The sequence below is a fragment of the Eurosta solidaginis genome, chromosome 2 (assembly GCF_040869045.1).
Source record: "Eurosta solidaginis isolate ZX-2024a chromosome 2, ASM4086904v1, whole genome shotgun sequence".
Lineage (NCBI taxonomy): Eukaryota > Metazoa > Arthropoda > Insecta > Diptera > Tephritidae > Eurosta > Eurosta solidaginis.
Genome location: NC_090320.1, coordinates 74,716,359 through 74,969,990, shown reverse-complemented (window position 1 = coordinate 74,969,990; position 253,632 = coordinate 74,716,359). Strand labels below are relative to the sequence as shown.

Below are 253,632 nucleotides of genomic sequence, written 5' to 3'. Positions count from 1 at the left end.
ATTATAAAATGTACTAAAGGCGCTAAAGCAACAGTCACAACGCATGGATGCGTGCGAAATTGGTTTTTTGCAACCTTTCTTTGCGCGCATAAGTATTTACTTATGGCCTTTAATTTTTTATTTCAATTAAATTTTATTTCAATAAAAATGTTTTTTTTCTTCTGCGAAAATATACTAGAGATACTTTTTTGTTTACGCCACCCAAACAACATTCCGCCAACCTCAATTTGGGCATGATCAATGATACCAATATTCTTTCAGATCATGACCCGTTACCAAACCTAATTGGCCAAGTCAGAGGGAGGCGCAAAACGTTTCGACGTTGCTTGCCAGCTCTGCGGCAGGGATCATAGCCTTAGGATCTGTGCCGAATATCGAAAAAAATCCCCAGAAGAGAGGTTGCGGGCAGTACTTCTGCATAAGTATTGTCCAAACTGTCTGTCGCCCTTTCACCGCGTGGACAAATGTAACAGCAAGTATCGCTGCAAGAGGTGCCAAGAGAAGCACCACACCACGCTTCATTTAGATGAGCGTCGAGCGGTATGCGACGTGACGACCACAAACAGCGAAGACAACACGTCCGACGACGCGTTGTCAATCAACCTCTCGGGACCGGCTAAATCCTGAGCTCAGCAGGTGGAAGAAGAAGAGATGGAAGAAGAAAGAGAGAGAGAGGGAAAACAGCATGCGAAAGCGGAAATGAGGCCGTCAACGAACAGGAATGGAATGCGCAGTTTCCGACCGCTGTTGCAGCACGAACGAAGGGCGGAGGAAGAGAAAAAAGTTCGAAACCAACAAAATAATTGGCGGCACCGTGAGGTCGGACCCCATCGAAACTCAGCTAAATCGTCCAAACTCGCAAGGCAGCAACGGCGAAAGAAATCGACGCCATACTCTCTCGAAGCCCAAAGTACAATGAAGCTAACGCGCGACACGCCAGAAGGCTTCCGGACAGGGCGGCTGCTCCAGGCTACACCATCGCCCATCATGCGGCCTTTCGGGCCCATTGCGCCGACGGCCATCGTACGAATCGAATCGCGTGGGCATTTACACCTGGTTCGGGTCATTATTGATCCCTGCGCCACCAGCACGATCGTCGATGCGGAGCTGGTACGCGACTTACAATTGGAGCGCCAAGGGCATGGACAATGCACCCTCATACTGCGCGGCAAATTCGGAGCGTCGACGCGCATAACAACCCAAGCAGCCGTCGTCGAAAGCCATTTCCGTTTGAGTCCACCGTCCAATGTGAACCCCAAGATTGCCGCGCCCTTTGAGTTCATGCGGCTGGCGGATCCGCAATTTTACCGCTCATCACCGATACGGCTTACACTCGGCGCTGACATTTACGCCGAAATGATGGTGAGCGGTACACCGGCATCGACAGTTGGCGGTCTCCTAACCCAACCGACCGTGTTCGGGTTGGTGGTCTCGGGAGCCTGCCAAAAATAAATATCCGACTTTCACGCCTCACACATGCGCCATATTATATATATATTTAAGTAAATATGCACGGAATTTAAAACCACGTACGTATATCTAATAACTTCTTTTCTTTTTCCACAGGAGAGCGAAACGTGAGGTCAACCATCTGGCGTGCAGTGCTTGCAGTCCGCATCTGCACTCCCTTCTTTCATTACACCGCCTTACTGGACGTGCGATCACGTGGCATTCCCTTTTTTAATGTTTTCTTTGTTGCTTACGGCAAGGGGGCCGGTATTTTTAGGCCACAGGCCTAAATATATCTCCCCTCCCTCGTAACATAATGTTCTTCTTTCCTTCGTTTACTACCACCCACATATGCTTGTGATCACTAATACACACAGGCATGTGTGAGTGGTGGTACGCATGTATCTTAGATTTTTACCGCTGTGAGCCCGCGGTATAGCAACTTTGTTGCCGGGAAACCCAACGAAGGAGCTGTATCTCGGGTTCATCGGCTCATGTCGCAAAGAGGCTCGTCCTCTTTTAATCCAGCAGCCAGCAAAGGAACACGCAATCGCCCGTTCACGTAAGTTGTCAATTTCATTAAATATATTTTATAATTTCCGAAAATATATTTAACATTTTCATTTTCACAACATCTGTTAATAATTTTCCTTAACACTTGTTGTATTTATACATATTGGATAAAAACCACTGTGAATTTCCCTTTTATTAATACGAAACCTTTTTGGTGTTTTTTATTTTCTTCCTTACTTTTCGCCTTAAACTATTTTTTAACAAATACGTGGGTGCGCGCCGTTGCCGCCACGTACTTGTTCATCATGGTCAACTAAGAAGTCCACTCCCAATATGACTTCATCAACAATCTCTGCCACAACGAATTTATGTAGAATCGTGACCTTTCCAATTAAGACCTCACATACCACTTCTCCCTAGACTTGGTTATATTCGCCAGTAATCGTACGCAATCTTGCTCCAGGTAATGGCTTTACTCTCCTGTTGACCAAATCAGATCGGATTAAAGAATGAGATGCGCCCGTATCTACAGTCAGTACACGCTCCTTGCCATCCACATTTCTTTTGACGGTAAGACTGCTGGATTTCCTTCCAGTTTTCGAGATAGGTATCACACGACATTCAATAGCTGGGACAAGTTCCCGATATTTACATCTGACTCGCTCTTGCTTACCTCCTCCAGCTTTGCGTTTATGACCAGCCAAGTTGGAACTACCAGGACCTGTGCTGCAATGACGTGCAATGTGACTTGGGTTGCCGCACATGAAACATTTTATAACTCCGGAATTTTTCTGTTGTGATCCCTTCTGTGCTTCCAAAATTGTGTCTGGTCTTTCCACTTCCACACGATGAGCTTTGTATGCTGGTTTACTCAATAGTGAGGCCATTTCCTGAGTCAATGCATGGGATACCGTTTCAGCAAATGTTTGCTTTGGGTTCGTGTATGTGGCTCGCTTCGTTTCGACGTTTATGCCATTTATAAAGCTCTGAATCTCTACCCTTTCAGTGTATTCCACGGGCGCGTTCGCATTTGCCAAATGAGCCAACCTTTCAACATCCGAAGCAAACTCCTGCAATGTCTCATTCGCTTTTTGGTAACGGTTTTGCCACTCAATTTGGTATATCTGTTTTATATGCTCGTTTCCATAACGTCTCTCGACAGCGGCCATCAATGCATCATAGTTGTTCCACTCTCCTTCGGGAATCGTCTGTAGGATTTCGGCTGATGGCCCCTTCAATGCTACGAATAGAGCTACAACTTTATCTTCAGCATTCCAGTTGTTCACTGTTGCGGTCTTCTCAGGTAGCTTAAAGACCTGGAAAAGAACAGAACCGTCAAAGGATGGTGTTTTTACCTTTGGGTTGCTTGCTGGAACTGCTGGGCGATTTAGTTGTAACTGCTCGATACATCCTCTCAAAGCATCCACTCCGGCCTCGATTTCTTCCTCAAACTGTAAAATTTTTGTATCCTGGGCCTCCAGCTTCGATTATACCCTTATGTCCTGTGCCTCCAGCTGCGAGAATATGCGGGCCTCCTGTGCTTTCAACTGCTCAGCGAACTGAGATGTCACATATGTCTTCTGTTCTTCCAGTTGGGATGCCAGTTGAGATGTTATGTCTGTCTTTTGTACTTCGAGCTGTGTTGACATATTTGTGGATATGTCATGACATTTCTGACATTTGTGCCGATATTGCAGCCAATATCATATTCAGGTCTGTGTTCGCCATTGTTAGCGGTGTTTCATTTTACTCATCCAATTTCGTTGTCTCATCGCCATCAAGATGAAAGACATACTCTTCCACGTTAATTCCTTCTAATTCCATTGCCTCTCGCAGTCGTGCCTGAAGTTCAAGTTTGTTGCCAGTTGTATTCAATCCACGGCTCTCCAACTCCTTCTTCAGTTGCTGGATCTTCAATTCACTCCACTTTGTCATGTCCTTGTTGTAGCCAAAATATTCCGAATTTATTCAACAATTGCTCTTCTGACACCAATTGTAACGAATTTAGAGCAATTCCGCTTATTCGCAACCTTCTACTAACGTTCGAATCACTAAACTGTTGAATAAATAACTCCACTATTCAATAATGCAAAATGGCCTTTATTAAAGTACTTCACAATAACACTTATACTTCGCAACTGATAGCTTGCTTAAATCAAACTGACTTGTCGTGCCTCAACTATTGCTACTTTTATACTGTTTGGTTTCCTCGTTGGCATATTTCTAGGCGCTTCTATTTCTAGAATTTACTAGTTAGTTACCAGCTATAACTACCTTTATAGCTTGTCATATGCGCGTGTGTATGTGAGCGATACTTGCACAAATTATTGCCTACTTTTTGGAGTATCTCAGATATATGCACGTGTTTGTGCGTTGCTCTCCGCTGCTTGTATGGACATATGTATAGACACAATGATTGATTTATTGATGTGCATACAAGCCACTGCTTAGTATTGGCTTAGAGATGATAGTATCCCTTAGTGTTGCTAATATTCGTCACAATATATACACCTATCCCTCGATTTACACGGAAGATCGGTTCCAGACAAAACCGTGTAAAGTGAAAAAACTACCCAATTCAGTCATTTATTTAAATAAAACAAAACTAAAACATCTTAAAAAACTTAAAACTAAGTATTCTTTTACCAAAAAATAACTAACTTCCGTAGTTTTCTTCGAAGTTTTTGGCATTTTAGAAACTTGAAAAATTAACACAAATCACATATGTACTCATGAAGGTTCACGAAAATATAAATCAATCGATAACTTACCAGTTCAAACCAAAAAAACTCGCAATAATAGTAAAAATTATGGCTTTTTGTTAAAATTTTTATCAAACGATTTTCCTTCCACATTAACTATATACTCTGCGTTTGGTTATGTACATACATATTCACAATAAGCGGAATTCATGAGTATTGCAACCAGTGTTGCCAAGGGGACTCAAAACGGTTTTTAATGATTTGTGAATCTTCGGAGTTTTTCAAATTTTGCTGATTTATGAACTGTGTAAAAGCGAAATCGTGTAAAACAAGTACCGTGTAAATCGGGGGATAGGTGTAGTTTACAATAAATAATAGGTCCTTATAACTAACAAATTAAAAACCATTAAATATCTGACTTTAAAATATTTATAAAAGCGTCCCTACACATCGAAAAATCGTTCAGGGCGCGTGCAATTGGTGCACTCCTTCCATAATTGGTTCTAATATTGATACCATAAAACGGGCAATCATTACGAAGATCCCTCCTTGGAACATTAAAATTAATTTCCACAAGGGCAGCGCAGTCTACATCTCCGTGGATAACGCCAAACAAGAAAGTCAAGGAGAGAATGGATCTCCTGGCTTCCAGGGATTTAAGATTCAAAAGAAGTAAACGAGCAGTATATGGAGGAAGAGGGTATGTAAACCTTAATGACCATAAAGCATACTTAAGAAACACTTTTTGAACTCGCTCAAGCCTGTTGATTGAGAATTGTTGGAAAGGACTCAAAATTATGGTAGCATACTCAAGATGAGAACGCACGAATGAGGAGTAGAGTACTTTTAAAGTATACGGGTACGAAAACTCCGAACTATTACGCCGAATGAAGCCTGGGCCTTGGCAATGATGAAATCAATATGGTTCACGAACATAAATTTTGTATCAAAGACAACTCCAAGATCTCTGATTTTATCAACAGTCTGCAACGTACTGTTATCGACGCTATACGAACTGTTAAAATTTAAACGAGAATTCGTGTAGGTTACGTGGAAGCATTTATTTATATTTAATGAAAGGTGAGATCTAATGCACCATGAGTAAAGTTTATCAATTTCAACTTGAAGATTAATCATATCGTTTGCCGAATTTACAACAGAGTAAACTTTAGGATCATCGGCGTACAACAGAAATTTAGCGTAAGAGAAGCATGAGCTAATGTCATTGATGAAAAGACAAAAAGTAATGGTCCTAAAATACTACCCTGCGGAACGCCCGATGTCGCCAAGAAGGGATCTGATGATACCCCATCAATAGAGACGGCACACCATCTGTTACTTAGATATGATTTTACCCATTGCAAACAGGTTGAGTGAAATCCAAGGCAGTACAGTTTGTGAATTAGAATATCATGCGATACCTTATCAAAAGCTTTGGAAAAGTCGGTGTAAATACAGTCGACCTGATGACCAGATGAAAAGGCAGAGATACAATATTCACTGAACTCCACAAGATTGGAAACGGTAGAGCGCCCAGAAACAAATCCATGCTCTTTCGGACAGTTCAAGTGCTTCACTGAAAAATAAATATTTTCCTTGACAATGCACTCAAATAGCTTAGAAACGGTGGAAAGCTTTGAAATTGGTCGGTAATTGCAGACATCAGTCTTACTGCCAGATTTATAAATAGGAGTTATCGAGACGATTTTCCATATACAATATGTAACTAATTACATATATAATATGTAACTAATTACAGACCAATAAAACCAAACATAACAAAAGCTAGTTCCAAATAATAGTAAAGCCAATCAAACCAAACCAATTTTTAAATGTTCAAAGAAACATTTTTTATATTTTCGAGTTTTTTTTAAAGTGCATGGTTTTTAAGATCAGACAATTTTTGTGAGTCTTTTTAGGTTCAAGTGCTCATGCCGCTCTCTCCATGTATTCTTTAACTCTAAGCATTTATGCGCTGCAATGAACGTCATGTTATGGCATCATAACATTGCGACCCTTTGGCGAACAGAGATTATACTGCTTAGACCCAGCTTTCATTTCAGAAAAGCCAACACATTTTTATTTTATAGCCCAGAAGGTTTAATGTGATCATATTAATCATTCCCGAAATGGTCGGGCTAGTACCTTTATGGTGCTTTGCTACCGGAACGTGCCGGATCTGTATCCGGCAAAGGACCATCAACATCGATAACACTCCCCAAAACCTTCCGGGAGTATCTTTATCGTTAATACAACAACAAAAACAGATGAGGTGATATTCCACACAACAATCGAAATATAGTTCACATTTCGTTAAACAACCATATTGAAGTCCCCATTTCAAGCAAATAACTCGTGAACGAAAGCGTAGATTTTTTTATCTAAGCAGCGTATAGTAGCATCCAGAATAATCTAGAAGAATCCGAGTCCTTTTGAAACTTTATACAATTTTTCTCCCCCCGGGGGTATGCAGTATAATCTAGACAGAGCTAGACTAGATTAGTATTTTACAGAACATAGATTACATTGCCCGTAAATAGGCAAATGCGTGTTTTGCACACTGGAGCCTGTTTAGGCCCTAGAGAAAGTTCTCTATCAAAGGGCATATCTAGGCAGGACCTAGGTTTTTTATGAATTTTCCTAGATTATGACGAAAATTTAGTAAATTTGGAGAGACTTAGCTACTTAATGTTTTTTTTTTGTACACGCTTGGCTAATTTAAATTTCACTAGCGGCAACACTGCTTAACTTATGAAGCAACAAATTCCGGTTGGCTGATTGTGATCATCGCTCATGATACTCTGCGATCAGTTATTTCTCAAGTTGCTAGCCGACAACAACTTTTTAAGCGATCGCAATTTTTCAGTTGCTTAAGTATTTCATTACAACATTGCTTTATTTAATATTTATGTACGTATTCACATCTAAATATGTGTGGTTAGCGCTAAAAAAACACAGAATTTGTTGATAGCGAAATACATATCGAAACAATAAATATATAAATATTAATTTAATTGCTTAGGTCGTGTGTTTCTAAGTGCATACATCTTCTTACTTACTTACATACAAACAAACAAACATACAAATGCATCTAGAGCGGTGATTTGTGAATAAAAGAAATTCATGCACTTTTCTTAAGTGTGAGCTTTGGGCTTTTACATGTACATATGTACTTAGTGAAATTAATACATTAAAAATCAAAATTAACCCATTTAACGTTATGAACAAAAAAATTAGATATCCGGACTTCGTTTGTTTATAAGCGATGATTTGTATTTTTCTCGAACTTTAAAATATCTAACAAGAATAACTAGGAATGTGCCTGACCTGTACAAAGTTCAATGTTTATGTTTTTTTTTTGTTGAAAACTAATAACGTAAATTGAAAGGAATTTAGCTTTAAGATTTTATGCGGAGCTTTAATGTTTTTAATAAATAAATTTACACCGTTGTATTATTTTTTTTTTGTGAAAAAATGTTGTTGTTGTGTTAATAGTGCTTCACCCCCTTCAATGGATGCTACCACTCACAAATTGTCATCAATGTCCTCTAACCGGAGGAGATAAACTCACAAATTTTGCTTGCAGCAAAGAATCATTTAAAGTTAAGCACCATAATGTACTTGAAGAATGTTGACTTCAAAAAGAATTGTTGTATGAAAAAACTAATAACTCAGTTTCATTCCCATACCCCAAACAGGTAAAAAGCCTCCGTTCCAAAAAAACATTTACAACGCTTCTCACGGCAGCCGGTTTTATGTACCGTGGCATTTCAGTGTAACCCTACTTAATATGTTGCGTCCCTTCACAAATTTTCATCCTCGGAACAGCGCCGTGCAGCTAGACTGCTCCATAGTCCCCTGCTCCGGGAAGGCATTGAACCCAATTCCGGTCCTAGGATATGATTCTGCTGCTTATGACGGAAAAATATCTATCTCAGACGCTCATACTCTTGTCAGTGTCTCATTTACAAAAGATGGTTGCATCGTTCGGAATGTTCTGTGCTAGAACTCAGCATTCGTCGACCCCGAAATTTCTACAAAAACTTTTGGGGCTCCCTGCTGTTTGTGTCCAAGGACGTCCCGCGGTGCACGCTCAAGTGTGCCTCCGCCATCTTCTAGCAGCAACGCTGCCCAGCAGGCCACATCAACTGCCCGCTGTTGCTCGCGCCAAACGGCGCCTACAGCTCACACGTGGAGCCCATCACTACCGTATACGTGACATAGAATTAATGCCTATTCCCCGTCTTTTCTGGCACACGCACTCGTATAAGGAGTCATTAACTCCTAGTTCCACCAGGTATACCAGCTGTAGTCGGACAACACACACACACAAGACAAATCCTAAGTCCTTAAAGTGGTGAACACAACTTACTCTCTGAGTGATTTCCATTATCAGCAAAGGACGCAAAAACTGCGTTGCATGACACCAGATGCTTACCTTAGCATTTGATCACCAGCCCATCCTTCTTTCAATACAGCGATCAGCGAATTGCATCACCTCTGAAAGGCGAATTTTTATTAAATTAAAAGTAGTAAAATGGGAAGACCGAGTCGCTCAACCTTCAATTCTTTCTCTAACGCGACAAAATACAATGATAAAATATAAATCGCCTTTAGCGATAAAACTCTGTTCGACTCGTAGAAATGAGTGAGCGCTTTCGCTTCCATGGCAGTCGGTTCTATGTACTACCGTACATGTACCGATCAAGGACTGCCATTTCAGTGTAGCCCCATTTAATTTGTTGAATATCTCCCATCGTCCTCTTATGACCCCTGAGCATCGTCTATATAGTGAGGTAAAAGAACTCAACATTAAAGAGCATAACGAAACGCTGAACAGACATTTCTTGCTTAGTTGTCACAAACCAGAAGACCCCAAAACAACTGCTCGATTAGCCACGAGATGAGAAAACATCTTCTTAAGCATTATGATGAGATCCAGCACCTGCCTACGCAGCATATATATCCAGACAACCATGAGGCGCAGTGAACCCTGTTATCAATATTCGCCCTACCCTTGCAGTAGAGGAAAGCAGATTACCAATGGAGACACCATTAACCCGGCTCAATTTCGTTCTGGACTTCAACTCCTGAATCTTTGTCTACTACAGCTGAATGCAATGGATGTGCGCACTCTAACGATGAATTAGGAACACCACACCTCCTCGGAGAAGAAGGTAGAGAGCCCAGGTAGCCGATATACAGAACGTGTCTTAGTTATGGAACAGTTCTAATTAGGGACGCGAATGGAAAATATCGTCGGACCGGTCCAACGGTTCGAAAAAAGAAATTGGATTACACATTTTTAACCGCAATTTATAGATTTGTGATTTTTCTAATCTATATGGACATTACGTAATTTTCTAAATACATCGACCCGTGATATTTATCTACTTCCTTTACCCTCTAGAATATGTTTAAAATTTCAAATCTCTAGCTTCGCGGAGGTATGTAAAAATTGATCACTAGATTCCAAGTTATGCATTTTCTATTTATTTGAACCCGCCACCAGTTGTTATTTTTCCCGTTTTATTGCATTGTCTGGGCTCTCTGAACTACATGGGAATTTTCAAGTTTGTAGCTCAATGGTAAGTCTCTTAAAAACTGATGCTACGATTCCTCCCGCGTTTACGAAGGTTTTTCCGGGCAGCAGACACTTCGGAAAACTCATATTTCTGTGATGAAGATTTTTTATCAGAAGCATACCTTTTTGTAAAGGTAATTACCACAATTGTTTTTTGGTGAAAAATTATGAGTGCCTATAACAGTATCCAATGGATGCTTTGAAGTGAGAGAAAATCCGGAGCAAGCGACGAAGAAAAGAGAAGAGCAGAGGGAAGAGTTAATAAAAAGATAAGTAAAAGGCGGAGAAGGGGGAAGAAAGAGTAAGAGGTAAAATATGCTAAAAAGTTGTGCAGATACACTGAAAGAAAAAGACTGGTAAAATCAACCGAAATACGTGTCAATTCAACCGAAATTTCCGTCAATTTTTGTCCATCGCAACAAGATGTTGAATCAACTGCGCACAAATCGTTTATTCGTAATTGACCGTTTTACTAGTCAAATGAACAAAAAAAGTTGTTGCGACAGCTTTGAACGAAAGTACCTATGTTGTGGCATTTGCAAGGCAGATGAGTTTTCACTGAGATCTTTTCTCCAATTCCTGGATAGTATAGTGTAATATCTCGAAAAACTACTTCTGCCAACGTTTATGTCCTGATCCTTAGCTTCAGCCAGTTGGTATAATCCAGTAGCTAAAAATCAGAGTGTAGCCGTTAGTTGCGTAGTTGGTGAAATAAGAGGATGTCTTTCTGCCAACTTTTTGCCTATTTTGCCGAGGAGTATTTTAAAAATATCCTTGTTCACGCGGTATGACTCCTCAAATCTAAAAATTCCCAATTAGTACTTGAGCCTATACATTATCTTGAGAAACTTTGAATGGTACATTGGATAACTAGAGTTATTCTCGAGTCGACGAAAACGTTACAGAACTATACTAGTGATCGGCATAGGGATATCAAAGAACTGATGCAAATTCAATTCCCGGTATAATTATATTAGAAAAGTAGATTAAAATTCAGTCTGATGCTAGCTCTTAAATTATAATTTCGGAACGCCATACCTTTATCAACTTTAAGAAAGATGACTACAATGGCTTCACCGACTTTACGGATAACGTCTTTTCTAATCTACCTAGTTTATGTTGCGCAATAAAATTAACCAAAATGGCTGGGCGGCGCGGCGCCTTCAATTTTGTCGCCGCACTTAGTGGGCAGAAACTGCAAGGAAGCTGCAGGTCTGCAAAAACACTGCACTCACTACTGGATGTCATCTTATGACTCCTGAACACTGTTTTTATGTAATCTTTTAACGTTAAAGATAAGACCACAAATATAGCTATCCATTATTCCTCTGTAGGGTGTAGCTACTCCCTCCATCCAGCAGTTTTATTTAAGTATACATACTTGCAGTCCAGTAGCGCTATTCACTAACTTTTAACGTATCTACATGCGAGATTTTTAACATAAACACTTTCGTTTGTTATATCATACATGCGATTCACTAACTTAGTTTTAACAACACTTGTTAACTATCATTTCGATGTGGCAATGCTGGTAGTGAAATGTCAAATTTTACGAAAAATTCAAAGAGGAATAGAAAAAAACTATAAATTTTTTGTACGCGCCAATAATTTTATGCAGCTATTTTAGCAAAGGGAAGTATTTTTGATATATATTTTATATTTAGATCATTTACTGCTTTTATTTCTCAACTCGAAAGCCATATTTTTACACTCAGTTGAGCAGAGCTCACAGAGTATATTAGCTTTGATTGGATAACGGTTGGTTGTACAGGTATAAAGGAATCGAGATAGATATAGACTTCCATATATCAAAATCATCAGTATCGAAAAAAAAATTTGATTGAGCCATGTCCGTCCGTCTGTTCGTTAACACGATAACTTGAATAAATTTTGAGGTATCTTGATGAAATTTGGTATGTAGATTCCTGGGCACTCATCTCAGATCGCTATTTAAAATGAACGATATCGGACTATAACCACGCCCACTTTTTCGATATCGAAAATTTCGAAAAACCGAAAAATGCGATAATTCATTGCCAAAGGCGGTTAAAGCGATGAAACTTGGTATATGGGTTGGCGTTATGACGCAGAATAGAAAATTAGTAAGATTTTGGACAACGGGCGTGGCACCGCCCACTTTTACAAGAAGGTAATTTAAAAGTTTTGCAAGCTGTAATTTGACAGTCGTTAAAGATATCATGATGAAATTTGGCAGGAACGTTACTACTATTACTATATATGTGATAAATAAAAATTAGCAAAATTGGATGAAGAACACGCCCACTTTTTAAAAAAAATTTTTTTTAAATTCAAATTTTAACAAAAAATTTAATATCTTTACTGTATATAAGTAAATTAAGTCAAAATTCAACTCCAGTAATGATATGATGCAACAAAATACAAAAATAAAGGAAAATTTCAAAATGGGCGTGGCTCCGCCCATTTTCATTTAGTTTGTCTAGAATACTTTTAATGCCATAAGTCGAACAAAAATTTACCAATCCTTCTAAAATTTGGTAGGGGCATAGATTCTATGACGGTAACTGTTCTCTGTGAAAATGGGCGAAATCGGTGGAAGCCACGCCCTGTTTTTATACACAGTCCACCGTCTGTCCTTCCGCTCGGCCGTTAACACAATAACTTGAGCAAAAACCGATATATCTTTACTAAACTTAGCCCACGTACTTATCTGAACTCACTTTATCTTGGTATAAAAAATGGCCGAAATCCGACCATAACCACGCCCACTTTATCGATATCGAATATTACGAAAAATGAAAAAATGCCATAATTCTATACCAAATACGAAAAAAGGGATGAAACATGGTAACTGGATTGGTTTATTGACACAAAATATAACTTTGGAAAAAACTTTGTAAAATAGGTGTGACACCTACCATATTAAGTAAAAGAAAATGAAAAAGTTCTACAAGGCGAAATCAACAGCCCTTGGAATCTTGGCAGGAATACTGTTAGTGGTATTGCATATATAAATAAATTAGCAGTACCCGACAGATGATTTTCTGGATCACCTGGTCCACATTTTGGTCGATATCGCGAGAACGCCCTCACATATACATCTAAGGGACACTCGCTTTTAAAACCCTCATTAATACCTTTAATTTGATATCCATATCGTACAAACACATTCTAGAGTCACCCCTGCCCCACCCTAATGGCGATATCTCGAAAAGGCGTCCACCTATAGACCTAATGCCCACTCCCTCTTAAAATGCTCAGTAACACCTTTCGTTTGATACCCATATCGTACAAACAATCTAGTCACCCCTGGCCCACCCTAATGGCGATATCTCGAAAAGGCATCCACCTATAGACCTAATGTCCACTCCCTCTTAAAATGCTCAGTAACACCTTTCGTTTGATACCCATATCGTACAAACATTCTAGAGTCACCCCTGGCCCACCCTAATGGCGATATCTCGAAAAGGCGTCCACCTATAGACCTAATGCCCACTCCCTCTTAAAATGCTCAGTAACACCTTTCGTTTGATACCCATATCGTACAAACATTCTAGAGTCACCCTTGGTCCACCTTTATGGCGATATCTCTAAAAGGCGTCCACCTATAGAACTAAGGATTACTCCCTTTTAAAATACTCATTACCACCTTTCATTTGATACCCATATCGTACAAACATATTCTAGAGTCACCCTGGCCCACCCTAATGCCGATATCTCGAAAAGGCGTCCACCTATAGACCTAATGCCCATTCCCTCTTAAAATGCTCAGTAACACCTTTCGTTTGATACCCATATCGTACAAACATTCTAGAGTCACCCTTGGTCCACCTTTATGGCGATATCTCGAAAAGGCGTCCACCTATAGAACTAAGGATTACTCCCTATTAAAATACTCATTACCACCTTTCATTTGATACCCATATCGTACAAACACATTCTAGAGTCACCCCTGGCCCACCCTAATGGCGATATCTCGAAAAGGCGTCCGTCCACCTATAGACCTAATGCCCACTCCCTCTTAAAATGCTCAGTAACACTTTTCGTTTGATACCCATATCGTACAAACATTCTAGAGTCACCCCTGGCCCACCCTAATGGCGATATCTCGAAAAGGCGTCCACCTATATACCTAATGGCCACTCCCTCTTAAAATGCTCAGTAACACCTTTCGTTTGATACCCATATCGTACAAACACATTCTAGGGTCACCCCTGGCCCACCCTAATGACGATATCTCGAAAAGGCGTCGACCTATAGACCTCATGCCCACTCCCTCTTAAAATGCTCAGTAACACCTTTCGTTTGATACCCATGTCGTACAAACATTCTAGAGTCACCCTTGGTCCACCTTTATGGCGATATCTCGAAAAGGCGTCCACCTATAGAACTAAGGATTACTCCCTTTTAAAATACTCCTTACCATCTTTCATTTGATACCCATATCATACAAACACATTCTAGAGTCACCCCTGGCCCACCCTAATGGCGACATTTCGAAAAGGCGTCCACCTATAGACCTAATGCCCACTCCCTCTTAAAATGCTCAGTAACACTTTTCGTTTGATACCCATATCGTACAAACATTCTAGAGAACTAAGGATCACTCCTTTTCAAAATACTCATTAACAGCTTTCATTTGATACCCATATCGTACAAACATATTCTAGAGTCACCCCTGGTCCACCTTTATGGCGATTTCTCGAAAAGGCATTCACCTATAGAACTAAAGCCCATTCCTTTTTAAAATACTCATTACCACCTTTCATTTGATACCCATATCGTACAAACACATTCTAGAGTCACCCCTGGTCCACCTCAATGGCGATATCTCGAAAAGCCGTCCACCGATAGACCTAAGGCCCACTCCCTCTTAAAATGCTCAGTAACACCTTTCATTTGATACCCATATCGTACAAACAAATTCTAGAGTCAGCCCTGGTCCACCTTTATGGCGATATCCCTAAATGGCGTCCATCCATAGAACTATGGCCTGCTCTCTCTTAAAATACTGTTTAATACCTTCCATTTGATACACATGTCATACAACCACATTCCAGGGTTACCCTAGGTTCATTTTCCTACATGGTGATTTTCCTTATTTTGTCTCCATAGCTCTCAACTGAGTATGTAATGTTCGGTTACACCCGAACTTAGCCTTCCTTACTTGTTTTAAATAAAATGTAATTTTGCACAAACCAAACGAAAGTAAACAATGTTTTAACAGCTTACAAAAAATCTGCATTAAAATAACACATGCCAAATCGACTACGTTAAATTATCGGGTTTGGAGTTGGCAAAAAGTTAGTGAATCGAAAAAGTGTTAAAATTTATGTTAAGCTAATTTAACATCTCCAAATGTAGTTAAAAAAGTTAGTGAATAGCGCTACAGGTGTCTAAAGATATTCACACGGGATCTTAGCTCCCGATTTTTACGATTCGCACGCATAATAGCACGTCTTCTTGCGTCTGCGCATCCAAAAACCATAGCTGCAGGCATTTTTTAATTAAAATAAAATTTTATGATATTTAAACCAAAACACATAAACAAAAACAGCTGATTAAACTGGTTATCGAATCGGAGTGAAAACGATTCGAAATCGACTTCGAATCAATTTTTTACAATCGGAATTGAGAACAGCAAATAGAAACCGAGTCGAAATCAATGTCGTTTTATTTTTCATTCCGAGTCGGAATTCAGAACAGGCCTGATAATGTTCGGCTTTATTCGAACTCATAATTTCCTACTTTCTTTCGATCATTTTATGGACATCATATACGGAATTCAGAACAGGCCTGATAATGTTCGGCTTTATTCGAACTCATAATTTCCTACTTTCTTTCGATCATTTTATGGACATCATATACAGAAGATACAGAGATTACTCTACATTCTAAAGTGGTTGCATCGATTGATACAAACGAATGGTATGATCGAGTACCAGTTATTGTAGTGGCTTGCTTAAACGATTCATTAAGACGCCCTCTTCAGCTGTATGCTCTTCAACTGAACAAAAATCAAATGCGATATTATCAAAATATATGCGTGCCATTCATATAACATGCGAGGAGTTGTTAACTGGTCATAATATGGGCATTGTAAACTGGCTCGTGATGCTAAACGTTTCACCGTTCCTCCCACGCCATCACATGCACCATTGCCATGTGACGTTGCGAAAAAATGCCACTCGCTCATTACACCGAAGTCAGTCCTGTGATAAAGTAAGTTCATAAAATTGTTCTTGTTTTTGTACTGCGCCGCACACCCATCGGAAAAAATACAAGCTTTTTGACATTTTCGCAGCCGAATTGTTGCTTTAAGTATGCGATCATTTTTTTGTTGAAAAGATGAACTGCAGTTGTGTCGTGTTTGTTGCACTCTGATATGATGGCATAACATTCATTCATAATTTCATCTCCAAGCTTATAGTAGATAACGTAAGGGTGCAAAGTTGCCTGATCATTTGACCAGTGGTATGACTGAACCGCATCCTGAACTACAAAACTATAATTCTCTGCGAAATCTAACGTGACAAGGAACTCGCCACTCTTCAAATTTTCCTTTCTCTTCGAAAAGAACTCGCTCTATGTTTTGGCAACGAAATCATGCTTTATATATGGACGTATACCCTTTTTAAGGTCATGTAAAAATTTCGTGATCGATTGTTCTTTTTCAATTAATTCACATTTGAATAAAGGAAGATTTTTATATGCACATTTGATTTCAAAGCTCTGAGAGGTTATAAATGTTGCTTACCTGTCCGTGCAAGTCCATTGTTTGTACCGTATATTTGGGTTCTCAAGTTCATTTTCTAGACCGTTTAAAATATAACCGTCTAGTCCTAGACAACGTCTGTAGCTTTGCAGAATACATAGTTCACTTTCTGTAGAGCAAACTATCTTCTTCACCATATCACCGAGAGAAAACCTTTCACCGCATCCTGCAACTTTAATTGCGTCGTTTAAACCTTGAATTTTAAGTTTCATGTTCTGGTGGATTTTGCAAACGCATACATTATGGCTCCCACTACTTCCCACAACAATGCAATACTCGGGCCGCAGCTTATTGAAAGAGGAGAGACTTATTTTTAAACTTGTGTTTTTCGTTAGAAATTTAGTGTGTAGCTCTTTTATATCACCCAATAAAAGTCGGTTTTGTACCCGCTGCTTCAATCCATTTATAGTAATGCAGTCTTTTTTACCAGGAATTACCCTGCTACACTCGTCCAACAAATAAAACTGCGTTACTTTGTCCACCACACTCCTGGGTAAAGAATGATCCTGTTTTGCCTTTGGAATGGAGCATAATCTAACTGAGTTTCGTGATTTTAAAGCAGTCTCTGCCATGTACCGCGTTACTCCGAGTTTACTACTTAATGGTGCTGCTGACCACTCAACCGGAGCACATGTAAGTAGACGCATTTTTTCTTGCCTATTAGTAAGGTTAGACAGAGCGACTTTCATTTCAGCGGTTACTTTTGCGTCTGAAAGAGTATCTTCTTGTCCTGACTCCTTGCTTTCCATACGAGATACGAAGAAGTACTCCTCTATTATATGAGAATTATACATGTATGTAAATAGGTGTGAATAATGGCCATGAACTGTTTGATAGTATAATCAATCATACCTTCTGAGTCATCACTATATAAGTTAGGTACGTCATGTTCGGATTCGCTCGTTTCGCCTGTTTTTGGAAGTTCTGCTTTCCTTTTACTTATTTCTAACCGACACGTAGTACACAAATACTTCCCGATTATCGTTTTAGAATTAATCCCCCAATTATCACTCACTAATCTTAATCCATGCCAAACATGGTTGTGCTTTTTTTTTAACAAAGGATTACAAAAGCAATTTGGTGCTGGCATGATTACGGAAATTTCCAATTATAATATATTTAGTGTAAATAGCTTGTTGACCATGGTTCAACTATATACAGGTTGGCTCATCTGCAAAGCAACAAAATATGTCTGTTCAAAATGTCAAAATCTGTGTATTGGTGTTGGTGCCAATGGTATGGAATGGAAACATAAAACTTAGCAGTTTTTGTATGTGTAAGTAAAATGTTGCCAAAGTGTTGGTTTCATTTTGAGTTTGCCATCTCCTTTTGACAATCCCTTCGACCTTGCAATGACATAAATAAAATCAGCTGATGAGATGAGCCAACCTGTACATAATTGAACCATGCTTGTTGACTTACTGAAAATTGTCTGCTTCCTGTTTCGAAAGAAATATAAATCAAAAACAATTATCGAATAAAAGTACTTTAATAGGTGGAAATATGTATTATAGTGACGTTGGAAGTAGAGCAATTATTTGCTTTTATGGCTCAACATAAAGAGTCACCATCTTTTTTTCGTCGGAATTCAGTCTGCAAGGTTCCAGTGAACCTACTGTGTTTTTTTTCCAATTTTTCCTAGGCTGAGAACATTGATAAAACCCAATTATCCTTAAAAAGGAGACACCAAAAAATTTAAAAAATCGCTTTTATTAAAATTTTTCAAAAGTATATCAAAATATACACAATTGCTTTTCATATGCCATCCATTTCATTCAATTTGGCTAAACCGTTGAATTATAACGATTTTTTAAAAACGAAGTTTTAGTAATTATTACAAAAATATTTTGCGAATAACTTTTGCAAAAATTAAAATTTTGCAAAAATATTTTCGGGACTAATTTATTTCACGTCGACCTAACGATAGAGATGCAAGTTATCAAAATATATGACAAAAAATATTTTATGCTGATTTGAAAAATTCTGACTCTAAACTAAGTAGGAAATGAGTTATAAATGGGAACGGAATGGAAAGAAGAACTTAATAATAAAAAGACGAGAATAGCAGTTTTCATTGATCTTAAAAGAGCTTTCCAAACTATAGATAAAAAAATATTATTAGAAAAATTGGAAGGAATAGGCATTAGAGATGTTAGACTGATTGGTTTAAAGATTTCTTAACAAATCGTAAACAAAGAAGAGTAAAGGCTCTGTTCCTGCTCCAATTTTATTCAATTTTTATATTAATGATATAAATTCTGTTTTGAAATTCAGCTCCATAAAACTTTTCGCTGAAGATGGTCTAAATTCTATAAATGGCAAAAATGAAAATGATATAAGAATAAAGATACAAAGTGACTTAAACGCCCTTTTTATCTCTCTGTGTTTAGCACACAGATTAAAATTAATATAGAAAAAAACTAAATACATGCTTATTTCAAGAAAAAACATTGCTAATTTTAAAACTGAGTATTACAATAAGTAATATTGAAATTGAAAACGTAAATACGATTAAATATTTGGGTGTAAAATTTGATGCCCATGTTGACTATACAGTAAGTAAAATAGCCAATAAATTATGGTTTATTCAAAGCACTTGTAAAAACTTAGTAATTATTACAAAGTAAAGGTTTATGGATCCGTAGTTGAGCCTTACTTTATTTTTTGCTCAACAATATTTTTTATTATGAAAGACTCGCAAATTGATAAGTTGCGAAAAATGCAAAATAAAGCAATTCGCTTTATTTTAAGCAAACATTATGATACTCCTATAAAAGACATGCTTCTAAGTTTAAATTGGATGAGCATTAAACATCAAATATTCTTCAACACAATGAAATTTATTTATAATATAAAACACGGAAATTTGCCAGAGTATATCAGAACAAGTATTACATTTAACTACGAGGTCCTGGATATAAATACAAGGCAGAGAAATGATTTTAAATTGCCCAATTATAAAACCGAATCAGAACAAAATAGTCTTTTTTACAAAGGGTTAAAATGGTCCAAGGAACTATCTGAATAAATTAAAAATTGTGATAGAAACTTATTTAAGAGCCGCTTTTCTGATTACTCCAAATCTAGGCCGATTAAATGATATAGTTGTTGAGATTTAAATGCATTAGTGATACATGTGTCATAAATAAATTTTTTAATTTAAAAATTTAGATTAAGTACACATTGTTAATTAATGCAATCATATTTTTAAGTTAAGTATGTGTCGTAATAAATAAAATAAAAATAAAAAAAAAAAAAATTGAAAAAATTTCATAGTGCATTGGTAGCTTGATGCGCTAAACGTCAAGCCTTCAATACATGGATCGCTGATGATGAACCGTCATGGGCTTAGAAATAGTCGGACATACGGTCTATGAACTTCATTTTATTTTAATTTACTCATTTTCTATGTATAATAAAAAAAATATACAAGTCGCGATGTACATATGTACCTTCGAAGAGAATTAAGCCCGAGCGTTGTGCTTCTTTTAAATTTTCCGAAAAATCGGCGGGACAGGTCCTACATGTTTTACGCCGACTCCGAACGGCGTCTGCAAGGCAGATGAGTTTTCGCTAAGAAGCTTTTTAGAAATACACTCGGAGTGTTTGCCAAATCACTGTCGAGGGGCGCCCCGAAACAAATTTTTTTTCCTAATTAAAAAAACTTTTTTCTACATTTTTTTACTTGCCTTGCCCGGAAGTTGAACCCAGGATCTTTGGTTTAATAGGCGGAGCACGCTCCCAACCCAACACTTCTAAAATATAAATTTTACAAAAATATCAATCCCGCTCTCGAAAACGACACAATAATATTTAATTTAATTTATTTATTTATATTTATTTATTCAGTCTATGAACATACAGTTCTTACAGACTGCCAATAATGGTAGATACAAAAAATATTACGACAAAGATAACAAAATATACATGTAAATATTGTAACGAATTTAGAGCAATTCCGCTTATTTGCAACCTTCTACTAACGTTCGAATCACTAAACTGTTGAATAAATAACGCCACTATTCAATAATGCAAAATGGCCTTTAATAAAGTACTTCCCAATAACACTTATACTTCGCAACTGAGAGCTTGCTTAAATCAAACTGACTTGTCGTGCCTCAACTATTGCTGCTTTTATGCTGTTTGGTTTCCTCGTTGGCATATTTTTAGGCGCTCCTATTTATAGAATTTACTAGTTAGTTACCAGCTATAAAATTACCAGCTATAACTACGTTTATAGCTTCTCATATGCGCGTGTGTATGTGAGTGATACTTTCACTAATTATTGCCTACTTTTTGGAGTATCTCAGATATATGCATGTGTTTGTGCGTTGCTCTCCGCTGCTTGTATGGACATATGTATAGACATAATGATTGATTTATTGATGTGCATACAAGTCACTGCTTAGTATTGGCTTAGAGATGATAGTATCCCTTAGTGTTGCTAATATTCGTCACACTGCCCTCTACCTAAGTCCGATCGTCCCAATCAGAAAAATTTCCCGATCTAAACGCTGCCAGCATCTCCAAATGAACCACTCTTCTATTTCGTGGTTTTCCAATTGCTTGTATGCGGTAGATGACATCACTCATCCTCTTCACAACTCTGCAAGCGCCTTCCCAACTGCACCAAAATTTGGATGGAACACCTTTCCGCCAGTGAGGGTTGTATCACAGTACCAACTCTCCCTCCAAGAAACCTTCCGAATTATTGTTCTCATCGTACCTGCGTTTCATCTTACTACTCGTTATCCTGTTGTTGTTGTTGTTGTTGTTGTAGCGATAAGGTTGCTCCCCGAGGGCTTTGGGGAGTGTTATCGATGTGATGGTTCTCCCCACCCCCAAGCTCCATGAGGAGCTTAGGGTCGCCAGAGCCTCGTCTGTTAGTGAAACAGGATTCGCCGCGGATAGGTGAGGTTGACAATTGGGTTTGGAGAAGCTATATATTGCGCTGGAAACCTGAATGGTTGCGCTACACAGCCCCTTGAATCTGGTATTTTAGTTTTTACGACAGGCATACCTCGTTCCCTCGCACTCTGTTGTTTGGCCAATGAACTACTTTGTAGAGCTTGCTGTTGACGGATTGGCTTCACATAATCAGTATCGTTCCGACGTTTCCGACGTAGTGCGCCCTGGCCTGAAACCACCCTTGCATTTTTTCTGGGAAATTCTTTCGTTCGTTTTAGTGCGTCCGTTAGGGGTTTTCAATGCCAGTCTCGCAGGTATCTTTGATTTTGCTTTGTTTGGCCCATTCGTTCCCTCAATCTTTGCCCGATCTACTGTTTTGACTTTGGAGGTCTTTGTCGAATCGCCTCCACCGGTACTCGCTTACTGCTGAACCCTTTCTCCAAACTGAAGTTGAGTGGTACATCCTGGTTCTTATAGCGCATAATCCTTCCCTGCATATCGACCCTGATGTCATGGTCAACTAAGAAGTCCACTCCCAATATGACTTCATCAACAATCTCTGCCACAACGAATTTATGTAGAATCGTGACCTTTCCAATTAAGACCTCACATACCACTTCTACCTAGACTTGGTTATATTCGCCAGTAATCTTACGCAATCTTGCTCCAGGTAATGGCTTTACTCTCCTGTTGACCAAATCAGATCGGATTAAAGAATGAGATGCGCCCGTATCTACAGTCAGTACACGCTCCTTGCCATCCACATTTCTTTTGACGGTAAGACTGCTGGATTTCCTTCCAGTTTTCGAGATAGGTATCACACGACATTCAATAGCTGGGACAAGTTCCCGATCTTTACATCTGACTCGCTCTTGCTTATCTCCTCCAGCTTTGCGTTTATGACCAGCCAAGTTGGAACTACCAGGACCTGTGCTGCAATGACGTGCAATGTGACTTGGGTTGCCGCACATGAAACATTTTATAACTCCGGAATTTTTCTGTTGTGATCCCTTCAGTGCTTCCAAAATTGTGTCTGGTCTTTCCACTTCCACACGATGAGCTTTGTATGCTGGTTTACTCAATAGTGAGGCCATTTCCTGAGTCAATGCATGGGATACCGTTTCAGCAAATGTTTGCTTTGGGTTCGTGTATGTGGCTCGCTTCGTTTCGACGTCCCGTATGCCATTTATAAAGCTCTGAATCTCTACCCTTTCAGTGTATTCCACGGGCGCGTCCGCATTTGCCAAATGAGCCAACCTTTCAACATCCGAAGCAAACTCCTGCAATGTCTCATTCGCTTTTTGGTAACGGTTTTGCAACTCAATTTGGTATATCTGTTTTATATGCTCGTTTCCATAACGTCTCTCGACAGCGGCCATCAATGCATCATAGTTGTTCCACTCTCCTTCGGGAATCGTCTGTAGGATTTCGGCTGATGGCTCCTTCAATGCTACGAATAGAGCTACAACTTTATCTTCAGCATTCCAGTTGTTCACTGTTGCGGTCTTCTCAGGTAGCTTAAAGACCTGGAAAAGAACAGAACCGTCAAAGGATGGTGTTTTTACCTTTGGGTTGCTTGCTGGAACTGCTGGGCGATTTAGTTGTAACTGCTCGATACATCCTCTCAAAGCATCCACTCCGGCCTCGATTTCTTCCTCAAACTGTAAAATTTTTGTATCCTGGGCCTCCAGCTTCGATGATACCCTTATTTCCTGTGCCTCCAGCTGCGAGAATATGCGGGCCTCCTGTGCTTTCAACTGCTCAGCGAACTGAGATGTCATATATGTCTTCTGTTCTTCCAGTTGGGATGCCAGTTGAGATGTTATGTCTGTCTTTTGTACTTCGAGCTGTGTTGACATATTTATGGATATGTCATGACATTTCTGACATTTGTGCCGATATTGCAGCCAATATCATATTCAGGTCTGTGTTCGCCATTGTTAGCGGTGTTTCATTTTACTCATCCAATTTCGTTGTCTCATCGCCATCAAGATGAAAGACATACTCTTCCACGTTAATTCCTTCTAATTCCATTGCCTCTCGCAGTCGTGCCTGAAGTTCAAGTTTGTTGCCAGTTGTATTCAATCCACGGCTCTCCAACTCCTTCTTCAGTTGCTGGATCTTCAATTCACTCCACTTTGTCATGTCCTTGTTGTAGCCAAAATATTCCGAATTTATTCAACAATTCCTCTTCTGACACCAATTGTAACGAATTTAGAGCAATTCCGCTTATTCGCAACCTTCTACTAACGTTCGAATCACTAAACTGTTGAATAAATAACTCCACTATTCAATAATGCAAAATGGCCTTTATTAAAGTACTTCACAATAACACTTATACTTCGCAACTGATAGCTTGCTTAAATCAAACTGACTTGTCGTGCCTCAACTATTGCTACTTTTATACTGTTTGGTTTCCTCGTTGGCATATTTCTAGGCGCTTCTATTTCTAGAATTTACTAGTTAGTTACCAGCTATAACTACCTTTATAGCTTGTCATATGCGCGTGTGTATGTGAGCGATACTTGCACAAATTATTGCCTACTTTTTGGAGTATCTCAGATATATGCACGTGTTTGTGCGTTGCTCTCCGCTGCTTGTATGGACATATGTATAGACACAATGATTGATTTATTGATGTGCATACAAGCCACTGCTTAGTATTGGCTTAGAGATGATAGTATCCCTTAGTGTTGCTAATATTCGTCACAATATATACACCTATCCCTCGATTTACACGGAAGATCGGTTCCAGACAAAACCGTGTAAAGTGAAAAAACTACCCAATTCAGTCATTTATTTAAATAAAACAAAACTAAAACATCTTAAAAAACTTAAAACTAAGTATTCTTTTACCAAAAAATAACTAACTTCCGTAGTTTTCTTCGAAGTTTTTGGCATTTTAGAAACTTGAAAAATTAACACAAATCACATATGTACTCATGAAGGTTCACGAAAATATAAATCAATCGATAACTTACCAGTTCAAACCAAAAAAACTCGCAATAATAGTAAAAATTATGGCTTTTTGTTAAAATTTTTATCAAACGATTTTCCTTCCACATTAACTATATACTCTGCGTTTGGTTATGTACATACATATTCACAATAAGCGGAATTCCTGAGTATTGCAATCAGTGTTGCCAAGGGGACTCAAAAAGGTTTTTAATGATTTGTGAATCTTCGGAGTTTTTCAAATTTTGCTGATTTATGAACTGTGTAAAAGCGAAATCGTGTAAAACAAGTACCGTGTAAATCGGGGGATAGGTGTAGTTTACAATAAATAATAGGGCCTTATAACTAACAAATTAAAAACCATTAAATATCTGACTTTAAAATATTTATAAAAGCGTCCCTACACATCGAAAAATCGTTCAGGGCGCGTGCAATTGGTGCACTCCTTCCATAATTGGTTCTAATATTGATACCATAAAACGGGCAATCATTACGAAGATCCCTCCTTGGAACATTAAAATTAATTTCCACAAGGGCAGCGCAGTCTACATCTCCGTGGATAACGCCAAACAAGAAAGTCAAGGAGAGAATGGATCTCCTGGCTTCCAGGGATTTAAGATTCAAAAGAAGTAAACGAGCAGTATATGGAGGAAGAGGGTATGTAAATCTTAATGACCATAAATCATACTTAAGAAACACTTTTTGAACTCGCTCAAGCCTGTTGATTGAGAATTGTTGGAAAGGTCTCAGAATTATGGTAGCATACTCAAGATGAGAACGCACGAATGAGGAGTAGAGTACTTTTAAAGTATACGGGTACGAAAACTCCGAACTATTACGCCGAATGAAGCCTGGGCCTTGGCAATGATGAAATCAATATGGTTCACGAACATAAATTTTGTATCAAAGACAACTCCAAGATCTCTGATTTTATCAACAGTCTGCAACGTACTGTTAGCGACGCTATACGAACTGTTAAAATTTAAACGAGAATTCGAGTAGGTTACGTGGAAGCATTTATTTATATTTAATGAAAGGTGAGATCTAATGCACCATGAGTAAAGTTTATCAATTTCAACTTGAAGATTAATCATATCGTTTGCCGAATTTACAACAGAGTAAACTTTAGGATCATCGGCGTACAACAGAAATTTAGCGTAAGAGAAGCATGAGCTAATGTCATTGATGAAAAGACAAAAAGTAATGGTCCTCAAATACTACCCTGCGGAACGCCCGATGTCGCCAAGAAGGGATCTGATGATACCCCATCAATAGAGACTGCACACCATCTGTTACTTAGATATGATTTTACCCATTGCAAAAAGGTTGAGTGAAATCCAAGGCAGTACAGTTTGTGAATTAGAATATCATGCGATACCTCATCAAAAGCTTTGGAAAAGTCGGTGTAAATACAGTCGACCTGATGACCAGATGAAAAGGCAGAGATACAATATTCACTGAACTCCACAAGATTGGAAACGGTAGAGCGCCCAGAAACAAATCCATGCTCGTTCGGACAGTTCAAGTGCTTCACTGAAAAATAAATATTTTCCTTGACAATGCACTCATATAGCTTAGAAACGGTGGAAAGCTTTGAAATTGGTCGGTAATTGCAGACATCAGTCTTACTGCCAGATTTATAAATAGGAGTTATCGAGACGATTTTCCATATACAATATGTAACTAATTACATATATAATATGTAACTAATTACAGACCAATAAAACCAAACATAACAAAAGCTAGTTCCAAATAATAGTAAACCCAATCAAACCAAACCAATTTTTAAATGTTCAAAGAAACATTTTTTATATTTTCGAGTTTTTTTTAAAGTGCATGGTTTTTAAGTTCAGACAATTTTTGTGAGTCTTTTTAGGTTCAAGTGCTCATGCCGCTCTCTCCATGTATTCTTTAACTCTAAGCATTTATGCGCTGCAATGAACGTCATGTTATGGCATCATAACATTGCGACCCTTTGGCGAACAGAGATTATACTGCTTAGACCCAGCTTTCATTTCAGAAAAGCCAACACATTTTTATTTTATAGCCCAGAAGGTTTAATGTGATCATATTAATCATTCCCGAAATGGTCGGGCTAGTACCTTTATGGTGCTTTGCTACCGGAACGTGCCGGATCTGTATCCGGCAAAGGACCATCAACATCGATAACACTCCCCAAAACCTTCGGGGAGTATCTTTATCGTTAATACAACAACAAAAACAGATGAGGTGATATTCCACACAACAATCGAAATATAGTTCACATTTCGTTAAACAACCATATTGAAGTCCCCATTTCAAGCAAATAACTCGTGAACGAAAGCGTAGATTTTTTTATCTAAGCAGCGTATAGTAGCATCCAGAATAATCTAGAAGAATCCGAGTCCTTTTGAAACTTTATACAATTTTTCTCCCCCCGGGGGTATGCAGTATAAACTAGACAGAGCTAGACTAGATTAGTATTTTACAGAACATAGATTACATTGCCCGTAAATAGGCAAATGCGTGTTTTGCACACTGGAGCCTGTTTAGGCCCTAGAGAAAGTTCTCTATCAAAGGGCATATCTAGGCAGGACCTAGGTTTTTTATGAATTTTCCTAGATTATGACGAAAATTTAGTAAATTTGGAGAGACTTAGCTACTTAATGTTTTTTTTTTGTACACGCTTGGCTAATTTAAATTTCACTAGCGGCAACACTGCTTAACTTATGAAGCAACAAATTCCGGTTGGCTGATTGTGATCATCGCTCATGATACTCTGCGATCAGTTATTTCTCAAGTTGCTAGCCGACAACAACTTTTTAAGCGATCGCAATTTTTCAGTTGCTTAAGTATTTCATTACAACATTGCTTTATTTAATATTTATGTACGTATTCACATCTAAATATGTGTGGTTAGCGCTAAAAAAACACAGAATTTGTTGATAGCGAAATACATATCGAAACAATAAATATATAAATATTAATTTAATTGCTTAGGTCGTGTGTTTCTAAGTGCATACATCTTCTTACTTACTTACATACAAACAAACAAACATACAAATGCATCTAGAGCGGTGATTTGTGAATAAAAGAAATTCATGCACTTTTCTTAAGTGTGAGCTTTGGGCTTTTACATGTACATATGTACTTAGTGAAATTAATACATTAAAAATCAAAATTAACCCATTTAACGTTATGAACATAAAAAATTAGATATCCGGACTTCGTTTGTTTATAAGCGATGATTTGTATTTTTCTCGAACTTTAAAATATCTAACAAGAATAACTAGGAATGTGCCTGACCTGTACAAAGTTCAATGTTTATGTTTTTTTTTGTTGAAAACTAATAACGTAAATTGAAAGGAATTTAGCTTTAAGATTTTATGCGGAGCTTTAATGTTTTTAATAAATAAATTTACACCGTTGTATTATTTTTTTTTTTTTGAAAAAATGTTGTTGTTGTGTTAATAGTGCTTCACCCCCTTCAATGGATGCTACCACTCACAAATTGTCATCAATGTCCTCTAACCGGAGGAGATAAACTCACAAATTTTGCTTGCAGCAAAGAATCATTTAAAGTTAAGCACCATAATGTACTTGAAGAATGTTGACTTCAAAAAGAATTGTTGTATGAAAAAACTAATAACTCAGTTTCATTCCCATACCCCAAACAGGTAAAAAGCCTCCGTTCCAAAAAAACATTTACAACGCTTCTCACGGCAGCCGGTTTTATGTACCGTGGCATTTCAGTGTAACCCTACTTAATATGTTGCGTCCCTTCACAAATTTTCATCCTCGGAACAGCGCCGTGCAGCTAGACTGCTCCATAGTCCCCTGCTCCGGGAAGGCATTGAACCCAATTCCGGTCCTAGGATATGATTCTGCTGCTTATGACGGAAAAAGATCTATCTCAGACGCTCATACTCTTGTCAGTGTGTCATTTACAAAAGATGGTTGCATCGTTCGGAATGTTCTGTGCTAGAACTCAGCATTCGTCGACCCCGAAATTTCTACAAAACTTTTGGGGCTCCCTGCTGTTTGTGTCCAAGGACGTCCCGCGGTGCACGCTCAAGTGTGCCTCCGCCATCTTCTAGCAGCAACGCTGCCCAGCAGGCCACATCAACTGCCCGCTGTTGCTCGCGCCAAACGGCGCCTACAGCTCACACGTGGAGCCCATCACTACCGTATACGTGACATAGAATTAATGCCTATTCCCCGTCTTTTCTGGCACACGCACTCGTGTAAGGAGTCATTAACTCCTAGTTCCACCAGGTATACCAGCTGTAGTCGGACAACACACACACACAAGGCAAATCCTAAGTCCTTAAAGTTGTGTTCACCCATCTCTTACTCTCAGAGTGATTTCCATTATCAGCAAAGGACGCAAAAACTGCGTTGCATGACACCAGATGCTTACCTTAGCATTTGATCACCAGCCCATCCTTCTTTCAATACAGCGATCAGCGAATTGCATCACCTCTGAAAGGCGAATTTTTATTAAATTAAAAGTAGTAAAATGGGAAGACCGAGTCGCTCAACCTTCAATTCTTTCTCTAACGCGACAAAATACAATGATAAAATATAAATCGCCTTTAGCGATAAAACTCTGTTCGACTCGTAGAAATGAGTGAGCGCTTTCGCTTCCATGGCAGTCGGTTCTATGTACTACCGTACATGTACCGATCAAGGACTGCCATTTCAGTGTAGCCCCATTTAATTTGTTGCATATCTCCCATCGTCCTCTTATGACCCCTGAGCATCGTCTATATAGTGAGGTAAAAGAACTCAACATTAAAGAGCATAACGAAACGCTGAACAGACATTTCTTGCTTAGTTGTCACAAACCAGAAGACCCCAAAACAACTGCTCGATTAGCCACGGGATGAGAAAACATCTTCTTAAGCATTATGATGAGATCCAGCACCTGCCTACGCAGCATATATATCCAGACAACCATGAGGCGCAGTGAACCCTGTTATCAATATACGCCCTACCCTTGCAGTAGAGGAAAGCAGATTACCAAGGGAGACACAATTAACCCGGCTCAATTTCGTTCTGGACTTCAACTCCTGAATCTTTGTCTACTACAGCTGAATGCAATGGGTGTACGCACTCTAACGACGAATTAGGAACACCACACCTCCTCGGAGAAGAAGGTAGAGAGCCCAGGTAGCCGATATACAGAACGTGCCTTAGTTATGGAACAGTTCTAATTAGGGACGCGAATGGAAAATATCGTCGGACCGGTCCAACGGTTCGAAAAAAGAAATTGGATTACACATTTTTAACCGCAATTTATAGATTTGTGATTTTTCTAATCTATATGGACATTACGTAATTTTCTAAATACATCGACCCGTGATATTTATCTACTTCCTTTACCCTCTAGAATATGTTTAAAATTTCAAATCTCTAGCTTCGCGGAGGTATGTAAAAATTGATCACTAGATTCCAAGTTATGCATTTTCTATTTATTTGAACCCGCCACCAGTTGTTATTTTTCCCGTTTTATTGCATTGTCTGGGCTCTCTGAACTACATGGGAATTTTCAAGTTTGTAGCTCAATGGTAAGTCTCTTAAAAACTGATGCTACGATTCCTCCCGCGTTTACGAAGGTTTTTCCGGGCAACAGACACTTCGGAAAACTCATATTTCTGTGATGAAGATTTTTTATCAGAAGCATACCTTTTTGTAAAGGTAATTACCACAATTGTTTTTTGGTGAAAAATTATGAGTGCCTATAACAGTATCCAATGGATGCTTTGGAGTGAGAGAAAATCCGGAGCAAGCGACGAAGAAAAGAGAAGAGCAGAGGGAGGAGTTAATAAAAAGATAAGTAAAAGGCGGAGAAGGGGGAAGAAAGAGTAAGAGGTAAAATATGCTAAAAAGTTGTGCAGATACACTGAAAGAAAAAGACTGGTAAAATCAACCGAAATACGTGTCAATTCAACCGAAATTTCCGTCAATTTTTGTCCATCGCAACAAGATGTTGAATCAACTGCGCACAAATCGTTTATTCGTAATTGACCGTTTTAGTAGTCAAATGAACAAAAAAAGGTTGTTGCGACAGCTTTGTACGAAAGTACCTATGTTGCAGCATTTGCAAGGCAGATGAGTTTTCACTGAGATCTTTTCATGGCAGAAATACACTCGGAGCGCTTGCTTCTAATTGAAAACCCTTATTTCTAAAATTTTTATGTTACTTTGCCCGGGGTGTGAACCCAGGGTCTTCGGTGTGGTAGGCGGAGCATGCTAACATCACACATACATACGTAAATATGTGCATACATATCGTACAAGCATACATAAGTACAAAGTAGAGAGCGCAGTGAGCGTAAAATTCTCTTTGAAATTTGCTCATGTATTGACTGTTGATCGCTGTTGCAATGACCAGTGAGATCAGTTGTGTTAACAAAAAAATCAGTTAGATTGATTAGGAATCTGTCAATTTTACAGAATTTTGTTAACTTAAGAGCGACAATTTCTCTTCTGTTGAAATGACTGAACTAATTTGTTCGCTTGACAAAGAACTCGGTCGAATTAACCACAATTCGATCAATTTCACCGAATCTCCGTTAAGTCAAGAACAACAGAACCGCTTTTTAATTTTACTAGCACCATTTCTTTCAGTGTAGACCAGAGCTAGAACAGAACAACGCCTGCCTGGTCTGCAAGTAGTAATATAAAATTAATAATTAATAAGTTTTGTCTCAGAAATAGTTATAGATAACATTCTTATAGTTGCTTACATTAAAATTATTTCTTATAGAATTTGGAATAGAATTCCAGGTACGTATAGTGTTTACGAAAAAAATATAGTGAACGAAACTGATTTAAATGTAGGTACGATTAGATCATTTGTGAAAGTAAGCTTATTATAAAGGTATAGGGGCGTTTTAGTGAGCATTATTCGATAAAGGAAAATGCAGCTCCTGGCTTTAAGATAGTCAGAAATTTGACATCCCAAAAGGCAAGATTTGCGTCGAGATATGTGGTTGAACTTATGCAGCCCCTACACGTAGCGTGTGATATCGTTAAAGGCCACATCCATCTTATGAGCAGAGAGCGAATATAGGTTTTTGTTATGCCGATAGCCGCAAATTCCGCAGAGCAGCATATACCTTACCTATGGCTAAGTTAACGTGATCAATACGTATCGAAGATTACAAAGCCAAGATTTGTAAATTTATTAAATAGCGTTATTTGGGCGGTACCTATGTAGCAGAGGTGGAGTCTCGTTCCAACCAACTTTCTTTTTCGCTTTATTAAGGTTGTGGCGCAGCCCGTTATTATTAACCCAAAGCGAAATAGATGAAATGGCAACATTAAGTTTCGAAAACAAATCATCAACATCATCACCCTCGGATACCGTAATAAGAACGATAATTTTTGAGTTCATATTTAATAAGAAATAAAGCCAATTATGCGTTTTTATGATAAATTTAAATAAATGTTTATTTTATAATAATAATTTTTATTTTATAATAAAAAAAATTATTTATAGATAAAAAATTTTTTAAGTTATTTTTTTTTTTAATTTGAAAGAAAAAAACCGCGTCTTAATAAAAATTTACACAATCTGTACATATTGTGGCGAATATTAGCATCACTATAATGTTAGTAAATAATCACAACAACAAAAAGCAAGCAGCCACACTTATGTACATATACACATTAAAGCAAGCAGCCACACTTATGTACAAAGCAACGAAGAATATTCCACACACATAATCAGCAGCTCGAAGCGAAGAGATTATTTCACATACACAAATGTTGTCAGCAGCCAACACCAGAAGTTGTTACTCACACATACACACGCATATAGCTAGAAGAAAAAACATAAACTTCAGATATACATACATAAATATAGCCATAACAATAACTAATTTCTCAAATTGTTTTAACCTATGTTCTTTATTTCAGCCCCATGTTTAAAGCAGTGAAAATAAAGTCAAGTAAGTGTATATATATAACTATATTTATTTTAACTTGAAAATTAACAAGTAAGGAAGTCTAAGTTCGGGTGAAACCGAACATTACATACCCAGCTGTACACTTGAAATGCAGTTGTTTGTTTTGTGTGCTTAATAGTGTCCCAAGGCTGCGCAACAAATACATATGGTTCTATTCTGAACTAATTTTCATTTAAAAGAAGCAAAAGGGATACAGAGGCTAACACCAATGATCTTGAGCGGGTAATAATACAGTTTTCCTTCAGATATGGGGATTTCCCTACTGTTTATTTTTAAATAAAGATATAACAGAACAATAAACATAAACACACAAGTGCCATTGTACTAAAAGGCGTTATTACAAAAAAAAAGGGCAGGGTTATTAACGAAATTTTTCAACTTTTACTAGAAATAGCTTATTATCTGCATCTACGCACTTTTACAAAATCTTTTATATAAAAGACGATTTAACCGATTTAGTCCATTTTTACTGAAAATATTTCCTGCTAAACACCAAATTTGTCGTCGAGTTATGGCTCCAGAAACGTTGGGAAATGCATTGTAAGAAATGGGCAGTGCCACGCCCATTTTTCAAGATTTTAATTTTTTCCCATTTCTTGTTATAATGGCACAAAATTCGATTGGTACAAAACTATTTTTCGAGTAATGGCTTCCGAAACATTGAAAATTGCTTAGACAAAGAAGGGGTGGTGCCACACCCATTTTCAAAAATTTTTGTGTTTTCCAATCTAATGTTATAATTCAATTTAGAAAGTAAAATTCTATTGATACAAAGCTCTTTTTCGCTCAGATATTATTTTCGTCTACGACCCTTTTAAAAATCTTTTATACAAAAGTGGGCGTGGTCCTTCACCGATTTCGTTAATTTTTCTTCAATGTGTGTTTCTCTCATTTAAAATTTTTTTTTCAAATTTTTATCAAGTCTCAATATTAATATCAAATTTCAACGTTCTAGGTGTATTAATTACTAAATAATCAGGTTTTTGTGTTTTCCAAAATGCTATATATATAAAAAGTGGGCGTGGTTATCATCCGATTTCGCTCATTTTCAATATCAATCTATTCTGGGTCCAGATAAGCTCGTGTACCACATTTGGTGAAGATATCTCAAAATTTACTCAAGTTGTCGTGTTAACCGACAGACGGACAGACGGACGGACGGACGGACATGGCTCAATCAAATTTTTTTTCAATACTGATGATTTTGATATATGGAAGTCTATATCTATCTCGATTCTTTTATACCTGTACAACCAACCGTTATCCAATTAAAGTCATAATACCGTGTGTACAAGTACAGCTGGGTATAAAAATAAATATTTTAATAGTTTATGAGTTTACCCCTCAAGTCAGATTAACTTTAAGTTTAAGTTAAATGAGTTTTTTTAAATTAGAATAGAAGAAAGACAAATTTTTAGACAACTCCCAAAGCTCGTTGTATAGATCCATTTCGGGAACTGCTAAACTCCTTCATCGACAACGTTTAGGCGCCGCTGCTATAACTATTCAACTATCACCTAAGTGCTGCTGGCAAGCGACTTGAGGATTTCGTTGCAACTTTGTACTTTAGATAGAATTTCGGTGACATGACCCTTGAAGGTTAGAGTATTATCAAATTTTACTCCTAAGATCTTTCGGTGACTGACAGTCGGTTGTGTGACACCATCGACGGGAACGTTCAATATTTGCGCCATCTGTTCCTTTCACGTCGTAAACATAGTGGTCGTGGAATTTGTCGGTGATAATACCAGGTTGTGTGAGGTGAACAAACTGGAAAGTTCGGGGAGATAGCTGTATACTTAAGAAACTAATTCATCAATTGAAGGGCCAGGTCCTGTAGCTATAATCGTGCAGTCGTCGGCATAGGAAATGATTGTAACGCCTTCTGGTGGGGAAGGGAGTTTTGATATGCAGAAATTAAACAGAAGCGGGGATAGGACACCACCCTGTGGTACCCCCTATTTAAGTTTCCTAGGTTTTGAGATTTCGTTCCTAAATTCAACAGACGCCTTCCGCCCACTCAGATAATTAGCGGTCCAACTTCTTAGACAAGCAGGAAGGTGTGAGCCTTCTATGTCTTGGAGTAGCGTGCCGTGGCTGACTGTGTCAAAAGCTTTTGATAGGTCAAGTGCCCCGAGCACCGTCCTATGATGGGGGTTTTCCTGATTTAGTACGTAATTAATATGAGATTTGCCGTGAAATGAGGGAGTAAAGCGGTTTCCAATATCTTCGCTACTGGCGAAAGGAGTGATACCGGTCGATATGACTCGCCTTCGTTAGCTGGTTTGCAAGGCTTTAGTAGCAATTATTCCTACCATTTTCCAGGGGGCCTATTGACTTGGAGGGCTTGGCCTTGTGGATGGCTGCTTCAACCTCTGTGGTGGTGATGGTAATGGGTGGCACGTCGTGTTTGTGTTTATGAGCCCGTTTGTTAGCACGTCGTCTGGCTTTGTCTACAGAGGAATGCATTATAAATTGTCGGCAAAAGGCGCTCGTGCACATCTTCGAATTAGATAAAGTTTTGTCGCCGAAGGCTATAGATACTTTATCGTTCTGTTTAGTTGGATTAGACAAGGATTTGACGGTTGACCAAAATTTACCAACACCCGCGGAGAGGTTGCAGTTCCTTAGATGCTCCTCCCATTTGGTACGTTTGTGTTCATTTACCAGCCGCATAATATCCAATTGGGAAGAGCATCAAAGGATTGATTTGTGAAAGTTATGAAGTCTTCCCAGTTGGGTTTTTTTAAATTAATAAAGGTCCGCTTTTCAGAGGTGTTGAAATTTGCAGGTCGCTGTATTGAAAGAAGTATGGGCAGGTGGTGAGAAGCTAAAGTAAGCAGAAAAGCGTTCCATTTTTCAAAATCGAAGTAACGGTTACAAACAAGAAAACCGGATCGAATAGGTTTGCGAAATTAAAAAAAAACAGAGGCGGCGCCAGTATAGATAAAAGATACTGAAGTTTGGTTAAATTGGGTAAGACGGCAGCACCACTCGAATGAGAGAGCTTTCTTTAACACATTAACACAGAGATGTTATTATGTGATACAATATTTTTGATCAGATGTTAAAGTTTCGCATAAGGCGGACTTATACTTTGTAGAAAAAATACTTGCAGAAACGATGCGGACATTGAATCGTTTTATGGCAATGGTGCCATAGTGTCATATTTTATTGACAATTTAACAACAAAAATGTTTAAAAGACATTCCAAAATAATTCCGTAATAACCCTGCAATTACCGAGAAATATTCTGAACACTGAAAGAAAAAGACTGGTAAAATCAACCGAAATACGGGTATATTCAACCGAAATTTCTGTTAATTTTTATTCATCGCAACAAGATGTTGAATCAACTGCGCACAAAACTTTGATTCGTAATTGACCATTTTAGTAGTCAAATGAACAAAAAAAGTTGTTGCGACAGCTTTGTAGGAAGGTACCTTGCCATATAAATAAATAAATGTAAGGCGCGATAGCCTCCGAAGAGATCTAAGGCCGAGCTTCTCTTCCAATTTGCGTCGTGCTCCTCTTGTTTTTCCCTACAAATTGGCCGGACGGGACCTACTTGTTTTATGCCGACTCCGAACGGAATCTGCAAGGCAGAGAAGTTTCCACTGAGAGAAATACACTCGGAGCGCTTGCCGAACACTGCCGAGGGGCACACTTTAAGTTGAAACGATTCCAAAACAACTCAAACTTTTATGTTGTCGGAAACATCAACATTAAAAAGGATGTTTTTTATTATCTTATTAAATTCGTTCGCGTGAGTGAAAATTCGTAAAAACTTAAACAAAATGTTACTAACTTTGGGAAAATCCTGTCCGTACGAACAAAACTTTTGCAACAAAAGGGCGCAATTTTGCATTTCGCTTGGAGGAGAAGTTGCAAAATTGTACCCGATAAATAGGTTCCCGGTATCTCATAATTTTTTGCACAGTAAATTCAAAAAAGGGTTTTTCGTTTTGTATTGATAACTGAAAAACTAGTTTTTTCTTGTTTTCCCATTTTGTGTGTTTTTTCGATTTGGTGGTTTTCTTATTTTGGTATTTTTTTTTAAACAAGTGGCATCATCATCATAAGCAGTGCGCGGACTTTTAAAAAGAGAATGTTGGTAGACGAAAAATTAAAATAGTGGTAGAAGTTGGTAGATTTTTTTTCCAAGAAAACAATAGCTACAGTTTATATTTGTACAAAACAATTCATAATTTATTGTAAAACAAATAAAGTACATTTCACGGAAATAACACTTTTAAAAAAACATGTAAACAAAACAAAAAAATGCATGTAAAATTGCCTATATAATACTTGCCTTTTCCCTGTATTTCGAGCTTGAAATACTGACGAAACTTTTCCGAAACGTCTAATTATGTTACATTCTAAATGCAACTCTGAAAACCTAAACTCATACCGACATATTAGTTGTATATAACCCTTATGTATTTATACATGTAACTATTAGACATAAGATCCTACCACTTTTCAAACGGCACTCTGAATAAATATTGTCAAGCGAACGGACACGTTTTTATTTCCTCTGCGCGAAAAAACTTCTACAAAGGTTATGGGCCCAGAAATCGTTCTGGTTCTTTGTCTAGTCGGTATACTATAAAAAATAAAGAAAAGTGTAAATTAAAGAGCTAAATTAATATATCGGTTTAAATAAATAAAGTTATTAAATTAAAATGTATAATTCGATCGCGAATGTAGAAAAGCTGAATGGCGATAACTATGGCACGTGGTCTATCCAGGTTAAGAGCCTACTCATCACATTGGATTTATGGAGTGCAGTCGTGGATGCTTGTCCAGAAGAAGAAGCTGGAAAGGCGGTTTGGCTTAGCATCGACAAAAGGGCCCTAGCTACTATTATATTGACTGTTAAACCCAGTGAACTTATACATATCAAGCACTCTGGGACAGCGAAAAGTGCATGGTATACTTTATTTGCTCTGTATAAGTCTGATACAGCGTGTAGAAAAGTAAATTTATTCAAAAAATTGGTGCGCTTTAAATTTACAAGCGGCGAAAAATTCTCGGTTCGACTAAATGAGTTTAGTTCTACGGTAGATGAGTTGAAGGAAATTGGTATGACAATAAACGGTGATTTTTTGTCTGTTTTATTACTTTGTTCATTACCGGACGAAATGGAAAATTTTGTGGTGGCGATTGAGAGCCGCGATACATTGCCAACTTACGATCAACTTATTTCCAAAATTTTAGAAGAAGAACGTAGGCAAGGAGTCCGGCAAGACAGCGGTGAAAGCGTTTTTTCAGTAAATGACAAGCACCGAAAATTCAGAGTCAACAGCAGCAGTGGCAGGAGCGCCAGCGCCAGCAGCAACTTGAGAGGAGGTGTAAGTGATGGCGACAACAGCCACATTGAACGAAAAGAGGTTGGTATGCGAAATAAGAGCATCCAAAATAACAAGTCAAAAAACATTAAATGCTATCGATGTGGGCGGAGAGGCCATATTCGCTCTCAGTGCACGAATGCTAGCTATAATAATGCATCAAGCGACAAAGCATGGTCATTAGTTGACGGAGAAACTAAGCTAAGCAGTAGATGGATTATTGATAGTGGCGCGACTTCACACATGTGTAAAAATGCTAATTACTTCAGCTCTCTTAGTCGCCAAAAGCATAAGATTGTATTAGCATCAGGTGGAAGCATTTATGCACATGGGAAGGGAACAGTAATATTGAGAACTAAGTACTCCAATATTAAATTGCGTGACGTATGGTACGTTCCAGGCCTTCACTCTAATTTCTTTTCCATAGGCAAAGCTATTGAGAGTGGAAACGTATTTACTTTTTCTGGATCAAATGCTATAATGACAAATAGTAATAAAGAGACGGTTTTGACTGCTTTGTTTACGAACGGTATTTATTTCGCAGATTTAATTGCAAGTACAGCAGTCGAAAGCATAAATGGTGTAATCAGTGATGATGCCAACGCTTGGCATAGACGGTTCGGTCACTTAAATGTACGAGATTTGCATAAATTATCAAACTTAAATATGGTAAATGGTTTTAATGTGAAAATACCGAAGTCTTTGGACTGTTTCACATGTGCTGTATGTAAAATTCATAGCAAACCACATCCGCAGTATGGTAGTGTTTTTACAAAAGACATTTTAGAACTTGTACATACGGATTTATGTGGGCCGATTGGGACTAGTTCGATCGGTGGAGCATCTTATTTTATTACATTTGTCGATGATTTCACGCGGTACATGACGGTGTATTTCTTAACCAAGAAATCGGAAGCATTTGAGAAATTTAAACTTTTTGCTGCGACAGCGGAGAAGCAGACAGGCCGCCAGATTAAAACGGTAAGGAGTGACAACGGAAAAGAATTTATTAACGCTGAGTTTAAGAAATACTTCGCCGAGAGAGGTATTCGGCATCAAACTACAGTAGCGTATACCCCACAGCAAAATGGTGTTGCTGAAAGGGCCAATAGGACCCTGGTGGAAATGGGGCGGTGTATGCTAAATGCATCGAGTATTTCACAAGCATTATGGGCAGAAGCCATTAGTACGGCGACATATGTACGAAATCGGTCACCTACGAAAGTGTTGGGTGATGTGACACCATATCAAAAATGGCATGGGCGGAAGCCGACGGTATCGCACCTTCGAACGTTTGGTTGTGATGTGGTGGTTCTACAAAAAGGCCCAAAACCAAGAGGCAGTAAATTTTTACCAAAAGGCAAAAAACTGAAATTCGTCGGATACCATGATGTAACTAAAGGGTATAGATTATTTGATATGACTTCCAAGCAAATTACAATCGGCCGCGATGTAATATTTTTTGAGGACTCATTTGAAAAAACTAAATGTAGTGACGAAAACTACGAGGAACCATTTTATATTGATTTTGGAGCAATTCCTAATAATAAATTGAGCGATATTGATACCATGGCAGCTGCTGCCATGGAATTGCTCCAAAATCAATATAAAATGGTTCCTCGTAGTTTTCGTGGTGAGTGTGCAAAATAATGCAAACGACGTCGAAGACGCAAGTGAAAATTCGAGTGAAGAAGAGGTAGAAATTGTTTACGGACGAAAGCGAGGGCGTCCAAGAATAGTACGCACGGGTAGCGTAGGAAGACCGCGTAAGGTGTATTGCTCTGAGGCTGGTCCTGAGATGTTGAACTCGGTAATTGAAAATGCGGATTCGGTAGCTGAAGCTTTGAGCTCAAGCGATGCATAGCATTGGAAAGCAGCAATGCGAGCAGAATATGAAGCGTTGTTGCGTAATGGCACCTGGGAGTTGGTGGAAAAGCCAAACAACAAAAATGTGATTGGGTGCAAATGGGTGTTTGCATTGAAACGAAAGTCCGATGGTTCCATTGAAAAATATAAAGCCAGGCTAGTTGCATTAGGGTGCTCGCAAAAATATAATGTGGATTATCATGAAACTTTTGCACCGGTAGTTCGCCACTCAACAATACGTTTGATTTTGGCGTTAGCTGCAAAACATAGATTGTTGGTCAATCATGTTGACATAGTATCAGGTTACTTAAATGGTGAACTAAATGATGATGTATACATGCTGCAACCACCTATGTTTGAGGACCCGATTAATTCGCATAAGGTGTGTAAATTGAAAAAAAGCTTTGTACGGGCTAAAGCAAGCTGGTCGCGAATGGAATCGCAAGGCAACAGATATTTTATTGAAAATGAACTTTGTGAGGTGCAAGTCCGACACAAGCGTTTATATTCGTCGTGATGGTGATAACATCAACCTTATTGGTCTATATGTTGATGATATGTTGTTGGCATGTTCGAGCAAAAATGAGATGTTAAATATTATATCAAATTTAAACAAGTTTATTGAGACTGTCAATCGTGGCCCGATATCATTTTATTTGGGCATGGAAATTGAACGCGTTGGTGATAGAGGTGAAATCACTATTCATCAAAGGCGGTACACAAATCAGATTCTTCGACAATGGGGCATGGTAAACTGCAGGCCAGCGGCGACTCCATGGGCTCCTGGTACGGCGCTAAAGAAATGCGATAAGCAGTGTAACGATCTGCAAACAAATCGTTATCAAAGTTTGATCGGTGCTCTTACGTACTTAGCTGTGATATCAAGGCCAGACATCGCTTTTGTTGTATCCAAATTGTCACAGTTTAATGCGCATCCACATAATGAACATATGAATGCCGCTCAACATGTATTAAGATACTTGGCGAAGAATCCTGATGGTAAATTAACATTTTCTGCTAATTTTGAAGAATTCTTATGTTTCACAGATTCCGATTGGGGCAGTGATAGTTGTGACCGGAAATCATATACGGGCTATGTTATTCTGATCTCTGGTGGGCCTGTAGCCTGGGAATCCTGAAAGCAACCTGTCGTTGCACTAAGCACGATGGAGGCCGAGTATGTAGCGTTGTGTCAGGGGGCGAAAGAACTGGTTTTCCACCGAAGTCTTCTTAGCGAAATTGGATTCAATGAGTACATAGAAAGGCCTACAACTATTTTATGTGACAATCAAAGTGCACTATTTATAGTGAAAAATCCCATGGTCCAGAAGAGGAGCAAGCACATCGACATACGGTTTCATTATATACGTGAAAAGTGAAGAACAACAAATCGTGGTGAAGTATGTTTCGACTAATGAAAATGCTGCAGATATTCTCACTTAAGCTTTGGGAAAGCAAAAGCATTCTGATGTTTCTAAATTAATAAAAATTCAAATGTAATGTATCTGAAATGTAATTTTTGATAATATGGAGTTTGGTTTGAGGGAGCGTTTGTTACATTCTAAATGCAACTCTGCAAACCTAAACTCATACCGACATATTAGTTGTATATAACCCTTATGTATTTATACATGTAACTATTAGACATAAGATCATACGACTTTTCAAACGGCACTCTGAATAAATATTGTCAAGCGAACGGACACGTTTTTATTTGCTCTGCGCGAAAAAACTTCTACAAATTACAACAACAATTTTCCAATGTACCAAAAATACTGCCACAAAATAACGGACTTCGGCATATCGTTTACTTAAAAATTTGTTTTTTTTCGTTCAAAATAATTCACAAAAAACTGATGAAAATAGCGCAGGAAAATATTTGCGTGCTCATTTACTATATTTATTTCTTAAAAAATGTATTTCTTTTTGAATTTGTGCACAAATTTTTCAAAATTGGTTAGTTTGGTTAGCGTCACCTCTTAACGTTATTTGGATGTGCTCGGCATTTAAATACGTTTACCTACTGATCGCAACATTTGGTTTCAATGCGAATATATTGAAAGGCTGCGGTACAATGAAATGTTTCATATAGATGCGTTTAGCACAAGCTTTTCCATTCCAATAACATTGCCACAATCAACCAAGATGTTGCGTTTGTAAATTAGAAGGAACTTCAGGCTTGGCAATTGAAATTTATTACGCCTTGCCCATTCACATACAAAATATCGCGAAGCACTGTTAACCTTCATCTGCTCTTAAAAAAAACTTACGTTTCTGACGTTCCTGCGTCGTTTTCGACGCATATGTAGTTATTCATATTTTTTAACATATAAAATGAATTTAAGTACGCAATAACTTTTGCAAAGTTGTGATTTTTTTATTTATTTTACAAAAAGTAGTCATTTTTATTTTAAAGATTTATTAGGCAAGCTTATTTTCGATACATTTAATGCATATGTTCCTATTATGAATGGTCTTGCATGCCCCTTTTTTACAGAAGCAGCAAATGGTAGTGTGCATATTATTTTTGGAAGCATCATTTTTTTCCCAGCACATCAAGCACCTTTGTCTGCCTTTTATTTGTTGTGGAACACTTTTTGCTTCAGTAGCTTGTTTAGATGTAACATGTTTAGATGAGGAAGCAATTTCAACTAAATTTGCTGCTGAACTGGTTCTCGGCTTTACAGTTCTATTTTCCATATATGGTGTGGCTAGCGATAATCCTAGTTCCTTTAGAAAATTCCTTCGAATAGTTGTTTTCTGGGTACGCTGCCAATCAGGGAATTGGAGGGATCGATGTCTTATTTTTTCTTATAGTTCCCACCATTGTAATACCTCTTGCTAATAATTCCTGGCCGAGGCCATATGATGAAAAAAAATTATCCATTGTCACGTTGTGACCTTTCAACCCAGAAACCATATCCAAAACAACTCGTTGACCCTAATTTTTTTCGCATGTGCTCACACCGGCTGGTTTACCCAAATATGGCTGTATTTTTCTTACGTAGCAACTTTGAGAGCAGACACACAACCAAAACTTGATTCCATATTTTTCTGGTTTGGAAGGCATATACTGCCGGAACTTGCATCGGCCTCTGAAACCTAGTAGCTGCTCATCAACAGTTACACATTCGTGTGGGTTGTAATAGTCTGCTAATAGATCTGACCATTTTTCAAATACCTCTCTGATGGGAACAAACTTATCTGCAGACGTTTGCTGTCTGCGACTCATAGCATCATCAAAACGAAGTACTTGCGTTACATATTGGAATGTATTTTTTGACATTATAGCTCTAAAAATCGGCCGACCATACTGTGCATCGAATAAATCTACCAATGTTTCATTTTTAGATCTACAAATTGATTTGTAAATTTTGTTTATAACATTATTCAATAAAAAATTGTTAATACCTATACACGCCAGCTAAAATCAAAATGCCAATATACGCTTGAAGTAAAGAAGAATCAATTTCCATGCAGTCTTCACCATGGTTAGCTCTAGCAAATGCATTTGTATGCTTTAGAATAATATTTTCCAGATGTGGTGGTAAAAAAAGGAGAAACGAATCTTTTATATTGCTAACACGAGCTTTAACATATCGAGTAACTCCAGGTAACAGATTGATAATATTCTCACTTCTGAGTCTACCATTGTGCTGCTGAAAAGGTTCTGCCTGCCATATTGTTCCATCTTTCGAAAGGTGCAATGGATCACCGTTTGAAGCAGTACCAATACCATCACTTCTGGTAGATCGAGTATTATTATCCTCATCGCATTCACTACCATCCAAAAAAGTTTCACTTTCACTACCTCCTGACACATCAAGCATACAATCATCACTTATATCGGAGAGGCTGCAGCTATCTTCATCACTTTGATTGATAAGAGCTCCTATTTCCTCACTCGACAAATATTTCGGTTGACACATATTATTTATTTCGTGAGTTTTTTTTATTTTATATAAAATTTCACAAACTAATCACAAACACCTTCTTCACTTGCAAAAATGACATTTGAAACTAACTTTCCCGCCAAAAAACATATGTTTTCCCATATGCGTCGAAAACGACGCATGAGGGTTACCAACGTAACTTTTTGAATAAATCCCAAGAAAAACTAATTTTTGTATCCAAAACCAATTTGAAATGTGTAAAGAACTGTTATTTACAAAGTCAAGAAAAATAAATGATTTTGAGCCAATTTTTTTCACAAAAATGCAAAAAATATATTGCTTTTGCGTCGATTTCGACGCAAAGAGCAGATGAAGGTTAAAAACATTCTCCCTATACCAAAGAGTATATATTGTCAAGAGGCCTCACTCGATACTTTTGTTGTTGCCAAAGCAAATTACTCGATGTTTTCTCAAGGTAGTCGTTGTTTTTTTTTATCAGATGTATTTATAAAAACGCCTTCTATACATTTTCGTGGGGTATTTGTTTTTATTTTACTGATTGTATTAAATTAATTAATTAATTCTCTTTCCAAAAATCTTAATTATGCAAAGTCACTTTACCGCATAACTATAAAGGATTCAATTAAAAAAAACTAAACAAAACTTCCTTGAGAATCACATTCGACATGACAGGGTTGCTTTGGCAACAACAAAGTATCGAGTGACGCCTCTTAACAAATATATACTCTTTGCCTATACAACAAAAATAATTGCTAACATATTTTGTGTCGGAATCGATTTTTATATTGGAGTTTTTAATTGCGAAAAATGTTAGAAATTTTACAACCAGTGGGAAAAATAATTTCACTTGCAAGGCGTGCCAACACCCTTAGCCAAAGCAAATGTCACATTCTTCTTCTTATGGTTTGCTTGAAACAAAATTTTGGAGATGGCTACTTTTCAATATCAGATGCCAGTGTCGTTCATTCTACCGTTCTCCATAAAAATACGTGCAATCTACTCATAATGCATAAGCTTGTGTTAAACTCATCTATATGAAAAACTACTTATGTGTCGGAGCTGGAAATGTTGGTAGATTTTCGGGCTTTGGTGGTAGAAGTGGAAGAAAATGAAAATGGGTCAAAAAGTTGGTAGATCTACCAATAAAGTGGTAAATTACATGCACTGGTCATAAGTACAAAGTAGAGAGCGCAGTGAGCGTAAAATTCTCTTTGAAATTTGCTCATGTATTGACTGTTTATCGCTGTTGAAATGACCAGTGAGTTAAGTTGTGTTAACAGAAAAATCAGTTAGATTGACCAGGAGTCGGTCAATTTTACAGAATTTTGTTAACTTAAGAGCATGGTTCAATTATGTACAGGTTGGCTCAACTCATTAGCTGATTTTATTTATGTCATTGCATGGTCGAAGGGATTGTCAAAAGGAGATGGCAAACTCAAAATGAAACCAACACATTGGCAACATTTTACTTACACATACAAAAACTACTAAGTTTTATGTTTCCATTCCATACCATTCGCACCAATACACAGATTTTGACAATTTGAACAGACATATTTTGTTGCTTTACAGATGAGCCAACCTGTATATAGTTGAACCATGCTTAAAGGCTCCATTACTGATACTTAGCATAGACTTGACTTGGCTTGCGAACTGTCACTTACAGTTCTGTTAAATGAACATTGCATGTTACTGATTACTCAAAACTTAACTTGACTTAGCGGCTGAATTCTGTAATTCAGTCTCATCTCAAGTCTCTAAATTTGATATTTTCCTTTACGGCCCGATTCTTAGCGTTACCGGTAAAATAGTACCCAGAACATTATGTAACCGAAAATCGTTACCAGTTGTTTTATTCGCGATTCTGTCCAAAGTGGAAACGCTGTCATCACCGAAAAACTCACCAGTGTCTGTGGTGAAATTTAAAAGTTGGTTTTCTTCGCTTTACCCATGGCGGAACGATACAAGGTGGCAGCATGGGACAGCTGAATATAAACTTTTTTTTATTTAATTTGATACATCAACTTCCGGCGCAGTATGATTTTGACATTTGTCCATCGAATTTACAAAAACGAAGTACATGGAATTTTTATTTATGTTTGTTGGTATGTCACCATGCTGCCACCGTGTATGGTTCAGCCATATCTTTACCGAAAATGTGTCACTCGTAGATACTATGTTAACGAATAAACGGGACGATGTGTATATACATATGTGCATACATGCTTACGTTTTTACATAGCTATATTGTAATATATACTGTGAAAGTACATGGAAACAAATATGTATAGCAAGAGGCAACAGTTTTTACTATTATGTTTACTTATTTGCGCTCACAATTCTTTATTTTTCAGTTTTGCCTTTTTCTAGACAACAGCTGTTGTGTGGTTATTTCGATGTAACCACCTACTTTTGTGGGTAAACAATTATCCGGCTACTTTCGTGGGCAGAATACCAAACGGGTACAAAAGTTACCACATGAAGAAAGTTGCCGTGGTGAAGAAAGTTGTTACCACATTAGAATCAGGCTGTTAGAGACAATTTTTGTGACTTGAGATGATTTCGGTATTCAGTAAACGAAAGTCACAAAAACAATTCACCATATCAACGAAATTCACCAAAATGACAATTTACTCATACATTGAACAAGTAATATAGCATTGCATTTTGTCAACGCAATGTTGAGTGGTGTTGTGACTGAGCTCGCTAAGACACCGTTCACAACTTTTATAGAAAATCCGAAAGTGTGTAGGTTCGAATCTCAGCGGCGCCACTAGAGTTCGATGTTTTTTTTAAGTATTTTCTGTTTTTTATTTTTTTCTATGCTTATTTTAATTTGAAGAATAAAAAGAATATATTTAAAGCGTTTTTCGCAAATAATTTTCATAATTTTTCTGAAATTTTCACGTTTGTGATCTACCCCGGCCCAGCTCACAAATTAGTGATTGCTTTTGTGAGGCTGGAGACGCGAGACAGCTTACAGAATGGCAAATTGTCTCAAAAGTGATTTTCACCCCAAATAGTCTCTAATAGTGACTAGAGACGGCTTACTGAATTCAGCTATAGAACTCTGTTGAATTTTGATTTTCTATGTAAGTTCTAAGTGACGTTTACATTTTGAGATGCCATTTGTTTGTTTCCATTTCATTTTGACATTTTGTCATACAAATTGACATTTATTTAAAAATAAATTTCAACGCTGATTATGATGCCAGATTTTATGCGCCAAGTGGAGTATAATCGTGGCTAAGTTGCCAAGTTTACGCCAAGTCAAGTCAAGTCTATGCTAAGTATCAGTAACGGGGGCTTAAGAGCGACAATTTCTCTTCTGTTGAAATGACTAAACTAATTTGCTCGTTTGACAAAGCACTCGGTCGAATTAACCGTAATTCGATCAATTGCACCGAATCTCCGTTAAGTCAAGAACAACAGAACCGATTTGTTGATTTTACTAGCACCTTTTCTTTCAGTGAATGCAATCATGAAACTTGCCCTGACATGTCGAAAACAAAAACTATGGTAGTATGTTACTGGCTATTAAAGGTGCCCCTCCCCGGTACATATTTAGTTTCTTGTCGTCTGCATTCTTTAGATTCATAACGTGGTTCTAAATTTAATCGAATGTGCTATAGAAATGTATGGACTTCTTATTTATTTCTGTAGCTGTGGATATTCGCGATGAGCACAAAAAGGCTCCCAAAAATTTCGGCAATTGTCGGTTGTTGACATTCTTACAAAAAACTTATTTTTCTCGAAATTTTGTATGAATCCTCTTAATTTTCTCACCGGAATCGGCGTATACGTATGTGTGAAAATTGGAATTTGAGCATGCTTTAGATTCATAATAGGGTACGTTTTCTTTCTTATCTTTCCGAGAAGTGAACCAGGGACCGAACTATTATAAAAATGCGGTGTGAATTGATTGAAATGTTTTATTAGGGTTCCCCTTTGAGTTGCTTAATATTTGACAAACTTTTCTTGACTGCAAGTGGACCAGGGACCAACCTTTTCTAAAACTCTAATTTATGGTGCAGTTTGCTTGAAATTCGATACAGGGGTACCTCTTTGGCCAAGTAAATATTTGAGGAACTTTTCTTTCCGGGAAGTTGAACACTGGCCAAGCTTTCCAAAAACTTAAGTTTATAGTGCGGTTTGCTTAAAATTTTGTACAGGGGTAGTTCCTTGACCAGCTTATTCTTCGAAGAACTCTTGGTTCTGGAAACTGGACCAGGGACCGACCTATTCTAAAAAAAGTATTTTATGGTGCGAATGGCTTGAAATTTGGTTAAATGGTACAATTCTTTGGCTAGCTTAATATAGGAGAATCTTTTCTTTTCGGGAAGTGGTCGACCTATTCCAAAAAGTCCTATCTATGGTGTGATTTGCTTAAACTTTAGTATGGGGGTTCATTTTCGACAGTCTTAATATTTGAGACCCTTCCTTTCCAGCAAGTGGATTGTTTGCGATTTGTTTGCGACAATTTGAAATTTCTTTGTAGGAAAAATTTAAAGGAACCGGACGCAACTTGGAGGAGATGATCGTTCCATTTTCCCTGCCTAAAAAAAAAACACGGGGATTCCCTGCGTAAAGCACGGATTGTTTAACTATGGTTGAAATATTGTAATACAAAATAATAAAATACCACAAAAAATCATGGAAAAGAATTGCTCAATTTTTTCGTATGCGAAATGAGAGGATTATGAGGAATAGTATTGAAGCATGGTGGCATTTTAGTTTTCGACAATTCGCTGCACGAAAATGTACATATTAGCGCTGGATTCGATACGATTTTTTGAAGAATCGGTATTTGCGCTTCGATTTTCAAAAAAACAAAATTATTAGATAGAGTCGAAAGAAGTTCATAAGCACGTAAGTGCTTAAATGATTCTAACAATTTAATAAAGCTCTTATTTCTTCTTCGTTTCGGTAACTGGCATTAATTGGCAACATGAAGAGGCCCCACATGGTTCTTCATTTGCTCCTTTCAGTGAAGTAGAATTATTAGGATATTCGCTATTGTTATATCATAAATTTTGTGTTTTTTTCGAAGCCTATTTTAGTAAAGAAACCGACTTCGGGTACCAAGAAGCATATACAATTTCTTTTATGATATATAAATTTTATGCGGAGAAATTTCTTCCGTAAGTTCTGTCTTTTCCTATTGGATTGAGGAAGCATTTAGAAGCAGACGAAGGGGGAGACCTCCACCAAGAAGATTTCATTTGCCCTGGTGTTCGCAATTGGTGTCAGTTACGTTAAAACAGGGATATCTTTCGTGACTTGTCATAATTCCGACACATAAGATTTTTGATGCAGTAGCGTTCGCTGACAGATCAGTAGATTACATGTATTTCCATGGGGAGCGACGAATAACCTATTGTCATGACCCTTACAAACACATGCAATCTACTTAACTGTCAGCGCACGATACTGCACCAAAAACAGTATGTGTCGGGCATATCACCCAACGCCAAAATCGCCTAGAATCCATATGGATAAATTAGTTTTTGCATTTACATGTAAAATTTGTATCCAAATCTTGGTAAATGTTCATTGGAACACGGGGAATTTGTGCAATCCGTGCACCATTTGCAAGCAAAGCGAGTCCCCCTAATTTTTTTGGGTGTACATTTGAAACTTATTTCTGACCCAATTTATTCGAAAATTCTCATATAGCCATTTCCGGCTTTTAACTTTTTGTTAACATTCATTTTTCTTAAGCATATATTTTATTTATGTCTTTCTTTACACGGTTAGAAAATTGAGCCTAAATTTTAAACCGTTAATCGGTTTAAGCAATTTTTGTGTACTTAATTGGAAACCTGTCAATTTACTACTGTGTTTTTTAATTAGTGCTTACTTATTACTTTACATATATAAATATTTGGCAAAAATCTCTAGCATAACCAATTTCAGGATTATTAATGGGGTTGAAAAGTTCACATGCCGATCTGACTGTTGTGAAGCTAATTCATTTTTATGGGTAAGAAATTTTATCTAAAGAAATCTGTTGGGGTATTCACGTCAGCTTACTTATATATGTGATTCAAAAGTATATCTCCTTGCTATAATTTTTGTAAACCCAGTGAACCCGGCAATAAAAAATGCTTTGATATTAGAACTAAATTGTGATTGATAACTGTGTATAAATATCTTTTAAAGTTTTTCACGAATCTCAATAATGTAAGTGCTTAAAGGAGAATAGACGACCCACAAAAAGTATGCCGAAATTGATGTATATTGGAACGATTTTCCGTCATCCCTTGTCAAATTTGGTTTTGAGAAAAACCGGTTTCGGCATTGTGCCATCATCAGTGTCGATTTTCGTTCTGATCTGCTGTTGTCGTTTGTCCTGTATTTATAGTTCGTAGGTATATGAGCAGGTATTGTCGAATTGATGCTTGTGTATATTTAGTTATGTTTATGTGCTGTGTGTTCATTCAGAACCGAGGGTGGTTTACTAATCGATTCGTGTGGTTGACTGGGGTAGGTAAAAATCTGTGATTTTAGTCGTTTGACCTTCTTTGTCGGTTTTTTGTTTTCGTGTGTTAATTGTTTTGTGTTTATTTGTTGTTGTGTGTTTGTCTGCTGTACCTATGTGATTACGTTGTTTGCTGTAAACAAGTTTTTAAGGCTCAAATATTGTGTCAGAAATTTTGTTTATCTGTTCGTTTATTATTCTACCGTCGAATGTTTTCTGTTTGTAGATTTCCATGTTTTCGAGTACGTTGAGACGTCGGCCCTTTTCTTGTATGTGAAGAACCCTAACTGTTTTATTAATGTTTGCTGGGGAACATTCATTCTCGACCATGTGATTCGCGAAGTTAGACTCGGGTATAATGTTTGGATTCCGTATTTTTTGGTTGTAATCTCTAATATGTTCTCTGAACCTCGTTCTTATTTGCCGTCCTGTTTGTTCTATGTAACTATGCTGGCATTCGCAGGTAAGCTTGTATACGCCGTGCCTTCTAAACGGATCCTCTGAGTTAGTGTTAGTTCTTAATTTTCGCCCTAGTTGTTCGATTTTTTGAATGCTGTGTTAATGTTGTATTTTTTAAAGAAGTTTGCCAATTTATATGTTGCTTTTCCAGTATATGTCATAGTCGTCCAGCTATTATTTTCCTTTTCATTATTTCTTTTTGGTTCTCCATTTGTCCTTCTGAGCTTATCTACTAGTGCTTTTTTATGTCCGTTGTTTGCAGCGATTTTATATATGACCTCAAGTTCTCTCTTATATGCTTCTTGGGTAAGAGGTGTTCTTTCAAGTCTATGTACCAAGTGCCTTAATGCTGCATTTTTATGCTGTTGGGGTCGATTTGAGGTATTGTGTATTATTGTGTCGGTGGCCGTTGACTTTCTATATATGTCATAGTTAAATCTTTTGGTTTCTTTATCAATATTTATCGTGAGGTCTAGATAGTTGATTCCTCCATCTTTTTCGATTTCCATTGTAAATTTTATATTTCCGTGCTGCTTGTTGAGGTACTCCAGTACAAGCTCTTCGTTATTAGTAGTTAAAACGCATATTATGTCATCCACGTATCTAGCATAAAATGACACACCTAATTTGGACTTCAGCTCCTGTATGTACTTTTCTTCCAGATTTTGCATGAACACTTCCATAAGAACTGCTGATGTGGGGCTTCCCATTCCAAGACCGTTTGTTTGTCTATATATTTTATTGTTGAATTGAAAATAGTTTTGACGTCAAGTGGTTCTTAGCGTATTTGTAATTTGCATACTTTTCACTTTGTTTTTTGTGTTATGAACTATTGTTGAGCTAACTATGTCCAAAGTCTCCGATAGTGGTATAGATGGGTATAAATCTTGTATGTCAAAAGATACCAATTTGCTGCTCCTTGTTAGCTCTACGGTCTCAAGTCTCTCTATTAGTTCTGTTGTGTTAGCTATTGCATATTCGTTCCTTAGCTCCAGAGTATCTTTCAATATCGTTTTTAAATATTTGGACAGTTTGTAACATGGTGCCGATTTAAAATTAATGATGGGCCTCATTGGCGTGTCCGGCTTGTGGATTTTTGGTAGCGCAATCAGTGGAGAAGCCGAAGGGTTCATTTGGACCAATCTATGTGCCATGTTAGAATCTACTATATTTGTTGCATTTTTTATAGCAACTTTGATTTGTTTTTGGTATTCGTCTGTGGGATCCTCTCTCATTCTACGACATTTCATTGCCTCTATGAGATCCTCGGTTTTGGATATATATTGCTCTTTTTCGATTAGCACAGTGGTGTTTCCTTTGTCCGTTTTCGTTGTGACAATATTGCTTTTCCTTAGTTTATGCCGTAGATTCTTTATTGTTTTCTCCTCTGTATTCGATTTTTGTCCTTCCTGTGCTTTTACCTCCCTTTTTACAGGAAACAACGTAATCACACAGGTACAACAGACAAACACACAACAACAAATAAACACAAAACAATTAACACACCAAAACAAAAAACCGACAAGGAAGGTCAAACGACTAAAATCACAGATTTTTACTTACCCCAGTCAGCCACACAAATCGATTAGTAAACCACCCTCGGTTCTGAATGAACACACAGCACATATACATAACTAAATATACACAAGCATCAATTTGACAATACCTGCTCATATACCTACGAACTATAAATACAGGGCAAACGACAACAACAGATCGGAACGAAAATCGACACTGATGATGGCACTATGCCGCAATTATCAGGATGATGAGCTGAGATGATTTAGCCATGTCCGCCTGTCTGTCTGTCCTTCTGTTCGTCCGTCCGTCTGTTTGTCTGTTTGAACGTAAACTAGTCCCTCAACTTTTGGGATATCTTCATGAAATTTGGCTGTCCGATTGATAAATTGTCGGGACCGACCGGATCGAAGCACTATAACATAAACATTTTTCAACATATCCCATACAACCGATCACAAGATGTTTACATATAAGGCACGCTTTGTTGTCTTAAAAAATCCCTAAGATCGGTCGTATATATAATATATATCCCATAAAACTGATTATTCAGTTTGTATAGATTTTAGAAATCTCAACACACTATTATTCAGCTACATTCATGAAAAATATGAGCTTCTCGACACAGCCGACAGTCCCGTCCTTACTTGTTTTTATTTTTTTTAGGTTTGAAAAGTTAAAAATTTTGTTTCCAAATAGGTTAAAATTATTTTCAAATTGGCTTTTAATATTGTTCCTAAGGAGAGAACTGTCAAATTCAGTCATACCTTGTTGAATAAACTTTGATTAAAAGTAAACCATGGCGGAACTATACAAGGTGGCAGCACGGGACAGGTGATTTGTACTGTTTTTTATTTGATTTCATACATTGACATTGTGAATTCATACAAGTGAAAAATCTTTCTATTCCTCAGTTGCCATATCTACCTGTCTAATAATAGCTGACAGGGAGAACGGCTGTCGCGAATGGTCAGAGAATGTAAGAAAAGTTTGTTTTTTACTCGCGGTTATTAAATTGAAGTGACATAAATTGCCCAGTTGTGTTTCAAACCAGCTTTTCTTTTAAATGTGTATACAGAATATCAGACTACATATTAATATTCATTTCTAAAGTCTAGTTAATAGATGAAATTTGAGCAGCCAGTTAAGCAAACATTTTAAAATATGTAAATAATGCAATATACCAGTCGTTTGCAAAAATGTTTGAAAAACACTATTGAGCAAATGATTTAAGTAATCGAACAGCGATTGAACAGGTGATCGAGGCTGTTTACTATTGTGAACGTTTTTATCAAACATCGCCCCTTGTATGAATGCACAATGTACATCAAGTTTGGGCGCAGTACGATTTTGACATTAGTCCATCGCATTTACAAAAACAAAGTACATGGAACTTTTATTTATGTTCTTAGGTATGTCACCATGCTGCCACCTTGAAGTAAATAAAACTGAAACTTATAAATAAGTCCGTAAAAAAGGCATAAAAGAAAGTTCAGTAAAAATGATAGGAAAGGTTTATTTGTTGTCTAATTTATATTGAACTTTTTTTATATCCGCTTTTGCAAGTTTTATTTTATTCCCTCCTAATATAAATACATTTTTTAATGCCGGTCCTTTTACTATACTGCCGTCCATAGCAAAAAGGTAGTGGTGTTCGTTTACTGCCTTTTAGGAATTTTGATGCCAATTTATTTCTTCGACACCAATATACTCACTAAGCTAAAAATTAATCATTAAAAACTCAAATTTGGAGATAAAAAAGATTTAAAACCAAAAAAGCAGTAAATATATATATATATATAGTTTTTCAATTTTCAAGGCAAACAAGCAGTATAAAATATATATTACTGCTTTTATTCTTTGAAAATTGGTTATACATAGAAATGTTATATTCTAACATTATAATCAGTTTTTACTATAAAAATGATTTCAAAATATAAAAGCAGTTTAACTCAGACTATACTATGGAAAAAAAATAAGAATAAAGCAGTATACTTAATTTTACTGCTTTTAGATTTGCTTTAGGTAGGCAATTCGCGTCTAATTTCGGGCTCCGAAAATAATTATGATAATTTGTTGTGTACCAAACAAAAATATTTATTTAGTTAGAACAAAGGTAAAACTTACACTTTATATTTCTCTGATTTCACTTTTAACATTTTACTGCCTTTTTGCTTTGGACGGTCAGACATGCCAGATAACATGATAAATAGGCATGAATACCCCATGTATATATTTTCCTTGTTCATAAATATATGTATATATATATATGTATGTGTGTATATTACGTCTCTTATTTTTAACTAAATTATATATCGTCGTTGCCACAACAAAAATAGTTATGTTTTATAAATTCTTCGTGTATTATTTCTTAAATTTTTCATCTCTCTAACTTATAATACGATTTCAGGACTATTTTATTATTATTTTATTTTATTTTTTTATTTATTTAAAGTCGACACAAACAAAAGCGGCCGACTAATTATTGTAATAAAACAGGTATATATGTAAATACAGAGCCATCCTTAAAATTAAAAAGTATAAAAGAGGTACATGGAAAATTAATATGTTATAAAAATTTGACATCGCATTGCATAAAAAAAAAATTAAAGTATCAGGCTAAACCTAAGAGTATGGCAGTATGTAAAGCGGCAAACGAACATTCAAGGCTAATGCAGTTGTACAAATCATTGTAACGTGAGCACCAACGACGCAGGGGACTATTTTGCCGGCATAGAGGTGAATGAAAAGGCACAAAATGTCTGGAGCCCCTAGCAGGAACAGCAAAATTTAGTTTACTGACTAGGTCAAGAGAGTCAATCACCCTGATGATGCGCTTATGAATGAATATAACGCCGAGTAAAGTTCTCCAATTTTCTAGAGATGGCAAATTAATTAAAAGAAGCCTATTTCTGTATGGTGGAAGACGCGTACTTGAATCCCAGTTGAGACCTCGTAATGCAAAAATTAAAAACTGTCTCTGGACCAACTCAATCCGATTTATATGGCTTTGATAGGTCGGAGACAAGACACATGAACAATACTCGAGAATGGGACGTACCAGCGAGATATAAAGGACCATGGTGAAATAAGAGTCATCAAACTCTTTAGCCCAACGTTTGATAAATCCTAGTAAACCAGTTGCTTTGTTAATAGTGGTAGAGATATGTATGTTAAAACTTAATTTCGGATCAAAAATAACACCTAGATTAGTGCAATAAAAAACAAATTCGGCTGATTTTTGTTCTTGTTTTTTTCCGAAAAATGTAAATTTCGTTTTACCCGCAAAACTTATACGGCTGTGCCGTTGAGCAACACCATCAGCTCAGTCGGAATTGGGCAGGTAGGGTGACCCCATATCGTGCAATTTCTTTCTTTTGATGCTGCAGAACTTAACCGTTCTGGAACAATATTTTATAAAAGCGAACAATACTGATGGCATCAGTACAGATGGCATTAACATCATCGGCCTGAACACCCGCGCAGTAAGTTCGGGTTTGATGGTGAGCAAAAAGTCAGCCTAATTGCACCTTGGCAACAACGCTACTGTTGGTAGCTATAATTTCGAAATAGTAAAAGACTTCATTTATTTGGGAACCAGCATTAACACAAACAACAACATCAGCTCTGAAGTCCAGCGAAGAATCACTCTTGCCAATAAATACTACTTTGGACTAGGTAGGCAACTGAACAGTAAAGTCCTCTCTCGGCAAACGAAAATAATGCCCTACAAGTCACGTATCGTACCCGTCCTGCTATATGGTGCGAAAGCATGGGAGTGCTATAGAGAAGACTTCTTCATTATGCGAATGGGAGATAACGCTCCGCCTAAGAAAGTATTTTTATCGGAACACGCCTATGAAAGTAGAGTAAGAGGGCGGCCGCCACTCCGTTGGAAGGGCCATGTGGAAAACGATTTAAACTCCCTTGGTGTGACCGATTGGCGCCAGTTGGCAGAGCGAAGAAGCGACTGGCGCCCTTGTTTACGGCCATAACCGTTTAAATGGTTAAGCGCCAATTAAGTAAGTAATATTTTTCTAAAGATTTGTTATCAAACGTGCAAAGTCCTGGTTTCGCTAAGAAACAGCGCTACCATATTTAAAAAAAAATAACTGTCCCAAAAGAATTCACAAGAGTGTGGTATTCATGTAAAATTTTAAGATGTTGTTGTGATGAGTTGTTCCCAACGCTTCCAACCATAAGAAAACGTTGAAGAAAAAATTGTGTAAAAAATAGCAGTAGCCAAGTAATTTTGACGTTTTCTTTAAGCCGGAGTCATTGGTGCCGTATGTCGTATCGCTGTATCCGTATCCCTAACGTAATCAGCTGTTTATCGTTACGACGGTAATCCAAAACCCAATTGGTTGGCTACGATACGGTTACGACCTTAGCGGCACCAATAATCGATTGCATTGATTCTCATAAGGTTGGTCGAATCAGCTGTTATAAGGTTACCGATAAAGCACCAATGTCTCCAGCTTTACCTACCCGTTATCTATAAAGCGGCGTCAATTCCCTGCAAGACACCAAAATCAGATTCAGCAATGACTCAGAAAAAATTGGTTTAAATAATTATATTCGAATTGGAAATGCACTTACATTAAAGAAAATATACCAAACATGAGAAAAAGAACACTTATACTCAAATGGAATATCAAATTCCATTCAATAACCACATATATATGTACATAAATACAGTCACTAATATTCTTGGTATTCAACCGACTGTGTTCAAGAAATAATGAGAATCACATACCTCGTGTTCCAATGAAGCGTGAGCCAGATACCGATAAAAATTAAACATGCAAATGCAACAACAATGGGAACCATATAGATCAATTTGTTCTGTTCATTGGAACACGAGGATATATTTCTTCTGTCCTGTGCTTGATTGAAAAAAGAATCTTAGAAAAAGGTAGCAGAAAGCGTATGGGTTTTCTTGAGAGCTGGATACTACATTTCTTGACTGGTTATTTAATGGAATTTTCATATCTGGCGACTTGGATACCGAGCTTAAAATTTGATTAGTACATATGGCAAATAGGAGACCTTGTAAATCGCCTAAATATTTTTGTTTGCAGTTCTACTTGTTGTTGTTGTTGTAGCAGTGCTTCGCCCCATCCAATAGGTGCGACCAATCACAAATTGTCATCAACGTCCTCTTAATGGAGTCCAAGGAAAGTTGCAGTTTCAACAGGGGTGGACCATATGGAGAGGGCTGTTAAAAGCGTTGGTTCCACGTTACAATTAAAGAGATGGTTGGTGTCATGTGGGGACACATTGCAAGCAGGGCATACGTTTTGTATGTAGGGGTTTGTTCTGGATAGGTAAGAGTTTAACCTGTTAGAGTACCCAGATCGGAGTTGAGCTAGAAAAACGCGCGTTTCTCTAGGGAGAGTGCGTTCCTCTTCTGCTAGTTCTGTGTATTTTTCTTTAAGAACCTGTTACGGTCTGCTGCTACGGTCTACGGCTACGATCCACTTGGGAGCGTGTTCACGGGAACACACCTAGTGATGTGGCGAAAGTTGCGATAAAAAGTATCGAAAAAGAAGGAAAAAGACAGACCGGCCATCACTAGAAAAAGATTGAAAAAGAGTTTCCGGGAAGATAAGTAAGTGAAAGGGCGTAAAATTTTGGTGATCGAAAAACATGCTCGCCGGCTGTGCACCGAGAGAAACGAGGAAAGAGTCAATAGCGCAAAGCACCGAAACCGTTCTTTCCGACAAATCTCGTTTCTACGCGGCTATTTTGGGTGATAATAAACTCTGCACAGGTTATGTTGTGTGGACACAAGGTCCGGTTGAAGTAGGTCGGCGTTCGCAGTCACACTTAGCGAGATAAACCTCTTCCTCTACGTTTACTAAGAACACTACCACCTGCGGAAAAGCGTCCGACACCACCGCCGCCGCGTAATACAATTGACGTCAAAGAGCCAAGTCATCCGGCTCGTACAGGGTAGCGCGGAGCTTTATCGCCAGCCGGTTCACTCGGTTACCTTGACCCAAAGCGCCCACCACCACCAACGGCGGCTACTATTATCACGGGCATCACCATCAGTAGTATCTCCCCCAACCCATCCATTAGCGCCAACCACGAGCGCAACAACCACCAGACGTACCGCCACCGCCAGCTGCAACGCGCACAGCGGGGCCGCGAACATAGGCCTGCGGCCACTAATGTTAACACCTGCAACAGGCGGTACCACCGACAGCAATACTAGCCGCAGCTACGTCCATACCGGCTATAACAATACTAGCGTAATCCTATCAGCTACGACTATAACGGCTACAGCAATACTAGCCGCATCTTCATCAGCTACGTCCATACCGGCTATAACAATACTAGCGTAATCCTATCAGCTACGACTATAACGGCTACAGCAATACTAGCCGCATCTTCATCAGCTACGTCCATACCGGCTATGAAGATACTAGCGTAATCCTATCAACTACGACTATAACGGCTACAACAACATAGCCGCATCTTTATCAGCTACGACCATACGGGCTACAATATATCAGCTACAATGACAACCACAGGGCAGCAAACCTAGGCCTGCGGTCAGGCCAATTGCGACAGCGAATATCAGCGGTTAAAGCGGTGAGTCCGTTCCTTTATATTTTGCCTTCGCTTGAGTGAACTTATAAATAGCGCTACAAATTTTTTTTTACAAAACAAAGAAGGTTTGCCACCGGCACCAGGTCGATGAGGAATAACCAAAGCATACGCACCACCCTATATGAAATGGTCATATAGCTAAGGCAGCCAAAACTATGTACAAAATTTAGATAATTCACTTGTAAATGTTTTGATTTTGTATTCGACATATTTTACCGAGTTAAAAAGTTAGTTAAATTGTTTTGAACAGTGGATTAGATTTTAATATGTAAAGGCGTGTATAATGTAGGATGTCGTACATACACCTGCGAGCAATAAAATTGCAGCAACAATGATACGCAATTTTTATCATTTTCAAAGCAAAATTCTCATTGTTGTATGGAACAGAATTATATATATAACCTGGAACTCGTCTTAAATTAGACTACATCGCGCTCCAAAACGGTTTCGAAATTGGTTGACATTCATTGTCGTTTAAATCAGTAAACCCGGTTTTACAATTGAGGGAAATGGAAATAGAAGATTAATTGCTGCAACTTGCAAGCCAATTTGCTACTTTTTTTACTCGCAGATGTACCTATCATAACTATATACCACTATGCCTTTGTACTAGTATAAGCCAATTTAAAGGAGACCATTGGAATTATCTGCCAGAAAATAGACTGTCATGTCAAGGCGACAAACTTCGCTAAAGCGTAATATATTTTCAATGTATAAATCCAAATTCTATAGTAATGCGATTAGCTTTTAAACGTATGACATTACGGTTTATTTGTATGTACGTACGTGCAACCCTTTGCAAGCACCAATTATGCCAATGTTGCAATATTTTCCCGACAATTTTTTTTTTGATTCTGGACAATCATAAAGTATTTTACAATTAACACGAACACATACCTAAATATTATACACGTATTTATTAACTTTTCCTGCCTACAATTGAAGTAACATAGCATTCAGTAAGACTCATTTAAGATAAAATACACATACATGCCTAGGCCATTCAATGCCATTTGGACGAATAAAGAAACATATATATATATATATATATTTTTGGTATGGTTAATCACTCCTACCAGTGAATATCCATTTCCTTTTTCTGCATATATTTTGATTCCTTCACTTCTAACATACCTACCTACAGACATGCATGTACCGTAGTTCATGAACTGGATATTTTTTTGTTGGGTACCTTGTTGGCAGAGATAAGGAAATCAATTCATATGTAAAGAAATGCACGGATGTGCAGCTTCAAAATCTTACTAATCCCTACCTACCCAATAAGTTAAATAAGCTGCTCTATGTACATAAACACATCAATAGTAAGTTAACTTAACCAAAACTTGCTATTAGACAGATAACAGAATTTATGTACGCAAAGCAGAATAGCATTTAAAGAGGGTATTTAGAAACAAAGATACCAAACACATTAATATAATAAATTTATTATGCCGATAGGTGCCAACCTATATACGTTTATGAATTTATAAAATAGTTATGTAAGCCAACCAAAATTATAACTTAGACTTCACGAAAGTAAATAAAAAAAAAAAAGAATCAGATTGTATTGCCTTATGAGCAGGAAGCTCGCGAAGATTAAAACGCATAGACATACTTAATGATATTTCAGTTTTTTTTATAATGAATTTTAAATAAATTTTGTAATTTAAAATTGGAATGCTGGCGTCGCCACTTATTTAGAAGGCACTTAGGTAAACCAGGTAAGGGGCCACCGAAATATAGGTGCGTCGGTGGCCATGGTTTTTTGAGGGTGGGTATAAGCACCGGGCGTCGCAACAACACCCGCGGCGCCCCCAAGATATATTCGGCCCTTTTATTTGTATTTTTATTTTTCAGCCGTTTTTTTTTTTTTGATTTTGATTTTGAACTTGTGGTAACCGGTCATTTCCGGTTCGGTAACTTTTTTTCGTTGCGTTGGATTTTTTTTTTAATTTAAATTTTGAATGTTGTAACGGTCTGTCCGTGATATCCGGTTCGGCCGGATGTTGTTTTAGTGTGAACTTATAAGCGTTTTGAGTCGGTCTCTGCGCTTCTGTCAGGGTTTTTGATTTTGACAGCTTTCAGTTTTGAATAGGCATGATAGGAACTTTTTTCTGTTTATGGCGCAGGAACAGTAAGGTTGGCAAGGACCCGCCCCAGCCGACAATGACTAGCCACTGTGCACCACCACATCATGCCGACCGCCTTCCTTACTGCTTCCACCGTAAATGCGTATACCATAACAAACTGGATTCGCAAATTAATTCGTGGTATAGAGGAGCGACGCTTGTTTGTGGATATCAGCCGTATGAAGCACTTTTTTGCATCATACTGCTGTGCTCTCATGTGCTGTATTTCCTCATAATGCTTACAGAGATGACCCCTTAAGCTCCTGGGAGGTGTAACCTAATCAATCAGATGTCTGTTGGGATGCCCGGGTTTCTGGGTATTCAACAGAAACTGGTTTTCTTTGGACATAAGAAGACAGCCCGTAGCGGTTCTGAAGGCAGTATTTTGGCACGCTTTTATTTTCTTCCAGTGACTAACCTTTAGGCTTGGCGACCATATCGGGGACGCGTAGCATGCAATCGGCCGGCCAATTGCTTTGTAAGTGGTAAAGAGCGTTTCTTTGTCTTCACCTCAAGTGTCGCCTGCAAGAATTTTGAGGATCTTATTACGGCTCTGGATTTTAGGAACAATTGCGGTTGCATGCACTCCAAGGTGTAGATCATGATCAAACGTCATACCCAAGATTTTTGGGTATAAGACAGTCGGTAGCGTGACGCCATCGACGTAGATGTTCAATATGGTCGACATTTGGCGCGTCGATGTTGTAAATAAGGTCGCCAATGATTTGGTCGGTGACAATGTCAGATTTCGCGAGGCCAAGAAACTAGAGAGATCAGGGATATAGCTGTTCATTTTGTTACAAAGCTCTTCGGCGTAGGAAACAATAGTGACCCCTTCTGGTGGTGAAGGTAGCTTCGATATGTAGAAGTTAAACAGAAGTGGGGATAGGACACCACCCTGTGATACCCCTTGTTTAATTCTTCTTGGTGTGGAAGCTTTGTTCCTGAATTGCACCGATGCTTGTCGACCAGACCAATAATTTACGGTCCACCTTTTCAGACTTGGGGGAAGGGTAGACCCTTCCAAGTCTTGCAGTAACGTGCCATGGTTGACCGTATTAAAAGCTTTTGATAGGTCTATCGCAACGAGTATTGTCCTATGGTGGGGGGGTTTGATTTAATTCGCAATTTATTTGTGTGTTAATGGCGTTTAGCACGGTGGTGATTAGCCAGACGCAAATTTTCAGTGAAATGGGGAAGCAGAATGGCATCAAGTGTCTTGGCTACTGGCAATAGGAGAGATATCGGACGATGCGAATCTTCTGTTAGCTGATTTCCCAGGCTTTAATAGTGGAACCACCCTGGCCATTTTCCATTTTTTGGGGATGACGAAGGTGGATAGGGACATGTTGAAGACATGCGCTAGATAATTAAATCCCTCTTGGCCTAGTTTTAAGCATCGGCATGGCTATGGCGTCTGGGCCTACTGCTTTAGATGGTTTAGCATGAACGATGGCATCTTCAACCTCCTTGCGGAAAGCACGCTCCCCTTGACTGGCATCAGTCGGGGTAGGGAGGGCAGCAAAGCGATTGCCAGTATAATATTTGGAATCATCCCACTTTCCTTTCATAAAATTGATGAAAGTGCGTTTTCAGTGGTGATAAAGTCGGCAGATCGCTGAAGCGAAAGGAGTATGGCTAGGTGGTCAGATCCCAATATTACCATCGGTTGCCAGTTGACGCAGTTTATTAGTCCTCGTTCCCGATGGATAAATCTAGCGAACCGTGACAGCTTCCTACCATACGAGTGGGGGCATCTCCGTTTATCGTGCAGAACGACGTCTCCTCTATGTGGTCCGCGAATATCTCACTCCGCCTGTAGGTAGAATCCCATAGATCTGGTGGGCATTGAAATCGCCTAAGATAATGCGATTATCGCTAGTGAGTAGTACGCTGATGTAAGAGCGGTATCCAATGGGGAATGTAGATGTTGATGGTTTCTAAATTTACATCGCCTGACCGGCCAGATATGGCTTGACGTTCAAGAACACTGTTCCTGCGGCCGATGGCGGGATCAAATAGACTATATTGCACTGGCGCAGACTACCGAACGCCCTTGGGCGTGAACAGCAAGGAGCCAAAAAAGATTTATAAAAGTTACGAGGACGTGTGGTTTTGGAATATAGCCCAGAACATCTCGTCCAATGCAACCGCATCTCGTCCCTTGCACGTGACACATTGACAAGAGTGTGACCGACCAATTCTTTGCACCGGTATCAGGTACAGGTCCCGGATTGAGTTCGATACCTTCCCGGAGCAGGAGAGTATGGTGCAGTCACACTGCAAGGATCTGCTGGGAAAATGTCAGTTAAGTAAATGGGTTTACACTGAAATGATAGCCCTTGGTCGGGAAAGTCGCTCCGGCACATAGAACCGGCTGCCTGCGGAAGCGCAGTTCTGCTTGTCTTTTTCTGTCGTATTTTTTGTGTATTTTTTTTTACTTTCAAGAAGCTGTTCCGGGCAGAAATTGGAGCCAATACTTGCCCAAGAACATGCAAGAAATGCATCTGCTGTTAAATTCGTAGTTTGACCGTTCATATTCGTTCGTAGCCATCTAGTCACTGGTTTGAGGGCTTGGCCAAACTTCACAGTACCCAACTATGTGGCTTAGCGCCTAGCAAGCATGCATTGCGTGGTATTTGAACAGGAAGTTTTTCCAAATTTTCAACTGAATCATATATGTGGTGAAGTCGAAGGACACGCCAAATCTGTTGCAGCATCTGCACAGTAGTATACCGACAGGGGATTAAAAGCTGCTTCGCATACATCCTTCCTCTAAATGAACAAGGATACTCCGCCTGAACCCAGAGCAAAAACCAGACGTAGTCGCAAATGTTGAATTGGGACAAACAAATCCATGTTTCAGCGAGTTTAGCATATCTAGCGGCGAACGACCTCCCCTTTGCTATTCAGAAGAGCTCGCTGTGGTTCAAATCACGGTTGCCACACCATGTTTTCATTTGGGACCAAAATTCATTGAAAAAAAGGACCAATTTTCCAAATAAAGGACCACATTTTTTTTGTTGCATGAAAACCATAAACCCTACAAGACAGGTACCCGTTACATAATCGATTACTTAATCGTTACCAATAACTTGGTCACCAATTATCGTCTTAATGACTTTTACATTGCTGTCGGGAAAAAGGTAACGCATGCGCTCTCTCAAAATAGTGTACGTGTGACTCGCTTTCTCGCTCTTACCTATTGTGTTTTCGACATTCCTTCTCGCTCGATGTTATTTACATTTTTAAGTTACTTCATTAGGTATGTTTTCGTTATCGCTAACCAAAACATATGCAACAACAACACGGGTAACTGGCCTATCGGTTACCCGTACCGGTTACCTTCTGTCAATTCGCTTTTTATATGAATGAAACGCGTCCCTTTTGTTTAAATAATATTTAATTATGAATAAATTATGTATACAATGGTTTTTACAAATAATTTCCTTAATTTTCTAGTAAACCTTACATATGTGCATATTTATATGTACAAACTAAAACATAAAGACATAAACTCATTCGTAGTCGTGCCCTTTCTGAAACCATTTTGAGTTTCGAAGCTCACACTGATGGTGCTCAATATTTCCTGCGCGGGTGGTGTTGTTAGTATCAGTTTGCATAGATATGAGTGTTGTAGATATAATACCGGAATATATGCAGCCCCATTTCGTGCTATCAAAGTCGATTTGCAGGTGATGTTGAGCCTTTGAACTTTACCCTTTCCCATAGTATATGTGGTAGGGCCTTATATGTGATACTAAAAAGGCCGAGGGACAGTTGTCGCAGTTTTCTTGTAGTTTAAGCAAATGTACGTTCTTCTTACAGCCACAGCTGGAATATTGCTATGCCCACATCGTCAAATCGAATTACCTAGAATGAAAAAGAAACAAATATCAGTAATGATAGATAACAAGTTTTTAATATAACCGGAAGTGCTTAATAAATACAAGATACTCAAGGGGATTTCAGATAAACAGAATCAGGACCTGTAAAGTAAATTCAAGTAAACCTCCACCATGCCAAGGCATCTTCCGGTAGCGGGGGTACCCGAAGATTATAACAAGGGATAATTGATAGATGTTGGGGTAATATATAGTAAATTAGGCGTGCTACAAAAACAAAAACGAATAAATGCAAATGACTGTTTAATCCATTATGCGAAGTTCTTTGAATGGATGTGCAAATTGAAACGGCAAAGTACTGCTAAAACTGCTTTCCCCGAGTAACCCGGGAACGGATTGATATGACTACGTCTATTCTTGTTGTTGTTGTAGCAATGCTCGCCCAACCTAATAGCCGCGACCGATCACAAATTGTCATCAATATCCTCTAACGGGAGTCCAAGGAAACTTGCCGTTTCAACAGGGGTGGACCATAAGGAAAGGGGTGTTAGAGGCGTTGGTTCCACATTACAATTAAAGAGATGGTTGGTGTCATGTGGGGACACATTGCAAGCAGGGCATACATTTTGTATGTCGGGGTTGATTCTGGATAGGTAAGAGTTTAACCTGTTACAGTATCCAGAACGAAGTTGAGCAAGAGTGACACGTGTTTCCCTGGGGAGTATGCGTTCCTCTTCCGCGAGTTCTGGATATTTTTCTTCAAGTACTGGATTCACCGGGCAATTCCCGACATAAAGGTCCGACGCCTGTCTATGGAGTTCACCAAGGACTTGCTTGTGTTTTTTCGCTTCATACGGCTGGGTTCTCAGGTGCCGTATTTCCTCAAAATGCTCACGGAGATGACTCCTTAGGCCCCTAGGCGGTGCTGGTTCGTCAATCAGATGTCTGTTGGGATGCCCAGGTTTCTGGGTATTCAACAGAAACTGTTTGGTCAGCATCTCATTTCTCTCCCTGATGGGGAGTATTCTCGCCTCATTATGCAGATGGTGTTCTGGGGACATAAGAAGACAGCCCGTGGCGATTCTGAGAGCAGTATTTTGGCAGGCCTGTAGTTTCTTCCAGTGGGTGGTTTTTAGGCTTGGCGACCATATGGGTGACGCGTAGCACGTAATCGGCTGGCTAATTGCTTTGTATGTGGTCAAGAGCGTTTCTTTATCTTTTCCCCAGGTACTGCCAGCAAGGGATTTGAGGATTTTATTACGGTTCTGAATTCTTGGAACAATTGCGGTTGCGTGCGCACCAAAATGTAGATCCTGATCAAACGTCACACCCAAGATTTTGGGGTGTAGGACAGTCGGTAGCGTAGTGCCATCGACGTGGATGTTCAATATGGTCGACATTTGGGGCGTCCATGTTGTAAATAAGGTCGCGGAAGATTTAGTCGGTGACAATGCCAGGTTTCGCGAGGCGAAAAAACTGGAGAGATCAGGGAGATAGCCGTTTATTTTATTGCATAGCTCATCGATCTCTGGGCCTGGGCCTGTGGCCATTATTGTGCAGTCATCGGCGTAGGAAACGATTGTGACTCCTTCCGGTGGTGAAGGTAGCTTAGATATGTAGAAATTAAACAAAAGCGGGGATAGGACATCACCCTGTGGCACCTCTTGTTTAATTCTCCTTTGTTTTGATGTTTCGTTTCTGAATTGCACCGATGCCTGCCGACCACCCAGACAATTTGCGGTCCACCTTTTAAGACATGGGGGAAGGGTAGACCCTTCCAGATCTTGCAGTAACGAGCCATGGTTGACCGTATCAAAAGCTTTTGATAGGTCTAACGCTACGAGTACTGTTCTATGGTGGGGATATTGATTCAAACCGCAATTTATCTGGGTGCTAATGACATTTAGCGCGGAGGTAGTGCTATGGAGTTTTCTGAAGCCATGCTGATGAGGGGCTAGCTGCAAATGTGCTTGGAAATAAGGGAGCAAAATGGCTTCAAGCGTCTTTGCCACTGGCGATAGGAGAGATATCGGACGATATGACTCACCTACGTTAGCTGGTTTCCCACGCTTTAGTAGCGGGACCACCTTGGCCATTTTCCATTTCTCGGGTATGACAAAGGTAGAAAGAGACGGGTTGAAGACATGCGCTAAATATTTGAAACCCTCTTTCCCTAGGTTTTTAAGCATCGGCATGGCTATGCCGTCTGGGCCCACTGCTTTGGATGGTTTAGCGCGATCAATGGCGTCCTCAACCTCTCTAGCGGTGATGGTAATTGGTGACGCGCTGAGTTTGTGTTTATGTGCGTGTCTATTGGCTCTCCGTCTATCTTTGTCGACCGTAGGATGCATTATATATTGTCGGCAGAAAGCGCTCGCGCATTTTTTCGCATCCGACAGCACCTTATCGCCAAAGGCGATGGAAACTTTGTCTTTGTGCTTAGTCGGATTCAATAGGGACTTTACGGTGGACCAAAGTTTACCTACACCGGTAGAGAGGTTACAACCTCTTAGGTGCTCTTCCCATTTCGCCCGCTTGTGTTCGTCCACAAGCGATCTGATGCGTTGGTTTATATCCCTTATTTGGGGGTCGCCTGGATCAAGCTGTCTTATAAGGTCGCGTTCCCTCGCTAAGCTCGCGGCCTCCGCCGGGAAGTGGGGCCGGATTTCGGGAATTCTCCCGGCGGGAATGAAATGTGCCGAGGCGGATTCAATGACCTTACGGAAGGCACGCTCCCCTTGGCGGGCGTCAGTCGGGATAGGGAGGGCAGCAAAGCTGCTGTCTGTTGCAGATTTATATTCTTCCCACTTTCCTTTTTTGAAGTTTATGAAAGTGCGTTTTTCGGTGACGATGAAGTCGGCGGTACGATCGAACGAAATAAGTATGGGCAGGTGGTCGGATGCCAGTATTACCATCGGCTGCCAGTTGACGCAGTTTACGAGTTCTGCGCTCACGATTGAGATATCTGGCGAGCTATGACAGCTTCCTACCATACGTGTGGGGGCGTCTCCGTTTATTGTGCAGAACGTCGTTTCGTCTATTTGATCCGCCAACATCTCACCCCTACTGTCCGCCCGCAAGTTTGAATGCCATAGGTCGTGATGGGCATCGAAATCGCCTAAGATTGTTGCCAGTGAGTAAGGCCTCGATATTAGGGCGGTATCCACTGGGGCAACAGGTGACAGGAGGGATGTAGATGTTGATGATTTCTAGATTTGCATCGCCTGACCGGACAGATAGGCCTTGACGTTCTAAGACATTGTCCCTGCGGTCGATGCCAGGATCAAATATATAATATTGCACAGAGTGGAGTATAATAAACGCGAGGCCGCCTCCATTTCCGCTCTCGCGGTCTTTCCTGTGGACATTATAACCAGAGCAGGTCTGCAATGCAGATCTTGCTGTGAGTTTAGTCTCTTGAATCGCAGCAATGCGGATGTTGTGCCGCTTCATGAAATCGACTATCTCCGTAATCTTCCCAGTTAGTCCATTACAGTTGAACTGCAGAATTCTGAAGTGCATGAGGGGTGACGCCGCCACTCTAGGGGTAAGTGACGGGTGACTACGCCTAGGTTGTGGAAGGCCAGGACGCAATTGCTGTTGTGGCCTTGGGACTGGGCGCCCTTGGGCAAGCATTGGGGTACCCGCATGATTTGGGTTTGCGACCTGGCAACATGGCGCGATGAAACCCGTCGAGGGGTTGCCGTCGCGGAGACCAGAACATCTAGGAAAGTGGCACCACCCAAGGCAGGAGCTGCATTGAGCGGATGTCGCAAACCTATATATTCTGTGCTGGCAGACGGTGCAAACGGAGGCAGGGACTAAGAGTATGTTTCCTTGACCTGCACGATTGCTGTCAGAAAAGAGGGGGGAGAAGACGGGGGCAGGGGCTGATGCTCAGCATTGCTACCAGCTCTACTACGAAGGTAGTAGTTATGAGTGGTATCAGTTGTTTGAGTTGTTGGCGCCGTGGGCGCGAGCAGCAGCGGGTACTTGTTGTGGCTTGCTGAGCAGCGAAGCGACCTTAAATTCCAACACTATTGCTGCAAACTACAACAGCCAACCCCACTTCAATGGGGTAAACAGCGCGCCCCCTACGAAAAATGAAATAATTTCAGCAATCAAGTCCTTAAAAAAGGGCAAGGCCCCAGGAACTGATGACATATATGCTGAATACCTCATAGCAGATCCAGATACCGCAGCTGAAACCTTACTTCCAATCTTCCGTCAGGTATGGGAAGAAGAATCCTACCCTCGTCAGTGGAATGAAGGCATACTTGTAAAAGTCGCAAACAAGGGAGATACCTGTGATTGTAACAACTACAGAGGTATCACCTTACTCTCGATTCCTAGCAAAGTGTTCTCCACGATCTTACTGTCCCGAATTCAAGAGGCGGTGTATGGAACTCTAAGAGAAAATCAGTTTGGCTTTAGACACCTGTGTTGATCTAATAAATACCGTCCGAATCATTGTTGAACAATGCTGTGAATACAGAACATCAGCTTATTTACTTTTTATCGACTTTAAAAAGGCTTTTGATAGTCTCGACAGGAAATATATTTGGGAAATACTACGAAAACGAGGGATGCCCAATAAAATAATCAACATTATAAAGGCAATGTATGCCGAATTTAAGTGCCGGGTCAGTCACGATGGGCGCCTCTCAGAACCCTTCGAAATTAAAAGCGGGGTGCGACAGGGATGCATACTCTCGCCGCTCTTGTTTATCTTGGCATTAGACGAGATTATGAGGAACGCAGAAAATGGTGGACACGGTGTACAGTGGACGCCTTTCACTCAGCTAGGGGATTTAGAATATGCAGACGATGTCTGTCTGCTAAGCCACAGAAGTACTGACCTTCAACACAATTTAGAAGCTGTCAACACACATGCAAAGGAGGTCGGACTAAGCATCAATACAGCGAAAACCAAAGTCATAAGATGCGGCTATAGTATTTCATCAAGGCCATTGACGCTTACGGTTGACGAAAATGAAATCGAAGGTGTAGAGTCCGTTGTTTATCTTGGTAGTATTGTCTCAAATAAGAGCGGTGCAGATGAGGACGTTCAGTCTCGCATAAACAAAGCAAGAATGGTTTTTGGGCAACTGGCAAACGTGTGGAGGTCCAGCCAAATATCTTTAAAAACGAAGCTTCGACTGTTTAATTCGAATGTTAAATCAGTACTGTTTTATGCTTGCGAGACGTGGAAAAGCTCAACTTCAATTCAGAAACGTCTACAAGTTTTTATTAATAAATGTCTGCGCCGAATCCTGAAAATTCGATGGCCGGAAAGAATTTCAAATGACGACTTATGGTCTAGAACAAATCAACCTAAGGCTACGACAGAAATAACCAAGCGTAAATGGTCGTGGATTGGTCACACTCTCAGAAGACCTCCAGTAAATATAGCCAGACAAGCATTGCGATGGAATCCACAAGGAAGCCGACGACCTGGTGCACCTGCGAAAATTTGGCGCAGAACTGTGGATAAAGAACTCGAAGACGCAGTATATACGTGGAATGACATCACAAGAACTGCACCTAACAGAATAAGATTTAAGTCGGTGGTCGAGGCCCTATGCTCCAATAGGAGTTGAGGAGGATGATGATGATGATGATGAGCAGCGAAGCTGCTGGAAGGTAGTGGGGATACGCTTAGGCGTAGACTACGGGACGCCCTTGGGCGTGAGCAGCAAGGAGCCACAAAAGATTTATAACAGTTACGTGGACGTCGGATTTTGGGATCAAGCCCAGAACAACCTGTCCGATGCAACCATCCCTTGCACGAGACACACTGAACAGAGTATGACCGTCCTAAAAAGATTCTTTTCTGGCAAATGCAGCAAACCCATTTCTCAGGACCGGGGTCAGGAGACGGACCCGGATTGGGTTCGATACCTTCCCGGAGTAAGAGAATATGTAGCAGTCCTGCTGCAAGGAGCTGCTGGGAGGATGACAATTTGTAGGAGGGACGAAACAAATTAAATGGGGTCACACTGAAATGACAGTCCTTGGTCGGGAAAAATCCCGAGTCGCTCCGGTACATAGAACCGACTGCCTTGGGAAGCGTACGTCTATTCTTCTTTAGCAGCAGTGCCGAGCACCAATTCCCTTTTGGACAGGAAAGTAAACGTTTGGTTGTCTGCAAGTTTATCATATGCCAGTACAGAACATACTCGTTTGCTGGATCTGAGCAGTACATCTAATTTTCCCAGATTTTCTGGGCTCAGCGAGGGTATCCTCCTGAATGGTGCATGTGTACCCTGCTGCCTTGCCTGGCCGCTCACCCAACAACACCAGGCACGACGGAACTTGCCTTGCGACACCCAAAGTGCACTCACGCTTCTCATGGCTCTAGCGGGTTAGTGGGCTTAGAGCATACCTGTGGTAGCTATGCCTGTCGTAAGAGGCGACTAAAATACCAAATTGATTCAAGGGGTTTTGTAGCGCAATCCTTTCAATGGGTTGCCAGCGCAATATATAGCCTCTCCAACCCAATTGTCAACGTCACCTACCCGTGGCGAATCCTGTTTCTTTAACAGCCGAGGCTCTGGCGACCTCATGTTCCTTATGGATCTACATTTGAAGGCGCATAGTTAGCTGACATCGCTTACTTAACCGGTAAATTCTAAAGTAAAAACCAAAACACAAAATATAGGTTAGGTTGAAGTGGCCGGTTCATGAGGATCTCACATAGACTGAATGAATCCGTAGTGTTACCAGAAGTTTGTTTTAACGACCAAGCTGAAAACGCTATCAAGAACCAGGACCTATGTTATAAAAAAACTCCGTCCTCTTGACCAATACTAGAAGCTTCCTAGGACTTAAGCCACTTGCTGCTTCTAGATCTGACAGCTTTATCACTCCTAATAGCTGGAGCCTTAGCCTGGCAAGCGCAGGGCACGATATTTCTCAGGGGGCCCGGTATTTCTCGGGGGGCCCGCGATTTAGAGGTACTAAGACTTTTTTTTTAATTCAGGAGAGTCTTTAGTTGTTCCATGTGGAAATTTTAAGCCGAATTTCAAAAGCAACGAATATTGATAATGATTTTTTACCTGGTCCCTCGAAAAGTGAGGAGACAATAAAAACATCATCAAACAAAAATATATGTTTACATGAATCCGAAATCGTAAAGTTTTCGTGGTAACACTGATGAAGGTTCATCTTCAAAAAGCCTTCCAACAATACCACCAACTCTGTATCAAAGTCTAGATTATTTAAACGACTTCGATGTCGGTACCGTGAATAATAAGTTTTTGCGATCTGAAGAAGTCAACGAAATAATTCGTCGCGGTCATCAAAAGTGCCCTGTTATTTTTCCACGTGATTGTCATGACGAGGCATTTCCTACCTCGTTGTTAAACAGAATCTTGCCAAATGGAGAGAAAGTGGACGCCACTGGTTGGTGTGGAGTGCCAGTAGCAATGCTTTTTATTGCCTACCATGTCGTCTGTTAAACACCAATACTTTAAATCGATAAAATTTGTTGTCCTGGCGAATATTCGAAATTCCAGGTATGGAAGAAGCTATACGCTAAACTGCCATCACACGAAAATACTGAAGATCACATTAAATGTTATATTCAATGGCGATCTTTACAAAACCTAATTCGAAAGGAGGCTACAATTCATACACTTATCAATGAACAGCTAATCACACGCTTCCCAAGGCAGTCGGTTCTATGTACCGGAGCGACTCGGGATTTTTCCCGACCAAGGACTGTCATTTCAGTGTGACCCCATTTAATTTGTTTCGTCCCTCCCACAAATTGTCATCCTCCCAGCAGCTCCTTGCAGCAGGACTGCTACATATTCTCTTACTCCGGGAAGGTATCGAACCCAATCCGGGTCCGTCTCCTGACCCCGGTCATGAGAAATGGTTTTGCTGCATTTGCCAGAAAAGAATCTTTTTAGGACGGTCATACTCTGTTCAATGTGTCTCGTGCAAGGGATGGTTGCATCGGACAGGTTGTTCTGGGCTTGATCCCAAAACCCGACGTCCACGTAACTTTTATAAATCTTTTGTGGCTCCTTGCTGCTCACGCCCAAGGGCGTCCCGTAGTCTACGCCTAAGCGTATCCCCACTACCTTCCAGCAGCTTCGCTGCTCAGCAAGCCACAACAAGTACCCGCTGCTGCTCGCGCCCCACGGCGCCAACAACTCAAACAGCTGATACCACTCATAACTACTACCTTCGTAGTAGAGCTGGTTGCAATGCTGAGCATCAGCCCCTGCCCCCGTCTTCTTCTCCCCCCCTCTTTTCTGGCAGCAATCGTGCAGGTCAGGGAAACAGACTCTTAGTCCCTGCCTCCGTTTGCACCGTCTGCCAGCACAGAATATATAGGTTTGCGACATCCGCTCAATGCAGCTCCTGCCTTGGGTGGTGCCACTTTCCTAGATGTTCTGGTCTCCGCGACGGCAACCCCCCGACGGGTTTCATCGCGCCATGTTGCCAGGTCGCAAACCCAAATCATCCGGGTACCCCAATGCTTGCCCAAGGGCGCCCAGTCCCAAGGCCACAACAGCAATTGCGTCCTGGCCTTCCACAACCTAGGCGTAGTCACCCCTCACTTACCCCTAGAGTGGCGGCGTCACCCCTCATGCACTTCAGAATTCTGCAGTTCAACTGTAATGGACTAACTGGGAAGATTACGGAGAATTCTGCAGTTCAACTGTAATGGACTAACTGGGAAGATTACGGAGATAGTCGATTTCATGAAGCGGCACAACATCCGCATTGCTGCGATTCAAGAGACTAAACTCACAGCAAGATCTGCATTGCAGACCTGCTCTGGTTATAATGTCCACAGGAAAGACCGCGAGAGCGGAAATGGAGGCGGCCTCGCGTTTATTATACACCACTCTGTGCAATATCATATATTTGATCCTGGCATCGACCGCAGTGACAATGTCTTAGAACGTCAAGGCCTATCTGTCCGGTCAGGCGATGCAAATCTAGAAATCATCAACATCTACATCCCTCCTGTCACCTGTTGCCCCAGTGAATACCGCCCTAATATTGAGGCCTTACTCACTGGCAACAATCGCATTATCTTAGGCGATTTCAATGCCCATCACGACCTATGGCATTCAAACTTGCGGGCGGACAGTAGGGGTGAGATGTTGGCGGATCAAATAGACGAAACGACGTTCTGCACAATTAACGGAGACGCCCCCACACGTATGGTAGGAAGCTGTCATAGCTCGCCAGATATCTCAATCGTGAGCGCAGAACTCGTAAACTGCGTCAACTGGCAGCCGATGGTAACATTGGCATCCGACCACCTGCCCATACTTATTTCGTTCGAGCGTACCGCCGACTTCATCGTCACCGAAAAACGCACTTTCATAAACTTCAAAAAAGGAAAGTGGGAAGAATATAAATCTGCAACAGACAGCAGCTTTGCTGCCCTCCCTATCCCGACTGATGCCCGCCAAGGGGAGCGTGCCTTCCGTAAGGTCATTGAATCCGCCTCGGCACATTTCATTCCCGCCGGGAGAATTCCCGAAATCCGGCCCCACTTCCCGGCGGAGGCCGCGAGCTTAGCGAGGGAACGCGACCTTATAAGACAGCTTGATCCAGGCGACCCCCAAATAAGGGATATAAACCAACGCATCAGATCGCTTGTGGACGAACACAAGCGGGCGAAATGGGAAGAGCACTTAAGAGGTTGTAACCTCTCTACCGGTGTAGGTAAACTTTGGTCCACCGTAAAGTCCCTATCGAATCCGACTAAGCACAAAGACAAAGTTTCCATCGCCTTTGGCGATAAGGTGCTGTCGGATGCGAAAAAATGCGCGAGCGCTTTCTGCCGACAATATATAATGCATCCTACGGTCGACAAAGATAGACGGAGAGCCAATAGACGTGCACATAAACACAAACTCAGCGCGTCACCAATTACCATCACCGCTAGAGAGGTTGAGGACGCCATTGGTCGCGCTAAACCATCCAAAGCAGTGGGCCCAGACGGCATAGCCATGCCGATGCTTAAAAACCTAGGGAAAGAGGGTTTCAAATATTTAGCTCATGTCTTCAACCTGTCTCTTTCCACCTTTGTCATACCCGAGAAATGGAAAATGGCCAAGGTGGTCCCGCTACTAAAGCCTGGGAAACCAGCTAACGTAGGTGAGTCATATCGTCCGATATCTCTCCTATCGCCAGTGGCAAAGACGCTTGAAGCCATTTTGCTCCCTTATTTCCAAGCACATTTGCAGCTAGCCCCTCATCAGCATGGCTTCAGAAAACTCCATAGCACTACCTCCGCGCTAAATGTCATTAGCACCCAGATAAATTGCGGTTTGAATCAATATCCCCACCATAGAACAGTACTCGTAGCGTTAGACCTATCAAAAGCTTTTGATACGGTCAACCATGGCTCGTTACTGCAAGACCTGGAAGGGTCCACCCTTCCCCCATGTCTTAAAAGGTGGACCGCAAATTATCTGGGTGGTCGGCAGGCATCGGTGCAATTCAGAAACGAAACATCAAAACAAAGGAGAATTAAACAAGGGGTGCCACAGGGTGGTGTCCTATCCCCGCTTTTGTTTAATTTCTACATATCTAAGCTACCTTCCCCACCGGAAGGAGTCACAATCGTTTCCTACGCCGATGACTGCACAATAATGGCCACAGGCCCAGGCCCAAAGATCGATGAGCTATGCAATAAAATAAACGGCTATCTCCCTGATCTCTCCAGTTTTTTCGCCTCGCGAAACCTGGCATTGTCACCGACTAAATCTTCCGCGACCTTATTTACAACATGGACGCCCCAAATGTCGACCATATTGAACATCCACGTCGATGGCACTACGCTACCGACTGTCCTACACCCCAAAATCTTGGGTGTGACGTTTGATCAGGATCTACATTTTGGTGCGCACGCAACCGCAATTGTTCCAAGAATTCAGAGCCGTAATAAAATCCTCAAATCCCTTGCTGGCAGCACCTGGGGAAAAGATAAAGAAACGCTGGGATTCAAGGGGCTGTGTAGCGCAATATATAGCTTCTCCAACCCAATTGTCAACCTCACCTTCGAGCGGCGAATCCCGTTTCACTAACAGACGAGGCTCTGGCGACCCCAAGCTCCTCATGGAACTTGGGGGTGGGGAGGGAGGGATGGCCTGAAGGTTTAATGTGGCCATATAAATCGTTCCCGAGATGGTCGGGCCGGCACCTTAATGGTGCTGTGTGACCGGAGCGTATCGGATCTGTATCCGACAAGGGACTATCACATCGATAACACTCCCCAGAGCCTTCGGGGAGTAACCTAATCGCTACAACAACAACATAAAGAAACGCTCTTGACCACATACAAAGCAATTAGCCAGCCGATTACGTGCTACGCGTCACCCATATGGTCGCCAAGCCTAAAAACCACCCACTGGAAGAAACTACAGGCCTGCCAAAATACTGCTCTCAGAATCGCCACGGGCTGTCTTCTTATGTCCCCAGAACACCATCTGCATAATGAGGCGAGAATACTCCCCATCAGGGAGAGAAATGAGATGCTGACCAAACAGTTTCTGTTGAATACCCAGAAACCTGGGCATCCCAACAGACATCTGATTGACGAACCAGCACCGCCTAGGGGCCTAAGGAGTCATCTCCGTAAGCATTTTGAGGAAATACGGCACCTGAGAACGCAGCCGTATGAAGCGGAAAAACACAAGCAGGTCCTTGGTGAACTCCATAGACAGGCGTCGGACCTTTATGTCGGGAATTGCCCGGTGAATCCAGTACTTGAAGAAAAATATCCAGAACTCGCAGAAGAGGAACGCATACTCCCCAGGGAAACGCGTGTCACTCTTGCTCAACTTCGTTCTGGATACTGTAACAGGTTAAACTCTTACCTATCCAGAATCAGCCCCGACATACAAAATGTATGCCCTGCTTGCAATGTGTCCCCACATGACACCAACCATCTCTTTAATTGTAATGTGGAACCAACGCCTCTAACACCCCTTTCCTTATGGTCCACCCCTGTTGAAACGGCAAGTTTCCTTGGACTCCCGTTAGAGGATATTGATGACAATTTGTGATCGGTCGCGACTATTAGGTGGGGCGAGCGTTGCTACAACAACAACAACAACAGCTAATCACTGAAACTCAAAAGTGGAAAGAAATTTTATATAGAATTTTGGACACTATTTTTTTTTTTTCAAAAAGCGAAAGGATGGACATTTTTTGGGCATCTAAGATCTCATAAGCCATTATGATCCGATACTTAGAGATCATTTGGAGAAAGTTAGGATTTCACAATAGCAGTACAAACGTTTACAAGTTCACTCACTATCTTTCCCCAGACATTCAGAACGAGTTTATAGAAATTTGTGCAAAGCATGTGAGGGAAACTATATTAGATCAAGGCAAGAAAGCTAAGTATTTTGCTATTATCGTTGATGCTATGCTTGATGCTAGTCACGTTGACTACGTTCATTTTGCGCTCACTCCATTTCAATTCGAAAGCAACAAATTTACAATTCCAGAACAGATTTTGGCTTTCGTGAATTGTAACAAAAAAACTGCTCAGAAAATCGCTGATCTAATTTGCCATACATGATTGAAGATTGTCGTGCACAAGGGTACGATAACGGTGCCAATATGAAAGGAGCTTACAACGGAGCACTACGTCACATTCTCGACAAAAACTCGAATGCTGATTACTCGCCTTGTGCAACCCGCAGCTATGATAGCGTTTTCTTTTCTGGATAAAGTGTTACGCAAGCGTTGTTGTTCTATTCTAAAAAACAGGCAACGCCTTTACGGGGTATTTCGTTCTTTTGTGAAAATTCTTGCCTGCTCGCAACGCAAAAGCGTTACTTTTTTACCCTGTATAAAATGGCGGTGCGGCAGTGCAACTTTGTGAAACTCTCAATTCGCTCTTAAGTTACACATATACTCTGTTAATATGAGTGAATTTGGTGAGTTGAAATGTTCTTTGTATGCACTATAAATGTTGACCATTTTCTGGGGTAGGAGTAACTCTATTGTTGTTGTTGTTGTTGTAGCGATAAGGTTGCTCCCCGAAGGCTTTGAGGAGTATTATCGATGTGATGGTCCTTTGCCGGATACAGATCCGGTACGCTCCGGTACCACAGCACCATTAAGGTGCTAGCCCGACCATCTCGGGAACGATTTATGTGACCACATTAAACCTTCAGGCCATCCCCTCCCTCCCCATCCCATGTTCCATGAGGAGCTTGGGGTTGCCAGAGCCGCGTCTGTTAGTGAAACAGGATTCGCCGCGGATAGGTGAGGTTGACAATTAGGTTTGGGGAAGCTATATATTGCGCTGGCAACCTGCAGGGTTGCGCTACACAGCCCCTGGAATCTGATATTCTAGTCCCCTCTAACGCATACGACAGGCATACCTACAGCAGGTATATTCTGACCCCCTAACCCGATGGGGTAGAGTATTACCATTTACTTAGGCAACAATTTATTTCAGAAAAGAAAACGCTATCAATTTATGTGGTGTTGATGCTGCAGAATGTTGTACGGCTGCAATTATTTTCTTCGGCAGCACTCCACAACGATGTGACATCCTCAAAAAAAATGTACCTAGCTCTCTTCAGTCTTTCAGCCAAAAGCCAAATTTGACTGCGCAAGCACACGGCGATGTTACCGGCATTCTCAAGTACATCAACAAGTTCGAATGTATCTTGCTGTCCTCAACTTGGTTCAAAACCCTACCATTAATGAAAGAAGCGTGGTCCTCCAAGCGAGAGACGCCACCACAGATGTTGAGGTCCGACAGCTGATTTGAATTTGATCAGGAACCAATGGGAAACAATTTTAAACAAATGCAAAACAGCTGCTATTCAATTGAACATCTCGCCAAAGTTTCCGGACATTCGAAAGAGAAACCCCAAAAGACGTTCTGAAGATAATTTAAATGAGATGCATACGGATGGGTGGGTGGGAAGAGAGAAGAACACTGGAGCAATATGCCAGGTTTGAGACAATATAAGTTACTGTTAGGAAGTTATAGCACAAGTCGCTACAGGGCAATAATAGACCTATCGAAAGATAACCGAAGAATCCCAAGAGCTATTCTTACAGGGCATTATATACTGAGCAGCCGTATGCAGAAAGTGGGCATACTATCGAATAACACATGCCGATTTTGTGATCGATCAGCAGACGGCGGACCATATCCTCCAAGAATACGAATCAATCTCAAAACGTAGGGCTAAGTTTATGGGCTCAATATGGCCAGTGCATTCCCACATTTAATCCCTCAAGCCAAGAACTCTGCTAGGGTTCATCAAAGAAGTCGGATACGATGAGGTGCTGTGAAGATGTGCATGTCACTGTGCAATCCTCAATAAATTATCTATCTACGTTCCGGTAAAAAGCACCATTGAGGTACTAACCCGACCATCTCCGGACCTATTGATATGACTACATTGAACCTTCTAGGGATTGAATATTAATAATGACCGCAATGCGAAAGTCTGCTAAAATTTAACATTCTCCATGGAATGCTACATATATAACTTCCCACGTTTTCAATCAGTAATGAAAAGAGCAAAATTTACTAAAATTTTAACTGGCTGTGTGTAATAAGGTGTTGATGTCCTCTCTTAACGCAATGTAATGGCAACGGCGACGCAGGGAAAATAATAAAAATTCTATAAATCTACTGATCATAATTAATTAATCCCTCCCTTTCTATGCAGTTCTATGCATACATACATATGGGTTTTGTTCTCCAAACGCTATTTAAAGAAATCAATTGGTATTTACATGAACTTCGAACTCTTTGGTATTTGCCTTCTTCAGTTGATTATCAACAAAAGCATGACAAATTATCACTAACAAATTCATACATGTTGTTTATATATTTAATATGGTAGGCAATTTACTTACCCTTTCTGGTGCGATGATCCTGGACAATCGGACCTGACAAGACGAGATTTATTTTGCTTTAACATATCGTGCTTAACGCGAACCATATCATGTTAGGGCACAATTTCGATTATGCAACCAATCAAAGAAATGTCGTGCTTGTAATACTGCTATGATAGCAGCAGCAGCTCCCGGTGGCGGCACATAAACAACAGTTGCATTTTATGCTTCGGCTACTTGGGGGTTAAGATACTTGGCTTGGATATCATACGTGGTTCCAGGCTCTGGATCAGGGACTGGTATCAGTCTTAGACCGGCCATAGTGACGAATTGTCACACGTGATTGGTTGTCACGTCCTGCACGAGGTGCCCCTGCTTCTACTGATAATGGCCGATCTAGAGAGGACAACTCGATAAAACCCGCACCCCTGAGTCATTGTGGCGAGCTCAGGGGAGGGAGGACCCTGTTAAGGGTCAAGATCGGTACTCAACGGTGACGAACCGGATTGTTAGGGACTTGATTTTGACTATGGATAGGAATTGATGACTTTGGGCTGGTAGGTGCAGTATTCTGCCACCTTAGTAGGTCGGGGTGAAACCCTATCGAAATGGCTGGTAGGCTAATGCTGCACCTGCCCACGTCCCGTTAAAACCGTGGCGGGCCTCAAGGTACGTTCCGGCTCCGTCGCCGTTAAGTTGGTGGTGTAGGTGCGGTTGAAGATTTTCCCGCTTTGCGTCCGGTCTGGCTCTGAACGCATTACTCATAAGGTAATGCGTCAACCCTCGCGTGGCCTCCCTGCGCAGCATAGATAACCACGGGACCGTTGAAGGGCGACTACACAATCGGCTCCGGATAGCGGCCTTGAGGGGGGACTTCTTAGAATGGACACGAAGACGAATAAAAAGGAGGGTAGGAGTGACGGCGAAAGTCGTCATGGTGCGGGGGACGCGACAGGTGCGGAGAGTGCTCCGAAGCAGGTCGCCGCCAGCCGGGAAAGCTCCCGGCGGGTCAAAAGGGCTGATCAGACGGATCAGCGCAGGGGTTTGGTTTCAAACCCCGTAGGTACGGGTAGTTCGGGTAGTGGAGGGGTGTCGAAACCGACACCCAATGTAGGCCCATATGGGGCTGTGACAGGGAAAGGCAGAGGTCCGACGAATGCGACGGAGCAGCCCAGTACTAGTAAGGAAGCCCTGTCGCGAGGAGCTTTCCCAACGGGAGCCCTGGGGTCGAAGCCTGCCGGGAAAGGTAGGCGATCGACGCCGCGTAGGAAAGCTCTGGGTGATCGGCGCTTAGCTGAGAAGATCTTGGAGCGCTACGGCGGAAGGGATGCAGCTCAGATGTCTGAGAAGCATTCCCGGACGCTGGAGTGGGCCAGGAGCGTCGTAGCTTGCGACGACCACACACCGGTGTCGAACGATGCGGGTGAGCAGCAGGGTTTGGGGGCTATGAAGCGGCAAAGGTCGGATGAGCGGAATGCCTCAACGACAAAAAGGGCCCGAGGAGGTGGGGACGCAATTTCGTTTAGCGAAATCGCTAAACGTGCAGGCTCCATCACCCTCGGGGTCCTGGATAGGAGTAGGGAGGATGGTGCCATCTCCCGAGAGGAGTGGCCGTGGGTCGCCAGCGCCATATCAGCGGCCTATATGACCGCTGTTATGGAGAGCCCAGGTACGCGGCCATGCTTCGAATACTCGGGGTGGTATCATGGTTTTAGACTGATTACTTGTGCTGACGAGCGGTCGGCCTGTATCTTTAAGAAAATAATTTCTTTGGTAGGGGAGGTCTGGAGGGGGGCCAGACTCGAGGCCGTGGAACGGAGGGATCTCCCCCTTCGACCGAGGGCTCGGGTGTGGTTGCCTGCCGGGCCATCTCAGCCGGAGAAAATACTCGAACTAATGCGTTACTGCAACCCGAACCTTCCGACGCATAACTGGAGGGTCCTCAGAGTAGAGGAGGCTGTTGGGCCACGTCGGCAAGTGCTGATTCTGCTAAACGCAGAGTCCACCGGTCCTCTCTCTGACACGAGGGGGGTTATCTCCTATGGCCTCGAGCGTGTGGTTCTTAAAATCTACCACGCCGATTCCAGGGGGGATGGTTCCTCTCCCACAGAGACTGTTCGGGAGGTGGAGGCGTCCGCAGGGGAGCCAGTACCCATGGTTGTGGATGCTGACTCCGCTAATTTGGACAGCGAAAGCACTGTTGACGTCCCGTCAATAGCGGGATCTGTCATCAGTGCTAGTCGTCTGGCTGATAGGGCCGAGGAGGAGCTCCTGGCCTCCGAGGGCGAATCATCGATGGCGGGATCCGTCATCAGTGTAAGTCGTCTGTTGGGGGAGGAGGAGGATCTCCTAGTCTCCGAGGGCGAAGCCGCCAAGGATGGGGTGCAGAAGAAGAAGAGTGGTGTTGATGGAAATCCGTCAAATCAATCTTCAGCATTCTAAGGCGGCTTCCGCAAACTTGTTGCTCTGTCTTGAGAAAGGCGGAGTGGATATTGTCCTTGTCCAGGAGCCGTGGCTGAGTAGTAACGGCGGAAAAATTTCTGGATTAAGGACGGGAAAATTCAACACCTTGGTGCATGGGGAGGCAGGTAGGCCTAGATCCTGTGTGCTTATTAAAAAGGAATTTAAAGCTTTTATTCTCTCTAATTTCAGCAATGCTGACGTAACCACGGTCTGCCTCGAGCGAGGCAGTAGCGAATTGTGGGTGGTCTCAGCGTATATGCCCCATGGGGACGTAACGGGACCACCGCCTGTGATACTGGGCGAAATCACCGCTGAAGCAAGGCGGAGAGGTGTTGGCGTAATCATAGGTGCCGATGCTAATGCACACCATAGCATATGGGGGAGCTCGGATACGAACACCAGAGGTGAGAATTGGTTCTTTTTACAAGGAGATATAAGATACCCGACTTCAGAACTCCTTCGATTGGAGGGGTACCGTTGGTACTTACTGACAGGGTTAAATATTTGGGAATTGTTCTGGACAAGAAGCTGTCCTGGAGGCCCAATGTGGAAGATAGGGCCAGGAAGGCCGCGGTTGCCTTGTACTGCTGCAGGGGGGCTATCGGAAAGAGATGGGGGCTCTCGCCAGGAGTAGTACACTGGCTTTATGAGATGGTGGTCAAACCGATTCTGCTATATGGGGTGCTGGTCTGGTGGAAAGCACTGGACACGGCGAGCACCTCCAAAATGCTAGTGTCAGTGCAACGGACGGCGCTTATCGGCATCAGTGGCGCTATGAGAACAACACCTACCTTGGCACTGAATGTCATGCTGAATATACATCCAGTGGATATTGCGGGAAAGGCAGCCGCGGCCCGGTCGTTGGTCAGGCTTCGTGATATGGGTTATATGCTTTCTGATTTCGGACACTCTAGCCTTCTTACTAGTTTCGACTTTATCCCCGACAGGACGGACTATTGCATGCCGGTGGCCGCTCCCTATACAACCTTCACCCCAGTCATTCCCCCGAGGGAGGAGTGGAGAAGAGGAATTATCTGGGGCATGGGACCGGTTAACTTGTTCACGGATGGGTCGAAGTTGGACGGAAAGGTTGGCGGGGGGGTCTTTTGTCAAGAGCTAAATGTAAGCCGCAAGTTTAAGTTGGCTGATCACTGCAGTGTATTCCAAGCGGAAGTTGCTGCGATTAAGGATGCGGTGGATGAAATGCTATCCAGCGCTAATACGGTTAGGGAATTTAACATCTACTCTGATAGCCAAGCGGCTATAAAGGCCTTGAGCTCAACTACAGTGCGATCGAGGGTGGTCTGGGAGTGCCTGACCACACTTGCGATTGCATCGAATTATTTTACAATTAAGATTATCTGGGTCCCGGGCCATAGTGATATTCCGGGTAACTGTCAAGCGGATCTCTTAGCCCGAATCGGTACAACTGAACCGGATGAAGATGGCTGTAGGGATTTCGGGATTCCGCTAGCCACCTGTGGATTGCTCTTCCATAGCTGGGCCTCGAGTCAGCTCAGCAAACGTTGGGCGGACACTACGTCTTGTAGGATATCAAGATCTTTCTGGCCGAAAGTGGATGGCAGGAGGTCTGCTGACATAATTGGGTTCACTAAGGCTCACCTATCAATGGTCATTGGGGTTTTGACAGGGCACTGTCCCATGGGTATCCATGCGGTACGTCTCAATATATTGGAAACTCCATCCTGCTGCAGCTGTATGGAGGATGATGAGGTGGAATCACCAAATCACTTTATGCTTGACTGCCCAGCTTTTGCCAGAACTAGGCGAAAGTATTTTGGTCGTGACTCACTTGGATCTCCCGAGGAGCTATCCAAGGTTGAGATCGGGATCATTCGGAACTTTATCGTTGCTACCCAACGATTCTCTAAGTAGTTATATCTACGTCACCGTTAGTTTAGTTTATTATATGTGGTATCACAACGGACCGTCATGTTGTCCAAGTGAGCTTCCTCTCATCAGGGAAGCTACCACCCAACCTAACCTATGCTTCGGCTACCTATTCAATTTTAATTCACATTACATTATCTACTATTGCAATTTTTAATCAATACAAATCAATATAAATTACCGAAGCAAATACTGGCAAACCAAGATGCGTAGTGCCACCCTTTTTTGGGAAAATACATCCAACCAATTTTGTACCGTATTCCAAAGCATGTTGGTTGTGGAAAGTACCTTGTTTACCGGTAAATCCTTGGCAAATGACACGTGAATCTGCATTTAATTGTAGGTTTCTTGTTGTTTTGGCATATCCTGAGCTGAATCGCACCCCGGCAGAGATGATATATATCAGAATAATATAACATTTTTTTATTATTTAAAAATACACATACGTATGAATGAAAAGCAGAGAGTAAATAATGTTGCTTTGGTTGTAGCGATAAGGACACTCCAAGGGAGCGATTTAGTATGACCACCTGAAACCTTCTAACCTAAACAGCTAACACACGTCACACCTAAAAGCCCGTAGCACAAGCCCTTTTTTAGTTTAATTACCACAATTATAGTTTTTCATCGTTTTAAAATGTTTCCCGGAAAAATTAATAAATTGCCGTATTAAGATGACGCTGTCATTTCGATGACGCAAGAAACGTCGACGTGTTAGTGGAGAGCGAAAAAAGCTTTGAATGTGTGGGTGAACTAGTTACCTCCGTCTTGTAGGGAAGTTATCTATATTAGACTGCGTCGATTTATTCACCGATATCGCGCCATCGATTTTTCGATAGGATTTGGGATCAGGAAAAAAACTTCCACTACGCATATCCAAAAAACAATTTTCGAGCCTGCCAAATTTAATTTTTTTGACTTTGATTTTTAAGGTTTTTTTTTCATGACCTACTAAAAAATTTTAATATGTATAACCTGTCCGACCCAAAAATTTCCGCTAAAAACGTTGTCGATAACAGGTTTTTGAAAAAAAATATATGAAAATTTTATAATCAAATTAACATTTTTTTAGTACGTCATGAAATAAGTCAAAAAAATGAAATTTCGCAGGCTTGAAAATTATTTTTTTTTTTGGTATGCGTAGTGGAACTTTTTTTCCTGAGCCCAAATGCTATCGAGAAATCGATGGCGCGATATCGGTTAACTTTCGTCCATACAAATCGATCCACCCTAATGTATATATCGAAAACAATAATAGTAAAAAACAGTTTTATATTGTTCAATGTATTACACCGCAATATATGCTGCCGCCGAACTGTTATGAGCGGACTTATCCGATCATAACTTAAATTAAGAAAATATAAAAAGTTTAGAAACAAATTTTTTGAACTACAAAAAAATGATCTGGCAAACACTCCGTATGTATTTCTGCCACGAAAAGCTTTTCAGTGAAAACTCAAATTGGAAGAGAAACTGTGCCAAAAATCGCTTCGGGGGTAATCGCGCCTTGCATTTATTATATTATTATAAGCTTTTATTTAGTTTCACTTTTGTTGTCTGTAATGGAATCTTGCAAGTTAAATTTGATACACTTCCCGGTGTCCGATTGAGCTGAAATTTTGCACACATGTATAACTCCGATGACAATGCAATATTACTTTGTTAGAATTCGATAAATTAATCGATAACACAGTTATCGGTAAAGATTTGTATTTACTTTGGCATAACAGCCTAAGTCCCATACAAACCCGCCGGTACCTATCCGTGGATTGTGATATTTGGACGTGGTGAATCACACGTGTCACGCGTGGTGAATCTCAACGCTTGCGAAAGGCGGAGACACAACCCTCTGTTGTATTTCTGTGTATAACCAACATAGCTGAATTTTTAAGGCTGTTTAACTCTGTAATCTTTTCTGTAATTTATTTTGCTTTTGAAAAAATTACGTATTTCAAAAAAACTGGCAGAAAAATATTGGCATAACAGCTTAAGTTAAATCAAGAATGGAAAAACTTGGAAAATTTGAGCAGATGTGGCAATTACGCGTGCCCGTTGAACGAAATATTGACAATCTATTGATAATCGCTAGGAAATTAGCGACATTCCATCAACTTAGCAGCACTTTAGCAATACTACTGTTATTATTTGGCCGCTCAAACACACCCATATTAATTGTGCATTAAATTTAAAATATACAACTCAAAAGCTGAACTACCAGCGCTACCGCCATCAGCTCAGTGTCATCATTGCCAGTAGCGCCAATAACACCAAACTCGTGCCTGACACACAAAAGTCGTTTCACTCAATAGCGCAAGTGAAATGTACTACGCACTCACTACGAAGTAACGTCAAATATTCGATTGGAGTCATTTCGTCAATGAGCTACCATTGAGCTGGCACCGCATTGGCGCTGGCGCCATGCAATTTACATCACTAAAATTGCACGAATGTCCAAGCTCATGACTGTTAATCCAGATGGTGAAAACGAAGACTCAAAGGAATGCAACCTTGCAAACAACAGCCGTCATTTTCAAAATGTAAAAATTCTGTGATACAACGAACGCTAACGCCGTTAGGCTGTTATCGGTAAGTGTTGCATACTTTTCTGCGCACTTGATTTTGTTTTACAGATTTTTGGCGATGGAATTTTAGCTAAGCGAAAGTAGAATTTTATTTTAAAACAGATTTAACCCACATATGAGAGATCTGCAATAAGTAGTTGTAAACTGAACGCGGCATAGGCAAAGTTAAGTTATTTAACACTGTTTGACATAATTTTATATGTGCTCTCTGTCAAAAATGCTTCAACTAACTTAGTCACATTTTATTTCGATTATGAATATGCCCCAATATATTCGGATTATGATATAATAAAATTAAAGAAAAAAATAAAATTAAAGAAAAAAAAACTTTTTTAAAAATAAGCTTTTATTTTTGGCTAATAAAATTAACTAAAAAGTAAGTTGATGCATTAAAAGAAATGGATAGAATGAGAAACGTTACAAATAACTAAGTAAAGATTACGTAACTAATTTAAACAATATTTTACCCTACTAAAAATTTAAAAAAATTCCTTTTTAAATTAAATTTAAGAAAAAGGCTTTTCTAAGAACAAGCTTCTATTACTTGTTAATAAAACGAACTAAAAAGTAAAAAATAAAATTAAAGAAAAAAAACTTTTTTAAAAATAAGCTTTTATTATTAGTTAATAAAATTAACTAAAAAGTAAACAATAAATTGACTCTAAAGAAATATAACACTTTATAAGATCATTGTAAGCTTTAACGATAATTATATTTTTTCGTCTGCGACAAAAGAATTCTATATTGTACATAATTATATATTTTTAACATTAAAACTTTACACCTAAATTATTAAACCTTACAGTTTATATCACAGTCCTAATTGTTCTAATAAAAGCGTGTTACATTGCGATAGCAAGAAAAGGAGATCCTAAATGTTCTTAATTATACCATCAAAATTCAACACGTTTTTTATTAGAACAATTAGAAGTGTGATATATACTGTAAGGTTTAATAATTTAGGTGTAAAGTTTTAATGTTAAAAATATATATTTAAGTACAATATAGAATTCTTTTGTCGCAGACGAAAAAGCCTAATTATCGTTAAAGCTTACAATGAACTTATAAAGTGTTATATTTGTTTAGAGTCAATTTATTGTTTACTTTTTAGTTTATTTTATTAACCAATAATAAAAGCTTATTTTTAAAAAAGTTTTTTTTTTCTTTAATTTTATTTTTATTTATTTATGCATATGTTAGTAAAAATTGGGTTTCAAATGTCCCTTAACCCATTTGCGCTCTCCGTACTCCGTACGACTTTTATAACAAAGCTATTTAGATGTGCAGCCACCTTGTAATATTATCTTCGTTTTGCCTAAGATTAAATTGGTATAACAGATGACTCCAGATTTTGACATTTGCACATGCAGTTTTCTCATCGGAGTTAGTCAGAAGAAAAATTAGCGATTTTTCATTAAAATATTGGAATTACCATTTAAATATTCATAATTTTAAAGTGTAAAAAGACAAAGCTAATCTTATTTAGTGCCGTGCTTGTAAATGTTTGTGAATTGCAGGATTTAGGAAATCATTTTGTCAACTGTCGCTTTTTTAGTACAATGGGCACATGTGATATGTATGTTCATGCACCGTAATGCGAATTTCGATGACGATTCTGAATGGAACGATAGTGACGACGAACCCTTGTGTAGGGAAAGAAGACGTTTAAATCCGTCTGACTCACGGCTAAAATAGAAAAATGCACGCCATCTTACTCCTCCCAGTTTATGAATAATGATTGCTCATCGCGAAAAGTCGAAGTTATTGAACAGCTACCTAACCTTTCGTCGGTAGAGATTTTTGAAAAAAATATTTGGTGAGGGGGTACTCCATTTGATCAAGCAGAACACTAACCTGTATGCTGCCTAAAATAATAGGCATGACTTCGTACTGGACGATGATGACCTACGGAGATTTTTGGGTATCCTAATACTATCTGGCTATCATAGACTACCACGTGAGCGCCAATATTGGAGTTATGACGAAGATCTTGAAGATTCTATTGTGTCGAACGGTATGCCACGAAACGAAACTTTCACTTAGTTGATAATAGCCTTGCATATACTTCCAATGATAAGATGTTCAAAATTAGACCCCTGTGTGACCTATTGATTCAAAAGTTTTGTCAGAACGGGATATTTCATGAAAACATTTCGATCGTCGAATCAATGATAGAATATTATGGCCACCATCCCTCTAAGCAATTCATTCGAGGTAAGTCAATTAGATTCGGTTACAAAAACTGGGTAGCAGCCAGTTCTGATGGTTACTCCTATGTTTTTGATGTATATTGCGGAAAAACATCTGTCACCTCAAAAGGTAATAGAGTTGTCAAATCGTTGTTACTAAAAATGCCTTCGATACCTGTGGAACATACAATTTATTTTGACAATTTTTTTACTAATTGTGATTTACTGCGAGACTTGAAAGAAACTGGATATAAAGCAACTAGAACAATGCGTGAAAATCGCATTGGTATTCGTGGTAAAAATGGTGGTGGGTTATCTTCATATACATGCTTGATATGAGCATATCTAACACTTGGCGTCTACATACTTTATCTAGCGAAAATAGGTTCGACCAATTGGCTTTCAGAAGGCACATTGCTCGGAGCTACCTTAAGAACCGTAACGTCAACAAAGCTCGTCCATCCGGCTGTATCGTAGCAGTCCAAACATGAACAACGGAAATAACCCTGGAAAGCTTCCCAAACAGCTACGATATGTTTTGTGTCATACGCGAATAAAATGACAATGTACAGGAAGCCAAAAAACGATATACATTGACAAAGAATGTTTTAAAATATATCACTCATAAGTGCCCGCTGTACTAAATAAAGTACACCCTCAAAAGTCAACTTTTATCACTTTTTCGTTAATTTGTAATACTAAACTTAATTAATGTGATTTGTAAGATGACAAAACTGCAAATAAATATAAAAAAAATACTAACGGACTTTGTTTGGGCGTAAATGGGTTAATTAGATGGAATTAAAACGGTAGACAAACTTTGTTGATTTGAACACTTTATCTATGTAGTATAGCGTAACACCATAATTGTACCTACTGAAATTTCTTTAACTCATTTATTTTTTGTGGATTATGTGAGAAAAATGTATACATCAGCTTATAGCACGATATGTAAGACTTTGAAACATTTTTACAAAGTGATCCTAAGCAAAAAAATTTGAAGGTGTTACTTTTGTTAAAGCACGTCGATATATTCTTAAGCAAAGTCTTAAAATCTTCGGCATGCTCACACGCATAGCATGAACATCAATTCAATACATATTGTGACGAATATTATCATCACTAAGCGATACTACCATCACTAAGCAGCCACTCGTATGTACGTAAACAAATCAATCATCATGTGCACACATACATACAAGGCAGCACAGAGCTACTCACAAACGCATGTCATCATCATCGGAAGTAGTCACATATACACGCATATGGATACAAACTACAAATAAAGCTGGTAACCAAGCCTGAAGTTCACAAAATTACTAGACCTTAGGAGAAATGGGTGAACGAGGAAACCGAGAGTATAAAAGCAGCTCAAGCTGAGGCATGACCAAGCAGTTTGATTTAAACACGCAATTAGTTGTGAAGAAAGAGTTATTGTGAAGTACACCCAAAGTAGTCTAATAAAAATCGTTTTGCATTATTGACTATTGGAGTTATTTATTCAACAGTTTAGCGATGCGAACGTTAGCAGAAGGTTTGAAATAAGGGGAATTTCACTAAATTCGTTACAATATCTAGTTTTTAACTAATTTTTTCGTCAGCCATTATGTTGACTCCATCAATGAGAAGTTTTGTAAAATTACCAAGAGTCACACGTGCATTTGAAATAAATTCTTTATTCAGCATTGTACAGAATCGGTATCACTTATATTTGACTCACGTAGAAACTAGCTACAATTAGGACTGTGATATAAACTGTAAGGTTTAATAATTTAGGTGTAAAGTTTTAATGTTAAAAATATATAATTATGTACAATATAGAATTCTTTTGTCGCAGACGAAAAAGCCTAATTATCGTTAAAGCTTACAATGAACTTATAAAGTGTTATATTTCTTTAGAGTCAATTTATTGTTTACTTTTTAGTTAATTTTATTAACCAATAATAAAAGCTTATTTTTAAAACATTTTTTTTTCTTTAATTTTATTTTTTACTTTTTAGTTCGTTTTATTAACAAGTAATAGAAGCTTGTTCTTAGAAAAGCCTTTTTCTTAAATTTAATTTAAAAAGGAATTTTTTTAAATTTTTAGTAGGGTAAAATATTGTTTAAATTAGTTACGTAATCTTTACTTAGTTATTTGTAACGTTTCTCATTCTATCCATTTCTTTTAATGCATCAACTTACTTTTTAGTTAATTTTATTAGCCAATAATAAAAGCTTATTTTTAAAAAAGTTTTTTTTCTTTAATTTTATTTTTTTCTTTAATTTTATTATATCATAATCCGAATATATTGGGGCATATTCATAATCGAAATAAAATGTGACTAAGTTAGTTGAAGAATTTTTGACAGAGAGCACATATAAAATTATGTCAAACAGTGTTAAATAACTTAACTTTGCCTATGCCGCGTTCAGTTTACAACTACTTATTGCAGATCTCTCATCTGTGGGTTAAATCTTTTTTAAAATAAAATTCTACTTTCGCTTAGCTAAAATTCCATCGCCAAAAATCTGTAAAACAAAATCAAATGCGCAGAAAAGTATGCAACCCTTACCGATAACAGCCTAACGGCGTTAGCGTTCGTTGTATCACAGAATTTTTACACTTTGAAAATGACGGCTGTTGTTTGCAAGTTTGCATTCCTTTGAGTCTTCGTTTTCACCATCTGGATTAACAGTCATGAGCCTGGACATTCGTGCAATTTTAGTGATGTAAATTGCATGGCGCCAGCGCCAATGCGGTGCCAGCTCAATGGTAGCTCATTGACGAAATGACTCCAATCGAATATTTGACGTTACTTCGTAGTGAGTGCGTAGTACATTTCACTTGCGCTATTGAGTGAAACGACTTTTGTGTGTCAGGCACGAGTTTGGTGTTATTGGCGCTACTGGCAATGATGACACTGAGCTGATGGCGGTAGCGCTGGTAGTTCAGCTTTTGAGTTGTATATTTTAAATTTAATGCACAATTAATATGGGTGTGTTTGAGCGGCCAAATAATAACAGTAGCATTGCTAAAGTGCTGCTAAGTTGATGGAATGTCGCTAATTTCCTAGCGATTATCAATAGATTGTCAATATTTCGTTAAACGGGCACGCGTAATTGCCACATCTGCTCAAATTTTCCAAGTTTTTCCATTCTTGATTTAACTTAAGCTGTTATGCCAATATTTTTCTGCCAGTTTTTTTGAAATACGTAATTTTTCCAAAAGCAAAATAACAGAAAAGATTACAGAGTTAAACAGCCTTAAAAATTCAGCTATGTTGGTTATACACAGAAATACAACAGAGGGTTGTGTCTCCGCTTTTCGCAAGCGTTGAGATTCACCACGCGTGACACGCGTGATTCACCACGTCCAAATATCACAATCCACGGATAGGTACCGGCGGGTTTGTATGGGACTTAGGCTGTTATGCCAAAGTAAATACAAATCTTTACCGATAACTGTGTTATCGATTAATTTATCGAATTCTAACAAAGTAATATTGCATTGTCATCGGAGTTATACATGTGTGCAAAATTTCAGCTCAATCGGACACCGGGAAGTGTATCAAATTTAACTTGCAAGATTCCATTACAGACAACAAAAGTGAAACTAAATAAAAGCTTATAAAAAGGGACCAGCGAACCAAACAGGGTTGGAAAGAACCATTTTTGGTCCAAATGGACCAAAGTGGAAACCGTGGTGAGCACCTAAGAGCGAAGATGGCATTTTACTCATGCATATGCATATACATATACATATATAGCTAAAAAACCAATGCAAAAACCCAAAATAAATTAGCAAATTTTCGAGATGGCTGTTCACGAAAACTCTAGACCTAGGAGAAGTAGGCGAACGAGGCAACTGCAGTGAAGTACGCGAGTAATTAATGTGTGAAGTACTACTATCCTAGTATTGTTTTAAATAAAGAACGCTTTGCTATACTGAATGTTTGAGTTATTCATCCGAAAGTTTAGAGATTCAAACGTTAGCAGAAGGTGCAGAAGAATAAAGAATTTCCTTAAATTCGTTACAATTGGTGTCAGAGGAGGAATTGTTGAATAAATTGCGGAGTTTCAAAGGACAACAAGGACATGGCCAAGTTAAGTGAATTGAAGATCCAGCACGTGAAAAAGGAGTTGGAGAACCGTGGATTGAATACAACCAGCAATAAATCAGAACTTGAAGCACGATTACGAGAGGTTATGGAGTCGGATGGATTAATGTGGATGAGTATGTCTTTCATCCTGATGGGGAAGACACAACAACAAAAATGGAAGAGAAAAACGAAACATCTCAGACAGTGACGAGCACAGACTTGAACATGCAATATCTGTACAAACGTCCAATATCGCATCTCAACTGGAGTCCATAAGAGAACGTCCAAGATTGAAGCACTAGAAATGCGAATTTTAGAAATTTCGACACAGATAATATCCAAGATGGAAACACAGCTGGAAGAACAGAACACTTACATGGCATCCCGACTAGAATCACAGGATACACGTGCCGTCAGAAATAACATCTTAAATTTAAGCACAAGAGGCACGTATATCCGAAATGTCTGCACAAATTTCAGCACAGGTATCATCGCAGATCACCGCACAACTGGAAGCCCGTATGGAGGAGAAACTAACAAAGTTTCAGGATGGGTTCAGTGGTCGACAAGATAAAATGGAGGCCGAATTTGGTGCTTTGAAAGATCGAATTCAGGAGTTACAGCTGAGCCGTCCAATCAATTCTACATCTTCGCTGAAGGTAAAATCCCCAACGTTTGATTGTTCTGTTAATTCCCAGGTATTAAAGCTCCAACTTGAGAAGACGTCAGCAGCCAACAACTGGAATGCCGAAGATAAAGTTGCTGCATTCTTCGTGGCGTTAAGAGGACCAGTTCCTGAGATCTTAGATACCATTCCAGAGGGAGAACGACACAATTATGAAGCATTGATGGCTGCTGTTGAACGACGCTAAGGAAGCGAACACAGAAAGCAGATATACGAAATAGAATTGCAAAATCGCTACCAAAAAGCTAATGAGACCTTGCAGGAGTTTTCGTCAGATGTCGAAAGGCTGCAATTACATGGAATGGAATACGAGACGTTGAAGCAAAGCGATCGACATACGAAACCCCAAAATCAACTGCCTCACTTTTGAGTAAACGAGCATACAAAGCTCCTCGTGTGGATATAGAAAGGTCAACTGGGTAGACACAATTTCGAAGCACTGAGGGGATCGCAACAGAAAAATGCAGGAGTTATCAAATTTTTCAAGTGATGCAACCCAACTCACATTGCACGTCATTGCAGCACCGGCCCTAGTAGTTCCCACTTGGCTGGTCGTAAACGCAGAGCTGAAGGAGATGAGCTAGAGCGAGCCAAATGCAAGGAGCGAGAACTTGATCCAGCTATCGTATGCCACATTAATCTGTATCACAAATTGGAAGGAAATCGAGCAGTCTTACCGTAGGAGGATATGTGGATGGCAAGAAGCGTTAACTGACTGTAGATACTTAGATCTCATTCCATAATCCTATATGGAACAAGACTGCGTACGGTCACTGACGAAGTCCAGGTAGAATTGGTATATGAAGTTTTAATTGGAAATGTTAGGGTTCTACACAAATTCGTTGTAGCAGAGATCGTTGATGAAGTCATATTGGGAGTGGACTTCTTAGTTGACCATGGCATCAGGATCGACATGCAAAGAAGGATTATGCGCTATAAGAACAAGGATGTGCCACTTAACTTCAAATTTGAGAACGGGTTCAGCAGTAAGGGAATGATAGTGAAGGAGATTCGACAAAGAAAAAAGTCGAAGGCAGTAGACCGGGCAAAGATTAGTGGAACGAATGGGACAAACAACACAAAACTGAATGTACCTGCGTGAAAAACACTGGCATTGACAAACCCATATGGACCCATCCAAAAGAAGGAAAGAACTTCCCAAAAATAATGCAAGGGGAGTTTCAATCCAAGATACTTTACTGTTGTGAAACGTCAACTCGATACTGATGATGCAACGCCAATCCGTCAAGCTCGTCGAAATAGTCCATTGGAACAACAACAGAGTGCGAGCCAAAGGATCAGGATCATGAGTAGTAAGATGATAGAGAGGTACAACAAGAACAACAATTCGGAAGGTTTCCTGGAGGGAGATTTGGTACTGTTAAGCAACCCTCACCGGCGGAAAGGCCCTCTATCAAAATTTCAGTGTGGCTGGAAAGGCCGTACAAAGTTGTGAAGCCGATCAGTAATATCGGCTACCGAATACAAACAATTGGGAGACCACGATATAGAAAGGTGGTTCAAGTGGAGAGGCTAGCAGCGGTTGAATCGAGAGATTTGTTTGATGGGGACGATCAGACTTAGGTGGAAGGCAGTGTGGCGAATATTAGCAATTTCGATGCGCCACTGTGCTGCTAATAAATAAATGTACAACACCAATGCCAGCAGCCACACTTTTGTACACATAAACGCCAAACCAAGCAGCCACATATCAATGTAAACATCGAAGCTAAGTTAAGCTGAACTGGCCGGTCAATAATACCTCACATAGACTGAGTGTGTCCATAGTGTTACCAGAATTTGACGATCAAGCGTAAGAACCCCAATCAGATGTCAGAACTTATATTATAGAATAACTTCTTCCTATTGGCAAACACCAGAAGTTTTCTAGGACCTATATATAGCTGGTAACCAAGTAGGAGATATAAAAAGTTCTAGAGGGAGAAACGTCTAGACCTTTGGAGAAATATGCGGACAAGGCAACAGAGAGTATAAAAGCAGCGCAAGCTGAGCAATCAGGAATCAGTTTGATTTAAACACGCTATTAGTCGCGAAGTGAAGTATAATTGTAAAGTATAATTGTACTATTCCCGAAGTAGTCTAATAAAGACCATTTTGCAATACAGAATATTGTAGTTATTTGTTCGACAGTTCAGCGATACGAACGTTAGCACAAGGTTGCATATAAGCGGCCTTTCCCAAGATTTGTTACAGTATGTTCTGCCATTTCTGCACCCTGGCGACACCCCTCCAGCTTAGTTGTGGCCCCCAGAACTCTTTCGAAGCTCAGGCACGGGATCATATTGTAACGAATTTATGGAAACTCCACTTATTTGCAACCTTCTACTAACGTTCGTATCGCTAAACTGTTGAATAAATAGCTCCAATATTCAATAATGCAAAATGGTCTTTATTAGACTACTTTGAAAGTACTTCACAATAACACTTAACTTCACAACCAATAGCGTGCTTATATCAAACTGATTGCAGATTACTTAGCTTTCGCTGCTTTTATACTCTGTGCCCAAATGTCTAGACGTTTCCTCTGCTAGAATTTTCTACTTGGTTACTAGCTGATAGGGGAGGAGTATCCGGGCGCGCGCCTTAAGGTAGTGGTGGCGTGTGATATCCCCTCACGACCAAGGGCGAGAGCCTGGATTCCAGTGACGCCAACGGACCCCGCTGATATCCTGGAGCTGCTCCAGGAGTACAACACGGGACTACCGACCCAAATTTTCTTATTTTCTATTCTGCGTCATAAGGTCAACCCACCTACGTTTCATCGCTTTATCCGTCTTTAGTAATGAATTATCGTACTTTTACGGTTTTTCGAAATTTTCGATATCGAAAAGTGGGCGTGGTTATAATCCGATTTCGTTCATTTTATAAGCTTTTATTTAGTTTCACTGTTGTTGTCTGTAATGGAATCTTGCAAGTTAAATTTGATACACTTCCCGGTGTCCGATTGAGCTTTGCACACATGTATAACTCCGATGACAATGCAATATTACTTTGTTAGAATTCGATAAATTAATCGATAACACAGTTATCGGTAAAGATTTGTATTTACTTTGGCATAACAGCCTAAGTCCCATACAAACCCGCCGGTACCTAGCCGTGGATTTTGATATTTGGATGTGGTGAATCACGCGTCACGCGTGGTGAATCTCAACGCTTGCGAAAAGCGGAGACACAACCCTCTGTTGTATTTCTGTGTATAACCAACATAGCTGAATTTTTAAGGCTGTTTAACTCTGTAATCTTTTCTGTAATTTATTTTGCTTTTGGAAAAATTACGTATTTGAAAAAAACTGGCAGAAAAATATTGGCATAACAGCTTAAGTTAAATCAAGAATGGAAAAACTTGGAAAATTTGAGCAGATGTGGCAAATTACGCGTGCCCGTTGAACGAAATATTGACAATCTATTGATAATCGCTAGGAAATTAGCGACATTCCATCAACTTAGCAGCACTTTAGCAATACTACTGTTATTATTTGGCCGCTCAAACACACCCATATTAATTGTGCATTAAATTTAAAATATACAACTCAAAAGCTGAACTACCAGCGCTACCGCCATCAGCTCAGTGTCATCATTGCCAGTAGCGCCAATAACACCAAACTCGTGCCTGACACACAAAAGTCGTTTCACTCAATAGCGCAAGTGAAATTTACTACGCACTCACTACTAAGTAACGTCAAATATTCGATTGGAGTCATTTCGTCAATGAGCTACCATTGAGCTGGCACCGCATTGGCGCTGGCGCCATGCAATTTACATCACTAAAATTGCACGAATGTCCAGGCTCATGACTGTTAATCCAGATGGTGAAAACGAAGACTCAAAGGAATGCAACCTTGCAAACAACAGCCGTCATTTTCAAAGTGTAAAAATTCTGTGATACATCGAACGCTAACGCCGTTAGGCTGTTATCGGTAAGTGTTGCATACTTTTCTGCGCACTTGATTTTGTTTTACAGATTTTTGGCGATGGAATTTTAGCTAAGCGAAAGTAGAATTTTATTTTAAAACAGATTTAACCAACATATGAGAGATCTGCAATAAGTAGTTGTAAACTGAACGCGGCATAGGCAAAGTTAAGTTATTTAACACTGTTTGACATAATTTTATATGTGCTCTCTGTCAAAAATGCTTCAACTAACTTAGTCACATTTTATTTCGATTATGAATATGCCCCAATATATTCGGATTATGATATAATAAAATTAAAGAAAAAAATAAAATTAAAGAAAAAAAACTTTTTTAAAAATAAGCTTTTATTATTGGCTAATAAAATTAACTAAAAAGTAAGTTGATGCATTAAAAGAAATGGATAGAATGAGAAACGTTACAAATAACTAAGTAAAGATTACGTAACTAATTTAAACAATATTTTACCCTACTAAAAATTTAAAAAAATTCCTTTTTAAATTAAATTTAAGAAAAAGGCTTTTCTAAGAACAAGCTTCTATTACTTGTTAATAAAACGAACTAAAAAGTAAAAAATAAAATTAAAGAAAAAAACTTTTAGAAATAAGCTTTTATTATTGGTTAATAAAATTAACTAAAAAGTAAACAATAAATTGACTCTAAAGAAATATAACACTTTATAAGTTCATTGTAAGCTTTAACGATAATTAGGCTTTTTCGTCTGCGACAAAAGAATTCTATATTGTACATAATTATATATTTTTAACATTAAAACTTTACACCTAAATTATTAAACCTTACAGTTTATATCACAGTCCTAATTGTTCTAATAAAAGCGTGTTACATTGCGATAGCAAGAAAAGGAGATCCTAAATGTTCTTAATTATACCATCAAAATTCAACAGGTTTTTTATTAGAACAATTAGAAATGTGATATAAACTGTAAGGTTTAATAATTTAGGTGTAAAGTTTTAATGTTAAAAATATATATTTATGTACAATATAGAATTCTTTTGTCGCAGACGAAAAAGCCTAATTATCGTTAAAGCTTACAATGAACTTATAAAGTGTTATATTTCTTTAGAGTCAATTTATTGTTTACTTTTTAGTTAATTTTATTAACCATTAATAAAAGCTTATTTTTAAAAAAGTTGTTTTTCTTTAATTTTATTTTTTACTTTTTAGTTCGTTTTATTAACAAGTAATAGAAGCTTGTTCCTAGAAAAGGCTTTTTCTTAAAATTAATTTAAAAAGGAATTTTTTAAAATTTTTAGTAGGGTAAAATATTGTTTAAATTAGTTACGTAATCTTTACTTAGTTATTTGTAACGTTTCTCATTATATCCATTTCTTTTAATGCATCAACTTACTTTTTAGTTAATTTTATTAGCCAATAATAAAAGCTTATTTTTAAAAAAGTTTTTTTTCTTTAATTTTGTTTTTTAATACTGATCTGAGATGAGTGCCGAGGAGCTTACATAACAAATTTCATTAAGATACCTCAAAATTTACTCAAGTTATCGTGTTTACGGACAGATGGGCGGACGGACATGGCTAAATGAATTTCTTTTTTCGCATAGATCATTTTGATATACAGAAGTCTATATCTATCTCGATTAGTTTATGCCGTTACGGGGTACCATTATGCGAACAAAATTAATGTACTCTGAGCTCCGCTCAGCTGAGTATAAAAAGAAAAAGATTATGGGTAGTGGGTAATAAGGTTAATTTAATTATGGTTGTGTATTGTAACGAACTTTGGGGATTTCCTGATAATTATGCACCTTCTACTAACGTTCGAATCGCTGAACTGTCGAATAAATAACTCTAATATTCAGTATTGCAAAATGGTATTTATTTAGTTTACTTTGGGAGTAGTACTTCACAATTATACTTCACAACTAACAACTGTTTAAATCAAACTGATTAGTTATTCCTTAGCTTCCGCTGCTTTTATACTCTATGTTGCCTCTTTCGCATATTTCTCCTAAGGTCTAGACTTTTCACGAACATGGAACAGTTGTATCGCATACTTGGTTATTTAGATATATGCGTGTGTATATGTGAGTAACAACTTCTGCTCTTAGCTGATGACTACATGTGTATATGTTTAAAATATTTTCACTTCGAGCTCCTGGTTATGTGTATGGAATATTTTTCGTTGCCTTGTACATAAGCGTGGCTGCTTGCTGTTTTTGTTGTTGTGATTATTTACTAACAGCATAATGATGTCAACATTCGCCACAGTATGTATATTCACTTTCTCTCTTCCTATAGAAGCCACCTAATACCAATTTCACACAGAAAACAATGAAATTTTGTTTAACGAAATAACTAATTTTTCCTTCTCACCCAGAGCCTATATGCTTTTTTCAAGAAAATCCGCTTTTTCAAAAAATATAAAAGGTTGCACATAACCAATTATGTGCCTACTTTTGAAGAGAAATATTATCTTTTGTTTCAAATGCTGCAAAAATAAAATTTTGAATATTTTTTGGTGTTTTATTATTTGTTGTAATTTATTGAAAATAAATAATTTTTTTTGTCATTTGTAACATTGAAAATAAAATCCGAGACGCCAGGCAAAACAGTCTAGATTTTGACTTCATTGGGCACTCAATAGAGCCATAATGAGACAATTAAGAATTTGTATCTTGTAGGGAACATTGGGTTCAATAAGAGTTAATGTAGAAAACTTAGCTAATTATTTAATTAACCCTCTGTGTGAAAACGCTATAGAAATCTCTAAATTTAACGAATATGTGAAAGATGAACAGACGTTCAAGTCCACAAAAAATTAACGTCTCATTAACTCTTAAAGGGCCAATTAATGGTGACTTATCCATAACCAGATAAAACAGCTGATCGAACCAACGTTATGGAAATCAATGTAATCGATTAATGGTGCCATACCATAACGCTAACGCCATAACCATATTATAGCCAACCAATTGTTTTTTGGTTTTTCGCCATATCCATAACCTACAAATATTAGAGTTGGAGAATTTATTAACTTTTTCTAGATTTTATTTATTGTTTTGGATACGTTTTGACTCAGAGATTTCTTTATTGTGGTATATGTTTATAATTTTTTGCGTTTTCCTAATTTTTATGAAATTTCCACGATTTTCTTAGGTTAATGCTATGTCTCCATGGCACCAAAAAATAAAGTTGATTTCTTAATTTCAGTCGAAATTAGCTTGAAATTAGCTAATTTCGTTATGTGAAAACTGTCAAACGAAATTAGAAATTAATCTTAATTTGATCGAAATTGGACCCAAATTATGTGCAATTTACTAAGCGACTCTGTGGTCGATTAAAATTTACACAAAATAATCGATAGTCTGCCCGCACTAGCTGTCAAATTTCAAAAACATATGCCCTTCAAAAAACGAGAGTACTCCATAAATAATGTAAGGAATACTCCTTTGGGAGTATAGGAGTATTCCAAAACTAATCTGTATTCATACAAAAAATGTGCTCCAATTAACATTGCGATGTCCTAGGAGAGGAGTAGGTGATCCCACTCTCGCTTTGTTTGTGAGTATTCCATAGAGTACATACGTGAGAGTACTTTCCAAAGTACTTTCACTGTAGTACTCCATCGAGCACCCACAGAGGATCATATGCCAAAGTACTAAAGAGGAATTGTGTCGGAAAGAATTATCGGAGTGAATTTAATTTAAAATGAAGGTAAATGGAGAGGGGCAATACAACTTTTATATTTTTTACTACGAATATTCGTATGTTATTTAGCATTTGCGTGAATAAAGAAACTAATATTTCTCTATACTATAGTATGTATACATAAAACCAGTGCGCGGTTGCATTTTATCAGAGTTAAAAATAAAAACAAATGTAAGGCGCGATAACCTCCGAAGAGATCTAAGGCCGAGCTTCTCTTCCAATTTGCGTCGTGCTCCTCTTGATTTTCCCTACAAATTGGCCGGATGGGACCTACATGATTTTATGCCGACTCCGAACGGCATCTGCAAAGCAGATGAGTTTTCACCGAGAGCTTTTCATGGCAGAAATACACCCGGAGCGCTTGCCAAACACTGCCGAGGGGCGACCCCGCTTAGAAAAATTTTCTTCTAATTGGAAAACCTTATTTCTAAAAATTTTGATGTTGCTTTGCCCGGGGTTTGAACCCAGCGCTTCCGGTGTGGTAGGCGGAGCACGCTACCATCACACCACGGTGGCCGCCATTTTATCAGAGTTGCCATAGTAAAATTTTATTATCAGTTATTTGTATGCAATATTTTACTTTTGGCAACTCTGTTCGATCGTCATCGTGTCGTGATCACGGTCGTTAAAAAACGAGCAATGATCGGCTGATGGTGGTCCGCAAACGCATTGAAAAGGAGTATTGTTAGAGTACTCCAACATGAGGAAAATGGAACACGTAATCCAACAATTTTTGCAGGGTGCTTATCTTGAACGTTTTAATTAAGGGCCCATTACTGATACGTAGCATAGACTTGACTTGACTTGGCGTAAACTTGGCAACTTAGCCACGATTATACTCCACTTAGCGCATACAATCTGGCATCATAATCAATAAATGTCAATTTGTATGACAAAATGTCAAAATGAAATGGAAACAAACAGATGGCATCTCAAAATGTAAACGTCACTTAGAACTTACATAGAAAATCAAAATTCAAGAGACTTCTAAGTCAAGTTAAGTGTTGCTAAGTTTTGAGTAATCAGTAACATGTAATGTTCATTTAACAGAACTGTAAGTGACAGTTCTCAAGTCAAGTCAAGTCTATGCTAAGTATCAGTAATGGGCCCTTTAGGCTGTGGGAAAAAAAGCGAAAACAAATGTCATTTGAAATTATGCAAAAGAGGAAGCATAATCGTGTGGACAGGAATGTAATTTACGAAATCATACTACCGAAATCGTGCACCGTATAGACATAGTATAAGGCACCAATAACTGATGCCAATTTCATATGGACAAAGAGGATAAATAAATAAGAGCCACCAGTCTGCTACGAGTGACGAGTAACTCGCTGGAAATCAAAAAAAAATTATGTCTTAATGTTTTCTGCGAGGGATATTTTTAATTGTCTCGCATTTATGCATGCCGTATAGGCACCTTATGCAAATGTTATTTTTGGAAAGGGAATTAATTAATGAATTAAATAAAGTTGGAAAAATAAACACAAATACCCCACGAAATGTATAGAAAACATTTATGCACATCTCGCCCAAAAAAAAAAAACCTGGGACGACCCTAACGAATAACATTACGCAAAGTAACGAGTGACGTCTCTTATTATATTTATCCTCTTTGATATGGATGAGTAAAAATATGGTTACAACTATGGTTAAAGAAGTTTAACTGGCCCTTAACACAGAATATAGATTATAGGGCCGTTCCATTGGTTTATCGAGCTCTGGCTCTGGCTCAAATCTCATTGGAACGATCTGGATCAACTTTATGAGAACTGGCAGCACTAATATAAAACATCTGTTTTGTTGAAAATAAGAAGAAACGTACACAAAATTTTAAGATACTGATAGAATTATTAACATTTAAATAGTTTCGCACGTAAGCAAACTATTTATTTTCCTTACATCATCTTCAAGTTGTTTACTCTTTCAGTGTTTTGTACTCAACCATATAGTTGAGCCATGAGTGCTACCAACTCATGGTTCAACTATATACAGGTTGGCTCCATAGTGTACAAGTACAAGTGTGTTGACTTATCTGTCAAGCATTCTGACAGGCACTCGCTGGATTCGGAATGACAGCGAATTCAAAATGGATACCATTACCGAGTGCGCCGAATGATTGAAAAATTGAAAAAGTCGATACGATTGGTAGTCAAAAATGTTGTCGTTGAGACCAAAAATGCGACTCTAGACCTGAGATTTCCATCAGGTGAGCGAGGCTGTTTGTAGTTTTGACGTTTATCGCTTAGTGAACACACTTGTATAGGTACACTATGGTTGGCTCATCTGTAAAGCAACAAAATATGTCTGTTCAAATTGTCAAAATCTGTGTATTGCTGTTGGTGCGAATGGTATGGAATGGAAACATAAAACTTAGCAGTTTTTGCATGTGTAAGTAAAATGTTGCCAATGTGTTGGTTTCATTTTGAGTTTGCCATCTCCTTTTGACAATCTCTTCGACCATGCAATGACATAAATGAAATCAGCTGATGAGATGAGCCAACCTGTACATAATTGAACCATGTACCAACTCAAGTGGTTAGCTGTCAAAAAATCTACTACAGAAAACGAAACGAACAGAACTGCTATACGGATCAGAAATTGAACCAGATAAATATCAGGATCACAACGTTGTTGTTGCATTTGCATGTTAAATTTCTATCCGTATCTCGCTCAAGTCTCAATGGAACGTAACTTATGTCAGCTCGCTTCACATGGAACGTTTCTTTATTTATTTATTAAAAAAAAAAAAACAATCATTGTAGGTACACAACCCACGTAGCCTTTCTCAATTCAACAGCACAATTTAACTGTGCAAATATGTTTATAAACAAACAACTACAAGGAAATTTTTTTTGAACAAGCAGTTTTTAAGTATTTTCATTGTGCCAAGTTCTAGAAGGTTTTGCTTATTTCTTAGTCACATGACCCATTCGCCCATTGTCAGTTGATACAGGTGTGATTCCTACAATAAATTTGCTATTGCTACGTTTGTTGTGTTAACTTGTATAAATAGCGCCCACAAAATGTATCTTGCTTTACTTAATACTTAACAAGTGGCGGAGAATGTTTCGAATTGGAATGAGTTTAAGCAATAATTTCGCGCTTCTTTTCGTCGTGCTAAGCTTCATTTTGATCTACGTGAATGCGGAATTTCGTGTTAATGGTGGCGAACCTGTGCCTATAACGGATATACCATATTTGGTGGCAATATTTGAAAATGAAAATTATAAACGCGTTGGTGCGTTGATCACTATGGAATTCGTGCTTACAACTTGGATGTGCGTGCAAATGTGCAAAATTATACGAGAAAATAAAAGTGAAGCCGAATAAATCTCCGATTTGTGTTAAAAACCTCAAAGAAGGTGCGGGTTATGGAGATTCTAGAGCACCGGGCGTTGTGGATGGAGCAGTTTGTGAGATGGCTAAATCTAAATACACTGACGGCAATTCCGTAAGCCATGTATGTCGTGCCATCGCACAAACTGCTCCATCCACAACGCCCAGTGCTCCAGAATCTCCATAACCCGCACCTTTGAGGTTTTTAACACAAATCGGTGATTTATTCGGCTTCACTTTTATATTCTCGAATAATTTCGCACATTTGCACGCACATCCAAGCTGTAAGCACGAATTCCATAGTGATCAATGTACCAACGCATTTATAATTTTCATTTTTAAATATTGCCACCAAATATGGTCTATCCGTTATAGGCACAGGTTCACCACACCTAACACGAAATTCCGCATTCGCGTAGATCAAAATGAAGCTTAGCACGACGACAAGAAGCGCGAAATTATTACTTAAATTCATTCTAATTTGAAACATTCTCCGCCACTTGTTAAATATTAAGCAGGGACGGAAACTGTTATTCCTTTTATAATATAATTCCTTGCAAAACTACTAATTTTGGACTTTTAATATATTTGGATCAAGATAAAAATTATTATAAACATTTTTTTTAAATTCGGATAAGCCGTTTCTTTGTTATCAAGCCCGACTTTTATTTTCAAAAGTCTGAGTTTAACTAGTTCTATCGGACTCAAAAAATAAAAATACATATTTTACTTTTATATGTGGACTTTTATAGAAAAAGTTCGAAAAATAAAATGGATGCATGATTCGGCATGATATTGCTATAGGGATACCTGAGAACTCGAACATTTTCAACTAGCACAAGTTTTTGACCCGGAATTTTTCGACTCCGAAAAAAAAATTATTATTTTCCGTCCCTGGCTTTAAGAAAAGCAAGATCTATTTTGTGGGCGCTATTTATACAACTTTTAACTTGATCGTCGTCATGTGACTACAAAATAAGCGAAACCTTCTAGATTTCAAGCACTTGGCACAATGAAAATACTTAAAAGCTTGGTTGTTCGAAACAAAATTTCCTTGTAGTTGCTTGTTTATATACATATTTCCACAGTTAAATTGTGCTATTGAATTGAGAAAGACTACGTGGGTTGTGTAGAATGATTGTTTTTTTTTAATAAATAAATACAGAAAAGTACAAGGGTACACTTAATTAGTTTTATCTTTTTCCAAATTGCTAATATGTACTATTTCAAGGCCGAATTTATGAGGAGGGGAGGGAGGCGGCTAGAGGGGGTTTAAGCCCCCCCCCTGAAATGGTGAATGGCGATGCACCAGCTGGGTAGCTAAATTTTATTTCTACTATGACTAAAGCCAAAAGTTGAAATTCACCCGTTAAATAGCTCAGTACCAAAGCAGAGACAATTCATGCACAAGATGTAAACATACGTACTTTATCATTTAATATACCCAAAACGAAAACAAAAAACAAAAAACGAACACTGAACATTACCACTTAAAAAATTTTAATGCCCATTTCATAAATTGAACGTTCATACTTTTTATTGTAACCGTGCATTATTCAACGAGCGAACCCAAGCAACTACTTACTTACTTAATTGGCGCTTAACCGTCTAAACGGTTATGGCCGTCCAACAAGGCGCGCCAGTCGCTCCTTCGCTCCGCCAACCGGCGCCAATTGGTCACACCAAGGGAGTTTAAATCGTTTTCCACCTGGTCCTTCCAACGGAGTGGGGGCCGCCCTCTACCTCTGCTTCCATAGGCGGGTTCCGATAGGAACACTTTCTTGGCCGGAGCATCATCTTACATTCGCATAACATGGCCTAGCCAGCGCAGCCGCTGCGTTTTAATTCGCTGGACTATGTTGATGTCTGCGTATAGCTCGTACATCTCATCATTAAATCTTCTTCGGTACTCGCCACCGCCAACGCGTAGAGGTCCATAAATCTTTCGAAGAACTTTTCTCTCGAACACTCCCAAAGCCGCTTCATCTGCTGTTGTCATGGTCCATGCTTCTGCCCCATATAGCAGGACGGGAACGATAAGTGACTTGTAGAGTATGATTTTCGTTCGCCGAGAGAGGACTTTACTTTTCAATTGCCTACCTAGTCCAAAGTAGCATTTATTGGCAAGATTGATTCTTCGCTGGATTTCAGTGCTGATGTTGTTGCTAGTGTTGATGCTGGTTCCCAAATAAACGAAGTCTTTTACTATTTCGAAATTATGGCTGCCAACAGTAGCGTGGTTGCCAAGGCGCATATGCGCTGACTCTTTGCTCGATGACAGCAGGTACTTCGTTTTGCCATCATTCACCATCAAACCCATCTTTACCGCTTCTTTTTCCAGCTTGGAGTAAGCAGAACTAACAGCGCGGGTGTTTAGGCCGATGATATCAATGTCATCAGCATATGCCAGTAATTGCACGCTTTTATAGTATATTGTTCCAGTGCGGTTAAGTTCTGCAGCTAGTATAATTTTCTCCAGCATCAAATTAAAGAAATCGCACGATAGGGGGTCACCCTGTCTGAAACCTCTTTTAGTTTCGAACGGCTCGGAGAGGTCCTTCCCAATTCTGACTGAGCTGATGGTGTTGCTCAACGTCATTTTGCACAGCCGTATAAGTTTTGCGGGGAAACCAAATTCAGACAACTAAGTAAAGTGAATTAAAAGCTGCCATGAGTGTAAACCGAAAATCGCTTCTCGATTATAGATTTAAAAGTGGAAAAGATAAAAACGACAGTGCTTTTGAACAGCACTATGTCTTGAAGACATAAAGTCAAATATTTTTTCCTTTAGAAATTGTATGCTCTTTAGATATGAATACTTCGGACATTAGTGACTATATAGGAAAAGCAGTAGACGAAAACAAAAAATAAACCCTTCTTACTTCTACGTGGATACCTGTAAAATCTTTCACATTTAGCGCAATAGGGAAAATAAATCTGAAATTCCAACATCATTGGTTTAGAAGGTATTGCAATTAGTACCACATTTATGTTTATATAATTAATTGCACTGCTTTTATAGATATCAATGGCTTGTTTATACGCAAGCCAAAGGAACCGGTGGGTTGCGCAAATACTGTGCTCTTTTTATACTCAGTTGAGCAGAGCTCACAGAGTATATTAACTTTGATTGGATAACGGTTGGTTGTACAGGTATAAAGGAATCGAGATAGATATAGACTTCCTTATATCAAAATCAACAGGATCGAAAAAAAATTTGATTGAGCCATGTCCGTCCGTCCGTCCGCCTGTCCGTTAACACGATAACTTGAGTAAATCTTGAGATATCTTGATGAAATTTGGTATGTGGGTTCCTGAGCACTCACCTCAGATCGCTATTTAAAATGAACGATATCGGACTATAACCACGCCCACTTTTTCGATATCGAAAAACCGAAAAAGTGCGATAATTCATTACCAAAGACGGATAAAGCGATGAAACTTGGTAGGTGAGTTGAACTGATGACACAGAATAGAAAATTAGTAAAATTTTGGACAATGGGCGTGGCACCGCCCACTTTTAAAAGAACGTAATTTAAAGCTTTTGCAAGCTGTAATTTGGCAGTCGTTGAAGATATCATGATGCAATTTGGCATGGACGTTACTCCTATTACTATATGTATGTATGCTTAATAAAAATTAGCAAAAACGGAGAACAGCCACACCCACTTTAAAAAAAAAATTTTTTTAAAGTCAATTTTGAACAAAAAATTTAATATCTTTACAGTATAAAAGTAAATTATGTCAACATTCAACTCCAGTAATTATATGGTGCAACAAAATGCAAAAATAAAAGAAAATTTCAAAATGGGCGTGGCTCCGCCCTTTTTCGTTTAATTTGTCTAGGATACTTTCAATGCCATAAGTCGAACAAAAGTTTACCAATCCTCGTGAAATTTGGTAGGGGCTTAGATTATGGGACAATAACATATTTTTGTGAAAAAGGGCGAAATCGGTTGAAGCCACGCCCAGTTTTTATACACAGTCGACCGTCTATCCTTCCGCTCGGCCGTTAACACGATAACTTGAGCAAAAATCGATATATCTTTACTAAACTCAGTTCACGTACTTATCTGAACTCACTTTGTATTGGTATAAAAAACGGCCGAAATCCGACTATGACCACGCCCACTTTTTCGATATTGAAAATTACCAAATACGAAAAAAATGCTATAATTCTTTACCAGATACGAAAAAAGGGATGAAACATGGTATTTGGATTGGTTTATTGACGCAAAATATAACTTTAGAAAAAAACTTTGTAAAATGGGTGTGACACCTACCATATTAAATAGAATGAAATGAAAAAGTTCTGCAGGGCGAAATAAAAAACCCTTGAAATCTTGGCAGGAATACTGTTCGTGGTATTATATATATAAATAAATTAGCGGTATCCAACAGATGATGTTCTGGGTCACACTGGTCCACATTTCGGTCGATATCTGGAAAACGCCTTCACATATACAACTACCACCACTCCCTTTTAAAAGCCTCATTAATACCTTTAATTTGATACCCATATCGTACAAACATATTCAAGAGTCCCCCCTGGTCCCCTATATGGCGATATATCGAAAAGGCGTCCACCTATAAAACAAAGCCCCACGCCCTTTTAAAATACTCATTAACACCTTTCATTTGATACCCATATCGTACAAACATATTCTAGAGTCACCCCTGGTCCACCTTTATGGGCGATATCTGGAAAAGGCGACCACCTATAGAACTAAGGCCCACTCCCTTTTAAAAAGACTCATTAGCGCCTTTCATTTGATACCAATATCGTACAAACAAGGTCTAGAGTCACCCCTGGTCCACCTTTATGCCGATATCTCGAAAAGGCGACCACCTATACAACTACCACCACTCCCTTTTAAAACCCTCATTAATACCTTTAATTTGATACCCATATCGTAAAAACACATTCTAGAGTCACCCCTGGTCCGCCTTTATGGCGATATCTCGAAAAGGCGTCCACCTATAGAACTAAGCCCCACGCCCTTTTAAAATAATCATTAGCACCTTTCGTTTGATACCCATATTGTACAAAAGCATTCTAGAGTAACCCCTGGTCCACCTTTATGTCGATATCTCGAAAAGGCGACCAGCTATACAACGACCACCACTCCCTTTTAAAACCCTCATTAATACCTTTAATTTGATACCCATATCGTACAAACACATTCCAGAGTCACCCCTGGTCCACCTTAATGGCAATATCTCGAAAAGGCGTCGACCTATAGAACTAAACCCCACGCCCTTTTGAAATACTCATTAACACCTTTCGTTTGATACCCATATTGTACACACGCATTCTAGAGTCACCCCTGGTCCACCTCTATGGCGATTTCTCGAAAAGGCGTCCACCTATAGAACTAAGGCCCATTCCCTTTTAAAATGTTCATTAACCCCTTTCATTTGATACCCATATCGTACAAACAAATTCTAGGGTCACCCCTGGTCCACCTTTATGGCGATATGTCGAAACGTCGTCCACCTATGGAACTAAGGATCACTCCCTTTTAAAATACTCATTAACACCTTTCATTTGATACCCATATCGTACAAACAAATTCTAGAGTCAACCCTGATTCATCTTTATGGCGATATCCCTAAATGGCGTCCACCTATAGAACTATGGCCCACTCCCTCATAAAATACTCTTTAATACCTTTCCTTTGATACACATGTCATACAAACTCATTCCAGGATTACCCTCGGTTCATTTTCCTACATGGTTATTTTCCCTTATGTTGTCACCATAGCTCTCAACTGAGTATGTAATGTTCGGTTACACCCGAACTTAACCTTCCTTACTTGTTCCCCATAACTATGCCGGAAAAGGGAATCATAACAGTCGAACACATTCGTGACTGAACCATTCAAAAAATGGAAGGATGCTATTGAATGCTTTCAAAGTGCCAATATATCCAATATGCTCTTGTATTATTTATGCTGACAATGTTATAACAACTTGGACAAAGGCGGTACCTGATATAAGATCGCAGATAGACATCGCACGTATGAAGCAAATAAAAGTAAACACAAGTAAATTGATTCCAATTATTGAGGTGATTAAGTTATGTTGTCGGCAAGAACTAGCTTTAAGGGGAACAGACGACTGCGGGCCGCTAGATAAAGAGCCGGAGCACAATGATGGTAATTTACGGGCACTTTTGCGTATTAAAATAGATTGTGGCGATGAAATGGCGAAACTCCATTTTGAAAATGCAGCTAAAAATGCTACTTATTTAAGCCCTACCATTCAAAATGAAATCATTGCAACTTGCGGAGAAATAATTCAACACAAAATTGTGTAAATCTTTCTCTGTTTTAGTAGACGAGACAACAGATATTGCACAAATTGAACTATTGTCTCTCTATGTGCGTTATATTGACGTTGTCGATTCTGAAAAAATATGTTCTACGTGAGAACTTCTTGCAATTTGTAGCTGTACAAAAAACTACTGGCCATTATATGGCGAAAGTTATCTTAAAAACATTAGAGGCATAGGTACCTATAGACGAAATATATATGTTCGGGCAGGGATACGATGGCGCAGCTGCAATGAAGGGGAGCTTCAATGGAGTACAGGCTGTTATCAGAAAACAATTTCCTGCAGCTTTTTACGTACACTGCTGCTCTCACTTTTTAAACCTTGCATTGGGACATGCTTGTGAAGTGCATTACATACGACAGTGATTTGGTATTGTTCTGCGTCCTTTTTCGAAAAGTCTGCTAAAGGGTCACTAATTTGGACTGAAAAAATTAAAAGGTTATTTCCGCAAGCTAAATCTTGTAAGTTAATTTCGCTTTGCGCAACTCGTTGGGTGGAAAATCATGACAGTTTACTCAGGTTTAAAGAAATGCTTCCAGCAAATATTGTAGCTCTTGAAGAGTTTGAACCAGATACTGACGTATCATCTAAGGCCGGTTCATTTCTGAGATCTCTAGTTATACAGAAAATGAATTTCTTTGTTCCATCGATTTGCTCTTTGAAGGAAGTTAACTTCAGTGAAGGTGATGTAAAAGAATTTGAAATTTAGAAAGGTGTTATTAACACCGAAGCAGTTGTTTCTGAGATCGCCTTGTGGAAAAAAAATGGAGTCAGGAAGAAACTTGTAAACGGACAGCATCAGCTATTGAAGGTTTAGACAAATGTAATAAGAATCTTTCAGGCAATATATTCTCTGTTAAAATTTTATGCGACATTGCCGGTAACTACATGCTCGGCTAAAAGATCTTTTTCAACACTTAAAAGGCGGGAGAGGAAATGCTTATTGGCTTAGCCATAATGAGTGCACATCGTTGGTTTCAAATTAAAACAGACGAGGTAATAGATGACTTCGCAGCTAAAAAGTCCAGACGCCTCAATTTAATATTAAATTGAAATTCTAATAAAGATACCTTACTTACTTACCTTACATGTTTGGATAATAAGTAAGAAATTGCAACATGTAGACTAAAAAATGTCTTTAAGTTTGTAACGTATGAAGCGTATCATTATTACATTACCTTTTTGCTGTTTCTGTAAAAAAATTACTTGTGATAGTTTTATATTTATGCATACTTTTCATTTAAATGCATTACCATTTGTTTACCTATGAAGTTTTATTCCATTATTTATAATAAAAACTAAACAAAGCAATTTTTCGTTTTAAGAATGTCAAACCAGCATTTTGTTTTGATTGGCTTTAATCTTATATTTTTTGAAAAAAGCGTATTGGCTCTGTGTGAGAGGGAAAAATTAATTATTTCGTTAAACAAAATTTCATTGTTTTCTGTGTGAAATTGGTTTTAGGCGGCTTCTATAGAAATAGAGAAATTGAGTATATATACATACTGTGTAGCATTGCCAAATGTCCTGTATTAACCTGGACATCCCGTATTTTTCACAAATTTTAAAGTGTCCCGCCGGGAAATGCTATGTCCCGGCATTTTCACAATAACAAAAATAATAAATTATAGGCCCCTATTATGAGAATTTTTCGATCTTCGATCTTCGCTGGCTATCGAACATCGAAAATAGAATTTGAAATTGGTATTATGACATCTAATCTCTGTCGAAATTTTCGTTGTGTATCTAATTTTGAAGCGAATAGAAATTTGAATTAGAAGAAAATTGTTTAAAACGTAAGTTTTTTGTGTTTATGTTCTACTTTTTTGCTACCTAATAGTAATTTCAAACTATTTGTATTAAGCGTATATATTGTAGGATGCTTTTAATTAAAAAAAAAAAAAATTATTTAAAAGAAAGTGTTATATTTCTATGATGCAAAATTTAATAATAATGAAAATTTTTGAAAATAGAAAAATCAATATTGAAAATTTAAATATTTTCAAACATATTAAAATTACAAAGTTCAAGGTAACATAAGAACAAAGTTAAATAAAAATAATTGAGTGTATATAATTTAAGAACCCTACATATACATAGGTCCAAGGTCGTGAGTACAAAACAACTGCTTGGAAGCCTGGTTTCAAAAATTGGACGAAATCCGTTTATAACAATAGGAACTTGCAGAAAGGGTCAGGTGGAAAAAATTCCGCGTGCATTCTCGTACCCGACGCTCAGTTGAGACAATCCCTAGCGCAAAATCTGAGAATTGTCGCCAATTTCAAAATGGTTGGAATAGACTTGGCTCTTGTGCATTGTTGCAGCCATTTATCTTTACTGGATGGCAAGTCCATGAACGCTTCTATGGGCATTATCAAGTTTAGTTTTAACACATGTAACAACATGTTTATAAAGTTACTGTTGAGATGTTTGTTGAGTGGACTGTAAATTTCCAAAGCAGGTATTGCGACTCGAACCAACCGAAAAGTAACGAGCACAAGCTGATAGTTTGATTGCTGATATGACCATTGTAAATTTTACCAAGTAGCGCAACTAACAGCTGATCGGCGAAAATTCGCACATTCACACGCACAGTTCTCGACTCAGTTTCAAAACAAAACTTTAGATTATTTAATTCAAATTTTAAAGTGAGATAATCCTTACAAATTTATGTATACAGAATATATATGGCGTTTTTGTTGTTATTAAAACAATAGTTTTATTTATATTAAAGCTTTTATCATTTTTTTTTTTTAACTTTGAAAAATCTCCGAACACCATTCCTTCATTATATGACATTCGACTGCCTAGTCCACTGCCTTCCACTCTATTCGCAACATAACCTCTACTTAAGCTGCCAAACTATATAGTAAACAATGGATATGACACTGATTTATTAAAGGCTCCATTACTGATACTTAACATAGACTTGACTTGGCTTGCGAACTGTCACTTACAGTTCTGTTAAATGAACATTGCATGTTACTGATTACTCAAAACTTAACTTGACTTAGAAGTCTGTTGAATTTTGATTTTCTATGTAAATTCTAAGTGACGTTTACATTTTGAGATGCCATTTGTTTGTTTCCATTTCATTTTGACATTTTGTCATACGAATTGACATTTATTTAAAAATAAATTTCAACGCTGATTATGATGCCAGATTTTATGCGCCAAGTGGAGTATAATCGTGGCTAAGTTGCCAAGTTTACGCCAAGTCAAGTCAAGTCTATGCTAAGTATCAGTAATGGGGGCTTAAAGCTGGAGTCATTGGTGCCGTATGTCGTATCGCTGTATCCGTATCCCTAACGTAATCAGCTGTTTATCGTTACGACGGTAAACCAAAACCCAATTGGTTGGCTACGATACGGTTACGACTTTAGCGGCACCAATAATCGATTGCATTGATTCTCATCATCTTTCGTATCGTAGCCAACCAATTGGGTTTTGGTTTACCGTCGTAACGATAAACAGCTGATTACGTTAGGGATACGGATACAGCGATACGACATACGGCACCAATGACTCCGGCTTAAAACAGAACAAGACATAGAAGAAAGACAACAAGCAATTAATACAAATACAGTGATGCCAATTGAAATATTACAAATGAGGGAATTAGATAACTTTGCATGACTCGTAGGATAATTTTGAAGCCGGAACATTCTCCCGCCTGTTAAGGGACACCTTAACCATCAGTAGGAAGTTTGCAGAGTTTTGTAATAGGACGCTTCATGGATCCATGACTGGTCTTAATTGTTGCCACCCGAACCAAATTGTCTTTACCAGGATGTACCTCGGTGACTCGGCCCATTTGCCAGACAGAGGGCGGAGCACGATCGTCATAAACAAGAACGATTGCGCCAGGTTGTAAATTTTCCCTTTCCGTATGCCATTTGGTTCGTTTTTGAAGTGTCGTTAGGTATTCATGCTGCCAGCGGCGCCAAAAGTCTTGCTGCAAGCGCGTGAGGAGTTGCCACCGAGAAAGCCGTGATATTTGAATGTGCTGGATATTAGGTTCAGCTACTTGTAGCAGAGGCTGACCAATTAAAAAATGACCAGGTGTTAAAACATTTATGTTGTCGACGTCGTCATCATAAAGAGCTGTTAGTGGTCTGGAATTGAGTTGAGCTTCTATCTCACAAAGCAAAGTCGCCATTTCTTCATATGTTAACTTGGTTTCACCTAAGACGCGTCTATATGGAATTTGGTTGCTTTAACTGCTGACTCCCAAATTCCACCGAAATGCGGAGCACCTGGTGGGATTAGGTGCCAGTTAATAAACGAATAGGCCATGTATGAACCGACATCTCGAGATTTGGCTATCTGTTTGAAACTCTTCATTAACTCGCGGTTTGCCCCAACAAAGTTGGTGCCATTATCGCTGTATATGTCTGATGGCAAACCCCTTCTAGAAACAAATCTCTTTAAAGCTGCAATGAATGCATCAGAAGTCAAATCTGATACAATTTCAATATGAATAGCTCGTGTAGAAAGGCAAAAAAATATGCTTATGTATCCTTTGATAAGTACTGCATTGCGACCTTTGTGTGGTTTCATCAAAAACGGGCCCGCGTAGTCAATGCCAGTGCGAAGAAACGGTCGAGCTTGAATTACTCGACTAGCTGGAAGATCTGCCATTTGTTGAGAGCAGGTTATGCCACGATATCGAGTGCAGACTACACATTTGTTTATATGTTGCTTGACCAGGCGACGACAATTGGTGATCCAAAATTGTTCACGTAAAATATTCATTAGCAGTGTTGGGACAGCATGGAGGTTTTTTAAATGCTCTGTTGCAATGATTCGACGAGCAAGAATGCTGTCTCTGGACACGATAATTGGATGTTTTGTGTCTATAGCACACTGTGCATTTTTAAGTCGACCGCCTACCCGGAGAACCGATGAAGAATCAATGAATGGTGAAAGTTTAGAAATTGTGCTTTTAGCCGAAAGTGGCTTGTTTGTTGACAATTGTTTGATCTCTTCGGAATAGTATTGCGCTTGGACCCAACGCACGCAGTGCAAGAGAGCTTTATAAATTTCGGCAGAGGTATAGCTGGTTGCCCGGTCAATGCAGATGCCCCGCCTTCTTTGGACGACACGGTTCCACGCCGCAATGGTGGAGAGTATCTTGTGTAGGGTTGAGTAGCGATTGAAAAGACAATTGATGACGTCAAGTTGCTCAGTAGCTATTAAGGCGAGACAGGTGGTTTTTCGTTCTTCAGCGACAACTTTGAGGTTTATATCTGATGCATCGTAATTACAGCGTGGCCAGGTGTGCTGCGGTTGACCAAGCCAACTGGGCCCGTGCCACCAAAGATTGCATTTCAAAAGCGTTTTTGGTTCTAATCCACGAGTCGCGACATCTGCTGGGTTATCTGCTGATGCGACATGATGCCATGATGATCGTGGGATTAAATCTATGATTTCTGCAACTCTGTTGGCAAAAAATGTTTTCCAGCGCCGTGGGTGAGATGATAACCACCCAAGTACAACCATCGAGTCTGTCCAAGCCATACATTCAACATTATTCAGTTCCATTGCCATCGTCACCGCCTTAAAGAGTTTTGCCAGTAGTAACGAGCCTGCAAGTTCCAATCTTGGAACCGACATCTGCTTGAGAGGAGCCACCTTTGTTTTTGCAGTGAGCAGAAATACCTTGGCGCCCAAAGTTGTAGGAATGCGGCAATAGATGGCAGCAGCATAAGCCAACTCTGAAGCATCAGAGAATCCACAAAGCTGGACTTTGTCGTTAGGGCTGGTGTGTACCCATCGTGGAATGCTGAGCGTGTTGAAGCACTCGTAGTTCTGACGAAATATGAGCCATTTCTGCGATAACTGGACAGGAATCTCCTCGTCCCATTCAATATCATGTAACCACAGCTGTTGAAACATGATTTTTATCAATATTGTGCAAAGTGACAGAATCCCAAGTGGATCATAAATTTTGGATGACTCTGACAGAATTGCCCGTTTGGTGCAAGCAGTTATCACTGACCTGACCGAGAAGGTGAAACAGTCCGATATTGGTTGCCAATGGAGACCCAAAATTGTGAAACTGCTTTCTGGATCAATGTCTGCCAGGTCAACATCCGAGTCTTCCACATCCAGACCTTTGATTACTCTGAGATCATTTGACACCCATTTTGCCAGCAGAAACCCTCTTCGGGTTAGTACGTTGCTAATTTGGTTTTTAACATTTACAGCTTCTTCCACACTGTTTGCACCTGCAATGAAATCATCAACATAAAAATTATTTTTAATTAGCAAACCTATTTCTGTCGAATCAGTTTCCTCGCCCGTTGCGTAGAGACTTTGTGTGGCTAGAAATGGCACTGTAGCTGTACCGTAAGTGACCGTGCGGAGTCTATAGTGTGCAATTGGTTGCTTCGTGTCATCTCTCCACAGGATCCGTTGATAATCTCTATCGTCAGGATGAACAAGGACTTGTCTGTACATTTTGGCAATGTCGCCACTGAGTCCAATACGATATTGTCTGAAGTTCAGCAACAAGGATCTCAAGTCACGTTGAATTGTGGGACCAACTGCAAGTAAATCATTGAGTGCTGCTCCAGATGTTGATTTTGCAGATCCATTAAAAACTACTCTGCATTTGGTGGATCTGCTTTCAGGCTTCAAAACTGGATGGTGTGGTAGATAAAATACGTTTTTACAGTCCTTGTTGACTTCAGGATCAGGAATTCTCTCCATATGCCCCAGGGACAGGTATTCTCCCATAAAGGCTTTATATTGCTTTGAGAGCGATTCATTACGCAGAAGGCGCCTTTCAAGGCTCTCGAATTGCCTGTAGGCCGAAGTATAAGAGTCGCCTAATTGCAGCGACGTGTCCTTAAAAGGTAGATGTACCATATGCCGACCAGTATCATCGTATTCATGCGTATTTTGGAAATGGTTTTCGCAAAAATGCTCTTCTGTTGTATAATGTTTCTTTAACACTTCAGGTTCGTGCTCTGTTTCCCAAAAGCGCCGTAGCGCTTCATCAACCCTGAAGTCGTTAGCAGTGACAGTGGTGGTGTATGCAGAGATGTTCTCCCCGCCGTTATGTATTTTTCCAGCCAATACATAACCAAATATTGTATTTTGAACAGTTGGTGTTACCGTCGTTGCAGTTATGCACGTAGCCAAGCGGATAAATAAAAGTCAAATTTCTAATAGAACACTGTGCTTTTAATTTCAAGTATTAATTCAATTAGACAATTTAATATGTACGTATTTAATTAGTATGAAAGCGAAAGGAGTGAACTTTAAAGAATAATTTGTATCAAGTAGTTTTTTTCTATTAACAGCTATTAACTTTATGTATATACATATGGATAAAGAATAACGTGAAATGAGAAAATAGGATGAAGACTTAATACGTATGTTCATGTGTTTGTATATTAGTTAAATGAATGTGTATAGCGTTAGTAGTTAAATGAAATAAGTAAAGTACTGCCTCCTTAACTAGACCTTAGACGGCGGTAACATCCCCTCCACCGTAAATGAGCCCTGTCCGGCAAGTTTAGTATTTGAAACGCCGACGTCTAAAGCTGCTATCTTCGTGACAGGTCGTTGGAATATGCCCTTATTTGTCTTGACTATGGCGGACCTCACTTGACCGTCCTTTGCTACATGCACATCGATTATGATACCTTTAGGTCAACTGTTGCGCGGAAGGTCAGACTCAACTATTACTGCTATATCGCCGATTTTAACTGGGTTTTGCTTGCTGAACCATTTGTTTCGATGAGATATCATTGGCAAATATTCTTTGGTCCAACGGCGCCAAAACTGATCGGCAAATTTTTGTGTTTGATGCCACCGCTGGCGTAAATCTTCATTTTCGTAAAAAATTGGTTTATACCCATCTGATGATCCCATCAGCAGATGATTGGGAGTGATAGCCTCATCATCGGTCGATTCGACGGAAACGAAAGTAAGGGGTCGGGCGTTGATGATGAACTCAACCTCGTTAAGCGCTCATCGAACACTTTCGTCGTTGAATTGCATCGTCGGGCAAATGCCATAAAGTACGTTTTTTATAGACCTGATTAGTCTTTCCCAAGCGCCGCCCATATGCGGTGCGCCGGGTGGATTAAATATCCACTTGATATTTTCATTCATAATCTTCATCGCTGCCTTAAAATTAGTTCCGTTATCCGAGAATATCTCTCGGGGTGTTCCTCGTCGCGAGACAAAATTTGCTATAACCATAACGCATGAGCTAGCGTCCAGACTGTGTGCCACCTCAATATGAACGGCGCAAATAGTGAGACACGTAAATATTACGCCCCACCTCTTTTCTCGGCGCCTTCCAACCGACACGTATAAAGGACCAAAGTAATCGATTCCTGTGAACGTAAAGGGTCGCTCGAATGCCGCAAGCCTTGCTACTGGCAAAACAGCCATCTGTGGCGCTTTTGGTGTGGCACTGTTATTTTTGCAAACTTGACACAGTTTTCGAACTTTACGGTACATCACTCTAAGACGTGGGATGTGGTATTGGCTCCTTATGCGATTGATCACAGTTTCGTGCATTTGGTGGTTAAAGCGTTCATGATGCCACCGTACAAGTGAAAACGTAATATGATTTTGAGGGAGTATGATAACGTCGCCATGATTGTTTAGGTGTTATGCCCTGTCCTTGCTTCTAAGGATCCCGTTTTCATCTAGGTAAACATTAAAAGCAATTAGTTTACTAGCTTTATGAACAGGCTTGCCACGTTGAAGATTGTAGATTTCTTCGCTATATTCTACGGCTTGAGCGTACTTAAGCAAAAATGTGCGTGCGACTTCAAGCGTTTCGCTTGTTACCATTTCGGGCTTTTTCATACTTTTAGATTGTGCGATCGACCTTTTTATAAATAAAATAAATGTAGCGATGGCACGTTGCAAACGTTTCCAACATGAAAAATAGTTAAAATCTGGTGGACGTACATCAGGTGTTTGGATAACCAACACGCGGTGCCTTATTTCAGAGTCTTCTTCTTCAACTTTCTCGCGTAGTTTAGTAACAGGCCAATCTTCACTATTGGATGGCAAGAAATCGGGCCCTGAGGACCATGTCTTCTCCTTCACATGTGAAGTAGTCGTCGTGGCGAGGTCAGCTGGGTTCAGAGTAGACGGCACCCATTTCCACTGCTCGACGTTAGTTTGCTCTAATATTTCGCCAATACGATGCATTACGAATTGCTGGAAACCTTTAGGGTCCATACGCAGCCATCTTAGCGTGGTTTTGGAGTCAGTCCAGTAGAACTGTGCTGTGGTTCGTATACGGTGTACGCTTAGAATGTTTGTTACTAATCTCACGCCGACAAGAGCAGCTTGCAGTTCTAATCTTGGGATCGATAGTGGATTTAGTGGTGCAACCTTCGCTTTAGCTGCTACTAACGTAACAGTCGTGGTATCAGTGTGTACTACGCGCAGATAGCTTACGGCGGAATATGCCTTTTCCCCTGCGTCAACGAACGTGTGGAGCTGAACCTCAGTTGCAGAGCTAAGTGACGTTGAGTACCATCTCGGTATACGTATTGTCACGGATATTACCACCCCTAAATTATCCCATCACTAAGGCGATGCTAAGGCCATGCCAAGCAGTATTTACGTTAATAATCAAATCAAGTATACACATATATAAGGCAGCCCAGAGAGATGTCACACACAGATGCATTTACTTATACGGCTATGTGCGCGCGAGAGACTGTAAACTACAAACATTCACATCAATAATTCAATCTTTATGTGTTTACATAAACGAATAAATAATTGCGTCTACACATATGTACGTATACGAGCAGCGGAGCGGCAATGCACAAACACATGCATATATCTTATCTCAGTGGTCACAGGAGAGGGCAATAATTTGTGCACGTAGTTGTGGCTGGCGATTTTGTAGCCGAAACAACTAGTAACTTCTGGAAATCGAAGAGCCTAGAAGTATGCAGCATAAACTATAAAAGCGGTGCAGGCGAGTAAGAAGTAATTCAGTTTGAGTTGAGCTATCAATCAGTTTGATTAAGCACGCGATCTGGCGGCCAATAATAGAGTTTCATTTGAGTTATCAATCAGTTTGGTTATTAAGCCAGCGAGTAGCAAAGTATAAGTGTTATTGTGAAGTACTTAATAAAGGCCATTTTTCCATCATTCAATATTGGAGTTATTTATTCAACAGTTTAGTGATTCGAACTTAGCAGAGGATTGCAAATAAGAGGATTTGCAGTAAATTCGTTACAATTGGTGTCAGAAGAGGAATTGTTGAATAAATTCCGAAGATTGGGAATACAACTTGGACATGGCAAAGTTCAGTGAATTGAAGATCCAGCAACTGAAAAAGGAGTTGGAGAACCGTGGATTAAATACAACCGGCAATAAGATCGAACTTCAAGCACGGCTACGAGAGGTAATGGAGTCGCAAGGAATTGATGTGGACGAGTTTGTCTTTTATCCTGATGGGGACGAAACAACAACAAAAATTGAAGAGAAAAACGAAACATCGCAGACAGTTACGAGCACAGACTTGAACATGATATTGGCTGCAATATCTGCACAAACATCGACAGTAGCATCAATGTCGTCGCAACTGGCATCTCAACTAGAAGAACAGAAAAAGTATATGTCATCTCAACTAGAAGAACAGAAAACGTATATGTCATCACAGATGGAATCCCAAGAGACACGAATAACATCGAAGATTGAAGCACAGGAAACACAAATTTCTTCACAACTTGACGAACAGAAGACGTATATGGTATCCCAACTGGAATCGCAGGAAACCCGTATAACATCACAATTGGAAGAACAGAAGACACATTTGGCATCTCAACTGGAAGCGCAAGAGGCACGTATATCTGAAATGTCGGCACAAATTTCGGAACAGGTATCATCGCAGCTCTTTGTGAAACTGGAAGAACAGGATGCAAAAATTTTACAACTCGAGGACAAAATTGATGCCGAAATAGAAGCGTTAAAAGGTCGTATGGAGCAGTTACAACTAAACCGCCCAGCTGTTTCAGCGAGTAATCCAAAGGTAAAGACACCATCCTTTGACGGTTCTGTTCCTTTTCAGGTCTTTAAGCTACAGTTTGAGAAGACCGCAGCAGTGAACCAATGGAATGCTGAAGATAAAGTTGCAGCTCTGTTCGTGGCACTGAAAGGGCCTGCCGCGGAAATCTTACAGACCATCCCAGAGTACGAGCGGAACCACTACGAAACATTGATGAGCGCTTTAGAGAGACGTTACGGAAGCGAGCATAGGAAACAGATATTCCAAATTGAGTTGCAAAACCGCTACCAAAAAGCAAATGAGACATTGCAGGAGTTTGCTTCAGATATTGAAAGATTGACTCATCTTGCAAATGCAGACGCACCCGTGGAATACACTGAAAGGGTAAAAATCCAGAGCTTCATAAATGGCATACGAGATGTGGAAACGAAGCGGGCTACATATGCGAATCCCAAACTAACATTTGCTGAAACGGTATCGCATGCTCTGATACAGGAAACAGCGTCGCTTCTGTGTAAGCCAGTTTTCAAAGCGCGCCGTGTGGAAGTAGAAAGGCCAGAGTGGGTAGAAACAATTTTGGAAGCACTGAAGGGATCTCAACAGAAGAATGCCGGAGTTATTAAATGTTTCAAGTGCGGCAACCCAGGTCACATTGCACGTCATTGCGATCTTGGTCCTAATAGTTCCAACAATGTGGGTGGCCATAAACGCAAAGCTGGAGGAGATGAGCAAGAGCGAGTAAGAGGTAGAGAGCTAGATCCAGCTATTGAATGCCCTGTGATATCTGTGTCGCAAATTGGTAGAAAATCGAGCAGTCTTACCGTCAGAGGGAACGTGGATGGCAAAGAACGAGTACTGACTGTAGATACGGGCGCATCTCATTCCTTGATCCGATCTGACTTGGTCAACAGGAGAGTAAAACCGTTACCTGGAGCAAAGTTGCGTACGGTCACTGGCGAGTATAACCAAGTTCAGGGAGAAGTGATATGTGAAGTATTGATTGGGAAGGTCATGGTTCTACACAAATTTGTTGTGGCGGAGATTGTTGATGAAGTTATATTGGGAGTGGATTTCTTGGTTGACCATGACATCAAGATCGATATGCAGAGAAGGGTGATGCGTTATGAGAACCAAGATGTGCCACTTAACTTTAGTTTGGAAAAAGGGTTCAGCAGTAATCGGGTACTGGTGGAGAATACTCAACGAAGGCCACGAAATTCAAAGGTAAAGGTTGATAGATCGAATGGGCCAAATAAATCAAAATCAAAAGTACCTGCGAGAGAAACACTGGCATTGACAAAACCTAAAAGACGCAGGAAAACGAAGAAAGAATGCGAGGGTAGTTTCAAGCCGGAGCGCACTACTGTTGTAAAATGTGGGAACGATACCGATTATGCAAAGAAAATTCGTCCAGCGCAAGCTCTACGAAGTGGTTCATTGGCCAAACAACAGAGTGTGAAGTAACGAACCAGGGTATTGAGTGGTACGATGAAACACAGGTACCATGAGAACAATAATTCGAAAGGTTTCTTGGCGGGAGATTTGGTAGTGTTATACAACCCTCACCGGCGGAAAGGTGTTCCATCCAAATTTCGGTGCAGTTGGGAAGGCCCGTACAAGGTTGTGAAGAAGATCAGTGATACCATCTACCGCATACAAAGCATTGAGAAACCACGGAGTAGAAGAGTGGTACATTTGGCGATGCTAGCAGCGTTTAGATCGAGAGATTTGTCTGGTCGGGACGATCAGACTTAGGTGGAGGGCAGTGTCACGGATATTACCACCCCTAAATTATCCCATCACTAAGGCGATGCTAAGGTCATGCCAAGCAGTATTTACGTTAATAATCAAATCAAGTATACACATATATAAGGCAGCCCAGAGAGATGTCACACACAGATGCATTTACTTATACGGCTATGTGCGCGCGAGAGACTGTAAACTACAAACATTCACATCAATAATTCAATCTTTATGTGTTTACATAAACGAATAAATAATTGCGTCTACACATATGTACGTATACGAGCAGCGGAGCGGCAATGCACAAACACATGCATATATCTTATCTCAGTGGTCACAGGAGAGGACAATAATTTGTGCACGTAGTTGTGGCTGGCGATTTTGTAGCCGAAACAACTAGTAACTTCTGGAAATCGAAGAGCCTAGAAGTATGCAGCATAAACTATAAAAGCGGTGCAGGCGAGTAAGAAGTAATTCAGTTTGAGTTGAGCTATCAATCAGTTTGATTAAGCACGCGATCTGGCGGCCAATAATAGAGTTTCATTTGAGTTATCAATCAGTTTGGTTATTAAGCCAGCGAGTAGCAAAGTATAAGTGTTATTGTGAAGTACTTAATAAAGGCCATTTTTCCATCATTCAATATTGGAGTTATTTATTCAACAGTTTAGTGATTCGAACTTAGCAGAGGATTGCAAATAAGAGGATTTGCAGTAAATTCGTTACAGTATGTTTAAGACGACGGGTATCACAGCCTTCCATTCGCACCACTTATTGCATAAAAGCTCAGAGAGCGGCTCATCCCAATTCAATCCAGAACGCCAAATGTCTTGTAGCAAGATTTTGAGGCCCATAGTGTAACATGAAATAAAACCCAACGGATCGTATATGGACATTAAGACCTGTAGTGTTTCCCTTTTGGTTGGCACGAGGGGCTCATTGATCACATCACGGCGCATTCGGGAAAATCTGAAAATATATCTAAACACATCGTTAACGGGATCCCAAAACATACCTAGAACCTTGGTAGTCGATCCCCACTCTCGGGACGTTTGGCTGATTTTAGGATCTGATTCTAAATTTCTCAGTACTGATAATGAACTTGATGACCAGTTGCGTACGTTAAACCCAGCGGCTGCATGTATTTGCTTCACTTGTGTTGCCAACTCGATAGCTGATTGTTCGTCATCTGTGCTGTCGATAAAGTCATCGACGTAGTGATGTTTTTGGATAGCCTCCACCGCTCGGGGATACTTGTTGCGAAACCTTTCGGCGTTTTTGTCGCGCACAAAATGTGCGATACATGGAGCGCAGCTTATTCCAAAACTGAGCGCGCACATTACGTATGAGCTGGGATGGATTTCGTCATCGTTGATGTCACACCACAGGAACCGTTGAGCATGCATGTCGCTCTCTCGAACGTTAATTTGGTGGAACATGTCCGCGATGTCTCCACACACTGCTATCTTACCCACTCTGAAGGCCAGTAAAACATTTACCAAAGAGTTGAGTAGGTCGGGTCCACTCAATAAAAAGTCAATAAGCGAGGCGCCGTTTGATTTAGCAGCGGCATCCCATACTAGACGTATTTTCCCCGGTTTGTTGGGATTTTTCACTAAAAAAATTGGCAGGTACTATACCTTTTCGTTAGCGGCTGCTACTTCGTCCAATGTTAACTTGCGAGCATAGCGTTTAGTGACAAGATCATCAATTTTTGCTTGAATCGTAGCTTTCAGGCTGCGTTATTTTTTGAATTTATTCTGCAGACACATATGTCGACGTAGCGCTTGATTATAACTTTCTGGTAGGCGTAAATTATCTGCGCGCCATAATAGTCCGACCTCGTAGTGATTGTCGTGCTGCTTACAAGTTTCGTTCAATATTCGCATGGCCCGCTTATCGTTTTCAGATAAGAGATGCGTCGGTTTGGGATTTTCGATTTTAAAATATTCCTTCATTGCTTCATGTACCTGCTGATCGTTTTGTAGACAATCTCAAGTATGTACGTTTATGTGATATGCGTTTTCGTTTGTGGCAACGCTTCCTTGTAGCGTCCAGCCGAGCCGGCATTTGGTTGCTATTGGATCGTTGGTTCTACCCTCTTTTATTTTTAGAGGTACTGCTAAGCGCCAGTTGTTCACCCCAATTAAAATTTTCGGGTTCGCGTTGTTGTATGATCCTAAGGGTAGCCCTTTTAAATACGGGTACTTTGATGCGATGTATTTCAGATTTAGCGATTGCGTAGGTAAATTCAAAGTTTCCACAGTATGTACGTCCTTTAGGGTGAATTTATGGCCGTTGTGGTTAGAAATATCTATTGATGCGAGCAGCGAATTGCTTTCCGTACGAGTGGTATTGCCAGTCCACCTCAAGCACAAATGACTTGGTTCACCTTCTATGCCTAGGTTCTTGAACAAGTTCGCCTCGATGAGTGTAACGGCAGAGCCCTCGTCTAGGAATGCGAAAGTTTTTATTACATTGTTTTTTGCATGAATATTTACGGGCACGATTCGAAAATATGAGTGCGCTTTACTATCTTCACAGCTATGTGCGTTTACCTGTGTATTTGCATTGGTATTGTTTGTACTTACGATTTGCTTGGTAACCTCTACCTTGCAGTTATGTAATAGTGGGTGGGGTTTTGCTGGGCATCCATCTATACCGCAACTTTTGAAGCTCGAGCACTTTCGGCGATGTATGTGTAGGCATATACGACAAGGGTTTTTCTCGCGTACATAATCCCACTTGCGACGGAGCGATGCGTTTTTAAAAACTTCGCACTCCTCGACTTTGTGTCTGTCACCGCCACAGACGTAGCACTTGTTGGCTTCTCTGTGATTACCGTCCCTTCCAGACTCGGCCACAATGTGTGTGTTGATTGATGCGCTGTTTTTGGTTGGAGCAAAACTGACAAGTATACTGATTGCTTCTGCTATCTGGTACAACCAGTCACCGAACAACTTGACTACCGGTACGTCGCTACTCTTTGGGTACATTGCCCAATTTAATTTATGATTATTCGGCAATTTTTCTAATAATTCTTTCACCAAGAGTGGATTGTGCATGTGTGCATGCATTTGACAACTCTCCATTGTTGCACATATGTTCCGTACACTTAACGAAAAATCTATAAGCATTTCTAATTTATCTTTAATTGCCGGCATATTTCTTGCTTTATTAATAACGCGATCTAAAATATGTTCCGGACGTCCAAAGCACATTCGGAGTGTGGATATAATGTCGGGAACCATATCTGGTAAGCACAATTTGCTTCTCACCATCTCTTTTGCTTTACATTTTAAGCAATCTTGCAGTCTGATGAGATTTTCTGCATTTGAAAACCCAGCTGCCGCTGTACTGTTTTCGAAGCTGCTTATGAATAGTGGCCAGTCTTCGGGATCGCCACTAAAATTTGTTAGCCTCTTTGGTATGACGTGTCTTGCAGCTAGTTGTGCTGAAGTTGGTGAATTTGCAAAGGTATTTGTACGCGTGCTTAACATGGGAGACTCTTGCCCCGCTAATATTTTTTATTTCGAATCAACGAATTGTTGTTGGAGCTTCATTTCTTCTTCCAGACGTTGTATTTGCAAATTCTGTTGTGAAACTCGCGCTGCCGCTGAATCGCTTGTCATACCAAATGACATTAAATTTGGCGCTGAAATACCAACGTTGTGTAAGTTTTGGCGGGTGAAACTATTGTCAAAATTTGCCCTTTGTTGGTGCGCAGGTAATAACGATGACGTCATTATTGGCGCAAGCATTCCGACTACCGAAGGAATAAAAGCGGAAGAATTGGCGATGATGTTCGTTGTTGGTGTTGTTATCACGCGATTTGCTGGTGTTTGTTGCCCGTTTGGGATATTTCCCGTGCCGAAAATGTCTGCGTACGTTGTTACTGCCGCTGGCTGTAGCAAAGGTGTTGTCGTCGCTGTTCCGTATATTGGAGGTGCTGTCGACAATGCTGTTGCCTCGTTGTTCACCGTTGTAGTTGTAGCGTTTTGGATGCAAGCTTCGCAACTCCAATCTTAATTCGCGATAGTGCTATCCACGCCTACACAAACGAAATGAAACCAATTATCGCAGTGATCACACTCTACTATTTCTTCATTATCTGGCTGGTCACATTTATTGCAGTGATAATTTCTTCCCATTTCGATGTAAAATTACTCTTGTTGATGAGACGTATGCGGGTCGAGCGTGAGTTGGTAGAAATTAAAATTTAATTAACCACGCGGTAGATTTAAACAATTTTACCGAGAGTTTTCACGCACCGCTCGCGATTAATTTATTAATATAAAATTATTCTTTAAAGATTTGTTACCGTCGTTGCAGTTATGCACGTAGCCAAGCGGGTAAATAAAAGTCAAATTTCTAATAGAACACTGTGCTTTTAATTTCAAGTATTAATTCAATTACACAATTTAATATGTACGTATTTAATATGCATGAAAGCGAAAGGAGTGAACTTTAAAGAATAATTTGTATCAAAACCGCTGACGACAAAATGACTACTGCCGTTTTAGTTTTTTTCTATTAACAGCTATTAACTTTATGTATATACATATGGATAAAGAATAACGTGAAATGAGAAAATAGGATGAAGACTTAATACGTATGTTCATGTGTATGTATATTAGTTAAATGAATGTGTATATCGTTAGTAGTTAACTGAAATAAGCAAAGTACTGCCTCCTTAACTAGACCTTAAACGGCGGTAACAGTTGGATATCCCAATTTGGTAGTGTATTTTCCTTCCGTGAGAAGGTTGAAAAAATGTTGTGATCAGACGAGTACATCTATTGATTGGGAGGTAAGCGACCCATCATCTGCCATATCCAGATTCCTAGGGAAATCCCAATGATACCCATAGATTGAGGCTCCCCTTTCTTGTTGTGAAATTCGATTTAAAATAAATGCTTCAATATTGACTGATGCGCTGCTGTCGAACCGCGATGTGAGCCGCAGCGAAACGATGCCCTTAGTGAATACTGATTTTGCTCCACCTATTCCTCCTAGCTTTATTCGGCCATTTCGACGAGGTAGCCGCAACCTTTGAACTAGCTCTTCTGTCACAAATGTTCCCATTGAAGTCCATGAGCACTTTGCAAAGAGTGGCTCCAGTGCCATTGATGTTTGAAGCGTTCACGACAGCTGTAGGGAGAACAACCATTTGACTCACCATGTTGCTTTGTGTTGAAAATGTTGACAAAAAAGGCTGATTTGCTGATGTTTCATTTCTATTGAAGGCGTCAACATGAAGACATGAATGATGCAGTCGTCCGCAATGGTGACATTTTTGCCTAGAGGTACAATTGCCGACCCTGTGCTCTGCAGAGAGAAAATTGTAACACAAGTTGTGGTCTTTGACAAATTCTCTTTTTTTTTGTTATTTCTAAAGCTTTGAATTAAGGACATTTGTAAACAAAATGTTCACCTTGACATATGGAGCACCTTAAAACTTGACTTGATTCTGTTGCGATAAAGCATCGAGTACGGCTGGAAGTGGAGGTTCCATTTTTATAAGATTGCATGCACTCAAGAGCTGACCATCGTTTGTTTAAAAAGTCTATCAATTCTTCGATTTTGGGGTGATCCTTAGATCCTCCAACGCTCTCGGCCCACTGTCTTTTGGTGTCATCATCCAATTTGTTCAATAACATATATATGATCCAAGGATCTGGGCTTTCTGCGTCTGCTCCTAAAGATTTCAGCCCTCTCAAGATACAGTCTGTATTGTCTGCCAGTGTACGGATTGCCACAGCGGATGGTTCTACTACACATTTGAGGTCAAAAAATGATTTTATGTATGAAATAACAATTGGTTTTTGTTTGTCATATCTATCGCATACTTTGCTCCAAGCTCTGTCGTAGGCTTCATTTGAACAAACCATTCCCGAAATAACGCTTGCAGCCTCACTTTTCAGGTACATTTGCAGGTATTGAAAAATTCGTGACTTAGATATTGTTGCTGCGTTGTGCACGGTGTTTAAAAATAAGTCTTTGAAGGTAGGCCACTTGCAATATTCCCCATGTAAGGCAGGAATGTCCAATTTTGGCAATCACGTGTCGTAGGTACGAGATTGGTCGATCAAGCTGCGCTGAGTTTCCGTAAATCTGTTGAGTGTTGTATTTAGGTCTTCTACCCCTGTGCTTGAAATGAGAGCTGGTGGAGCAGAACGAGTAGCTAGCAGCACAAGAAAACGTTCCTTCAAGTCCAAATATACATCTTCTTGAGAAGAATACTCTGAGACTTGGTCAACATTTGACGCAATTTTTGTATCAACATCTACAAATTCTTGCCATAAGGTGTCAAGCCGATCACACCGTATTTTTAGAGCCTCATATGTTGTAGCTTCATTGGCTGCTAAGATATAACTTTTATATTTTGTAAAGGAGCCCTTTATTTGACCCCGCGTACGAATTAAATTTGCTACCTCCATGGTTTTGGGATTCTCGTTTTTTGATAACTGCACACCGTTTTATGTTTTGTACAAACAAATATAATAACAACAGTTGGATTGTACCTTTTATTTGTTTTGTATGTATGTTTTAATTTTTACCGCTTTTGCTGTTGAGTCACAACTTATCGTTTGCTGTAGATGGTGGATTTATTGCATTTATAGTATGTACATATGTATGTGCATAACTGAAGATTTTTCCAATGTGTAGAAATAATCCGGTTCGTAAGGACCATTAAAATGCTGAGATGTTTGCTGAGTGGACTGTAAATTTCCAAAGCAGGTAACCGAACCAACCGAAAAGTAACGAGCACAAGCTGATAGTTTGATTGCTGATATGACACTGATTTATTAAAGCCGTGGTTACTCACGAACGTACGTACCAAAGACGTGTCAGCAGACACGACCTATCTTATGAGTGTGCAATGTAAACGAAAACTCACCGACGTGCAACGCCCGTACGTACGCAGCCCGGAAGGTAGAAATCAAAACAATTTTGATTTTTTCCGTAAGAACGTGTCAGCTGATCGCTCTCTCACTAGACAGAGTTGCCTAGTAAACTTTTGTGCGCTAATTTTTGACCGTTTGCACTTTTATGCAAAAACACCTAATTAAAGTTTGAAAAATTGTGAAAATAATTCGAAATAATTATGTAAAAGTGCAGATTATAAACATGTAATCTATTTATACTTATTTAATATTTATTCCGGCCTTTTACAATATCAAAAATTAAATTGGAAAAGTTGATGTTTCCATAAGCATGCATGCAAAATGGTCAATGGCAACAGTGCTTATCTGTAAACAATACACACACAAATATGTTATGTACACGTACACAGACGCACACATTGATTCCTACGGGCTTGAGAGCTCGGTCAAACGTGCTTCGTACGACAATCGTCCTTACGTACGGCACACGTCGGTGGGTAACTGCCGCATAAAACAGAACAAGACAGAAGAAAGACAACAAGCAATTAATACAAATACAGTGATGCCAATTGAAATATTACAAATGAGGGAATTAGATAACTTTGCATGACTCGTAGGATAATTTTGAAGCCGGAACAGTTACAATGTTTAGAAAGCTACAATTACGCGTTAAAATTCATTTCAGCGTTTTATACTTCGAGCTAGCTAGAGTAGCAGTACTTAAGCTTTTTCCTTCATAATAAATAATTTTGCTTTTATTTTATTTGACAGATCATGGGAATATGCTTTTGTGAACGGCTGAATTTATCGAATTATCGAACAATGGCGCTAGTCTTGATCGAATGAGTGTCATAATACCCATTTAAAATTCTTTCGATCAGCTCTTTCGACCGCAGTCGAAGATCGAATTTGTATCATAATTGGGGCCATAATCTGAATATTGTCAATGTTTGATATATCGTACACCTAAATATTCATTTTGCATGGGGCACTTCCCCACACTTGTGTTTTAAAATAACGTTATCAAAATGAATTCATAGAAGAATATGGAATTCGCATTAGGGTAAGGCTTTTTCAACTGAGCGCCGTTTTCACCAAAGTCAATATTTTGCGATGTTATTTGGTCAGCGCTGAGTTTTGTGGTCCAGAAGAACACTGTGTGAATTTTGTTGCAAAATTCTGCATGTTTTTTTAGCAATTAAATATTTTTGGACTGTTTTGGGAAATGAATTGTTTATCCGAAAGTAAGCGTCCAAATGGGGCAATTTTTTAGGTATAGATTCAAAAGTACTGGGCAAAATAATTTTTTTGCAAAAATTGTTTTTGTTGTCGGTTTGCAATAAATTTTCTATAAACAATTGAATATTTAAACAATTTCTCCGCCATGCAGAGGGAAATTTTAAAGAACACCTTATGTAAAAACCATTTCTGGGATAATCTAGTTTGAAAACATTGCTTTGTTTTGCGAAACTTTTAGTACTAAAAATTTTGTTTTCAATAAGAAAAAAATAAAAATTGAGTTATTAATAATTATTTTGTTTGCATTGATATTGTGACGAATATTAGCAACACTAAGGGGAACTATCATCTCTAAGCCGATACTGAGCAGTGACTTGTATGCACATAACCAAATTAATCATTATGTCTACACATATGTCCATACAAGCAGCGGTGAGCAACGCACAAACACATGCATATATCTGAGATACTCGCAAAAGTATGCATTCATTTGTGCAAGTATCACTCACATATACACGCGCATGGGGTATGAGAGTAGCTATAAATTCGTGCATCTGTAGTTATAGCTGAGAAATTTATGGCTGATAACTAGTAAATTCTTGAAAAGAAGCGCCTAGAATTATGTGGGCGAGGAAACCGGACAGTATAAAAAGCGCAATCTCAGCAATCAGAAAAATTAGTTTGATTTAAGCAAGCTATTGATTGTGAAGTATCAGTGTTATTGTGAAGTACTTTAATAAAGACCATTTTGCATTATCGAATATTAGAGTTATTTATTCAACAGTTTAGTGATTCGAACATTAGCAGAAGGTTGCAAATAAGCGGAATTGCAGTAAATTCGTTACAATTGGTGTCAGAAGAGGAATTGTTGAATAAATTTTGGAGATTTCGAATACAACTTGGACATGGCAAAGTTAAGTGAATTAAGGAAACAGCAACTGAAAAAGGAGTTGGAGAACCGTGGATTGAATACAACCGGCAATAAGATCGAACTCTAAGTACGACTACGAGAGGTATTGGAGTTGGAAGGGATTAATTTGGACGAGTATGTCTTTTATCCTGATGTGGAAGAATCAGCAACAAAAATTGATGAGAAAAATCGCAAACAGTTACCAGCACAGACTTGAACATGATATTGGCTGCAATATCTGCACAAACATCGACAGCAACATCAATGTCTTCGCAAATGTCATCTCAAATGGAAGAACAGAAGACATATATGGCATCACAATTAGAAATACAGGAGGCACGCATTTAAGAAACGTCACAAATGTCATCTCAACTGGCAGAACAGAAGAGACGTATACCATCCCAATTGGAATCGCAGGAGACACGCATCACATCGAAGATTGAAGCACAATTGGATGAACAGAAAACACACATGGCGTCACAAATTGTAGAACAATTAAAAGAGCAAGAGGCACGCATAACATTAAAACTCGAAGCATAGGAAGAGCGTATCTCAACGATGCTGGAGGCACAGGAAACAAAAGTCTCATCGCAGCTGGAGGTTTTTAGTGAACGACAAGATAAAATGGAGGCCGAGATGGTTGCTTTGAAAGATCGTATACAGGAGTTGCAACTAAATCGGCCAGCAGTTTCAGCGAGTAATCCAAAGATAAAAACACCATCCTTTGACGGTTCTGTTCCTTTCCAGGTCTTTAAGCTACAGTTTGAGAAAACCGCAGCAGTGAACAACTGGAATGCTGTAGATAAAGTTGCAGCTCTAGTCGTAGCATTGAAGGGGCCAGCAGCCGAAATCCTACATACGATTCCCGAAGGAGAGCGGAACAACTATGAAGCATTGATGGCCGCTGTCGAGAGACGTTATGAAAGCGAGCACAGAAAACAGATATACCAAATTCAGTTGCAAAATCGTTACCAAAAAGCTAATGAGACCTTGCAAGAATTTGCTTCGTATGTTGAAAGGTTGGCTCATTTGCAAATGCGGACGCACCCGTGGAGTGCACCGAAAGGGTAAAAATCCAAAGGTTTATAAATGGCATACGGGATGTGGAAACGAAGCGAGCGACATACGCAAACCCAAAAACTCCATTTACAGAAACGGTATCACACGCTCTGATTCAGGAAACAGCGTCGCTTCTGTGAAAGCCAGTTTTCAAAGCACGCCGCGTATAAGTAGAAAGGCCAGAGTGGGTAGACGCAATTTTAGAAGCTTTAAAAGGAACCCAACAGAAGAATAATGGTACAATCAAATGTTTCAAGTGCGGTAACCCAGGTCACATTGCTCGTCATTGCAGCACCGGTCCTGGTAGTTCCAACTTAGGTGGCCGTAAACGCAAAGCTGGAGGAGATTAGCAAGAGCGAGTAAGATGTAAAGATCGAAAACTTGCCCCAGCTATTGAATGTGCTGTGATATCTGTGTCGCAGTTTTACCGTCAGAGGGAATGTCGCTGGGAAAGAACGTGTACTGACTGTAGATACGGGCGCATCTCAATCCTTAATTCGATCTAATTTGGTCAACAGGAGAGCAAAGCCATTACCTGGAGCAAGGTTTCGTACGGTCACTGGCGAGTATAACCAAGTCGTGGAAGAAGTGATCTGTGAAGTCTTAATTGGGAAGGTCATGGTTCTACACAAATTCGTTGTGGCGGAGCCCGTTCATGAAGTCATATTGGGAGTGGACTTCTGAGTTGACCATGACATCAGGATCGATATGCGGAGAAAGATTATGCGCTATAAAAACAAGGATGTGCCACTTAACTTCAGTTTGGAAAAAGGGTTCAGCAATAATCGAGTACTGGTGGAGAAGAGTCGACAAAGACCACGAAAGTCAAAGGTAAAGGTTGATGGAACGAATGGGCCAAACAAGTCAAAAGCGAAGGTACCTGCGAGAAAAACACGGGCATTGACAAACCCTAATGAACGCACTGAAACGACTGAAAGAATTTTTCAGAAAGAATGCAAGTGTGGTTTCAAGCCAGCGCGCACTACTGTTGTGAAACGTCAAGACGATGCAGTCAATCCGTCAAGATCAATCTCTGCGAAGTAGTTCTTCATTGGCCAAAGAACAAAGTGTAAGGGAACGGCCCAGGGTAATGAGTAGTAAGATGAAACACAGGTACGGCAAGAACTTTAATTCGGAAGGAGATTTGGTGCTGCTATACAACCCTCACCTGCGGAAAGTTGTTGTATCCAAATTTCGGCGCAGTTGGGAAGGCCCGTACAAAGTTGTGAAGAAGATCAGTGATACTATCTACCGTATACAAACCATTGGGAATCCATGAAATAGAAGGGTGGTTCATTTGGAGATGCTGGCAGCGTTCAGATCGAGAGATTTGTTTGATCGGGACGATCAGACATAGCTGGAGGGCAGTGTGACGAATAATAGCAACACTAAGGGAAACTATCATCTCTGAGCCAATACTGAGCAGTGACTTGTATGCACATAACCAAATTAATCATTATGTCTACACATATGTCCATACAAGCAGCGGTGAGCAACGCACAAACACTTGCATATATCTGAGATACTCCCAAAAGTATGCATTCATTTGTGCAAGTATCACTCACATATACACGCGCATGGGGTATGAGAGAAACTATAAAATCGTGCATCTTTAGTTATAGCTGAGAAATTTATAGCTGATAACTAACTAGTAAATTCTGGAAATAGAAGCGCCTAGAAATATGTCGGCGATGTAACCGGATAGTATAAAAGCGGCAACAGTTGAGGCACGACAAGTCAGTTTGATTTAAGCACGACGGAAAATATATTCGTCTCCTAATGGAAATACCGGTCATACCCTGTGCAAAGGTTATAATTATTTTTTATGTCACGTAAATAAATTCCACTGAAGACGGTTCGGAAGATATTGTGGAAAATCCTATGGACGACAGTGAAAAAAAATCTGAAAAATAAGCCGAACTACTGATGACACTTGATCCTACTTTTTCTGGATCTGCTCTCGATGGTTTGGAGACCTATAGGATTTTCAACGATATTTTGCGAACCGTCTTCAACAGTGGAATTTATTTACGTGACATACAAAATCATTATAACCTTTGCACAGGGTATGACCAGTATTTCCATTAGGAGACGAATGTAATTTTCCGTTGTATAAATATTTTCTACACGTTCGACTCACGTATTGTCCGGCTAGTTCGCTAAATTTAACATTTTCATCACTTATTCGCACTAAATTTGTATATACTGTATTATGGTTATTTTTTTGACAAGGGTTCACCAGTGATTTGGATTCGGCATTTTGTTTACCAATAATGCAAACAAAATAATTATTAATAACTCTATTTTTATTTTTTTTCTTATTGAAAACAAAATTTTTAGTACTAAAGGTTTCGCAAAACAAAGCAATGTTTTCAAACTATGTCAGATCCCAAGCATTTTTTTCGTAGATTATCCCAGAAATGGTTTTTACATAAGCTGGTCTTTAAAATTTCCGTCTGCAAGGCGGGGAAATTGTTTAAATATTCAATTATTTATAGAAAATTTATTGCAAACCAACAACAAAAACAATTTTTGCAAAAAAAAATAATTTTGCCCTGTACTTTAATGTCTTTTGAATCTATACCTAAAAAATTACCCCACTTGGACGCTTACTTTCGGCTAAACAATTAACTTCCCAAAACCATCCAAAAATATTTAATCGCCAATTTAAAAAAAAAAGCCATGCAGAATTTTGCAACAAAATTCACACAGTGTGCTTCTCGACCACAAGACTCGGCGCTGACCAAATATCATCGCAAAATATTGACTTTGGTGAAAACGGTGCTCAGTTGAAAAAGCCTTACCCATTAAACATGCGAAACCTATTAATTATTAGCCTGTTTCATAAAAAAATTTGTTATAAATAAATGAGTTTAAAAAGTTTAATTCTATCTAAAAACTATTTCGCTGAAATGAGCAACCCATACAAATATATAGGTGTTTCTTATTTTTCAAACGTCCCGGGAAATTTTAAAAAATTCCGGGAATTTGGCTCAAATTTGAGGGTTTTCCCGGGAACCCGAAATAAAAATCTAGCAACCCTAATACTGTGGCGAATGTTGGCATCACTGTGCTGTTAGTAAATAATCACAGCAACAAAAACAGCAACCAGCCACACTTATGCAAGCAGTCACGCTTATGTACAAGGCAACGCAGAATATTCCTCACACATCAAGGCCACGATACAATGACATTTTTCATATAGATGCGTTTAACACAAGCTTATGCATTCCAATAACATCGCCACAATCAACCAAGATGTTGCGTTTGTAAATATGAAGGAACTTCAGACTTGGCAATTGAAGTTTATTACGCCTTGCCCATTCACATACAAAATTTCGCGAACCAGTGTTATTCACATACTCCCTATACAACAAAAATACTTGCTAACATATCGAGCCCTTCCCGCAATTTAAGTGTAACCAACAAAAATACAGATATTAGTTTTTTGCTGAAAACCGATAGTTTTGCATGATCAAAGGGTATATATTTGTTAAGGGGCGTCACTCGATACTTTTGTTGTTGCCAAAGTAACCCTGTCATGTTTTGTTTAGTTTTTTTTAACTGCATCCTATATATTTATGCGGTGAAGTGACTTTGCATAATTACAATTTTTGGAAAGAGAATTAATTACATAATTTAATACAATCAATAAAATAAACACAAATACCCCACGAAAATGTATAGAAGGCGTTTTTATAAATACATCTGACAAAAAAACCAACGACTACCTTGAGAAAACATCGAGTAATTTGCTTTGGCAACAACAAAAGTATCGAGTGACGCCTCGTAAAGCTGGAGACATTGGTGATTTATCGGTAACCGTATCGGTAACCTTTTAACAGCTGATTCGACCAACCTTATGAGAATCAATGCAATCGATTATTGGTGCCGCTAAAGTCGTAACCGTATCGTAGCCAACCAATTGGGTTTTGGTTTACCGTCGTAACGATAAACAGCTGATTACGTTAGGGATACGGATACAGCGATACGACATACGGCACCAATGACTCCAGCTTAACAAATATATACTCTTTGGCAGGATTTGAATCATCTCACAAATTTTTTAAAATAGAGAATAGTACCGCTATCAAGCTAAATCAAAAAGAAATTTTAGTGTAAGTGAATTTTGAGGTTTGTTTACTTTTTTTGTGGCCGCAAATTTCTACTTACCTCAAAAGTGCTTCTCTGTGCTATCTTACGAGTAATGTTTATTTTCACTTTTATCGTGTATATTTATATTGTTCGCAAAAGTACTTGTTGCAATTATACTGCATGATTTAAGCAACCATTTTGCAAAAAGAAAAAAATGTGGCTGAAAACAAAAATATATATTTTAGTTTGATACAAATCATTTCTGCTTAAGTTCGTGAAATCCAATAAAATTGTTTTGTTATTTTAATATGGAGCTTTTACAAAATAAGGTGATTAATTATTTTATATTATCTTTAAAATAAAATAACAAAACAGTGTTTTTATACCAATGAACGATCAAGAATAAGTCACTGGTGCCATATAGCGATACTGAGTCTGAAAAGACATATTCTGGGGAATTAGAAAACGAGATATGCATTGGAACAAGAGGGTACAAGAAGAAACGAAAACTTCCTAAAAGACTTCGGGGTAAAAAACGAAAGCTGTATGAAGTTAAACCAAATCCCTGCGTAGGTAAAAAGTGTGGAAATAAGTGTTGTGAAAAGCTTAGTGAGCAAGATCGGTTGGTGCTAAATGAACACTTTTGGGGCTTAGGCAACAAGATACAACAAAGAGATTGGCTTCTATCGTGCTTCACCCGGAAATGCGTTCAAAGGAGAACATCAGATAGCCTTAAAAAACAGTGGAGCTATGCATATTTCATTACCTATAACGAAAAGCGTTTTAAAGTTTGCCAGCAGTTTTTACTGAAAACACTTAATATTTCCCAAAACACGTTAATATGTGTTAGAAAAAAACATAACTCTTCAAATACCTCTTGCCTGACCAAAAAAAGACCTCCTCCTCATAATAAGTCTGACGAAATAAATGTGGCTCTTTTGAGATCATTCATTGAACACCTACCAGCAGTTCCTTTCCACTATTGTAGGAACAAAAGTACTAAGTTATATCTTCCACAGTACGTTCGAAACGTGTCAACTTTGTATAGGTGTTACACGCAGCACTTGATAAATACAAATTAGGAGCAAGTTAAGTTATCCCTAGGAGTTTTTCGTACCATTTTCGAAAATGAATACCATATAGGCTTGTTTTTGCCAAAAAAGGACAAATGCATTATTTGTGAAAAGTATAAGAATTCGGACAGAGAAGCACAAAACCGTTTACAACAAACTGAGGAACATAAAATGCACATACGGGACAGAGATAAATCAAAAGAAATTTTCTTAGATGACCAAAGAAAAAGCAAAGAGAATGGGACGTATATCTGCGCCAGCTTCGACCTTCAAAAAGTATTGAATACACCACACGGAAAAAGCGTAAACCTTTTCTATTCAAGAAAATATGCTTTTTATAATGAAAGCGTTTACAAAAACGGCACAAGAAACGGTTATTGCTTTTTATGGGGTGAATCGGATGGAAAACGTGGATGTAACGAAATTTCCAGTGCAATTTTTTAATACTTAAATATCGTGGATGAAAGGGGGACTCATTCTGATATAAGTCTATATTGTGATAGTTGGGTGGGGCAGAACAGGAACAGAGCTATGCAAGCAATGATAATATATTTCTTAGAGAAGGCTGCTAACATAAAACATATTAAATTAACTTACCTGTTGCCTGGGCATACCATGATGCCCGTGGACTCCATACATATTACTATTGAGTCATTTATTCGCGATAGAAATGTTTGGGCTCCAAGTGAATGGTATACAATTATTTCGAACGCAAGAACTATACCAGAAAATTATACATGCATTTCAATCGGATTTTAACGATTGGGAAACCTTTTCTCAAGCTTTGCTTCCAGCTTCAGTTAAAATATCATTTACGTCTTTGCGTTACGCTATCTTCGAAAAAAAGTCTCCATTGGTTTAACTACACTATGGTTCTCATACTTAGTAAGGGTCCTGTTACCTTGTACGATCACTTCTTACACATTTCATCTTCAAAATATAACGACCTAAACGCTCTTTGCGAAAAGAATATCATACCACAACAATTTCACTATGAATATATTAGCTTATCCCATACTGGAAAGATAATAGATACATTGCCTGAGACAGACGAAGATGACTGAACTATTTTGTTTACAACAATACTGTTTAATATATTGTGTTAAAATTTGGAATTGTATAAGTTTCCGTTAATTTCAAATGTATGTATGCACTAAAAAATTACAATAAATACGCCTTTAATGTGCCCCTATGTAATCTGAAAAATATAAATGAATAACTTAAAATTTAAGGTAACCAACAAAATAGTGTTTGGAAAGTGAGTCAACATGACAGCAAAAAAACATAAGTACAGATAACAAGACTTTCAGTACAGTGTGGTCAAAAACCGAAGTCTTAATTGTAGGCTCAAGAAATATTTTATACACATACCAAATTTCATGATAGTAGTTATTTTTTGTCATAAGATAATTACAAAAAACCTTCTACTGTAAAATTTACTTTTTGTTGCATAATTATCAGGAAATCCCTAAAATTCATTACAATACAAAGTCATAAATAAAATAACCTTATTGCTTACTACCCATAATTTTTTTATTTTTAAATGGGAATATTTGGACGTTTTTGCAAGAGAGTGTGGGGTTCAAACCCCGGTCAAAATATCTCTCTAATTATTTGTTAAACCTTATAACTCTAGGGATATTGGTCTAGATAAATGATATTCGGGTCGTGGTCCAGATAATTCTTATGAGTAGTTTGTACTTGAATAAAGGTAATAGTTGTAGCCAATTACATAAAGGAATCGAGATAGATATAGACAAAGCTATATAAGAATTATCAGCATCGAATAGCCGTTGATATCATTTTGCTAATTGATGAATGTATTGTGCCTGGTATTATATCTATATCTGAACAAAATAAAGTATAGTTTAATCTTAACATTTTGATAAGAATTAATAGCCTTTATATTAAAAATAATATATTGTTTAATTTTTGAGCTGAAGGCCAATGTAAATAAAAACACAACTTTTTGAATTATAGTTGTATAATTTATTCTTGTCGATATTTCGGCTTTATTCTAAAGCCATCTTTGGGACTAGAGGTATACCAGGATTATCGGAGAGGATCAAGAGCTCCAATCTATACGACAAAGATAGCTATAATCTAGGGTTCACGTACAAAAATATACTAAGGCAAGTTTTTAATAATATAAAGGATAAGATCCCCAAGTTCGAGAAATCTGATGTAGTTTATCGAATCCCATGCAACGGCGACGGGTCTCGCGTATGCGAGAAGGTATATGTGGGGACAACAAAACTCAAGCTCATGACAAGGATTTCCGCTCACAGGTCAAACATAAAATTAAGGAACAGTTTTTCAGGAAATAAGAGGGCCCTATCTGCCCACTGCAAAGATACAAGACATCACCCTGATTTTGAGAACGTAAATATATTGGAGAAGGAAAAACATTACCAAAAACGCTACACCTTAGAAATGCTACATATATTGAACACTCCTAGTGAAAAACGAATTAATTTTAAAATGGACACTGCCCACTGTGCGAGTGCTTATCGCAAATTGATTTTGAAACAACAACAACATACACCGCGCTCACTTAAATAAGAATATTCAGGATCCAGCACACTTCAAGACAACTACTAATCAAAAGGGGGTTGATATACATACTAAGTTATGTCTTATTGTTACATGTATTTTATTATTGTAAAATTTTTGTTTATACTTACCATGGCGCAATGATACAAGGTGGCAGCATGGAACAGCTGATTATAAACTTTTTTTATTTTATTTGATACATCAACTTCCGGTGCAGTACGATTTTGACATTTGTCCATCGAATTTACAAAAAAAAAGTACATGGAATTTTTATTTATGTTTGTAGGTATGTCACTATGCTGCCACCTTGCATCATTCCGCTATGATACTGTTCTTGAAAATTTGTTTACATTTGCGGTATTTTGTACATTTGTTTATTTTTCATGCTTTCGCTTTTTGTACCTTCAGCACAGATTTTTGTCCATTGCTAATTTAGTCGGTCGAACATGAGTAACTCGCTTATTATGTGTATATACGTGAACATTGTGATGAATACGTTCTAATGGTTTGTTTTTTTATACCCCTAGTCCCGAATAATAAAGCCGAAATATCGACAAGAATAAATTATACAACTATAATACAAAAAGTTGTGTTTTTATTTAAATTGGCCTTCAGCTCAAAAATTAAACAATATATTGTTTAATCATAACAAAATGTATACACTGAAAGAAATAAAACTGGTAAAATCAAAAGATCAGGTTTGTTGTTCGTGAATTAAGAGACATTCAACCGAGCTCTTTGTCAAGAAAACAAATCTGTATAGTTCTTTCGTTTTAAGTCACTCGCTTGCCTACCTTATCTTACTTACTTAATTGGCGCTTAACCGTCTAAACGGTTATGGCCGTCCAACAAGGCGCGCCAGTCGCTCCTTCGCTCCGCCAACCGGCGCCAATTGGTCACACCAAGGGAGTTTAAATCGTTTTCCATCTGGTCCTTCCAATGGAGTGGGGGCCGCCCTCTACCTCTGCTTCCACAGGCGGGTTCCGATAGAAACACTTTCTTGGCCGGAGCATCATCTTTCATTCGCATAACATGGCCTAGCCAGCGCAGCCGCTGCGTTTTAATTCGCTGGACTATGTTGATGTCTGCGTATAGCTCGTACAGCTCATCATTAAATCTTCTTCGGTACTCGCCATCGCCAACGCGTAGAGGTCCATAAATCTTTCGAAGAACTTTTCTCTCGAACACTCCCAAAGCCGCTTCATCTGCTGTTGTCATGGTCCATGCTTCTGCCCCATATAGCAGGACGGGTACGATAAGTGACTTGTAGAGTATGATTTTCGTTCGCCGAGAGAGGACTTTACTTTTCAATTGCCTACCTAGTCCAAAGTAGCATTTATTGGCAAGATTGATTCTTCGCTGGATTTCAGTGCTGATGTTGTTGCTAGTGTTGATGCTGGTTCCCAAATAAACGAAGTCGTTTACTATTTCGAAATTATGGCTGCCAACAGTAGCGTGGTTTCCAAGGCGCATACGCGCTGACTCTTTGCTCGATGACAGCAGGTACTTCGTTTTGTCCTCATTCACCATCAAACCCATCTTTACTGCTTCTTTTTCTAGTTTGGACTAATCAGAACTAACAGCGCGGGTGTCTAGGCCGACGATATCAATGTCATCAGCATATGCCAGTAATTGCACGCTTTTATAATATATTGTTCCAGTGCGGTTAAGTTCTGCAGCTAGTATAATTTTCTCCAGCATCAAATTAAAGAAATCGCACGATAGGGGGTCACCCTGTCTGAAACCTCGTTTAGTTTCGAACGGCTCGGAGAGGTCCTTCCCAATTCTGACTGAGCTGATGGTGTTGCTCAGCGTCATTTTGCACAGCCGTATAAGTTTTGCGGGGAAACCAAATTCAGACATAGCGGCATATAGGCAGCTGCTTTTCGTACTGTCGAAGGCGGCTTTAAAGTCGACGAAGAGGTGATGTGTGTCGATTCTCTTTTCACGGGTTTTTTTTCCAAGATTTGGCGCATTGTGAAAATCTGGTCGATGGTAGCTTTACCAGGTCTGAAACCGCACTGATAAGGTCCAATCAGCCGGTTCACGGTGGGCTTCAATCTTTCGCACAATACACTTGAAAGGACCTTATATGCGATATTAAGAAGGCTGATTCCACGATAGTTGGTGCATTTTGCAGTATCCCCCTTCTTGTGGACTGGGCAAAGAACACTTAGATTCCAACCGTCGGGCATGCTTTCGTCCGCCCATATTTTGCTAAGAAGCTGCTGCATGCGCCTTACCAGCTCCTCGCCGCCGAACTTGAATAGCTCCGCAGGAAATCCATCAGCGCCCACGGCCTTGTTGTTTTTCAATCTGGTTATTGCTATTCTAACTTCGTCATAATCGGGCGGGGGGGTATATTCCATCATCATCGATTGCGGGATCGGGTTCTTCATCTCTGCGCGGTGAATTGCTGCATCCATTTAGGAGAGCAGAGTAGTATTCCCTCCATAATCTAAGCACTCTCTGGACATCAGTTACAAGGTCACCGTTTTCATTCCTACAGGAGTTTGCCCCGGCCTTAAAACCTTCCGTCTGTCGCCGTATTTTTTGGTAGAATTTTCGGGCGTTATTCGTGGTGGCTAGCAGCTCAAGCTCCTCGCACTCACGCCTTTCTGGTTCTGCCTTTTTCTTCCTGAAAAGGCGTCTCGCTTCCCTTTTCAACTCACGATAGCGTTCACACACTCCTCTTGTCGCGCTCGCTTTTAACGTAGCCCTGTATGTAGCGTCTTTTCTTTCGGTTGCAACGCGGCATTCTTCATCGTACCAGTTGTTTTTTCGTGGCCGCCGGTAACCAATTTTTTCCTCGGCGGCAGTACGAAGTGCTTTGGAGATATGCTCCCACTGCTCTTGTATTCCTTCAGGATGAGTTGTGCTCTCAGAGAGCAGGTGTGAGAGTCGAGTTGCGAAATCATTGGCAGTCTGTTGTGATTGAAGCTTTTCGACGTCTAGCTTTCCTTGTGTTTTTTGTTCCTTGGTTTTAGCCGCGTTGAGGCGGGTGCGTATTTTGGCTGCAACGAGATAATGGTCCGAGTCGATGTTAGGTCTTCGGATCGTGCGCACATCTAAAACACTGGAGGCATGCCGTCCGTCTATCACAACGTGATCGATCTGATTGCAAGTATTTCGATCAGGAGACAGCCATGTAGCTTGATGTATCTTTTTATACATGAACCTCGTGCTGGATATCACCATCTTTCGACCACCGGCAAAGTCAGGTGCATGCCCTCAATTCATTGTCCTTCAAACGTTTGCCATGGTCGTCATTAATAGAGAGTGTATTTATCCGAGGCTTGTTGTTATATTTCATTGGAGTATGGTTTTACGTGGCGGGTCCCAAGCCCAGCGCACAACCCGCTCAGCGGGGGTGAAAATATTACTTGGCACGTTTATATAGCGAGCCGCTTGCTCCAAGACAGACGCCCGCTTGAAGCCGCACCTAGAGGTGTACAGACGCTGCCGATAAGATCTCCCCCGGCTAGCCCTTAAACTGATTATGTCAGAGTGGCCTAGCCAGGTTGTCGCCTTCTCACATTAGCTCACCGCTAAACGGATGTTTAGCGGCTACCCAGAGGATACTTGGCCGCAAGCGACCGGCAGTAGTGAGCTGCTTTAACCGCATGCAAAAGAATCGCTCTGGCCAGTTTAAGGTGAATGCCGGTCAGAAGCTTTCCCCACTTTCGTGCACTTCTACACACGGCCCCACCCTCGCTACCTTATCTACACAACAACAACTCAGCGTCTGAGCGCAACGGTTTGTAAACCAATAACGAGAGCGCATCTCAGTCACTACCATGGCTCAATTATATGGTTGCCTCATCTCATCAGCTGATTTTATTTATTTCATTGCATGGTAGATGGGATTGTCAGAAGGAGATGGCAAACTCAAAATGAAACCAACACATTGGCAACATTTTCTTACACATATAAAAACTGCTAAATTTTATGTTTCCATTCCATACCATTCGCACCAACACCAATACACAGATTTTTACAATTTGAACAGACATATTTTGTTATTGTACAGATGAGCCAACCACCCAGCAAAAATGTGCCCGTAAATTGACTAGGAAAATGACTAACAGCTGTGTCGATGGAACACGTAAATCGCTAAGTAGCATTTGTACAGGGCAGCAGTAACATTTGTGACCAGTCCATTCCGTCGTACCTATTTATGTGATTGTCCATACTGCTCACACATATACGGTTTTAGGTTATCGAAAAGTAAACAAACTATAGTGCTGTACTGTTCTTACATTCACGTTCTGGCAATCATTTTTTGAGTTATATACCTGTAACTTTACGAGTATTTTTACGTTAATATGACCGTCTTTTGACTAGTGTTATGACCGTTTTTTTACTTGGATTATACTGCTATATAAATAAAATATTTCTTTAATTCAAATCTATTAACATTTCTTTTATTAAACATTTTTACAATATATTACATTATTTATAATAGTTATAAATTATTAACTATAAGTCTTAAGGAATAGTTTTTCAGTCTTGTTGGTGACCCATAAATACAAATTTTATTGTATGCGATTGTATGCGATTGTATGCATACAAAGTTAAGGGAAACTTAAATGAATTAATTAATGATATAGAAAACAAAAGAAAAGAACTAACAGAACTATTTGTTGCAGTAAACCATCAAATCGTGAGTAGGCAATTCACAATTTGGGTAAGTTGACTTGTAATTCGCCAATTTTAATGCTATAACTTTTTTATTTTAGTTCAGAAAGCTGCAATTGAGGTTCGAAAGTTACAATTGAAGTTCAAAAATTTCAATTCAAGTTCAGAAAATTAAACTCAAGCTCAGAATTTCAATTTGTAGTTCAGAAAATTAAAATTGAAGTTCAGAATTTCTGTTTGTAGTTCAGAAAATTATAATTGAACTTAAATTGTTATTTTCTGAACTTCAGTTGTAATTTGATGAACTGCAGTTGAAATTCCTGAGCTTCAATTATAATTTACTGAACTTCTATTGAAAATTGTGAACTTCAATTGTAATTATTTGAACTTCAATTGAAATTTCCGAGCTTTCAGAACTTCAATTGCAACTTTCAAATTTTTTTTACATAAAATGAACAATTTAACATTTTTTTGACAGTTAAATTGGTGAATTGCCTACCAGTGGTTTGAAACCACTTACATTCGTATTGGCGCTTCTCTATATCATTAATATAACAATATCTTTTTAATAATTCAATTAATACACAAATATAAATTTTTTCCCTTTACATTTTAGAACTGTGTACAAAAATATGTAATTTTACATATCACAACCTAAACCAAAAAGTATTTCAACTCATAATCAGAGAAGATTTGTGTTGAATGTTGATTTTTACCACGAAAATAACAAAATTGGTAACAAAACCAGGCTAAACGATAACGTTAACTACCAAAAAAAAGTTATTTCACGATGCTTTCATGGATCGATTTACACTTAAATACCGATCTGAAGTTTTCATATTTTTTAGTTTAAAATGCAATATATGCATTCTGTGGCATAATTTTAGATTGAATGTACTTCATGCAATTTTCTTTCTTCGTGATTTTGCAATAATAAACGTAGGTACTCATAGTAATTTTTTGTTTTGAATTATGTGATTACAATATTTATAAGGACTATTTAGTTGATGGTATTGGTACTGTCAGTTAAATTCATCAGCAATTATTTATATTCAAAATATTTTTTTGTTATACATCTATTTTATAAATTTTGGTTAAAGATTATTGACAAATTCGTTGCAATTAGATTGCTTTAAAAATCTTTGCAAACTTTGTGCGATTGTTGAATATTCAGGCAGGTTCTGAAATTCGAGTATTATTTTAATTAGAGCATAAAAAGCTTAGTAACGTAGGAAAAAACTTAGAATTATTTCAGTTAAGTTCATCACAAATATTTATATTCAAAATACTTTTTTCTTATACATTGCATTTAAATTGCTTTAAAAATCTTCGCAAACTTTGTGCGATTGTTGAATTTTATTTTAATTAGAGCATAAAAAGCTTAGTAACGTAGGAAAAAACTTAGAATTATTTCAGTTAAGTTCATCACAAATATTTATATTCAAAATACTTTTTTCTTATACATCTAGTTTATAAATTTTTGGTTAAAAATTACTGACAAATTCGTTGCAATTAAATTGCTTTAAAATTCTTTGCAAACTTTGTGCGATTGTTGAATATTATTTTAATTAGAGCATAAAAAGCTTAGTAACGTAGGAAAAAACTTTGAATTATTTCAGGTAAGTTCATCACAAATATTTATAGTCAAAATACTTTTTTGTTATACATTGCATTTAAATTGCTTTAAAAATCTTTGCAAACTTTAAGAGATTGTTGAATATTATTTTAATAAGAGCATAAAAAGCTTATAATAGGAACGTAGGAAAAAAAGAATTATTAGGTTCTTCTATAATTTTTAATCAAGATTATTTCAGTGTGTCTTGTTCGTTTGTTGTAGGTAGGTTTATGCTGTTGCAGAGCTGGATTTATTGATCAGATACCGCCTTTGTTTATGCCGGTTGTGGCTCAGCGTTAAACACCGTCTCATGCTGTCTTCGAAGTTGATCCTCTCTTGCAGTTTGAAAACGTCTAAATTAATAGGAATGGACAATGTTAGTAATAACATTTTAAAGCAATTTAAATTACACTACCAAAAAGTACGCCGTTCACGAGTTTCAGTTTAGATACAGATCGTTTGCCCTGTACTCCGTCCCAGTTAAAATTGAAAAGAACGTTGTCAGAGAAAAGTTTTCTCATTACTCCAATAATGTCTGATAATGCACCTTTCAGCATAAAGATATATGATTTCTAAATGAAAACCACCAATTTAAGTTATGAAACACAATTAAAAATATTCAAAAATACCATTGATTCTTGATAATCATCTGAGTCCAACTTTTTCTCAATGTCATAAACTGAATCCAGCGATGTTAGTGGCATAACGATAGAGAGTTCGGTGTGAGTATCATTTTCCGTTTCTCCGCTGATACGGCATACTATTTTGTGCGTTTTCTTAATCAGAACTTTTGAGTCACGCATGACCTTATAGATAGCCATGACTTCTGCCAATTCTGGAAGCTGAAATGATAGCATAAATAATAATTAAAGAGAATCAAGGTATTGCGGCTACAATGCTAGGGTTTCACAAATAACAGTTCAATATTTCACTACGCACCTTTTCTTCAATCTTAGTCAATCTAAATTCCAGGTCGATATGCTTCTGTAATATTGTTTGTAGTATTGCCATTATATTTTCGTTTGTTGTAGGGAATGTTCCTTCGTTGGTTAAGGAAGTAGCCGCATTATTCAAAACGGTACTCGTTGTATTTAAGGAAGAGTGAAAGGACGCGCTGTGTTGTGCTACATCGATGAAATCGGCGTTTGCTGAATCGGAATTGGAGGGAAGTAAATCAATCAATTTGTTGTGTGTTCGGTTGGTACTAGAGCTGGACGAATTATTGAAATTGTTGTTTATAGCTTTTGAGCTAGATGGAAACGGTTCGCTGTGTAGTGCTACATCGACCAAATGCGCATTTGTTGCATTGAAGCCCTTTGACAAGTTAAACCTTCGGAATTTTGGCGTATATGGTTCGCTGGTTGTGGCGCTAGACGGATGACGGAGATTGGCGTTCTTTGCATATAATTTAGATGGAAACGGTTCGCTGTGTTGTGCTACATCCACGACATGGGGGTTTGTTGCAATATAATTCGAAGCAAATTCATCGACCAAATTTGCCCTTCACCAGCTTTACCTTTTTAATTCTTAGTTGGTTGGCTGTAGAGCCAGACGAACTATGCAAATTGGCGTTATTTGCATACAATTGAGATGGAAACGGTTCGCTGTGTTGTGCTACATCCACGAAATAGGGGTCCGTTGCATTGGGAGCGGAGGGAAATACATCTACCATACCCTTGAATGTTTGGTTGGTAGTAGAGCTGGAAATATTTAAAAAGGCGTTGCTTTTCCTATTCGAAGTAGAGGTATACATATCTATGTCTTCTTCAAATATGTCCTGGCTCGCCATTCTTTCTGATCATATGTTCTCCATGAAAAAAAAGAAATACAATTACGAGTAGCATTTATAGTAATTTGTTTGAAAATATATGAGGAGGTCCTCACTGTAGGGTTATTATTTTTATTTAACTTTGTGTTTAAGTTACTTTGAACTTTGTAATTTTTGAATTATTACATCAAGAAGATATTATGTATGTGACTATTCATATTAATAAAAAATAATAAAGCATACTACACTCGCCAAAACGTAACATTTCATTCATATGTGAATTCGAGTAAATTGATAAAGTAATTTTACCATTGATGCCTTAGGAAAGCTTCTTACGAATATAATATATATATATATTTTCCAAAATAAACATTTTGGAAATGTTACGTTTTGGTGTGGACCTCCGCATGTCATCAAATTGGAGCAAGCGATAATATAAGAATATTAGTTAGAAAATTTGTGAAAAAGGTTATGAAGTAAGGGTATGAGAAGATATTTATTTTCAAAAGGAATACAAAAATACTTATGTTCAATATCTTCCCAGGAAATTTCAAGTCTCATTTCATCCAACCTACTTCCAACCAATATACCAAGGGCTGAAAGTGACTCAAGTGGTGCTTCGTAATAATTATCGACTTTAAGAAATGCGTTCGCTACTACCACGTCCTTTCCCGATTCGTTTATTGTTTCTATTATTTTTATTGGACCTGTCCCCTTACTAAAGAAATATGAATCCTTCTCTTTTTTTGGATCAATAATAAGAGAACCATATTTTGATGTTTTTTTATTTCTAGGCATTTTCTCTCCTGAAGGCGAAAATAAAGTTGCTGCAAAATTTGATTGGGCTTTTTTATCAACTTTTTCAGGAATTGCATAAAATTTTCAAATTTGTATGCAGAGAATTGATCCAAAGTCCCATTATCTCTGGCAAACGCAGGCAAATGCAATAAACATGTGGATGTTAAAGCTAATTAAATCGTCACCGTAAATTTCACCAAAGAGGTTGACAAACTCGTCTAACATTTCTTGTACAACATTGGTTTCGGTTTCGCAAAATGTTCCACAAGAAAGGATTCGTATGCTGGCATGTAAAGGAAGGAAATGATAATACAAATTATCATCAACGCAACCTTTTAAAACAAATATCCCAGAATAAAGTAAAAACTGTCTGTACTCTGTTGATTTCCAGTTTTTATTTTCTTCTAAATTTCTGCAAACTCTTCCGAATTCTGAAGGGACGTAGGAAGATATATAGTCAAACCTTGTATTCATTTCAGCAATGTTTCCCTTGTTAACCAATTGCTGAAGCAGTTTTTTTGTCACGCCTAGATCAACAAGATGCATTGGATCTAGGGGGAATTGGGATACCATACGAAAGTTTGCTGCCTCAAGCACACTTTGTTGTTGTAAGTTATGGTGTTCCTTGTCAAGTCTGTTCTTAAAGGATAAGTCGGTTCGCAACTCACATATCTGTTTTGAGAATGACAATCTTGTATGATAACGTATAGGTATCCCACCTGGCAACACTTAGGACAACTGTGTTTTCCGCTATGTCCTTGTACTCCAGAAATAAAAGCTCGTGCGGGTGAATCGCATATAAATAGATGAACATCAAACCGTTTCAAATCGGGGAATGAGCCTACTTTCAAGCCATTTATCCTTAATAGACTAACTTCCTCCGCGAAGTCTTTCAAAAAACCGTTTGCGTTTGTTGGTTTTTGTTTTCCTGAAAAACACGCAATCAAAAAAGGACGCTCAATTGCATTACCGACAATTGATCCTAGAATCGGCCATAGCACTCTCTTCGAACTTTCAAATGGTTTGAGACCATCAATTCCCACATCTATTAATACTTGTGTAGCGTTTTTTAGAAACAACCTTGACTCGAAGTAGGACTGAATGCCATAGTATGCAAACTCACCACCGAGAATATTCTGTACTTCCACACTATTTTTGGGTGTTTCAAGAATTGTCTGTGCCGACAGCGGCAGATTTTTCACCCCAATAATTAATAAGGTCCGAACGAGATCATTTAATGCTTCTTGGGTAATATTATGTCGCATGGCCCATGACTTTATATAATACAATTTTTCTGCAGTCGAAAGTTCAGAAGGGAAGCTGTCGAACGTATTCTCAGCATCTGTTGCACATTCAGAAGATTCCTGACGGCAGAAAGAGCTTTCGGAGGTGGTGTCCCACACATCTGTCGCAACTGCATTAAAATCAGCATCTGCCCGAGCAAATTTTGAAATATTGGCGTATTCGGCTACACTGCGCTTAAATTCTTGATTTTCCTGACTGCAAAGGTTATAAAACGTTCTTCTCTTCATATTTCTTACCTGATATAGGACACGTTCAGAAACACAAAAATAGCGCGGACCCAAACACGCGAGCGTAAAAATTCTGCTTCCACTGCTGATATACTTAACCTTTTCCAAAGTATATGCTTGCCTAAATATTGAATAAAAAAATGTAAATGTTAGCCAAATCACTGTGTAGGGGCGACCCTGCTTAGAAAAACTTTTGAAATTGAAAAAACTTGTTTCTAAATTTTTTGATTTTTTTAGACTCAACTTTATGGACTTGAATAAATTATAAACCATGTCCCTCAAACAATCGTGCCTCCCTTCAACCTTGAATTATCTAACTCTACACTGGATACAACAATATCCGAGCCAAGAAACTAATTGATGAGATTGTGAATTGAAAATATATGTTGAGATTCCATGAAATCTGAATATCTAAAGGGATTACTATATACTTTTAAACTATAAGTTTGCGCACTTTAAAATATATATATATATTTGTGATCGGGAGAACTCCCTCTTTAATTTGATATCAAGTTCAACCCAGAAATCGGGGGGTGCTAAACTAAATCGCTGCCATCTTGGGGTATGATATTTAAATATTTTTGATCAAAAAAAAAGTAAAGAATTACCCTATGATTTAATCAAATTATATATTTGAAACAATGGAAACAACTGAAAATTTTACATGAATACCACTCTTATGATTTGCCCAAGTGAATCTGTAGATGGTGTTCTGGGGACATAAGAAGATAGCCCGTGGCGGTTCTGAGAGCAGTATTTTGGCAGGCCTGTAGCTTCTTCCAGTGAGTAGTTTTTAGGCTTGGCGACCATAGAGGGGACGCGTAGCATGCAATCGGCTGGCCAATTGCTTTGTATGTGGTAATGAGCGTTTCTTTTTCTTTTCCCAAAGTACTGCCAGCAAGGGATTAGAGGATTTGTTTACTGCTCTGGATTTGTCACACCCAAGATTTTGGGGTGTGGGACAGTCGGCAGCCACGACCAGCGCTAGTACTTCAACCACTTACTCATCCATACCGTCTGCACCAAAGAACAATAAGATTAACTCCAATATTGAATTTTACGCACTACTTTGGTTGTTGCTTTTTTCATTTATTATTGAAGTTACTTTCCATTCCATAGCTCTACTTTACCTGCGTTGTTGCCGATGATACAACAGTCAATCTGTCAATGCCAACCCAATTTACAACTTTCAAGTTTTATTTCTATTATTTTCACTTTTTTCTTTTCTTTGTGTTAGCAAATTCACTTCAAATTTTCAACTCATTCTAATTCTTCTAACACCTTTTCATAAGCAGTTAATGCTGCAAATGCTAGTTTGTTGTCTATATTTTCATTTGATCACATAAATATTGTTTTTTGATTATAGATTTTTTTGCAAGAAAGAAATTCCTTAGCAAACTTACCTGCAAAGCATTAGAAGTCTCAGCAGAAGCATAAATTAATTTTGTCTCCACTTTCTGCGTAGCCGACAATTTCTTAAATTCTTCATCTGAAAGACGAGCTACTTGTTTGAAATTATATGCTGCCTGCAAATTATCTGTACAATTTACTTGTTTGAAATTATATGCTGCTTGCAAATTATCTGTACAATTTATGCATACAATTTTTGGAAGATTATCAATTGATGTTGCGTGCAACTATGGTAAACGGAATGGCTGTTTCGCAGAAAATTTTTGTGACGTATTTGAGGGTACATAGCATGTAAGAAAAGGCAAGCATATATGTATCGGGCATTTCAATTAGGCCATCTCATTCTGCCATACTAACAATTGTGGAACAATGTGGGATATTTTGTTGTTGGTCGCCATCTTTGGTCACTAGATTTTTGCTGGGCATATAGTCATTGTGAATCAAACTAAGTGTGATATCTTATCTGTCAAGTGCCTGACAGGATGTTCAATATGGCTACTTTTTAGCGTTTTGACAGGGTGTTCAATATGGCGGCGCATAGGGCCGGCTATCTTCAGCGGGTGATAGAAAGAGATACAAAATGAGACAGCGATAGTCAATTACAAATCAGGTGATCCAATCACTTTGGAATTTTGACTTCTATGCAGAAGATATCACACTTACCCTACAAGAACACTGACTATCATATGACTATCATCTGATTGTCAGCAATGTCAACCTAACGATCAGCGCCTCATACAAACTTTCTATCACAAACTTAAGGGGACTTGCGCAAATGTGATGTAAACAACTGTGTACGTGTGAGTTTTTGTCTCCTTCTTATACACCAACATGGCCTACTGATTAAGTATATAGCCGTACTGCTCACTCTCATTCCTTTTCCTGGATCAGTGCTGACACTCTAACTATCAAAAAGTGTCATAAATGATAGTTTACTGTAGATATCAGGTTTGACTGTTATACTATCATAAATGACCATTGTTATATTCCACCAAAAATGAAACAATGCTTTTTGTTTTTATTTACTTTATTTCATTACGTTTTTAATTTTGTACGTGATAAAAGCATACGCGTTTCTTATTTCTTTAAAATAAATAGTTTTATAAGAATTCGAGTTCAAAATGTTTAATTTAAATTCAGAAAATAATAAAACAACAGAAGAGCGCTTTCCTCATGCGGAAACACATTTAAAAATGAATCACCACTAACCACTATTATTTTTCGCGTATCAATTTTTTGAGTGCGCCCCATACATTCCGCCAGCTTTTGGTATTTTTTAATATTATTTTCGATTTTTTTTTCTTTTAGCATGGAGCTTTGAAATGCTCTCTTTTTCATTTTTTAAACTTATTTTTTTTATGGTTTTCGTCGGTTGAAAATGGCTGAATTTAAAAAATAACAAAACAACCGTGATAATCATTTGATTGTCATATGACAGTCAGTAGTGACAACATGATTAAATCGGATAATCTGTTCTCGCATACATAAAATTCCGTTGAGAATTATGTATCTGTCTCACATGCATTATGGTATCTGCTGTATGTTCTTTTGTTCTGTACCAGGTGTGCGAAGCCTTCCCAGTTTCAGTCCTTTTTCATGATTATAGGCTGTCGTTGGGAACATGCGGACATGCGTGAGCGAACAAAGGAACATACATAAATTTGAGTATCAATGTTTACGTCATCGCAGGATCAGCATTGTCAATTACAAGTGTGAGTGTATTAGTAAAACTATCAGCGTTTCTTGTAGGGTAGTTTGATTCACAATGCATCCCTGCAAAAACGCTCCACGTCATTTTACTATTCATTTTACGGTCATTGTGACTTTTCCCAGCGGTTATATTCATAGTCATATTTGCATGGCGTGATTAGGTTTTGTGACCAAATTTTCCGTTTCGTTCCTATTAATGTGATCATGCATTCCGCTCCCACCTATAGGATGTGAGCATAGTACTGTGCTGCTCACACACGTCACAATGCTCGTCAAATGGCGGTCATATTCTCCGTCATTTCACTCTACGTTTTCGAGTCATTTGACAATCAATGTTACTGCGGTTTTACCATTTATATAACCGCCATATAACATGAATTTTACCTGCAGATTTACTTTACCTGGAGCAGCCATATGATTAAAATATGAACCAAAAAATTGAATTTTCAATATTTATTTTCAATATTATTATATATGTATATGAAATTGGATCTTATATTAATACAGTTCATATAAAAAAGAAGCAAGTACTTTAATGATAAATAAACTCGCTTAATTGTTTTTTGTTTTCCAATTGAAATCTTTTCTAAGCGAGCAGAAAATAATTTTAAGCTTTAGAAAAAACTCCAATTATTTGAATCAATTTAAATCTACAACTTAAAGCTTAGTAGAAATTCAGATTAGGTTTACTTTTTTTTCAGATCAAGAATATTCAAAGGTGTCGTGGAATCAGATTGCTGTCGTAATTGGTGAACTTAAAAATATACGACTAGTAATTGAGTCAGACTTATTATTGTTCTAAATCTAACCATTCAAGCAATAATTCTGCAACCCTTAGCAGAAGTATTGATTGGTTTCAAATCTAATTCCAACAGCAATCGTGCCACGACATACTTTATTATATATGTACATGAAATTGTAACTTAAATTAATACAGTTCATATAAAAAAAAGTAAGTACTTTAATAATAACATAAAAAATATATTAATTGCTTGGAGCTATATTGCTGCAGCAGCTAACTTTATATTTGGACAATTCAGAAGTGTGTTATATTAATGTAAAATTTGAGTTGTTTCCATGGTTGTTTACTCTTTTTTCAGATCAAGAATATTCAAAGGTGTCGTGGAATCCGATTGCTGTCGTAATTGATGAACTTAAAAATGTACGACTAGTAATTGAGTCAGACTTATTATTGTTCTAAATCTAATCATTCAAGCAATAATTCTGTAACCCATAGCAGGAGTATTGATTGGTTTCAAATCTAGTTTTGACAGCAATCGTATCACATCCCTTATTATATATGTACATGAAAATGCAACTTAAATTAATACTGTTGATATAAAGAAAAGTAAGCACTTTAATAATAAATAAACTCTCTTAATTGGGTTCAATTGGAATCTTTTCCTGTGCAAGCACATCGCTAACCTCTGTTGGCAAAAGATATGATTATACTGTCTTCGATAGATAGTCGGACGAGCCGCTACTCGGCGATGTAGAGATGACCGTTGTGTCGGTGGCAGCAGTTACAACAGCAGTTTCTAACTTTGCACCATCCGTACAGTGTGATGAATGCTTCACTGCCTTTTCCAATTGCTTGGCGCCAGCAATTTTTGCTGTTTGTAAAGCTTTAGCTGTAATGCAAATATATAGATGGGTTAAAGTGGTTTTCGTATGGTATTCAACAACTCACCCTTTACCATCATCACAGCCTTTTCATCGATTTTGAATATGTGTACTGTTTCAGTATTCAGACCTAGTTCGTTTGGTGCAATATTTTCGATTTAATTATGTATACTATCCGTTAGGCAGACAATCAGGTGCTTTCGATTCATACATATACTGTGGGTATTTGAGCCATAGACGCAATGACAGATATTTTGATTCTTTTTGAAGTGTAACATTTATAAACAGTTGGGTTTCTCTTCTGTCACCATCACCACTAGAGAGCTATTGAAGAGACGCTCCGAGTCACGCTGTGGCCACCTTGTCACAGTTGCTGATGGAGATAATGCGAAGCCATTTTTACCATCTAATAAGTAAATTGAACTGTAGAGGAAGACACATTTTATAAAATTTAATAAAACAAAAAAATGATAGTTGTGTCAAAATGGGGTAAATTATTGTATGTTAAAGTGTAGCGAAGTTTGAATAGATTTTATTCTTCATTCTTAGAAACATGTACGAAGGTACCTGATAAGATATTAAAAATCCTAAACGTTTTTTTTGCAATAACTTAAAAAAAACTCATATTCAAACTTCTGCTTAACTTCTACATATCAATAGCTACCTTTACCACCAGGAGTCACTATTGCTTCTACGCCTATGCTATTTGTTTCCTACACCGATGAGCTTTGTAATAAAATAAACAGCTATCTCCCCAATCTCTCCAGTTTTGTCGCCTCGCGAAACCTGATATTGTAACCAACCAAATCATCGGTGATCTTATTTAAAACATGGCCGCGCCAAATGTCGACCATATGACATTACCCTACCGCCTGTCTTACACCTTAAAATTTTGGGTGTGACTTTCGATCAGGATCTACATCTTGGAGAGCATGCACTAGCACGAATACTAGTAACGAAAATCCAGAGCTGTAACAAACATTTAATATAATTCGATAAATCGGCAGTACTTGGGATAAATATAAATAGACGTTTGCATGGTACGCGTCTCCGATATGGTCGCCAAGCCTAAAGGTTACTCACTGGAAGAAAATACAGGCCTGCCAAAATGCTGCCCCGCAAACAGGCGGCGGACCTTTATGCTAGGAATTGCCCGGTGAATCCAGTACTCAAAGAACAGTACCCAAAACTTGCAGAAGATCGCGTACTCCCCACAGAAAAGCGAGTCACTCTAGCTCAACTTCGTTCTGGATACTGTAACAGGTTAAACTCTTACCTATCCAGAATCAACCCCGACATACAAAATGTATGCCCCGCTTGCAATGTGTCCCCACATGACACCAACCATCTCCTTAATTGTAATGTGGAACCAACGCCTCTAACACCCCTTTCCTTATGGTCCACCCCTGTTGAAACAGCAAGTTCCCTTGGACTCCCGTTAGAGGATATTGTTAGCCGTCGTCCTCGCTTGCGAATTTAACCAATAATAAAGACAGGCTAATGTGGCAAAGTACATTTATTGGAATTAAATTGAATGGATGGATGAAATGGAATGGAATGGTTTATTTCTATAAAACGACATAAATTATAAAACGAACAATATAACGAAAGCAACTACTTACCGCAGTGTGATCCTTCTCCCTTGGTTGACGACAGCTAACAAAAATTTGTATGCTGCCAAAAATGATAGAAACCTATCGTTCTAATGCGCAGCGGTTTGCCGAAAAAGCTCACCCGATTATGCACATAAGCAACAAAGGAGAATGACGCATTACGGTTTAAAAATTCAATACAAATTTAGACAACAACAAACAACAGAGTATACAAAAAATAACATGAAAGGTGCATATACATAACTGCTTTCGACTGCATGTATGCATATGTATGTACAAATGAAATGAAATAGAGATGTGCAGGCATATTTCGGTATTGAAGATTAACCCATTAACGCTGGCTAATTAGATGTAAGGGCGTGCCGTGACATCCCGGCCCCCGTGAAGCGATCCGGTTCACCAACTTCAACGTCCAAGATGGCAAGCTTGGAAACGGCACGTCTTTTGATTCCAGCAGAGGTAAGAATATCTGCTCGCCTTATTACTCCGTCTGGTCCAGGATACAGTTGCTCAACTTTTCCACGACACCATTCTCTCCGTGGCACATTTGGGTCACATATAAAAACCAGATCACCTTCCTTTATAGGTGTTGTCCTTTCGCACCACTTAACTCTTCTTGTTAATGTTGGGAGATACTCCGAGATCCAGCGCTTCCAAAAATGATCCCTTAATTGTCGGGCAACACGCCACTGTTGGCGCAAGACGCACATACCATTTGTTACATCGGCTACACCTGGAGTCTGCGCTGTGCTCGGAGATCCCAACAGAAAATCGTTCGGTGTTAACGGTTGCTCTTGTTCAACAGAGATTGGCAAATGGGTAAGTGGACGGGAATTGACAATGCTTTCTGCTTCGATGAGGAAGCAGTTTAAAGTGTGCTCACGCGGCGCTACTTCTTTGAGTGTGTGGTGCAGTACTCGCTTGACCGACTGCACTAGTCTTTCCCAGGCACCACCTTCGGCGGGATTACAGGGTGTATTGAACACCCAATCGACTCCTCTTTGCGCCAGCTCACTTTGCACCCGCTGGCAATCGAAAACCTCATGGAAACGTTTTGCTTCGTTATCGGCGCCCACGAAATTCTTGCCGTTATCGGACCTAATCCGCACTGGCACCCCGCGGCGGTTGATGAAATTGCGAATAGCTATTATACACGAGTCTGTGCTCAGATCTTGGGCCAGTTCCAAGTGGACAGCTCGTACAGTGAGGCAAGTGAAGAGGGCCACCCATCTCTTTTCGGTGCTTCGGCGAACTCGTACGTTGAGCGGGCCAAAATAATCGAGGCCTGTGTAACTAAAAGGCCTTACGTATGCAGTGAGCCTATCGACGGGCAATTGCCCCATTAGTGGTGGGACTGGCGTGGCTGTCCTGAGACGACACAGTTGACAATTAACGATAACACTACGTAACAAGGCCCGTAGGCGAGGAACCCAGTACGTTTGACGAATAGCGCAAATTGTGGCTTCGATGTTTTGGTGGCGCATTAGATTGTGGTGATGCGCTACGACCAGCCTGGTGAAAACGTGATTAGGTGGCAGAATAATCGGGCGTCTGGCACTTATTGGGAGCCAGCTGGCTGCGTCAATGCGTCCGCAAACTCGAAGCGTTCCTTCATCATCGATGTACGGTGATAGCTGGCGTAGCGAACTGTTGCGAGTGACCTCTTTGCTATCCTTCAACTGTTGTATTTCTGGACCAAAACACTCGTATTGTACGATGCGACACAGGATTAGTTTAGCTGCGTTAATTACAGTAGCTGTCGGTCCATACATACATCTGGCTGAGCTTCGATTGCGACACATATTGATGAAAAGAAGGACCCGAGCAGTCGTACGAACTAACCTGTTGAATGTAGAGAAACGATTAAAATCTATCAAATTGCTACTCACAATGACCATGGCATATTTGGGTCGCAACTCCTCATCGTGTTCGTTTTGATGAATGGCGGGAATCTCATCAGTGGGCCAGTCGCATTCGTTTAGGCGTAAGAATGGTGGACCATGAATCCAACGGGCTGCTGGGCCAAAGTCAACTTTACTACTGAAACGCGTTGCTTCATCAGCGACGTTTTCCTCAGTGGGCACCCATCTCCAGTTGGAAGCATTTGTGGAAGACAATATTTCGGCCACTCTGTGCTGCACAAAAGGCTTGTAGCGTCGGTGCTCACTGTTGATCCATTTCATCACGGTGGATGAATCGCTCCAAAGGAAGCAATCGTTCACGACGAAGGAGTGCTCATTCCGAATTATCTGCATCAGACGCGTACCCAAGACAGCTGCTTGTAGCTCTAACCGCGGTACTGTAAGCGGTTTCAAAGGCGCGCACTTGGATTTCGCGCATATTAAGCTGACACTAATTTCGCTTTGACTGGTGGTTGATCTCCAGTAAGCAACAGCAGCGAAGGCATCCTCGCTGGCATCGACAAATATGTGGAGCTGCAGATTTTCTGGCTTACCATGACCAAAGTAGAATCTAGGAATGGCGTATTCGGTGGCGGCTGGCAGTTGTCTTCGCCATCGTTCCCATACAATATAGATGCTGTCAGGCAATGGCTCGTCCCAGCATGTATTTTGCTTCCAAACCTCTCTCATAAGCAGTTTGGCACCAATGACGAACTGAGAAAGGAACCCCAATGGATCGAAGATCGACATTACCACGCTGAGGAGTTCGCGTTTGGTGGGGCGTTTGCTGCCTGTCACTACGTCTGGGTCGACTCTATTGAACTGCAAATTGAATTTGAAATAGTCGGTTGATGACTGCCAGTACAATCCAAGCACCTTCTCAGTTGCCAAGCCCTCCTTACTAGATATTGATTTTGTAACCTCAGCACCACCCAAAGTAGTGACTACCTCCGGTGAATTGGAAGCGAAGTTGCGGAGTTCGAACCCGGCGTCCAAGTGGATTGATCGAACCTGTCTGACAATGGATATGGCTTCTTCATAAGTGTCGAAACTGTCTACGAGATCATCGACATAGTGGTAATCGGTGATTGCTTTGATAGCGCGAGGCGAGGCGGTGTGGCTGTGCTCAAGTGCGTTCCGCGTTTTGACGTAGTGTGCTGCGCATGGCGAGCAAGCAGCGCCAAAGGTCATGACGCACATCTCATACACATCAGGCTCTCTTCCAACGACTCCGTCGCGCCAAAGAAAACGCTGGGCACATCTATCTTTAGGTTGCATCACCACTTGGTGAAACATTTCTTTAATATCGCCCGTTACGCCAACTGCTCCTTCGCGGAAGTGAAAGAGGATCGATGGTAGAGGTCGATACTCTTGCGGACCCTTCAGCAGCATTGAATTTAACGAGACACCATTGACCTCAGCTGCGGCGTCGAATACCATCCGTAACTTAGATGGCTTGTTGGGATTGACTACTGCAAAATGTGGTAGGTACCAGGTGTGGGGCGTGACCATCGATGCTTCCGGCTGTTCGAGCTTACGGGCGTAACCCTTCGCTATGTAGGAGTCCATCGTGGCCTTATAGGCTATGGCAAAATTGGTATCTTTACTCATTCGTTTTTCGACGCTAACTAATCTTTTCAACGCCATGGTGTAGCTATTGGGCAGCTGGATATTATCACGCTTCCAAATCAGACCTGTTTGGAATCTTTTATCGGAGACACGGCATGTGACTGAGCTCAATACAAACCTGGCACGGATGTCGGCGGCACTTTCGATCGGAGGCGATGGTCTCACCCCGAAACTTTCAATGGAAAAATATTCTTCGATTAAATTATGTAGGGACTCGTTTGTCATGCGATGGGCTAGTAGGCAGGAAGGCGCGGTTGGAAGACGCTTGCTGGTTGGCCCAAAAACTACCCAGCCCAATTCGGTGTTGGCGGCGAATGGTCCGTTCTCCCTCATCCTTACAGTAGCAGAAGGCAGACCTAGGTGGCAGTGGTCGAGGCCGATGAGAAGCTTAGGTGTTACTCCCCTGTATGGCTGAACTGGCAATTGACGTAGGTATTTATCATCGCAATGTAGGTCGGTTTTGAGTAGACTCTGTGATGGCAACTGCAAGTTGGATACGGCGTATACGTTGCGAAGCTTGTGCTTCTTCTCTAGGCCAAGACCATTGACGAATAAGTCCACCAAAGTTGACGACTCTTGCGTTGACTGTCCACCAAACCATTGGATATTGAGGCGCTGTTGTTGTCCATGTAGGCCGAGCTCTTGGGCAAGCGCATCATCCAGCATTGTGACAGAAGAGCCTTCATCCAACAGCGCATATGTATCAATGCGCTTGTGTCTTCCATGCAAGGTCACTGGAAGTATTCGGAAAAGAAGCTTACCTTCAGCTGCACTGGCAGAACAGCTTAAGACGGATGCTTCTGCATCCTTCGACAATTGCTGGCATTGAGATACTCCTTGCGCTTGTATGTGTGTTTTCGATCATCATTTGGGCGTTTCGCTAACTGCGTGTCAAAAGCACCACGGCTTGGCGGTAATGCTGGATGCGTATTGTTCACGGCATTTGGAACCTCATGCAGAAGTTTGTGGTGCATTCTTTGGCACCCGTTGATAGCACATGTCTTCCGGCGCTGGCAATCCCGAGTAGCATGACCAGGATTGAGACATGCGAAACACAAGCGCCTTGATTTTGCCTCTTTCCACCTGGTGGCTACTGTAGTATCGATGAAGGTTTTACACTCAAAGGGCTTGTGGCCGCCCTGACATATTGGACATCTTCTTGGCTGTGGTTTCTTCTCGACGTGCAGAACTACTCGGCGCTTGGAATCGCGTTTGGCCTCTGCGTCGTATACTGTGCAGATCACGTTGGCAAGTGAACTAATCCACTCGTTAAAGTGCACCACTGTGGGGCGAGGCTTTACCTTTGCTGCAACCATGGCCCACTCGACGCGCTTACTCGTTGGCAATTTGGCTATCAGCTCGTCAAGGAGTGTGGGATTGGCCAGCTGATGTTCACCATTAGCAGACTGGAGAAAGGCGCAAATATTTTTTACCTTCGTGGCAAATGGAACCAGTTTCCCTAAGGCATTTTCGGGAATAGGTGCAATCTCATGCACTTTAGCTAACTGGCTGCGGATGAGCTGCTCCGGCCGACCAAACCTGCACTGCAACTGCTCAATGATGCAGCCAACGTTATTGGGGTGAATCAGTAATGCTTTCACCACTTCGCGTGCCTCTCCCTTCAAGGCTTTCTGTAGTCTTTGGTTATTTTCAAAATTTGAATAACCATATGCCGCTGTTGACTCAACCAACGCTGTATGGAATACAGGCCAGTCTTCAGCATTTCCAGAAAATTCTGGTAAATCAATAATCTTTCTCGGCATTATCGAACCGTGTGACATATACCGCATATTCCCGTTACCTATGTTGGCAGAAATTGGATGAAACGTTCCATTGGACGAATGGCAAGAAATTGAGTCGCCAATAGGAATGGTTGAGGCTGCATATGAATTATGGCCCACATATGATGATGTGATGCAGGAGACTGATGGCGCGTAGGCTGAATTATAAATAGCTGTACTAGCTGGCACAAAATTAGGGGGCTCGACGATTGTATTTGTATGTACGGTTACCGGTTGCGCAGGTAAGTGTAGCGTTGATGGCGACGCAAGCATTGGCTGCGCTGCGACGTCAGCAGAGGTAGTGGCAGAGCTTCTACAGTTAGGTCCGTTACCTTGGAGTGCTGCAGTCAGTACCTCGTTTTGCAGGTCCCGTTCTTTTAAAGCTCTTTCCAGCAAGGCGATTCGTCTTTCCATGGCCAGAAGTGTACTGTCATGATGAGATGTGGTTACCGTCGCTGAGTATGTTGATGCTTCAACGGCCGTGGTAGCAGATACCTTTTTAATGGTCCCAGTGGCAGTGGGGTGACATTGCTAGTTCCTTTGGCTGCAGTACCACCGCCGCTGTAATCCCTGACTGGCATTACATTCATTGCACCAGGAGTAACTGGTGTTGTATTGGCAGATATGTTGACGTTTGCGGCGGTTACTGGTAGCACCTTGGCTGGTGCTGCGCTACTAGTGGTGGTGACGACGGATTCGGCGGCGGAAACAGCGGTTGATGCAGTTGCACTTCTTTCACCAGATGTGGAATTAGCGGCTGCGCTGGAGTCGCTTTCTGTATTCAATCGAGTGCCTCGACGTGGAAGATCGCGTGTCATTTCAGCCGAAACCAATGGCAGATGTATAGGCACTTTGTTAGACAAATATGACGTATGGCAAAGTCGCTAAATTTATTAAATATATGCAGGTTGCGTTATGTAATTAAAATTATGCTGCTATATATGCAGCTCTGCGAAATAAAGATGTTAGCCGTCGTCCTCGCTTGCGAATTTAACCAATAATAAAGACAGGCTAATGTGGCAAAGTACATTTATTGGAATTAAATTGAATGGATGGATGAAATGGAATGGAATGGTTTATTTCTATAAAACGACATAAATTATAAAACGAACAATATAACGAAAGCAACTACTTACCGCAGTGTGATCCTTCTCCCTTGGTTGACGACAGCTAACAAAAATTTGTATGCTGCCAAAAATGATAGAAACCTATCGTTCTAATGCGCAGCGGTTTGCCGAAAAAGCTCACCCGATTATGCACATAAGCAACAAAGGAGAATGGCGCATTACGGTTTAAAAATTCAATACAAATTTAGACAACAACAAACAACAGAGTATACAAAAAATAACATGAAAGGTGCATATACATAACTGCTTTCGACTGCATGTATGCATATGTATGTACAAATGAAATGAAATAGAGATGTGCAGGCATATTTCGGTATTGAAGATTAACCCATTAACGCTGGCTAATTAGATGTAAGGGCGTGCCGTGACAGATATTGATGACAATTTGTGATTAGTCAGACCTATTGGATGGGGCGAAGCACTATTACAACAACATTTAATTAATTTGATTTTATTTTAATTACTTGCAGTTGGGGTATGCCCTGTTGTTGTTGTTGTAGCGATAAGGTTGCTCCCCGAAGGCTTTGGGGAGTGTTATCGATGTGATGGTCCTTTGCCGGATACAGATCCGGTACGCTCCGGTACCACAGCACCATTAAGGTGCTAGCCCGACCATCTCGGGAACGATTTACGTGGCCACATTAAACCTTCAGGCCATCCCCTCCCTCCCCACCCCCAAGTTCCATTAGGAGCTTGGGGTCGCCAGAGCCTCGTCTGTTAGTGAAACAGGATTCACAGCGGATAGGTGAGGTTGACAATTAGGTTTGGAGAAGCTATATATTGCGCTGGCAACCTGAAGGGTTGCGCTACACACCCCTTGAATCTGGTATTTTAGTCGCCTCTTACGACAGGCATACCTACCGCGGGTATATTCTTACTCCCTTACCCGCTGGGGTATGCCCTCATTCTCTACTGTGCTCAAAACTATCGCCTCCAAATGGCAATCCAATCAAGATGAGCTAAAAGTAACAGGCAAACATGTTATAGCAGCATGAAACCTTCAAGGCCATTCCGCCCTCTCACCCCAAAAGCTATGAGGTCGCCAGAGCTCCAGTTGTTAAAGAAATAGGATGCACCATGCTTAGGGGAAGTTGACAATTGGGTTGTAGTATCTATATATATTTACTATTCTGCATTAGAATTGCTCACGGTTATTTATACTATGCAATTACATATTTCACTTTCTTTCTTTATAAACATGCACACATTGATATGAGTTTTTTTGCTAAAACACACTTTAGTAGACCAAAAAATATTAAAGAATGCTTATATTAATTTCTGCAAAATGTAGTAAATACAGGTTGAAAAAATTAACCAAAAAATCGATTTGTCTTGCTGTCTCTGCTGAATTAGAAATGGCGGATTTTTTTGCACGCAAAAATGACGTATTTTGCTATCCATATGAAAATAATAGGTGCGATAGAGCACGATACATTGTGGGAAAGCAAAATTTGTCAGCATGCTATTTCATTTGCACAATTTTTCATTCCAAATCGTCACACCTGTCAAAAATTCGTGTGGCTGTGTGCGTTTTTGGTCACACGATTTTTGCAGGGATATAGTTTAACCATGGTCACTACACTGCCTGCCGTTATAGATGATCATACTCATAACTCGAAAGGCAATTGAACATTGTCTACTATATAGTTTATCACAGGGACGGGCATATTTTCGGCTCCTAAATCGGTTTACATTCAGCCCAATTCTAAACGAAAATTCCGTGCGAGTTTTTTCCCTTCTCCCATTCCTCGTATTCTAAATATAAATTCCTTGTGAGTTTTTTCACTTCTTCCTTTCCTCCGATTCTGAACAATGTTGGAAAAAGCGGAAACCGAAATTCGAAATTCCTATTCCCCAATTATTCTTCTCCCTTCCGCGGGAATAAAAAAATCCGCGAGGACAAAATTCCGCGAGAATATTTAGAATTGGTCTGATTGAAAATATCGTACTTCGCCTCAAACGGCATTAATCGCAAGAAGTTTGCGGAAACACTAAAAAACTGAAATGAAAATATTCTCTCTCAACCTCGAAAACCAATTCCCAAACTGTGTTGCAATAGTACGAAAACAAAAACATAAATTTTTTGGCAAGAAATACGAAAAACGGAATAACCATAGACTGAAGTCGACTTTATGTTAAGCAGCGCATTACTGACATTCATTTCGCCTTCACATACATTTAATTATATGCAAGCCGATTCATTTTTATACTCAGTAGAGCAGAGCTCACAGAGTATATTAACTTTGATTGGATAACGGTTGGTTGTACAGGTATAAAGGAATCGAGATAGATATAGACTTCCATATATCAAAATCATCAGTATCGAAAAAAAAATTTGATTGAGCCATGTCCGTCCGTCCGTCCGTCCGTCCGTCTGTCCGTTTACACGATAACTTGAGTAAATTTCGAGGTATCTTGATGAAATTTGGTATGTAGATTCCTGGGCACTCATCTCAGATCGCTATTTAAAATGAACGATATCGGACTATAACCACGCCCACTTTTTCGATATCGAAAATTTCGAAAAACCGAAAAAATGCGATAATTCATTGCCAAAGGCGGTTAAAGCGATAAAACTTGGTAGATGGGTTGGCGTTATGACGCAGAATAGAAAATTAGTAAGATTTTGGACAATGGGCGTGGCACCGCCCACTTTTACAAGAAGGTAATTTAAAAGTTTTGCAAGCTGTAATTTGACAGTCGTTAAAGATATCATGATGAAATTTGGCAGAAACGTTACTACTATTACTATATATGTGCTAAATAAAAATTAGCAAAATTGGATGAAGAACACGCCCACTTTTTAAAAAAATTTTTTTTAAATTCAAATTTTAACAAAAAATTTAATATCTTTACTGTATATAAGTAAATTAAGTCAAAATTCAACTCCAGTAATGATATGATGCAACAAAATACAAAAATAAAAGAAAATTTCAAAATGGGCGTGGCTCCGCCCATTTTCATTTAGTTTGTCTAGTATACTTTTAATGCCATAAGTCGAACAAAAATTTACCAATCCTTCTCAAATTTGGTAGGGGCATAGACTCTATGACGGTAACTGTTCTCTGTGAAAATGGGCGAAATCGGTGGAAGCCACGCCCAGTTTTTATACACAGTCCACCGTCTGTCCTTCCGCTCGGCCGTTAACACAATAACTTGAGCAAAAACCGATATATCTTTACTAAACTTAGCCCACGTACTTATCTGAACTCACTTTATCTTGGTATAAAAAATGGCCGAAATCCGACCATAACCACGCCCACTTTATCGATATCGAAAATTACGAAAAATGAAAAAATGCCATAATTCTATACCAAATACGAAAAAAGGGATGAAACATGGTAACTGGATTGGTTTATTAACACAAAATATAACTTTGGAAAAAACTTTGTAAAATGGGTGTGACACCTACCTAATTAAGTAGAAGAAAATGAAAAAGTTCTACAAGGCGAAATTAACAGCCCTTGGAATCTTGGCAGAAATACTGTTAGTGGTATCGCATATATAAATAAATTAGCAGTACCCGACAGATGATTTTCTGGATCACCTGGTCCACATTTTGGTCGATATCGCGAGAATGCCTTCACATATACATCTAAGGGCCACTCGCTTTTAAAACCCTCATTAATACCTTTAATTTGATATCCATATCGTACAAACACATTCTAGAATCACCCCTGGCCCACCCTAATGGCGATATCTCGAAAAGGCGTCCACCTATAGACCTAATGTCCACTCCCTCTTAAAATGCTCAGTAACACCTTTCGTTTGATACCCATACCGTACAAACATTCTAGAGTCACCCCTGGCCCACCCTAATGGCGATATCTCGAAAAGGCGTCCACCTATAGACCTAATGCCCACTCCCTCTTAAAATGCTCAGTAACACCTTTCGTTTGATACCCATATCGTACAAACATTCTAGAGTCACTCCTGGCCCACCCTAATGGCGATATCTCGAAAAGGCGTCCACCTATAGACCTAATGCCCACTCCCTCTTAAAATACTCAGTAAAACCTTTCGTTTGATACCCATATCGTACAAACATTCTAGAGTCACCCTTGGTCCACCTTTATGGCAATATCTCTAAAAGGCGTCCACCTATAGAACTAAGGATTACTCCCTTTTAAAATACTCATTACCACCTGTTCGAGCGCAAGGTTTTTCGTAATAAAATAATATAATTTGCCACATGGTATAATCGCTACAATTTTCACACTTTAATGTCGTCGCTATTGTCACACCCATTTTCATCGTTGGTCGACCATCTACACCATCACCTACAAATTCTCGCATACTCGTTATTATCTCGCACTCGCTCTCTTGGAATGGAGTTCCAATTGCACTCTTTCATCGCCACCGTCAAATGCACCCACAGCACCCTCTTGCGCGTGACATCCACCTCGCCTCCACATAAAAAATAAAAATCATGCCATTTGGGCCCAACAACAATCACTTACATTTACTAATAATGTCCCGCTAGGTCAACTTGAAAGTTATAGCTGGCTACGTTTCTACATATGTACATGCATACGTACATACACACAAGTGTACAAACAACTAACTTCTTCCTACTCACATTCTTTACCTTTGTACCAATTACAGTCCAACTCTTGATATGATTCCACGTATATAACGCGATTTTTTGTAACAAATAAATTTAATATTCCAAATTTAAAGTCGTACCTTTCATTTTATCGAAGGGCATTGAAAAAGGCTTTTGTGCCCCACCAAAAAGGTCCTTCGATCCGGATACTAAATACCGGCTCATCATTGAAAATAAAGTTTTAACAATGTCGGAACACGGAGATGGAGATGACGAATCAACGCCACCACGGCCAGCTGTGTCGAACAACATCCGCGTTAAGGTTCGCCAGCGAGAACTTATGTTGGAACGCATGGAAAATTCTCGAGCGAATTTAGCGGAGTTAAATACAATGCCTGAGTCGATGCTCAAGGTCAAACTCGAAATTTTACAGCGCCAACTTGATAATTTCGAAGCGATTCAGTCTCACTTAGAAGAACTGGATGAATCCGAGTTAGAAGGTGCGCATCGCAACACGTGCGAAACAGCGTATTTTGTTGTTAAATCAGCCATTATGGAACGGCTCGCTCTTCTTCGTGCTGCTGAACCTGAAACATTAAGTAGCACCCGTATCTTACCGTCAACATCACATTCAAAGTCCCATCTACCAAAGCTGCAATTACCAAAATTTTCTGGCTTACATGCAGACTGGTTAGACTTTTTCGATATGTTTTCAGTACTCGTTCACACCAATAATGAATTATCAGAGATCGAAAAATTTCAATATCTTCGATCATGCTTAAGCGATAAGGCGGCCCGTCTGGTGCAGGCCTTGGAGGTTACAGCCGTCAATTATCGCAAGGCTATCGAGCTACTCACTGCACGGTATGACAACAAACGTTTAATATTTCAATCATATTTGAGGAGAATTTTCGAAATTCAACGTGTTACGAAGCCATCATCCTCCACTCTTCGAGAATTTATCGATACTGTCAACGGCAGCCTACGTGCAATGCAATCATTAGCATTAACCCCACAGATAGCGGATGGCATAGTTCTATATATGCTTACGGCCAAGCTTGACGAAACCACTCAAACCAAGTGGGAAGACGAAGTTGCTACAAAATGGAGCAATACAACTGCGTCATTTAAAATGCCTTCTTGGGACGATCTAGCTAGATTTCTAGAGCGTCGCTGTCAGAGTTTCAATATCATCGAAGCCAGCCGAACTCCCTCACATACATCAGCAAAGGGAACACCTTTATCGTCTTCAAGAAATCAACAAGCACTGAAATCACACACCAGTCTTATATCAAGTCAACCCAACAAGTGCAACCTGTGCGACGAGCAAACGAGTCACAACGCGTTTAACTGCAGCAAATTCATGGCGCTCGATCATATGGCGCGTTTCTTACTTGCGAAGCGAAAGCATCTCTGTCTAAATTGCTTGGGCGCAAACCACTCCTCAAGCAACTGTCCATCCTCCAAAAGATGTCAATACTGTAAGGTCAGTCACCACACACTGTTGCATCGTCACCTACCAACAAACGAAGTGACGAATCCATCTGCAACTACCCTTCACATTCACAACTTTAATAGCGACGTTATTCTGGCCACAGCTTTAGTTCAGCTGAACAACTTGCACTATACTACTGTAACTGCGCGAGCACTGCTTGATTCAGCCTCTCAGCTAAATTTCCTGACAGAGCACATGGCTCAAATACTCAAGCTTCCCCGCACCAAAGCAAATCTGGAAATAAGTGGAATTGGTACTGTTTGTACAAGGGCGCACAACATCGTAACATTTAAATTTGAATCATTGCATTCTGGTTTTTCTGCAATATTAGAGGCCGTGGTCTTGCCATCTATTTCGTCAAACCAGCCACAACAGCGCTTTAATATTAACACATGGGAGATTCCCAAAAATATCAATCTTGCGGACCCCCAATTTAATAATCCTGGACCCATTGACATTCTTATTGGAGCTGGCTTGTTTTATGACATGCTCTCTGTGGGCCAAATAAAACTAAGTAATCAGATGCCGACGCTACAGAAAACGCAGCTGGGTTGGATTGTAGCTGGAGCCATAACACATTCATCGTCGTCCGCACCTTCAAAGGCGTCATCATCGTCAGCCATGTCATTATGCATGCCAGTGACAGTCACATCATCTTCGTTAACAGCTTCATCGTCGTTAGTTTCACCGTCTCCATCAAATACAACAAGCTCTACCTCGTTCATTGTTCCTACGCAACCTGCATTAGACGCTCTTTTAGAAAGGTTTTGGAAATTGGAAGACAAATATAATAATAAATTAACAACGCCCACCATTGAGGAGCAAGAGTGCGAAAACTACTTCACGAAAACAACAACACGATGTCTCGACACGAACAAATTTATTGTGCGTCTTCCTTTTTCCATGAGTCCTAGTAATTTAGGGCCATCTTACGACATCGCTCATCGTCGATTTCTGTCGGTGGAAAAACGAATGTTGACAAATAGTCCGTTTGAGGTTGAATATAAGAAATTCATGCAAGAGTACATCGATTTAGGGCATATGGTCGCGGTCTCATCCAACGATGCGGCAATTAAGGTTGGTACGTACATCCCTCACCACTGCGTTAGCAAAGAGGACAGTTCAACTACAAGGTTGCGTGTAGTGTTCGACGCCTCTTGCCGTACAGCAAACGGAGTCGCTCTCAATCAAATTCTGCGAGTGGGCCCAACAATACAAGACAGTATATTTACAATTCTGCTTCGCTTCCGCACACATCGATATGTTTTTATGGCCGACATTACTAAAATGTATCGGCAAATTATTGTTGATGAAAGAGATGCGAAGTGGCAATGCATACTATGGCGAAACTCTTCGACTGAACCAGTAACCACCTATCAGCTGAAAACGGTAACATACGGGACCAGCTTTGCTCCCTTTTTGGCAGTGAGATGTCTCCAACAATTGGCCTTTGACAATATGTCAACCCACCCAATTGGAGCGGCTGTAACGCTTCGGGACTTTTATGTAGACAATCTGATGACAGGAGGTGCCACCATCGAAGAAGTCAAAACTGTAAAGCGAGAAGTCATCGATTTACTTGCGAAGGGTGGATTTCCTCTTCGAAAATTTGCAGCAAATCATCAGAGCATTATCGACGACATACTAGACACCGACAAGGAGCCAGTAATAGAAGTTGATAATAGAGACTACATTAAAACCTTAGGATTAAGGTGGTCGCCCACGACTGATTGCTTCTTTTTCTCATATACACCTCATAAGCGCGCTTCGAAGGCCAGTAAGCGCACGATACTATCGCAAATAGCCAGCTTCTTCGACCCACTGGGCCTCATAAACCCCATCATAGTCCCTTGTAAAATCATGATGCAGGATTTGTGGAAATTGCGTCTAACTTGGGACGAAAGTGTACCTTTGACCGTCCAAACACAATGGGAAGATATATGTAATCAACTCAGCTTCATCGAAAAAATCCATGTACCAAGGTTCGTACCCTTTGATTCTAATACTGTTTTACATGCCTTTGCAGATGCGAGCATCAAGGCCTACGGGGCTTGTATCTATGCTGTATCTAACGCTTATGGATCCACACAATCATCCCTAATAGCTGCCAAGTCAAGAGTGGCGCCCACCAAGGAGACAACCTTGCCAAAATTAGAGTTATGTGCGGCGCTCCTTTTAGCAGAACAACTGGAATCATTGGTAACCACTCTCAATGTAACCGCATGCAACGTTTACTGCTGGTCTGATTCCACCATAGTTCTATGGTGGCTACAGGGTGAACCATCGCGTCGGGCTACATTTGTAGCTAATAGGGTAGCCAAGATCCAGCAGCTCACTTCAAATTATACGTGGCGTCATGTATCCTCTTCCGAAAATCCCGCTGACTTGGTTTCGCGAGGGGTCACAGTGAACAATCTTATAAACAATCAGTTTTGGTTTCACGGACCTAAATTTATTCAACTACAAGAACAGCAGTGGCCGTTTAGTCCACTGAAGGCTATCATCAACATGCCAGAAGAACGAAAGCAACATCACACACTTGTAGTAACGCCAGCTGAAGATATCATCGCTGATCACAAGTTCGTTAATAATTATTTCAAGCTTCTTCGAGTATTCGCTTACGTAAAACGGTTCATCAACAAACTTCGAAAAATTCCAGTTGGGTCTGGCCCAATCACTACACCAGAACTGGAAGGTGCCTTAATGTCAATTCTTCGCTACATGCAGCATCGTTCTTTTCCTAACGAATACAAAGCGCTGCAGAAAGGGAGCATAAGTCCGCGTTCTAGTTTAAAGCAACTTTCACCATTTCTACACAACCATATAATTCGTGTTGGGGGGAGAATTTCCAATTCTTCGCTTTCATTCAATTCTAAGCACCCCATTGTACTACCAAAGTCACATCCATTCACTCGCACCATCGTCGAACACCTTCATCGTCGTAATTTACATGCTGGGTGCCAAACGTTACTCAGCATTATAAGAGAAAATTACTGGATCATAAACGCTCGGAGCGTAATAAGGCGCGTAGTACACCACTGCATTTTATGCTACCGCAATAAGCCAAATCTTCAGGAACAAGTAATGGGAGCACTTCCACGAGAGAGAGTTGAACAATCATATCCATTTGCAATAACAGGGATTGATTATTGCGGCCCATTCCTCATCACACAGCAAATACGAGGTAAGGCTCCCGTTAAGGTATACATCGCTGTGTTCATATGTTTTACAACAAAGGCAGTGCACATGGAGCTAGTTCCTGACTTGACAACCATGGCATTCATAGCTGCTTTAAAACGCTTTATCGCCCGTCGTGGCAAATGCCATACTATTTTTTCCGATAATGCCACAAACTTCGTAGGGGCGAATCGTGAACTTAGCGAAATGCTGGCATCGTTCAAATCGCAACAGCACATCAATACAGTTGAGGACTTCATGGTTAAAGAAGGAATAAGCTGGAGGTTTATTCCCCCCCGCTCACCGCATTTCGGAGGGCTATGGGAAAGTGCTGTGAAGCAGGCAAAATTCTACCTACGGCGTACCGTCGGAACAAATATTTTAAACTACGATGAGCTAAATACGGTTTGCTGTCAAGCCGAAGCTATGATCAACAGTAGGCCTCTCACGCCATTGTCAACTAGCCCAGATGATCTTCGTGCCTTAACTCCAGCACATTTCTTGGTTGGTCGAAGTCTTACCGCTATCCCAGAGCCATCATTATTACACATTAATATGGGCAAACTAAAAAGGTATCAAGTTGTTCAGGCCTTACAGCAACAATTTTGGAGGCGATGGCAAGCTGAATATTTAAAGGAGCTGCAAGTGCGAACGAAATGGCAAACAGTTCGAACCAACTTAAGAAAAAATGATTTGGTTCTAATTAAGGATGAGAACACCCCACCATTAAAATGGCCATTGGGGCGCGTCATCGATACCATTGCAGGTGATGACGGAATGGTAAGAGTCGTTGTAATAAAGACTGCAGATGGAACTCACAAGCGCGCTATTTCCAAGATTTGTAAGCTGCCAATTGAATCCCCATCAGAACAGGACTAATCTGTTGAAAGCAATACTTTCAAGGGGGGGAGGATGTTCGAGCGCAAGGTTTTTCGTAATAAAATAATATAATTTGCCACATGGTATAATCGCTACAATTTTCACACTTTAATGTCGTCGCTATTGTCACACCCATTTTCATCGTTGGTCGACCATCTACACCATCACCTACAAATTCTCGCATACTCGTTATTATCTCGCACTCGCTCTCTTGGAATGGAGTTCCAATTGCACTCTTTCATCGCCACCGTCAAATGCACCCACAGCACCCTCTTGCGCGTGACATCCACCTCGCCTCCACATAAAAAATAAAAATCATGCCATTTGGGCCCAACAACAATCACTTACATTTACTAATAATGTCCCGCTAGGTCAACTTGAAAGTTATAGCTGGCTACGTTTCTACATATGTACATGCATACGTACATACACACAAGTGTACAAACAACTAACTTCTTCCTACTCACATTCTTTACCTTTGTACCAATTACAGTCCAACTCTTGATATGATTCCACGTATATAACGCGATTTTTTGTAACAAATAAATTTAATATTCCAAATTTAAGGTCGTACCTTTCATTTTATCGAAGGGCATTGAAAAAGGCTTTTGTGCCCCACCACCACCTTTCATTTGATACCCATATCGTACAAACACATTCTAGAGTCACCCTGGCCCACCCTAATGGCGATATCTCGAAAAGGCGTCCACCTATAGATCTGATGCCCACTCCCTCTTAAAATGCTCAGTAACACCTTTCTTTGATACCCATATCGTACAAACATTCTAGAGTCACCCTTGGTCCACCTTTATGGCGATATCTCGAAAAGGCGTCCACCTATAGAACTAAGGATTACTCCCTTTTAAAATACTCATTAGCATCTTTCTTTTGATACCCATATCATACAAACACATTCTAGAGTCACCCCTGGCCCACCCTAATGGCGACATTTCGAAAAGGCGTCCACCTATAGACCTAATGCCCACTCCCTCTTAAAATACTCAGTAACACTTTTCGTTTGATACCCATATCGTACAAATATTCTAGAGTCACCCCTGGCCCACCCTAATGGCGATATCTCGAAAAGGCGTCCACTTATAGACCTAATGCCCACTCCCTCTTAAAATGCTCAGTAACACCTTTTATTTGATTCCCATATCGTACAAACACATTCTAGAGACACCCTTGGTCCACCTTTATGGCGATATCTCGAAATGGCGTCCACCTATGGAACTAAGGATCATTCATCATACAAACATATTCTAGAGTCACCCCTGGTCCACCTTTATGGCGATTTCCCGAAAAGGCGTTCACCTATAGAACTAAAGCCCATTCCCTTTTAAAATACTCATTATCACCTTTCATTTGATACCCATATCGTACAAACACATTCTAGAGTCACCCCTGGTCCACCTCAATGGCGATATCTCGAAAAGGCGTCCACCGATAGACTTAAGGCCCACTCCCTCTTAAAATGCTCAGTAACGCCTTTCATTTGATACCCATATCGTACAAACAAATTCTAGAGTCAGCCCTGGTCCACCTTTATGGCGATATCCCTAAATGGCGTCCATCCATAGAACTATGGCCTACTCTCTCTTAAAATACTCTTTAATACCTTCCATTTGATACACATGTCATACAACCACATTCCAGGGTTACCCTAGGTTCATTTTCCTACATGGTGATTTTCCTTATTTTGTCTCCATAGCTCTCAACTGAGTATGTAATGTTCGGTTACACCCGAACTTAGCCTTCCTTACTTGTTCAATATATATATAAAAGTATTTAAAAAAGTATTTTTAAAGTAGTAGCATTAGAGGAAGTAGTAGTAGAAAAACGTACTAATGCACGTTTCGTATACATTGTGGGAAAACGAAATCCTTTTCAGACTTGTTGGCAGTGTTGCCGTGAGCCTAGAAAGAAATGTATCATTTTACAAATAAAAAAAGGTACCAATCGCATAAAAAAAGACTAATTTTACCAGTTTTATTATAAACATAACTGCTTTCATTTATAAATTTCAAATTATGGAGCAATTTTTAAATTTCTTCAGCTCACATACATATATCGTTAAATCCACACTGCAAAAATTGTTGGAGCATGTGTTGTATGTGTGTTTAATTTACGGCGACCATTTTTCTACTTTTAAAACTTGCTTTGTTTATGATAGAGGAACTTTTAAAATTACAACTGAAAATTCAGTTCGAGGTATGAATCACAAAAGCGACATTACATATTTGTGGCCTTTAGTGCGAGCGAAGCCGCCGGTAAAGGCTAGTTTATCCTAAAACGCTTAATAATTTGAACATAATAAGAGCGGTGACAACTCTATTTTCCACATACTCTCTCTTTATCAATCTTATGTGTGTTTGTATATTTTCCTCTTCGTGTGTTCTTCGCCCCACATACCTGCACTTGATCGTCGCTCACCAAGCACTTAAATGTGCAAAGCTTGCCCGTATGAGCAAATGGCGTGGAATGAAGAACAGCAGGAAGAGGATAATCGCATTACATCATTATACCTTCAATCTTGGTATCAATATTAAAGATAAATGTACAAAAAATAACTAAATATGTACTTGAATAGAAGCAAACATTTTCCCTTAATTACTACAAATAAGGTGTCAATCGAAAACTTTTACGACGTTGATAATTTTCATATAAAGAAGTCAGTCAAAGTTATGAAATACTTGTGTTCTAGTAAACTCTGCATATAAGAATTGTTTAGACCCCGACTCGAATGTCATTTATATAGGCCAATATTTTTTATTTATTTTTTATTTATTATTTTTATTTATTTATTGAGTTTAGATCAAAACAAATTTCTTAAAGAGTAGGCTTAAAACTAATTGCTAGTAACTTAAGCCTATTAGGAACTCAAGGGACATATATATGCTTTCATTTATTCAAAATGATTTCTGTATACGACATATGCCAAATATATCAGATGACGCTTACTACGAATACGAAAAGATCAAAGAAGAAGCACAAGTATTATTAAAAAAGTAACGATTTTCCTGAAAATATTACAAATACCCTAATTAAAAGATGTACATCACAAGCTAGTCAACGGGAATCACAAAAACCAGACATTTTCAAATCATTATCTTATGTACCAAATTTATCAGAGCGCTTAGCAAACTCGAATTGTTATAAGCAAGAAAAAGTTAGAATAGCGCACAAGCCAATTAACACATTAAAAAATGTATTCAACAGAACAAAATCTAAGGTACCTCAAGCGGATAGAAGCAATGTGATATATAAAATACCATGTAATGGAAATGACATGGAATCATGCAATAATATATATGTGGGCACAACCAAAGCGAAATTAAAAACTCGACTAGCCCAACATAAATCAGACTTTAAACATTGCCACGAAACAACTCACCATAAAACAGCACTTATGACGCACTGTACGACGAAAAACCACTCTCCGAACTTTAACCAAACAACAATACTTCAGGAAGAGAAACAATATAATAAGAGATTGACTTTAGAAGTACTTCATATTTTAAACACACCGACTAACGTACGAATGAATTACAAAACGGACATTGATAACTGCGCGAGCTACTACAAACCAAGGCGAATTCACTACAGGTGGTGTTATCCCATCAGCTGTTTGCTTCTTCTTGATAATTTTCCATACAACGCCTTGTACTGCAACATGTCAGTTAAACGAAATCAATGAAAATTTTCTTTTGACTTGACATACGTAGCCCGGAACGTAGAAATCAAAACAATTTTGATTTTTCCCGTAAGAACGTGTCAGCTGATCGCTCTCTCACTAGACAGGGTTGCCTAGTAAACTTTTGTGCGCTAATTTTTGACCGTTTGCAGTTTTATGCAAAAACACCTAATTAAAGTTTGAAAAATTTTGAAAATAATTCGAAATAATTATGTAAAAGTGCATATTATAAATATGCAATCTATTTATATTTATTTAATATTAATTCCAGCCTTTTACAACATCAAAAATTAAAATGGAAAAAGTTGATGTTTCCATAAGTATGCATGCAAACTCTTCAATGGCAACAGTGCTTTGCTCTAAACAATACACACACAAATATGTTATGTAAATGTACACAGGCGCACACATTGATTCCTACGGGCTTGAGGGTCCGGTCAAACGTGTTTCGTACGACAAACGTCCGTACGTACGGCACACGTCGGTGGGTAACTGCCGCTTTATGCGGCAGTTACTCACGAACGTACGTACCAAAAACACTGCTTAAGTAATCGATTAGGTAACGGGTACCTGTCATTAAGCGGCAGTTACCCACCGACGTGTGCCGTACGTACGGACGTTTGTCGTACCAAACATGTTTGACCGAACCCTCAAGCCCGTACGAATCAATGTGTGCGTTTGTGTACATGTGCATAACATATCTGTGTGTGTATTGTTTACAGATAAGCACTGTTGCCATTGACCATTTTGCATGTATACTTATGGAAACATCTACTTTTTCCAATTTAATTTTTGATGTTGTAAAAGGCTGGAATTAATATTAAATAAATATAAATATATTACATATTTATAATCTGCACTTTTACACAATTATTTCGAATTATTTTCGCAATTTTTCAAACTTTAATTAGGTGTTTTTGCATAAAACTGCAAACGGTCAAAAATTAGCGCACAAAAGTTTACTAGGCAACTCTGTCTAGTGAGAGAGCGATCAGCTGATACGTTCTTACGGAAAAAATTAAAATTGTTTTGATTTCTAAGTTCCGGGCTACGTACGTACGGGCGTTGCACGTCGGTGAGTTTTTGTTTACATTGCACACTCATAAGATAGGTCGTGTCAGCTGACACGTTTTTGGTACGTACGTTCGTGAGTAACTGCCGCATTAATCGTCACCAATAACTTTGTCACCAATTATCGTCATAATGAATTTTACATTGCTGTCGTGAAAAAGGTAAAGCATGCGCTCTCTCAAAATAGTGTACGTGTGACTCGCTTTCTTGCTCTTACCTATTGTGTTTTCGACATTTCTTCTCGCTCGATGTTATTTACATTCGCTCGATGTTATTACTTCGTTAGGTATGTTTTCGTTATCGCTAAAGCGCCAAATACACGACACGAACATTTCCGCGAACACTCCGCAATCTTGTTCGCAGCTTTGACCATACACCATACGAACTTTTCGCCGAACATTAGTTCTCTTTCAGACAGCGATGAATACGGACAACAATTGTGCTGCAGCAATATTGCTCGCTGTGGCAATTAAGCGTAAAAAAAAGAGAGAAGATCGCAAAAAAAGAATTTGGTGCAAAGAATGGTTTAAAAAACGAACAGTTCTTGGACAAAGTAAGCTTATTAAAGAACTGGAATTCACGTCACAAAATGATTTTAAAAATTACGTTCGTATGAGCAAGGCAACATTTGACCAACTTTTACAAAAAATTTTGCCACTCATAACGAAACGGGATACAATAATGAGAGAAGCGATTCCCCCTCATCACCGCCTTGCTTTAACTTTGTGCTTTCTAGCTAGTGGCAATAGCTTTGAAGACTGTAAATTTTTGACAGCAATTGCGCCCGCAAACTACTTATTTTTTTTATAACTGTATCCTTTGTGGCATCAGGATCTACTTCTTTTAATTTTTCGATTAAAGTCGCATAATCATTATTCTTTTTAATTCTATTACAATAATCTTTGCTTTTTACTTGCCACAATGATGGCAAAGATTTATACATGTCAATAAATTCACTCAGAAATTTTTTATTGTCCATTTTACTTTTCCGCGCACGTCTGTTCCGTTCAGAAATTACCATAGTACAGGTTTACAAGTATGATATGTATGAGAAGGAAACAATTCCTTTCTCTTTCTAACACACTGCCGTTTGACACTTCGGTCAGTGTCAAACTAGTGTGGAACTCAATGGAACCTGCGTGGAACATGCGTTTGACACTGAACGAAGTGTCAAAATTACCGGGGTTGCTGTCGTGGAATAGATGCACGGAAACAAAAAAGGAGCGGAATAACAGATATGGGTTGCCGTGATGGTAAATTTTTATTTTACGAATTTACTATGAAAATGTATTTCACCTATATGCGTCCTACAGAAAATTATACAAAAGTCTTGAATTGGGGTATCTGAGGACACGTAGTTATTGCAGCATTAAGAATAGAAACACGAGTGCTAAGTTTTTCTACTCGTTCAAAAGTTCTCCGCGAAAAACAGTTTGAAACCGAGGTCGACTGCAATAACCAGTCCAAAAATGCGAATTATTGGAAGCGAGGCAAAAACGCGTCTATTAATACCTCCCCCGACGGTTTTGATCGTGTTTTAGCAATCGTCCCCGGTAATAAAGTATCACAATTTGTTAATTAAACTAGTCCAAAACAGAAAAGAGAGAAAAGTTCTTCGAAAGATTTATGGACCTCTACGCGTTGGCGATGGCGAGTACCGAAGAAGATTTAATGATGAGCTGTACGAGCTATACGCAGACATCAACATAGTCCAGCGAATTAAAACGCAGCGGCTGCGCTGGCTAGGCCATGTTATGCGAATGAAAGATGATGCTCCGGCCAAGAAAGTGTTTCTATCGGAACCCGCCTATGGAAGCAGAGGTAGAGGGCGGCCCCCAATCCGTTGGAAGGACCAGGTGGAAAACGATTTAAACTCCCTTGGTGTGACCAATTGGCGCCGGTTGGCGGAGCGAAGGAGCGACTGGCGCGCCTTGTTGGACGGCCATAACCGTTTAGACGGTTAAGCGCCAATTAAGTAAGTAAGTAAGTAATTAAGTGCTCATTTGAAAGTAAATAAGAATATTTTTTTGTAATTTTGCAATAAAAATTTTACACAGTTTTCGTTAGCAGCTACTACACCTTTCTTGGACCTATGAAGTACAACAGTGCCAAATAGCATCCACACAAAAAACGAACAAGAACAAGCATTTTATCAGGTGAGCGTGGCTGTGTACGTGCGCGCTGCTACATATCCTGCTTGTAGACCTGTAACATGGAAATTACTACGATTATGAGCTATTTCGCCATACACGAACGAACAGTTCGCGCAAATGTTCGCCAAAAATTAAAATATTTTGATTTTTGGCGAACATTTGCGCGAACTGGCAAACACCACCATACACGTCAGAAAAGGTCGCAGAAAAATGACATAACGGGAATGTTCGCGGAAATGTTCGTGTCGTGTATTTGGCGCTTAACCAAAACATATACAACAATAACAGCACGGGTAACTGGCCTATCGGTTACCCGATCTTTTTTTATTATTATTCGCTTTTTATATGAATGAAACACGTCCTTTTTGTTTAAATAATATTTAATTCATAAATAATGCATGTTTAAAATGGTTTTTACAGTTAAAATCATGTCCTATTATTCTAGTAATTTTTACATATGTGCATTTTTATATTTATAAACTATGTAAATACATTAACGTCTATTCATAGTCGTGCCCTTTCCGAAACCTTGTTTTGAAGTTCTTATTTTTTCTGCGCTGGTAGTGTTGCTCATCATCAGTTTGCAGAGTCATATTAGTTTGGTAGGTATAGTAAGATCAGACGTAGTGAAATTAGGAAGCATGTCAGGAGTATCACCAGAATCCAAAGAAGCATTGTGATTCATTTCGTCACCTCCGTTTTCTTCCATATCCGGATTCATTCCATACTAGTCATTATAAATAGCTTCAAATCTTGTGGTGTACAATGAGCAAACTTTTCATAAACATGTACACGTAAACTTGTATTTGTTCTAAATTTTTCACCACATTCTAAACATAGAAAAGATGTTCTTTCATCCACTGTTTTCTCATGTTCCTGTATTAAGTGTTTGCTTAAATACCATTGTGATGCACATTCTTGATTACAATATGGACAAACAGTTAATTCTAAACTTTTCGTGGTTACATCAATTGTTTCAGCGTGTTGTGCACGTAATTGAAAATTCATACTTGAACATATTTTAGTCTTCCAATCGCATAATTTACATTTTAAATAATGACTATTGGGCATACGAGAAATCTCATGGTCCAATAATTTGTTGAAGCTTGGTGTAGCTGTTTGAAAATCACACAATTTACATTTTGTACCACGTTCGTTATATTTAAATTGTAAATGTTCTGGTTTCTCTAGACGATGCATAAAGTTTAGATCCTTTTTCAACTATGTGCTGAATTTAATTGAAGTACATACATTGGGCATTGTCTCATGATAAATTTTCCATAAATATACTGAGCACTCTTTATGTAGGATCTTTTCTTAACATCTAATTCTGGTCGTACCGGATATGACAGTTTTGCTTCAGGTCCACACTCATACTATTTTCAGATTCTGTTTCATAATTTTCATCATTTTCAACATTGGACTTGGCATCAACATCATTATCATCATCGTAATTTTTTGATAACTCTGTTTTAAGCTTCATATTTATCAAAGCTTCAGCTTCCTTAGTATTAGAATTAGAAACATCGTCATCTCCCGTTAAGTTTTTATGAAGTTTAGTTTTATTCCTAGGTTTAAATTCTTCACTATCCGTATTAGAATTAATACCATTATCAACATTTTTCGTAAAGTCAGTTAGAGTTTTTAAATTTGCGAATGGATCGCCTTTATCAGTATTAGAATCAGAATGGCCTTGGCCATCTTCACCGGGTATATATTGATATTCGGGCGAATAAACAAATGGACCACTTATAATTGCACACCTGATGTTTATTCGCATACATATGTTGCATATGTGAAACGTATAAAGGTGTATCAGTGTTATGCAGCTGACGCTGGATGAAGCATTGGATTTTGTGTTGCGGCATACGTTGCTGTTGATGGATGCGCATATTGCGGATATGTTGGTGGTTCACATGTCATTAATTGATTAGAAGTTTCAACTTGTTGCGATTGTTGTTGTTGTTGCTGGATGTTGATGTGGCATTAACGTTTGTTGTACAATTTATTCGGGTGCTTCCACATATTGTTGGTGTTGTTATGCTGCTGGAAAACCTTCCGATATTGAAAGTCGTTGATTAGTGTAATCTCCACGTAGTGAACTATACCCACGACCGCGTCCGCGGTAACTTTACATCTGAAGGCGCTTAAGTTACAGGCATAGCTGACATCGCTTATATAACCGGTTGACTCTAAACAAAAACCAAAACAAAATATTAGAATCAGTGTTTATGAATAACATATTTAAAATAAGCTCTTATAACAACGTGATCGGCGGTTACATCCCCGTGAAAGTAGTGTGGTGTTCCTCCTTGTATAAACGTGGGTATTGGATGTGCTCAACCGTGCAGTTTTCTTCTAATTTGAGCAAATGTATGTTCTTACAGACACAGCTGGAAAATTTTGATATTGCTATGCGCACATCGCCAAAATCAAATTACCTAGAATGAAAAAGAAACTCATATCAGTAAGAATAGATTAAAAGTTTTTAATATAAGCTGAAAAGTGTTCTATTAATAGGGTTCCACAATTAGCTCTTTTCTGAGAGGCCAAAGGCACAAGAGAAATTTCAGATAACTAGAATTAGAACCTGGTAAAGTAACTTCAAGTGAACCTCCACCATGCCTATGCATCTTCCGATGGCAGGGGTACCCAAAGATACGTTGGTGTTGCATTCATCGAGAACATAAAATTATAACAAGGGACAATTGATTGATGTTACGAAGTAAATTAGACGTGCCTCAAAAACAAATAAATACAGATGACTGTTTATCTATTATGCGAAGTTCTTGAATGGATGTTCAAATTGAAAAGGGCAAAGTACTGCTAAAACTGCTTTCCCCGAGAAACCCGGGAACGAATTGATATGACTACGCCTATCCTTCCATAGCAGCAGTGCCGAGCACCAGTTCCGTGCTGGACAGGAAAATAAAAGCTTGGTTGTCTCCAAGTTGATCATATGATATAGAATATACTCGTTTGCTGCATCTGACCAATATATCTAATTTTCCCCGATTTTCTGGGCTCAGAGAGGGTATTCTCCTGAAAGTTGAATTTTTTGCACCCTGCTGCCTGGCCGCTCACCCAACAACATCAGGCACGACGGAACTTGCCTTGGGACACCCAAAGTGCACCCACGCTTCTCATGGCTCCAGTGGGTTAGTGGGCTTAGAGTATACCCGCGGTAGGTATGCCTGTCGGAAGAGGCGACTAAAATACCAAATTGATTCAAGGGGTTGTGTAGCGCAACCCTTTCAATGGGTTGGCAGCGCACTATATAGCTTCTCCAAACCCAATTGTCAACCTCACCTATCCGCGGCGATAACAGACGAGGCTCTGGCGACCCCAAGCTCCTCAAGGAACTTGGGGGTGGAGAGGGAGGGATGGCCTGAAGGGTTAATGTGGACATATAAATCGTTCCCGAGATGGTGGGGCTAGCACTTTAATGGTCCTGTGTTGCTGGAGCGTACCGGATCTGTATCCGGCAAAGGACCATCACATCGATAACATTGCCCAAAGCGTTCGGGAGTAGCGTTATCGCTACAACAGCAACAACAAGACGCCAGGTTTGAGACAATCTATGTTAAGAATCCCAAGAACTTTCTTACAGGGCATTATAGACTGAAGGACCGTATGCAGAAACTGGGCATACTATCGAATAACACCCTGCAAAAATCGCGAACTCGCTATGAACCAAGTGAGTGCTCAAAATTAACCACAATTCATACATAAAATATGGTCCAATTAACATTGCGATGTCCTAGGACTGGACCATATACTCCAGCTCCGCATTACATCAGTGTAATCCATGGAGTACCCACAGTCCAATAAACAACGTGTAGTGATTACAATCGTTAAAAACGAGCAATGATCATCTTACAATATCCCTGCAAAAATCACGAGTACTCCATGCATGCATGTATGGAGTACTGGCTATGGACCAACCGAGTGCTCCAAAATTAACCACAATTCATACAAAAAATATGGTCCAATTAACATTGCGATGTCCTAGGACTGGACCATATACTCCAGCTCCGCATTACATCAGAGTAATCCATGGAGTACCCACAGTCCAATAAACATCGTGTAGTGATTACAATCGTTAAAAGCGAGCAATGATCAGCTTACAATATGTTCGTCTAGAAACATGAGTTGGTCCATTGCTGCATTACAGTGGAGTATAATGGTAAGTACCCCAGTGGACCACATGATACAACGATTATTGCAGGGATGTTCGTGTAGAAACATGAGTTGGTCCATTTCTGCATTACAGTGGAGTATAATGGTAAGTACTCCAGTGGACCACATGATCCAACGATTTCTGCAGGGACATGATCCAACGATTTTGGCAGGGCACATGCCGATTTTAAGATCGATCAACAGACGGCGGACGATATTCTTCTAGAATGCGACGCAATCTCAAGACTTAGGCCTAAGTTTATTGGCTCATCATGGCCAGAGCATTCCCACATTTAATCCCTGAAGCCAAGAACACTGCTAGGGTTCATCAAGGAAGTCGGCTAGGATGAGGTGCTGTGAAGGAAATGTGCAAGTCACTATGCAATCCTCAATAAATTATCTATCTATCTACGTTCCGGTAACAAGCACCATTGAGGTACTAGCCCGACCATCTCGGGAACTATTGATATGACTACATTAAACCTTCTAGGGATTGAATATTAATGACCGCAGTACGAAAGTCTGCTAAAGTTTACCATTCTTCATGAATGCTCGATATATAACTTTTCACGTTTTGAATCAGTAATGAAAAGAGCAAAATTTACTAAAATTTTAAATGGCTGTGGGTAATAAGGTGTTGATATCCTCTTCTAACGCAATGTAATGGCAACGGCGACGCAGGGAAAATGACAAAAATCTTGTAAATCTACTGATAATAATTAATTAATTCCTACCTTTCTATGCAGTTCTATGCATACAAACATATTGTCACGTATATTAGCATCACTAAGCTATACCATCACTAAGGCGATGCTAAGGCCATGCCAAGCAGTATTTACGTCAATAATCAAATCAGGTATACACATATATAAGGCAGCCGAAAGAGATGTCACACACAGATGCATTTACTTATACGCCTATGTGTACTCGAGAGACTGTAAACTACAAACGTTCACATCAATAATTCAATCATTATGTATCTACATAAACGAATAAATAATTGCGTCTACACATATGTACGAGCAGCGGAGCGGCAATGCACAAACACATGCATATATCTTATCTGAGTTGTCACAAGAGAGGGCAATAATTTGTGCACGTAGTTGTGGCTGGCGATTTTGTAGCCGAAACTAACTAGTAAGTTCTGGAAATAGAAGAGCCTAGATGTATGCAGCGTAAACTATAACAGTGGCGCAAGCGAGTAAGAAGTAATTCAGTTTGATTTGAGCTGTCAAGCAGTTTCGATTAAGCGATATCTAGCGAGCAATAGCAGTATTATTTTGATAGTAGAGTTTCAATCAGTTTGGTTATTAAGCAAGCTATTCGTTGCAAAGTTTGAGTGTATTGTGAAGTACTTTAATAAAGGCCATTTTTCCATTATTCAATATTGGAGTTATTTATTCAACAGTTTAGTGATTCGAACTCAACAGAAGATTGCAAATAAGAGGATTTGCAAATAAATTCGTTACAATTGGTGTCAGAAGAGGAATTGTTGAATAAATTCCAAAGGACAACAAGGACATGGCAAAGTTCAGTGAATTGAAGATCCAGCAACTAAAGAAGGAGTTGGAGACCCGTGGATTGAATACAAGCGGCGTTAAACTTGAACTTCAGGCACGGCTACGAGAGGCAATGGAAGCAGAAGGAATTGATGTGGAAGAGTATGTCTTTCATCTTGATGGCGAGGAGACAACAAAAATTGAAGAGAAAAACGAAACATCGCAAACAGTTACCAGCACAGACTTGAACATGATATTGGCTGCAATATCTGCACAAACATCGACAGTAGCATCAATGTCGTCACAAATGTCATCACAACTGGAAGAGCAGAAGACATATATGGCATCACAACTAGAATCGCAGGAGAACCGTATAACATCCAAGATGGAAGCACAGGAGGCACGAATTTCAGAAATGTCATCACAAATGTCATCTCAACTGGAAGAGCAGAAGACATATATGGCATCACAACTAGAATCGCAGGAGAACCGTATAACATCCAAGATGGAAGCACAGGAGGCACGTATTTCAGAAATGTCATCCCAAATGTCATCTCAACTGGAAGAGCAGAAGACATATATGGCATCCCAGCTGGAATCACATGAGACACGTATTTCAGAAATGTCGACACAGATTACATCAAAGATGGAAACACAACTGAAAGAGCAAGAGGCGCGTATATCATCAAAACTCGAAGCGCGTATGGACGAGAAAATAACGCAGTTTGAGGAAAAATTCGAGGCAGAGGTGGATGCTTTGAGAGGTCGTATACAGGAATTGCAACTTAATCGGCCGGCTGCTTCAGCGAGTAATACGAAGGTAAAAACTCCATCTTTTGACGGTTCTGTTCCTTTCCAGGTCTTCAAGCTACAGTTTGAGAAGACCGCAGCAGTGAACAACTGGAATGCGGAGATTAAAGTTGCTGCACTGTTCGTGGCATTGAAGGGGCCAGCAGCGGAAATCCTACAGACGATTCTCGAAGGAGAGCGGAACAATTATGAAGCATTGATGGCTGCTGTAGAACGACGTTATGGAAGCGAGCATAGAAAACAGATATTCCAAATTGAGTTGCAAAACCGCTACCAAAAAGCAAATGAGACGTTGCAGGAGTTTGCTTCAGATATTGAAAGATTGGCTCATTTTGCAAATGCGGACGCACCCGTGGAATACACTGAAAGGGTAAAAATCCAGAGTTTCATAAATGGCATACGGGACGTGGAAACGAAGGGAGCTACATACGCAAACCCAAAGCTGACATTTGCTGAAACGGTATCACATGCATTGACTCAGGAAACGGCCTCACTATTGAGTAAACCAGCATACAAAGCTCATCGTGTGGAAGTGGAAAGACCAGATTGGGTAGACACAATTTTGCAAGCACTGAAGGGATCACAATAGAAAAATGCCGGAGTTATTAAATGTTTCAAGTGCGGCAACCCAGGTCATATTGCACGACATTGCAGCACCGGTCCCAATAGCTCCAGCAATGTGGGTGGCCGTAAACGCAGAGCTGAAGGAGATGAGCAAATCTCCAAGTCCACTCAATCGTTAAACTAAAGCAAGTCAGCCGCAAGGGGCGACAGCTGGCTCGCTCAATTGAATGCCCCATAATCTCTATCTCGCAGATTGGAAGAAGATCGAGCAATCTTACTGTTGGAGGACATGTGGATGGAAAGGAACGTTTACTGACTGTAGATACTGGTGCATCTCATTCCATCATTCGAGCGGATTTAGTCAACAGGAAGATAAGACCATTGCATGAAGCAAGATTGCGTACAGCCACTGGAGAAGACAGCAGGGTTCTAGGAGAAGTATCATGTGAAGTCGCTATTGGGAACGTCACGGTAGTACACAATTTTATAGTGGCAGAGATTGTTGATGAAATCATAATTGGAGTGGACTTCTTAATCGACCAGGGCATCAAGATCGACATGCAAAGCAAGACGATGCGATATAAGAACATGGATGTACCACTTAATTTCGGCTACGAGAGAGGCTACAGCAGTAAACGAGTGCTGGTGGAAGAGAGTCAGCGAATACCACCAAAATCTGAAGCAATCATCTGGGCAAAGGTTTATGGAGATTGTGGGACAAACAAATTGTGGGTTGTCGAAGCAACAAACAAATCAGCACTGAACATACTTGTAGGAAAAACCCTGGCTATGACAAAACAAGATGGACGTATTCCGGTAAGAGTACTCAATGAGTTCAAGTCACCACTCAAACTGACTAAAGGAGCTATTTTGGGAAGATGCCAATAGGCTGAAGTAGTTATTAACTGTGAACAGCTCCAGGAACACGTTTCAGCTAGTAATACTGATCTTTCAAATGACATCACGGCATGGACACAGGGGCTAGAGGAAGCATATCAGAGTAAGGCAAAACAACTGCTCCTAAAGTACGCGAACATATTTGACCAGGATGATTCTAAACCAGGCCGCACCAATGTTGTGAAACATCAAATTGACACTGGAGGTGCGAGGCCGATTCGTCAAGCTCCACGTAGTGTTCCACTGACGAAGCGGGAAGTTGTGAGTCAAATCAAACAAGAAATGAGCGATAGCGGCGTCATCGAACCATCAGCTAGTCCATGGAGCTCACCGGTAGTACTTCATTTCATTTCATTTCATTTCATTTCATGAGGTTTTGCGTGGACTACCGGAAGTTGAATGACGTAACGAAAAAGGATAGCTACCCATAGCTAAGAATTGACGATACTCTGGACTCGCTATCTGGTACGAAATGGTTTTCCACACTGGACTTGAAAAGCGGCTACTGGCAAGTGGAGGTGAAGGAGGAAGACAAAGAGAAAACAGCCTTCAGCGTCGGAGATGGTCTTGGCAATTTACAGTAATGCCTTTTGGACTATGTAATGCACCAGCTACTTTCGAGAGACTCATGGATCACGTATTGAAAGGACTACATTGGAAAACATGCTTGGTGTACCTGGACGACATCATCGTATTGGGCAAGAACTTTGATGAACATCTTAAGAACTTGGAGAAAGTTTTCCAGAGAATAGCTGGCGCTGGTCTGAAGTTAAGTCCCAAAAAGTGTGCGCTGTTTAAAAAGGAAGTCAATTATTTGGGTCACAAGGTAACGACAGAGGGCATCTGCACTGCGAACGAAAAAATAGAGGCTGTAAAGGTTTGGTCAAGACCACAGAACCTACATGAATTGAGAAGTTTCCTTGGGCTGTGCACATATTACCGCCGATTTGTACCAAATTTTCCAGCGTAGCCCATAGCCTCCATGAGCTTACAAGAAAAAACAAAGCTTTTGAATGGAAGAAGGAGCAAGAAGTGGCTTTCCAAACATTGAAGGAGTGTTTGTGCACTGCCCCAATGTTAGCATATCCGATTCCAGGAGCAACATTTATTCTAGATACAGATGCGAGTGGATATGCTATAGGAGGCGTTTTATCACAACTGGTCGATGGACAGGAGAAGGTAGTTGCATATTACAGCCGTTCGATTGGAAAACCAGAGAGGAACTACTGTGTTACCCGGAGAGAGCTGTTGGCATTGGTAGAGTGCATTAAACATTTTCACAAATACCTCTACGGCCAGCGATTTCGTGTCAGGACAGATCACGCAGCATTGAAATGGCTTCTGCAGTTCCGTAATCCGGAAGGACAATTGGCACGGTGGATCGAGCGACTTCAAAGCTATGACTTTTCCATTGAGCATCGAAAAGGTAGTACCCATGGAAATGTCGATGCAATGTCACGAAGGCCATGTAGTTTGGAATGCAAGCACTGTTCAAAGGCCGAGGCTAAAGAAGACATTATAGATGTCCGGCTAATGACTATTGTGGCGTTCCTTATGGAACTCCTTCAGAAAAATTGTTTTTGTGCGCACGCTAATGCACGCACGAATTTTATGCTTAGTTCTAGTTTGGTTTAATTAGGTTTAGATATAGTTTTGTTTACTGTAGAATAAGAGTATTTTTTGTAAGTAGTAGCACTTAGTTAATTTAACGTAGACTTAGATTTAGTTTTCTTTTTGTAAATTTGTCGTACACGCCAAGTCTCTGCCAAAATTAATAATGATGGCCGCCTTTTCATTACGAGCCGACCTCCCCGTTTTCAACTTGTTTCAACACCTGTTGTCCATTCACAATAGACAACAGGGTTGCACCAAGTGGGAAACAGGGTAAGATCATAAGGCTGCTGTTACACCATCCCCCTTTTCGAAAAAAGTTTGAAGTCGACAAGTTGATCAGGTTTGTCGGCTTCAACCTTTTTGGGTGGTTATTATTCATCCCGATTGGGAAAAAAATTAGGATAACTTTGAGCTTTGCGGCAGATCTACCTAGGCTAACTTGGCTAGTTTAACTAATTACATTTATTTATATTTTAAGCCTACATATTTACATATATGAATATTAATAGTTTATTTATTATTCTCTTTTTTTCTGTAAGTAGCTTATTTTATTTAATTAATTACATTTATCTGTGCTTTAAGCCTACATATTTACATATATGAATATTAATAGTTTTTTTTGTTTGTTTTCTTTGTACTTCAAAATTTCATTTATATCGGTTTTGAATAGTAACTTATACATACATTTTCCATTTGTTTATTTTACTTACAATACGTATTGTTTCCTATCGTTTGACATATTTTTATTTAAATGTGCTTTTACTTAAATTAAGTATGGTTTTAGAGTATGAGAAATTTTGATTTAAATTTGCTTTATTAGCGAAGTGAAAAATAAAAAAATTTTTTTTTGACTATCTCAAAATGAAATTGGGTACATCCGATTGTATTTATCTAGGTACTCCTCTTATGCGGTTTTTATGTACCGTTTTGTATTTTTTATTTTCATTATCAAAAATGGATACGTTTACACCGTCTATACTTGTTACTAGGTATGGGCCCTGATATATGTTTTTATGTTTTTCCCGTGGTTCTTTTTGAACTAAAACCATATCGTTTATGTTTACTACCATTGGTTGTGCATTTTTGTCATATGCATCTTTATTCCTTATTTTGTGTTTTTCTACTAACTCTTTAGCCAAGGCGTGGCATTTTTGCATTCGGTATTTTACTTCTTTTGAATAATTTTCGATATTATAAATTGGTTCAATTCTTTCGTTCTTCAGTTCAGATGGCACAATGGCCTTTTTACCAAAAATTAATTCAAAGGGAGTAAGTTTATTATCGAATACCGTATTTGGCGTTGTGTTATGCCAAAACGTAAAATATCTCAAATATGTATCCCAATCATCAAAGGAATCATTTAAGTACGCACGTAGGTACTCGTTGAAAACTCTATGGTTTCTTTCGACAGTTCCTACGGTTTCGTGGTGATATGGTGTAGAAAAGTTGTGATCAATATTTAATAAACTGGTTAAATTTGCAAAAATTTCATTTTTGAATTCAGTACCTAAATCTGATTTAATGGATTTCATAACACCGTATATTAAAATGAAGCCTTCGAATAGTGCTGACGCGATGGTTTTTGCACTTTTATCAGGTATTGATATTGTAACTAAGTATTTTGTCAGATCGCAGATTATGGTAAGCGCGAACTTATTACCATATCTCGATTCTGGCAATGGGCCTATGGTATCAATTACGACAATGTCAAAAGGTTTATTAGGAGTAGGAGTTAGGACGAGTTCTTCTTTATTTCCTATTTTCACTTTATGCAGAAGACATTTTTCGCATTTCCTAACATAACTAGCTATGTCTTTTGTCATGTTTTTCCAGTAAAATTTGTTTCGTAATTTGGCGTATAATTTTTTCGTTCCACAGTGACCTCCAGTGATGGGATCATTGTGATAAATTGCTAATAATTTTGATTTTTGTTCCTGATCAGTGATTGTTTCAATTGGATGCATTAAAATAATTTTTAAAAATTGTAAAAGCCTATTTCCTCTTTCTTTAAAATTTGTAATTGTAATATATTTGAAAATTAAATCGTTTTTTGGCCATTCTATTTCCTTAATATTGCGTTTTCCGGCTTCTTTTCCTAGCCTCGAAAGTAAATTATCGAAATTCTTTATTTCGTTAGAAAATTCAAAATCAAGTAAAATTGTTCTTTTATGCTTTATATGCGCGCATATTCTTAAAAATTGTTTATTGTTTTTATCATGAAATATTTCTGATCTAATACGAGGAATTTTTTTTGAAAAGTTATGAGTGAATTTATCAAACACGTTTAATGTTTGTATGTTTTCACATAAGTCCATATTTCCGGTAGAACTACATTTATCCTTTTTCTTACTCATAGCCCTAGTCTGAACTGCAAATATATTTTTGGTTGATTCTTTTATTTCGCCAATGGTTATGCGAGAAAGTGCATCCGCTCCTACATTTGATTTTCCCTTTATGTACTCTATTGTGAAATTGTATTCTGCCAACTCAAGTCTAATTCTAGAAAGTTTTGAAGATGGGTCTTTCATAGTGAATAAATAGACTAAAGGCCTATGATCTGATTTTACAATAAAGTGATTTCCATAAACTTATGGTCTGAATTGTTTAATGGCAAAATAAATGGCTAATAGTTCTAGCTCAATGATGGCTTTCTTTTGTTCTGCCTCATTAAAAGATTTTGACGCATAACATATGGGTAAATCGCTGCCTTGATGTTCTTGGCTGAGTATCGCTCCACATCCCGTCTTAGAAGCGTCTACTGTAATGGTAAACTCTTTAGAAAAATCTGGGTATTGTAATATTTTTGGTGACATTAGGGATGCTCTTAGTGCATCAAAGGCTTTATCGCATGATTCGTCCCAGTTAAATTCTACTCTTTTCCTATTCAGTCTGTTCAGAGGTGCTGCCAGAGATGCAAAGTTGGGAATAAAGCGTCTGTAGTAGTTGGCAAAAGCTACAAACCTTCTTACAGCGTCCTTGTCTGTTGGCTTAGTATAGTTACGAATTGCGTCTATTTTAGATTCGTCTGGTGACAGACCTTCAGCTGAGCATTTGTGTCCTAGGAATGTTACTTCTGGTCTTAGAAAATTGCATTTTCTTGGATTGAGTTTAAGGTTGAATGATCTACAAGTATTGAATACTTTAGACAAATTTTTAATGTGATGGGATTCGCTACAGCCGATGACTATAATGTCATCTACATAAAGAAAAGCTACATTAGGGGGTATTCCTGAAAATGCGATGGTCATCATCCTAGAAAACGAATTTGGTGCAATGTTCAGACCAAATGGCAATACCTTCCATCGATACGCTCCGCGATCAGTAGAAAATGAGGTTATATCGCGTGAATCTACGTGTAATGGTATTTGGTGGAATCCAGAAAAAAGGTCTAAGGTTGAGAAAAATTTGGCTCTGCCAAGATTGTCTAAAATATCATCGATTCGTGCTAATGGAAATTTGTCTGCTATTAGCTTCTTGTTAACTGCGCGAAAGTCAACACACATTCGGTATGCTTTTTTGCCATTTCTTTTCTTTTTAGGAACTAAGATAAGAGGACTGTTGTAGTTAGAATAGCTTTCTTCTATTAAATCATTTTCTAATAATTTTGTAACCTGTCTGTTAATTTCTTCCCGCTGCGAATAGGGTAGACGATAGTTCTTTATATACACTGGTTCGTTGTCGGTTAACCGCAATTTCTGCTCATAAAAATTATTTAACGTCATTTTATCGTTGTAAAGCGCGAATATGTCAGCATATTGTATGCATAGATCTAAAAGTTCAGATGGTGCATCTTTTGGAATTTGATCTTTTAAAATCGAAGTTATTTCGTTAATTCGCTTCTCATCTGACTTAGTTTTGTCGATTACATAGACGTGATAATTAGATAAGTTTTCTGTTTTAATAGAGTTTTTGTTTACGAATTGTACATCACTTGTGGTATTGATTAGCTTTATGAATGGGTTATTGGAGTTTGTAATGCATCTTGCGGTAAATACGCCTTTTTGTATTTCTTGAGATTCAACGAAAAGTGGAGTTGTTGAGTGACCTAAGTCGAAAATTCGAAAAACTTCGCATCTTGGTGGTATGACACACATATCTCTTTCTGTTCCGTGTAGGATTGGCATAATGACTTTTTCTTTATTTGCCCAGAATGAGATGCTACTATTTGAATAATTTATTACACATTTATTATAATGAAGAAAATCTTTACCCAGTATACCGTCTGATGGGATATTGAAGTAATCTTTTACCACATGTAAGCTGTGTTCGACTAGATTACTCGAAAAATTAAGGTTTATGTTTATTTTACCCAAAGTAGCAACAGAATCTGATGTAACGCCAGTGATATTCACTATTTCGTCATAGTTAATGGGAATGTGCTTATTTAAGCTAGAAATTTTAATTAGCGAAATATCAGCTTGTGTATCTAGTAAAAATGTACATAATTTGTTAGATCCGGTTATATGAGTTTCGATAAAATCTGAGTAGTTTAGGTTTAGACAAAAAATATTTTTAATATTTATTCGTTTATCTCCTCGTCCCTCAGTGTTCGCTGCTGAGGGGCGTCCAAGTTTAAAGAGCGAACGTTTGCATTATTTCGCGTATTTGAACTTCCGGCGTTAGTATTGGTTCTGTTTTCTAGCCTATTTTGACTGTTGCTAGTATTACGCGAGTTACTATTGTTTCGATTGTCGTTGTTTTGCCTATAGTTGTTGTTTTGCCTATTTTGATTGTTATTATTGTATCTAGCGTTATTATTGTTGTTGTACCTATTGAAATTATTATTGTTTTTGAACCTGTTGAAATTGCTATTGTTGTTGTATCTATTATTGTTATTGTAGTAGTTATTGCCTCTATTGTTATTGCGAAAGTTGGGTTGATTGTTAAACCTTGATCGAAAAGCTAATACCTGCCTTTCTGTAGCCTGATTGTTTTGTTCGACTATCATTTTTGCTACGACGTCTTTTGCGTCACTAAAGGAGGTTGATGCGAGAATTGATTTGACTAAGTCTGAGCGCGTATTTAGCCTACAGACGTTTACTGACTGTTCGACTGCCATCTCGTGCGCTTTGTCTTTAGATATTCCCTCGATAATTAGAGACCTCTCTAAAGCATCAGATAATTCCTCTACTCGTTTAGCAAACTCGGTTAAATTATTGTTCGTAACTTTTAGTGAAGCTATTTTCCCTGCAACGACTTTTGAATTGTCTGGCTTTATTCGACTTTTAAGAGCATCTTTAATTTCTTGGATAGATGTTATATTTGTCGGAATTGCTTCTCTTGCTTTCCCTTCGAGCTTCGATTTAACCAATAAAATGAAAGTTGGCACAAGATCTGGATCTATACATCCTTCTACTAGTTCAATTTTATCTATGAAGGAGTCTAGCGCTAAGGGGTCACCGTTATAGTTTTCCCTAAATAAAGGCGCCCACGACCCACTAAACTGTCTCTTTTGCTCTGGTGTAGCCATTATTGTTGGTTCTAGAAAACTAGTACGAGATTGGTTGGAATTTGAGAAAGTTGTTAAAAGCCCTAAAGAGTTGTTTGATGTAACGACTGGGTTATCGAAACCACAGAAGTTTTCTTGTAATGAAATATTTTCGGTATGAGGTAAAAAACAACTTTGTTCACCGATACGAGTGTCGAGTGTTTCCGGCTTTGATGAGTCAGAGAATTCCTCTTCTTCCTCAAATTCGATTTTGTATGCGTCGAAGGATTCTTTTTCTTCCCGATCCGTATCTGATATAAAAGTGTTATCTTGGACTAAGTCGATGTAGTTGGTTGGTACTTTAATTGTGCAGTTGAGTTTTGTAAAACATTTAATTAATTCTTCCCTACAACGTGATAAACTTTTATTCACAGCAATTGGCCTAGGTCGGTTTTCAAAATGCCCGTTTGCCTCTATTAAAATGTTATTATATGCCTCAATTAAAGAATTTTTATATTCATCTAACTTCTCTTGCCTTGTCGGTAAAGAACGACCTGTATGTAAAACGCGTTTTCTAATTTTAAAGAAATTTTCTCTCAATTCTTTGAATTTTGTTTCGAAATTTGACATTAGCAAAAGGAAGGCTCTTACACTTGCAGCTTTGTATGCTATCCAAGCATTAAGAAATTTTAATGAAAAGAAGGTTGAAATGATTTTATAATCTAATTCGAGTTGTGAAAAAGTTGCAAGTTTGAGGTATGAATATGAACGAATTTGAATGAAAAAGAAATTTGGAATGGTTTTAGAATTTTAAATAGTTTGAGTTCTGAATAAGGACAAATTTGAAATGAGAAGATATTTGAAATAGTTTTGTAACCTGTATTGTATTAATATAAATTGAATTGTTGCTGCGGATTGAGTAATGAATGTGAACAAATTTGAATTGAAAGTGAATATGGAATGTTTTATCACCTAAGTTGAATTAATAAAAGTGGCAAGTTTGTGTTATGAATGTCAATTTTAATTGAAAAGAAATTTAGAATGATTTTATAATCTAATTTGAATTTTGTATTGAATGTTGAAGTAGAATTAGTGAATTGAATAAATTTGACATTATTTGAAGTTGGAGTCACTTGAGAGACAGCTGGGTTGTATTCCCTGTGAACAATGAATAAAAAAAAAAAAAAAATTGTTTATACCGGGTGTGCTATCATATACGGTATATAAGAGAGAATCCTGATCTATTTTTCCAATTTTCCAAGACAGTATTAATTTTAGACGTGATATGTTTATTGCAATTTAGTATTTATTACAATATTGTTTAACGTGACGGCCGCACCGTTGCACAAAAAGTATTAAATTTTAATATTTAACGTGTCGGCCGCACCGCTACACAGCAAAATGTGGAGTATGAATTGTAAAAATTTATTAAATTTTCATCATTATTTTACGTGTCGGCCGCACCGTTTCACCAAAATGTTTTGTTTGTTTTTTTTTTTTTTTTTTTTTTGTATTGTGAGTTAATAAAGTTTTCGGTGTATTAAATTTTTACGGTTTGTTAAAGTATTTCAAAGTATTTGATATGTTCAAAATTACTTAACTCTTCGCACAATGTACTATGTATATGCATATGTCTTTCCTTTTTTTTTTCTTAAATGCCTCGCTCTTAGACACAATTTATGTAATATATGCATATACATACTCACCCTATAAAAATTTATTGAAAGTATATATGTGTAAGGCCAATTTCGTTTTTTCGATTTGTGTCAACAAAAAAATTTTTGAAAGTCGTAGATACTTTAAAGTGATGCAAAAAAAAAATTCAAAATGTATGTGTATCAATCTTGTTTCGGTCTACATCTATTACATATATGGGATTATCGGAAACTACTTTAATTGACTAATAAATTTGAGAATATCCATTTCACTTTAATTTTGAACGATGTTAAAAGTATGTATTTTTATTGTATGTATTCACGTTTGATTTAGACTGATTATATTTCAAGCTATACACATTATTGTTGCAAATCTAAATTGCTTTACTTATGAAAATTTAGAGTTATTATGTATGAAAATATTATAAAAATTGGCAAAGTTGAAGAAACAACCGATATTGCGGTTAGGTTTTAAGAATTTTTCCGGAAAATATAGATTTTAGGTTGATCGAATTTGACAGAAATTTTAAGTATTTTGCGAAAAATATTGATTTGAAATTGACCGAATTTAAAGGTATTTTAAGTATTTTTGCGAAAAATATTGGTTTGAGATTGACCGAGTTTAAAGGAATTTTAAAAATTATATCGAAAAATATTTATAAGAAAAATTATGTATACATATGTATTTCAAAAGCAACTACATATTACATCTCAAACATACATTCATACTGCAAGCTACGCCTCACCATACGCTTTCACCGCTGCTGCTGCCGTCATCACTTCGCTGCTTACAATTTTCGTTCAGCTTCCTTGTGCAGCTGCTATTTGATGTGCCGTTATTTATAGTGGCTTCGCTTGGTTCGGGGTGCCGTACATTGCCTTGTCCCGTTATGTTGGGTACAGCTTCCCTTCAATTTGTATGCCGAAACCTCTGTATGTGTTATATTTTTTTTTGTAGGTTTTTGTATTTTGTATTTTTTGTAAAGATTTTTGTATTTTATATTTTTTGTAGATTTTTGTATTTTATATTTTTTTGTAGATTTTTACATTTTATGTTTTATATATTTTCACCAATTGCGCTGCCTTACGAAGGTGGCCTGGTGCTCCATCCTACATTAAATTTGGCAAGCTGCCTCACGGTCGCCATGTGGCGTTCCTTATGGAACTCCTTCAGAAAAATTGTTTTTGTGCGCACGCTAATGCACGCACGCTCCACTCAAACACCAAGAAAACAATCAAACACGAATTTTATGCTTAGTTCTAGTTTGGTTTAATTAGGTTTAGATATAGTTTTGTTTACTGTAGAATAAGAGTATTTTTTGTAAGTAGTAGCACTTAGTTAATTTAACGTAGACTTAGATTTAGTTTTCTTTTTGTAAATTTGTCGTACACGCCAAGTCTCTGCCAAAATTAATAATGATGGCCGCCTTTTCATTACGAGCCGACCTCCCCGTTTTCAACTTGTTTCAACACCTGTTGTCCATTCACAATAGACAACAGGGTTGCACCAAGTGGGAAACAGGGTAAGATCATAAGGCTGCTGTTACACTATAACGTGTACGGATGAATGGGACAAGGAACAACTAAGAAAGTGTCAGCTAGAAGATGCAGATCTGTCACATGTTATGCAAGGGCTCGAACGAAACGAAAGACCAAGCAGAGAGGAGATGTCAGCAGAGACTCCCATTGCGAAGTCATATTGGGCGCAGTGGAACAGTTTAGAATTGATATCAGGTTGCTTGCATCGAGTATGGGAGAGTGAAGATGGTCAATGCAAGAAGAAACTGGTAGTTGTTCCCAGAAAGAGGATTCCTGACGTGCTCAGCTAACTGCACAATGGTCCAAGTGGAGGTCATCTTTGAATCACCAAGACACTCGAGAAAATTAAGCAGAGATTCTATTGGGTTGAGTGCCGTCAGTCGGTCAGCGAGTGGATTGCCAATGGCGAGGTATACAACAGAGTGAAAGGGCCCAAAACCCGAAGTCATGGCCAGATGAAGCAGTATATTTCACGTGCACCATTTGAAAGGATCGCCATGGATGTCTTAGGTCCATTTCCTACTAGCAACCGCGGAAACAAATACGTACTGGTGGTTATGGATTATTTCAGTAAATGGCCAGAGGTATACCCAATCCCAAACCAAGAAGCAGAAACAGTAGCAGAAGTGGTTAAAAACGAATGGGTTGCAAGGTATGGTGTATGGGCAGGAATTTTGAATCAGCTGTGTTCCAAGAAATGTGCAAGAAGTTGGGCATTCGAAAAACACGGACAACTGCATTGCATCCTCAGTCCGATGGTATGGTGGAACGTTTCAATAGAACATTGGAGGAGCATTTAAGGAAAGTAGTAGACAAGTACCATAAGGACTGGGATACACACATATCATTATTCTTGATGGCCTACCGATCGGCAGTACATGACACAACGGGCCAAACTCCCGCAAAGGTAATTTTTGGCAATGACCTTCGACTGCCAGCTGATTTGAAGTATGGGATAGATGCCGATGCGGAGAGGAATGTCAAGAAATCCACTGATGTCTTAGAAGAGCTGAGAGAGATACACGATCTGGTAAGGCAACGAGCAAAGATTATGAGTGACAAGATGAAAGCGAGGTACGATAAAGCAATTAATTCGGAAGGGTTTCAGGAAGGAGATTTGGTGCTGCTATACAACCCACAACGAAAAAAAGGTTTGTCCCCGAAATTGCAGTGTAACTGGGAAGGACCATACGGACCAACGATGTAGTGTACCGTATACAGACCACTACCAAACCACGAACCAAATTGAAAGTGGTTCATTTGGAGAGATTAGCAGCGTTTAGATCGAGAAATTTGTCTGATCGGGACGATCAGACTTAGGTGGAGGGAAGTGTCACGGATATTAGCATCACTAAGCTATACCATCACTAAGGCGATGCTAAGGCCATACCAAGCAGTATTTACGTCAATAATCAAATCATGTATACACATATATAAGGCAGCTGAAAGAGATGTCACACACAGATGCATTTACTTATACGCCTATGTGTACTCGAGAGACTGTAAACTACAAACATTCACATCAATAATTCAATAATTATGTATCTATATAAACGAATAAATAATTGCGTCTACACTTATGTACGAGCAGCGGAGCGGCAATGCACAAACACATGCATATATCTTATCTGAGTTGTCACAAGAGAGGGCAATAATTTGTGCACGTAGTTGTGGCTGGCGATTTTGTAGCCGAAACTAACTAGTAAGTTCTGGAAATAGAAGAGCCTAGATGTATGCAGCGTAAACTATAAAAGTGGCGCAAGCGAGTAAGAAGTAATTCAGTTTGATTTGAGCTGTCAAGCAGTTTCGATTAAGCGATATCTAGCGAGCAATAGCAGTATTATTTTGATAGTAGAGTTTCAATCAGTTTGGTTATTAAGCAAGCTATTCGTTGCAAAGTTTGAGTGTATTGTGAAGTACTTTAATAAAGGCCATTTTTCCATTATTCAATATTGGAGTTATTTATTCAACAGTTTAGTGATTCGAACTCAACAGAAAATTGCAAATAAGAGGATTTGCAAATAAATTCGTTACAATATGTATTTTGCTCTCCAAACGCTAGTTAAAGAAATCAATTGGTAATTCGATTTTTTTGGTATTTGCATTCTTCAGTTGGTTATCAACAAGAGCATGACAAATTGTCACTAACAAATTCATACATGTTGTTTATATATTTAATATGCTAGGCAATTTACTTACCCTTTCTGGTGCGATGGTTCCTGGACAATCGGGCCTGACTAGTGGTGGGTAATGACATAATTTTTTGAGTGTTAGCACAGTAGCAGAGGCACACTTTGCAGTGTTAACACATTGTGTTGACACATTTGTGTTATAACTGATTATCGAAAGTCGATATGAGTGTAGGCACGTATCAGAGCAGAGTACTGTGTTACTTACCTCTAACGCCACGTTTGACGCCATGCAGAAGAGTAAAACATGGCAACATGTATCTTCTTTCATACTCCAAGTTTTCAAAGTCATATCATCTGATCAAGGGGATAGTAAGTGGCCCTGTGAACACCATTTTTTTATGAAAAAATCAAAATAAAATAAAAATTATGAGAGCGCAGTGAGAATTTTAAAATCTTTTTAATTGTCATTATCCTCTCACGGGTTTTATCTTGTAATATTTGTATCATGTGTATAGATAGATATGTTTTGAGTGAAGTGTCATTGGAAAGCAATACAATCAACACACAAGCACAATGGACTATGCATGTATGTGCACTTACGATCTGAGTGTCATTCTCTGTGCTATAGAGCAGAGCCGGCCACACAAATACTAAAACAATTGCATAAGTGTGTGTAAAAATTGAGTGACAACTCCCCACAGTGTGCTAAAAGAAAATATGGACTCTGAAGTTCGAAATTAAAAAGGACTCTGGTTATTTGATTTCCAGCTAATCCTGACAATATTTACATTTATTCATATAACTAAGAACGTGGAGGTCAAGCTAGTCAGATAAAACTTTTTTATAAAAGAAGGTATGGTGTTTCTTCAATGCAAAATTTACTTAAAAAAATCACTTTTTCATTAAGAAAGAACTATAAAACAAATTAAATGTAAAGATAGAAATATATATTTTCAAAACATAAAGTTATTCAATAAAAAAAATGTATAAAAATTATTAAAACTAAGTAGAACGTATAAAAAGTTACATATATTAAATTGTCAATATTTATTAATAACTAATTAATTTTTATTAATAATTAATATTTAAATTGTCAATATTAATATGTATGTTCAAAGCAACTTAATAATACTAACTAAAACGTATTAAAGGTCACTTTAACATTGCAGCATATTGTTTTTATTATGTGCCCAAAAAGTAGCATGGACTTTTCGTTTTGCATTCACTGTTGATTTTAGTGAGTGACAAGCGAAAGCAAACGATCGTGATCGCACATCGTTATTGTCTGTGTGAAAATACGAACTCAAATTGCACAATGTGCAACTTTTGGCCGGCTCTGCTATAGAGCGTGTTACTGTGTTATGAGCATTTACCAGTTTGAGCGGCATTGCACAGTCAGCTTTGGGCCATCGAGTGTTCCACTGTGTTATAAATTAATCGATAAGTGTGCATGTGCGTGCCGCACATTGCTGAGTGTTAACACAATAACACAGCACAGTGCTGTGTTACTCAGCCTTAGGCCTAACTAGTCGCGATTTATTTTGCCCAAAGAGAGTGTGCTTAACGCGAACCATATCATAATAAGGCACACCTTCGGTGATACAGCAATCAAAGAAATTTCTGCTTCTAATGCTTCTAGGATAGCAGCAGCAGCTCCTAGTGGCGGCACATAAATAAGAGTTGCATGCGGATCAGTTGCCTTTTTTGCCTCGGCTACCTATTAAATTTTAATTCACATTACATTACTATTGCAATTTTTAATCAATATAAGTTACCGAAGCAAATACTGGCAACACAGATGCGTAGTTCCACCCTTATTTGGGGAAATACATCCAACCTGTTTGGTACCGTATTCCAAAGCATTCTGGTTGTGGAAAGTACCTCGTTTACCGGTAAATCCTGGCAAATGACTCGTGAATCTGCATATAACATTTTTTTATTATTTAAAAATGCACATGCGTATGAAAAGCAGAAAGTAAATAATGTTGTTGTAACGATAAAGACACTCCCCGTTATCGACTTTGTTGGCCCATTGCCGGATGCAGATCGGGTACGTTCCGGGAACAAACACCATTAAGGTACTAGCTCGATTAGTATGACTATAAACAAGACTATACAACTTAATATTATTTTCGGCGAGGGCCGCCAACGCAGAAAGGTGTTCTGTACAACAAAATTTTTAATTTCCGCTTTCGGATTCCAAAAACGGAGCTCGACACGCGTCTTTTTATACCACCTTTGTTTAGGTTATGCACTGTCTTGTAAAACGTTACCTTTTTTTGGTTTTGGAGATCGAATCTTCCAAATCAAATTGGTGGCAAGAGGACTTGGTTGCCTCTAGTTAAAGCGCCAGGTTAATTTAGAAGTGCCTAAACAGCTAACACATGTCAAAACTTAACTTAAAAGCCCGTAGCACAAGATTTTTTTCTTTTTACACACCAGGTTAAGCGAGAGCTTGTAAGTTTTATTATCACAATTATATTCCTTCTTCGTTTTAAAATGTTTTCCCGGAATAATTAATAAATTGTCATTTCGATGACAGCATGAAACGTCGATGTGTTAGTGGAGAGCGAAAAAAGCTTTGAATGTGTGGGTGAACTAGTTACCTCTGTCTTGTAGGGTGCCACTTAACTCCACGTTAAGCGGCAGTTACCCACGAACCTACGTACAAAAAACGTGTCAGCTGACACGACCTATCTTATGATTGTGCAATGTAAACGAAAACTCACCGACGTGCAACGCCCGTACGTACGTAGCCCGGAACGTAGAAATCAAAACAATTTTGATTTTTTCCGTAAGAACGTGTCAGCTAATCGCTCTCTCACTAGACAGAGTTGCCTAGTAAACTTTTATGTTCTAATTTTTGGCCGTTTGTAGTTTTATGCAAAAATACCTAATTAAAGTTTGAAAAATTGTGAAAATAATTCGAAATAATTATGTAAAAGTGCAGATTAAAAATATGTAATATATTTATATTTATTTAATATTAATTCCAGCCTTTTACAACATCAAAAATTAAATTGGAAAAAGTTAATGTTTCCATAAGCATGCATGCAAACTCTGTAAACAATACACACAAATATGTTATGTACATGTACACAGATGCACACATTAGCCATCATCCGGTGGCAAAATCCTGAGCCAGATAAATAATTTTGCATGTAAATGCAATAACAACGATTTGAGCCAGATAAATCCAGATAGAAGTCAGGTTCAATTTGTGAGCCAGATAATTTGTTAATTACTTGTCTTTAGTTTGGCAACGCTGCCCTTAATAAACATACTTTTTCAAAAATAGACGTCGCTGCTTAGCCTTTCGCCGTATGAGTTAAATGAAAAACAGCGGCGACATCTGCCTATCACATTTCACGTGTGCGAAAATATCACATCTGCTTCTCAAGTCTCTCAATGATCCAGAGCATTCCCGTGAGAATTCAGCGTGAGCCGGAGCTTTAAAACTCACTGGATGACGGCAATTGATTTCTACGGGCTTGAGGGTTCGGTCAAACGTGTTTCGTACGACAAACGTCCGTACGTACGGCACACGTCGGTGGGTAACTGCCGCTTTAAACAGCGAAGACGTGTAAAATAATGTATGTAGAGAAATGTTCATGTTTGTTTAATAATTTTTTACGTAAATTGTATTTTTATTTTATGTTTCTGTAATTTGTTTATAGTTCAAAACCCCGAAGGCGGTTACCGTGTGTAACTGAAATATATTGGTAAACTAAAGAAGAAACAATTTTTGGTGTTTTAATACGAAAAATTGGACCTAAAGCCGGTTAAACAAATACCTTATTAAATGAATTCTAAAAGTAAACGGAAACAAAAGTAAAACATAAATAAAGTAGGGAAAAAAGAATATTTATAAACGCAGAGAGAAAAAACAAAAATATTTATAAATATGAGGTAAACTGTGTGCTCTCATCTAAGAACTAAAAATAGTTTTACAATATTCAACCAAATTTCTTTTAGATTTAATTAGCTGGTCAACACTTTTTGTATATGTATGTAATAGAAATAGGCTGCAATGACCAAAATTTGCTTTAGTGCAAGTCAAAGGACTCCACTATTCAAGCCCTACGTTTCGCTAATCTTCTTAGCTTCTTCAGGGGCAGACTGCATTTATTAAATAAATTAAATAATATTATAATACACCAGAAACAACAACGTAGAACATGAAACATGAAAATACAAAATTATAGAACTTAAAATTGAAGAACTTTTTGTGTTACTATCACATTTATTTGTAAGTTTTTTATCTTAATGTGATATTTACACAAAAAGTTCTTCAATTTTAAGTTCTATAATTTTCTATTTTCATGTTTCATGTTCAACGTTGTTGTTTGTGGTGTATTATACTATTATTTAATTTATTTAATAAATGCAGTCTGCCCCTGAAGAAGCTAAGAAGATTAGCGAAAGGTGGGGCTTGAATAGTGGAGTCCTTTGACTTGCACTAAAGCAAATTTTGGCCATTGCAGCCTATTACGTACATATACAAATTTCTTTTAAATTTAGTTTTACTATTGCATTGCTTAATGTTATTAGGTAAATTCATTAAAACATTTCAGCCCTTTTAATAAAGATTACATTTATGTGACTCACGAGTGTCTATGCTGTGTATATCATTGCCATACTTTATATAGACCTTTAAGTATTCTGGTAGGTTACCATCTAAATGTTTTTAACAAATATCATTGTGTAACAAAAGTGTTGTTGTTTAACAATTAACCAATTAAGAGCCGACAACATGTCCCTGATGGGCGTGTCAAAGCGTATACGAAGAATGAATCTCATAGCTCGATGTTGTTGCTTTTGCAATTTTTATATTTGGCTAAAGATTTTTTATTTGTTAAGAGCCGTCACTCCATACTTTGGTAACAACAAAGTAACTAATTCATGCCGAGTGTATTCTCAAGGAAGTTTTGGATAGTTTCCTTTAACTGCATCCTATATATTTATGGGGTGTAGGGACTTAGCATAATTGCGATTTTTGGAAAGAGAATTAATTCATTAATTTAATGCCATCATTAAAATAAACACACAAATTTTCAATATGAAAAACTAAAACGTCAAATAAAATTCTTTCATCTGTTACTCTGCCTTTTTCCAAACGCCTCCTTATAGTCGCAATACCCTGAGCCTTGTAGATAGGAGACAAGTGTCTTCGGCATAGACGTCAAAATCACAAATATAACCGATCACCTGATTTTGATATTGACTATTGTGGTCTCGTCATTTGTTTCTCTCAATAACCCGCTGAAGATAGCCTGCCGTATGCGCCGCCATGGAACATTCGGTCAAAACGCTAAATGGTAGCCATCTTTACATCCTGTCAGACAGTTGACATGAGATATCACACTTGTTTTGTTCACAATGACCGTGAGCCCCACGGAATACGAAACCGAGCCGCTTATGCGACTTTTATTAGATTTGGTAGAAACTTCGACATTTAATTAATGCATTCTACCTACATTATTGTTTATTATTATGTAAATTTATATATAGATATTAGGGCGGGTCGATTTTAAAATCACTCATTGCTCTGTGAAAATCGTATTCTAGGGATCAAAATAAGAAACTTTGCCGAAGGAACCATACCTCTAAAACGAATTCTGATGTCCCCCCCTTTGGGTCGAACTTTTGGGTAGGGGCAATTTAAATTCTACCTGCTGTGTATTGTGGTGGCTTAAAAAAAACAACACAAGCAATTTTACGATATGCAATTGTGTCACAGTGATAGCTTCATTTTTTAAAACGGTTGAATAAAAAACCCACACAACTATGTTTACGACATGCAAATGCATCACAGTGATGCCTTGGTTTTAAAAGGGGGTTGTAAAAACGCTAATTTGTAATAATTTTTTTTAATTTCTTTTCTATTACTAAGTTAAATTCATTTTTTCATTTACATATGTTCTGACTAAATAAATTTCTAAAGAGAAAAATAAACTCCAAAAAGAAAAAACATAGGCATTTCAAAGTGGGAATTTTCAAAATTTGCCCCAACGACCCAAAGGGGGGGGGGGGGGGAGGACATCAGAATTCGTTTTAAAGGTATGGTTCCTTCGGCAAAGTTTCTTATTTTGATCCCTAGAATACGATTTTCACAGAGCAATGGGCGATTTTTTTGCCTCCCCACAAATCGACCCGGCCTAATAGATATCATACTTATGCATATACATATGTACATATATATAAACATGGCAACTTATTAATGGATCAATAACAGTGCACAAAATGCATGTGTACATATACTTATAAATCTTTTGATTTCAGACCGACATACGCCGACTGTAATATTTTTAGTTTGGATGATTTTAAGACACTATTGGAAGATTCTAAATTCTCAAAAACGAAAAAAACGGTACTATATTTACACGGTTATTTAGAGAATGCAGATATTGAGAGTGTCCATGTAATTGTAGATGCCTATCTGAAACGAAAGGATATTAATCTTATTGTTTTGGATTGGGGAGAATTGGCTGATGGCAATTATATGTTCGATGCTGTGGTTAATTGTGGGCAGGTAACTACTTGAATCTATCATACATGTCCTTGCAAAACATGCGACAAGTACAGGACTCGTATTACGTTTCCTGTGACCAGGGCCCGTATTACGTGTTACGATGAGTGACTGAAAGCCATTTTCACTCAAGCGATAACTATACAACTGTCAAGCTTTTTCTAAAAATTATAACACGTTATGGATCTAACGAGTACTATTTATCGCTAGTTCAATATGCCATTAACCCGATCCCCCATTTCAGAGCTATTGTGATTTAAAAAATGAGTTTCGATCACGGATCGTAACACGTAATACGGGCCCAGGACGGCAATCGTATGAAAAGTGATAACGTGACTTATCGGACGCATTTCCATATTAACCGAGATCGAATTGGATATTTTTATTTAATTTTTAAACCAAAATTTTAGGGGTGGTTGGGGAAAAAATTTGTAAATAACAGGTATCCCATTATGTGTACACATTAAACTGATTCAGATTGATACAGTGAGATTTGATTTTGAACCAGATAGCTCATTGGAACTCAACTATTGGTATTATGATGTACATTCAGTCTCCTATCCTCATTTATGACTGTTTGTAATAGATTTATACTGGATTGTAATTGAAAATTTTACAGTTATATATCAACTATATTTGTAAAACATAAAACAATTTATTTGCCAAAAAAGCGTATCAATTAAAATAATTTTGTAGCAAGAATAATGTATAACTTGCGGTCATGACTCGATTACTAGATTTTGGTTTTACGAAGCAAGGAAAAAGGGGAATAATGCAATCCCCTTCAGTGAAAATTGAAATAGAAAAGTATCTTCAGTAATATTGTGGCGAATATTAGCAGTTTCGATACGTCACCATGCCGCTTGCAATAAATGCTGGACAACAAAACAGTAAATCGTAAACAGCCACATACATATATGTATATAAAAAGCGGCGAGAATCATATATATAATACTTCTATATCAATACATTCCTATCTTCCTAATGTGGAAATTTTCTGTCAATCATTATTTGCTGAAACCATAGATTAGATTGATACGAATCTTTTGTTTACGCTCTCACGAGGGATTTATCTTCTAGTTGATGTTGGCAACAATCACAGATAAATCCCTCGCGCCAGCTGAAGCGGGTGCCAGAACAAAAAATGTGCCAGCCAAAACGAAAAACGTGCCAAAAATTTTGGTAAACTTTAGTTTGACCTACAACTGTAGAATAGCGTTCAAAAATTATGGGAAAAAGGATAAAAATACTTGTTTTAATGTAAATATTATTATTTCGAAGGCGGAGGGTAAATATTATTTCCCGATCAAAAGTTATCGCTAAAACAGGTTTTGTAAATATGAAGTCCCGATACAACCAGTCCATTTTGATCACAGAACCTGGAAAGTCAGACATGTAGGATAGGTCCTACCATTGAGTGATGTTAACTATTATATCATAGGTCGGATTTACTGAAATTTCAAAAGAATATATGGTTTTCACTGTGAGTTAAATGCGCTACAATATTTGACTAATTACTTTAATCAAAATGTAAATTTTACTTAGATTTGTTTATATTTGACTCCAACAAGTAGTAGTATTATTGTAAAATGAGTTTAAAGAAATGAATATTTTACGCCTATAATTTTTTTAAATGATTGAAACTATAATCGCCAAAATGTATGTCAAAAATCCCCATATTCAGATATATTAATTTTTGTTTGGAGTGGCATCACTGACAAATGTTATAAAAAATGTGCATTTTGACAGCGCTCTCTCGAAACAAAGAGTTGCAAATCCATTCATCTATGGCTGAAACTGTGCAAATGAATGTTCTGCGCATGCGCGGGCTTTATTAGTGTTAGTGAATTGTAGTAGCATGTGCAAAAAAAGTATTAAAGGGGTTACAATGGGTCACTATCCCCTTTACCCAACTTCTGCATACTAATTATAATATTATTTATAATTATATATATTTATAATTATAAAATCTCAGTTTAGTCGATTAAACAATGAAAAGGCAAACAAATACGATACAAGGCTTGATGTATTTATTATTTAAGCATGGGCTGCAGCCATACAAAGTACATTATTTACATAAAGAGTAAAGAAAAACAGGCGAAGAATTCATATTTTTGAAATGAAAAAAATTTAAATATACATGTATAAAGATATACTTATACATACATCCCAACAAGCATTTCTTTAAACGTTTTTAAGAATAATTTAATGTGAATTAGCTTGAACAAACGATATATAAAGGTTTTCAAAATTTTACCTATTTTGAGTATTTTAACGAAGTAAATTTTTATGAAGTAAACAAAATATGAGTACTGGGCTGGCTGCTATTGGTGTTGAAATACTAGATTTGTTTTCAATTTATGCCATTCGTAGCGCCTACGCATATTTTGTAACTGTTAATTCTATGCATGAGAAATTCGTCGTTGTCAGTTGGCATTATTTGCCTTTTTTTGTCGCTTTTTGGTCACTAAGGGCTCATTTACATACGTATATCTCCGCACTCAGCACAAATCGGTAATGCTATTCTGCGGAGTTCTTAAAACAATAAAAATTTTATAATACTAATGGAAAACAAAAGCTTACTTATTCATTTTGAGAACGAAATAGCCTAATGTACAATATTGATAGAAGCAAGACGGCTTGTTGAAACATACATATATTTATGCCCCTCTTTTACAAAAATTTAACGACAGCCTTGAGATTTTGCCTTCCTTTATCGTGGTATATCTGTACTGTAATGTTTGACAGGCTGCACAGTTAGGTAGTAGTGATATAGAAGTATTACATATATGGCGAGATTATGAGATGTACACCAAGGCGAATTTAGTAGAGGTGGCGTTATCCCAACAGCTGATTGCTTCTTCTTGATAATTTTTCATACAAAGCCTTGTACAACAATATGCCAGTTAATCGAAATCAATGAAAATTTTCTTTTGAATTGACATTCTTCTGCACGGCGAATCAGTTGAATTCGCTTTGCCACCACCTGGTATGGATTCGCCTTGGATGTACACCAAATCAAACTAAGTGTGATATCTTCTGCATAGACGTCAAAATTCCAAAGTGATTGGATCACCTGAGTTGTAATTGACTATCGCTGTCTCATTCTGTATCTCTTTCTATCACCCGCTAAAGATAGCCGGCCCTATGCGCCGCCATATTGAACACCCTGTCAAAACGCTAAAAAGTAGCCATATTGAACATCCTGTCAGGCAGTTGACAGATAAGATATCACACTTAGTTTGATTCACAATGATGTACACAGCGATAAAGTGTGCATATTACTCATAGATATACAAACTTATACATAGAAGACACAAACGAGAAATAAATAAGCAGCTATGAGATACAGAAGCGAGAAATCAATAAACAACTTTTTACGAAGACTGTTCGGGAAAAGTGTAGAGCCTTAGAGAAATAGGCGAACGAGGCAAACTGAGAGTATAGAAGCGTCACAAGCTATAAGTCAACTAAACGAGTGATTATGAAGTACTACTACCATAGAAGTGTTGCAGATAAAAAACATTATGCTTTACTAAATATTTTGAGCTATTTATTCGACATTTCAGCGATTCGAACGATAGAAGAAGGTGCAGATAAATCAAGAATTTCTGAAATTCCCTTTAACTTATTAGTAATGATACTGACTGGAACCAGGTTTTCTGGAAAATCTCCATTTCCTTATAAATATTTCATCAATTGACATAGAGTTATATTGTCTTTGTCTTTTCAAAATAAAAAACCGTACATGATCTAATAAAAAGGCGAAAAATAGCTGATTTTCTTATAACTTTAAATTCGAATTTTCTATGTATACTAGCAGACCCGGCAGACGTTGTTCTGCCCTAAATTTGGTCTACCTGTATACATTTTAAAAAGCTTTTTCCATCTAACTCTGTCCTCCCCCTCTTCACTTTTTCCTAATCCTTTTATTCACTCCTCCCTCCGTCTTTTTCGCGTCATCTATCTCCATCTTCGTCTCATTCTATCTCTCTCTCAGGCTATCTCTTTTGTTCCAGTCCCAGTCCGTCTCTGGTCGGAAAAAAGGATCGTAAACACTAATATAGGCAAATTTATATTACAAATTTCAGGTAAATCGAATAGGACGTATGTAAATAGGTATGTGGGTATTATTAATTCATGTCTCTATTTCGGCTTCGCATGCATATTTATCAGTTTTGCCAGGTTGATGCGACTAAATCGAATATCACAATGAAAATTATTTTAGAACTCTCAGCAACAGCTTTCATTTGATATCCATATTACCCACACATTCTAGGGGTATCGGGGTCCACGTTTTGGCCTATATCTCGAGACCCTAGTCACACAGCGGTATAATATATTACTCTGTACTAAAGCACTCATCCACATATCCATATTCTATAAACACATTCTAAGTTCGAACAAAATCGATTGACGCATCTCTCAAACACCGGCGACCAACTAACACACATTTTAGCCTTTCCTTTTATATATATAGATTTTTATTTTTCACACTTCACTATAGTATTAAAACGAAATGCAGATATTCATTGGCTTAATTCGGCTTAAAAATTGCACATGGAACAACTAAAGACTCTCCTGAATTAAAAAAAAATTCTTAGTACTTCTAAATAGCGGGCCCGCTCAGAAACCCCGGGCCCGAGGGTAATCCCCCCTCTCTCGACGGGCGTGGTGATGTGCTATACTTGATATCATTCGCTATAATATTTTTTATTGATAAGCAGGTTGCTTAATTAAACACCAAGCAATTACATGGAAATATGTATATCCGTACCACCTGCAAATATTAGTGCCGCTGCGTATACAAACATTTAAAAAAATTGCAATAAAATAACATTGCGAATATAAACTAAGATATAACCTATCCTATATTTCAAGTTAGATCAAACTACACACCGGGTGCAAAACAAATTCAAAATCGGTTCAGTAGTTAAGAGTCCATCGCGGACAAACATAGTGACACGTAATTTTTATATATAAAGATATATATACAGCGAACTTACAAATACTTAAATGGAAAGGAATGTTCCGAACACATGTTAACACTCTAAATTAGTACACTATTTCGTTATGTCATCTCTATTATTTTCTAATGGCCTTAAATATGAGTATATTTTCATATAATTTTTTTTTTTTTTTTTTTGACATTCAACAATTATTTACCTTATAATTTATAATATCGACTGAGATGCCTGAAAGGAGCTAGTATTCCTTCTTCGCGTCGCTATAACGCTCCAACGACATCGTGCGTTTGTTCCGAGGCAGCCAATACTCCTCAACGCTCCAGCTGTTTTTGGGGGCTCGTTGGAAGTTTACCACTACTCGGCTACATCGTCATGCCGAAAATTGCTCTCAGTTAGCAGGTGTGAAAGCCGAATGAAGTTATCGTCAGCTGTCTGTTTCGTGAGCAGCCTTTCGACGGTAAACTATTTGTACTTCGTGGCGTACTAATATCGATAAAACTGCTGTTATGCCTACCGTCAATCACGACGTGATCGATGACCATATTTCGAGGTGTTTTAGGACAAAGGCCCCTTCCTTGGCCACCCTGGTTCTAAAGTCGCCATTATAGGTGTCGATATCATGGAGAGGCAGTCGTCGTATGTATTTTATACAAAACCAGCACCTTGGCTAAGAATTGCGCCTCTGTCCATGTTATGAATCCACACTCTATAAGTTTTCTTCATTTAAATACCGAACACTGGCAAGAGTATTTCGTTTCCTTCTGTTATTTCGTTTACTGTCATTACAATTTTTGTTCTCAATGTTCTAAAATATTCATGTCAACTCACCACACTTTGCGTTTCTCCTTCGTACGAGCTCAATTGCTTACTTTAAAAGTAGTTGAATGCCATTGGTGTCGCAACAAGTTAAGAAGGAGGACGTGAACTGCGGTGAGTATTTCAGAAAATGTGCCTAATATTCAACGTTGTATTAATTTATGTATTTCTTCAGAAATAAACGTATGGGAAATCACTAACTAAACAAATTTGAACATTTCCCGTTGATTTCAATAGTCCACTTTTTAGCTGCGACGACACATTTTTATTTCACAGCGCATTCACAGTCAAAGAATTTGTATTGGAATGCAGCTGCAGCCAGCAGCCATTTTGTTAAACACAGTCGCAGCCAGCGGCAAATGTTAAAGCAAACGTGAAGTAGCCAGCAGATTTGCATAGCAAACGCATTCGCAGCCAGCGAAGATGATTTGTGAGCCAAACGCAGTCGCAGCCAGCGACAAAACTTTATTAACACCACCGCATCGAGTGTTGTGTTAAAATTTGCCGCCGCCAATATTGTATATTTCGTTAACGCCAACGCAGCCAGCGTATGGTCAAGCATTTGTCGACGCCGTAACATAGAACATCAAATTCTCGTACATACATGAAATTACGCCTGTTGGGAACCGCGCAGTCAGCTTTCAAAGCAGATGTCATTATTACATTGGCATAAGAAGTAACACATTTCTCGTTGGACAAGAGGCAAACCTTTGACTACAAATGTTACTTAGTATTTTATTAGTTGTTTATTTTTTACGATCGTTTTCCTAAGTCTTAACGAAATAGCCTTGCCAGTGAAATGTTGCAGTAAGGTATGCATCGAACTCCTCCGAGAAGAAGCCCCCGCCTAGCTAACGAAAATATAACACCAATAACATCTGTATCCTCGAGTATGGCTAACAACAGTCAAACAACGAATTTGCTTAAGAGTGCCTCATCAACTCCTAGTACATCCGGAGCTACCAAGACAGCCCATCGGATAACCGCCACGTTGGTTAACACCACCACTACCACGGTAACCACTACAGCAGTAGCCACCGAAGCAAACCGCACCAACAGCAACATCGCCGTCACTACAGATCAACAGAGGTCAGCCAGTGTACTCATTCCAATCACCACACATACCGCCGGGTTAGGAAATATGGAAAATCAACAGGTGAGTTTTCTATTAGAAAAATTAAATTCTTTGGAAACCCAACTGCGGGATACTCAAGCCCAACTAAGGGAAAGTAATAACCAGCGCGCAACATATGAAGAAAGTCTGCGCCTTAGCGGCTACTCTGCTATGCCGACGTCGAACGACACTGTTGGCAGAGCTCAGAGCAGCGACGTCGCAGTCTTCTTAGCAGCGCAAAACGGTACACCTAGCAATATCGCTGTTCCAGAATTTTTTCAAACAGCGTAAGTCCATATTTCTCACACGGGAATGTCTTTGCCAATACTCATAGCTCCCCCCCCCCCCCCCCCCCCCCCATAAGTGCGCGCGCACCTTCTTCGCAATATGCAAATAGTTTTGTAGCTATGTCGTCTGGTCAGACCATAACGACATCAGCGTACCCAAATTCACTTGTAAATGGACTTCCGCCAATGCAACTGCCGAACATGTCGAATAGTTACTCAGCGCCACGAAAAGTTCAAGACCTGCCAGAATTTAGTGGCTGCCCCGAGGACTGGCCATTATTTTCAAACGTTTTTTACCAATCCACTGCAGTTTATGGTTACACAAATCTGGAAAATAACCAACGTTTGTTAAAAAGCCTGAAAGGTGAAGCAAGAGAGGTAGTTAAATCTTTGCTCATACACCCGGACAATGTCGGCGCCGTGATGGATCAACTAAAGATTCGGTTTGGGCGGCCGGAATTGTTAATTCGAAGTCAACTTCGTCAGGTTAGAGAAATCCATCCAATCTCCGAAGCAGCCATCGATAAGTTAATACCTTTTGCGTCGAAAACAAAAAAACCTCGCTATATTCTTGCAGTCAGTTAATGGATATCAGCACCTTGAAAATCCTTCTCTACTAGACGAATTAGTTGGCAGACTTCCAATGAGCAAAAAGATGGATTGGGCAAAATATGCTTCTACAATAAAGCCTTACGCAACCATAGCCGACTTTAGCAACTGGCTAACCGAAGTCGCCAATTTAGTTTGTACGTTGCAAGACTGTGAGGGCCGTCGTGGTAGAGTGGTCTTGCATGCTGTTGAAAACAATAACAAAGAAAACGTCAAAGTAGAAAAGGATAGGCTCAAAGGTACTGCCACTTGTGCTATCTGCCGGGGCCAGCATAAGGTTCATATGTGTAAGAAGTTTTTAGAAAGCAATGTAGCAAATAGATGGGCAGAGGTTAAACGTCATCATCTATGCTTTTCTTGTTTGAAGAACGGTCATTCAGCTCGCGAATGTCGTAATCGCGTAATGTGCTCTGCAAATGGATGCCAAAGATGGCACAACAAATTACTGCACGAATTCGATCAGAACTCTACGTCCACGGAACCAGGTAGGCGCGTTGAAGGTGAGTCTAACCCCATTCAACCCGTATTAAATTGTACGCTGACACTAAGTAAGCCTGATACGGTATTGTTCCGTGTAGTCCCGGTAACTTTATATAGCCAAGATAAACATTATAATACTTACGCGATGCTTGACGAAGGTTCGTCTATTACTATGATAGACAAGGGAATAGTCGATGAATTAGGTATAGGCGGAAAGCAATGCGAACTTAATGTACAATGGTTTGGTGGAAGAACCACGCAAGAGATGGCCAGTTTGGTCGAGTTAAAAATTAGCGGTAAGGGTATGAGTAAGAGGCACAAATTACGCCACATTTATGCCGTTTCGAATCTCAACTTGCCAACTTAAAGCCTTAGGGCTTGCGACGTCGCAAAAATTAAAGAAAGTTTTCACATCGAGCCTCAGTCTTATACCAATGCAACGTCTAAAATATTAATAGGGTTAGACAATTGCCATTTAGGACTACCTTTTGGAACCATAGAACTTAGCCACAGCGGCCCTTTGCAGCAAACACGAAATTAGGATGGGTCGTATTTGGGCAAACCAGCCAAAGTAATCTGCCAAGAGCAAAGTGTATGCACATAAGCCAAGTTCACGATGATAATCTACATGAAATGATGCAACGATATTTCGATATTGAAAACTTCGGAGTCAGAGCGGCACCGCCCGTGAAAGGTGAGGAAGACACACGAGCCGAGCATATTTTAAAGAACACAGTTACGCGAGTAGGAGGTAGATACCAAACGGGCCTGCTGTGGAAGAGCGACTGTGTTCAGTTGCCGGATAGCTATGTAATGGCTAAAATAAGGTTGTGTGGGATCGAGCGAAGAATGAAAAAAGACGCAAATTTTGCCGACGCTTACAAAGGCGTTATGCAGAAGTACATAGACAGCGATTACGTTCGGAAGCTGACACCCGCCGAGATCAACTTGCCTCACCCGAGGGTATGGTACCTCCCTCACTTCGCAGTCGTAAACCTCAACAAGCCAGGAAAGTTACGTCTAGTGTTCGATGCAGCGGCAGCCGTTGAGGGAGTGTCGCTGAATTCTTATTTGCTAAAAGGGCCACAAGATTACCAGCTGATGGCGAATGTTTTACTTAGTTTTCGAATGGGCGCCGTCGCAGTCTGTGGTGACATTAAAGAAGTGTTCCACCAAGTTTTAGTGCAGCCAGAAGATAGACACGCGCAGAGATTTCTGTGGAGGATCGATGACAGATATGAACCCGACGTTTACGAGATGCAGGTCATGACCTTTGGTGCCGCCTGCTCGCCTTGTATAGCAGAGTACGTAAAAACCTTAAATGCATTACAACACAAAGAAACTTTCCCTCGCGCCGTAGAAGCTATAATTAAGCACCATTATGTTGACGATTTTCTTGACAGTTTCCAGTCAGTTGAGGAAGCGATTCGTGTTGCCAAGCAGGTGCGCGCCATCCATAGAGCAGGGGGGTTTCAAATGCGTGGTTTTATTTCAAATTCGTCTGATGTGGCTAACTCACTCCGGGAAAAGGGTGATAGCGCTGAAGAGAACATCCACTTTGGCGGATCAAATATAGTAGCGACGAAAGTCTTAGGTATGTTCTGGCAGCCGCAAGATGATGCTTTCAGGTATGTAATCGAGGGAAGTCGATCGCCGACAAAGAGAGAGCTGCTCAGTTACGTCATGTCAATTTTTGATCCTTTAGGATTCTTGTGCCACCTCACGGTTGGGGCGAAGCTACTACTACGCGAAGTCTTGCGCCGGAAAATTGAGTGGGATACGTCGATTCCTGCTGATATGAACACATGGTGGGAAAGCTGGAAAGCCAATGTAAATAAAGCCACTCAGGTACAAGTTGGGCGTCATTACTTTCCTGAATATGACTCGAAGCAGCTCCAACTCCACGTCTTTTTGGATGTCAGTGAGGAGGCATATGCCGCTGTGTGCTACTGGCGATTCACGGCAAGCGAAGGTATACGAACCGCCTTAATATGTGCCAAAACAAAGTGCGCGCCCATGAAAACAACATCGATACCAAGGCTTGAGTTACAAGCAGCAGTGCTTGGGACGCGTATGGCGCAGATGGTAATTCAGGAACATCAAGTTTTAGTTCACTCGAGCATTTTTTGGAGCGACTCTTCAACGGTGATCAGCTGGATCAAGTCTTCACAACGTCGATATAAGCCATTCGTAGCGCATCGAGTGGCAGAGATTCTTGCCACGACGGAGCCCCAAGATTGGCGATGTATCTCAACTCTCGACAATGTTGCGGACGACGCTACACGCCGTGCTCAAGCCATCGACTTAGCCACCACATCGCGATGGTTTACAGGACCTGCGTTTTTAAAACAAGCAAAACCTTTTTGGCCGCAAGATGTTGGTGATCGCACCGATCCTGTTGCAATGTCCGAAGCCGTTGGGGCCGCCTCCCTGCTCGTAGCTACCAACTCGGACCTCATCGACTTCAGTCGTTTTTCGTCGTATATGCGTTTAAAAAGAACAACTGCGTGGGTTCTAAGATTTATCAAGCGTGTGCGCCATCAATCGGATCCAAAGGAACAATTTGGTTTAACCAGCTCGGAGTTAAATTTAGCTGAGAAGCTACTATCGCCGATTTTGGATAGCGACGGGGTTATGCGTGTGGGTGGGAGAATCGAAGCTGCAAGTTGTTTATCCTTCGAGGCGGTTCATCAAATTATCCTGCCTGCGAAGCATACAATTACCACGCTTGTTATCCGCTATTACCACCAGCGTATGAAACATCAAAATATTGAAGCTACGATCGGAGAAATAAGGCAAAACTTCTGGATTATCCAGCTAAGGCGAGAGTTGCGAAAGGTGATAGCGAGTTGTCAGGTATGTAAGTTGGAGCGTGCTTAACCGTTTACGCCAATAATGGGTCAGCTTCCCGTGGATCGATTGACGCCGTTTGTCCGTCCATTTACTTACACTGGACTTGACTATTTTGGGCCGCTAACAGTTACCATTGGGCGGTGGACAGAAAAGCGGTGGATAGCACTTTTCACCTGCTTAACCATTCGCGCCGTACATCTAGAAGTGGCGCATGACTTGACGACGGATTCGTGCATTTTGGCTATTCGAAATTTCATCAATCGTCGAGGAGTACCTGTAAGAATTCGGAGCGATAACGGAAAGAACTTTGTTGGTGTCGACCAGATAGCTCGGCGTTTCGACGAGGTTTTCGACTGTGAGAAGGTGCAGAGTGAACTATCAAGCAGAGGGGTTGAGTGGATTTTTAGCTGCCCAAGTAACCCGTCCGAAGGAGGTATTTGGGAACGGATGGTCAGATGCGTTTAGCGAGCGTTGTATCATATGTTAAAAGAAATGTCGCCTCGGGAGCATACCTTCCAAAGCGCCATTATAGAGGCTGAAAATATTGTTAACTCCCGTCCGTTAACGCACGTAGCAACATCAGCTGACCAGGATGAGCCGCTAACGCCTAACCACTTCCTGTTGGGTACAACTAATACCGCGAACACTCCGCGGCTAACTGAGCCGGAAGAAAAAACATGGACATTACGAAAACAGTGGCAAATCGCGCGGCAATTATGGCAGCGTTTTTGGAAACGATGGATACTTGAGTATTTACCCACATTAACCAGGCGCGTTAAATGGTGTGCTCGAACAAAACCGTTGAAGGAGGGCGACCTCGTCTTCATTTGCGATGCTGGTATGCCGCGACGTCAGTGGTGCCGTGGAGTAGTGGAACGAGTGTATAAAGGCGTCGATGGTGAAATAAGGCGAGCTGACATCAGAACGAAAGCAGGCCTTCTTCATCGTCCGACATCCAAACTAGCCGTGCTTGACGTCGAAAATGGTGAATCATAGTGATTCACGGGGTGGGGGATGTTATGAATCCACACTCGATAAGTTTTCTTCATTTAAATACCGAACACTGGCAAGAGTATTTCGTTTCCTTCTGTTATTTCGTTTACTGTCATTACAATTTTTGTTCTCACTGTTCTAAAATATTCATGTCAACTCACCACACTTTGCGTTTCTCCTTCGTACGAGCTCAATTGCTTACTTTAAAAGTAGTTGAATGCCATTGGTGTCGCAACAAGTTAAGAAGGAGGACGTGAACTGCGGTGAGTAACTCAGAAAATGTGCCTAATATTCAACGTTGTATTAATTTATGTATTTCTTCAGAAATAGACGTATGGGAAATCATTAACTAAACAAATTTGAATATTTCCCGTTGATTTCAATAGTCAACTTTTTAGCTGTGACGCCACAGTCCATATGATCAGTATGGTATACACTCCTAGATCTTATTATTCTCCTCGCTTGCCTCGTTCATTCGAGAATGACGTTGATGTTCTTCAGAAGGACATCAACCAGCCTAAACTGTATTCAAACACCGGGTCCCTTCCCTACCAATGAATATTAAAAATTTTAGCTAAAATGATTAACCGTCGACATAACGCAAACAAAGAAATACGAAACTAACTCACTTTTAGGACTAGTCGCAATTTATTTTGCAGGGTATGAACATACATATATGCATACAAACTCACATATAATTTATTACTTGATATTCTTTTTTCTCCAAAAAATTAAAATACAGATTGGATCGGTGCTTGCCAAGAACTTACTTGCCATGTTTGAATTGGGCTTAGATATAAACAGTTTCCATATAGTGGGTCATTCGCTTGGTGGACAAATGGCTGGCATTATCGGCAGAGAAGTGTATAAACGTAGCGGCAAAAAAAGAAAAATTTCCAGGTGAGAATGTTCCGCGCAGAGACGTAAATGATAAGAAGGGCGCACGATTTACTTCAGTCCCCGCCCTATACATCTGGCGATCATACCTTTGAAACGGACGGCACATAGACGGGAGCGAGTGTGTTTGGCTGTGCCAGAGCCCTTATAACTTTAATGAATCAAATAGAAAGTTTAACCTTTAAAGTCTTTTGTTATCAGTAGATTTCATTGGTTCGATTTTGACAGTTTCCGATTGTCATCTACTTTTAATAAGTGTAAAATAGGCGAGCACCTTGTTAAGGGGGTAGTTTGCTTGCCTATCACACCAACTTAGGAAAAAGTTTTTCTAAACGGGGTCGCCCCTTTGGCAGTGGTTTGGTAAATTGAAAATAAGATCTAGAGGGATAAGGAGATAATTAGGGAGATAGACATAGAGATAGGGATACAGAGAAAAAGGGGAACGATAGGGAAATAGAGGTAGAGAAAATACGGTGATGTGAAAGGCGGAGAGGGGACTCATCAAAGCATATAAATTTATAAGGTGTAAAATTATATTCGTTTACACTGTTATATGAACGCACTGTTATATGAACGAACGTAGTCATATTCTTAATTAATTTAACTGTTGATCAGCTGTATTGTTGGCAAAAAAAGTTATTATTACTATCAATGCGAATACAGTACCAGGTGTTGTTATACCAACAGCTGATTGCTTCTTCTTGATTATTTTCCATACAGCGCCTTGTACAACAATATGCCAGTTAATCGAAAGCAATGGACAATTTCGTTTGACTTGACGAATTCAACCAATTCGCCGTACAGAGGAATGTCAAGTCAAAAGAAAATGTTCGTTGATTTCGATTAACTGACATATTGTAATACAAGGTGTTGTATGGAAAATAATCAAGAAGAAGCAAACAGCTGTTGGGACAAACACACCTTGTACTGAATTCGCCTTTCTTGACATTCTTCAGCACGGCAATTTGGTTGAATTCGCTTTGGCCAAGGCGAATTTAGTACCAGGTGTTGTTATCCCAACAGCTGATTGCTTCTCCTTGATTATTTTCCATACAGCGCCTTGTACTTTAATATGGCAGTTAATCGAAGGCAATTAAAATTTTCTTTTGACTTGACTATCTTCTGCACGGCGATTTGGTTGAATTCGCTTTGCCACCACCTGGTATGGATTCGCCTTGGCTTTGGCTTCACCTTGTGTGCATTTGCCTTGATTGCTATACAAATAAAAAATTGCCAAGAAAAAGTGAAAAGTTAAAACAAAAACGTCTACAAAGATATTCATGTAAATGATTTGCTGATGTTGGAGATTTCTGCTAAAATGACGGCTGTTATGTCTGCAAGGTTGCATTCCTTTTAGTTTACCTCGTTTACACGTTGAAGTGTGCGCGTAAATTTATACAAATTGTGTTAATGATTTTTCATACAAAATTTGACAGTTCATTTGCTCACTAGATAAATTTATACGTTTACACACTTTATAAGGCATTTATAAGGTTTGAGGAGTCTCCTAATATAAACATAACTTGCAAAATATTCATTTTATAAAAATATCATACCCATGTTCATAGCATCCTTTAGTTATAGTACTCTAAAGCACTACAGCAGTTTTAAGATTAACAAATATATTATTACTCTCAAGAATTTCAGCTTTAGATCCTGCTTTTCCAATGTTCTATGGAACGTTTTCCAATCGTTTAAGCAAGTTTGATGCCGATTTTGTAGACGTTATTCATACTGATGCCTGGATATATGGAGCCCCAGTGAGCACGGGAACCGCAGACTTTTGGCCTAATGGAGGAACCACATTACAGCCTGGTTGCCCCAAAAGAAATTATAAGCCTCTCACCGACAATGGTAAGTTAAGCCCGAGTTAAAGTTGCCATAGTCATAACCATATTTTTACTTATCCATATCAAATTGGCATCAGTTATTGGTGCCTTAACCTAAAAATCGTGAAAATTTCATGAAGAAAACGCAAGAAATTAACTGGCCCTTTATACAACTTTTATATGGGGTGCGAATCTGGTTACCAGCTTATCTGCTTATGGGCATATATTTTTTTGCACATTTTACAAAAACAAAATACATCAGGGCTAATAATTTTTAAGCAGATAAGCTGACGTGAATACTCCAATAGATTAATTAAGTAATTATTAACATGGCTTAATTATATGGTTGGCTCATCTCATCAGCTGATTTTATTTTTTTCATTTCACTGACATAGGGATTGTCAAAAGGAGATGCCAAATGTAAAATGTAACCAACACATGATAATTATTTATTACCGTGGTAGTAAATTTTCTATTAAAATATAGTTTCACATCACTTTAAGTTATTTTTTTAGTAAATGCATCTAATTTAGGGCATTATTTCCCCACAGCCAGAGCTGCGTAGTAATTATTACTTTAGGTATTCAATTAACGTCGATTCCCCATTACATATACTTGAGGAAAGTAATCAATTCCTTTCCTTGATTACATTTCAATTCCTAAAAAAATATACCAAAAGTAATTTCGTTTTTTGAGGCTCGAGTACAAACAATTTTTTATTTGCAATTGAAAAAAAAAAATACTTTGCTCAAATATAATTTCTGTCCCAGTACTTTCCAAAGGAATTGGAAATGGAATTGAAAATTTTCCAATTACATTACAAGGAATGCCAAAAGTAATTAATAATTTCTCATGCCTCAAAGGAATTGCAAAAGTAATTGAAAAATTCTTAGTGTAAAAAATATTTTTGCGATTCAAGCGGTGATTTTATGAGGCCATAGTAACTCCTTGGACCATAACAAACTTTTTGCAAAACACAAGCACTGTCTTCTATGACTGGCAATTTATTTCTCTTTGCCATATATGAGGAAGGGTATGGAAAGATTGTATCACCGCAGTTTAGACTTGCTGTTGAGCGGCCGGCCAATTGCCTTTTACTTGGCTGGCATCGTTTCTTCATCTTTTCCCCAAGTGATACTGGCAAGTGACGTGAGGATTTTGTTGCGTCTTTGTGCTTTAGATACAACTTCGATGGCATACACCTTGAAGGTGAAAGTGTGACCGAATGTTACCCCTGAGATCTTTGGCTGACTGATAATCGGTAGCGCAACACTATCGATGTGAAGGTCAAATATTCCACGTCGCAAAACAGAGTGGCCGTGGATTTGGTCGGCTAGGTTCAGATAATTTGCAGCCTATCTTTTTATACAAAGGGGCAAGGGTGAACCTTCTATATTGTAACGAATTTAGTGAAATTCCGCTTATTTCCAACCTTCTGCTAACGTTTGTATCGCTAAATTGTTGAATAAATAACTCCAATATTCAATAATGCAAGATGGTCTTTATTAAGCTACTTTGAAAGTACGTCACAATAACAATTATAGTTCAACCAATAGCGTGCTTCCAACTGAATACTGATTACTCAGCTTGTGTTGCTTTTATACTCTCTGCCCAAATGTCTAGACGTTTCTTCTTCTAGACTCCTCTATCTGTAGCGCTATTCACTAACTTTTAACGTATATACATACGAGATTTTTAACATAAACACTTTCGTTTGTTATATCATACATGCGATTCACTAACTTAGCTTTAACAACACTTGTTAACTATCATTTCGATGTGGCAATGCTGGTAGTGAAATGTCAAAATTTACGAAAAGTTCAAAGAGGAATCGAAAAAAACAATCAATTGTTTGTACGGGCCAATAATTTTATGCAGCTATTTTAGCAAAGGGAAGTATTTTTGATATATATTTTATATTCAAAGTATGTTTGAGCTCTAGGCCAATATATACATATGTTTATTAAAATACAGCAAATGTGTTTAAACAATGTATATTTATTTGTCGAATGGTTTGTCTTGCCAATATTTCGACTTCAATCTGAAGTCATCTTCAGGACTGAAAAAAAACGAAAAACATTTATAGACATTGGTACATACATACATAATTATACAATTGTCGCAAGTGCCAACTTACACTTATGACTGCACCTGGTCGACTAACTTTATATTTTATATTTTAACAAACAAGGGTAAAAGAACATTAAAAAACATAAACAATAAAATACAGTAATCGTAAACAAATTTTTATACAAACAACAATACATTAATTCTCCAACCGTAAGCGACGCTCACATCAGCAGCAGGTGAACAATTGTGCAAACGAAGTCACACTCTTATTATAAGCCTTTTTTGTTGTTGTTGATAAGTTCTCTATAGGCGTAGGCGCAATGGTCTGTGTCTGATTTGAAATTTATGCGTTTGTCACTTGGTGTATTTATTATGTGTAACATTTCAAGTATATAGCGTTTATTGCTGTTTCTCTCATGCTGCATTATTGTTACATTTTCCAAGTCGGGAGAGTGTCCAGTGGTTCTACAGTGCTGAGTTAAAGCTGTCTTATTGTCATTAGGGTTGTCACGATTTTTGATATTTGATTTATGTCCGGAAATCCTCGTCTTCAATTTCGATTTAGTTGTCCCCACATATACTTTGTCGCATACGTGGGACCCGTCGCCATTACAATTAATTTTATATATAACGTCCGATTTATCAAATTTCTCTATTCTGCTTTTCGTATTGCTAAAAATCCTCCGTTGCAACGTATTGTCGTATGTGAAAGCTAATTTAAATCTCTCTCTGTCATATATGTTTGAATATTTTATTCTATTAGACAGACCAGATACAAATGTGGTCGATTTATACATTTTCTTTGTATCATTAGTTGGTTTATTTGTATTTAATTTTACGAAATAATCTCTTATATAGCTCTGTATTATATGTGTTGGAAACTCATTATTCTCTAATATGTTTTTTATTGCTTTTATATTCTCCTCGTGGTAGACTTCATCACTAATGGAGAGAACTCTTCTGACAAAATTCTTGGCTGTGTTGACTATCGTTGCCTTGTCATGATTCGAGTTATAATTGATTAGCCTACCCGATGCAGTGGGCTTTTTGTACCAATCAAATGAAAGTTGGTTATTCCTTCTTATTATTAAGGTATCTAAAAATGGCAGCTGTCCATCAGTTTCGACTTCAACAGTAAACTTGATGCTCCTATTGTATCCATTCAAAATATTAAGCATATCTTCCACGGCATCCGTTTTTACGATGGCGAACAAATCGTCCACATATTTCGTTAATAAATATTCTTCGAATTTCTGTAACAAGTCTTCCATCACAATATCCGCTATTACAGGAGATGCTGGTGACCCCATAGGCATTCCTGACCGTTGCTCATAAATTTTATTGTTGAAACTAAAATATCTATTATCTCTTATGCAGAACCGAACCATATTCATAAAAAGTTCCTTCGTGAGATTTGTATGGTTCTTTATATCATCCCACTTGGAAGCTATAATTTCCAAGGCATGATCTACCGGGATGCTTGGAAATAATGAGACAACATCAAAGGAAACGAGACTCTCGTCGTCAAAGATGTAGGTATCTTTAATTTTGTTCTTAAAGGCGATAGTGTCTTTTACGTTATATTTAGATGTTTTAGTTATATTTTCAAGGACATTGACAACATATTTACATAACTTGTATGATGGGGAACTGACAGACGAACAAATGGGTCTCAATGGTAATCCTTCTTTATGGATTTTAGGTAAGCCATACAGTCTTGGCGCGATGGCCGTTTTGGTTATTAATTGATATTTCCCTTTCGTATCGATCATTTTATGTTTAAATAGTTTCTCTACAATTTCATTATTTTTTTCCTGAAGCTTATTAGTGGGGTCTCGTTTTAGTACTCTGTAAGTGGAAATGTCGTTAACCATCTGTTGTAACTTCTTTTCATACTCATCCTTATACATTAAAACCGTAACATTGCCTTTATCGGCATTCAGAACAAGTACATTTTTATTGTCTTTTAGGAACTTATTTGTGGAGTGTAGTGTATCTAATACAAATTTATCTCTCACGCTACTTTTAGGCTTTCTCAGCTGATCCCTTATTAGTGTGGTTAGATTGTTCCTCTCAATTTCTTGCTGCTCTTTATCTTGAATAGTTTGAATGCAATCCTCTCCATCTGCTATCAATTTGAACAGCGGGAACTCAGTGCTAGCTATAGGTAAAGAGAATTTCGGGCCTAAGGAGAGGAGCCACTGGATGTCTGTCGGTATCTCCATCTTTTTCGCATTGTGTAACCACTTCGGTACGTTTTTAATGTTAAGAGACTGTTTTTGTATATGTTTAAGTCTGTCAAATTTGTTTGTGTGTGTTTTCTCTAAAAGACACTATCGCCTTTAAGAACAAAATTAAAGATACCTACATCTTTGACGACGAGAGTCTCGTTTCCTTTGATGTTGTCTCATTATTTCCAAGCATCCCGGTAGATCATGCCTTGGAAATTATAGATTCCAAGTGGGATGATATAAAGAACCATACAAATCTCACGAAGGAACTTTTTATGAATATGGTTCGGTTCTGCATAAGAGATAATAGATATTTTAGTTTCAACAATAAAATTTATGAGCAACGGTCAGGAATGCCTATGGGGTCACCAGCATCTCCTGTAATAGCGGATATTGTGATGGAAGACTTGTTACAGAAATTCGAAGAAGATTCACATCACAAGCCACGTTTATTAACGAAATATGTGGACGATTTGTTCGCCATCGTAAAAACGGATGCCGTGGAAGATATGCTTAATATTTTGAATGGATACAATAGGAGCATCAAGTTTACTGTTGAAGTCGAAACTGATGGACAGCTGCCATTTTTAGATACCTTAATAATAAGAAGGAATAACCAACTTTCATTTGATTGGTACAAGAAGCCCACTGCATCGGGTAGGCTAATCAATTATAACTCGAATCATGACAAGGCAACGATAGTCAACACAGCCAAGAATTTTGTCAGAAGAGTTCTCTCCATTAGTGATGAAGTCTACCACGAGGAGAATATAAAAGCAATAAAAAACATATTAGAGAATAATGAGTTTCCAACACATATAATACAGAGCTATATAAGAGATTATTTCGTAAACTTAAATACAAATAAACCAACTAATGATACAAAGAAAATGTATAAATCGACCACATTTGTATCTGGTCTGTCTAATAGAATAAAATATTCAAACATATATGACAGAGAGAGATTTAAATTAGCTTTCACATACAACAATACGTTGCAACGGAGGATTTTTAGCAATACGAAAAGCAGAATAGAGAAATTTGATAAATCGGACGTTATATATAAAATTAATTGTAATGGCGACGGGTCCCACGTATGCGACAAAGTATATGTGGGGACAACTAAATCGAAATTGAAGACGAGGATTTCCGGACATAAATCAAATATCAAAAATCGTGACAACCCTAATGACAATAAGACAGCTTTAACTCAGCACTGCAGAACCACTGGACACTCTCCCGACTTGGAAAATGTAACAATAATGCAGCATGAGAGAAACAGCAATAAACGCTATATACTTGAAATGTTACACATAATAAATACACCAAGTGACAAACGCATAAATTTCAAATGAGACACAGACCATTGCTAGTGAATAGCGCTACTGGTCACCAGCCATACGCGCGTGCATTTGTAGTGTGTAACCATATGCGTGTGTGTATGTGAGTACTACTTCGCTGATGATGACATGCGTTTGTGAGTATCTCTCTGCTGCTTGTATGTATGTGTGTACATGATGATTAATGCGTTTATGTAGCTTGCTTTAATGTTGTTATGCCTTTATATAATAACCTTAGAAATGATAATATTCGTCACACTGCCTTCCACCTAAGTCGGATCGTCCCGATCAGACAAATTTTCCGGTCTATATGCTGCCAGCCTTTCCAAATGAACCACTTTCGTTTTGTTTCGTGGTTTGCCAATGGTTTGTATGCGGTAAACTACATCGTTGATTCGTTTTATAACTTTGTATGGGCCTTCCCAATTACACTGCAATTTCGGTGACAAACCTTTTTTTCGTTGTGGGTTGTATAGCAGTACCAAATCTCCTTCCCGAAAACCTTTCGAATTAATTGCTTTATCATATCTGGCTTTCATCTTGCCACTCATAATCTTGGTTCGTTGTCTTACAAGATCATGTATTTCCCTCAGCTCTTCCTCCAAGACACCAGTGGATTTCTTGGCACTTCTCTCCGCATCGGCATTTGTCCCAAACTCCAAATCAGCTGGCAGTCGAAGGTCATTGCCAAAAATTACTTTTTCGGGAGTTTGGCCCGTTGTCTCATGCACTGCCGATCGGTAAGCCATCAAGAATAATGGTATGCGTGTATCCCACTCTTTGTGGAACTTGTCCACTACTTTCCTTAAGTGCTCCTCCAATGTTCTATTGAATCATTCCACCATACCATCGGACTGAGGATGCAATGCAGTTGTCCGAGTTTTTTGAATGCCCAATTTCTTACACATTTCTTGAAACACCGCTGATTCAAAATTTCTCCCTTGGTCAGAATGTAACTCCATTGGTACACCATACCTTGCAACCTAATTGTTTATGAACACTTCTGATACTGTTTCCGCTTCTTGATTTGCATTGGGTATACCTCTGGCCATTTGCTGAAATAATCCATAACCACCAGCACATATTTGCTTCCGCAGTTGCTAGTAGGAAATGGACTTGCGACATCCATAACGATCCTTTCAAATGGCGCACTTGAGTTATATTGCTTCATCTGGCCATAACTTCTGGTTTTGGGTCGTTTTGCTCTGCTGCAAACCTCGCAGTTGGCAATCCACTCAGTGACCGACTGACGGCAACCAACCCAGTAGAATCTCTGCTTAATCTTCTCGAGCGTTTTCGTAATTCCAAGATGACCTCCACTTGGACCGATATGTGGCTCACTGCGAACGTCGGGAATCCTTTTCTTTGGAACAACTATGAGTTTCCTCTTACTTTGACCATCCTCACTCGCCCATACTCGATGTAGGCAACCAGATATCAATTCTAAACTGTTGCTCTGTGCCCAATATGACTTCGCAATAGGACTCTCTGCTGACATCTCTTTATTTGGTTATTCGTTTCGTTCGAGCCCTCGCATAACGTGTGACACTTCTTTAGTTGTTCCATGTCCCATTCATCCGAACACATTAAAGTCATAAGCCGGACATCTATGATGTCTTCCTTAGCCTCAGTTTTCGAACAGTGTTTGCATTCCAAACTACATGGTATTCGTGACATTGCATCAGCATTTCCATGGGCACTACCTTTTCGATGCTCAATGGAAAATTCATAACTTTGTAGTCGCTCTATCTACCGTGCCAATTGTCCTTCTGGATTACGGAGCTGCAGAAGCCGTTTCAACGCTGCGTGATCTGTCCTGACGCGGAATCGCTGGCCGTAGAGGTATTTGTGAAAATGTTTAATGCACTCTAACAATTCCAACAGCTCCCTCCTTGTAACGCAATAGTTCCTCTCTGGTTTTCCAATTGGTCGGCTGTAATATGCAAATACCTTCTCCTGTCAATCGACCAGTTGTGCTAAAGCGGCTCCTGTTGCATATCCACTCGCATCGGTATCTGGAATAAATGTTGCTCCTGGAATCGGATATGCCAACAGTGGGGCAGTGCACAAACGCTCTTTCAATGTTTGGAAAACCACTTCTTGCTCCTTCTTCCATTCAAAAGCTTTATTTTTTCTTGTAAGCTCGTGGAGGCTATGGGCTACACTGGAAAAGTTTGGTACAAATCGGCGGTAATATGTGCACAGCCCAAGGAAACTTCTCAATTCATGCAGGTTCTGTGGTCTTGGCCAATCCTTTACAGCCTCTATCTTTTCATTCGCAGTGAAGATGCCCTCTGTCGTTACCTTGTGACCCAAATAATTTACTTCCTTTTTAAACAGCGAACACTTTTTGGGACTTAGTTTCAGACCAGTGCCAGCTATTCTATGGAAAACTTCCTCTAAGTTCTTAAGACGTTCTTCAAAGTTCTTTCCCAATACGATGATGACGTATAGTTACACTAAGCATGTTTTCCAATGAAGTCCTTTCAGTACCTCATGCATGAGTCACCCAAAAGTGGCTGGTGCATTACATAGTCCAACGGGCATTACTGTAAACTGCCAAAGACCATTTCCGACACTGAAGGCTGTTTTCTCCTTGTCTTCCTCCTTCACCTCCACTTACCAGTAGCCACTTTTTAAGTCAAGTGTGGAAAACCATTTTGTACCAGATAGCGAGTCCAGAGTGTCGTCAATTCTTGGCAATGCGTAGCTATCCTTTTTCGTAAGGTCATTCAACTTCCGGTAGTCTACGCACCGGAATTGTTTTGTCCTAGCCAGGGTTTTCCTACAAGTACATTCGGTGTTGATTTGTTTGCTGCTTCGACAACCCACAATTTGTTTGTCCGACAATCTCAATCAACATTTGCCACCAGCACTCGTTTACTACTGTAGCATCTCTCGTAGCCGAAATTAAGTGGCACATCCATGTTCTTATATCGTATCGTCTTGCTTTGCATATCGATCTTGATGCCTTGGTCGCTTAAGAAGTCCACTCCAATTATGATTGCATCAACAATCTCTGCCACTATAAAATTGTGTAGTACCGTGACGATCCCTATTGCTACTTCTCCAATACCTGGGTGTCCTCTCCCGTGGATGTACGTTATCTTGCTCCAAGCAATGGTCTTATCTTCTTGTTGGCTAAATGTGATCGAATGATGGAATGCGATGTGCCCGTATCTACAGTCAGTAAACATTCCTTTCCATCCACATGTACTCCGACAGTAAGATTGCTCGACCTTCTTCCAATCTGCGAGATAGAGATTATGGGGCATTCAATTGAGAAACCCAGCTGTCGCCCCCTGCGGCTGACTCGCCTTAGTTTAACAATTTAGTAGGTTTGGAGATTTGCTCATCTCCTTCAGCTCTGCGTTTACGGCCACCCACATTGTTGGAACTATTAGGGTTGGTACTGCAATAACGTGCAATGTGCCCTGGCGTACCACACATAAAACATTTGACGGTACCATCGTTTTTCTGCTGCGCTCCTTTCAAAGCTTACAAAATTGTGTCTACCCAGGCTGGTCTTTCCAGTTCCACGCGATGGGCTTTGAACGCTGGTTTACGCAATAGTGAGGCAGTTTCCTGAGTCAGTGCATTGGATACTGTTTCAGCGAATGTTAACTTTGGGTTTGCGTATGTAGCTCGCTTCGTTTCCACGTCCCGTATGCCATTTATAAAGCTCTGGATTTTTACCCTCTCGCTGTATTCCACGGGTGCGTCCGCATTTGCTAGATGAGCCAATCTTTCAACATCCGAGGCAAAGTCACGTTAGCTTTTTTGGTAGCGGTTTTGCCATCGATGCTTCATAACAGTTACGATCGTACCCTGGGATAGTCTGTAATATCTCAGCAACTGGTCCTTTTAAAGCCAGGAACAATGTAGCAACTTTATCCTCGGAATTCCAGTTGTTCGCTGCTGACGTCTTCTCAAATTCGAGCTTAAATACCTGGACATTAAACAGAACCATCAAACGTTGGGGATTTTACCTTCAGAGTAGACATTAAATTGTAACTCCTTAATCCGATCTTTCAAAGCATGCATCTCGGCCTCCATTTTATCTTCTTATCTGTGCCTCCAGCTGCGAGGATATGCGATCCTCTTGTGCTTTCAACTGCTTAGCCAACTGAGATGTCATATATGTCTTCTGTTCTTCCAGTTGTGATGCCATATATGTCTTCTGTTCTTCCAGTAGGGATGACATATGCGACGACATTTCTGAAATGTGTGCCTCCTGTGCTTCCATCTTGGATGTTACGTCGTGTTCAAGTCTGTACTCGTAAGTGTCTGCGATGTTTCGTTTTTCTCTTCAATTTTTGTTGTTGTCTCGTCGCCATCAAGATGAAAGACATACTCTTCCACGTTAGTTTCTTCTGCTTCCATTGCCTCCCGTAGTCGTGCCTGAAGTTCGACTTTATTGCCGGTTGTATTCAATCCACGGCTCTCCAACTCCTTCAGTTGCTGGATATTCAATTCACTCCACTTTGCCATGTCCTTGTTTACTCGAAATCTTCGGAATTTATTCAACAATTCCTCTTCTGACATGTGAGTACTACTTGGCTGATGATGACATGCGTTTTTGAGTATCTCTCTGCTGCTTGTATGTATGTGTGTACATGATGATTAGTGTGCTTATGTAGCTTGCTTTAATGTTGTGCCTTTATTTAATAACCTTAGAGATGGTAATATTCGTCACAATATCTTGGAGTAGAGTGCCGTGGTTGACTGTGTCAAAAGCTTTTGACAGCGCTGGCAGTGCTATGCATTTTGCGGAAACCATGCTGATGAGTGGCTGGGCGAAGATTCGCAGTAAACTGATGGAGCAGGAAAGTTTCCAATATCTTCGCTGCTGGCGAATGGAATGATACCGGTCGTTCTGACTCACCTTCGTTAGCCGGTTTCCCAGGCTTGAAAACGTGCGTAATGTAGCTTACTCCCTCAGCGCCAAGATGTTTTAGCATTGGCATGGCTACTCCATCTGGACCTAATGATTTAGAAGGTTTGGCTTTTTTCGTGGCTTCTCCAACTACTGTGGGGTGATGGTAATGGGTCACACGTCGTGTTTGTGTTTATGTTCCCCTCTGTTTGCACCTCATCTTGCCTACTCAAGGACGCATTACAAATTGCCGACAAAAACCGCTCACGCATGTCTTCGAGTCCGCATACTTTTATCGCCAAAGGCGATCGATATATTATCATTGTGTTTCTTTCGGGTTAGACAAGGATTTGACGATTGACCACGGCATATCGGCACCCAAGAAATATTGCAGTTATTTAGATGCTCTTCCCAGTTGCGCAGTACCGAGGGTTTCTCGCCAACAAACCTTTTGAATTGCTTTCGACCTACTTCTACCGCCAAGCGCTCAATTTCCACTAATATTGGGCCGACCGTAGTAGTGTTTGCCAAACGGAAATGCTGGCAATACACAGGGCTGTGAATCATCTCGGGTCTATGCCTAAGGATGGTAAACGGGTGTTTATTTTCTCAGACAGGCCTGGCACTAAAGGCCCTGGACTCATTCGTCGACAACGCAAAGTCGGTCGCTGAATGCCGCAGATCTCTTAACGAGATGGCTCAGCACTTCAGTATCAGCCTTATATGGGTACATGGGCACAGGGATATTGAAGCCAACTGCAGAGCAGACGAGCTGGCCAGAAGAGGCACCACCGACCATATCCTTCCGGGAAATGATTCGGTAGGTATACCCATGGCCACTATCAGGCTTCGTGTGAACACAAGCACTATAAGAATTGCAAATGGACTATGGTCAGCCAGGCTAAGCTGGCCCTCATATGACAAGGGCCGCACAAGAGCGCTTCTGATTTTAAACAAATCAGTTCTATCATCCCTGATAAGGGTTCTAACAGGGCATTGTTTAATAGGCACGCATGGTGCTAGAATGGGGGTAACAACTGTAGGGTTCTTATTATTTTTATTTAACTTTGTATTTTAGTTACTTTGAACTTTGTAATTTTCAAATGTATTATCAATATTTTAATTTTCAATATTGATTTTTCAATTTTCAAAAACTTTAATTGTTGTGAAAAATAAAAAATAAAATAGACGCATACATTTAGGCGTTTTAAAAAAATATAATTTAAAGTTTTGTTATAAAATAAAAACGTGGTTTCAATTACTATATTGGCGTCCTGCGAACCTAAATGGTAGTTTGCATATTAAAAACATAAGAAAAATAAATACAAAGAAATTAAAATCTGTGAACAGATGAATCGATTTAACAGTGTTGTATCAAACTAGAAGAGTGGCGAGACTAATGTAATTTTATCCTGCGATCCTACATTTTCAAACTTACAAAAAACATATAAAATATATAAAAGTTTTGGCGACCTTTTTATCAGCATATTAAATATATATTCAAAAATATAGACTTGAGAATTGAACTTTGAGTGACTTAAAATTTATGCTTATGTTGCAAAAATTTTTGTGTGGTTATTTGATTGACTTTTAAACTGCAACATATTGTAAATGAATATTCTTGTGCTACGATAATTTGTGTACCAAGACAAATTTTAACGACTCAATTTTAAAATAAACATTTTGAGTTAAAATAAACTACATCGTGCAAATTACTTTAAATGAATATACATTATATGTCGTGTACATACATTATACATTGTGCTAAATTTTTCGAGTGAATTAAACAAACTCTATTATAATCAATATTTACGCCTAATTCGAAGATTTTGATATTCAACTACAAGAAATTTAAAATATATCAATAACAGAATTAATATCAACCATCAATTATAAAAACTTCTAGCATCTACAGATTTTTTTTTTCGAGGTTTTTACCATAACATCAATGTCCATTAAAGAAACATGCCAAAAATATAAACTTTAAAAACATCAACAACAGTTCGATCAGCGATCCAATCATTAACCTATACCTAAATACATAGAACGCGTATTGAATTGAATTCGGAGCAGTGACAACAACAACTAAAACTAAAAAATACCAATGACCAAACATTGTATAACGAAAATTGGAAAATTTCAATAACGGGAGAGGGACTACTGCACAACTAAATTTTTTGAAAGCAGCGGAGTGCATTTTCACAAACTACTGTCATACTTGATTTGCCAATGCACAATACATTGTCCAATTTCATCAATCAATTTTAAAGCCATTACACAATACATTGTCCAATTTCATCAATCAATTTTAAAGCCATTGCACAATATATTTTCCAATTTCATCAATCAATTTTAAAGCCATTGCACAATATTAAAACCATCGTCAAATTTCATCAATCAATTTTAAAGCAATTACACAATTTAAAAGGGAACAAAATTTTGGAAGAAGAATTTTGAAGTTGGTTTGTTCTAAGTTAAATATATATATATTGTTTATTTAAGCAGTTAATATAAAATATAAATTTTTTTAACTCCTTCTTCAATTTAGTTAAAATTTTTCATTCTCCACGACACAATACACACACTTCTACACTCACACAAAATTTAAATGATTCGCTTATTGATTTACAGAATAATTCTTCTCAAGAAGAATTAGTAAATCCATATGCAAATCAAAATAATTCTGAAATTTGTGCTACATCTGTCAAACTTCCACAATTTTGGACTAGTTGTCCAGAAGCGTGGTTTATACACGCTGAAACACAATTTAACACCAAAAATATAACTCAAGAGAATACCAAATACGAACATATTATAACAGCACTTCCACAAGACGTAATAGTAACAATTTTAGATTTTATCCAAAACCCTCCCCTCACTAACAAGTTTAGTGAACTCAAAAAAGTTTTAATAGAAAGAAAATTCAAAGCTTGATAAAATCTTAAATGATTCTGAAATGGGTGATCGCAAGCCCTCTGAATTTTATCGGTCATTAATTTTGTTAGCTGGTTCAAATTTTAGTGAAAATATTTTAAAGAGAATTTTGTTGAGAAAACTTCCCAAAAATTTAAGTGCAATTTTGGCTAGCTCAAGTGCTAATAATATTAATGAATTAGTAAAATTAGCGGATAACATTTTTTGAAGTTATGAATAAAAAAGAAGTTTTCTTTTCTTTCTTCTTACAATATCAGATTTAAAAGCTCAAAATTCAGTTATTGAAAATATAGTTAAAACCACCTCTTTGATGTGTGAAAGTTTTCAGAAACTTTCTTTGGAATTAGCAGAAATTAAAACAGAAGTGTATCGGAATAAATCTAGGTCGCGTTTCAATTCTAGGAATAATTTTAGAAATTCTTTTAAGCATCGTTCTAACTCGCGAAATAATCCAAATTGGTTGTGTAGATTTCACTACAAATTTGGAAATAATGCTAGAAGTTGTGAACAACCTTGTTCTTATAACAGCAGCGACGAACAACGGAAATTTAGAATTTTCGACGCGTCGCTTATTTATTTTTGATAGAGAAAACAAAAAAATTTTTTAATTGATAGTGGAGCAGAAATTTCGGTATTACCCGCGTCTAAATTTCCTCATACGAAACGTTCAGACATAATTCTCACTGCAGCTAATGGCTCAACAATTGCCACTTACAGGAAAAGGCTTTTAAACGTAAATTTAGGTTTAAGACGTGAATTTCCCTTTACATTTTTGATTGCGGATATAGCCAAGCCAATAATTGGCGCTGATTTTCTTTGTAAATATGGTCTTCTTATTGACATTAAACATAAACGTTAAGTAGATCCATTAACCAATCTCTCAGTTAATGCAGTATCCTACTTTTGTGACATTCTATTACCTAAATTATTTGTGGTTGACAATAAATTTACAAAATTTTTAAAAGAGTTTCCGTCACTTATTTCAGAACCAGATTATACTAAACCTGCTAAACATACACCAGTACATCGATTTGTAACAGAAGGTAGTCTTCCATTTTTTAAGCCCAGGCGCTTAGATCTGGTAAAATACAAAGTCGCGAAAACGGAGTTTGATTTCTTAGTTAAAACAGGCATTTGCCGGCCTTCAAATTCTTCAGTAGCATCACCTCTTCACCTTGTACCTAAAAAAGAGTTGAATGATTGACGTCCATGTGGTGATTTTAGAAGATTGAATATTGTAACTGGTCGCGATCGTTATCCCTTACCTCACATTCAAGATTTTAATATGAACCTTCATAATAAAAATATATTTTCAAAATTAGATTTAGTTAGGGCATATCACCAAATTCCTATGGCTGAAGAAGATATTTACAAAACTGCTATTACAACTCCTTTCGGTATGTTTGAATTCATGAGAATGCCTTTCGGACTTAGAAATTCTGCACAAACCTTTCAAAGATTCATAAATGAGGTAGTAGGTGCCTTAGATTTTGTATATGCTTACATTGACGACTTACTTATTGCAAGTAAAGACGAAGAACAGCATTTAAAAGATTTACGTATCCTTTTTCAACGCCTTACAGAGTGCGGTTTAAACATTAAACCAAGTAAATGTACTTTTGGTGTAACAAATATAGATTTTTTTGGACATAACATTTCTGGAACAGGTATTCGACCTTCCGATGAAAAGGTATCAACTACTCGCAATTTCGAACGTCCAAAATCAGTTAAGCAGGCACATAAATTTATTGGTATGGTAAATTATTATCATAGATACATTCCAAAACTAGCAGAATTTACAAACACAATTTATGATCTAATTAACAAAGTAAGTAAGAAACGTGACAAAACTTTGGTATGGGACGAGAGTTCGAATGAAGCTTTTGAATGCATTAAAGATAAATTTGCATCTACGATATTGTTAAATCATTTTAACAAATATGCTAAATTATCTTTAACAGTAGATGCATCTAACACAGCGATTGGGGGCGTTATACAACAAAATTACAATAATAAAATTGAGCCCATTGCATTATTTTCTAAAAAACTTTCTCCAACTGAAATTAAATATAGTGCTTTTGATAGGGAGTTATTGGCAATTTACTTAAATATAAAACATTTTAGATATCTTTTGGAAGGACGACAATTTACAATTTATACGGACCATAAACCCTTGACTACTGTTTTAAATTCAAAAACAGAACGAAGTCCTAGGCAAACGAGACACTTGGAATTTATAGCACAATTTACTGATGACATACAATACTGTAACGAATTTGCTGCAAATCCTCTTATTTTAAATTCTTTGCTAAGTTCGAATCACTAAACTGTTGAATAAATAACACCAATATGTAATAATGCAAAATGGCCTTTATTAAAGTACTTCACAATAACGCTCAAACTGTGCAATGAATAGCTTGCTTAATAACCAAACTGATTGATAGCTCAAATGAAACTCTACTATTCAAAATAATACTGCTCTTGCTCGCTAGATAGCGTCTTAATCGAAATCTCAAATCAAACTGAATTCCAGCGCCTCTACAATTGCCGCCTTTTATACTCTTGGATTTCAACGTTCGCATCTTCTAGGCGCTTCCAGAATCTACTAGTCCAGCAGCTCTCAAACTTCTCAGCTGTAACTACAATTGAACAATTTTATAGTTTTTCTCATTGCATACTTTCAGGAGTATCTCAGATATATGCATGTGTTTGTGCATTGACTCTCCGCTGCTCGTATACGTACATGGTACATATGTGTAGACGCAATTATTGTTTCGTTTATGTAGATACATAGTGATTGATCTATGGATGTGAATTCATGTCACTGCTTAGCATCGGCTTAGAGACGATAGCATCGCTCAGTGCTGCTAACATTCGTTACAATACATTAAAGAGTACCCAATGTTGTAGCAGATACGCTATCTAGAGCTTTTGAGGTTAATGCAATATATAATACAGAACTGAATTTTAAAATTTTACAAACTGAGCAACAAAAAGATGATGACTTAAATCAACTTGTATCTGATTCTCAATATCTAAATTTAAAACTAATTAGTATTCCCATTTTAAATTTTAATATTTGGTGTGAAATTTCAGGAGAAACTCCTAGGCCATTTGTACCGAGTAATTTGCGAAAAACAGTATTTGATCTTTTATATAGAATAGCACATCCGGGTACAAGAGCTACACGACGGCTCATAGCTAAAAAATATTATTGGCCTAATATGAATAAGGATATTAATATTTGGTCAAAAGAGTGTCTTAATTGTCAAAAGTCTAAAGTTTATCGTCATACAAAATCCCCTATTGTCAAAATTCAAATTCCCAAGAATAGATTTGAACACATCCATTTAGATATAGTTGGACCATTACCTATTTCAAAAGGACATCGCTATATTTTAACGATTATTGAAAGATTTACCCGTTGGCCTGAGGCATATGCATTAAAAGATATTTCAGCAACTACAATTGCAAATAAGTTTTTTAGAGAATATATTTCTCGGTTTGGAGTTCGTTAAAGATAACAACTGATCTAGGTAGCCAATTTACATCGAAATTGTTTTCAGAGTTAACTAAATTACTTGGTAGTCACCAAATTACAACATCCGCATATAACCCTCAAGGAAATGGTATGGTTGAAAGGTTTCATAGACGATTAAAGACTACTATAATAGCTAGAGAGGACACAAATAATTGGTATGACGAGTTACCTGTCATATTACTTGGTTTGCGATATATTTACAAAGAAGATATTTCGGCTACACCAGCGGAAATGGTTTTCGGTCAGAATTTACGTTTGCCAAGGGAACTTGTTGTGCCATCAGCTAAAAATTTCTCATCAACTGAATATTTACGTGAACATTTTCGAAATGTTAGATCAAATTTAAGTCATCATAAAGATTCTGATACTGGAATTTACGTTCCAAAAGATCTTCAAACTTGTAAATTTGCATTTGTTCGAGTCATTGATAAACATTCATTACAACAACCATATGAAGGACCTTACAAAATTGTGGAAAAAGACCAAAAATGTTTTAAACTTGAAATAGATAATAATATTAAAACTATTCCTATTGATAGATTAAAACCTGCAATAATTGAAACAACAGACACAAACAACACCAAGAATTTACATAAAAAGAGAGTTGCGTTCAATTTGTTTAATGATAAATTTTCTTGAAGGGGGAGTAATGTAGGGTTCTTATTATTTTTATTTAACTATGTATTTTAGTTACTTTGAACTTTGTAATTTTCAAATGTATTATCAATATTTTAATTTTCAATATTGATTTTTCAATTTTCAAAAATTTTAATTGTTGTGAAAAATAAAATAGACGCATACATTTAGGCGTTTTAAAAAAATATAATTAAAATTTTGTTATAAAATAAAAACGTGGTTTCAATTACTATAACAACCTTCGACTTTTGTCGCAGCTGTAGATGTACAGAAGAGGAGGAGAGTGTCCAGCACCTTCTCTGTCATTGTCCAGCGTTTAGTAGGCGTAGGTTGGCCATCCTTGGTAAACCTTTTCTACATGACCTTGCTGAGGTCTCTAGCTATGAAGTCAAGGCTCTAGCAAAATACATAAATTCCACGAAGTGGTTTGACCAGCTTTAGGCAGGGTAGGGGTCCTCTTTGAGACCGTATAGGGTATTACAATGGGCCCACCGGTGGCCTAAGTAGTGAGCTGTTACCATAGTGTCCAGCTCAGCCCTCACAACCTAACCTAACCTGGGTCGACCACTGCTCCCAGGCGTTGGACAATTCTCAGACTCAGTACAGCGACAGGGCTCTCTTAACTCCTCTGCTCCGTACCCTTCTCCACTCTACTACTCCGTTCTCATTTGTATGCTTTTCCAACACGGAATTCATTGAATCAGCACTACTCTCGCTCCCCGAGTCCTTGGCTTGCGACCCAGTCCTCCCCTTATCATCGTCCTTATTACAATTAGATAATGAGTCGTTCATCTCGGTCGTACGACCACCTGCCCGAAAAGGCGGAATCAGCGGTTCGTCCGCCACAGCAGCACCCCTTACGTAAGGCCATCAATACTCTGCGAGGTAGGTGGCCCGGTATCGGGAATCTGTTCGAATACAGGCGCCAAATTTATCCTCTGGCTGCAATTCGTCCAAAAGGCACGGTCCGCATAACACCCTGAATTAAAGCGCTCAGAGGAGGCAACTATGAATGGATCAAAATATCAAGAATACGAGAAAAAAGTTTTCCGGAACATTAATGGTGTTTACGTTATGCCAGATGAATGTATCAAAGAAAATTAAAAAGTGTGCTGCTTTCCAATAGCCAGCACACTTCGATAGCGCAGGAAGGAAAGGAGATGCTCTTACTTATCTGGGAACTTTAAGAGAATAATTATTTGATATTTATTGGTGTTTCAAAATGCTGAAGGCATTCACAAGAAAAATCTGATGAAATAATGAAAAGTGTGACCCAAAAAGTCACCCACATTAACCGGATTAAGTTCTTATACACAGACTAACTTGTAGTTTTTCAATTACTTTCGCAATACCTTTGAGGAATGGAATGGGAAATTCGAAAGTACTTTTTCCATTGCTTGTAATGTAATTGAAACAAATTTCGATTAAATTCCCATTCCATTCGAAAGTACTGGGAAGGAAATTTCAATTGCTTTATTTTCTTAGTATGCTATGGAATTTTATAACAACTCTTTTTCTTCCGCGGAATATTATTAATACAGATTTGATTTACGGTATTTTTAAAAATATTAAAACTCTTAGAGAGATCATAACCCAGAAAAAAAGCTTCCCAATCAATCAAGGAGACCTCCTGAAAAATTAGATCAAAACTGCCACGTCTAAAAGAAAAACCAGGAGACTCATTATCGGTAGTGATGCTGTCTAAAATGTAAAATTCTATGGCAAGCGAAAGCGGTATGTGGTGTATATCAGAGCTAGATAGTGCATCCAGACATTCAGCCATCATGCAGTTAATATTATCGCTAATGAAGACAAGATCTAACATTCTAGATAACTGATTGGAGAAGCTGTTTATCTGGGATAGATTGAAATTTAAGAAATTATCAATAAGATACACCTCGTGATTTATAGAGATGATCCGGACTTGTAGGAGGAATGTAGGATGCGCAGATAAAGATTTTGGAGGTACCCTGAACAGAGACATAGAGCTGATCAAGTAGTGAATTCTTATCGCTGAAATCCACTAACGATGACCGGAGATGACGGCGCACAGCGATCAGAATACCACCACCACGTGAGACACCAGTTTTAGAGTAGTCCCGGTCTTTGCGATACACATTGTATAGGTTGCAGTCGAAAAATTCACCATCATAAAAATCAGACTTGAGCCAATTTTCGACAATAATGAAAACATCGTAATCAGAATGTGAGCTCATGTTAAAAAGCATGCTAGATTTTGATCTCACGCCAGAAACATTATATTATGTTCAAACAGAAAAATAAATTGAGGCAGTTTCGATTTAAATTGAGTGGTGTTCATACAATTCAATTTAGCTTACACAATAGTATTTTGATAGCCGGTTGGCTCATCTCTACAGCAACAACATACCTTTGTCCAGAATGTCAAAATGTGCGTGATGGAATTAGGCGAATGGAATGGAATGAAAACATAAAACTTTGAAATTTTTGTGTGTTGTAAGAAAATGTGTTCAATATTTTGGTTTTATTTTGAGTTTACCATCCTCTTTTGACAATCCCTACTCCAGTGAAATGCAAAAAAATAATATCAGCTGATCAGATGAGCCAGCCATATAGTTGAGCCATGCGCAAATGACGTTTAAATCTACCCAATAAACACACTTTACAAGGTTGTATTTGCAGTTTTAAACAATTTATTACGCAATTTTTTTTTTTAATTTGGCAATTTGTTATTACAATTTATTATATGATAAATTGCGTAATAAATTGCCCAAATGGTATAAATTGCCAATTTGGTGTGGGTTTGTACCTAGTATTATGAAAATAAATATTTAGGTGCGTTGCACCGCTAAGACTATGTCTTCGGCACGATTTCTTTTATTTTTGTTTTTTTGAAAAGAGTGAAACGGCTTAACCGTCCCATTAGAGGGCCATAGATCGTTATTAAGGAGCTTACTGTATTCTTTAGATAGCACTCGTACTTTGAAAGCAACTCTGAACAAAGTGTTGATATCGACATCTCTCTTAACTAACCTAAAGCAACCAATCTTATCAGCACGATAAGAGCATGTTCAGAGATGTATTTAATAATATGCTCTTCCGTGGCAGAGGGCTTAAACGAGGATATGCGACTTGTTAGGCGCAATAGAATAGTTAACAGCGCCAGCAGCAGCAGCGAAAGAGCGAGTGCCAGCAGTAAGCGGCAAGTCAATGTTTGTGTCATTGTGATGATTGCTAAAACAAGCTTTGGCATCTGAGAGCACATTCGACAGAGAGCCAGCAGCCAGCACAGCATCCGCTATGGTTGTTGTCAGAAGTGCTGTCTCACTGCTATTGTTATTGTTATTGTCACTCGCATTTAAAAAAGTTGATGAACACGGCTTATCATTGTCACCTGAATTCACTGCCTTATGCACTGGCTGATGTTATTTGTTTTGTGCTTTATTTTGCATTACTTCGCCTTGTGCTATAGCTTTTTGTGTTACTTCAGGTGCACTGAACTTTGTCTTTGAGCGCGTACGGATTTCACTTCTCTCATTGTCCACTTCATCCGTATGACTCTCTCCAGGCATTAGCAAGTCAGAAAAACTCTGCAGCGCAGCATCACTTTTTAGTGTTTTGTGTATTTTAGAGCTCGAAAACATAACACGCACGCGGCCACCGTGGTGTGATGGGTAGCGTGCTCCGCCTATCACACCGTATGCCCTGGGTTCAACTCCCGGGCAAAGCAACATCAAAATTTTAGAAATAAGATTTTTCAATTAGAAGAAAATTTTTCTAAGCGGGGTCGCCCCTCGGCAGTGTTTGGCAAGCACTCCGGGTGTATTTCTGCCATGAAAAGCTCTCAGTGAAAACTCATCTGCTTTGCAGATGCCGTTCGGAGTCGGCATAAAACATGTAGGTCCCGTCCGGCCAATTTGTAGGGAAAATCAAGAGGAGCACGACGCAAATTGGAAGAGAAGCTCGGCCTTAGATCTCTTCGGAGGTTATCGCGCCTTACATTTATTTTTATTGTTATTGTTATTAATAAAATTAATTGCACTTTCGGATAAATTTGTGCAATTTATATGAATTTTGTAGTGACAAACACCACAAAATATAAAATCGCCCGGTGAGCACCGATCACTGCATATAGAGAACTTTCCCATTATAGAAACGACAGGTGTAAGAATTGAAGTAGAAAATACAAGGCCAACGAGCAACGAAAAACACGTCTGTTAAGTTCTACTGTTCATCACGACTAACAATTGAAAATTTAATTGGTTTTTTGTATAGTTCATCGCCAGTAATTGGCAAGCGACTAGGCTATCTGTAAAAATTGTGATTTTACTATATGAGGGAATATATTAGGCTTGTCGTTGAAGACATTGAGTATTATATTTTGCTTCTTACAACTGACTTGTAGTGGTTTAGGGCTACCTGAGGTCTGAGCCTTCCTTTCACTGTAGTAATTGGTTTAATTGGAGAGTGGAACCGTGTGTAGAAGTCTTCGAAAGTGGGGAAAGCTTCTGCCCGCCATTCACCTGTGAATGGCCAGAGTGACATTTTGGCATGCGGTTCAAGCAGTTCACTACATGGTCGTTTCCGGTCAAGTATCCTCTGGGTAGCCACTGAACATCCGTTTAGTGGTGAGCTAATGTGAGAAGGCGAATACCTGGCCAGGCCACCCTTACATCGGCAGCGTCTGTCCACCATGAGGTGCCGCTGCAAGCGGGCGTCTGTTTTGGATAAAGCGCCTCGCTTTACAAACGTTCAAAAAATATGTTCGTCCCCGCTGAGCGGGTTGTGCGCTGGGCTTGGGACCCGTCACGTCAAACCACAATACAAGGAAAAGCAAAAACAAGCCTCGGAGAAGAGGACAACCCTTCGCCATTTATCGTGCAGAAAGTCATATTGTAAATTTGCTGTGCCACTAAGTAGTGCACTGATATCAGGGCGATAGCCATTTGGACAGCAAGTGGCAGGAAGAATATAGATGTTAATTATTTCTAGGTCAACATCAGCGGAATGTTATGCCCTGACTTTCTCGGGTTTTATACCTGTGACCATTACTCGTTGTGTGATCTTTGCTATTTATGTTGTAGGCATCGCAAGGGGGCAGACGTCACTCTGGAAGTTAGAGATGGATGAACACGCCTTGAGGGAGGCTTTGTCGGGTGTGCTGTCCGGCTGCTGATGGAGTAACTGGTGCTGATGGGCTGGTACTTGTGTTTTGATAGGACGAATGCGCCGGCCAGCCGGTTGCCATTGGTAAGCCCGGAACATCTATGAAGATGGCAGCGGGCAAGGCATGAACTGCATTGGATTGATGTCGCAATCATAAATATTCTTAGCTGGCAAGCCGAGCACATGGTAGGGGGGACTAGGAGTTGATGACTCCTTCTGACGTGAGTGCGTGTGCCGGAAAATGAGGGGTGGATCGGAGGTAAAAGCTGGTGCTCGGCATTGATTCTTCCATTCCACGTATATTGTAGTGCAGCCTTGCTGCTAGAAGGTGGTGGAGTTATGCTTGAGCGTGACGCGAACAACAGGGACCCACAAAAGTTTTGTAGAAATTTTGTGGACGACGAAATGTGGGTTCTAACCCAGAACGCCCCGAACGATGCATCCATCTTTTGCACGTGACACATTGAAAAGGGTATGACCGACTGACGTGGATTCTTTTCCGTCATTTGTAGCAAAACAACATCCGAGAAACGGGGTTGGTTTCAATACCGTTCCGTAGCAGAAGGGCATGGAGCAGTCCAGCTTCAAGGATCTGCTCCGAGGACTACCATTTTTAGGAGTAACGCAACAAATTAAAAGGGGTTACACTAAAATGACAGGCCTTGATCGGAAAAAAAATCCCGAGTCGTTCCGGTACATATAACCGGCTGCCGTGGGATGACGCAGAACACACGATATACGCATATACAGATGGTTCCAAATTAACGGAAGGGGTGGGGTCGTGTCCCAAATTCCCAAATAAGTAGATCCTAATGAATTACGGATCTTAAATATTAATACCCTAGCATGTACGCATTTTAATATTATACTAAACTCTTAACAAATCATATTTTCAGATCTTTGCAGTCATCGCAGATCTTGGTGGTTTTGGGCTGAGAGTGTGAAAAAAGAATTCTCAGAGAGATTTTTCGCTATAAAAGCAAAAAGCTGGACAGATTTTAAAAATGAAAGATTTCTAGATGGTAACACCAGTGCGATCATGGGTCAGGACTGTCCCACGAAGTAAGCAACAAAAACAAATAAATTTTTGCAACTAATATGTTCTCTTTTTAGCATATCTGGGGACTACTACTTGCAAACAAATGGTATACCCCCTTATGCAAGAGATCTTGCAGGTATTGTTTACGTCCATCCTTCAGAACTAGTTGGAAACAATTCTATTGGCCCTCAGACTGGTAATTAGCGAATGATTTATCAAGGTTTAAAATCACTCAATTGACCTCTCACGATGTAGAACATCTCGTTAAGTTTAAGCGATTTATTTTCTTTGGTATTACCTGTGTGCATGTACATATGTATATAAATACAAAAATTCTTGAATAAAATGCTCATTAATGACAAGACAAATATGTATCAATTATTACAAAAAATTCGTCTCATCAAACGTGCTGTGGGCATTGATGTGTAAATGTTCTAAGTCGTCAGCTGTTAAAAAAAATGTGCCAAGTCAACCAGTCAATAATATCAATCTGAATTACTAGTAATTTCTTTGCGCGCGCATGCTTTGCTGTTGTTGTATTAACGATAAAGACACTACCCGAAGGCTTTGGGGAGTGTTACCGAGGTTGATGGTCCTTTGCCGAATATACATATATCCGGTACGTCCCGGTAACAAAGCACTATTAAGGTACTAGCCCGACCATCTCGGGACGATTTATATAACCACATTAAACCTTCTAGGCCAACACGCCCTCCCCACCTCATAGTTTCATGAGGAACTTGGGGTCGCCAGAGCCTCGGCTGTTAATGAAGCAGGATTCGCCACGGTTAGGTGAGGTTGACAGTTGGGTTGGAGAAACTATATATTGCGCTGGCAACCCCTTGTGATGTCTCTACAAAAAAAATAGTCCGTATATTACACCAACATTTCGAAAACCTCTCTTCGAAAGTATGCATGAACATTCTCATCCCGGAGTGCGAGCGTCAGTAAATTTACTCCGAAGTCGGGGGACTCATTAAAACATATTAATTTATAAGGTGTAAAATTATATCCATTTACACACGCTGTTATATGAACGCACCTAGTAATATTCTTGATAAAATTAATTGTCGCTCAGCGGTATGATTGCGAAAAAAATTTGTGTTTTGTTATACAAATTAAAAAATGCCAAAATTAAGTGAAAAATCAAAACTAAAAAATCTTTATTATTATTATTACATGCTTTATAAAGCATTTATAAGGTTAAATGAGTCCCCCTAGTATAGATACATCCTTACATGCATAGACAGACTGAAGCAATGCCGCTGGAAGACATTACTGCTGACTCCGTTGCTTATGCGTTTTTTTCTGGATGGGTTTCTCGTTATGGTGTGCCAGCTCATATTATTATTGATCAAGGACGACAATTTGAATCTTTACTTTTTCGAGAATTATCTAAAATGCTTGGAATAACAATAACGCATACAACTCCATATCATCCACAGAGCAATGGCCAAACTGAGAGATGGCATCGTTTTTTTAAAGCTGCATTAAAATCCCAAAAATCTTATAACTGGGTTAATTCACTCTCTATTGTCATGATGGGTTTGCATGCAAATATTATACAGGATATTGGTTTCTCCCCAGCTGAAATGGGATTTGGAACAAATGTACGACTTCCTGAAGAAATACATATTTGATAACAAAAAGGAAAGCAAATACTCCATACAATGGGTGAAAAATTTTCTGAAAACATGAAATTTTTATAAGCGGTTCACTGCAACACTCACTAGGGTAGGCACCGTGTCGTTGGTGTGAGGGCTTAGCCGAGCTCCATAGCGCCCGACTATGAGGCGGAGCTGTTTCGGACTGACATCTACGCCGTTTCGCCTCATAGAAGGGCGGCGGGATGTCGGTGACCAAGAACTGCCAACCCCCTAATCCAGGGTGTTATGCGGACCGTGCCCATTGGAAGATTTGCAGACAGGAGATAAATTCGGCTGTATTCGAACGGAGCCGAATACCGGGCTACCTCGGGAAATATTTATGGCCTTACCACAGTAAGGGGCGCTGCTGTGGCGGACGGTTCTTTCCCCGTATATAATATTGGATCGCTGAACCCGCCTTGTCTGGCAGGTGGTCGTACGACCAAGATGAACGACTCATTACCTTATTGTAATAAGGACGATGTAAAGAGGAGGACTGAGTGGCAAGCCAAGGACGACAAATACGCATTAGGCGATGCGTCGGACTCGGGGAGCGAGAGTAGTGCTGATTAAATGAACTCCGTGTTGGAGAAGCACACATATGAAAACGGAGTAGAAGAGTGGAGAAGGGTACGGAGCAGAGGAAGTAAAAGAGCTCCCTCGCAGTACCGTGCAGCACTAAGAATTGTACAACGCTTGGGAGCAGTGGTCGACCCAACAGAAGTGGAGATCGAGCGCTTGGAATGAGCCCATGAGGCGTTAGAAGTAGGTCGAAGGCAGTTTAAAAGGTTTGCTGCGAGAAACCCTCGGTTCTGCAACCGGTACGAGGAGGAAGAAGCGTCGAATGGCAGAATGAAGAGGCAACGTTCGGTGGAAGGCGACAAGACTGCTATCAAGAGGCAGAAAGGACCCAGTCCTAGAGCCTCCGGGCAGGGCAATCGCATAGACAAGACAAGTAGACCCAAAGCTGTAAGACAGATGGGCCCCAATAGCGAATAGCAACTACTTCGAATGCTGCGAGTCAGAGGAAGTTCCAACTACGGAAGTAGGAGATAAGCCAAAGGGAGATAACGCTAAGACTCCGCCTTTCTCGGATGTCCTAATGGGAGTTAACGCTAAGACTCCGGCTTTCTCGGAGGTGCCAAAGGGAGATAAACTAAGACACCGGCTTTTGCCGAGAAGATGAGTGATGTGGCAAAGCAATCACTGACTTTGGCGCTGGTTGATCGTAGCAGTCCTTTCAGACAAATGACTACTGAAAGGTGGAGATCTGTGGAAAGGGAGCTTATTAGCTTAATGCTTAAGATGATGCGGGAACAACCAAGTAAGCCCCTTCCAACCTTTGATTCGGGGGGATGGTATAATGGTGTGAAGATGATAACGTGCGACAACATCGCCAGCTTCCGGTGGCTGGAGGAAGTGGTTCCAAACCTCCAAAGGCAAGGTACGAACGCGCGCCTTGAGGTGGTGGATAAAGCGCAAATCCCCACGGTACCAAAAGTTAACGTATGGATACCATGCGTGATGAAGTCGGAGGATACACTGCGACTTCCGCAGAATCAGAATCCGAACATACCGACACAGGATTGGAAGGTACTTACTGTATCTCGGCCTACCGAGGAAGGTCAGTTCTACATCTTCCAAATAAACAAGCAGGCGGAGGATATTTTGTACACGCAGCTTGGCAAAATGTCCTTTGGCACTGGCAAAATTTACATGCGACTCAGGAAAGGAAGGAGGAGGATAAAAACCTTAACACGCTAGATGTGTGCGAAGTCGAAAAAGACCTCAAAAGCCTAAGGGAAAAAAGACATTTGCAGGTCCCCGACTTCACCACGAAGGTGTTAGAAGAGGACCAACCGCCAAATGATGCTGTGACTCGCACAGAGGAACACCCGGCACAACAGTTACGAGAGGCTGAAGGGGGCCTCGAATACTCTAAACAAAAGAGCAAGGGGGAGGACGACGACGTCACGACGAAGGTGCTGGAGGGGGGCAAACAGCCCAATGGTGTTGCGAGTCCTACAGATAAACCTCCAACACAGTAGAGTGGCGTCGAGCGAACTCCTCCTAACCCTTGAGGAAGGTTCGTTTGACGTGGCGCTTATCCAGGAGCCGTGGCTCTCAGTAGTAATGGTAAGGAAACATCTGCATTCATATATGCTACCTAATTACACCACTGAGGACCTCGTAGCGGTGGCCGTTGAGCAAAAGAATAAGCAGGCATTTATCCTGGCCCATGCTGCGGAGGTTCCACCGATGGAGTGCAAAAGGCTAGTACAGGAGGAAGGGCGCAAAGGGCGGTTGGTCATAGACGCAGATGCAAATGCGCACCACAATCTGTGGGGAGGAGTAGATACAAGCGAGAGAGGCGAATCTCTAGTTTGTTACATCCTGCAAACCAATTTGCAGATAGCCAACAGGGGAAATGTCCCTACATACATTGGTCCAACATCCAGCAATGTTCTTGATATTACACTGAGCTCCGAGCGTGATACATCAAGGTATGATTGGATGGTTCTTGATAGACCATCCTTCCCCGACCATGCGCATATCAGCTTCAGCATCCCCTTAAAGAGGGTAGAGAAGGGTGGAACCTTTAGAAACCCAAGGTCAATGAACTGGACTAAATTCCAGAAACATGTACAAACAAAACTGGGACAACCCAAAGAGGTTGCCAATGTGGAGGAACTGGAGGAGTCGAATGAATTCCTCACAAGGACGCTTATGACTACGTATAACAAAGCTTGCCCTATAAGAAGATTCAGAGGAAAAGCAAAGCCGCCATGGTGGAGCAATGAGCTGATTCTTCTAAGAAGACAGGTAAAAGAAATGTTTAGGCTCGCAAAGACCGCGGAAAGCGAAGCGTATCGGGACGAATACAGGGATCTACTGAGGATCTACAAGTGTGAAATTTCCAGGGCGAAGAGAATTTCATGGAAAAGTTTCTGCACGGACATAGAGTGCTCCAGCGAAACAGTACGGTTGAAAAAAGTCCTAGCAAGGGGAAACATAGTTCAGGGACTAATAAAAAAAGAGAACGGAGAATTGTCACGAAATAGTTAGGAAACCCTTGAGGTGCTTCTCGACACACATTTCCCATCGGGAGACGGTTTAGCAGAGCCAGCAGACATCACTCACACTTCGATCACGGAGAGGGTAGTGCCTGGCTAGGTCACCGATACCAAGATCGAATGGGCAGTGAACACGTTTTCTAAGTTTGAATCGCCGGGCCCATACTGTATATTTTCGGCCATGCTACAGGTTTCAAGCATGGCGGTCGTGGAATGGCTTAAAATAATATTCAATGGGTGCATAAGGCTGAATCATGTACCGCACTCTTTGGAGAACTGCTCGTGTAGCTTTCCTACCAGAGGCGGGAAAGATCAGTCACGTGTATGCCAAAGATTATAGACCCATTAGCTTAACATCATTTCTGCTCAAAACCTTTGAGAGGCTGTACATAAAGTCTAACGTGGATGAAAAGCTGCTCTCTACCACACAGCATGCGTACACCAAAGGCAAGTCGGTAGACACCGCATTGCATAGGGTGGAAATCCCTGAAATATAAGGAGTATACTCTAGAAGTCTTCTTGGACATTGCCGGAGCTTTCAATAATGTTTCTAAATGGGCGATTATGGATGATCTTAATTGCCCCGCCTTAATCAGATGGATCGGCTGCATGTTAAATACGAGGCCACGAAATCAGTGGACAGGGGCATTCCGCAGGGAGGGGTGCTATCACCTCTGCTGTGGACGCTGGTCATCAACCAACTGCTCGGGCGATTCGATGAGGGGCCCGTAAAACTTACGGCTTACGCAGATGACGTTGCAATTGTCATAAGTGGAAAGTGCCTTCCAACGATTAGTTCTTTGATGGATCGGGCGCTTCGGGATATTCATACCTGGGCATCTAATGTCGGGTTGAAAGTCAATACGGAGAAGACGGATATGGTCATGTTTATAAAGAGGTACAATGTCCCAAATTGGAGCAGGCCTAAATTAGGAGGGGTGACCTTACAGAAGAAACCTTGCACAAAATATCTAACAATCATCCTAGACAGTAAATTTTTAATTTTATTAAAGTTAATAATTAACCCCTAATTAATTATTAATAAATACTTAATAAAACAAATTAGTATAAAAATAATCAACTAATGATAAATAATTATTAAAATTTAATAAAAATCAATTTTATAATAAAATATTCAATAAAAATGATCAATAATTCTAAAATTTTTAAAAATCTTTTTTTTAATAAAATAAAATAATTTAATTTACAATTATAAAAAATTTATACTAATTATAATAAATAACTATATTTAATAATTAAAATTAAAATTTTTATTTTTTTAATTAATTAATCATTTTCAAATAAATAATTTAGTATAGTACTTAGCTCCCCGCAAAAATTCTTTCCATAGATTCATTTAATAACGTGGAGGAGAGGGTGAAGAAGGCCTCAACGGCACTCTATACATGTAAAAGAATGCTGGGGTGTACGTGGGGCTTATCGCCCTCTCTTTTTCATTGGGTTTTTACAGGCATTGTAAGCCCTATTCTATACTATGGAGTTCTTGTTTGGTGGAAAGCCACACAAAAAACAACATACCTCAAAAAATTAGAGGGGGTATGCAGACTATAGATGCTTAGCATTACGGGAGCCCTGAAAACAACTCCGACAGCTGCACTGTATGCCA

At 39.1% G+C, this 253,632-nt stretch overlaps 2 protein-coding genes across 6 annotated transcripts; one reads left to right on the top strand and one right to left on the bottom strand.

Annotated features, from left to right (window-relative positions):
* The first annotated feature begins 17,588 nt into the window (after positions 1-17,588).
* Positions 17,589-247,653, top strand: LOC137239934 (lipase member H-A). Of its 5 annotated transcripts, none has more exons than XM_067765739.1 (8): positions 17,589-17,635; positions 32,771-32,802; positions 49,868-49,934; positions 208,382-208,631; positions 221,490-221,647; positions 223,284-223,498; positions 247,143-247,308; positions 247,360-247,653. In XM_067765739.1, the coding sequence occupies exons 1-8, from the start codon at positions 17,604-17,606 to the stop codon at positions 247,487-247,489; spliced, it is 1,050 nt and encodes a 349-aa protein (XP_067621840.1). In that variant the 5' UTR covers positions 17,589-17,603; the 3' UTR covers positions 247,490-247,653. The 5 variants fall into 5 exon arrangements, with proteins under 5 accessions (XP_067621840.1, XP_067621843.1, XP_067621841.1 ...); XM_067765740.1 differs by lacking the exon at positions 17,589-17,635 and adding an exon at positions 27,634-27,732; XM_067765741.1 differs by lacking the exons at positions 17,589-17,635; positions 49,868-49,934 and adding an exon at positions 27,657-27,732 and having other exon boundaries at positions 208,335-208,631.
* On the bottom strand, positions 147,520-153,615 carry LOC137239072 (uncharacterized). The gene is made up of 7 exons (XM_067763987.1): positions 153,377-153,615; positions 151,161-152,094; positions 150,905-151,113; positions 148,815-149,376; positions 148,505-148,717; positions 148,291-148,447; positions 147,520-148,228 (listed from the first exon to the last, which is right to left on the bottom strand). The coding sequence occupies exons 1-7, from the start codon at positions 153,406-153,408 to the stop codon at positions 148,104-148,106; spliced, it is 2,232 nt and encodes a 743-aa protein (XP_067620088.1). The 5' UTR covers positions 153,409-153,615; the 3' UTR covers positions 147,520-148,103.
* Positions 247,654-253,632: the final 5,979 nt, after the last annotated feature.

What these genes read in the sequence shown, in the direction of transcription:
- LOC137239934 (XM_067765739.1), top strand. Translation starts at nt 17,604, where the DNA reads ATGGTGCTGCTGACCACTCAACCGGAGCACAT. An exon ending in AAGCTAATTCATTTTTATGG is followed by an intron (nt 49,935 to 208,381) that starts GTAAGAAATTTT and finishes TTTTGATTTCAG; the next exon opens with ACCGACATACGCCGACTGTA. An exon ending in TAAGCCTCTCACCGACAATG is followed by an intron (nt 223,499 to 247,142) that starts GTAAGTTAAGCC and finishes TCATATTTTCAG; the next exon opens with ATCTTTGCAGTCATCGCAGA.
- LOC137239072 (XM_067763987.1), bottom strand. Translation starts at nt 153,408, where the DNA reads ATGCTTCTGCTGAGACTTCTAATGCTTTGCAG. An exon ending in GTTGTCCTAAGTGTTGCCAG is followed by an intron (nt 151,114 to 151,160) that starts GTGGGATACCTA and finishes TTCTCAAAACAG; the next exon opens with ATATGTGAGTTGCGAACCGA. An exon ending in CGTGAACGGCGTACTTTTTG is followed by an intron (nt 148,229 to 148,290) that starts GTAGTGTAATTT and finishes CTATTAATTTAG; the next exon opens with ACGTTTTCAAACTGCAAGAG.